At 45.6% G+C, this 248,970-nt stretch overlaps 2 protein-coding genes across 4 annotated transcripts; one reads left to right on the top strand and one right to left on the bottom strand.

Moving 5' to 3' along the window:
- Positions 1–56,153: 56,153 nt before the first annotated feature.
- On the top strand, positions 56,154–157,515 carry Aff1 (ALF transcription elongation factor 1). The gene is made up of 20 exons (XM_052199176.1): positions 56,154–56,400; positions 87,125–87,245; positions 87,656–88,528; positions 112,447–112,491; positions 115,000–115,086; positions 116,380–116,416; positions 119,528–119,579; positions 129,931–129,985; positions 130,110–130,147; positions 132,354–132,507; positions 137,422–138,414; positions 144,274–144,371; positions 145,438–145,678; positions 146,227–146,318; positions 146,430–146,487; positions 149,616–149,749; positions 150,337–150,408; positions 151,012–151,149; positions 152,580–152,788; positions 153,557–157,515. The coding sequence occupies exons 1-20, from the start codon at positions 56,354–56,356 to the stop codon at positions 153,658–153,660; spliced, it is 3,648 nt and encodes a 1,215-aa protein (XP_052055136.1). The 5' UTR covers positions 56,154–56,353; the 3' UTR covers positions 153,661–157,515.
- Positions 157,516–163,655: 6,140 nt separating this feature from the next.
- On the bottom strand, positions 163,656–216,036 carry Klhl8 (kelch like family member 8). 3 transcript variants are annotated; one of them, XR_007980211.1, is made up of 11 exons: positions 215,897–216,036; positions 190,938–191,306; positions 179,261–179,809; positions 177,765–177,951; positions 173,919–174,062; positions 171,747–171,858; positions 168,627–168,795; positions 168,270–168,429; positions 165,544–165,745; positions 164,500–164,724; positions 163,656–164,142 (listed from the first exon to the last, which is right to left on the bottom strand). XR_007980211.1 is itself a non-coding variant. In XM_052198899.1 (10 exons), the coding sequence occupies exons 2-10, from the start codon at positions 191,163–191,165 to the stop codon at positions 164,601–164,603; spliced, it is 1,875 nt and encodes a 624-aa protein (XP_052054859.1). In that variant the 5' UTR covers positions 191,166–191,306; positions 215,897–216,036; the 3' UTR covers positions 164,301–164,600. The 3 variants fall into 3 exon arrangements, 2 of the variants coding, with proteins under 2 accessions (XP_052054859.1, XP_052054860.1); XM_052198899.1 differs by lacking the exon at positions 163,656–164,142 and having other exon boundaries at positions 164,301–164,724; XM_052198900.1 differs by lacking the exons at positions 163,656–164,142; positions 215,897–216,036 and adding an exon at positions 215,835–215,894 and having other exon boundaries at positions 164,301–164,724.
- Between the last annotated feature and the right edge of the window lie 32,934 nt (positions 216,037–248,970).

Genomic DNA, 248,970 nt, shown 5'->3' with positions numbered 1-248,970 from the left:
AGTACCGCCCCGCCAGGCCTCTGCTCCAAGTCCCGGCGGGTCTCTCTCTCCTACCCAGCACTCAACTCCTTCCAAGTAACCGGCAAAACATGCCTCTCAAACTTCAGTAGTTGACTAAATATATTTATGGTTATGAAACTCCCAATTACATAAAGCCAATTTACAAGGATAAGATCTTACCCCAATATTTCTAACCTCTCATCACACCAGAAACACATCCGACGCCATCTGGATCTGCGGGTCTTCCCTCTGCTCCCTCTGCTCCCAGGCCCCCTCTCTCTCCGCCCCGCCTTCTCTTAGCTCCTCCTCCTCCTCTCTCCTCCAATCACTGGCCTCTCACTGCCTCAATGTGAATGCATAGGAAATATCTTGCATCACTGTTTACCTGCAAGTGTGCTTGTGTACCGTGTGCATGTGGTGCTCACAGAAACCAGAAGATAGTGTCAGAGCCCCCGAAACTGGAGTAAAGCTGAAAGCCCCCCACCCCCCGACCCCTTCCCCCTCCACCTTTGGGATCTGGGAACTGAACTTGGGTCCTGTAAGAACAGCTAGTGCTCTTTTATTGAGCCATCTCTTGGGCCCCAATGAGATAGAGTCTTACTGTGTAGCTGGAACTAACATGGAATTCAAAATCCTCCTGCCTCAACTTCTGAATTGCTGTGATTACTGTCCTACACTGCCACACTGACAGTTAAAATAGAGCTTTTGAAAAGAAACTTGTTTTTTATTGTTTTAAATTTTTTTAAAAAATTATTTGCATTGGTGTTCTACCTCCACGTATGTCTGTGTGAGGATGTCAGATCCTCTGGAACTGGAATTATAGACAGTTATGAACTGTCATGTGGGTGCTGGGATTTGAACCTGGGTCCTTAGGAAGAACAGCCAATGTGCTCTTAACTGCTGAGCCATCTCTCCAGCTTGTCTTTATTATTTTTGAAAGATAAGTGGAAAGACTCCTTGCTCTGCTCTTTCATCAGAATTGCATAATCTCTCGTGGAGAGTTAGTTGAATGTTAAAATGCAAGTCCTGAAATAGTCCTCTGTTTTCACTTTTTAAAAGCCATAGCTGGCGCTGGTGGCGCAGGCCTGTAATCCCAGCACTCTGGGAGGCAGAGGCAGGTGGATTTCTGAGTTCGAGGCCAGCCTGGTTTACAGAGTAAGCTCCAGGACAGCCAGGGCTCTACAGAGAAACCCTGTCTCGAAAAAAACCAAATCCAAAAAACAAAAAACAACAACAACAACAACAACAAAAAGTAAAAAAAAAAAAAAAAAAAGCCATAGCCGGGGCTGGAGAGCCAGCTCAGTGGTTCCTGGGTTTGGTTCCATAGCCTCAGAGTTCTATCTTCACGGATGACACCCCACCAGGCCTCCACGGGAACCGCCAACACATAATTTTGTTCTTTTTGTTTTTGCTGTTACTCTTTGAGACTGGGTTCCTTTGTGTAACAGGCCTGCCTGTCCTAGAACTCTATTTGTAGACCAGGCTAGCCACAAGAATTTGCAAATTTGCCTCCCTCTTCCTCCAGTGTGTGCTTCTCCAGATAAATTAACATTTAAAAAGCAAAGTTAAATGCCTGGTGTGGTGGTGATGGTGGCACACATCTTTGATCTCAGCACTTGGGAGGCAGAATTGGGCAGTTCTCTAAGTTCAGGGCCAGCCTAGTCTACAGAGTCAGTTGCAGGTCAGCCAGGGCTACACAAAAAATAAATAAAATAGAAGACAGAATTAATTTATATTTGCATGGGACAGTATGCCCCAGAGACACCACTCCTTTTTTAAAAACATTTATTTATTTATTTTATGTATATGAGTACACTGTAGCTGTGCTGATGGTTGTGAACCATCATTTGGTTGCTGGGATTTGAACTCAGGACCTTCAGAAGAGCAATCAGTGCTCTTAAATGCTGAGCCATCTCTCCAGCCCCAGAGATATCACTCTTAAGGCTGCAGAAGTGTGTTAGCTGCTGCTTTGGTCATTTCGGTTTTTGAAACAGGATCTCCTCCTCCTCCTCCTCCTCCTTCTCCTCCTCCACCTCCTCTCTTCCTCCTCCTCTCCTCCTTCTCCTCCTTCTCCTCCTTCTCCTCCTCCTCCTTCTTCAATGGGATCTGCCATGTGGTTGCTGGGGATTGAACTCTGGACCTCTAAAAAAGAACAGCCAGTGCTCTTACCCACTGAGCCATCTCTCCAGCCCCAAGAACAGGGTCTTACTGTGTACTCCTGGTTGGACTGCTATGGATATTTTATTAATGATTAACTGTGTGCACACATTCGTGGTATATATGCATGTATGGATGTGAGTGTGAACACCTGTGTGTGTCCATGTGCAGACCTGAGGAGGATATCAAGTGAGGAGGATATCAAGTATCCTCCTATTCTGCTACTCCCTGCCTCATTCCCTGGAGGACAGGGTCTCCCGCTGAGCCTGGAGCTACAGCTAGGCTGGCATAGGCTGGCATCTGACAAGCTCCAGCAACCCTTTTGTCTGTATCCCTCCCAGTGCTGGGATTACATCACAGGTGGGTCCATATTTGGCTTTTCACGTGAGTTCCGAGGGATTTGAAAGCAGGTCTTCATGCTTGTTCATCTGCCTGCCAACCTTACCCACTAAGTCCTCTCCAACTCCACCCCAACCCCCATTTTTTTAAGAGAGGGTTTCGTGTAGCTGGCCACAAACTCTGTATATAGTCGAAGATGGCATTGAATTTCTGATTACCCCAAGTACAACCCTAGGACACCATGACTGGCAATTGAATCATGGACCTGGTATAGGCTAGACAAGAACTCTACCATCTAACTGAGCTGTGCCTGCATCCCTCCACAGCCCCTGCAGCCCCCTCTGCAGCCCTCTCCAGAACTCCCCCCACAGCCTACCCTGCAGCCCCCTCAACCCCCACAGCTCCCTCAGCTCCTTGAAGCCCTCTGCAGTCCCCCGCAGCCCCCTCTGCAGCCCCCCACAACCTCCTGCAGCCCTCACCCCTTCGACCCCTGAACTCCTGTTTACAGTGTATCATTGCAGAACTGACTACGGCCAAGGTTGTTAATAGGAGCTCCTCTTGCGGCTTCAGGACAGCTCTCCTTTAGTAGTATTCTCCAGGGAAGAAAGTCAGCTGATGCTCTGAAATTAACTGGCCCATTTTAAATATGACTAAGTGTTTTTTGATAGTGACTTTTTCCTACTGGAAGAGCTTTGTGACAAGTGGAGCCCGGAAGGAGCTAACATTATGAAATATCTTGTTCATTCCTGATATTTCTTGAGTGGGGAGCATCTTCTGTGTGCCAGACAGTGATCTAAGCATGACACTGTGGTAAAACCCTGATCCTCTAGGAACAATCAGGTGCGTTCCCAGAGAGCACGTCTGTGTTTACTTCCCATGACCTACCACGCACACCTAATTGTAGCTCTCAACTGAGTTCATTTTCCCCTTTAAAATCAGCAAATTGGGCTGAAGTTGACCAACTTGCCTCTGACTCAAAGTCTGGCGCACTTTCTAGTATGGTATGCTCTGTTGGCTATGTTGATAGTGGTTTCCTGTTTTTCAAGAATTACAGCTTGACTTAAAATATAAATAGTATTTCTCCTTGGCTAAGTACTCATCACTACTACGGTGTAAGCATTTTCTTCTAGCATCCCAGATATATTTATGCCTCCACAATATATGCTATGAGTATGGAGAACATTTATGTCAACCTATTTAACAGACAAGTTGTATTGGGCTGGAGAGATGACTCAGAGGTAAAGAGCACTGACTGCTCTTCCAGAGGTCCTGAGTTCAAATCCCAGCACCCACGTGGTGGCTCACAGCCATCCGTAATGAGATCTGATGTCCTCTTCTGGTATGTCTGAAGACCGCTACAGTACACTTACATATAATAAATAAATTAATTAAAAAAATACAGACAAGTTGTATTTATCTCTACTGAGGATCTTAACTTAGCTGCGTCTGTAGTATAGATTTGTAACTCCAGATGTTCAGAAAACGGAGACAGGAGGATCACAAGTTCAAGGGTAAGAGCTGGAGAGATGCCTCAGGGGTCATGAGCACTGGCTGCTCTCCTGAACGACCCAGGTTCAATTACTAGCACCCTCATGGTCTCTTATAATGCAGTCTCAAGGGATCCATAACCTTCTGGCCTCTGAGGACATTGCAGGCACATGTGCACAGACACCTGCATGCAAAGCAAATGCTCACACACATAAAATAAAATCGAATTGAATCTCAAAAAAAAAGAGACAAGTTTAAGGGTAGCCTGACCAAGTTACTTATGGAGACTTTTTCTTATTATACTGGTAGGCATTGTGGTACAGATCTTTAATCTCAGGACTTGGGATCCAAAGGCAGATGGATCCCTGTGAGTTCAAAGCCAGCCTGGTCTACATAGTGAGATCCTATCTTACAAAAGACACACAAATAATAAACAAAAAGGGCTGGGTATATAGTTTTGTAACAGATTAGGCCACTTCCCTAGGGTTGTGGAGTAGAGGCAGGCTTCCTGCCTACCTACTTATCAAGTAAGAGACCCAGTCTCAAAAACAAGATGGATGGCTCCAAAGGAACCACTACCGAGGGTATTCCTCTGGCCTCTGCATGTATGCACCTTACAAACTGCCTTCTTTAGTTTAGAGAACACCCTTACTGAGTTTACGAAAGCTATTTACGGGTTTCAAGAATACATGCCTTGTAAAGTCCTCTTCCCTGTACCATTGCCGACAGCCTTGGAGAAAAATTGGGTGTATGTGTTGATGATGTTGATGCAGTGATGCATACATCAGAGCCACAGATGTCCCCATTAATGCCACCATCGCTGTTTTTGGTGTGTCTGTGAATGCTGGCTCAGAATTTGCATTTGTAACCAGGAGCTGTTGCTGCTTCTATTTCTGGAACCAGGTTCAGCACCACTGCTTATAGCAGAGGCTTAACACCATGGTTCTGCCCTGGATGTGCAGGCTTATGGGTCTTTAATGGACCTCCTGCCACCTCTCAGACTCTGGGCAAAGCAATTAGCTTCTGGTCAAGGAATGCGAAGATGTTATATTATCCTACTTACAAGCTAACAAATTAACTCGCCTGGAGACCTCTCTGGGTGACAGCAGAGTGATTTAGTCATTCATAATGGTAGTAGTAGCTACAGTGCCAGTATTTTCTTTTCTTACTCTTGTTTCCTAAGTGCCAATTTGCAAAAGGGTTTGCCTGCAGTCTTGGGGAGCTGTGATCCAGGAGGGAATCCAGAGCTCAGGGAACCCCCCTCTTTTATAATTGGCTGTACAGCTGCTCTGTAGTCCAGGGGAGATACTGTCTTGATTACACTGTATAATAAACTGTAAAATAAGCATTCCATTTTGCTGTGGAAGTAGACGCTAGCTGCATTTCCCAAGGCTGTTCCATATATACATTCTTGAGTGTAATCGTAGACCCTTGGCACCTCAGCTTGTAAAATAAGGGAGGGGACATAATAGCACTTTCCTTACTAGTTGAGTAGGCTAAACCACTAAATGTGTGGATATTTGGAACAGAAAATTATAAATGTTACTATTAATAAGTGTGCGGTATTTTTACTCTTGAAAGAAAATGATGTGGTGACTACCACATATTATTTATTTGTTCTGTGCACATGTGGATGTGTGTGGGTACATGCCTCCCACTATATATATGTGGAGGTCAGAGGACAACTTGTTGGGTTTTATAAAAAGCCAGAGAAGCCAGAGATAGTTTGGATGTGCAGTCAGGTGTGGGGGAAGGGGGCACCTCTTCGGGCCCATGCTGAGGCATCCCTTCCCCCTGAGGGTCCAGCCACAGGACAGGCCAGTATAGAATAGTTTATTCAGGGCATGGGGAGGGGAGTTGGGAGGGTAGTAGAGACAGAAAAAGGCAGAGGGGGGGCAGGAGGGAGGGAGGAAAAGGGAGAGTAGAGAAGTAGAGGCCGGCCATGAGCAGGTGGAGAGAGGGGGAGGGGAACGGGGAGTGAGGCTAAGGGCCGGAGGCGAGAGAGAGGAGGGGCAAGCCCTTTTATAGTTCCTCCGGCACTCCTGGCTGTTGCCAGGCTACTGTGGGGCGGAGCCTAGATTAAATGCCAACACAACTTGTGGGCGTAGGTTCACTCCTTCCAAAATGTGGGTCTCCGGGATCAAACTCAGGTTGCCAGGCCTAGTAACCATTGTGTTTTTACCCACTGAGCTATCCCTCTTTCCCTTTTTAACAGTAAATAAATAAGCACAGGGGTTCGAGTCTTTGGCCAGAGCGCTTACTGTTCTTTTGGAGGAGCCATTTCTGCCCTCGGGACCCACACCGTCGTTCATAACCATCTGTAACTCCAGTTGTGGCCTCTGAGGGCATTGCATGCACACTGGCCCACATAAACACACACAGCAAAACACTCGTACATCACGAATGGGAATTTGAATGCCCTCCGTAAGTTCACGTGCTTGGTCACTTGGTCCCATTTGGTACTTCTGTTGGGAAGTACGTCATTAGGTGCTGGCATTTCAAGTCCCTTCCTGCCTCAAGGTTGGACATGTGAGCTCCCAGCTGTCCCTGCTGCCACACCTGTGGCTGAAACTTCGCTTCTTCGGTGAACTCTTATTTCTCTGGAGTTTATAAGCCCAAATAAACCCTTTTTTCCTATAAGTTACCTTGATTATGGTGTTTTATCTCAGTAAAAGAAAAGTAACTAATACACACATTAAAATAGATAAAACATTTAAAAATGTAGATTGTATATATTCACCTCTGTCTCCGAGATAGGGTCTTGCTGTGTAGACGGCCTTAAACTCAGGATCTGGAGTGCCAGATTTTAACTGTGCATCACCATACCCAGCTGAGATTCTTCTTCCAAATTGGATTCAGTTTCAGCTGCTGCTTGCACCTGTGAGTAATCCCTTCTAGCACCAGGCCGGAAGTGGGTGGGGCGCCTCCTGCCGCCTGAGACTTAATTAAGGAGAGTACAAAAGTAATTCCCCACGAATAGAAGAATTCATTATCTGGGGATTTTATAACTTCAAATAATCCAGCCAGGAACAATCTGTCACAGGTGTCCTAGGTACTTGGGTTTTAGTTCATTCCAGTTTAGCCAAATTGACCGGGAGATTACACTGGGAATTGTGAGTTGTTTCTTTGACTTGTTCCCTGGGGGTGTCTGAGGTGTGAAATTTCTCCCCCATTCCCCCACAGAGTTTCTCTGTGTGGCCCTGGTTGTCCTGGAACTCACTCTGTAGACCAGGCTGGCCTCAAAGTCAGAAATCCACCTGCCTCTGCCTCCCAAGTGCTAGGATTAAAGGAGTGTGCCACCACTGCCCAGCAGTGAAATTTCTTTTCCCCATTGGTGATACATGCCTTTAATCCCAGAATTCGGGATGCAAAGGCAGGTGGGTCTTTATGAGTTTGAGGCCAGCCTGGTGGTGATGGCTATTCCCTGTTGACATCTTGACTCTATTTGGAATAAACTACAATATAGATTTGGAGCACACTGTGATCTAGATCTTGAGGCTGGAAGACACACGCCTTTAATCCAGATCTTGAGACACACCTTTAATCTGGGGCATACTTTCTGCTGGAGGCCCATATAAGGACAACGGGAAAGGAAGGCTTCATTCTTTGCCTGCTTGCCCTTACTGCCAGCACATCTGTCGGAACCATTTCTTCAGGATTCCAATTTACACAGAAGACCAGCTGAAATATCCAGCCTGGGGATTCTTGGACTTCCTACTCACAGCTGCCCATTGTTGGGTTAATTGGACTGCAGCCTGTAAGTCATTCCTATAAATCCCATGTATATATTGATTTATTCCATAGTTCTGTAACTCTCGAGAACCCTGACTAACACACTAGTCTTCAGAGTGAGTTCCAAGACAGTCAGGGCTATACAGAGAAACCCTGTCTCAAGAAAACAAACCAACAAAATAATCAACTAACCTAGGTGAGGAATGGGGATGTCTTGAGTCTACATTTTTTTTCCTGAGATGGTCTCACTACAGCTTTGGCTGTCCTGGACTCACTATGGAGACCAAGCTGGCTTTGAACTCACAGAGATCTGTCTGCCTCTGCCTACCTCCCGGGTGCTGGGATTAAAGGCAAGGGCAGTCTTTAATTTTGTATTGAGCCACATTCACAGCTATTCTAAGTTAGGGGTTGTACCTGTGTGTGATTGACTGTGCTACACTGGCAAATTTCCTTCACACCTCAGAGGCTTGACCAAATAGAAGCTAGCATACTTCAGACTGAGGAGGCCTGGAAGGAAACTTGATACACATTGAGAAACTCTAGCTACTGGGAAGTCTAATTTCTTTCTTTGGTTTTTCAGTGGTTCTTTGAGGATTAGGTACAATGTGTTCTGAACATAGTCACCTCGCCTTCCACTCCTCCCAGAATTACCCACCTTCCCTGTGAATCAAATCCATGTATTCTCGGATGTGTGGCCTACCACAAGGACAGTCTCACTAGGGACAACACTCAAGAAAATCAACTCTCTTTCTCCCCTGGAAACTTTCAGTAACCAATAGCTCTTCAGCTAGGAGGGACTCTGTGCCTACCCTCTCTCTCCATGCTGAGATTTTGTCCGACCTGAGCTTGCACAGGCCTTGGCCAAGCACAGTGGGTTCCTATGTGCAACTGCTCTGCCGTGCCCAGAAGTTTCCTTATAGCTATCCACGGCCTCTGGAGTTGCATCTGACTGAGGAGAGTTAAGAAATAAAAATACACGTTAATATAAATTAGTATACTAAAAATGAGTTAAAATAAGGTCTGTCCTGTTTGTTTGGGGTTCTTTGGGGGGTTTTTGTTTGTTTTTTGTTTGTTTGTTTTGCCTAATACCCATTGTTGTGTATTATTAAAAGAAAAGAAGGGGATATGTTTGAGGGAGGTGTGGTGTGGGGGAAGGGGGTGTCTCTGTGGGCCCATGCTGAGGCATCTCTTCCCCCTCTGAGGTACTAGTAGTCATGTGGCTGGTATAGTATAGAATAGAGTTTACCCTATTCAGGGCATGGAGAGGGGAGCTGAGGGAGTAGTAGACAGAAAGGGGGGGAGGGAGAAAGAGGGGGAGGGGCCATCCATGAGCAAGTGGAGAGAGAGGGGGGACAGGAATGGGGAGAGAGAGGGAGCAAGAGCAAGAGGGCAGGAGAGAGGAGGGGCAGCAGCCCCCTTTTTGTTTTTTAAAAGGTTTATATATTTATTATATGTGAATACACTGTAGCTGTCTTCAGACACACCAGAAGAGGGCCGGGATGTGAACTCAGGACCTCTGGAAGGGCAGTCAGTGCTCTTAACTGCTGAGCCATCTCTCCAGCCCGTTCGTTTGTTTGTTAGTTTTATGTTTTTTTGAGAAAGGGTTTCTCTGTATAGTCCTGTCTGTCCTGGAACTCACTCTGTAGACCAAGCTGGCCTCAAACTCAGAAATCTGCCTGCCTCTGCCTCCCAAGTGCTGGGATTAAAGGCGTGCGCCACCACCGCCCGGCTTATCTCTTTTTTTTCTTTTTTTATTAGTATTTTTTTAAATTTATATTTCAAATGTTATCCCCTTTCCTCATTTCCCCTCTGAAAACCCCCTAACCCATCCCTCCCCCTGCTCTTAATCAACCCACCCACTCCTGCTTTCCTGACCTGGCATTCCCCTATACTGGGGCATCGAACCTTCACAGGACTAAGGGCCTGTCTTCCCTTTGATGTCCAACAAGGCCATCCTCTGCTACATATGCAGCTGGAGCCATGGGTCACTCCACGTGTACTTTTTGGTTGGTGGTTAGAGCTCTGGGGGAACTGGTTGGTTCATATTGCTGTTCCTCCTGTGGGGCTGCAAATCCCTTCAGCTCCTTGGGTCCTTTCTCTAGCTCCTCCATTGGGGACCCTGTGCTCAGTCCAATGGCTGACTGAGAGTGTTCCCCTCTGTATTTGTGAGGCACTGGCAGAGCCTCTCAGGAGACAGCCATATCAGGCTCCTGTCAGCAAGTACTTGTTGGCAGACACAATAGTGTCTGGGTTTGGTGACTGTATATGGGATGGATCCCCAGGAGGACTGTCTCTGGATGGCCTTTCCTTCAGTCTCTGCTCCATACTTTGTCTCTGTATCTCCTTCTGTGGTTATTTTGTTCCCCCTTCTAAGAAGGACCAGAGTATCCATACTTTGTTCTTCCTTCTTCTTGAGCTTCATTTGATCTCTGAATTGTATCTTGAGTATTCTGAGCTTATGGGCTAATATCCACTTATCAGTGAGTGCATATCATGTGTGTTCTTTTGTGATTGGGTGACCTCACTCAGGATGATATTTTCCAGTTCCATCCATTTGCCTAAGAATTTCATGAATTCATTGTTTTTAATAGCATAGTAGCATTCCATTGTGTAAATGTACCACATTTTCTGTATCCATTCCTCTGTTGAGGTACATCTGGGTTCTTTCCAGCTTCTGGCTATTATAAATAAGGCTGCTATGAACATAGTGGAGCATGTGTCCTTATTACAAGTTGGAGCATCTTCCGGGTATACGACCAGGAGTGGTATAGCTGGGTCCTCAGGTAGTACTATGTCCAATTTTCTGAGGAACCGCCAAACTGATTTCCAGAGTAGTTATTTTACCAGCTTGCCATCCCACCAGCAGTGGAGGAGTGTGTTTCCTTTCTCCACATCCTGCTGTCACCTGAGGGTTTTTTTTTGTTGTTTGTTTTTGGTTTTTTTTTGTTGTTTTTTGTTTTTTGTTTTTTGTTTTTCGTTTTTCCAGACAGGATTTCTCTGTGTAGCCCTGGCTGTCCTGGAACTCACTCTGTAGACCAGGCTGGCCTCAAACTCAGAAATCCACCTGCCTCTGCCTCCCAAGTGCTGGGATTAAAGGCGTGCTCCAACACTGCCCGCCTCTGAGTTTTTGATCTTAGCCATGCTAACAGGGATTGTTTTCTAGGTGTGGATTTTTGATGGTCCAGACCTGGGGAAGAAATTTCCTTTCCTGACAAAAGGAGAACGTTTTTGGGTGACCAATCCACCCCCCCCCCCTTCTCCCACACTCTTCCTCTTTGCCTTGACTGTGAGTTAGATGTCTGGCTTAGCATCAGGGTTTTTGTATGTTAAGATAACAAGATCCATGAGAGCAGAGCAGAGTTGGGGTCTGACCTCATCACTGAGGAGCTGAAAGGCTCCTGGCTTTGCTGTAGAGGAAGCAGAAGCTCCAGCCAAGCAGTTGTTACTTGATATCCAGCCCATTGTTAATTCTTACAATTATCCCAGAATAGAGTTGGGGCTTTGGAGAGTTGTTGAAAGCATATTACAACTAGCTTTAGGGTGCGGGGGATGGGGCGCTTCCTAAGAGCCTGTCCTTCAGCTAAGCACTACAGTGGCAGAGGGGACATGGGTGTGTGGTTGTATATGGTGTGAGTGCCTCTAGGTGGGAGTTGTCTGGAAACATAAATTGTTCTCCAGAATTGGTTTCTTGACTTGTGGGTCCATGTGGCACGGGAGAATAGAGAAGTCATAGCCACCAAGTCTGTTTGGGGTGGAGTGTGTCTTAGTTATATGAACAGCTACCACAACCAAGGACCAAGGACAACTTTTAATTAGGGCTGGTTTATAGGTTCAGAAGTTCAGTCCAGTATTATCAAGGCAGGAGCATGGCAGCATCCAGATAGTCATTGTGCAGGAGGAACTGAGAGTTCTACATCCTCATCTAAAGGAGGCTGCTAGAAGACTGGGTTCCAGGCAGCTAGGAAGAGGATTTTTTTTTTTTTTAAATGTATATGAGTACAATTATAGCTACTTCAGATCCCATTACAGATGGTTGTGAGCCACTATGTGGTTGCTGGGAATTGAACTCAGGACCTCTGGAAAAGCAGTCAGTGCCCTTAACCACTGAACCACCTCTCCAAGCCCCAGGAAGAAGATTTTTGTTTGTTTGTTTGTTTGTTTTTTGGATTTGGTTTTTGTTTTTCAAGACAGGGTTTCTCTGTATAGCCCTGGCTGTCCTGGAACTCACTCTGTAGACCACGCTGGCCTCAAACTCAGAAATCCGCCTGTCTCTGCCTCCCAGAGTGCTGGGATTACAGGTGTGTGCCAACACTGCCCAGCTAGGAAGAGGATCTTAAAGCCCATGCCCAGAGTGATACCACCTACTCCAACAAGGCCACACCTCCTAATAGTGTCACTCTCTGGGCCAAGCATATTCAAACCACCACAGAGTGGAATTCTGGAAAATGGTGGTAGGAAGCTGTTGGGGAGGATGTGTCACCTCAACACATTGCTTACTATCAATGTGTTACTACCAAGGATGACTACTCCAGCAAAGTGTGGGAAGGAAAAGAAGGAGAGATGAGCAGAAACTGATTGGTTTAAGCACCCTCTAGCTCTTGGAGACCCTGTCATAGTTGCCTTTGGAAACTAGGTCATGATTATGTAATTTGAGACCTGAATAATTCACTCTGTTTATTTAAAAGTGGCACCTTCTGGATCTTGGCTTGGAGATCTTGAGGCTTAGTGGCTATGAATCCCAAAGGATTAAGGCTGGGAGATCTTTGAATTCAAGGTCATCTGGGATTAAGCAACTCCCAGATCCAGGCGTGGTGGCACACACCTTTAATCTGGGCCACACCTTCTGCTAGAGACCTATATAAGGACATTGGAAGAAGAGAGATTCACTCTTCTTCGCCTGCTTCCCTTGTGGGACTAAACAACTGCTAGATCCTTGGACTTCCATTCATAGCTGCTGTTGACCATTGTTGGGAGTTGGACTAAAGTCTGTAAGTTACCAACAAATTCCTCTACTATATAGAGACTGCCTGTAAGTTCTGTGTCTCTAGAGAACCCTAATAACAGAAGTTGGTACCAGCAGAGTGAGGTGTTCCTGTGACAACCTAAACATGTTTTGGGAAGAATTGTGGATGGACTTTAGAACTGAGCTAGAAGAGCCATTAGGATGTTCTGAGCTCTGTAGAATGCTCTGAAGGAGCTTGGAAGATAATGTTTAGAACAGTGCAAAAGATGGAGGCCTGGCTTGTGAAATTTCAGAGGGAAAATTAAAGACTCTTATCAGAGTGGTTGATGTTTTGATTGTGAAGATTCTGTAGTTTTGGTTAGCCAGGACTGAAGAATGAGCTGTGATTAACAAGATACCAGAACTACTAAAGTAAAACCTTTGTATTACTGGGACTATTGTGATGGTTAGCTGGAGCTAAGAAATTAGCGGTGATTAAGAAGAGACCAGCGTTGTTGAGGTGAAATATGCTGGGAAGTGGTTTTTTGTTTGTTTGTTTGTTTGTGTGTGTGTTTTTTGTTTTGTTTTTGTTTTTGTTTTTTTTGAGACAGGGTTTCTCTGTGTAGCCCTGGCTGTCCTGGAACTCACTTTGTAGACCAGGTTGGGGAAGTGTTTTTTGAGAGCACAGAGGCAGTATTCCAGAGATAGCCATGGTTGTACCTTGTGCTGTGGCTGGACTTGGTAATGTATAAGAGTCACCCAGGTGGTACTGGTTTTGAAGGCATGAAGGGGTCATGAAGAGCAGCTGAGGCTCGGCACTGTGAGAGGCTATGGAAAGACATTGATAAAGGTGCAGTTTCAGTTGCAATTGATGGCCCAGGACTGAAGGAGTCATGCAAAAGATTTGAGACTTGGCACCAGGAAGAGAGCCTATGAGATCTGTGGTCCTGTCTGTGAGGACTATGTTTTTTTTGTTTTTTGTTTATTTTTTGGTGTTTTGGGTTTTGTTTTGTTTTTTTGTTTGTTTGTTTTTTTTCAAGACAAGATTTCTCTGTATAGCTGTGGCTGTGCTGGAACTCACTCTGTAGACCAGGCTGGCCTCAAACTCAGAAATCCGCCTGCCTCTGCCTCCCAAGTGCTGGGATTAGAGGCGTTCTCCACCAGTGCCCAGTGCAATTTGGTTTTCTATCATCCAGCTGAACTCTTCCAAAGTCTTCTTCCATTTTCATGGCCAATCTCCTCTTCCTCCTCCTCTCCACTCCTTTCCCTGGCTGGTGGTACAAGTCCCGCCCTATTCTCTCTTCTACCTAGCTATTGGATGATCAGCATTTATTGACAAGGCAGAGCATAAATGGTAAGAATTGTTTACACAAATTTGAGACAGGAGATTCTTGGCCTAAGTATTAAAAAGCTGTGTCCAGACTGAAACAAGATATGAGGTCAGAGAAATCAGCATTTTCACACAGTGAACTCAGGAAAATATTATGCCTACAGGATTTAACATGAAAAGAGACTATTCCTGCCCACACCCCCTGTCCAACCACTTGGCGTATGCTATTCCAAACTGTGTATGTGTAGGATGGGTTATATGTAAAAATACATACAAAACCTTTAAAACAGACTGTCTTAATCAGGGTTTCTATTCCTGCACATACATCATGACCAAGAAGCAAAGTCAGGAAGCAGGAGCTGATGCAGAGGCCATAGAAGAATGTTCCTTACTGGATGGCTTCCCCTGGCTCACTCAGCCTGTTCTGTTTGTTTGTTTGGTTTAGTTTTTTGGATTTGGTTTTTTCGAGACAGGGTTTCTCGGTGTAGCCCTGGCTGTCCTGGAACTCATTCTGTAGACCAGGCTGGCCTCCAACTCAGAAATCCACCTGCCTCTGCCTCCCAGAGTGCTGGGATCACAAGTGTGCGCCACCACTGCCCAGTTCAGCCTTCTCTCTCTCTCTCTCTCTCTCTCTCTAATAACATTTATTTTATTTAAATGAGTGCACTGTAGCCGTCTTCAGACATACACACCAGAAGAGAGCAACGGTTCCCATTACAGATGGTTGTGAGCCACCATGTGGTTGCTGGGAATTGAACTCAGGACCTCTGGAAGAGCAGGCAGTGCTCTTAAGCGATGAGCCATCTCTCCAGCCCTCAGCCTGCTCTCTTATAGAACCCAAGAGCACCAGCCCAGAGATGGTACCACCTACAAGGGCCCTCCCCACTTGATCACTAATTGAGAAAATGCCCCACAGCTGGATCTCATGGAGGCACTTCCCCAACTGAAGCTCCTTTCTCTGTGATAACTGCAGCCTGTGTCAAGTTGACACACAAAACCAGCCAGTACACAGTCAAACACTAACAAACAAACAAAAAGCCAAATTGGCTCATCAAATGACTGGCAGGCATATTACTTCTCAGGATGATGTGCCACAATTGACTTTGCTCATTCTGTCACATGTGGCAAGTTATTACCACTTTTATTATCATACCTACCTTTCTGTAGACATGTAGTTCTCACAGACAGGACCACAGATCTAGACAGTCCCTCAGTGAGATTCCCTACCCATGTGATTCTAGATTGTGTTATTAATTGCATCTTTGAGCCCTATGGGTAGACATCCTTGCTTTGCAAACGGTTTAGACTTTTTTATCAGCAGAATCATGAGTGAGAGTTCCATTGTAGAGTCTTCAGATGCTTCTACAGAAATATTATCAAGAATAATGTCAGCCAGGCAGTGGTGGCGCACGCCTTTAATCCCAGCACTGGGGAGGCAGAGGCAGGCGGATTTCTGAGTTGGAGGCCAGCCTGGTCTGCAGAGTGAGTTCCAGGACAGCCAGGGCTACACAGAGAGACCCTGTCTCGAAAAAACCAAATCCAAAATAATAATAATAATAATGTCAACACAATTCCAATATTGCACACAGATAATCTTAAGTAGGATTATCTACAAAAGTAGGCAGCAGGAAGGGGCAGGGGGCAGAAAGTAAACTATTAGCAGTATGGGAAGAGAGAAAAAGAGAAAGGGGAGGTGAAGTCAGAGAAGGATGAAAACAGATATGGAGTTGGAGATTCCAGAACTTGCCTAAGGCCACTGTAACTGGCTGGAGGACAAAAAGAAGCTTGACCCTGAGAACCTTAGAGCTGCTGTGGTAGGAATGAGAGGTAATGCACCATCTGCTGCATTGTAGTCTTTGGGAGAGGAGATAACAGTAACACATAATGTCTACCTGCATGGAAACATTGTAGTTAGTGGCTTAAAGTATGTGAAGGGGACTTCAAAGGCCTTATCAGCACCGCCAACATTGCCGAGGGAAAATTCTGCCCAGTGGGTCAGCCTGAGGAGAAATTGTAACAGTTCAAAGTAATTATAGGAAGCAGTTGAAAATAATTACAGATTTCATGTAGTGTTGCCATTTGTATCAAATAGTGATAAATTATTAAGGTAATTTGGCAACCAACCTTGTCTTTACTAATGTTTGAAGAAAAAACAGAAACAGACAAGAGTGAAACAAGTGAGTGTCAGTGTAGCCAATTTACAAATCGAGAGGAGGGGAAGGAAACAGCTGCTGATATTTACTCAAAGTTATTCCTAGACAGATAGTACCAAGGCCGCCTGCACAGATTGCAGAACAAATGCCTTTTCCTAAAATCCAGTCCTATTTTCAGAGAATGAACCAAGAATTTTATTTTAAGCCAGTGTATGACACATGCCTGTAATTGCAACTTGTAGGAGGTAGAGGCAAGAAGATCAGACAACCTCTGTTGTACAGTGAGTTTGAGACCCTGTTTAAAATTGTAGAAGAAAAGGAGGGAAGAGAAGGAATTGGAGATTGCCGATCGGACTTATTTGTTTATTTTTTGAGACAGGGACTTGCTATATAGCTTAGCCAAGCCTTCAAGTCTTATGGAATCATAAGCATGTGTCTCTTTGCCTAGCCAAGCTACATTTTTTTTTAAAAATGAATTTATGTTTGATAATTGCAGACATTGTGACCCCCTTCCCAGGCATCAGCAGGCATGGCCCAGGGGTTGGGCATATGTCCCCCTACTTTTTGTCCTCAAAGCATTACAGTCTTACATGAGAATCAGCTGTTCTCTTGTACACTCAGATGTCTTCCCTTCTCCTCTCCTCTTTGTCCTGTCGAGGATGCTAACAATCCATGACCTTGGTTTGGTATATTCAAATCTAGTCTCTCATTTGCAAGATGCGATATCAGCACGTACTTTAAAGGTTATCATACTGCTTACATTCAAAGGACTTAACATAATGCTTGGCACAAAGTTGACACTCAGAAATTGCTAGTTCCCTCCTTCCCATAATAAACCTATGCATGCATGTTTTTTTTTTTTTCCTTTCTTCTAAAATGCTTTGAGTAGCAGCCTCAAAATTCACAGTAATGTTTGGATTCTGAAATATGCTACTTTGTTCATTCAACTTGGAAGTTAGTGATGAACAATTTTCTTTCTTTCTAAAATGTTTTACTCTTTACGTTATACCATACATTTTGAGTGCCCCCAACTCCTTCTAGATCCATCCCCACCTCCCTACTCCCCAAACTTCATGTTCTTTTTTTGTTGATATTTCATGAACTTCAGTTTGTGCTACCCTGTCCTACTATGCGTGGGACCTATCCACTGCAGTCTGGCCCACGCACCCTGGAAAACCTACTCTCCCTTTTTGAAAACTGCCGGAGCATCTCAGTTAGGAGCGGGGCTCATTTTCTACCCCATGCCATGATGTGAACTGGCTTGATCTCACCTAGGTCTTGTGCTGGCATCTCGGCTGCTGGGCTGATGAGCAGCCCCTTCAAATCTGTTCAGTTGTCCCTGACCTCTGGCTCTCTCTTATAACCTTTGTGTTCCCTCTTCTGAGTTGTCCCTGCGCCTTGGGAAGGGGGTGTGATATAGACGGCCCTTTTGTGTGCGAGCACTCCACTAATACTTTTCCTCTGCACTTGACCCATGTGAATTCCTCGGTTAACTGCCATCTATTGCAGAAAGAAACTTCTCTGATGAGGTCTGAGGGTTGCTCTGTCTATGAGAAGAGAGATACAACTTTAGACACTATGTCCAGAATATTGTGTAACAAAGATACTATATAATTTGGATACTATGTAACAGAATAATAGTAGCTGGTTTGCTGAAAGAGGTGCACATCTTTAATCCCAGCACTTGAGAGACAAAAGCAGGCTGATCTCTGGAAGTTCTAGACCAGCCTGATCAACATAGTGAATTCCAGGCTATCTATAGTGAGACCTAGTTTCAAACAAACATAGTAGCAGATCTGCCCGTGCAACCTGTGAGTCCCCAAGCATGGATCTTGGGCCAGATTTACAGTACCAGGTGTGTGTTCCCTCCTGTAGTGTGACCTGAAATCCACCCAGAGACCAGTAGGTCACAGCATCTTTGTCTACTGTTCTGTCTGTGAGCATACTTTTCCATTACCGGTCAGTGTTGCAGTTCACAAGGTTTGTAAGTGAATTTGGCCATTGATGATTTTTCTCTCTCCCAGCACATCACCTTCCAGCACTAGGAAAACTAGCCAGTGGGAGAAAGCTTCCTGGCCAATCAGTACCTGTAACAAACATATCTTTAGCAATAGGGTCTTATTTACCAGGAAGTACTGGCGAGCAAACGAGCAATGGCAGAAGCTGTATTATTTTGGGGGAAGTAGTCTCATGGATACCCCTGGCCAACAGCTTAGGGGGGCGGTATCCCTCACCAGGCACTGGGTCAACTTACATTCCATTTAAATATACGGAAGTTTATAGAAGAGCAGATTTCTGTGTCTTTCTCAAACATCCTTAGTATTAGTTACCCCTCCCCTGACACCCTCTGCTCTACCCTTCAGTCTCTCTCCCAACTTAACCCCCCTGCCCTGTTCCCCTTCCCGCCTCCCGAGTTCTACTCTCCCTTCCTCTTCCTTTCAACCAATGGTCTCTGTCTAATCTCCTGTGCTCTGAGGCCTCCCCCTTACTGGATACACAAATGTAAGATTTGATTCTCAGGGCTATGGGCCTGTGTCCTGGAGGCTTTCCACAGAGAACTCTGGCCTGGCCAGGTGCAAGGGTTCAGGCAAAAAGAGGAGAGAGATTGCGAGCAGGAGGCTCTGCCTCCTCTGCCGCCGCTGGCTCCACCAGAGTCACCTCCCATCTTAGTTGCTCCACTGCGCCCTGCACTGAGTTGGCCAGGCTGAGCCGATGAGAGGCTGTGTAGCCAGTGAGGAGCGCAGAGGAGCTTCCGGTCTGGAGAGCAGACCTCTCCTCAGCCATAGCGTTACAGCTCTTACGACAGAAGCTTTCAGACGATTTCTGTGAGGTTTTTTTTTTTTTTTTTAGTTATCGCACACTTTATTCTTTCCGGATAGGATTCTTATATACAGTTTTGGGGTGGGTCAGGTCTGACGGCAGGCACTACTTCTCATTGGCTTCGTCTGAGAGCTTGGAGCTTGGAGATGCCTTATCTGCATGTGGCAGGGCTTGGTGCTCCTATGTGACTGATAGCCACAGACCTCTCTGCTGGTGTTGTGGGAGGCTGTAGCCACTGTGACAGGAGCCAGGGGCCCAAGGGGTGTGGCCAAACATCTGCAGGTGATGGTCACCTCCTGGGTCTCTGGGGTTTAAACCCTGTGCTCCCTTGACCCTGCTGCTTATCACAGTTTACCATCCACACAGAGTCACACAGACGTTTGTCCTTCCTGGGTCGCCATTATTTTACTCAGTATAATGTTCTCCAGCCCAGCTGTTTACCTGCAGATTTCATTCTCCGTTTTACGACTGAGCAGAATTTCACTATAAATATCTGTCACATTTTCATTATCCATTCGTCCGTGTATGAGCATCTAAGCTTTCCACATATCCTAGCTGTTGTGGATAGAGCTGGCTAACACCAGAGACCGTGTGTGTGTGTGTGTGTGTGTGTGTGTGTGTGTGTGTGTGTGTTAAGATTTATTTATTTTATGTATGAGCACACTGTCATTGTCTTCAGACATGCCAGAAGAGGTTATCCGAACCCATTACAGATGATTGTGAGCCACCATTGATTGGTTGCTGGGAATTGAACTCAGGAAGAGCAGTCAGTGCTCTTAACCACTGAGCCACCTCTCCACCTCTCCAGCCCCGCCTGGAAGTATGTAGTGGGGTCACATGGTGGATCTTCTGCTGAGGAGCTGCCACATTGATCTCCATAGTGGCTGCACCAATCTCAACTCCCAACAGTGCATGAGGCTTCCTTGAATCCCACCAGCATCTGTTGCCTTTCATTTCCTTTTTTTGCGGGGTGGGGGGGGTGGGGGGGGAGGGAGGATTTGTTTTTTTCGAGACAGGGCTTCTCTGTATAGATAGCTCTGGCTGTCCTGGAACTCACTCTGTAGACCAGGCCTGCCTCTGCCTCCGCCTCCCCGAGTGCTGGGATTACAGGCGTGCGCCACCACGCCCAGCTGGCTGCCTTTCATTTCCTTAATCTTAGCCACTCTGACTGGGTTAACGTGACAGCTCAAGAAAGTTTTAGCTTTCATTTCCCCGATGGCTCAGCATGATGAGCTCTAAATTTCATCTCCTCGGTGGTGGCAAGCTGGGGTAGGGTACCCGTGTGTTCCCTCGTGAGCTCATGTTGACCGCTGCTGTTTTTCTTCCAGATGAGAACCTTCCACTGACCAGCAGCAATGGCTTTTAAGGACAGCAGCAGCAGCCAGTAAGTGTGGAGTCCACGATTCAAAAGAATTTAACATTTAAAATGACATTTAACTTTACAATCTGATCGTCTAAGAAGTTCCAGCTGGTGTCTTAAGGCAGTTTGGACCACACAGAAAGTCCATCCAGGGCTCCATAGCCAAGACCCTGTTTCTAAAAGGCAAGCAAGTGACCTGGAGGTTGTGGTGCACACCTCAGAGTCCCAGGACTCGGTGGCAGAGGAAGGCGGATCTCCGGGTGTCCGTGGGGTGTGGCAGCACATGTCTGTAATTCATGGGCTGTGGGGGGAGGGTATCAGAAGTTCAATGTCAGACAGGAACATATACAGAGGGAGGGAAAAGGAGGACTATTAGCTAGATCATCACATTCTATGTTCAGGTTACTGGCCTGAGTATACCTTACTGGTTTTAGGAAACGCGTGCATTGGGGCTGTGCCTAATGGATGTCTCTGAGTGTGCCTCCATGGAGGGGATTCTCTAATACCTACCTTTTATTCTCCCTCATCTCTCCTACTCGGCATCTGTAGTGTAGAAGTTGCCTTTATTGTACAAAGCAACGGGTGTTCACTGTGTAAAGTGTACTGCCTTTGTGATGTGTTCTCTGTACTAACTTTTGATGCAGTCTTGGAGATTACCTCCAGGGATATCCAGAAAGGATTTTCAACAATATGTTTAAGGTACTTTATTTAAAGTACCTATTCAAAAACACATTAAAATTAAAAAAAGAATGTGACTCACACCACTCAGTATTTATTGAGAAAGAAGAAAGGGAGCCTGGGAACTCAGGACCAAGTCTGTTCTTCCTGCTTCCTCCTCTTTGAGGGTCACTTACGGACTTCAGTGTTATGATCTGGAGGTCCTGTTGTGAATCTTGGTACATTCTCCCCCCCCTACTACAGGGACATAAGATCTTCTAAGACCAGAATATAAAACTGCCCTAATTTGTCTTTAAGTTTGTTCATAATTTTGGCTACACATAAGTTTTATATTTGCACAAATGTCTTGTCCTTTATAGATTGGTTTTGACTGTACTTCCAAAGGCCATTCCTACTCCATGCCTGTATTCTTAGCTGACATTTAACTGGCTTCAGTTTTTTGTTTTTTGCTTTTTTTTAAAAATGAGAGTTTGTAAGCTGGTGGCATTTGTGGTGGATCTGGTCTACATATGGGTTCACAGCATTCCAAGAGGATTATCTGCCAGATATTTCATATAGCAATCTAGATGGTCAGGTTTTGAGAATTTTAAGTTTTAGGAACCCTAGAATGTTATGCTGTATAGCCATACACACATAGCATGGAATACATGTGATTCAGCACGCATTCTCTTTCTAAAAGATTTATTTGTTTGTGTATGTTTTCTCCCTCCCTCCTTCCCTCCCTCCCTCCCTCTCTCTCTCTCTTCCTCTCTCTCTCCTCTCTCCCTCCCTCTCTCTCTCTCTCTCTCTCCCTCTCCCTCCCTCTCTCTCTCTCTCAAGTACAGGTGCTCTTAGAGGCCAGAAATGTTAGATTCCCCTAGAGCTGTAGTTTCTAGCTGTTGTAAATTGTTGTGAACTGTTGTGAACTGTGTGTGCTGGGAACTCTGGTCTAGTGCAAGGGAGGTGTGTACACTTAACCACTTATCGATCTCTCCAACTACACCTTGTCTTTTATAAAGAGTTTAATGTAGCCCAGGGTAGCCCATAGCCAGGCTGGCCCTCCTGATGTTCCTGTCTCCACTTTGTGCAGCCTGAGATTATGTAGACTTGACCTTCTGTGTGGGTTTGAACACTCAGCTCTTTTAGGTCAGTCATCAGTTCTCCAGTCTGATCCCCTGGTGGCTTTCATTACTCCTTTGCCAGAATGTCAAGACAATGATCCCCTTAGCCTGCCAATCTATTTTGTCATGTGGCTCTAGGCAAAGCCTTGATGCCTTTCAGTTCTGTATAATTGATGCCCACTTACAACTATCTGGTCAACCTGGGTCCCCTAACATTCAATATTTTTTACCTTTTCCTGTTTTGATCCATCTGTAAATATAGCCTAACTACATGTTGCTATTGTTGTTTTTAGGACAGGGTTTTTGTAGCTCTGTCTGCTCCTGATTTGTAAACCAGGGTAGCCTCAAACTCAGATCCGTCTGCTTCTACCTTCCAAGTGCTGGGACTAGAGGCTTGTGACACCATGCCCAGCTAAGTCCATGTTATAAATTTTCATATCAACAGAAAAATTATGTGAGTGTGGTGGCATATACCTTCAGCCTCAGCACTGGGAAAGCAGAGGGAGAGGGGCTGATCTCTGTGATTTCCAGATCAACCTGTTCTACAGAGTGGGTTACAGGTCTACCATTACTACACAGTGAGACCTGTCTCAAAAAACATAAACAAAACAAAAAGAAAATTCAGGTTCATGTTTGTAACTCCACTCAGGAGACAAAGTAGAAGAGCCAGAGTTTGGGGTCAACCTGGTCTACATGACACTGCAGTGTTTCAAATAAAATGAAATAAAAGATGATTCAGAAATGTTATGTGTTGCTCTTGCAGAGGACCCAAATTTGGTTTCCAGCATTTACTTTGGGTAACTTAAAAACTGCCTGTAAGCCCTGCTGTCTGAAATCTGATGCCCACTTCTGGCTTTGAAGGGCACCAGTGCTCAAATACCCCCACATATGCAAGCATAGATACATAATTTCAAATAGCTAGGCACAGATAGGGGCACACATCTTTCATTCTAGCAGCTGGGAGACAGAGGTAAACAGATCTCTGTGTTTGAAGCAGGCCTAGTGGTCTATCTAGAGCGTTTAAGGTCAGCCAGGTTTCTATAGCGAGACCTGCCTTTTAAAAAGTAAATAAATAGATAGGTAGATAGTAAATTGCCTGGGCCGTAGTGGCACGCCTTTAATCCCAGCAAGGTACTGGCACGCCTTTAATCCCAGCAAGGTACTGGCACGCCTTTAATCCCAGCAATTGGGAGGCAAAGGCAGGCAGATTTTTGAGTTCGACGCCAGCCTGGACTACAGAGTGAGTTCTAGGACAGCCGGGGCTACACAGAGAAACCCTATCTCAAAAAACCAAATATATAAGTAAAAAAACAAAACAAAACAAAAAATATAAATATAAACAAATAAATAAACAAATAAATAGTAAATCTATCCTTTTCTTGTTTTAGAAGCAGAGTCTCTCTAAGGAGGTTAAAAGCCACCATGCCTGCTTAATTACTTTTTTCTTAAAGAAGATTAAAGCTGCCAAGTAGTGGCTTTAATCCCAGAGCTTGGCAGAGGCAGGTGGATTTCTGAGTTCCAGGCCATTCTGGTTTACAGAGTGAGTTCCAGGACAACCAGGGCCACCAAGAAACCTTGACTCAGAAAAACAAAAACAAAGAGAGAGAGAGAGAGAGAGAGAGAGAGAGAGAGAGAGAGAGAGAGAGAGAGAGAGAAGATTAAAGATGGGTGGGTAGGTAGTGGTGGTATACACTTTTATACCTGGCGCTTTGGAGGCTGAGACAGGGGCATCTCTGTGAGTTTGAAGCCAGCCTGGTCTACAGAGCTACCTCTAGAACAGCTCTAGAGATGTTGTTTTTTTCTTTTTTGAGACAGGGATATATTTTAAACATACATGTTTTTCTTATTACGTTTATTCATGTGTGTGTGTGTGTGTGTCTGTGTGTGTACGTGGGCATGTGCATGCTACAGAATATGTGCAGAGAACAGAGGACAGTTTGCAGGAGTGGATCCGCCCTTCCACTGTGTGGGTTTCAGTGATGGGACTCAGATTGCTGGGATTGGTGGCTTACCATTACCCACTGAGCCTTCCCATCAGGCCCCCTGGGTACCCTGTAGAGCACTGGTTCTCAACCTTCCTAATGAGGCCACCCTTACACAGTTCCTCATGTTGTAGTGACCCCCCCATCTTAATATTTTTGCTGCTACTTTATAACCCTAATCTTATTATTATTAAGAATAGTAATGCAGATATCTGTGCTTTCTGATGGCCTTAAACATCCCTATTGAGAACAGCTACCTTAGATGGAGACTCTCACTGATAAGGACAAGTGGATGTGTGGATAGCTAGCTCAAATTCAATTGTGCATTCAATTTAATTCATGCATTTTTAAAAAAAGATTTATTTATGCATATGAGCTTACTGTAGCTGTCTTCAGACACACCAGCAGGGGGCGGCAGATTCCATTGGAGATGGTTGTGAGCCACCATGTAGTTGCTGGGAATTGAACTCAGGACCTCTGGAAGAGTAACCAGTGCTGTTAATCTTTGAGCCATTTGTGCAGTTTTGACTGGAGTTTCTGATTGCTTTTTCCCCCTTATTGAAGCAGAACTTTTTTTTGCTTCATTTTATTCATGAGTCTCATTTCTTTCTTACCCTTATTTATCTTATTTATCAATCGCTACAACTTCTCATTTTCTTCTGTGAATCTTAAAGGTTAAGTTAAGATTCTGTGTGCTAAATTATCTTCTGGGATCAGGCCCTGGTGGACGCTGAAACCAGAGTGAAGTTGAGAGGCATCCAGGAAATATTTGCTTTATATCTGAGGGAGATACATTTTATTTCAGAGTATCCTACAAGATTGTTGGGGTATGATTTAATCTGCCAAGAAGGATGATGTTTGTGTTTTAGGAGTTGTGCTGATAAGTGTTTCAGTATTTGGGGAACCCAGAGGACTTGTATTGTGTTATCTCTGATCTGGTCCGTGGTGTCCTGCAGAAAACCGCAACACTGTAACTCTCCTAATTGAGAAGAGTGCCTGGTACTGAGGAAGCTGCGGGGTGTGACGATGATTAACACCTGTTACTCAGATTTTCCCCGGACTGGTAAACCCGAGACTGAAGTGCTACAAGCTTACTAAAGAAATTAATGGCCCTTGACCATGCCTGCCACCCCGCCAAACAAGCCCTCCCCCCACCCCACCCTGAGATAGCGTTTGGCCTGAGCATTGTAATGAATCCACACCTGGAAATATGGAATGGAAGTGTAGACAAATCCAGGGGTTGACAAGTGAAGTAGTTTCTGGCCTAACCTTCACCATGTTTCTGCTGTTTGAGAAACCCATTGCTAATTGGCAGGTTTTCATTGTCCCTGCAACTTTACTTTAAATGAGTTACTCCTGTCTGATGAGCTTGAGAAGGTTTAGTTTGGGATTTATCCCAGACAAGAGGGGTTTTTTTTTTTTTTTTTAGTTGTTTACTGAAGTATTAGTTAATGTGGAGGTGGGAAGTAGGGATTAAACTGAAGAAATAGAGGTTGTGAGTCATTTCCCAGTAAGGTCATGTGACCTGTCAGCAGAGTCGTGACTGGAACTGTGGGCAGGATCTATAACCAGCTGGTGTGGTGGCCTTTCCTCTGACACAGTTATGAAGGCAGATGGATTGATTGACTGTTAGAGCCTCTGTAAACTGGGCTCAGGGGATCATGTGCTGTGCCTGCAGCATCTTAAACCCTGACTGACTAATCTCCCACTCAGGCAACCTTTGGTTTCATTCAGGGGAGGGCTTTGGTTAGCAGTCAGACCCTAGACAGAAGGGTGAGCCTCTTCCAAGCCTGTCACTGCCACGGCCGACTCTCTGCCTACAAACATAACAAGGTGCACAGCAGAGGGATGTGTTCACAGGTTTGGCGGTAGTAGTGCACACCATTAATCCCAGCACTGGGAGGCAGAGGCCAGCCTGGTCTACTGAGTGAGTTCAGGACAGCCAGGGCTGCACACAGAAGCCCCCTGTTTTAAAAAACAAACAAACAAACCAACAACAACAAAAAATTGTTCCATAGTATTTTACACATCTGTAACAAACATAAGATATTATTTTTACCTGTTTTAAGTATACACATTAATACTTCTGGCCCAAATGTATATATATATATTTTTTTTTTTTAGTTGGCATCTATGTTTATTTGAATTGCACTGACTTCTGCTTTGAACAAGCAAGACCTTTTTATTAGGCCCCAAATGTATATTTTTAACATTTTCTTAGTTTTGTGCATATGGGTATTTTGCCTGCATATATTTATATTTATTATGTGCATGCCTGGTGCTCATGGAGGCCAGAAGAGGACACTGAACTCCATGATGGGCTGAGAGCTAAACCAGGGTCCCCAAAAGAGTGGCCTTAACAAATGCCGAGCTATTTCCCCTACTCCATGACAGCCCACTTTAAGGAATTCTCATCACTAATAATCAAAGATACTTTTTTTGTAGTTAATCCTGGTATCTCCATTCCCACTTATTAATTCTATAAAGCATTCGTCAGCCTGATTCTTTTATCTGTTCTGGGCAGTTCATACAAATGTACATGTGTGTTATAGCATGCATTTATTTCATTCATTTTTTACAGCCTAATAATAAGCCACTGTGTCTTTTTCTTACTGTACATACAGACTGTATGTTTTTTCCACTGTTAATTGTGTGCAAGTGTTTTTCTTTGGGTGGAGGGTGGGTGTTTAGGAGACTTGTGTACCTGTGAGGCATCTGTGTCCAGAGTCATCTACAGATTATTCTAAGAGCACAAGTCTTAGAGCCTAAGGTGGTTTCACATTTATTTGCATGAGGCTTGCTTACCCATTCCACCCCACCCCCACCCCCAGCTTCTGTCAGAACTGTCGGAATGCTGACGACGGAAGCTGATGATGTAATCTTGTCCCTGCTTTCTGTGTAATGCCCTACGTCCAGGCCATCCTCTCAGCTTAGGTGTGAATGAGTACACTGCATGTGTTTTGGTTCTGTTGGGTGCTAAGGCAGGAAGAATCCTTTTTTGTCTGTGACACTTCTTACTCTGTGAGATTGGCTGGCAGCTTCCTTCAGAATTATGGGACCAGAGTTAGAATCCTAATTCCACTTGGCCCTGATTTTCTGTCTTTACATTCCTGAAAACAGCAAAAGCTCAATGAGTGTGTGACTGAGGCCACAGGGCGAACTAGAGCCACTCGATGCCTGGGCTCTGAAGCGTGGTGAGCTTGCAGGAAGTAGCACAAGGTGCTGTAGGCTTTCATTTCCACTTTGAGCAACCTGCCCTAGTGCCTTTACCAATGAAGCCGGATCCCAGCCAGCAGTGCAGAAAGATACTGCTTTTGTTATCATTTAAACAAACAAACAAACAAACAAAAAAGGGGGGGGGCTGGAGTGATGGCTCAGCGGGTAAGAGCACTGACTGCTCTTCCAAAGGTCATGAGTTCAAATCCCAGCAACCACATAGTGGCTCACAACCATCCATAATGAGATCTGACTTCCTCTTCTGGCATGTGAAGACAGCTACAGTGTGCTTACATATAATAAATAAATAAATAAATAAATATTAAAAAAAAAAAAAAGCCAGGTGGTGGTGGTGCACCACCGCTGTAATCCCAGCACTCTGGGAGGCAGAGGCAGGCGGATTTCTGAGTTCGAGGCCAGCCTGGTCTACAGAGTGAGTTCCAGGATAACCAGAGCTGTACAGAGAAACCCAAATCCAAAAAACCAAAAAATACAAAAACAACAAAACAAACAAACAGAAGTCTCAGGAGAGGGGAGAGAGGCTGAGGAGATAGCTCAGCCCAAAATAAATAATTCTATGAAAGACAGACAGACAGACAGACAGACTTATAGGGGGCTGGTAAAGTAGCTAGGCGAACAAGGTGCCTGCCACCAGGCCTGACAGTGGCAGCCTGTGATCCAGCCTCAGGATCAAGGAGATGGGAGGAGAGAGCAAACTCCCCAGGACTGGTGCTCTTGACCTCCACACAGTTGTGCAGACTACAAACAAGCAACAAATGCAATAACAACAAATGTTTTTAAAGATTTGATGGTCTTGGGTTCTATTCCATACACACACAATTAAATAAACACTGGGCTTTGTGTGGTGGCGGCGGCTCTGTTGTTGTCTAGCACATGCAGAAACCGGCTGATCTCTGAATTCCAGGCCAATCTGGTGGTCTAAATAGAGAAGTTCCTGATCAGCCAAAGCCACATAGTGAGACTGTCTCAAAAATAAGTAAAGAATAAAGAAATTGGTATAAGATAGACAGCATGTGTTTATTAAGTCAGGGTGTTTCATAAATTATCTTAATAAGCAAACATACCTCATTAAAGCAACTAAAAAGAGGAAGAAATTGAAGATACATGATTTCTCTTTTGTGTGTTTTTAAAGATAAGGTTTCAGTTTCTAATGCTGGCCAGCCTGGAACTGGCAATGTAGATCAAGCTGTCCTGGGACTCAGAGATTCCCCTGACTCCCGTATACTGGGATTAAAGATGTCTACAACCTTGCCTGGCCCTCAGAAGCATTTGAAATGCTTTAAAATTGCTTGCATATTGATTTAAGCAAGTGAAGCACAGAGGCTCACACACTGCACTAGGTCTGGAGCCCCTCTCTGGAACTCGGATCCTGGTTATTGTGGGGTGAGGGCGCTGTCAGCTTGGGAACTTTTATGTCAGGTATGTTACTCATTGAGTATCTGTTTGCTTCTTGTGGAGGCCTTGATTGCACATCTGTACAGAGGTGATTATCAGGTGGGGGCTGCCAGCTCTGCCCCCCCTGGGTTTGCCTGCCATCCTCTGGAACAGGCTAGTCTTACTTGGAGAGTTTGGAGGGATGTTACAAAGCGACCTGAAAATACACAAGGCAGGCAGCCCCCAGTCTCAGCTTTCTGCTCGCATTACATGTCCATGCCCCAAGACTAAGATGTTTTGTGACTTTTTTTCACGCCTGTTTCCTGAAGAATGAAAGTGTAAGACCCCCAAAAACCGAGGGTGCCCTAGCAACCCACGCCTCAGAAGGTGACACCCAAATCACTCCCGAGAAATGGTCTCGATGCAATAACATGAGGATTTCTTTAGCCATACACCGCGCAGGAGTAGAGGACTGTGGACCCCTAGTGCCAAATTGTGACAGCTTTTATAAGTTTACAACAAAGCCCGTGAATCACAAACCAATCATTTCTAAGCATGGAGAGCCCGTGGATCGATTTGTACCACTCTATAGTTTTTAGGCCAATCGCGCTCAGTGGACCAATTAGTTTCTTATTTTCTTGGAGTCTATAGCTGCGTGAACTCCTGCATAGGGGTAATGGCCTAAGCAGTTTACAGAAGCAAGATAAGCTTAGCTCATTTCCAGTTACCTTGTGGGGCCTGGATTCAAGGCCTTTTTGCCTAGCTCTGAACAAAGGGCGGGCTCTGGAATGTGAAGTGTTTGGGGCTCCTTAGAAGGCTGGAGTTAGGCTGTATTTTCTACTCTTTCAAAAGTTAAAAGTAGGGTGAGAGTCAAGATGAAAATAGTTGCTTCAAACTGTCAGTTGTCCTTGCAGCTTTCTCTCTCTCTCTCTCTCTCTCTCTCTCTCTCTCTCTCTCTCTCTCTCTCTCTCTTTCGGTTTATTTATTTATTTTATGTATATGAGTACACTGTAGCTAGACAGATGGCTGTAAGCCATCATGTGGTTGCTGAGAATTGAAATCAAGACCTCTGCTCACTCTGGCCCCAAGATTTATTTATTATTATATATGTAAGTATATTGTAGCTGACTTTGGAAGCACCAGAAGAGGGGGTCAGATCTCCTTACAGATGGTTGTGAGCCACCATGTGGTTGCTGGGATTTGAACTCAGGGCCTTCGGAAGAGCAGTCAGTGCCATCTCAGCAGCCCTTTTCTCCTTGTTTTGATGGCCCTGGTGTTTGACCCCAGGGTCCTGGGCACCCTACTCAGAGCTTCAGGACTGAACTCCACCCTCAGTTGGGTATACTTTCAAAGTTTGTTCACTAGACAGAACAGTGGGTAAAGGTGGGTGCTGCTGGCTGGCCTGGGTTTATTCACTGGAACTCAGAAAAGTGGAAGAGAACTTGTTCCTATAAGCCGTCCTCTGGCTTCTATGTATGTGCAGTGGTGTGCGCAAGCATGCACACACGATAAATAAAGTGCACATTTTAAGGAATATATTTAATTATTAATTTTATAATATAACATATATTATAATATATATTTAATTATAAATTAATTAAAAAATTTATTAATTTTTGAGATACGGTCTTGCTATAAGTCCAGACTGGTATCAGGCTCACGATCATGCCTCCAGCTCCTGAACACTGGGGACTGCATGTGGGTACCAGGCTGACTGCCTAAAAACCTGCAATTAGGTGTTTGGGTTTTGTTTTTTTTGGGGGGGGGGGAACGGGGTCTCACCATGTAGCCCCAGTTAGCCTGGAATTCAGTATGTAGGTCAGGTTGTTCTTGAATTCACAAAGTTAAGCTATTCTCTACCTCTGTTGGAATTAAAGGTCTGTACTACCATACCCTGCTTTTTTAAAAAAAAAAAAAGGTACACTTTAATTTAAAACATTTACTTTAAAATAAAAAACTCTTCTGGGATGGTGTAGAATGCCTTTAGTCCCAGCATTTGTGAGTCAGAGGGCAGAGGATCTTTGAGCTTAAGACTGGCTAGCTGGACATAATTCTATGGCTGCTTGGACAGCAGAGAGAACCTGTCTCAAAAATAAAGGGACAAATAAACAATGAAAGTCCTCCTTCTGTGCTTTCCTCTTTCTGTTGTACCCCTTCTGACTTCTTAGCCACTTTAGAATTTAAAATTCTGTAAAAATAAAGTTCGGTGGGTAAGGTTGGTGACGTTCTTTACACCATACTTTCCAGAAAACCTCCGCCTTGCCTTAACGAGGAACTCTGTGGGATCTGTAAGGTTAGACCCCAGGGGCTTCCTAGGAAAGTATAAAAGCCAGAGAAAGTTGTTCCTGGTGGGTAGCTTGTAGCAAGAAATGTCCTCTCTGGGTGGGGTTGGGAAAAGGGCTGTTCTAGGCAGACCAAACTGGATCTCGCAGGGGTGTGTGGGGACTTCTCCCTGAGAGAGTTCTTAAAGCCACTTCTACCACTTCTTCGATAAATAACTGGAGGCAGAGGCAATGAATTTTTTTCTGACAGTTGGCTCTTACTGGGGCTGGGCTTCGTTTGCAAGTGAAAGGATTGCCTTCCGAGTGGTTGAAATCACAATGGGCCCCTACCCTTTTCACTTCAAAGTGTAAAAGAATCCCCTCGGGCTGATAAATGGGGGCTGCTCTGTTCCACTCTTACTTGTAAACAAAGCTACAGGATGACCTCTAGGATTTTTTTGTTTTGTCTTTTAATTAAAAGAAAACAGGGTTTCCTGGTGGCGAGCGAGTGCTGGCTGCACTGGGAAGTTAGCTGTTCTTCCTGGAAGAAGGACCTTTGTTACAGCAAAGTTACCTACAGATGCACACTGGTTCTCAACTCCTGAAAAGATGCTCCCTGCTCGAGGTGGCCCTGCAGGGATCCTTTTTGTCCTTACAGTAAGACTAAACCTAGTGGTATTTCTGAGTCCCACTGTCCTAGGAAGATTGAGAGCTTAGATCACTCCCTCCCTCTCCATCTAACACCCAACACCAGAAAATACACTCACATGCAGGGCCCAGAGTTGAGTTTTAAAGAAAACTGTCATAGAAAAAGTAATCCAAAGGCAGTTGTAAAGTGTTTACTCAAACGATTGAAGACAGGGTTTCTTTTTCTTTTTCTTTTTCTTTCTTTTGTTTTCTTTTCTTTCTTTCTTTCTTTCTTTCTTTTTTCTTTTATTTTTTTTTTGGTTTTTGGTATTTGGTTTTTGGAGACAGGGTTTCTCTGTGTAGCCCTTGCTGTCCTGGAACTCACTCTGTAGACCAGGCTGGCCTTGAACTCAGAAATCCTCCTGCCTCTGCCTCCCAAGTGGTGGGATTAAAGGCGAAGACAGGGTTTCTTTGACATTACAGGACATTGCATGTGGTCAAAACCTTTAGCTTGTCGCTGGAAATATCATTAGTATTTGGAACCATTTACTGTGCTCCAAGGTCACACTTTATGCAACTAAGACGTGACTGCTGTCCACACTGAGGGTGTACTTGGCCCCTGAAGGCTAAGGCTCACCCTCTGTAAACTGCAGCATTCCTCACTTGTCTAGCCTTGTCCTAGCCATGCAGGACTCAAAGCTGGAGGTCACAGCATATCCAGCCTTGGTCACCTGAGATTTTTAATGCTTTCTTGACTTTGCAAATACTTGGTAATAGACCTCTGTCTGTGTTCCCTACTAGCTGGAAGATTGGGGAAGGGAACTGGGGTCACAGCTGGCAAAGAGCCCAGAGTTCTTGCAGGGCTGGCGGGGCAGTCCAGCTGAGGTGTGCTCTACTATATTCAAGCCCTCCTCATCCACCAGAGAGGAAGGGAGGGTCACACCAGCTAGTTAGATATGCATGTCATTAGCTATGCATACCCGGTGGTGTTTAGAGAATACTTGCGACTGGATAGACCAACTTTTCTTTTTAACAAGCTTTGGCTAAAATTCAGGGCATCCTAGGAAGTGCTGTATCACTGACCACTGTCTTGAGACACTGATATTTAACTTGAGAGCTAAAAATATTTAATGGGCACAGCCAGGCTCTCTGCTATATTTCTCAAACATCCCTCATGTCTTCCCTCCCACCCCATGTTTCTTTCTTACTGCCTGTTTTGTTTTTAAATTAAAGATTTATTTATTATTATATGTAAGTACACTGTAACTGTCTTCAGACACACCAGAAGAGGGCGTCAGATCTCATTACTTATCCTTGTGAGCTACCATGTGGTTGCTTGGATTTGAACTCAGGACCTCTGGAAGAGCAGTCAGTGCTCTTATCCACTGAGCCATCTTTCCAGCCCCCTTCCTGTCTTTTATGTAGGGTTTCATTCTAGCTCTGATGGATCTTTGGGAGATATATTTTCATTTCAATCTTACAACTCCTAATAGTTTACATTTTGCAGACAATAAATGAATAAATTAGTTGATTTGTCTGTGGCAGACAAACTACCTTTCTAATTTTTATTGATAGATTTTGAAACAGGATTTCACTCTAGGTCCGGGTGGCCTAGAACTCACCAGCAATCCTCCGGCCTCAGTCTTCCAAGTGCTAGGATTACAGGCATAAGCCACAATGCCTGGTTTAAGTCCTACTGTTATTGGGCCCCTAACGCCTCAACTCAAACCCAACTACACATTAGATGCTTAAGAACTAGGCATGAGACAGGGCCTTGGAGACATCTTTCTGGATCTTTCTGGAGCCAGCTGACACTGTTAACAGTGATAGCAGGTTGTTCCTAAGGGGTCAACTAGCAGGGCTATCTCAGTTAGAGGTACCTTTGTTATTAAAGGCACAAAGCTGATTACATTGCTGGGGTAGGGATGGGGGTGGGGTGGGGGTGGGGTGGTCTCAGGTTGCTAACCAGCCATATGGCAGGGGAAAGATGTGTTAGTATAAAATACGAGGGAGGCGTCCTGCCTAGACTCTCGCAGTTTTGCTGTACACACACACACACACACACACAGTTTCATACTCGTGAGGTGGTGCTTCCTAGAGTGATTGCAGTCTGTGCAGCCCCACACAGGTGCCAGGTGGTGGCCTTGCAGCTCAGTCAATCTCCCAACGGTCACACTTTGCAGCTGCTCCTCTTTCAGTCTGTCAACATCCGGCAGAGACTTACTTTCCTCTGGTGATGCCTGAGATAGAAAATCTCCTTACCAACGGAGTACTGACTTCTAAGTGGGAACTAGTGTTTTCAGAGTAAAAAATACATTTAAAAAATTTCTTCACTGGGCTGTGGTAGTGCTAGCTAGTCTGGTCTACAGTGAGTTCCAGTACAGCCAGGGCTACACAGAGAAACCCTGAAATGTGTAAAGCTGGCAGAATTATCCCTCTAAACTGTTCCTTTATTTGTACAGTAAAAATTGTGTGTGTGTTTAAATCTCAGCCAACTGTGTCTACATGGTAAGTTCTAGGACAGCCAAAGCTACCTTAGTGAGACCTTGTCTTCTTGTCTTTCTTTTTTTCCCCCCCATTCCCCCCCCACCCCCCCCTGCTCCCCAGACAGGGTTTCTCTGTGTAGCCCTGACTGTCCTGGAACTCACTCTGTAGATCAGGCTGGCCGCAAACTCAGAAATCCCAAGTGCTGGGATTACATGTGTGCACTACCACTGCCCGGCTGAGACCTTGTCTTAAAACAAACCCAGCAGATGCTAGTTGTATTGGTAGTGCATAATTGGTGATGATGATGATGATGATGATTGTTATTTTGAGACAGAATTTCTTTAGCTGCTCTGGAATTCGCTAAAGACCTAGGAACTCACGGAAAGCCGCCTACATCTGCCTCCCCAATGCTGGAATTAAAGTTCTGCCCCACTGTGCACAGCCTTAAATTAGTTTTTTAAAAGCCTGTTAGTGGTGGCACATGCCTTTGATCCCAGCACCTGAAAGACAGGTGGATTCTAAATGATATTTTTTTTTCCTCGAAGTGATAACCAGAGTTAAGCTATATATTCAACAGGCCTGTGCAGAGGCTCCAGTGTCAAAGATGCCCAGTTAGAACAGGCAAGACATTTGGGACCACTGGGACTTGGAGAGGGGCGGGTCTGTGCCCCTTTGGAGCACATGACCAAGCTGGCATCCCGGTAGCTAGGACGAGATGGTGCCATTAGGTATCTGACCTGCCATGTTTCAGATTTTCTTTTTTTTCCAAGATGATGATGATGATGATGATTATATGTAAGGGCACTGTAGCTGTCTTCAAGCACTCCAGAAGAGCATATCAGATTTCATTAAGGATGATTGTGAGCCACCATGTGGTTGCTGGGATTTGAACTCAGGACCTTTGGAAGAGCAGTCAGTGCTCTTAAGTGCTGAACCATCTCTCCAGCCCTCAAGATTTATTTATGTATATGGGGGTACACTGTCACTGTCCTCAAATACACCAGAAGAGGACATCAGACCCCATTACAGATGGTTGTGAGACACCATGTGGGATTTGAACTCAGGACCTCTAGAAGAGCACTTAGTGTTCTTAAACCGCTGAGCCATCTCTCTAGTACCATGTTTCAGATTTTCAAAAGGGTTACTTCATTTTGAGTTATGTGTGTGTATAAATGTCCCTCTTCCCTGGGGAGGAATGAGGCTGGCCTGGAGGTGGGTTACTTCTAATAGGTATTTATTTGCCCTTTCTTGCAAAAGCAATCCAAAAGTTTGTTGTGTTACTAATTGGTTTGCTGGCTGTTTTGTGTCAAACCTGTTACTGTGAGATAATTATTTCTTTTGGACCCAACTGTTGAGAACTGTATTTTAAGGCCTGAGTATGAGATGTGCAGAATTGTGTGAACAGTGACCTACTTGTCTTTTAAAACTGAGTTGTTTTAAAGTTGAAGCAAGCCTCCTGGCCAGGCCTGCCTGTAAGTCACCTGTAAGTCACTCTGTAGCAGGAGTGGCAGCAGTTCTCAATCTTTGGGTCATGACCCCACTAGGGGTTGAATGACCCCTCCACAGGGTCACATATCAGGTATCCTGCATATCATGTATATTCGTTACTATTCATAACAGTAGCAAAGTTACACTTATGAAGTAGCAACCAAAATAATGTTATGGTTGGGGGTCACTGCCACATAAGGGACTGTGGGAAAGGGTCTCAGCTTAGGAAGCTGAGAAGCACTCTATGCTGCTATCTATGTTTAATCTGTCAGTGTCGTGGCATGTTCAGTGTCTTGTCAAATCCACATGTCTGCATAGTTGCTGCAAGAGAAAGGGAAGGGACAATGGATGTGGGGCGGGGTTGTTTTGTTTTGTTTTTTTTTTCCCAGGTCAAAGAATTTTGAGCCTATAATTTTGAGAACAACTACAGACCAAATGTCAAGACCATATCTCTGTTTGGAAGAGATATGTTCCAGGATGGCCTCTAGGAAATTCATAGTGATGGGCAATTTTGGGGTCTTTTTAAAAAAACAGTTTATTTGAGGGCTGGAGAGATGGCTCTGTGGTTAAGAGCACTGTCTGTTCTTCCAGAGGTCCTGAGTCCCAGCAACCACATGGTGGCTCATAACCATCTACAATGGGATCTAATGCATTTTTCTGGCATGCATGGTATATGCAGATAGAGAATGCATACATAAACAAATAATTTTTTTAATTATTCATTTTAAAATAATTTAAAATTTATTAAAATTTCTTTTAAATAATTAAAAATTACTTATTTAAAAAAAGATTTATTTCATGTATGTGAGTATACACTATCACTGTCTTCAGACACACTAGAAGAGGGCATCGAATTCCACTACAGATAATTGTGAGCCACCATGTGGTTGCTGGGAATTGAACTCAGGATGTCTGGAAGAGCAGTCAGTCCTTTTAACTTCTGAGCCATCTCTCCAGCCCTCCCTTTTGTTGTTGTTGTTGTTGTTGCTGCTGCTGCTAATTTGTTTGTTTTTGCTTGTCTACTCACTTATAGCCAGGGTCTCTTGTAGCCTGGGCTGGTCCCTAACTTTGCCAAAGATAACCTTTAATTCCGATTTCTTTTGCTTCCTTCTTCCAAGTGCTCAGATTACAGGTATCTTCCACTCGACTCCTCCCTCTTTTTTATTTTGAGATATAAACTGGCATTCCTTCACAGTACATTGTAGAATTTTTGTGATCATGCTTGCTGAGATATGACGTTTTTGTTACACTTCGTTCCTATGATGGGCAAAGATCTCCAGAGCAGAACTTTGGTGACCTTACAGAGGGCTTTAGACCGAGGGGGATGGGAATGAACTACTCTTGTTAAAACAAGCTGGCCAGTGGGTGGTAGGTAAGCTATCTGAGAGATTTATGAGCAACGTCCTGTTCTGGAACCACTTCTGGGGACAGAAGAGGGAGAGCAACCGCTACATAAACCGGGAAGGCAGCTCTGGATGCCGGCCACTGGAGAGTCTGAGCATGACCGCTGCACACCACATGGCTGAGGACAACTAGGGGTCCAGCTCTTGAGTCCACATGCGTGTTGGTGCTGGTTAGGTGGGTCCCTTTCCCTAAGGAGAAGACAAAGGCACAAATGCTACAGTGGCCAGAGGGTCCTGGAGTCTTATAATTGTTTCCTGAATTGTGAGGAAAAAGAGAGGTGAGCCACTTGGGGGGAAGGAGGAGATGGTGTGTGCTGTGCTGGGTCTGATCCATCCCTCCAAGGTCCCTGCTTTCTTCCTTCCATAGTTTGACTTAGCAGCAGGGTAGGTGTGAAACCTAACATCTTGATGGTTGGGTGAAGCCTTGACTTGAGGTTCCTTCCTTCAGTGAAGACAGATCAGTCCTTCAGCAGAAGAGTGGGTTCTGGGAACATGGCTCAGCAGTTGAGAATGCTTGCTGCTCTTTCAGAGTCAAGAGTTCAGTTCCCAGATCCTGCACCAGCCTGGAACACCAACTCCGAAAGGATCTGCCTGCTCAGGCCCCCATAGGCTCTGCTCTCATTCAGACAAACTGGCTCACATACATGGGTTTTTTGTTGTTGTTGTTGTTTTGTTTTGTTTTTTATCCTGAACCTTTAGAAAGGGATAAGGTTGGAATGTAGCTGGGTTGGCAGGATGCCGGTCTAGCACGCACCGCATGGAGCCCTGAGTTTCATTCCTAACATTGTATAAGCTGGGTGTGGTGGTGCCCCTGGGGCGGCAGCAGGAGCCAAGGGCCATCTGCAGCTAGTTCTGGACTGGCCTAGGATTCCTGGGGTTCTAACAGGTAAATATATAAGACGACACCCTGTGTATGAAAGTCTACAAATTAAAAAGGAAAGGATTCTAACTTTTGGCAGAAACAAGGTAATTTTTGTCCACCAGGTGTCCCGATGCATGCCTTTAACCCCAGCACTCAGGAGGCAGAGGCAGGGGAACCTGTGGAGTTTCAGGATAGCCAGGGCTATGCAGGGAAATTCTATCTTGAAAAACAAACAAAACAAAAATATTATTTCATTCTAGATAAGCCTTCACTTCGTGGGTTTGGGGATAGAGTCATTCAAGTTGTTTAATATAATTACCCCTCCCCCATTTATATACTCAAAGAGTTAATAATTGTATGTTTTTAGGTTGTGGACAGTGATTTGTTTTATAGATAAATCTATGATGCTACTCAACTAAAATATTTTTACACGGTTCCATTTCCAGTGCCAAGTGCACATCTACACATACACGTGTGCACATATATTCACACATGTTATTTAATAAATGTCAAAGGCGAGGTGTTTATTCTTCTACTCCCTTTAGAAAATCAGAATGTTATTCAGTTACTGTATTGCCGCTGATAAAACCCCAAAGGAGAAGCTCATTTCAGCTCTTTTTATCTCAGAGGTTTTACTGCATGGTGGCCTGGCCCCTGTGACAGTTCAGTGTCATGGTTGCTTCAGTACATGTAGGAGGCCTGCTCACCCACCTTGGCTGGAAATCCAGCAGAGGGGTGAAGGAGAGGCAGACTGAGACTTGAGCCCCAATATCCCTTTTAAGGGCACACCCAGGGACCCTCCCAACTCTACATCCGTTTCCTAAAAGTGTTACCACCCCTCAGTAGCTCTGCAGGTGAGGTAGAGTGTCTGTCACGTGGGCCAGAGAGCTGCAGAAGTGCCAGTGAAACTAGAGATAACCTTGAGGAAGAGGCCATGGGTCCCCAGGCCCAGGCTAGGTAGGATGCAGAGAAGGTCTGTAGGCCCTTTGTTAATAGGGCCTAGAGGCCACTAGGTGTCTGAGCATGCCTTACCCTGCAGTAGGCAGTGGGGAAACCCCCTTGAAGAGCATTAGAGTCATACTTCCCTCTTACATTACAGAGAAAACAGAAGTAGAAGATGGAAACCAACCATTCCAGGGTTGGGGCTGGCTCTGTGTTCCCGGAGGTCATTGTGTTTTGTAAAAGGGTGGGAGGGATCACCTTAGCAGTCTGGCCAAGGGTTCTAAGGACTCACCACCATGTAACAGGCCTATTAGAAAAGGAAGCTTGCCGGGCAGTGGGGGTGTACCCACTTTGATCCCAGCACTTGGGAAGCAGAGGCAGGCCCATTTCTGAGTTCGAGGCCAGCCTGGTCTACAGAGTGAGTTCCAGGACATCCAGGGTGACACAGAGAAACCCTGTCTTGAATCCCCCCTCCCCCCCAAAAAAGAAGCTTATTGGGGAAAGGGGAGGGGACCTAGAAAACGGGCAGAGGCAGAGAAATGGGGGGGGGGTACAGAGAAGGACAGAAAGAGAGAGGAAGAGGCCATCTGGGAACATGTGGGAACAGAAAGAGGATGGACTGACTGACAGACATAGTTAAGAACAGTCTTCTCTTATGCCTAGCTCCTGGCTAGCACCTGGCAGGCAGAGAGGCAAACTGTTACTAGGTAGCTAATGGGCAGTCTAGAGGAATTGCCAGTGTCCCTCCATCTTTTTTTAATTAAAAATAAAGTAGGGGCTATAAAGTAGGGGCTGGAGAGATGACTCAGTGTTAAGAGCACTGACTCATCTTCCAGAGGTCCTGAGTTCAATCCCCAGCAACCCCGGGTGGCTCCTAACCATCTGTAATGGGATCTGGTGCCCTCTTCAGGCACACGGGTGTACATGCAGGCAGGGCACTCATACACATAAAATGAATTTTTAAAAACATGAACTACAAAGGGGTGATTGGTGGGGCAGAAGTGGAGTGTGTTCTTTAACTATTTCCTGCTGACTTCTAGACAATGATTGTCTTTGGAAAACCTAAGAAAATTGTCGGTGAAGTCCTGGAAGAGAGCTGGGGTTTCATTGCTGTCCAGGGTCTGTGGGACCATTTGCAGCTAGGGAAATACAGGCCCAGTAGAGGGACTGAGCAAACCTCAGCACCTCTGGGTTGCTTCTCTGGAGCTGTCCTGGATGTAGATTTTGACTTATTAGAGACAGAAAATAAAGTTAAACGGGCTCAGGAGAAAAATATATACCCAAGCTTTTTCTTAGGTATATATTTGTAACCCTTAGGCCCATGGTTTCCTCTGGAAGAGGCAACAGATGGGGAATTTAGGGTATTGATTGACAGGGGTACTTATCTGGATGAAGTAATTTTGACCCATGAAAGGTAGATCCGAGTGGGTTTTCTGAGGCTTACCAGAATCTTTTGAAGTTTACAAAAGAGGTGAATTTGTTAATTTCATGGATAGTCTTTAGATAGGGTAAGCTCAGGGATGATTTAAAAAAAAAACAAAAAAACAAAAACAAAAAAAACCAAAAACCCCAAACCTTTCCTGGAGCAGAGGGGAAGAGGAGTTTCCCTCCTCTATCCAGAACACCCAGTGCTCATAAACTTAGCATAATGAGAAACAGTTTTAAGTCTATCTTTAAGAGACCATCAAAGGAAACTTAAAATCTTGACCTTGTGACTCTGATAGTTGATTGCAAACTGTGTCGGAAGCACTGAGTAGGTCCTGGTGGACTGTGGTTGGGGATTTGGAGAAAGGCTTTGTAGTCACCTGGACTGAGTTCCTGCCTAAGGGAGAGAAGCAGCTGGGTGATCCGGAAGAGGAGTCTGGAACACATTCTTCTATTGCATGAGTAATCTGTTACATCTGAATGTCTCCCAGATCAAGTAGTGGCCTCAGCTGCAGGAGGCTGGAGACATAGTTGCAACTACTCTTGACTAAGCGGCAAACAGAAAGGTAACCACTGGCCCATACTGTGCCCAAGGCGTTAGAAGTAAAATGAATTCGCAAGCATAGATTTCTAAGAATTAGTCTGGGAGAAAGTACAACTACATCTTCCTTCCTTTTGTAACTAACTGCAACATTAATAGAATGTTTTATTTTATTAAGATGTACTTACTATTTGGGGCTGAAGCCCTGAGTTCAATGCTGGCACTGCCTATAGACTGGGTGTGTGTGCCTTATGGTTCCAGCACTCTGGAGTTAGAGGCTGGAGGATCAAAAGCTCAAGATCTACTTGAATATGTAGTAAATCTGAGGCTAGTCTGGACAATTATAAATAAAGTGTACTTCTTTGTTTGCTTTGAGACTTCAGTACGTAGCTCTGGTAGGCTTCGAACCTACCTACCTTTGCCTCCCTAATACCTGGATTAACAGCGTGCACCCCGCCCAGCAATACCGTTTCTTTTTAAAGTGGTCACTGGACAGGGTAACTAGGCTTTAACTTGCTAACAGCTGGCCTTGAGTGTGCTGAGTAGCCCAGGCTGGTATTCCTGGCATTTCTCACCGTGGCTTGGTCTGCAAATTTAAATTTAGATGATATCTCCAGGTCCTTGCCTAACTAGGGCTAGGCTAGTCTCTCGAGAACAGGAAGTTAAAGAAGTGAAGGAATGCTGGAGAAAAACACAAGAGAAGACAGCCCTGGCTCTGGGAGGCATGGGAGGGGCAGTAACTAAGGGTCTTGACCTTGGTCACCGGTCTGGGAGGAGTGCCATGGGAAGCTTTGAAGATGGGAGGGTGGCGAGTCCTCCGGAGTTAACTTGGCAGGCTCTTGGTGTAGTGGATTAGCCCTGGTGAAGCTGGAGGTGGGAGACCGGTTAGGTCGGGTCCAGTGCCCATCACACCTGGCTGCCCCGGCTCTGCTGGGAGGGGTTTGGAAAGTGTGGCTTCCAGATGGCGGACTATAGGAATAACCTGCAGAACTGCTAGTTAGTTTGTGTCCAGTTTCACCTTGGCTTCCTCCTTCAATCTCTATCCCCCACCGCCACCTTAGATTCCTGTACTCTTTACTGCAGTGAGACAATGTATGCAGATAGCACTGTTGTACATAGCCTTATTTCTGGGTGCAGACTGACTTGAAATGAGAAGGGGACATCTGAGGAGCACACTGGCTTGGAGGTTTTCTTTGGGACCCTTCGTTTTAGAGTTGAGACTTTCAGCTTTGAAGCTGTATGGGCCTATCTCCATTGAACACCTGCTGTGTTAGGAGGAGCCAAAGAGATAAAACCTGATTGCCAAGGTCTGAATAATCTGCAGCCTAGAGGAGAGGCCGAGGCTGTGAAGTTGGAGGCCAGCCTATGCTATGGGCCAGGCTGGAGGGTACTCTAGCTATACAATGTCTTTCACAAAACAAGCGACCAAACGCGCTTTCTCTATCTCTATAGATAGCCCAGTCTGTCTATTCTTCAAACTCCTGACATCCCATGGACACAGGGGAAGGGGAGGGAAGCCTCTCTCCCAGAGTCTGCTTGAATTCTCTTGGTAAACTTGGGTTCTGCCACACTTAACAATTAACTGTGTCTCATTGCATAGAGACAATTAATTTTTTTTAAAAAAAAGATACTTCAGCTAAGAATGTTAAATAGCAATCAAATATGTATAAGTTGCAGTTGAGTTTAACCTTACTCCCCACCCCTATCTGAAAAATCTTAAACAAGATTGTGGACATTGTTTACAGCCAAAACTTTGTCTTAACTCCCATGAAACCCAGTACTGTAAGTATTCTTTCCATCCTTGTGACTCAAGGTTTTATCTTATCAGCCTGTTTTCCTATCTAGGAAAACAATCCTAGGACATCTAATGCCAAAGAAGAAAAGGGAGAAAAGCCCTTAGAAGTGCTGAAAACTAGGCTGGGCTTGGTGGTGTGTGTCCTTAGTTCCAGGACTAGAAAGCCAGAGGCAGACAAATGGAACTCTTTGAGTATTTGAGTATAGGATTCTTTTTCAAGGTAGGGTTTTTCTGTGTAGCCCAGGCTGTCTTTGAATTTAGATCCACCTGCTTCTGCCTCTCGAGTTCTGGGATTAAATGCTTTCATCCCAGGCCTGACTGTTGGTCTTTATATTGAGACCAACATATAAAGGGGCTTTATATAGAGAGCCCCTTACTGAGCTGGTCCTCATTTTGTTGTTGTTGTTGTTTTGTTTTTATTTTTTGAGACAGGGTTTCTCTGTGAAGCCCTGGCTGTCCTAGAACTCACTCTGTAGACCAGGCTGGCCTCGAACTCAGAAATCCGCCTGCCTCTGCCTACCAGGTGCTGGGATCAAAGGCGTGCGCCACGACCGCCCAGCTGGTCCTCATATTGAGTTTCTGATGTACCCAGAACCACATGATGAGACATTATACAGTACAACTTTTTTTTTCAATAAATAACTTTGAGCCGGGCAGTAGTGACACACACACACCTTTAATCTTAGCACTCAGAGTCAAAGACTGGCAATTCTCTAGTTCAAGGCTAGCCTGGCCTACAGAGCAAGTTTCAGGATAGCCAGGGCTACACATACAGAAACCTTGTCAGGGTTAGGATTAGGGTAAGAAACTAAAATGAAACAAAAACAACATTGCTTCCTTCTGTCTTATCTTGAAATGCTTTTTTCTTTTTAAATTTAAAATTTTATTTTATGTGTTATGAGTGTTTTGCCTTTATATATGTATGTATGTATGTATGTATGTATGTATGTATTGTCCCGTGCCTACAAAAGGCCAGAAGAGGGCTTCGGATCCTCTAGAACTGGAGTTCTGGTGGTTTTAAGTTACCGTGTGGTGTTGGGAATTGGAGTGATTCCTGGAGGAGCAATCGACCTTTAGATTGTCTCTCTTGCTTCAGCCCCCTTTAAGAAGAACCAGCCTTATGAGGAAACCTATGATCTAGGGTTAGGTGCTAAAAATAAAATGGATATAAAACAGACCCATGGCGTCCTGCTTCCCTGGGAGAGCCAGACAGCAACACTTGACCTAACAAAGGGTTGAGGCTCTCTTCAGCCCAGGTGAGCTTGTCCCTAGCTCTGCTGGACAAAACCAATCAGGGTGAGCAAGGTGAAGGATAGAAAAGTCAGGTTCCGATGAAGAGGTGACAAGAGGAAAACATTATAGGTAATTATCACTGGGTGGGTAAAGGAGCCCTGGAGGAGACTCCTGAAGGGTGGGGCTCAGTGCTGTGAGATAAGGAGGGAGGGCAGTGGCAGAAAATAAATAGGTAAATAAATAATAAAAAAAAGTGGTTTCTCTAGCTGTCCTGGAAAGGGTTTGGTGACACACAGAAGCATGGCTTTACAGATGTGTTCCCAGAGTCTGAGTTCAGTGTGTTAGTGCAGAACCCAGAACCAACTAAATCCATGGCTGACTGGTGTCATAGCCTGTGGCGCGCTCTTGCCTAATCAGTGGACGAGGTTAGGGTTGTTTTTCTTTGCCTGTGTCCCCAGGCTTCACGATTCTTATCTGTAACCCTGAGACTGTGATAGCACCTCGGTCGTCAGATCTGTGCTCTGACGTTGTTGGAACATTGTCTAGCACACAGCGACTTCCCAAGAAATGCAGCGATTGAGGGTGCATTGCACTGACATGAACCTGGGCCTCCTCCATGGCCTGCCATGGTAGAGTTGAAGCAGCCTTTGGGCTTCTCAGTTTTAGAGGGATGGAGAGCGCACTGAGTCAGGGAACAGAGGGCAGGAGCTGAGTGTCTTGTGTGTTCTCTGGCCTCGCCTTTTCCTTTGCCTCCTGAATAATTACCCGTTCCCTCACCCAGTTCCCACAGCCGTTCCAATTCCGTGGCGTTTTCCCACTGTATTTTACAGCATGTGCTTCTTGTTCAAGACCGAGCCCCTTGGGGTGTTACGGACTGACTGTGTTAGTCATCTTTACACCCCACTGCCAAAAGAATGCTGAGCGCTGGCACATTCTGGGCACTTGATAAATGTTTGTTGAATTTATTTGAAAGGTTTGCCAGGGAGTTGCCCTAACTTATAATTCAGGAGAAAGGTCCTTCTGAGGGAGAAGTCTGGGCCTGTTGCTATGGGAGGTGTTTTCACCCTTTCATGCAACAAGTATTTATTGGGTGCCTACTGCGCATGGCGTTGTGGGGGATACTGGAGATGAGTCACGCGCGCACTCTGCCCTGGGTTGTGTTGGCTCTGATAGTCTCATTATCAGTGTGCCCGAGGCAGTAAGTGGTTGCTGATAGGGATGATGGGAAGAGTACTGAAGTGGTTTCCTTGTATTGGAGTTTTGTTTGGGCGTGTAATTACTTTGATCAAAGAATCTTGGAGTTTTTGTTGTTGTTGTTTTCCACCACCGTCACTCATTTCTCAGGTTTCCTTTTTGTATCGCGGCAGAGCCTGTCTGCTCAGTTGCACAGGGCTGACTGACAGAGCACAGTTAAGCTTGTCTGTTGGATTTTAATCCTGAGTGGTTACAGCTCCATCTGCATGTGGTGTAGAGATAGGCCCTTTGTCTTAGCCAAAATATTTTCTAGTATAATTTTTCTGGGATATACTTCATAGCCAGTGTTGGCATTATGTTTGGTCAGAGGTGCCTAGTTACATGGCCTTTATTACAGCTGTTTTGAATCTTTTGGTGGATTTGGCTCTGGGTTTGTTTGTTTTCTTCTCTCTCTAATTCCCTGGCACCTTCAAATGCTCCTACCCACCCCATTTAGCTGGAAAAGGCCAGCTCATTCTGTTTGACTGTAATGCTTTGCCCAGATGAGTTCTAAAAACCAGGAAACTTTCCCTCCTGTAGCCAAGGGTTGTTCTCCTGTCAGGTTTGCCTCAGGCCCTCTCAACTCTATTCAGGGACTGTTGAACTCTGGAATCCGATGCAGCTCTGCCCCCTTCCAGTGTTAGCACGTGGTCAAGTCCTGGGACACCAAAGCCCTCAGTAAATATGCATGGATTAGACGGGTTGATAAGCATGAAGTGTGTGGCCAGCAGGAGTGTCTCCAAGCTACCCAAGTTTCTAAGGAGGATAGTTAATAGTTGTCTGTGAAAATTTTATTTGATAATTTCTCTTTTTTTTCTATTTTTTTAAAAGATTTATTATTTATATGAGTACACTGTCTTCAGATCTGTCTTCAGTTGGATGTCATTAGGGATTGTTGTGAGCCACCATGTGGTTGCTGGGAGTTGAACTCAGGACCTTCAGAAGAGCAGTCAGTGCCCTTAACCTCTGAGCCATCTCTCCAGCCCCTATTTGATATTTTCTGAGATATTCTACCTGTCTGAGTTATTGTTTGATTTTATTTTTGGTTTTTCCAGACAGGGTTTCTCTTTATCATAGCCCTAGCTATCCTAGACTTTGTAGACCAGGCTGACCTCAAACTCAAAGATTTCATCTGCCTCAGCTTCCCAAATGCTGGAATTAAAGGTGTGTACCACGGAGGGCCCACCTACCTGTCATAGTTGTTGAGTGTCAATTTAATATGGAAAAGTCCGTTAGTAAGACCTGGTATAGAAATCTCGCTTATCCACTAGACAGGCACACTCCTGTAGTTTGACATCATTTATTGTGGTGGAGACCGAAGGGGAAGGTGCTGTGTGGGTGATGGAAACACAGAATATTACCTGGTTCAGCTACAGTGAAATTCCTTCTGGTCTCGGTTATGTTTCTTGGCATCTTCAGAGAGATAAATGAACTGCTCTGTGCTGATATGTTGACTGATTGGGTCAGTCCCTTGTGACAAATGGTTGATTAAATGCCTCACTCCTCAAACAAATCTCTGGTAATAAGAGACAATGGAAGCCTGAGACCTATTAACCCCATTTTAAGAGGATCCTGAAGACAACAGCTACATTGGAAAACTAACTGGACAGTTTGTGCTGTGAATGGAAATTTGTTAAGAAATAGTTTTTTTTTTAAGAGACTTACTTAATTTTTTTATGTATATGAGCATACTGTTGTTGCTGTCTTCAGACACACCAGAAAACGGCATTTAGCCTAGGTTAAAGGTATATTCTACCATGCCTGGATCTGGGACTTGCTTTGCCCTAGGCTGACCTTGAACTCAGAGATCTCCTTGTTTTAGTCTCCTGGGATTAAAGTTGTGTATTACCTTGCCTGGGCCTAAACTTTTCATGGCCACCATGCCTCAAGATCTGGATGACAAGTGAGCCCTCCAATTCTGGATTGTAGTTCATTCCAGATATAGCAAATTGACAACCAGGAATAGCCATCTCAGGTCCTCTGCTAGAGCAACAACACCCTTACCCAAGCCACCTGGTTGTGAAAATCTTTAACTGGTTATTACTTAACTTTCTATTCCTTATATCCATTCTATTTTAAAGATATTTGGAATTTAGCTAGAGGGTGGAACTCCATATAATCTTCCCAGTTCTTGGAAGGTAGAAGCAATTTTTGAGTCTTCCTTGGTACCCAGAGAGTTGGAGGCCAGCCTGGGCTACATGAGACTACTCTTTCTTCTCCCCTTCAGAAAATGGAGTTGCTCTCTCTTTGAGGTAGTATTTGCTAACCTGGAAGGTCCTCCTCCCTCTTCCCCATCTCTATCCCAAGATTTACAACAACAAAATTTCTATAGTGTTGCATAAGGATTTAAAAATAATAGGGCTTAAATGTTGATTTTTATTTAATCTTACTGTATTTGTGATTTAGATAAAGAGTAGAGACAGACAAAGAAAGCTCTTCTGACTTTGGAAGAGAACCTTGGCTTTGGACAGATGTCAAATTCATATCCTGAATTAGGGTTTGGATTGCTTGTTTTCAAGCATTTACTATAAGTAAACCCAGCACATTTAAGACTGGCTGGGCATCACAGAACATGCCAGGAGTGGATGGAATCCCATTTCTGTGTGAGAGGCCAGATCGTAGCGTAGTTCAGAAGCAATGAAGTGCTGAGACTTGTATGCATGCCCCTTCCTCCGAGGCAAAACATCCTCAGGAACATGTTCTAGTAGTTTGGAGTTAGGAAAAAAAGTAAAGAGATGACTGTCTTAGGAATAATTACTTTTATTAGTGTTTCTCTGTCTCTGAACTACCTCTGTCTCTCTCTCTCTCTCTCTCTCTCTCTCTCTCTCTCTCTCTGAGACAGGGTATCCTGCTATAGCCCAAACTGATCTTCAACTCTCCATCCCCTGCCTCTGCCTCCTGAGTGCCTGGTAGTCACTTACCTTTCAGTGTTTACAGAATGCCCTGTGTTTTACAACATGACACTTCCCAGATTGCAATGGACCCACACACTACTTGAGAATTGTGTGCAAATGCATGCTCTCATCTGGTAGACTCAAGAGGGAGCCTCTGACTCCCTGAAAAACCAGCAGCCAGTGTTATGGGGATGCCGAGGGAGTGGTGGCTTCTTTTCAGTGGCCTAGTCCCAGAATGGAGATCCTAAAGCTCAGAGATAGGACACTTTGAAAGTCCTGAGGACATTTAAAAAATACTGACTCATAGCTCCCACCCTCAGACAGTTACTGACCTGGGTGTGGTGGCAGAGTGGAAGGCTGGCATGTGATTCTCATCTGCAGCCAGCTGTGAAGCACAGCACGGCTCGGCCAGGAAACACGCGCCATCAGTCAGAGTGTAGATTATGAAAGCTAGGGACCATGGTGTAGTAGCTAAGAGCATACACTTCCTCTTGCATGGGACCCAGTCTTGCTCCTACCACCTACACAGGCCAGTTTACAACCACAGCTTCAGCTTCAGGGTATCCAGGACCGTTCTTTGGCCTTCAAGGGCACTGAGCTTATATACACGAACTTGAGTGTACACACACACACACACACACACACACACACACGATTCATATTTAAAAAAAAAATCGCAGGGCAGTGGTGGTACATGCCTTTTTAATTCCAGCACTTGGGAGGCAGAGGCACGTAGATTTCTGAGGCCAGCCTGGTCTACAGAGTGAGTTATAGGACAGCTAAGGCTACACAGAGAATTATTTATTTTATGTATAGGAGCACACTGTAGCTGTCATCAGACACACCAGAAGAGGGCATCAGAGCCCATTACAGATGGTTGTGAGCCACCATGGGGGTGCCAGGAATTGAACTCAGGACCTCTGGAATTGCAGCCAGTGCTCTTAACTGCTGAGTCATCTCTTCAGCCCTGGACATTTGAAGGCATTTTTTGCTAAGCATTCACTTATATTGAAACAGTTGGAGTATGTTTTCCTGCCTCTCACTAAACTCCGTGACGCTGCCAGTCACACTTGCCGGCTGGTATGTACCTGCAGTGACAACGCACATGGTCATACCAGCTCCCAAAGGCGCGGAGCACCATTCTTCACAGCTCTGCATGGCAGACTGTGGTGGTGGTGTCTGTGGCTCCTGTCACACGGTCAGAAGAATCCTCCAGTCCTCACTAGCTCCCGTATAAGTCAGGTCCTTTGATCTAAGCTGGGTCGAAGTCAGACTGTGTCATTCTGGGGGCCTCTAACTGTCTGAAGTCCTGGCTGAGTTCTGCCTGTTATCCCCCTCTGGAGTATCATTTGTCTTTCAACCCCAGGGAGCAGACTTTCCCCTTTTGGGGAAGCTTATGTTTGTGTGGGCTAGGAGCGTGGGGGTAGGTATAGGACTGTGTGAAGAACGAGTCTGTGGGCTGACTTCTAAGAAGAGCTAGGTGTGATGGAGTTTGTATGATGGTAGAGGAGTCAACATCTGTAGAAGAAGGGAATGCTCCCAAATAAATACTTTATGTCTAAATCCGACAAGTAGAATCGTGGAAAGGGTGAGGGAGGATCCAGGGCTAGGCCTGTGGCTCAGTGTTGCAGCCATCACCTGCTGTGCCAGGATGTGGGATTCAGTCCTAAGCACCCTATGAACTAATGCATTGACAAACAAACTCTATACATCAACTCCGGCTTAGTTTCTATTGCAGTGATCTGTTGATAATAGAGTACTCTGATTAAAAATGGTGACAAAGGGCTCCTCCGGCTCCAGATTCAGGGGTCCAGTCCATGGTGGTGTGGAGATCAGGGCAGCAGGAACATGAAGTAGCTGGTCACATCACATCCACCATCAGGAAACAGTGCTCTTTCTTGAATACAGTAGTTGGGGAATGGTGCCACCCACAGTGGGCCATCTTCTCACCCCAGTACAGTCATGGTCACCTCAATAGCCACTCCCACAGCCCCATCCCCCAGATGATTCCAGATTCTGTCAAATTGAAACTTAAATACTAACCCCCAAAGACCTCCCCACCCCCACCCTGTGCTTTCCTTGTCCTAAGGGGTGTGTGTGGGGGACTGGTGGGAGTGATGGATATTTAATTTGAGGGATCAACGTCTCTCAGCATTAAGGGACAAAGGAGAAGGATGGTGTAGTGCTGGCTATCCACACCAACTGTGGCCCTGTCCTGGCAATGGCGGGAGTCTGCCTGTCTCTGCTGCCTCAGGCCCTTCACTATCTGCATTCCATCTGTCTTTCATCCCCGGTGTTCTGCCTATTTGCTCTTGTGGTTGTCTTGTTTCTGCTATGCAAAAACACAGGGAACCCAATCTTCTTTAATGCTGACTGTGACAGTTAAGGAAAAAAAAAATGACCTGGTAATGTCTAGCTTTGGTATTCAAGTTCATCATGATGTGCTAATGAACACCCCTTGAGCTCTGCCTCCTACAGAGAGGAAGTGATGAAAACCTTCCCTAGTCTCCTTTTGGTTGTGATCTCTGGTGGGTTTCCTCTGTGGGGAAACTGCTCTTTGCAAACCAAGGACGCAGTTACAGTGGAGTGATCTGTGCATGTCTTTTGGTTACATCCAGGTGTAGTCACACTAGATGTTGTTTGGGTAAACTCCCAAATGTCTTGTGCCCTGGGACCTGTTTAGAGGAGTTACCAAGGATGGCTTTGTAGAGAGCTTTAGGCTTACATAGTTAGACTCCAGGTGAGGAATATACTGATTCTGGATCTTTGGTGTGTGAGGGGCAAGGATGGTAAAGCTAGGGGAATTGCCCGCGAAAAGTAGAGCCTTGTCATGAGAGTCCACAGAGAGGATGACTATGTCTCCTTTCCTGTTCTCCTGAATGCCTCTGAGGCAAGGAGGGTGGGCTGGCGAAGGCTGTGCTACCTGAGTGTGTTTAATGAGGAGCCCTCCCCATGGGTACGTGTTGAGCTCCAGGCTGGGGACCCACCCACCCTCTGGAGAGAACAGTCCCTTGGAAGTGGCCCTGTTCTTAATCCTGGCAATCGCCGTTTAAAATCGATTTGGGATGGATTAGAGGATTGCTTTTCTTTATCCACAGGAGATGGCAAGCGGAAATGAGAGTGAGCAAGTAGTGTTTGTGACAAAGAAAGCACTTGGGGTTGGCAGGAGAGGGCTTTTGGAAACTAGAGACCTGGAAATAGGGTTCCTTAAATCCACTTTGCCTTCACACATACTGAGATTCACAGAGCAACCAAGGAGAGGGGAGGTGTGTGGAGCAATGGCTGTCTCTCGCCTGCGGCTCAGCCCTTCAGGAGGGCCCAACCCTTCCTAAACACATACACCTGCCTCTCCTCCCTTTCCTATGTCTGGTTTGGTTTTATTTTCTAGAGTTTCTTTTGGCAAAGTGACTTTTGACATCTTCTTCAACTAAAACACACTGAGATGAAGTGACAGTTCTTGTGTGACTTTCAGGCTAGTCTGGTTCCTAACACTCAGATGAATATTGTAATATATATATGTATCTCCCAATGAATAAGGCAACCTGCTTAAAGAATAATATATATAACGCTATTCTGGGTGTGGTGGTATAGGCCAGAGTCCCAGTTCCAGAGGCAAGAAGATTGATGTAAGCTCTGGGCCCTTCTGGGCTACAGAGCAAGTGTCTAGAATGTTTTAAATATGCTTCTAGAAGTCTATCTGTGTGTTTATCAAATAAACATTGGAGTGTCTCCCTGGTAGTTCTTATTTCCCTGTCATCCTCTCTCTGCCTCTTCCCTGCTCTCATCTTTCCACTCATCTCCCTACTCTGTTCTTCTCCTGATTTTCTCTCTTCTATCTTCCTGGGACAGGGTCTCATAGCCTAGGTCCTTCCAACTGCAATGTTGTCCAATGTTGCCTTAAACTTCTGAACCTCCTGTTTCAGCGAATGATGACTTATCTGTTGTCATTTTGGACAAACTCCATTGAGTTGATGATTACATTTGCCTGACACACACAAGCTGTGGGCTTGAACACGACTACTGTGTGTTGTTAGCATTACATGCATGTGTGAGTTCCTTTTAAACTCATTAATTTAAAGAGCTAATGAAAAGGTCTCGCTGGCATTCAGGAGGTACAATGATTACCCACTCACCTTGTAAAATCTGCCCTCTGTGCTAACTTGAACACCCTGGGCCCTGTGGGAATAACGTAGAGATGGAAAGTTGCTCTTCTGTTGTGTGGGTGATTTGTGCTGTGCTGTCCCATGGTAGCTTTCTATCATTAAGAGAACATCTGCTGGATAATAAGACAACTCTACATTTAATGAATCCATTATTAATTAGCATAGAGTCTTGTATGTAGTTTTTGGCTGGCTTAGAACTTGCCACATAGACCAGGCTGGCCTCAATGTGATCCACTTGTTCCTGCCTCTGCCTGTGTGCTGGAACTAAAGATGTGTCTCATTTGTGCAGCTGGGCTTCAGCAGTGCTGATCTTAGGTGCTTCCGAGATGCATAGCAGAAACGGACTCTCATCAAGGTGTGGTGGGCTCCTTCCTCAGGGAAGAGAAGGATTCTGTGCACTCAAAGCCTCTCAAGTGTGTGTTGCTTACTTTTATTGCTGAACTAACCTTGGGTCCTGTCCATGGAGATTTGAGAGCATGTGGCAGCAAGTGTTGAGTCTGTCCTCTCGGTACTCACCCGGCATCCCCTGGGCGGGGTCTCCTGGACTTCCTTTTAGTATGATTAGATCTGCTACTAGATCCTCCCATTTTAGAATATTCTGATTGACATTTCAAACTACTCAGTATCCAGGGACTCTTTATAAGGTCTAATTCAGATCCTATCTGTCTCCACGGGTGGATACCTGCTGTATTTTTCTCATCTTATATTTAAATTGTTTCAGCAGTGATCTGTTGAGAGATGAGCACAGTCACTTGTTATTTATTTTGTGGTGTGAGGATCACACCACAGCACCTTGGTGTAGTTAAGAAAGCTCTGCTAAGCCATACCCTGACCTGAAAATTAAAAAAAAAGTTTTAGGTTGCCAGACTCTCACCTATGGCTGGTCTGGAACACGGAGATCTGAGTGCCAGGTTTAAAGTCTATGCTACTGTGTTCAGTCTATATTTGCCACCCACATTTTGTTAAATTTTTAGTATTTTTTATTTTAGAATAAATCTGTACAGGATTGAAGTGGGACTTGCATGTAGAAGGAAGGTGTAAGATGGTTTTCTTCAGATAGACCTTTCTTCTAAGTTTAACACTGACATTTATAGCCTATTCCCTAAAGGAGATTTTGAATGAATGACATCTCAAGCCCCTTAGAAAGGTTTAGTGTTTTCATAGAATTATGCACTTTTTCTGATTTATTTAGAAAAGGAGTTGGTTTGTATGCCTCTGTGTTTGTTGGTTGTTTGAAGCAGGGTTTCTTTGTGTAGCCTTGACCAGTAATGGAACTGGATCTGCCTGCCTCTTGACTCCTGAGTACTGGGATTAAAGGCCTATACCACCACTGTCTGGCCTTGTTTATTTATTTCCTGACCTCTCTCTACATAGTCCAAGTAAGTCTTGAGATTTTGATCCTCCTGCCTCAGTCTCCCAGGCAGCTGAGATTATTGGTATGAGTCTCTTCTTCCAGAAGTTATTTTTAAGGCATTATTCTCAAATTCTCAAGGGGGATCTCTTACCTTACTCAAGGAGGGTTTCTGGATTTTATTTATTTATTTTCGGGTGTATGGGAGTTTTGTGTTCATGGGTATCTGTGTGCCACATGTGTACCTGCTTGCTGAAGGCAGAGGAAGAGGCTTTTGATCCCTTGGGACTGAAATTAAAGACAGTTAAGAGCTCTAACATGGATGCTAGAAATGGACTCTGGGTTTTCTGGAAGAGCAGATGAGCCCTCTCTCCAGCCCCTCATCCCAGCCCCTCAGGGATGATTTCATAGCACCACATACTGTCATTTGGAACCTATTGCTCCTTACTGTCAAGCAGGTCTTGAGTCCTTCGCTGTCACCGTGGTCTGAGACAGTATGGGAAACTGTCTCACCTGTAGCAAGCTTCCCCAAATGCTTGGAAGGTGTCTCAGTCAGGGTTTCTATTCCTGCACAAACACCATGACCAAGAAGCAAGTTGGGGAGGAAAGGGTTTATTCAGCTTACACTTCCACATTGCTGTTCATCACCAAAGGAAGTCAGGACTGGAACTCAAGCAGGTCAGGAAGCAGGAGTTGATGCAGAGGCCATGGAGGGATGTTGCTTACTGGCTTGCTTCCCCTGGCTTGCTCAGCTTGCTTTCTTATAGAACCCAAGAGCACCAGTCCAGAGATGATACCACCCACAAGGCCCCCCCATCACTAATTGAGAAAATGCCCCACAGCTGGATCTCATGGAGGCACTTCCCCAATTGAAACTCCTTTTTCTGTGATAACTCCAGCCTGTGTCAAGTTGACACACAAACCCAGCCAGTACAGAAGGTAAAAATCTTATCTTTGCAATAAACACTGAAAGTTGTTTTCCTAGAAGAGAGACTTGCCAGATGCCCCAGTCAGAAGAGTGTGAATTGTTATCACTAGGAGACAAGGTCCCTGAAAAAACAGCTAGTTCTGGCCGGTTTCAGTCACTTTCGCAGGCACTCATCTTCAGGACTGATGCTGTGCTGTGAGCTCTGAACAGTGCTTTCTTGTGCACTTTCCATTTTGTCACAAAGAGGAGGAGGGAGGGAGGGAGAGACAGAGAAAAGTAAGAAAATCCCGCACTTTAGAATCAAAATTCAAAGGACTAGTTACTTCATCAAGGGATGCCTAAAACACGAGTTCTCCAAACTACTAATGTACGTGAAGTAAGCAGTGGCTGGCAATTAGTTTCATTTGTCCCCACAGCCTTCATTTCTGCGAAGGCGTCAGCCGTTCTCCACCATCAGAGTTAAAGCCAGTGGAGTGAAAGACGAGCATTGTCTTGTGTTCTTATGTAAGTGATTGTGACCTCTGAGGGGGACTCCCGGGAGTCTGGGGACCTTACATTGCAATTAGTGCGGAACCTTGAGGTCTTTAGAAACTAGGCTATCAGTTACATGAACAATATAATGCGGTGAGTCCCGAGTCGAACCCGGAGCGCACCAAGGAAGTGTCCTTTCAACCGCAGGCTGGTCCTCTGGGATGCCCAAGTTAAATCTTCTTCTCCCTGCCTTTCTGTCCTTGGTAGTTTTCAGCCGCTTCCCAGGCAAAGCTTGGTGTCTTTCCTATGTCTGAGTTGACGCAATTTTCGATTGTGCTTTCGAGCGTTTACGTTGATTTGCATCATGGTTTTTGTTTGGGGGAGGGAAGCAATTCTTTTTATTAGGGGACTTCCCTCAATGGCTGTCTTCTGTGTTGCCCCAAGAGGGAAGTCGTTGTATAAACACTTGTTTCTGGGTACTTCCAAAACTGAAAGCAAAGTTGAAGCAGGGTTGCTTGCGGATTCCTGATGTTTCTGATGGCGAGCTCCGCAGCGGAGGCCAGTAGCAGCGAGGGCGGTGATCCGGTGCTCCCACTCCCGGCATATCCCCGCGGCATCATGACCCCGAGTTCCCAGTCAGAGCGCCGGGGTCTTCGCAGCGCGCGTTTGTACACGGCCCAGCTGGAGGCAGCGGCGGCGAAGCGCGCTGCCCTTAAAAGGAGGCGGGCCGTACCACCTCGGCGCCTGCGGGGGGGTCCCGGCGAGCTCGGGCACCTCGAGGGGAGCCGCGCGCCGCGCGCATCGCCTCCGAGGTGCGGGCGAAGTGGGAGTGGAGACCCCGCGGCGGGCGGCCCCGACGCACCCCTTGGTCTCTGGTGACCCGACAGTGCCCCGGGGCGACGGGCAGCGCCGCTCCCTGGACTCCAGGGAGGTGCGGCTCGCCCGGCGGCCCCCGGTGCCCGGATGTCCGTCAAGCTCGGCGCGAGCCCAGGCTCCGTGGGGGCGGAGGCGGCGCTGAGGTCGCAGAGCTGAGGACGCCGCGGCCGGGAGCGCAGAGTCTGCTGGGCAGTATCGCCGACGGCTGCGGCCGATGCTGAGCGAGGCGCGGGCGGGGAGAGCCTGCGGGGCGAGCGAGCTGATGGACTTGGGACGCCAGGCTGTGTGAGCCGAGCCATGGCAGCCCACTCCAGGTGAGGCTTGCGCAGGGGGCGTCCGGGACCGGAGAGTGGCCGCGGGGCCCGGGGTAAGGGCGGTGCGGGTGGGAGTGCCGGGGCGCGGGGGGGGCGGGGACCGCAGGAAAGCAGCCGCTGGATCCCTGCTATCTCATCCCGGAGGGTCGGGCAGAAAATAGAGTCTGCACCGGGTGCAAAGGGACCGCCCGGAAAGTTAAGGTTAAAGATCCCGCTTCTGCCCCGAAGAACTGTTATTTTCGGGAAGTGAAGTTGGTTTCTCTTGTCTGCCGGAGCCTGGATTTTCATTGAGGTGCCCTGTGCACTCTCCCCCGGCTCTCCTCCTTGCCCATTTGGGGTCGTCCAAAGAAATTTGGAAGCGCACTTAATGGAAACTAGGGTTCGCCCAGGAGAGAGTGAGGGAGAGTTTGCCTGGTGAGTAATGTAGATTTTTTCCCCCGGCTAGAATGTACGATTCCACATAAAACGGCACAGTCAGACTGAATCTGCTGAGTAGGCAAAGGCCGGAATGTGCCGGGTTGGTGAAGGGGAGCCTGGCTAATGACCCGCAGTTGCTGTCAGGGGAGAGCCCTGTACTGCAAGGACCGAGTCTCGCCTTCTCCCGGGTTTGCAGGTTTTGAAAGAAGCCTTAAAACTTGACCGGGCATCAAGTAAAAATCTTGGGTGATTGCCCAAGATTCAGGCTGTTGGATGTCCTTGCTCTTCGGTCTCTCTCTACAGCTGTTGGTAGCCAGGGAAAACGGGCCCTCGTACCTTTTGAAAACTTTTGTTGCCAGAAGGCAGTGAGGATGCTCAGGCTTACAATTATGAAAAGGCTCTTTAGTTTTAATGTTTGATTTAGGATAGTGATTTAGTGACATATCTGGACGCTGAGCTGAACTAATTTTAGGTCTGAAGATCATGGAGAGCAGTAGATTTGTAAACGCTAGAGACTGAGTAGATAGAACTTGAATTTTTCTAAGAGATAAAACTTTCTAGGAAGGGACTTCTAAACAGTGCGTCTTAACTTTTAAAAACAAGTTTAATCCTCTCAACTTCGCTTAATTGTGTCTCCATTTTATTGGGTGTTGGAAGGAAGGGGTTCCTAACGGAACAAAGGAGTATGGGAACAGAAGTTGCATCTTTAAAAACTTTTGCTAAATGCTAACTAAAAAGTAACCTTTAGCTTTTAGCACAAACAGAACCTGTAGATTTTCATAATATCATGACAGTGACATTGCAGATGTCTTCAATCTCTCACATTTCCCATTTGCTTGAAATTAAGTAACTGTTTGTCTTCCTTGCCTGGTAATTAATATATGGTATAATAGCTGGACATGGTCACCCATGCCTTTAATCCCAGAACTCGCCTTTAATCCCAGGCAGAGGTAGGTGGGTCTCTGTGAGTTCTGAGGAAAGCATGGTCTATAAAGAGAGTTTCAGGACAGCAAGAGCTGTTACACAGAGAAACTCTGTTTCAACACTCCTCAAACTATTACGTCATTGCTTTGCCAATGGTGTATTTTAGTAAATACTCTTCTAGATCATTTGTTTCCTTTGAATTATGTAATTTACTTGAGTATTAAAAATATTACCCTGAGAGAATCCTTATGTATGACACTGCCTCAGGATCCCATGGCTTACAACCTGAGATTAAGGTGCCCTTTAAGGGCTGGAGAGATGGCTCAGCCGTTAAGAGCACTGATTGCTCTTTCAGAGGTACTGAGTTCAATTCCCAGCAAGTACATGGTGGCTCACAACCATCTGTTAATGGGATCTGATGCCCTCTTCTGGTGTGTCTGAAGACAGCAATGGCAACTGTGTACCCACATACATGAAATAAATAAATCTTCTTTTCTTTTCTTTTTTAAAAAATACCTCTATAAAATAGGTAAAACTGCCAGAGCATGGGGATTTGAACCTTGGTTCTATTGTTCCAATTCCTGAGCCCTTAAACTTACTAAGGTCAAACATAAAATGAGATAAGAGATAAATTGGGTCCTGTGTATATTAGACATAGCAGTAAGCTGCTGTAATTGGATTACCTCTTTGGTCATCCAAATAGACAAGCAAGTGCTTTATTATTTCCACTTGGTAGTTAAGGAAACTGAGGCCTAGCCAGGTCACACAGGTTTTTGCCCAAGGTCACACAGGTGCGACATGCCAGACCCCAGATGGACTGCAGCCGCTACAGTGTAGCACTTCCTGCTTACGATTGCCTCTGCCTTACCAGCTGCAAAACCTCCGAGTAAGAGCCGGAAAGTGATCTCTGCTAAGTTTGTTCTGCTGCAGCTTGCTTAATCTAAGTCATCAGTGCGGCTGCTCGACACATCAGCAGAGGCTCTGGTGTTCTTTACCTGGCCTTGCCACAGCTTTGGCACTAGGAACAAAACCATGGGGCCATCATGGTTGTCTCCTTGTTTTCCTAGCCTGAGTGTTGAGAATATACACCACATTGCAAACATCCCTCCAGTCTTACCTTGAGTACAGTCCAAGCTTGAGAAGACATTGTGTTGTGTGGTAGAGTAGATATTCTTTGAAATTCAAATTGAATGTATGAAAAAATTAAAGATATTTTTGGATTTCAGGAAACCCCCCAGGTCAAGTTTCTTGAAAAGTGCTAAGAGAAATTGAAGCATTCTTTGTGATAACTAAAACCACTGGTGCGTGTCTTGTAGAGGATTGAAGATTTATTTGCTCTTATGACAGTTAATTTGAAATGTCAGGCTCATGGACTTAGATTCACAGCTCACTGTTTAACTATAGTGGTTAATGGCACTTCCCTTAAGGCTGGAGTTCTGTTCCCAGCACCTACAGCTCACAACCATTTGTAACTCCAGTTCCAGGAGATCCTGGGACCCTTCTGACCTCCATGGACATCAGAGGGGAAATTAGGATACATACATACAGGCAAAAATGTACACACACACACACACACACACACACACGCACGCAAAGGAAGAAGAAAAAAGAAAAACCACCACCAAACCTACCCCAAGTAGTTTCATTATGCAAACAGAGTGAGCTTCGATGGGGTCCTGCCTCTGTGGAAGTGAATCAAGAACAGGTCCTGATATAAAGCTGATGTTAATGAGCTCTGCTGCTTTCGCTTCTCTGTGTGGCCCAAGGCAGGATGCTTTTGCTTCTGGCATTCTCATATTAGTTGTGAATGAGGGTGCTAAGTGCTTATGGGCTAAGTAGCTTCTTTAAAATTAAAATTATATAGCCCTCCCCCTCCCAAATCCTGAAAGTAGTAGTTTTGCTTTGGTGGTGCTACTGCTCCTCCTCTTCCCCCTCTTCCTCCCCATCTCCCTTAATTCTTCCTTTGATCCTGGGACCCAATATGTAGGACAGGCAGGCCTCAAACTCAGTTCCTGCCTCTTTAGGATCGACTGCATGTGCTACCTTGCTTGGCAAGCATAGATTTCTTTGTAATGGAAGACATTTATTAACTACCACCTGAAAAAACATGGTGTATTTAGGATCAGAGTTGGGACTTAGTTACTGCAGACTGTGTGCTATGCTAGTCTCGCACGGGCTTCTCTGGAACCTGTAATCATAACACACCCTGAACACACTTCCTTGAGAGAACTGGTAGAAGCTTGATTTCCTCCACATGAAACAGTTACAGATCATACTAAGAGTTTCCGGAGTCTCATCTGTGTGGAGGCTGTTCCTTCTCCAACTATTAAATAGTAAATTGTGGTGTGTGGACATTGTCCTGTGTAGAGTGCTTGCAGTATGATGTAGAACAGCATAGATTGTTAGAATAGACAGGAGATCCGTGTCTGACTTCCAGTGCTATTAAAACCATCCGTGGAGTCTAGGATTGAATCTATATCTATCGTCTGTCTCAATCAGGTCTAAAATGTGCCTTGTGTTGGGCTTGAGGATAGACCCGGTAATCCCAGCGAATGGGAAGTAGAGGCAGAAGATAGCTGCAGGTTCAAGACCAGCAAGGGAAAGTACAGAGGAAGGGTGTCTGGGTGGCCCGAGGAGTGGAACTTTCTTTGCATCTGGTGGTTGAGCTAACAGATCCAGAGAAGCGTCCGTACACTGCGAAAGGAGAGTAGGTCTGGCCAGCTCTCTCTCTCAGTTTTCCTTTGGAATTTGACACAAGTTGGTGTTAATGAAGCCCGGAGTCAAAGAAGTAAAGTCAGGTTTTAGCAGTTCTTCTATTCCGACGATTGAAACTGTTCCTGTTGAATAAAGTATGGTGCTTAAACTGGTACAAAACCTGTTTGGCCCCACCCTGTGCCTCCACCGCCCACTGGGGAGCTACTGATTACCTGGCAGAAAACCCAGAATGCAAAGCAGCTTCTGCGATTAAACAGAAGAGTTATTGGGAAAGTGTAGTTTAAGGAAGAGATTTGGAGAGAGGAAGCATATGTGACCTATTCGACCCCTTCACTGGTCCCCCAGACTCCCCCATGGTGGGTGTCTTTACATAGGGGCCTGAGACAAAGGAGGCACAGACAAGTCTTCAGGAATGACTTTTGTAGTTCATCCTGGGAGCCCAGTGAGTTCTGTGACTCACCGTCTAGTTCTTTCCAAGATGAAGACTGGAAGGAGCCATGAGTCACTTTTTTTCTGAAAGTCAGCTGGCTTACGGGGATGTTGTTTGGCAAGATTAGTGGAAATGCTCTCCTAAGAGATCTAGGTGGTTCCTAGCATGCCCTGGCGTGAGTTGTTCCATAGCCAAGCAGGCCTGTGATCTTGAGAATGAGATTTAAGGAATGATGCTGAGCAGTTTTTTAAAGTCTCAAGTATATACAGGGAGGAAACCTGGTCTCCATCATGGCTCTGAGAGCATTTCCTTCTACCTGGATACCGTCATCTCTGTCTTGTCTTTTCTATCTATCTATCTATCTATCTATCTATCTATCTATCTATCTATCTATCTATCAAGACTTATTTTATTTATATGAGTACACACTGTAATTGTCTTCAGGCATACCAGAAGGGGGCATCAGATCCCATTACAAATGGTTGTGAGCCACCATGTGGTTGCTGGGAATTGAACTTAGGACCTCTGAATAACATTCAGTGCTCTTAACCGCTGAACCATCTCCCCGCCCTGTCATTTCTGTCTTACTCCAATGGATTCATCACTGAAAGTCCGTAGAAAGGGACTAAATGGCTCCTTAGCTCTGAAGTCTCGTACAACCCAACTGCCTTTGCATGTAAATCTAGACTTTTTCTGGTTCTCAGACTTCTCCAGTTCATTTGTTTACCAGGACTCGCAAATAAGTGCACTTCACCTCAGAATGTGAAATGTCACTGAAATCCAGTTTGTATCCCGAGGGAAAGGTCTTTCAGACATTTCTTGGCTCAGCCAAGCAACTGTCTGGAGCTGGGGTGTTGCCGCTTTTTTGCTGCCCTCTGTGGAGCTTAAAGCTTAACAGCTCACCTGCTTTCCAGCTGCCTGAAGTGATTGTTAAGCCTTGCCAGAGATTGCCATTCAGCTTATGACAGACACTACAAAACATTGGTTTGCTCAAAACGGAGTAGTTAGACCGCTTGGTAGCCCTTGCCTGGCTGGCAGTGCACACCTTGGATCACAGGGCTCTGGAGGCAGAGGCAGGCAGATCTCTCAGTTCCAGGCCAGCCTGGCTGGTCTTCTGCCAGACAGCGAGGGGTACTCCGTGAGACGAAAAATAAGTAATGTGTGAAGTTTAGTTTTAGACTCAGTAGAAAAGTAATTTATAACTTTGTGCTTGATATTCTTGGGCTCCAAATAGAAAGCTTAACTTTAATCCCGTGCTGGCTTCTGTGTCCACAGACACGAGTGTCTAGGCTCCTTTCCCCGTGCAAAACTCTCCTCTCTCCAGTCTCTGCTGTGAGTTAAACCTTAACCCAGTGGCATTAGCTGGTGGACACCAGATTCTGAAAGCCTTGGTTTGCTCTAAAGGCCTCTTTTCTTATGTTGGTTTATTAGCTGTGTTTTTAATTTAACTGGCTTAAATGCCTACAGGAGTCTCAGGGCAGGAATTTGATGTTAGATTTAAAGTATTAAGAGGAAAATCCCAATAGTGACAATATCTTGTCCAAAGGAACAGAAGTAAACAAAGGGCCCAATACTTTTATTGACCGTTAACTTGTGTTTATTTTGGAATTAGGCTTTATCTTTTAAAAGGACACTCATTTTGACCACAACTGAAAACTATTAAGAACTGTCTTTCCTCTCCTGTGGCTCTAGGGTGGTTCAGGAGTGCTGTTGGCTGTGTGGTCCTTCACTAGGGGTCTGGGGGTCTTGTCTTTCAGTGTAGTTTGCTTCTGGCAAGGAGTAACTTAGGGGTAAGTGGGCCCTCCTGGTTGAACACCAGAATCACCAAGGTGCTTGTCAATTTGGTTTCCCTTCCCCCAGAGTTGCTGATTGGTCAGGTCCTGGGCGGAGCTGGGGTGGAACCCTGCTGTCCCTGATGCCTGGGGCCCATATATCAGCTTTGTGAACTGGTTAGTGGGACAGGAAGAAGCCATGCAAATACAATGTGGTTACATTTTTATTGAAGACGTTACTGTGTATACACTTTCTCTCCTGCCCAGAACGGAGAGCAGCAGAGAGGGTAGACCGACCCCCGTGGTTCACGATCTCAGCGAACTTGCTCACAGAGATGCTAGAGCCGGTTGTGCTGCGGGTCACGATCTGCGGGAGAGGGAGGGGTGCAGGCAAGGTCGCATGCGGAACTTGGCGGCAGCGAGCTGCTTCCCTAGGACCTTGATGCTTAGTCCCTGCTTTTCATTGGCTCCCTTCCTATGCCACTAAGCCACGCTCTCGCACCCCCTCCCCCTACAGCTCCTCAGGTGCTGTTGTTCTTGGTCTGTCTGAAGAGTTGCGCAGCTGGGGATTGCTGGCGACTAGGAACCAGCTCTGAGCCTGAAGTGAAAGCTGTTTGTGTTTGTTGAACAAAAAAGCGCCGACTCGGTGTTCTGGTATCGAACAGAGGAAATTCAGTAAGGAACTTGACCTGGGATCGTTACCGGGAAGTTAGTGTTAAACCGGTGGCACCGATCACTTCCCGTAGCCGGCGTTCAGGAAGCTCCGGAGGAGGGGCTCTGGAGTTTCCCGTTCTTGGAGCTCTCCTTCAGGGAACCGTCCTGGCAGAAGCAGAACTGGATGAAATATGGAGCACAACCCAAGGGGCGCTGTGCGGTGTAATTAAATTTTGATTTGGTGCACATGTTTTGTTTTTTTTTTTTTTTTTTTTTTTTGGCCTCGTCAGTCCACAGTCAGCAGGTGACATTCATCTCGGGTGGTGTGTCTGGACCTCTGGGTAAAGTTGCACTTTACTCCCCTCCCCCATTTTCTCACTTAAAATGCAGGTGTATGTGATTCACTCTGGAGGTCAGTGTATGGACAGCCACTGGGAAATTAACCAGCCAGTTCCTATAGAACTAGGAAAACTGACAGTTTGGAAAATGTTTAGGTTTCATCCTTTAACTAACTCAGACATTTTTAATTAACAGGCTCTTTTTAATTGGTAGTTTTGAGTTACCAAAACATTGATAAAGAGGATCCCATAATATTCTAATTTTGTTTCCATTTTTATTTCCTGGAAGGAAAACTTCATATCACTGGGAGAATATGCTTAATCTTAAAAAGTTTTTAAGTAGTTTTTTTTTTAAGGATATGTTAATTTAAAGTTCCAACTTCATCTTGTTTTCAAGTGACTCTGAGGAGCTGTTTGCCTGTTTCTTTCATAGCCTGTGTCTTTCACTGACCTTTCAGACACAGACCATGTCTTCATTGTTAACGCTATTAAAAAAAAACTATGTGCCCTGCAGAGGCAGAGGCAAGTGGATCTCTGTAAGTTCAAGGCCAGCCCGGTTTATGAGCAAGATGTTATACAGAGAAATCCTGTCTTGAAAAATCTAAAACAAGCCAAAACTGTAAATAAAACAAAATTATGTAAGTTGCCAGTGTCTGTGGGGTTTTATTCCCTGCTTCCATGGCAAGGACTTTGATTCTAGCAGTGCCCTCGCTCCTCTCAGGTCGACAGACTCATTTATCTTTTGAGTTTAATTTGTAGTCTTTTTAAAAAAAATGCCTGGACCGTTTATATCATGTCTTCTGAGATCCCCATGTCCCTTCTGCCGCTGTTGAAATGGTACTGTCCCATAATCTCATGGCCTCCAGCCAGCTGGGCAAGAGCTCTTCTGTTCTGGGTTTCCTGGTGAGGACTCTGGTGACCAGGCAGCTGTGCTCCTAGCCAACTTTAGCTTTAGTAACAAGAGACCACCCCTCAGCTCTTCCCTGCTATAGCCTGGTAAAAAAAGCAAATGACCTTACTGAGAGAGAGAGAGAAGCCACTCTCCACAAAGTTCACTCATTTAAATTGCACAATATTCATTTTTTTGTTTTGTTTTGTTTGTTTGTTTTTTGTTTTTGTTTTTTTTTTGGACGCCTCTCTCTTTTTTTTTTTAATCTTGTGTGAGTTTTTGTCTGCTTGTATATCTTTGTACCACATGTGTGTGGTGCCTACAGATGTCAGGAAGAAGGCATCAGACCCCCTGGGACTGGGTTACAGATGGTTGTGAGCTATCATGGGGATGCTGGGAATGGTTGGTACTCCTGTCCTCTTGAAGAGCAGCCAGTGCTGTTAACTGCTGAGCCATCTCTCAGTCCCTTGTTGCTTTTGATTTTTAAATGCCTGAGTGTTGACTTGACTATAGATAGGTTTCTGAAGATTTTATTACTTCTGAAGGGCAGGTTTTAAAGTTATATCTATGCACACATAGCAAGCAGTGTACATGTAACCACCTCCACTGGTGAGTTCTTTGGCTATTGCCTTTTCCAGTTGGGCAAGCCAGCCACAGCTTTTGGGCCCTGGACGTTGTCCCACTGGTGGCTGCAGATCTTATCCTATCTGCCCTTTTAACTGACCCTGAGGACTTCCACCAGGTTAAGCCTTTGTCTACTCAGTTAGCCGTCTGAGGGCAGGGGTGGTACATGTCTTCTGTGGGCTAGCCTGGCCTTCTCATTGGCTATGGAGTAAGGGACCCCATCTTGTGACACAGGGCAGGAAGCAAGGTGCCTCCAGCTTGATCAAGTCCCCATCACCTGTCATGACCACAAGTCAGTCTTTCTTGTTCTCTAGCAAGGTCGTGACTGTATTGACTGACCCCGCTTGAAGGACAGACAGTCCCCTGGTGAGGATGACCACTTTGCCAACAGTTTCCTTATCAGCTCGGGCCAGCAGCCTTTGCCGCTCATGCGGCCTTCGCTGGCTTGTACTAATGGGCAGACTTAAGCAGCTGGGTCTGTTTGACCGCGAGGGCCTGGGAGAACTTGGATAATGGAAGGAGGAGGTACTTGGAGCCACTTACCGAGGGTAGATAGCGCTTTGCCACTGCAGCTAGGGGCCTTGGGGGTGTTTGACAGGCCTCTGAGGTTCCTTTTTGGTTGGAAGTTTTGTACAATACTGAAGTTCTCAAACTGAACGTAGACCAGACCAGTTTGTTTTGGCTTCCTGTTTCTTCACAGCAGGGGCTGGGGCCGCCCTCTTCCCTCTGCCTGGTTTTATATCTTGTTCCATTGAAGGAGAGAGTGGGTTTCCGAAGATTTTTAAAATCACGCTTCCCACCCCATTCCCCAAGATCTCCATGTCAGTTACAGTTAATCTTAGTTCCATGTCACTGCAACAATAACTGCGCTTTCTGTCTGTGCAAAATTGCCTTTTCTGGGCATTTTACATACATGGGTTCATGAATGGAATGTTGTGGTTTCTTAGGTCCAGTTTTTTTTCACTCAGATAGTTTTCGAGGTTCTGTTATGGTCCAGTCTGTGTAGCTCTGTCTACTTACCACCAAACAGCAGTTTCTGTGTGGGTAAACAGGCTGTTTGCCATCTTCTGCTCAGTTAGGAATAATGGTATAAAATTTCCTTGCAAGTTAGTTTGTTTTGTTTTGTTTTGTTTGTTTGTTTGTTTGTTTGTGAGGGCATGTTTTACTTTTTCTTAGCTTTGTGTTTCAGGGTGGCTTTTATGACCTCTGTGATAGTATAGCTTATTTTTAGATTGTGTGTGTGTGTGTGTCTGTGTATACACCATAGTGTGTAGGCAGCAATGGTAGGTTGGCTCAGCAAACTGGCTCTTCACTTCTTCCTCTGTGGCTTTTAGAGACGGGGCGCACAGTGCCAGCACCGCTATGCGTCTATCCTGTAAATCATCGTAACAAGCTTATGGTTACTTTATTTTTTTTTAATTATTTGTGAAAATATCAAGTTGGTATTCCAATTATTTGTCCACTCTAGTCTACATCTAGGACATCTAATTTTAGCAACTTTTGGGAAGTTATTTGCCATCTTTATAGTTGTGTCAGTGGTGAAAGGAACAGCTCTGAGATGTCACCAAGTCTTGTCTGAGTGTTAGGGAATGCAGCCTGGCACTGGTGGCAAACACCTTTTGTCCTGCCACTCTGGAGGTGAGACAGGCAGCCCTCAAGGCTACGAAGAAAAACAAGAAACAAACAAAAATTTGTAATATTCCTAATTCATATGATTTAATGCCAGAGCTACCACCTGGCATAGAAAATTCTTTTCTTTTACTTTTTTCTTTTTTGAGACAGGGTCATTCTATGGTCCTGGCTCTCCTGGAACTTGCTATTGTTGTAGACCAAGATCCACCAACTTCTGCCTCCCAACAGCTGGCATTAAAGACATTAGCCGGCTTTGTAATTTTTGAATGATTTAATTTTATCTCTGAGAGTTGGCCTTCACAAAGGTATTCACACCATGTGGATGCAATGGCCCCTGGGGCTGGAGTTACAGTTGTGAGTTGCCACGTGTGGGGAACAGAACCCATGTCCTCTGCAGGGACTTAACCACAGAGCCATCTCTCCAGACCCTCTTCCTTGTATTTCTTAGGTTGTTTTTTTGGTTTTTTGTTTGTTTGTTTGTTTGAGTGCTACGGTTTCCTGCATACTGAATATACATTGGAGCACTGAACAGTGAGTGACCCACAAGTTTAACAACACCTGGTGCAGGAACATTGTTTTCTTCTTTTATTGCTTTTATGTTTACTATATTATTTTAATTAGACAGGGCAAATAATGGCTTTATTTAACTTAATCGATGTATGCATACAAACACACTAAAAGATTTTGAAAAGTTTGGAGGTGACATTTTTATCATTTTGGAGCCATCAAATAAGGGATGTGATAAGATCTAGAAGACTTGGCTCAGTGACCCTAGGAAGTGATCAAGGTTAGATAGTCAGAGGTCAGTTAGTCTGGCCTGTAAGGAGAAAGCTTAAAGCTACCCTCCCGCCCATCTGGAGGATTGTCAAGGTAGCCTCCCTCTGCAAACAGGTCTCCGGTGAGGTTACAGGTTATAATTTCATGTTACCTAATCAAAGCACACAAAGGAGCTTTGAGGGAGGCTGGCCAGGAGGCACAGAGTGTTTCAGAAAGAGGCAGGTACATGTTGCAAGTAGCTATTTCTCCTTCTGTGGCTTCCTGATGGGATGTAATCCTTAGAAACTGTAGCAAGAACGGTGAGCTCCATGCCTCTGGCTTCTCTGCTCCCTGTGGGTCTGCCCTGCAGTCACATTCTGGTGAATGTTTAGTTGGGGACCTTTTGTTGTGCATCCCATGATTCTTTTTTTTTTTAAAATTAGTGCTTGCTGAGCATATAAAAATAATGTGTTTTCATTATCTTTAAACAGTATAATTAGATACATTGTATAACATGCCTTACCCATTGGTCCGTCTCCGTCTGAGAGATGACTTAAACCCGCTCAGACCACTAAAGGGTTTTTTACTCTCCTTGCTATCTTGCATTCTCGAATATCTATGAGGTGGCTTTTAAGAAACATTTATTATTATTTTACATGTTTTGTCTGCAGCATGTGTGTGCAGTGCTTACAGGGCCACAAGAAAGCATTAAGTCCCTGGAACTGGCTATACTGACACTTGTGAACACTATATGGGAGCTGGGAATCAAACTCAGGTCCTGGAGGAACAGTTAGTTCTTTTTTTTTTTTTAAGATTTATTTATTTATTTATTTATTTATTTAATGCAAGTACACTGTAGCTGTCTTCAGACACACCAGAAGAGGGCGTCAGATCCCATTAAAGATGGTTGTGAGCCACCATGTGGTTGCTGGGACTTGAACTCAGGGTGTCTGGGAGAGCAGTCAGTCCTTTTAACCTCTGAGCCATCTCTCCAGCCCCAGTTAGTTCTTTTAATTGCTGAGTCATCAATCTAATCCTTTGATGAATGGTTCTGATGCATTTGAAGATGGAATCTCAATTTGTAGCGGAGGCTGGTGTTAAACTTGCCATCCTCCTGTCTGTCAACCTCCTGTGTAACAAGGCTAAAGACAGACGTTATTATCCTGGCTTGTTTCTTCTGAGTGACCTGGTGGTTAGTGGTGTATCTTTTGGGATGATTTGAGGAATGTTTTTCTTGTGTGCTTTATCTTGGTTTACAGGCTGAGGGACAGTTCCACAAACTTCCATTCTGCTCCCCTCTCCAAAGTACCTATTCTTCGTGGCCTAACAGTAACTATCGAATTCTGTACGGTGATTGTCTGTGCAACAGAATGAGCGTCTGTCTTTAGTGTTAGTCTTTGCTGAGAAGTATTTGAGAATTAAAAAAGTCATTTTGATTCATTCATTTTATGTATTCTGGGAGATTTGGCTACACGCACATCTAGTGTGTGTACCTGATACCCAGGATGGTAAGGACAGAGCACCAGATCTCTAGCTTGTGAGTCACCATGTGGGTCCTAGGATTGAAGTCCAGTCTCCTGCAAGAGCAATGTGCACAATTAACAACTGAGCCCCAAGTTTGAGAATTCTTGCGAGCTTTGCCGTGCATCTTCCCCGATGACCTTGAGTGCTCTGTCAGGAAACTTGTGGTCTTTTAATAGGATGCTTTCCTCGCAAATTTGGAAAACCTCATCCTGTTTTCCAGAACATTACAGCTTCAGTCAGGGTTACCATGTCCCTTGCAGCCTTCATGAGAAGAAAAGGTGATTGATTCCCAACAGTTCCTGAGTCACTAGGCAGGCACCATCTGTCTGTAGTGGAGTGGGAAGGTCCTGTTTGCCTCAGTTTTACCAGGGAGTAGTACAATGTGCCTTGTCTGTTGTCATTGGCAAATGAAGCTCTAAATGTCATTGGTGATTTAAATATGAATTTTGGCAGAAGAGCGCTTTAAGATGTGGCTGTGAATAGCATCTCCCTTTACTCCAGCCTTCCTGCTCTCTCTCTCTCTCTCTTTTTTCCCCTGTCAGGGTCTCCCCACAGAATCACTTGCTGTTTTCAACTAGGCTGGCTACCAGCAAGCTCACAGGAACAGCCTATCTCCTACTCCCTTTTGGGGCTGGGGTTATAGGAACTCACAGCTGGGCCTGGCATTTTTCATGGGTATTGTGGATTTGAACTCAGATCCCCGTGTTCTTCCTCACCGAGCTACCTCTCCAGCCTGAAAAAGAAGACCTTAGGGGTAATTTGTAATGGTGAATTTTGACACTTTGAAAGGCAGGACTTGTGTGAAGTGATTTTTTAAAAATAGAGTCTCTGGATGGCAGGTAGGACGTGAGCTAGATAAACAGAACTGTGACTCCACCTCTTTCTAAAGGCAAGCTCCCTGGGTGGGTAGTCATGTGTGTGAGTGTGTGTATGCGTGAGTGTATGTATGTGTGAATGAGTGCGTGCGTGCGTGCGTGCGTGCGTGCGTGTGCGTGTGTGCGTGTGTGTGTGTGTGTGTGTGTGTGTGTTGGCTGGAACTTGCAGGAAAAACTCTTTGAAATAGGAAGGCAATGCAATTCTGATGGTTTCTTTAGAGGTTTCTTTAGAGGTGCTAATGTAGACAGTGAAGAAATAGAGCATAAGCCAAAGAGGTTTAATTTTTTTTTCTTTTTTTTTTTTTTTTTGGTTTTTTTTGAGACAGGGTTTCTCTGTGTAGCCCTGGCTGTCCTGGAATTCACTCTGTAGACCAGGCTGGCCTCAAACTCAGAAATCCACCTGCCTCTGCCTCCCAAGTGCTGGGATTACAGGCGTGCGCCACCACACCGGGCTGTGAGGTTTAATTTTTTGAAGTCTCACAAACACCTGATTTCCAATTAGAGAAATTCATGGTTTTTCAAACACAGATGGGGGAGGGGCAACAAGGGAAGTGAGATCAGGCTCTATTCTAGGGCATTTGTTTCCCAGGGGAGCTACATGCAGCCGCAAAGCCAAGCATGGTGACCCCTGTAGTCAAGAGGTTAAGGCTAGCCTGGGGTATACAGCAGCATCCCCCAAACCAAGCTGAAGCAAACATCTAAAGGTTTTAGGTAAGGGCCGCAGTCTGCATCCTCTTCATAGACACAGACCATACACAGCCACACTTGGCCAATGCTCATTTTGCCAGCTGTGGGCCCCTGTTTTTCCTTCCCTGTGTAGAGTTACTGTAAATCTGGTGGATAGACTTGAGCTTCCAAATGGCTCCGTTCTGTTAAATCCTGAGATGAACTGCAAGCTGGTTTTGGAGAGCAGAGTCACATGTCAGCCTCAGAAAGGTTATCCTGGTGGTTTATGTGAAACACTCAGAGAAATTGAATGAATTCCACAAGAGAAAGTCCTGTTGCATACAGATTATGACATGCTTTTACAGTGGTCTAATGTCTTGGTCATAGTAGTATACAATGACTATATTTCATTTTTTATACCTGTTTGACTCATGTATGTCATACGTTTTCCTAAATATCTTGGCATATTTATCATTAACTGAAGTTCAGGCATATAGTTTTCTTTTTCTTCCTAAAATATGCAAAGAGGGACAAACCTCAAAATGTGCTGGAGTGTGCTCCCTGAGCAAAAGACTGTTTTCAGCATCTTTTTTGGTATATAGATGGGAGGGTGACAGAGACATGAGTAACTCTGTATATACCTGCTCTGCTTCTGTCCTTCCGTGCTATTTGTTTTTAAAAGCATAAAGTGGTTAAGGCGTGGCTTTGTCTGCCTTTAATCCCTCGGGGATTAAACTCAGGCAGAGGCTGGCAGATCTTTGAGTTGGAACATTGCCAAAAGAACATAGTCCCTGTCTCAGATATCAATGACAACAAAATAAATATAAACAAGGTGGGTGACTTTATGTTCTTCATAATGGGCCTCATCCATCACCCACCACCCACCCATCCCCATCCATTTGATAATTGATTGAGGATCCTGTGGGTGGATTCTTGAGGTCCTAGAATTCTTGGTACATTTTCTTAACCTGGGTTCTCTCTTATTGCGAATTCTTATGCATTTTTATTCGGTCACTGGTATTTTTCAATCTAGAGAAACATTCATCATGTAGTGGGATTTACAACAATAGGTTTAGTTTTGTGTGTATGAGTGTTTTGGCTGCGTGTATGTCTGGACACCATGTGCCTGACTGGAGGGAACCAGAAGGATGTCAAGTCCCATGTGCCTGTGGTGCTTGGAATCCTCTGGAAGAACAGCCAGTATGCTCTTAGCCACTGAGCCATTTCTCTCCCCAACCCTAAGTTACTGGTGTTTTTGGCTGTTTTAGAATTTAGTGAACATAATTCTAACACTTATTTCCTATGACTCCTGTCACCACTAAAACTCTTGTGCTAGAGATATAGAAAACATGAGAAGTACCACTCCAAACCCCATCATCATTATCATTATCATTATCATTATTTGGGCTAACCCTTCTCCAGTGAAGATCCTGAAAATAGAGACCCTATCTAATACTCAAAACAAAAAATGCACATGACCTCTTACTTCAAGAATGGATTCATTACTGGGCCTCTTAGCACTTGTGCAGCAGGATTGTGAGTTGGAGGCCAGTCAGGGCTGTGGGGTCCAGCCACAGAAATTGTAAAGCTTTTTTTCTCAAGTTATAAAATAAAGGGGGGGTTGGAGTGCGGCTCAGTGGGGGAGCTGTTGCCTGGCATTGGGTTCAGAGTTTGGTAGAGAGAAACAAGGCAAAACAAATAATTTTTGCAATAAAAGGTAGGATGACTGAGCTGTGGATGTGTTATTGCCAGGGTTGTGTTACTGAAGCTGTGGCAGGTAAGCAGGCAGGCAGCAAGCAGGCAGGGCCCCAGAGAATGAGAGGAGGATCAGTGGATGCCATCATCTTGCTTAGGATGGGCCTTTGATTTCTGAGCTCAGGGCTTTTTTCTCAGAGCCTTCCTTCCCTTTGGGCCACGATGAGGTAACTGTGGGAGTGACTGACGAGATGTCCTTCCAGGATATCTGGGAGTGGATCTCTAGATAACCAGGGGCCCCAAACTGGAGCTGGGCAAGTTGTAATTTGTCAGGCAGGTTATCTGTTGCCTCTTCTCCATCTCTTCTGGGTAGAATATTCCATAGCCGCTCAGCCAGTTCTCAGCAGCTTTACCATGAGGGAGCAGTTTGATTTCTGAAGGGAAAGGGATTTCTGAAGGGAAGCAGGGGTCTCCCCAAGGGCCAATGAGGGTGGTTACCAAGGTTGACAGCGAGGGAGGGAAGGAGGTTTAAAGAAGAAGAAGAAAGAGATGGCGTGAGCATTAGAAACTGCCCTACAGCAGCTGTTCAGAGATGAGGTTTGATTCTGTGACTTAGGTCATCACCCCTGGACACAGGTCCTTTAAGGTTTTTCAAATCTAATGGTACCGTCTCCACCAGACATTTTTGGAACATGATTTCTGACTTAAAAAAAAAAAAAAAAAAAAAAAAAAACCAAAACAGCAGGCAGTTTTCTTGATTCTTCATATGTTCCAAAACCCGCCGTTGTCTGCAGGAGCCGTGAGTCAGAGGATTTGGGGATTCCCTGGGCCTTGCCGCTTTCAGTCACAGATCTGTTTTCTTAAGCTCTCCCACCGTCTCCTCCTGCCCTGTCCAATTACTTCACCTTAACACAGAGGATTTTAGTAAATTCATCATCCTACTTAAGGCTCAGCCAGAGCCAGTAACTAGGGTGGTCTTGTAGTTCATGTGTCATCTTGCTTCCTCTGTTGAGAGGTGTCAGGTAAGCACAGGAGATGCAGGGAGGAGAAGCCGTGTCCTGCCCTCACCTGGTAGAGGTACCAGGGCCTGAGGCCAGCTGGCCTGGCTCATCTTTGGGACTAATGAGGTGCCAGAGGAAGACATTTAGGTGAGATAGCAATAAGCCGGGAGATTTACAGCCCTTTCCTTCACGTCAGGAAAGTGGATAATGAGAAGTTAATACAAGACAGAATATTCCAGAGGAAATTATTTCCAAAGCAGTCTTAAAGTGAACTTAAACAAACAAACAAACAAACAAAAACACTTGAGCTAGAGAGTTGTTCAGCATTTTTCTAGCACCAACTGTTTTTCCATAGGGGCCTTCTTGATTCTGGCCACACAAAGGCTAACAATGATCAGTAAATCTAGTATCAGGGGAGCTGATACCCTCTCCTGGCCTGTGCAGGCATTGCACACTCATGGTGCACATACATACGTTAGTCCAAACACCCATACACACACAAAAAAAATAAGTAGATCTTTAAAATCATTTGAAGGAGGGCATAGTAGCACAGCAAGCTTCTGTATAACACTGTCTGCTCTTGAGGCCCAGGTCTGAGTCATTCACATAGCCCAGAGGTACCTGTTTAGCATGGGAGAAAAAGGGCTTTAGAGCAGTCATTGGTGACCTGTCTTCATCTCAGGTCCCAGTTAAGTTTCTTTTTTAATTCTGACTTCCACCTGTCCACACCGGACCTGCTCCTTCCAGGACAGTGCTCTGTTTGTGCAGTCACTTGAGGTCATTGCTTGTGGCTGGGGAAGATTGTAGGCCGTTGTGCTGGGTTGCTGCTCTAGGATATAATTAGAGCGTCCTCGCAAACTGGGCGTTTGTAAGAAACTGTCATCCCCACAAATTATCAGGGCTTCTTTCAATCCGTGAGAAATGCGAGTTGGGGGCTGGGATGAGTGATCACTCCGCCCAGGGCTTGCTGCAGGGGTCACGGGGTCCCTTGCCTGCCTGGAAACTTCTGCTCATCTTTCAAGACGCAGTTCAGATGTCTGCAGGCTGCACTAAGTCCCTGAGGCTCCTCAGGAGTACTTCTCTGTTTCTTCCTCTTCCTCCGGCAACATTGTAACGAATCTCTTGTAACTAACCGTATCTAACCGCTTCTCCTACAAGCACTAGATCTCTTTCCTTCCTTGTGAGGCTATGCAGGGTGTAGGATCTTATTCTTGTGTCTGACACATAAAAAAGTCAATATTTCCTGGAAACAAGTGGATTTTCTGTTGGGAATCCTGAGGCTTAAGTGTTAAAAGTACAGGAAACTATAGACAAACTTACTTATGTGCTTGAATAAGTTTAAGTGATATGAGTAATATTCAAGGTGCCTTTGTATTCAAAGACAAGTATTTTATAATCAGGCCTGAAATAATTTTTATCATAACACATGAATCAGTTTTGAATCTTTGCTTTTTGTTAATTTATGACGGATATATGAGCTTCTGCTTTTCTGAGGGAAGTGAGATGTGACTGTTAACACACTATCTGGGGTGTAGGCTTTTAAGAATCCTTAGTGCACCTCTTCTAGCTGTGAGCTTTCAGATTTTAGTTTCTTGGAGACAAAGGTAGGGTGCTTTGTGGAGATTAATAAACACCCGTTCTGTGTTTGCAAGTGAACGACCCACTACTTGTACCTGGGAAAGGTTGATATATTCTGCATGTAAATGTTGATGTTTGGGCTAAAGTCCAGCCCAAGGAATCCCAGCAAGCTGTGTAAAGCTCACAACACCACATAGCAGAGGTTAAATGAAGGGAGACTGCTCCAGGAAACAGTAACTCACTGTTTAGCTTTAAGGAGATGCCAATTACGGGGGGGGGGGGGGGGGGGAGGAATGGGGAGGAATCCAGAGTTAGGATGAAAATGAGAATATTTAGAAACATGTAATTGTTGCTCTGGCCATCCGAAGCACCAGCTCACGTTTCCAGCTTTCTCCAGGAAGAATGTCTTCTTCCTACTTGGACTGAGAAGGAATAGAGACCGCCTCTGGTATTTATAACAATAAACTTTCTGTGAGAAAAAGTGTGGCGTGTGTAATTAGATTTCCAAAGGGAGAGGTGAATACAGTTAGGATGCAGAAGAGAAGAAATGCTGAGGGTTCCTATAAAATGTCTTTATGGACAATTAGTTCTTGAAAGTTTGTTCTTTGTTATTATACAAAGCAAATACATATTTGCTTGCTTTGTATAATATGCAAATAAGATTGAGAGCCTGTGCTTTGTTTCCTAGTTTGCCTAGAGTCTGATTTAAAGCAAAGCAAAACAAAACCAACTCCAACAAAGTAAAACTTAGTTTCTCTTTCTAGTGTGGTTGTACCTACCCACAGCAGTCTGTTTAACTCTGAAAATACAATTGACCTGGTCTCTGCTCCTAGAGCTTGTGTCGTTCAGGGGATGGAGGACCCCAGTTTCCTGGCCCTGACTGCATTTTGTGACTAGAATAGGAGCCTTATCACTTTTGCTGCTCCTGCTGTTTAGTCAGAGATTGAAAGTTGTTTTGGTGGGTCTCTGCGGTGCTGATAACTATACAGTGTTTCTTCACATTTATCCTTGAGACTGTAGAGAAACAAATTGCCCCTCAACAGTTTCCGTGTCACCCTATTGTTCCCCCACTGTTATCAATACACAGACCCTGTTTTTCCTTTCATTTTTCAAGAGCCAGTCTTTCCTGTTGCTTCCTGCTACTGGGTAGCAAAGGCTCAGTGTTGAGCCTTTGTCCTGGCCGAGGCTGTGCTAGTAAGCTGGCTTCACTTCAGACTGTCTCCTTATTGGATTGAGTGTGATGGGTTTTCCGGAATGTGTGCTGGAAGCTCATTTTTTGGGAGGGACTCTTCCTTTGGATTGGCATCTCCTGTGTGTTGGGAGCTGCTGACCAGGAGGGCGCAGTTATCTCGAGTTAACTATCAAGTGAGAAATAACTTTCAAGTGAGAAATAACGTTTAAAAAATATTTAGGCCTGGCATGGTATCACACCTTTCATCCCAGCATTCCAGAGGCAGAGACAATCAGAGCTCAGTGAGTTTAAGGCCAGCCTGGTGTACATAGGGAGCTCTAGGTCAGGAAGGACTGTATAAAGTGACCCTGTCTCAAAAACACAATATACCCCCTTAATGTTTAGCATGTTTAATTTTTTTAATGGGCCATGGAGGTAGTTTTAACACAACAATAACAGGAACTTCTGAATAATTTCTTGTGAGGAAAAAAATGTTTATCCCATTTTGGGGATACCAAAATACTGGTCACCCAATCACTATCTAGTCAGTCATTCAGGTGATAAATGAATTTGGGAACACATTTGGGTTTTTTTCTTGTTTCCTGTTTGGTACTTGAATATCTGTTGATGTATTAAGCATTTCAAGAATGGTGTTTATCACTGCCTGTTTTATGAAAAAGATGTTATGAAAATGCATCTTTTCAAAATAATTTTGTTCATGGGCGCACACTCATTTTCAACCGAGCGGAGCAGGCCTGTGGCGGTTCATTCATCCCGGTGTCTGGGTAGCCCAGGGAGTTAGCGCTAGATTGAGAATTACAGGCTCGCTGAGGAGATAAGGTAGCACCGGGCAAGTTAATTTTAGATAGTAATTGAAAGAGATGAAGCACTTCGAAGAGCTAGAGAGCCTCTGTGAGGTGAGCCACGTGTAGATCTAGGCCGAGAGATACCAGTGAGAAGAGAGACAGCTCCAGGCCTGGGCGTCCAGACAGGGCAGGGCTGGATTTGTTTCTGGACTGAAAAGAAGGCGGTGTGGCTCTAGGAGGGAGGTGGCCATCGAGGTGAATGTGCCAGAATGTCTGTCATGGATTGAAGTTCAAACCCTGGGCTCTAGACTTGCTGCTTGTAGCTTCCAGACCCTGCAGCACAGGCACGGTCCGACAGCTCTGAACTGTGGAGGGGGACCTGTTAGCTCGCTTCTCATGTTTAATGCCTTCTGTGTCCTTCCTCTGTTGACTGTTTTTTTTGGGGGGGGGTTGGATTTTGGAGTTTTAGCCCTGTCTTAGGGTTTTTATATGTGCACAAACATGACCAAGAAGCAAGTTGGGGAGGAAAGGGTTTATTCAGCTTATACTTCCACATTGCTGTTCATCACCAAAGGAAGTCAGGACTGGAACTCAAACTGGAACTCAAGCAGGTCAGGAAGCAGGAGCTGATGCAGAGGCCATGGAGGGATGTTCCTTACTGGCTTTCTTTTTTAGTTTTTTTTTTTTTTTTTTTTTTTTTTTTTTGATTTGGTTTTTTTTCAAGACAGGGTTTCTCTGTGTAGCCCTGGCTGTCCTGGAACTCACTCTGTAGACCAGGCTGGCCTCAAACTCAGAAATCCGCCTGCCTCTGCCTCCCAAAGTGCTGGGATTACAAGCGTGTGCCACCACCGCCTGGCTTCTCAGCTTGCTTTCTTATAGAACCCAAGACTACCAGCCCAGGGATGGCACCACCCACAGTGGGCCCTCCCTCCTTGATCATCAACTGAGAAAATGCCCCACAGCTGGATCTCATAGAGGCATTTCCCCAACTGAAGCTCCTTTCTCCATGATAACTCCAGCCTGTGTCAAGTTGACACACAAAACCAGCCAGTGTAAGCCCTAAATATAACATTGGAATTATTTGTCTGTCTTTCCTTCCATCCGTCCATCCATCCATCCATCCATCCATCCATCCATCCATCCATCCATCCATCATGTATATTTTGAGGTATACACATGCTACAGCACCTTATAAAGGTCTGAGGACATTCACAGGGATCTTTCTTCCCACCCACATGTGAATTTCCCGGGATCAAACTTGAGTGCTCAAGTCCGACATGCCCTCTTTCCAACCCTTGCATAACACATAAACATCCTGAGTCTGTTGATTTAAAAATCAGTATATATTTGTTATTAAATCTTTTTCCCTTGCCCCTCTGTCTAGTACAGTTTTATGATGAATTAGCGGTTGTGGTAAGCGGATAACTTCCTCTCAGCCTTCACTGAGCACATGGAGTTAGTTACTCAGCGGCTCGCCTGGAGCGTCTGGGAAGGGGTGATGTCAGCATCCTTGAGGCTTTGAGTCATTTCATGGGCAGAACAATCAGCTGGCAAGATCCATTTTAGGATCAGACAGTGAATCACAGTTTGTCATCTTACAGAGGGGCAGAATTCTGCAGGATTCTCAGTGGCTGACTGGTGTTTGAGTCTAATCACTTCAGTCAGATAGGGTGGGTTAAGTAGGTAAGTGCGTGCGGTGCTAGGAATGGCCCCCTCAGGAGGGGTCTATGTCCTCAAAGAGCTTCTAGGATAAGAAGACTACCCTAGGCACGTCTAGAGTCTATCTAGATTAGATAGCTGTCAACACAATGGCAAGTGCAGCCTGATAAAGATAATGAAGAGCTCCGACCTGGGCTCTCCTGCCTCCCAGCCCTTGGAGTTCTGCTTGGAGAGGTGACGTGACACAGGGTTCTCAGATCCTCACTAGAGGTCATGCTTGCTGCCACCACCCTCCCTCTGCAGCTGTAAATTCTGTGGGAGGCTCGGGCCTCAGGGGGGTGAATAAGATCAGATTTAGGAGTTTAAAAGATCTGGGAGTCAGCTCTGCGGAGGCGGAGAGCCCAGGAGAGCAGCTGGTTGGCTCTCCACCCCAGTGCTGAGGTACATACAGTACCTCACTTGCATATCGGATTCAGCATTCCAGCATTATTAACTTGCTTCTCCGGAGATGAAAAGCGGTGAACTAAATGCAGTGAGTGTTTAAAAATAATAGGACCCAAAGGTCGTGTGCCTACATTCTTTCTTAGTTGTGACCACAGGCAGGACTCTTTCAGTTCATGGCTGTAATGAGGCCAAATTCAGTCAGTCTCCTTATCTTCTGGGCCAGTGTTACTGTGCCCTTCTTGCGCAGTTGAGTAGTAAGGAGAACAATAGAATCGGTCACGTGAGGCCAAGGGTTCTGGTTGTTCCTGGGAAGCCAACAACACTGTCAGCCCCAAATGAACAATGTCATTTTGATGGGGGATGGGCAGGGAGGAGGGCAGGAGCACTCAGATGAGTGGCAGATTTCCTTCCTTCCTTCCTTCCTTCCTTCCTTCCTTCCTTCCTTCCTTCCTTCCTCCCTTCCTTCCTTCCTTCCTTCCTTCCTGTTGTTATTGAGATAGGATTTCACTGTGAGGCCCTTGCTGTCCTGGAACTCTTGTAGACAAGGCTGGCCTCTGGAACTCAAGAGACCCACCTGCCTCTGCTGGGATCAAAGGCATATGCCACGACAGATCTGCTCAAGATGGGCGGCCTTTATCTCCAAGGGAGCGGGTGTTCCTGGTATGTCTCTAAAGTTTACAGCAGGCAGAGTACTATTATGGGGAAAGCCGTCACAAAGACAGAATTTTCTGTAACTTTTTAGTTCTATTAATCTGTTTCGCATTTCACATAACAATAAAAGCATTTTATTAACATCTGCCTACAGATTGCCAAAACTTTGAGGTGAGAAGTTACTACCTTTCACTGGTATGACTTCTATAATTCTATAATCCGCGCACGTGCGATTTATTTCTTTTCCTCTATGTGTATGAGTGTCTTGCCTGCGTGTATGCCAGGTGCCCACAGAGATCAGAAGACACTGAGTCTGGTAGATCTGAAGTTAAGATGGTTGGGAGCGGCCTTGGGGGTGCTGGGAACTAAACCTTCTCTTCCTCGGCAGCGTTAGGCATTCTCAATTGCTGAGCCATCCCTTTAGCCCTAGTGTTTTTAAATTTTTTTTAAAAATGTGTTTAGGTGTTTTGCCTGCATGTATCCCCATGCACTATGTGCATGCTCCGTGTCAGGGGAGGCAAAGGTATCAGATAACTCGGAACTAGAGTTACAGCCGGTTAAGCCGGTGCTTTTAACTGCTTGGCCGCTGCGCTAGCCCGGTCGGTCTCCTCCCTCCCCCCAACTTTTATTGATATGTTTGGAAGGCAGAGACCTATGTGCTGTGTTGTATTGCTGCCTAGCTTGTCTTCTCAGCCTTTGCCTTTTGTTTCTGCTGGGCAGCAGATCACCGTAAGCCAGCTTAGTAAAAAGGCAGGTAATTATGCTTCTCTCCCTGTAGATTAACCTGATGATTTAGCCTCTCTAAACATATCCACACGTATTGCAAGGAGAAGCCAGTGTGCCATAAACGCCAGCCCTGGCACTCGGACTTTGGTCATGTTCTGTTTTTACTGCAGGCTGTGGGCTTTTGCTTCATACACAGGGATCTAGGATTAACAATATGGGGCTGATCTACTGTTTGGAGCTTTGCAAAATAATATCACACTATTTCTTCATACTCCATTTTGTTTTGCTGTGTGTGTGTGTGTGTGTGTGTGTGTGTGTGTGTGTGTTTGTGTGTGTGTGTGTGTGTGTGTGTGTTTGTGTGTGTGTGTGTGTGTGTTGCAACAAAGCTTTTTTTTTTTAAATTTATTTTTGGAGCCTGGGTCTCTCTAGGTAGCCCTGGTTCCTCTGGAACTCAACTCTGTAGACCAGGCTAGCCTGGCCTCCCAGAGATCAGCCTGCCTTTGCTTCCCAAGTGATGGTATTGAAGCTGTGCACCACTACACCAGTCACAAAGCATGCTGTGAGTATACACAGAATGCTCCGGGAACCACATTAGCGGGTAACCATGTCACCCTAGTCTCCTGGGTCACCTTACAGAGTGTAAAGTGTGATGGATCCTTTGCAAAAGTATCTGGCAGGTTCTTCTGCAAGGTGAGTTAACATGTTGTCTCATTAGAGTTGGCATGGCTTTTACTCAACTCCATCAGTTTAAAACTTGTAACATGCATCTAAGGTATGCAAACTGCCTCCTCCGAATGGTGAGAGAGACTTTATGATGTGTAACGAGAGTTTCCATTTCTTTCCCTGAGTGTAGTTACCCTCAGGAGAGCGTGTGGGCAGGAGGTTTCCTGGGCAGTGCTTGCAAGCCTGATTTACATTTTGTGAAGGGGGTGCCGTGCTGGTAAGGGGTTGGGATGCCCTAACAACACAAGATGATCCCTGGGTTCAGTTCAGCCTCAGGAAAACAGCTGATAGAATCACTCTTCTCTTCTGGTGGGGCACTGGATTGTTTTTCTAACATCAATTTTGGGTTGTAAGAGTGTGTGTTTGGGGACCAAGTCCCTCCTGATTCAGCCTGTTGTTTGTGGTGTGTTTTAGTTTAAGGGAGAGAGAGGTTAAAGAGTGGAAACCTTGGAAGATTTAGCTGAGTGATTTTTATTATGAGAAAGCCTCCTCTCGCACATTCTTCTTATACACATACAATTAGGGGGGAAGTAGCTTCTGTATTTGAAAACAATATTTATTTTGCGTACAGAACATGGGTCTGCCTTCTGTTAGCAACACTGGGACAGTTTAAAGGCAGACTAACAGACCTTTAAAATGTGTGAACAATTTTTTCCTAAAGCCAATGTGTAAAACTGAAAGTTCCCAAGCTTTTGGAAGGGAAACAAAGGCCAGAAGACAAGTGTAAGTCAGGCAGAACCGGTCCCAGTGTTCTAAAGTCACGTGACAGAAGCCACCGGTCCCGTTCCTTCTCTTCCAGCCACTTGCTACACAAATACGCGTCCCTATTCATAAGGCAAGGTGGCTGGAAGTCAGGAGTCTTACAAATTGTTTCTGTTTGTACGGTCATCGCAGAGAGCTTCAAATTAGTGAGCCAGAGGCCAGTTGGTTGATTTCTTCTCTGGCGACAAGGAGAGATGTGTGAAAGGAGATACACACAACCCACCTCCCAACCCCCTCCTGGGGTTTAACTCACCAAAGGAGACTTAAAACTTTGAGCAGTAATTCTAGAGGGAGCTGGTGACATCTTTGAGGGAAAGGCATACGTGGAGTGAGCAGTCAGGGGTGATAAATGGGTAGTCAGCTGTTCACAGGCAGCCCCGCGGGCCCTGGGTTGCCATGGGAGCGTGAATGGTATTCAGCACTCCGATTGACTAACCTAGTTTAGTGGCAAGACTTGTGAGCTCTGAGCTCTGGCCCGGGAGAAGGCTCTTCAGCTGGACGTTACCACAGCATGCCGCCCCACGTCTCCAGCCCAGCTTCGGCCTTTGTGTGGTGTAAGGCCTTCCTCACCCCCACCCCTTTGCTGTTTCCCTCATTAGTGGTAAGGAAAGAGACGAGAGGACCCCCACCCCCATGCCTACAGAGTTGGGTTTTCTCAGTACTTTAACTCCTCTGTGACACATTCCATCCCCCAAGGAGAAGCCTGTGAGTAAATGCGCCCTGACAGGCCCAGCATGGGGTTGACTTAATCACTGTACTCTGAGGGTGTGAGGAATTGGAGCTGAAGTCTTCCAGGATTTTCACCACCTCTCTGGAAGCGAGCACACCCTGTGTGTTTTAGGTTTACAGAGGTCTGTTCAGTTTTTTTAGTTTTCATTTTATATGCAACCGAGTTAGTGTGGGGAGTTCTGTCAGTGAGAACATGTGTGCTGTCGTCCAGCTCAGCTGGCCTGTGTTCATTCTGCAGTGTGGTGTTCTGCCTGAGAGTGCTCGTGTTCTCTCTCTCTCTCTCTCTCTCTCTCTCTCTCTCTCTCTCTCTCTCTCTCTCTCTCACACACACACACACACACACACACACACACACATACACACACACACGCACACGGTACTGGGCAGCCTGAGGCCTGGAGCTTACTCCATTTCTTCTTTTAGCTTAGTTTGCTAGTTAGGTTCGTGGAGTTTGGTGTATATTTTGGTGTAAGTTGAGCAGAAACAGATTTTCCCCGCTTACACTTGTCTTTTGCTCTTTGTTCCCGTTCCTACCACCCCGATAGCTTGGAAACCTTTTACACATTGGTTTTATGAAAAATGTCAACACATTAAATTGTATCTCCCCAAATGTTGTTTAAACATAGGGTGGCTCCATGTTTTGAAGACAAAATAAATGTTGTTTCCAGAGAGAGAGAGAGAGAGAGCTCCTCACTGAAGCTTGGTGCATTTTACCCTTCTTTTTGGGAATGGAGATTTTTTTTCCCCCATAATACTTTTATTGAGTGCAGTCACTGCCCTGGGTAACTCAGCCTGGAACCTTCCATCCTCCCAGATCCAACCCCTGCCGTTGTGACCCCCCCCAAAGGAAGTAAAAAGAGCACCATGACACCAGATTGTGGTTACTGAGTGGCACCCCTGCCTGTGGATGTTGTCAGCACCCCCTGGAACCTGGATTTCTGTGGTAATCAGGCTTGCAGGTGGGGCTGTGCATAACACTTCAACCCATGTGCTTTTTAAATTTTTTTAAATTTTATATTTATGAAATAATTACTCCAATGACTGTGAGGCTTCATGTCTTCTCTGCTGATGAGGACTGAGGGGTTGCCGTGGAAACCCTGGAATGTGGATGCCTTGGCTCCCCAGCCAGAAGGAATCTTAGCACCTCCTTTCTGCATAGTATGGGTGCTTAGGTGCAAGGTTATTTATACAGCCTGTCCATGAAGTAAATTCACACGAGTCTTTTAGTATATGAGGTTATTGTGGGATCAGTGACCTCAAGTTTGTAAAAATTTAACAAGGATCTAAAGGAGGATTGCTTGCAGGTCAGGGTTTGGAAGTGGAAGAGCGCCTGTGCCCTTTAGGCCCCCTCTCAGGCAGCTTCCTGTAAGGGCTTTGTGGAGTCAGTGGAACCAGTCATGCGTTCTGTGGTTCTGAGATTGTTCTGCCGGCAGGGATAATACCTGGATTGCCATGTACCTCCTCGAAGGAATTAAGAGTGATTAGCAGCCAGCACACTACCCTGGGTAACTCAGCCCAGCGACTGGGAGCATAAGCTTTGACGCCAGGCTTGGATTTCCAGGACTTTGTCAGTCAGTCTGTCTTTGAGCCTTATTTTTTTCCGACTTAGAAAATGGTGTTTTAAAGAAACAATTCTACTTTGCCAGGTCTGATTGAAAACAGAATAGAGAAAGCCAGTGAAGTAAGTGTCCAGGATACTGCTGACTGAGGAACAGCATGGCGGGCGGGGCAGCTGGTCCTCTGTATAGTGTCCTCACCAAGGAGCTTGCAGGCTCTTCCTCCAGAGGGCCTTCCTGTGGAGATCCTGGGCTCTGTAACCTGTCCTTCTACACACAGGAGGCTGTGTGAATTCAGAGTGTGTTCACCCCCAGCAAGGCCTTTTGGATATCAGTATGGTGTTACCTTGAGTGTGCAAGAGTGTGAAAATCTGTTGCTTCTCTTGGGGGAGGTAGTTGCCTTTAATTAAAGCCATAGTTAACTTGTAATTATTCAGCGGTAATTACAGAGGGAGAATCAATAAGACCTTTGCTGGCTTCCGGGGTGGGGGTGGGGTGGGGATCCCCTCATTAAGAAGTTTGTCCAGGCTGGTGACATGGCTCAGCAGGTGAGATGATTGTCAAGCAAGCCTTGCAACCCACGTTCTGGATTCCCAGAACCCAGATCACACGTGATGCAGCATCATCGTGTGCACGCTCGTAGACAGACACGTACCAGTGACAGTGACAAGAAAGGGTGATGGCTGCGGCTAACGTGCCAAGAAAGCTCAAGTTTATTAATGACCGGAGCTCTCATGTGGTGGAAAAGCTCTACAGGCTGTCCTCTGCTCCACGTGCACGCAGTGGCTGTGTGAGTGCCTGTCTTTCCCCACCTTGCCCAGCGCTGGTCAGCAAAGGCCCCACCCCTCCTGCAGATGACGCCACTGCTTTGCTTTGAAATTCACCTTGCTCCTGATGTCAAAAGGACTAAAACAATTTCTGGGTGGGAAAAAGTGTGGCCTAGGGCCTTTTCACTCGAGCTCCTGCAGACGTCTAGTGAGTGAGCGAACCAGGAGCCTGCCTGGTGTAGTTGGCAAACACCTGTACGAACACAAAGTCAAAAGGCAAGCCCGGATTGCGTTCCCAGGCAACCCTGGGCCCCTGGGAACTGGTTGCTTGCCTTTCTGCTGTGGTGAAAGAGACCACAGACAGTGGAGGAGTCTCCAGTCTAGACTGGGACTCCCCAGACAGCAACAGCACAGGTGGCTCTTCAGCGACAGTAAGTAACAATTTGCCTAAAGACGGTTCCTGGATTACATATGTTTGCCACTACAAGTTTGGTATGGATTTCTCCTTATTTTTTAATATATTTCAGGACCAAGTTTCTCTGTATAGCCCTAGCTGTCCTGGAACTCTAGATCTCCCTACCTCTGCCTCCTAAGTGCTGGGATTAACAGCTTGCCCCGGCACACCTGGGCTTCTAATTAATTAACCAGAGTCCTTAATTTAATTCTTATCTGTGGGAGGCTCTCTAGTTTTAGAGTGTTGCCTTCTTGTGCTCTCGCGGTTACTTCTAGAGTAGTTCTCTTTAGTTCAGGCTGAGAAGCCTTAGGAGAATGCAGATACCTGACTGCCTCTGAGCTGGGCTTAGGGATGTTGTTATCGTATACAGGATTACTTTGCTTAATGATACTTGAGTGTTCGATTGATGTGGAAATTAAACAAAGGATTAAATAGCCTGTCAGTTGTAAAGCTGCCATTCCCAGCTCTGACTGGGAGCTTTGCCATGGGAAGGTCTCTTTTTCTGAGGTAGACAGAGGCTGTTCACAGTGGGGCAGAGCTCTGGATTTGGGGATGGGAAGGTATGGAGACAGTTCTCATTGTGTAGCCCTGGCTAGCTCTCTCATTGTGTAGCCCTGGCTAGCCCGTGCCTGCAGTCTTTTGCCTTCCACACTCTTGGCATCAGCAAGGTCTGTTTTGGGGTGGGGTTGTTTTTGTTGTTTTGTTTTTGTTTTTTTCTGCCTTTCTTTGTCTTGTGTGGCTGCCCTGGAAGTCCGTGTCAGAGCACCAGGCCAGAGTGAGTGCAAGGCCAAAGGCTCTCCATAGCGAGTTCCAGGGCCGGTCTGTCGCCAGGACTACCTAGACCTGTCTTGACACCTCCCCACCCCAAACTGCAGAGTTCTGCCCTACTGTGAAGAGGAAAAGAAGCAGGAGGGAGTAACAGAGGGCCCTGGAGAGGCCACTGGACATGAGCTAGAATTGGGAAGGTAGCTGGGAGACATTCGATTTTCTTGGCTGTTCTATTTGTTCAAAAGCTCTGGGAGAGAAGTCTTAGCAGATTCCCAGAAGCAGGTCTACAGAGTCCTCCTCCTCCTCCTCTTCCTCCTCTTCCTTCTTCTCTTCCTTCTCCTCCTTTTTCTCCTCTTCCTCTTCCTCCTTCTCTCCTCCTCCTCCTCATTATTATTATTAATTTTAATTCTTTATTCCCATATTCACTGTAGATCACAGAGGACAGTCTTGTGGGAGCAGGCTGCATTACTAGTGGTGCAGGCCTGGCTGTAGCTTGAGAATGTGGCTGCAATCAGCTCTTTTCCAGTCTCTGACTTGCCTGTCAATGAGCACATTTTAACTAGTTTGACACCACAGCCAATGATGATGTAGGATACATTTTCTTTTTTAATGTAGTTTAAATTGGACTGTGTGGTACTCTTAGAACTGACATCTAGACTTGGATGTTGATCCTTTATACTTGAAATAAGTAGAAACCAACTTTCCAGGTTTTATATGCTGAGGTACCCATGGGGAATGAAGTAAGTGGTGTTCTGGGGGCTTGACCTTTTGACTTTTCAAGAATTGTCTTGAACTTGTGGCTGTCTTTCTGTTTATGCCTCAGTTGTTGGGTTGCTGGTGTGAGGCCCTGGTCCAGCTTGATTTGCAGTCCCTGGCTACTTTCCTGCTCCTTTTTTATCTTGGAGGGAGGGAGAGGGCGTGCACATGCATGCATGAGCATGTGTGTGTGAGCGCACACCCACAGGTGCCCACTAAGGCCAAAAAAGGTGTTAGATTTGGAGCTAGACTGCAGGTGTGAGCTGCGAGCTGCCTGATATATGTCCTGGGCAGGGAACTCAGCTCGAATGCAGGAGCAGCCTGCGCACAGCCTGAGACGCAGCCTGTGCCCCTCGCTGCTGGGACGCAGCCTGTGCCCCTCGCTGCTGAGACGCAGCCTGTGCAATGCCAGTGCACCTTCTGTAATTACATCCCTGCCTGTGCTTCCTGGCCCTGTTCTTACCTCCTCCCACCCGTGTGTGTGTGTGTGTGTGTGTGTGTGTGTGTGTGTGTGTGTGTGTACGCGCACGCGCACGCGCCTGTGTGCGTGCGTGTGTGTGTGTGTGTGTGTGTGTGCGTGTGTGCGGGTGCATGTGCGTGTGTGTGTGTGCGCGCGTGCGTGCGCGTAACCAAACATGAATACTAATGACCTTTTTTTCTCTTTTCTTTGGAAAAGCTTGTACAATGAAGATAGAAACCTGCTTCGAATCAGAGAGAAGGAAAGACGCAACCAAGAAGCTCACCAAGAGAAAGAGGCATTTCCTGAGAAGGCTCCGCTGTTTGCAGAACCTTACAAGGTACTCACTGCATGTGCAAGAGAGACGTCTGGCCTGTTCCAGTATCAAACCTGATGCTAAAAGTCATTCCATGTAACCGAGTTCAATCAGGGGTCACAAGTGAGAAAAATAATGTATCCCAGAGGTTGTTTTTGAAAACAAAATCTGAAAACTCTTTGAACACTGTTAGTCAGAATTAACAAAGTGTGTGGCTTTCTTTTGTAATGTTAGTCTTCTGCAATGTGTGTCTGTGGCAGGGGAAGTGGGTTAACACTGCGTTCCATACTAAGTTGAGAGGGTTTTTCCTCATTGTTATTACATAATAATTTATTAACTGTTTAAATTATGTGAATGTAATTATATCATACTTTATTATCGCTCTGCTTAGATTTGTTTCCGAAGCATTCGAGTCCGCTGTCTCTGTTTTTCAGACTGCAAAAGGCGATGAGCTGTCAAGCCGGATACAGACCATGTTAGGTGACTATGAAGACATGAAGGAGTTCCTGAACAGCAAGTCCCACGCCCACTGCCTGGATGGCTCTGAGGACCGGCCGGGGAAGCCCAGATACCCCTTAAGTCATGACAGGGGGAGTGGCGCTGCCTCCAGCTCCTTCCGCACACATGTCTACCACCAGCCTGCCCACACTTCTGCTCCTGGATCGCTTTCTGTTGGTAGCATTAGCCACAGTCCAAAGATGGCACAGCCGAGGATGGAGCCGGTGCCAAGTCTTCATGCCAAAATCTATGGTGCGCCCGACGGCCCGCATCTGACTCAAGACCGCCTCAGTCAGGGACATTGCTCCAGAAAGTGTGACCGAAGAGCTGACGGGGACTCGGCTCCCGAGAGGAAGCTCTCACCCTTGATCTCCTCGTTGCCATCCCCTGTCCCTCCTCTGTCACCTGTACATTCCAGGCCGCAGGGAACCAGCAAGCCTCACAGCAGTGGGGGCAGCAGTAAAAACTGCTGTGCGGCCAAGTCTTCCAAGGACCTGGCGGTGAAGGCCCAAGATAAAGAGACTCCTCATGACAGTTTGGTGGCAGTCACCAGCCTTGTTGCAGCCCCTCCTCAGCCACCTTGCCAGACATTTCCACCCCCTCCTCTCCCCTCAAAAAGTGTTGCAATGCAGCAGAAGCCGACGGCATACGTCCGTCCCATGGACGGTCAGGATCAGGCCCCTAGTGAGTCCCCTGAGCTGAAGCCGCCCCTGGAGGACTATGGCCAGCAAAGCTTTGAGAAACCAGACCTTAAAGTGCCTGCCAAAGCCAAGCTCACCAGACTAAGGATGCCCTCGCAGTCGGTAGAGGTAAGTGGGATTTCTCGAGGCGTTCTTTCCTCTTGTATTTGGGGGTTGTGTGTGTATGCCTGCCACCACCAGCATGCCTAGCCAGAAGAGGGGCAGCGGATCCTCTAAAACCAGGCTTACCCGTTGTTGTAACTGTGTTCATGCTGAGAACCAAGACCAACTCCTGGAAAGGCAGCCAGTCCTCTTTAATTGCTGTGCCCACTCTCCAAGTCTAATCTTTGTCTCTCTGGGTAGCCTTGGCTGCCCTGGAACTCACTCTGTAGACAAGGCTAGCCTCGAACTCACAGAGATCCACCTGCCTTTGCCTCCCAAGGGCCGGGATTAAAGGCATGCACGACCGCCAGCCGGCTTCCCCAATCTCAATTTTTAGAGAAATCACTACCAATTTCAAATTTCAGTGATAGTACGTGAACCCCACATACAAGGTTGCCATTGTCACAGGAATAGAAGTTTTTTTTTTTCTTGATCTAAAAAAGTATAACATACAAATAAAACTAAACAGAGTAAGCAGGAATTTGCACATACACATACCCACAGTGATTAAAAAGATAGGCAACACACACATGTACACGTATGTATTCTTGAATACACACACATACCACTTCACACACAGGAAAGTTCACTAGTTCATTGGAAGTGATGTTTGTTGGGGGATGGGCTGTCCTCTCACCATATTGTCCAGTGTCGACAGTAATTCTCCTGAGTGCCCCCACCTCGGACTTCTAGTTAGCCAGGATGAAGTGACTCTAATGCTTACCTGTCTCTGTAGAAGGCATTTCTTTTGCTTAGTCATTCTGATTTGCCTATATATTGATCAGAGGTTGCCAGGTTACAGTTTTATGTAATGTCTGAAAATAACAATTTACTTTATAGGTGTCTGTAGTTGTAGATGGGATATACACATACCTGTGTGCATATCTGTGTGGGGAGTAGGGTTGGGGTGGTGTGTGTGTGTGTGTGTGTGTCTCGGGGGCTGCAGGTGCGTGTATGAGCATGTGGAAGCCTCAGGTTGACTTCCCACGCCTTTCTCAATCCTGTCCATGGCATAGCCTATCTCTGAGCCCGGTCCTCAGCATTTCCACCAAGCTGCTTCTGTCATCCCCTGCCTCTGCCTCTGCCTCTGCCAACTGGAATGTGTTTGGATACTAGGGAGCAGCTCCCCCTCCCCCCAGCATGCACTGGCTTCTAGGGATCCAGAGTCTGCTCCTTTGAGCACTAATGTTGCTAACACTTGAAATGGGGGGAGTTTGAAGCCAGGCACCATGGGCTCCCTCTCCAGTCCCCAGCAGAGGCAGGTCCATCTCTGAGTTTGAGATCAGTCTGGTCTACAGAGTCTCAGGCCAGCCAGGGCTACACAGAGAGCTCCTGTTGACTTTTCTTTTGTAAAAGAAGGGATTGTGGGCCCTTAGCTGGAAGATCCAAGTGGCTCCTCAGGACAAGGAAGTGGAGAAGCCTGCTCCTTTAGGCACCGTCCACTTTGGTTTAGAATAAACATGTTGGCTTCTTTACTCAGTTCTCAAACAATGAGTGCATTTGAGAACTTTCAGAAAATAGCATTTGCTTGTGGTCTGAGGGACAGCCAATCAGAGGACAGAGCTGACCCACCGCGGCAGAGCCTGCTTGCTGGACCTGTGATTTCAGCCTGTGGAGATCTCTGCACACTTTGTTGTAACAAAGCAGGGCTCTGATCTCAGACTCATTTTTAACAATATTTCAGACTCTTCCTTTCACTAATGTTCCGTTCATCGGGTTCACTGGCTGGAGTCGGTTCTCCTCCTCCACCAGGTGGAATGGAAGTCAGGTTGGTCTGTCGGGCTTGGTGGCAGGCGGCTCTTCTACCCACTAGTCCAACTCATTGGCCCTTCACCTTTTTCTGAAGAGTGCGTTCAAATCCCAAATCTAGTCTAGCCCTACTGACTACATAGATGCAACATCTATGCACTTGCTCAAATCTGGTCATGAAAATTTCTTGGGTCTTCATAGATACGTAGTGACCACAGAGCACTGTTAAAATCATTGTTCAAGGTCTCACAGAGATTCGGAGAGATTATCCAACAAAAGGGTGTTTTATTAGTAAATATCGTTCTCTTGTAAATTCCTCAGGGATCGGGTAATGACTTTCAGCAGTCCAGTCTGTTCCTGCCTGCTCCTTTCCCGGCCTCTGTATCCCAATCTCCCGGAGCCGGTGCTGGTCTCTAAGACTTAGCCTCTTACCCTGTCTCACTTTTAATTTTCTTCTCCTAATATCTGTGGTTTGGAAATTACTTTCACTAATATTCAAAGTGCTTTAATATTTAACTTTTGAAAGAAAGAGCAGAGGTCCTGGTGATGGTTTGCACCTTTGATCCCAGCAGGGAGGCCTGCAGATAGATCTGTGAGCCTGGGCTACCTAGTAAGACAAGGCCTTCTCCTCTAGAAGCAACATAATGAAGGTGCTGTGCTCAGTGATGAGAACTCTGGGTGAGGCTACACACAGGTCTGGATTCCCACAGCGAGGAGCCCCGGAGACCAGTCCCGAAGGATCCTTTAGTGTCTATCGGCTTCTCAGAGCGACAGGGTGGAGGTGTCAGGCTTTGGTGTGACATCTGTGAGGTGAAATGAATCAGCATCAGGAGCCCCCACCACGGAGCACACATGCCAAAGGATGATGTTATCCTATTTAGGACAGTATTTTTCAAAACAAAAATTTTAAGAAGAATGTCCAGATTAACTACTAGAAAAGTTATTCTCTTCACAAGTTCACAGGCATGAAAAAAACGTTGGGAATAGCGTAAGGAATTGAAAGTGTAGCAGGATTCTAGAAACCATCAAACAGTATTTCTAAAGTGGTGCCACAAGGGTTGGCCTTAGCTAGATAGAGTACTTTAAATGCAGAGTCTACTCCCAACCTCCCAACACACCAGTACACATCAGTATATACCAGTACACACTAGAGCACGCTACAACACACAAGTATGCACTAGTAAACACTAGCACACACTAGGACACACTAGTACATACTAGAACACATGTATACTCTACACACTAGAACACTAACACACACTAGAACACTCTAACACACACTAGAACACGAGTACACACTAGAATACACTAGTACACACTAGAACACACGTATACACTAGAATATACTAGTCCACACCAGAACACACCAGTACACATTGTAAACATGTATTGAAGTATCATAATTTCTCACAAATACATGCAATTGCTACATGTTAGTCAAACATTTTTTAAGTATTTAAGGGTTTACTGACTTGTGAATATTGATATGTGCTGCAGGTTCTTTTGAATTTTCACAGACTATCCTATGCATATGCATAATTAGGGAAATCCCAGGTTTGAGGCTGAACGCTAGGAACCTGGCCATGCCAGGATGCTCTTTGATTCACACGTTCAGTCTAAACCTTCAAATGCTTGACCACTGTGAGTTCTTAGAATTCTGTTAATTATAAATTAGCATTCAAAAGTAAACTAAGGTAATTTATGTGAGGGAGAGAGCTAGTATGACCTCTAATTACTTAAATACTGAGGGCCCCTAGATTAAAACATTAAACTTGAAATCCTTCAGCTGAAGGGATTAAGAAGATTAGACCGAGTTTGACAAATTGCCATGGGGTTAAAGGGGGAAATGCAGGCCGAAAGTAGGCCATGCTCACTCAGATAGATGAAGTCCAGGAGAAAAAAAGCCTTGTTTGTTTGTAGCCTGAACCTTATGGGGGAGGGGAAGATCGTACTTTGTCAGTCTAATGATTTCGACAGCTAAAAATATCAAAATCAGTGTAAAAATAGCTGGTTATGGAGTTCTTGGGGAGTCTGAGCAATCGGCAGATTTAAATGAGATTTTCTTTCTTTCTTTCTTTTTTTCTTTTCTAATTTTTTTTTTTCCGTTAAACTATGTACCTCTTGGCAACCAGGAGACAGAAATGCAAGTTCAAAAGCTAAGTTTGCAGTGAGGTGCACTCCCCTTTCCTAAGAATTTTGCTTAAAATATGTTCTAAGTATTGATTGTTTTGCCCAAAGAGTCCAAACCAAAACCATTAATTTAGCCATCATATCTTACTTTCTGTTCCTGCTGACTAAATGTCACACACAGTGACACAGAAACAACACAGGAAAGAGTTAAAAAGGTTTGGGATAGCAGCCAGGCAGGGGAGACTCCCATGCTAGGGCGAGTCAGTGCTCTAGGGACCAGAGTGGGAGGTGGCATGGTGTGTGTGTGTGTGTGTGTGTGTGTGTGTGTATGTGTGTGAAGTGTGAGCACAGCTAGGAGGAACAGGAATTTCTTATCCTGGTACCAAATGTACTTCTGGCAGTTTTGAGAAGGAACAGAAAGTGAAAAAAACAATTCCAGCTAGCACCACCCCAGCAGACCTTCCCGCTAGGCTCATCATCTTGGGCTACTGCGGGCAGGCAGCTCTGTTCTTTGCACCACCTCATTTCCAGCAATTTTTGAGCTTTTCAAATATATATATATATATATTACTTAATGTTCTGTCAAAGCTTAAGATGTGTTTCAGAACCTTGCCCAGGTCCAAAAACTGCAGGTAGAAGACTGGGTTTTCATCAAAGCAGGGCATTTCTGGGGAATGGAAGATCTCATTCTCTAGCTTGTAAACACTGGCCTTTAAAACAAAGCCCCAGAAAACACACCATCAAACAAAGCAGCTCGTGGCCCAGGACTGTCTTAACAACTTCTGCTCAAAATGTCTGTGGGTCATTTGTCACTATTTTTAAGTTTCTATATTTAGACGTGCAGGTCCAGGACTTTGCCAGCCTCTTTGGAGGTGGAGGGCACAAGTCTTTACCCCATCACCTATAATCTAAAGAGAGGTACTCAGACTAACTCCTGATTCTGAATTCTGATTCATGTGGGTCACCCTGAGCCCCCCATCTGCCTGATCCCCAGCACTGATGTCCCCTTCACTGGCACAGACACACAATGACGATGCCAGGCAGTTGGCACAGCAGCTGCCTCTGGCATAAGGACTCTGGCAGGGATCAGAGGAAACTGTCACGTTACAGTGACACTGACCAAAGAAGACAAGTTAGTCAGCTGTTACCAGCAGAGCTTCTGTGCCAGGAGTCCCGGTTCTCAGGCACCAAGTCTCACCTCTAAAGCCTGTGCCCAGGAGACGTGCCCTGGCTGCCTGGCACACAGGCCTGTGTCTCAAGTACACGGTCAATGGCAGAGATACAGGAGACATCTCTCCATCCACTTTCCTCCCCCCTCTCCCAAGGAACTCACAAGTTGAAGGGGAAGACCCAAGTCCCTAAAGTTACCGCATAACCACACCCCTGAGATAAATAAAATGTAAAACTATAAGAAAAAAAGTAAGGCAGTGGTGGCACACGCCTTTAATCCCAGCACTTGGGAGGCAGAGGCAGGGTTTGTGAGTTCCGGGACATCCAGGGCTACACAGAGAAACCCTGTCTCAAAAAAGCAACACACACACACACACACACACACACACACACACACACACACACACACACACAAGAAGAAGGTAGAATTTGGATATTAGAAAGAGGAATTTGTAATCCTGGGGCACGGGGCAGAAAGGCCAATCATGACACCTATGTTTTTGAAGTAGATTTTAGAAAGCTCAGCCAGATGAGTTTAAAGATACCATGCATCCCAGTTAGGGTATTTCCAAGAGATATGACCCTTCCCAAATTTTACTTTTTATTTTAAAAAACTTCAGTGCTTGCTTGAACCTAGGGGACTTATACACACAAGACCACAGGGCCTGTGTGTGTGTGTGTGTGTGTGTGTGGGGTGGGGGTGGTGTTTGATCTTTCTTTTTTTGTTTTGAGATAGGATTTGTCCCTGCAGCCCCAACAGACCTGGAGCTCACTCAGTAGACCAGGCTGGGCTCAAATCAGATCTTCCTGCCTCTGCCTCCTGAGTCCTGGGGTTAAAGGTGTGTGCTATCACCACCTGGCACTCAGTTTTTATGTTTATGTGTATGGTGGTTTTGCTTGCATGTGTGCCTATGCATAAGTGTGCTTGATGCCCCTGAAGGCCAGGAGAGGGTGTAGGATCTCCTGCAGCTGGAGTTACAGACATTTGTAAACCTCTTCTGGAAGAGCAGCTGGTCCAACTCTCCAGTCCTCCCGTTTGATTTCTAAATGATTTTCAATCATTTAAAACCAGAGAAAGAGACCATTTGCTTCAGCATTGCCATAGAAGCTAGTTTTCAGTAAATATATGTTACATATGTGTAGTCCCTTTAACACCTGCATAGGGCATGGGGATCTCCAGTTAGAGACCAGACCTGGCCAAACTCGGTCAGACCAGACCAGACCAATTAACCAACCAACCAACCAACCAACTGGGAAAAGAAATCCGCCTGCTGAAGTTTCAGGGTCCCCGTGTTCCCCTTCCCTCCACTTCCCTCATATCCCTGGGCATGGCAAACTCTCCTGAATAGCAGCCACATGGCTCGGCAGTCTTTGGAGTAACTATCTCACCTTAAGACAAGCAATCAGAAATATTTACATTCGCCCTTCTCTGATCTCCAAAGCACCTGCCCCTCTGCCATCTCTCCCCACTGTCACAGCCACCTGCGACATGAATCTGCACGAATCACATTTTACATGTGGCAGTCTGAGTCCCTAAGGAGTTTAAGAAGACCAGCCCCGCGTCGCCAAGTACACTGTCAGAAAGCTGGTCGGTGGAGCGGTGACGATTTGTGCGGCTTCTGTTTACAGCACCCCGATTTTCTCTGCAGCCCAGGCAGCCTGTTGGCACCGGATGTAATGCAATTAGGGCTGTTGACGCTTCTAAGGAAGCTGTGATTAAAACTCAGTTCAGGTTCTGAGTGAGCGCTGTATGCTCAGGGCTAAGCTGCTCCACACAGATGAGATTTCTGTTCTCACCTAGTTACCTGCACCTGCACGGTCGTTTGCTTTCTCCCCGTGGTCTCACAGAAGGTGCGGATGTCCCTCTCCAGCCGCCCTCCTCGACACCCCTGCCCCTCACCCAAGCCTATTCTCCATCTTGCTGCTCTACCCCTCCACTTGCACCATGCTCAGGCTACTGGACCACCACCGGTCCGCACTTAGGTCTTTGAGCTTCTGAGCTGGTCACCCTGGTGAGCCCTTTTACTCCTGTCCGCCATCACTTCTGCTGAGTGGTTGGAAGCAGACAGACACTCTGTGCCAGGGTCTTTTAGCCTCTCGGGCCTCTGCCGTGTGGGTTGTGCCCCTGGATGCCCCAGGAAAACACGCCAAGTCATGGCACACTTGATGTCTCGGAACATGGGACAGACCGTGTACCCTCCTCCTCTGCCTCTTTACATGGGCTCCATCTCTGTTGGAAATACTTTTTCCTGTTTCTTCCCACGGCTGTGCCTTCACCTGGTGATGTTTATCAAGGAGGTGTCAGCTGCTAGAAGTAGAAAATGACCCGAACGACATTTTCTAGCCTTAAACATTTAAAATTCTCGTGACTCTTCCTCTCATCCACTGTCCTGTTGTTTTGGTTTTTTTAAAGATTCATTATTTATTTTTTTGAATTCGCGACATCTTGCTTTCTTCCTGGGTACCAGGATCACTAGTTTGTTTATTTGGCAGCTTAGTCCCATGAATATTACCTGATGAGTCTCCATGGAAAACCTCCCATCTCTCTCTTTCTCACTGCCCTATCTGCACCTATTATCATTATTGTTGTTGTTATTATTTATTATTATTATTATTAATTAAGTACAGTATAGCTGTCTTCAGACACACCAGAAGAGGGTGTCAAATCCCATTACAGATGGTTGTGAGCCATCATGTGGTTGCTAGGATTTGAACTCAGGACCTCTGGAAGAGCAGTCAGTGCTCTTAACCACGGAGATCTTTCTGGTCAACCTTGAACCCAGTGTGTACTTCTGTGTGAGCGTATCTTTTACTCCTTCCCCATGGTTTCCTTTGTGTGGTCTTATTATTTTGCCCAATCTGGCCTGAAACTCACTGGCTCAGGTCTCTCTAGGGGCCCAGGAAAACCTGCCTCAGGTGCCCACCTCTGGCCCTGTCTTTACCGTTTGCCTTCTTCGTTATCGATAGAGGCGATTTGACAGTACCAGGCCTGGCTGCCGTTTGCTCTTGGAGCTTTTCCTGTTACCCATGGTGATGTTCCTGTGGTGCTGCCCCGCATCTCGCCTGTGGCAGCCTCTCAGAGCTGGCTTCTCCCCTGAGCTCCTGTCCTAGCAGCTCCTCTCCCCACATTGTGTCTCTGTCTCTTCCTCCACAAGACAAGCACTTAGGGGTCAGAAGTCAGTGTGTCTATTACAAGTGTGCACTCGCTGAGAACCAGAGTTGCTGCCACACTGTGCTCGCATGAAGATTCCCTAACCTATTATACTTCTGACCTGGAGTCTGAATGACAATCCCCCTAACATGTGCGACTCTCCGATGGGAGGAGCGTGCGATGTGAGATGATACTCTTTATTTAGGACAGTTGTCTAGGGATCTGTCACTAAACTCATTTTAAAAATAAATTTGAAAAATAGATTTAGTAATTTTAAAATGTTGTATGTTTGGGTTCTGCCTGCATTTTTCCCCCTTATGTGTACAGTGCTCACATAAGTTCAGAAGAAGACATTCGATCCCTGGAATTAGAGTTTTCAGGCGGTTGTGAGCCTCCTCCCTGTGGATGCTGGGAATTGAACCTGGGTCCTTGGCATGAGCAGCCAGTGCTAGCAGCTGCTGAGCCATGGTTTTTTAAAAAAGAATCACATTTTCCAACATTGGTCTTTAAGTCTTTTAAGGGCTTTCTACATGTGAGGTTTTTTGTGTGTTTTATGATGATGATGATGATTATGTGCATGTATGTAGACATAGGGTTTCTCTACATAGTAGTGACTGTCCTGGAACTTAGTGTGTAGGCTAAACTGGCCTAAGACTCACACAGATCAACTGCTTCTGTCTCCCAAGTGCTGGGATTAAAAGCCTGTGCCAGCATGCCCAGTTTTTTTGTTTTTTGTTTTGTTTTGTTTTTTAATGGCACGTCAGGAAGTTGTTAATGTAGACAAGGGTTCAGTCTTAAGTGTTTTGCATGGAATAGAATAGATCCCTTTTCCTGGGAATAAGCCAACCACACCTGGTGGAACGTTTGCTCATCTCCTCCAGCCACAAAGGTGTCATTAGTTGGTATCCTAGTAACGCGGGGATTGTTGACCCTGGACATGCTTTCCCGCTGCCTCTGCTTAATTTTCTAGTAAGACGAATGATCTCACCTTAAAGGTGGTGCAGGAGCCACGTCCTTTATCTGCCTCCGTTATGTTCGCCCAGGTTTCTGGTGACTCAGTTGCTAAGGGGACACACTGGTGTGTTGTTCTGAACCTCATTGAGACAGGTACATTGCATGTCACCTGTAGCTCCCAAACTCATCCCACACAGGTCAGGCAGTGACTGACGGCACTGTGACTTGGTGATCTGTCAGACGGTCTGTGCCAGCCTACCGAAGCCACACAGACCGCGGCAGAGACTAAAGTAATAATCTGGCAACCTTGGCCAAGGGCCTTTCAGAAATACTTTGGGCAAAATAAGGACGAGACTGTATAAAATCTGTGTCTATGGTTAGTTAATAAGAGATTCTTCAACGTGAATATACCTATCTTCTAGTCTCTCTCCATGTCGCCCCTCTGTAAGAGAAGGAGGGATTTGAGGCAATGTTTGGAAACACTGCCCCATTAAGGAGCACTCTATGGAGTAGTGTACAGAGTTGCGAACACCTAAAAAATAGTATTCTCCACATTGAAATCTTGATTTTACAGGTTTCACCAAACACTGGAAACATTGAATTCCCCACAAAGCAGTAATTGGCTTTTTAAAAAAAAATGATTGATTGATTGATTGATTGATTGATTTTATATGTATGTGAGTGCACTGTAGCTGTCCTCAGACACACCAGAAGAGGACGTCAGATCCCATCACAGATGGTTGTGAGCCACCATGTGGTTGCTGGGAATTGAACTCAGGACTCTGGAAGAGCAGTCGGTGCTCTTAACTGCTGAGTCATCTCTCCCACACTAGCAATCGACTCTCTTCTTCTTGTACTGTCTTGGAAAACACCAAATGGCTCCACTCAGGGGGAGCAACAGGGTGTGCAGTGATCTTTAGTGACTGTGGCTGTGGATGAAGGGCTTGTAGAAGTAAAGCCGGAGACAAGGAGTCGGATTCCTGACCCACCTGCTCGAGACATAAAGGCCCTATCTCCCTGCCATGAAGTAATTGGAGATTATTAACTTTCTCTAAGGCTTGAGGTTCTAAGAATCACGCCATTGCAGGAGCAGACTCAGGCTTGCCAGAAGACATGTTCGAGGCTCTTGTGTTGAGGCCTTGAGATCATGTCGGTCTTAGACTTGAATGCTCCAAGGAGGTGGCCACTGTCACCCAACAGGCTGTGCTCTTGGCCAAGCTTCCCATCTTCCCTCTGCCTGTAGACACACTGCTGGGGTAACAAGATAGGCAGGCCCCACACCGCTCCATGCAAGGTGACGCCGCTGTGGTTCTGTGTTGTGCTGAGTGAGCTGAGCGTCTGTCTTGTGATAACTGTCAAGTTCATGTCTGGCTGTGCCTGCAGGTTTATCCTGAAGCTCCAAGGAGATTGGAGCAGAGGCAGCCTCAACATATTCAGCAGTGAAGACAATCCAAGGCCTTAAAGATTTCCTCCATGATACCACAGTGAGGGCGGTGTGTGTGTGTGTGTAGGCTTTCAATCACTACAGGAGGACAGTGGATACAGGAGGATAGCTATACAGCTGTAGATGATTTGTAAAATAGGGAACTTAGCCTATGTCTTATTTCCCTTTCTTATAATATTAGTTCTTTATCAATTGACATTGATCATGGTTTTTGTCCTAAAGAGTAGGAATTATGTCAGAAACCCAGAATAGAGACAATTTCAGTAACACTGCCATAGTTGAGCACGAACATCCTAGTGTCCTTGTCCTGTAGACTGTATGAGCACATTCTGATGGCTTAAAGCTGTAATCTCAGTAGTGGAGGCTAGGGTGGGCAGGTGGCAGTGAGTCTGTGACCGGTATGTGCTACAGAGTGAAAACTGGTCCCAACAGCAGGCAGGCGGGAGGGGCCCTTGCTGCCTGCAGCCTCCTCCCCACCCCAACCCTGGGGCTCCTTGCCCGCAGACTTCCCCGTTTCCTTGTCTGATGTATGGCTTGAGGGATGTTTTAAGTCTTTCTCAGCCCTAATTTAGGGCTTATCAGCACTCCGCCCGCTGGACAGCACCCACCCTGCTTCCTTCCTCCCTATCCCCTAGAGCACAGGATCCCACCCTCCAGAGTTATAGCATTTCTTCCTCCACCCAAGTTAATTCAGAGTTCATTAGTAGCACGTCGAGGACACAGATGTCGTGATGGTGCCCTCAGAGATACAGAGATGGCAGCTGCATAAATTACAGGTGGTTGTGTGGGGAGGTGGGAAGTGCAAAGGTGTGTGTCGGGGTAAGACAGGTAGTGCCACAGGGCCGTGTGTGTGTGTGTGTGTGTGTGTGTGTGTGTGTGTGTGTGACTCCAATCCCCTCATTTGAGAGGCAGACACGGGTAGACTTCTGTGAGGTCGTTGGAGATCCACATATCTAGTTCCAGGCGGACTAAGGCTGCATAGTGAGACAAGACTCTGCTCCCCCCACCCCCCACCCCCACACACAGAGGCCTGTTTTGCATTAAGGATGTGTTATGCAGGAGCATGTTCAAGCTGTTTCACAGTGAGCTTAACTAATCCTTGGTCCCTGGTGGAGCTGGTGCTGGAGGCTGGCATGGTGATTAGCATTTCGCTCATCCGCCCTAGTGTATGTAGGCAGAACTTAATCTGTAAAGTTGACCTTGACATCTGAGATGTCCAAGAGGATTCTTCCAAGCTGAAGAATCTGCTCCTGTTTTTTTCCTACACAATGCAGTGAGGAGCACAGTGACAGCAGCTCTGTCAGCATCCAGCAGGTATCCTAATGAGAAGGAGATCCTAGCATGCTGAGTTCATGTATGCGTTTTAAGTGACATTGAGTGTAGTCGAGGACCTTGTGCTTGGGTGAAGGGAATATGGCCCCAGCCTCTTTCCGTGTGTGTCCAGTAGACTTGAGAGCACACTGCCACCCTACCCTTCAGAGCCAGAACTTGGTTTCAACAGAATTGTTTTGCAAACACTTGCTCATAATGTATCAAATTTGGCTGGCTGAAGGAAATCATAGCCTGAGTTGTACCCGGAACAAAACTGTTCATATGCCAAGAGCTTGAACAAACGCACAGAGAGCATCGTTCAATTCCCTAGCAGGCTTTAAAAGTTATATGAAGAACTAGGACATTCCTTCCATCCACATGTTACTTTTAGATGCATCTGTCTTATGTGTGTGTTTGCAGCACTTTGAGGTAATGACATGTGTAATGACAACCTCAGCAAATGCTAAGGTGACTGATAAAGTATCAAATACTTAGATGACAAGATTATCTTGAAATCTATAATATTAGATTTTTTTTTTTTTGCTAATTGTGTTCTTGAAGTTTGAGTATAGTGTGAATATGAACATTACCATTCAGTGAGCTAGAGGTGTATAGCTCAGTAGTAAAGCACTCGCTAACCATTAAGAAGGCCTTAGCGGTGACCTCTAGTTCAGAAGGAAGAAGAGAAAGAGGAGGGAAGGAGATCGCTACGTTTACTCTAGGACCTGGCTTTTTATCTCACTGATAACTCCTGCATGCACATAATGCCACGGGATAGAATTTGTTCTAAAGGAAATTGTTAGCCAGATGAAGTTTTTATTTCAGACACATTCTCAGGTGTAATTGTGCAGACACACTAGTTATTAGGTGGAGTTTAATAGGAGCTCCCACTGGTGGCTTAAATAGTTTGCTTCTGTGCCATCAGCTGCCATAAAACCTACTGATCTCTCTCCGGTCCTTGTAAGCAGAACAAAGAGTAAGCCATTTTGGACTCTTGTTTTTTTGGGGAGCAAGGGAGGAGGGGCGGGTGCCCATTGGTGAGGCTGTATGCTTTTAAACTTTGCACATGGTGCTTTGCATGAGTCAAAATTGCCAAAGGGACAGATGTTGCCAACTTCAAATGTACAGGGGGAAGGCAAACATTGCTAAGCAACGCCGTACTTGAGAGCGTTTTTAGGAGCAGAGCCAGGGGAGTTGTGCCTGGGAGCAGCGCTCCTGCTCCTTGTGGCTCTGTACCAGGGAAGACATGCAAAGTTCTTCCCTGTCTGTGCAGCCATTGCAGCTCCCACTCCAACACAGAGACCTAGTGGCACTGAGCAGGGCTGGCAGGGCAGGTGTTGAGACAGGAAAGCTTTTTTTTTTTTTGCCATGTAGGAAGGCATTAAGACATCTCAGGGAGGTAAGTGCCCCACTGCCCCGCAGTAAGTATCCAGCCAGAGGGTCAGGTGGGGAAGGCCAGAAAGTAGCAGGAGAGTCTGGAGTGAGGGAGACGATGGCCAGGGCTGAACAGAAACGGGTGCTTTGACTGTTTTTTTCCTTCTTTCTGAATCAATCAGTGCAACTAACTGGTTTAGTCTGCTGTGTGCATGACTATAACAAGGTAAATAAGCCTTCCAGCTACAGGCATGCTGAGCCTCCTTGGTCTTTCCCTCTGTGTACATCTGATAGACAGCTTTCTGGTGGTTTTTTTTTTTTTTTGGCCTGCCACAGGAGACTTGGCTACCTCTTGAGATTTGTGTGGCTGTTTGTTTGGACTCTGGAGCCTGCCTGCTTTCCTTATAAAATAGTAATAGTGAAGAGAGAGAACGTGTACATAGTTTCAAATTTGTAGCAAATGCAGACTTATGTTTTTTGTAGGTTTTGAAACATTGTCTCACTATGTAGCTCCTCAGATAGGCCTTGAGCACTCTCCTGCCTCTGCCTCCTTAGTGTTGGGATTACAGGATTATATACCCCATGCCTGACTATAGTGTATATAGATAATATATTTTATGGTAATTAAAAGCATTAATGTTTGATAATTCCCATAGCTAATGATTTTTTTCTTATAGCCTTCAAACACTGGTCCTGAGTTAATGAATGATATGACAAAAGCTGAAAAGATAGACATTGAAGCTATAGATCATTTAAAAGCCAAAATATAAATCATCCCTTTAAAGATCTCAGTGCTTTGGTTTTCAATAGGTATGTTGAATTTGAATCTTGTTTAGAAGGTGTGTGTGCACCCCACATATGAGTGCGGGTGCCCACAGAAACCAGCAGTATTAGTTCCTCCTGGAGCAACAGGCGTTTGTGAGCCTCTTTATATGGGTGCTGGACTAGAACTCAGGTCCTCTGCAATAGCATGATGTACTTTTTGTTTATTTGTTTGCTTGTTTTGTTTTATTTTTCAAGAAAGGGTTTCTCTGCATGGAGTCTTGGCTGTCCCAGAACTCAACTCTGTAGACCTGGCTGACCTCAAGCTCAGAGACCCACCTGTCTCTGACTGCCTGCTATGTGCTAGGATTAGAGGCGTGTGCCACCACCTGTTCTATTTCGTTCTATCTTTCTATCTACAAGTCTGTGGAGAAACTATCTTCATCCCCGAACCTACTGTTGGATGCTCAGGTGACTTGCGAAGTCTGAAGTTACCCGCCCACACTGTTCTGGTTTCTCATGTGAGAGCATTCTAGTTGGCTGCAATGGTGCTTGTTGCAATAAATCAAATAGAGAGGTTCAGGTTGAAAGGACCTGAGCAAGGCTCTTAACTCTTACACGTCCCAGTTCATCCTGCAGCTGCTGGTGTAATTACCGCGTCAGGAAGGAAGTGGGCACACCCAGCACTGTTTCCCCACGGGCTGTGTGCCAGGTGTCTGGAATTATCAGGAAGGCCGCTGCTGGGTCAGGTATAACTGAGGGGCAGTTCATCTTCGAAAGGTTGTTATTTTTGTTTCACTGTGGCTTTGGTTTCTTGTTTCCTAGAGTCTCTCTTCTCTGGATTCTGCATTGAGCAGAGGCTCACATTCACTACATCTACTTTAGCTTGGTTTTAAACAGGCCATACAGGAGCAATAATATATTTTAAATTTACGTTTAAATAAATGATTTATAACCACCTATGATTTTTTTATAACCTTTGTTGTTGTGGTGGGGATTGAACCCAGAGACTTGTACCTGTTAGGCAGGTGTAATGATAATAAATAAGTTATACTTCCCAAGGTGATTTTCCTATCCCGTGGAAATTTTGTTTCCTGTTTAGTATGTGGAAATCAAGGCTGTCTCTTCCTGCCACCTCCTGTATTGGTTACAGTGCCCATGTCCCCATGGGAGTTTGAAGCTGTTTGTTTCCTTGCAGGAGTTGTGCCTCTGGCTTAGCGCTGCAGGACTTGCCTTGCCTTTCCTTTCCTTTCCTTTCTGTTCCCCTTTGGACTCTAGTTTTTGTTTTTGAAGATGCCAGGAGACAGACAAGCCACACCTCTCCTGGAGGAGACACCTGGATTACCTTGGAGTAAACCCCGGATAAAACCTTCCGTCCTTCCTGACAAGGCACGGATTAAATGGCTTATCTCATTCCTATAACTTCAGTGTCTCTAGCCTCATCCTGGGTGGAAAGCCCCACCCACTCCCTCTTGGATGCCTCTACAGCCTGGCTTATCCTTAGGTATTTTTTTTTTTTAAAGTCTAAGTAGCCATGAACATGGAATTAGACATGGCTTCCAAACACCGTGTGCCATTATAAAATGGGATAGACACGGACACTTAGTAGGCTTAAGTCTCTGTAAACATCCTGAGGTTGACAGAGTAATGTAGTACTGTTGTTTCAGATCAGAACTGTATGTTAATATGATCTGTGAGAGACAGGAGCAGCAGAGAATCAAAATGTGCATGTGTATGTGCACACGTCTACGGGTAGGATCTAGGCAGTGCAGAGCACACAGGGACATCATACACCTGTGTGGTTTCGTACCCTCCTTCCAGTGATACACTCTGCTGGAAGAGGTACTCATATTTACACACATATTTGAGTGATGCTCACACACAAAGCAACCTCTTACACACACACACACACACACACACACACACACACATTTTGAAGGCAGTTTAGTAAGTAGCATTGGGTTTTGGAAGAAGAAATAGATCAGATATATTAGGCCATATGAAAGAACTTTCCTTCCTTCCTTTCTTCCTTCTTTCTTTCTTTCTCTATTGTCACTGCAATGAGATGTCTAGACTTTTTCTTTGTGGTATTTTGGGTTTTTCCTACTCTTTTGTGCCTACTTAGCCATTCTCACTAAATCATTCATGGTTTATTCCCACAAGGGCTTCACAAGGCCTCATGTGATCTTTCATCAAAAGCCCAAGGTTTCAGAGGCAAGCCCCACTGCAGATTTCAGCTCCCCACACGATGTGGCTAATGGAGATAGTTCACAGTCAGGAAGCTGGAACCTGAGGTTAGACATGTTCTCAGAGAGTGGGGTGGCGATGTCGCTCTTGTCTTGTTGATTGTTCATCTAGGTACTTCACTTCTGAGTGAACTTTAACACAACTTCTTTTTAAAGATTTATTACACACACACACACACATACACACAGTAGCTGTACAGATAGTTGTGAGCCACCATGTAGTTGCTGGGAATTGAACTCAGGACCTCTGCTTGCTCCGGCCCCAAGATTTATTTATTATTATATCTAAGTACATTGTAGCTGTCTTCAGACACACCAGAAGAAGGCATCAGATTTCATTACAGATGGTTGTGGGCTACCATGTGGTTGCTGGGAATTGAACTCAGGACCTTCGTAAGAGCAGTCAGTGCTCTTAACTGCTGAGCACCCCTCCAGCCCCTTAACACAACTTAACTGTTATATAAGAAGTTAATTGGCTAGCTGGTATACATGTGTCAACACTAACACTAGTAAGTCCTTTCATTTAGCTTCAATGCACCTTGCAAATGCTACCAAGAACCTAGGACTCCAAATCTCCAGAGTAAGGAATGAGAAGGCAGAGTTCAGCAACAGCATCATTTTGGGTACTTCTTCATATCATTAGCATATTTGTGTCCTGTGAATGTTTTATAACTCTACACGGAGAGAACAACTTCATTAATTTGTTCTTATTTATGAATCCAGACTGCAAGAATCAGAGCCCCAAGTTTCAGAATTACCAATGTTGCTGTCACTTCACAGAGGTCTAGATGGAATTTCTACAATGGAATAATTTATTTAATTCAGATTGTGATTTTTTCAATATTTTTATATAGTTCAGAAAAAATGAACTGTCTTAATGACACTAATTAAAACAAGTGGCTTCAGTTGTGTGAGCCAATGACTGTCAGGGAAAGCATATGACACTATCTGATCACTCTCATTGGTCTTTGAAAGCTACCTCCTGTAAGAGCTTAAGTTTTAGGTTTTTTTTAACCCTCCCCATCTTTAGTACACATTTGCTTTAGTTGGTGAAAGTCAGAAGGGCATCGTAGTTGGTGGCTGGAAAGGGCAGTTTGCCTAAAAGTGTATTTTAAACAGGTAGCAATGAAGGCTTCCTTTCCCACATGAAGTGGAGTGCCAGTGCCCACAGACTGGGCATTCTCTCTCTGTGGGTACCTTGTAGGCTTTTTGGAGCGCCTGTCTCTCCGAGATGTCTACACCCTTCCTTTACCCCACCCAAGCTGCTTGGAGGAGACAGCGGGGAAACACTAGTTCTGAGCCGATTCTGAAGGAGGAAAAACTTCCAGAGCAGAGCCGCAGTGTTTGTCTCCTGTCTTTCAGATTCTCCCGCAGGGGAGTTGCTTAGTCTTAGGTTTCCTTGGGAGGTAAGTGAGGAACAGTGAGTGGACCGCAGGCTCCTCTTTATGTTGTCTTACTGTAAAGTCAGATGTGCATCTCTATCTTTTATGCTTCTTCCTCCTGCAAACTGTGTGGAAAATCAGATTTCTTCAAACACCATCTCATTAAATGTGTGCTAACTTCTGTGCCTGGCATGCTCTCGGAAACTAAGAGGAAGTGTTTAGGGGAGTCAGGGATTGTGTGGCCCTCGTAACTTCTTACAAGTGATCCAGTCTGTGGATGTAGTTCAGTCTTGAACTCAGAAATCCGCCTGCCTCTGCCTCCCAAGTGCTGGGATTAAAGGTGTGCGCCACCACCGCCCGGCTGTCCCCTAAGTACTTATACACACTTTGATAGGCATGCACCCAGCAACATGCACACACGTGTGCATAAATAAATGTAAGGTAAACAAAAAACCCCCCAAAACCTGTCTACTTTTTGGAACATTTTTAGGGAGATGAAACATGTTTAACAATCTTAGTAAAAATGTCTTTTTATTTTTTGTTTGCTTCTGTTTTCGAGATAGGGTTTCTTAGTGTAACCCTGGCTATTCTGCAACTCACTCCATAGACCAGGCTGGCCTGAAACTGCTTCTGCCTCCTGAGTGCTGGGATTAAAGGCATGCACCACCTCTGTTTGCTAGAGAGGGGGTCATGAACCATTCAGTGTGGACAAATTTGGCCATTCTTTGAGAGCAGTGAGTGTTTTAACTGCTTATCCGTCGTTTGAGCCCTATTAATAATCTTCAAGGGGAGATTTTAGCAGTTGACTGCAACTTACATAGCATCCTTTCAATTAAAGAAAGCTCTATAGAGTACGCTGGTAATTATTTTTTATTAATTGTCTCAAACACGTATGTACGTGTGTGTGTGTGTGTGTGTGTGTACATGTGTTGTGGTTACTGTTTTAATTTGGCCCATAAAAACTCCCATACATCTATCCAGGAGCCTTAAAAAAGCTCTTAAAGTTTGGGGTATGGAATGGAAGTTGACATAAAGACCATCGCCCGGGGCTATGGGGATTAATGCCTGTACCTTTATATGTCTTCGACTAAGCAGGCACACCCAGGCGGTATGAGACTGTTCTTAGAGCCAGGTTAGCTATGTAGGTGATTTACTGCTTATTCACCGAATACAATTATCATTGTGTGAAGCCTTGTTCAGTCAGGCCCTTTGGTCTCCATCTCTAATCTTTCTCAGGGCGATGATTATGGTATCCCCATATAATTGCATGCATGTGTATGCATGGCACAGACCTGCACATGCAGTGTCTTGTTTCCTCCTTATCACAGTCATTCCAGACTTTGTGTATTTCACATGTGTACATTCAATACTTATAATTTGTTCACCTGTTTGGTGTGCTCCAGTGAGCGTGTGTGTGTGTGTGTGTGTGTGTGTGTGTGTGTGTGTGTGTGTACACGTACAAATGCCTCCCAAGTGCTGGGATTAAAGGTGTGTACAACCACTGCCCAGCCAGTCCAGGTATTTATTTCTAATTCGACAGCCTACGGCTTTCAAAACCCTCATATTTAAATTTTATTTTAATTTTTTTAAGTATATTTGTGCATCATGTGCATGCTTGCTGTGTCTCTCTGTGGAGAGGCCAGAAGAGGGCTGGGAGTCGGCTGCCCTGGAACTGGACTTGGAGTTCTGGGGCTCCTACCCAGGTTCTCAACAAAATCAGCGTGTGCTTTTAATCATTGAGTCACTGTCTCCAGCCCCAGAAATGAGAATTCTAAGTTTGAAGGAGAAAGACCAGCAGATGTTACAGGCAGCGTGTGGGCAGGTGGGCATGGGCTGCCCTCTGCTGTCCTTGAACTTGTAACCTGACGGTGTATAGGCAAGTCTGAGGGCCCTACAGGGACACAGCACAGACCGCTCTGCAGGAGCCATCCTGGCAGGAGCAGGCTATGTCTCTGGGCAAAAGGGGAGTGGTATGCTCTCGCCACCCCCTGAGCAGGAGGAGGGAAGGGGAAGAGAGTTTCAGGCAGGAGGACAGCAGACACTCTGCTCACTGAGCCAGGGGTGTAGGGAAGCAGCAGACAGCATCTGGGAGGCAGCACATTTGCAGAAAAATTTCTGTGAGAATCGTTAGAATTTCTTTCAAAACAGTCACATTATTAAATAAAACTTCGATAATTCACGTTGGCACTACACATTTCCTTTGCCAGTTTTTACATTCCCATGGCTGAGCACTTGGCTTCTCACTGCTCCTGTGAGGTGGTCAGATGTGGTAATATCCTCCTTTATCACCATGAGGAAATAGTGCCAAGGCTGAATTGTATCCAAGATCTCAGAGCAGGTCCCTAGCGAAGCCACCCTAGAGAAGCCGGGGTCTGCCTCCCTCTTCAGTACCGAACCTCTGTGGCCCCCGTTTCCTGGTAAGCCTTCCTGGAAAAGCTCTGTTCTGTTGAAACCTGATGCCAAGCGGAGCTGGGTGGGAGTGGAGAGGTGTCTCCTACTCAGTTCTTTGGTAGTAAACCAAAGTCCAGAAGACCTTTGCAACGTTTGCAGATGTCAGTACTGAGCGTCATTCTCAGGCCACGGTCGGCCTTCTGCTGCTTCTGCTCTGGTGATTGTGGGTGACGAGCAGTAACGAATGGTTTTGGTCGTGCGTAGAACAGAAACCCGCTCCTCCCCAAATGTTGGCGTGCCTGTCTCCAGGACAGACAGTCTTTGAGAAGCCAGTTTGACAGGATCTGGAAGCTTGGCCCAGCCGTTTCAGAGCTTTTGTTCCACCTTGTGTGACACATGGTTTGAGTCTGCCTGTTGTAAAAACTGCCTACCGCAGCGGTGGGGACGATAACGAAACTGGATCCTGTACTCCACTCCTGAGACATTTTAATTGATCTAAAGGCTTTCAGAATAGGGATGTCCACCTCAGGGTCGATGGGTGCAGAATGAAACGGCTTTCTCCGTGCCAAGCTAGTGATCAATTTCCTAGTCAATGGTATCAATTTGAGGAACTAGTATTATGTTAAGAGTCTAATGCAGTGCCAACTGTGACCTGAGTTCAATAAGTGGCTACTGTGTTCTCTGCTTAGCTGAGTAGGGCTATTGTTCTGGTGTTACGGCCATGCCTCAGTGGGGAAGACACCCTGCTGGAATGCTGGTCTCTGTACAGACTCTCGTGTGACGTGACGCGACGCCTGAGGTACAGCAGTGGTGGCCTGCCCACTCCAGGGACACAGACACCAAGCGCGAGGCAGCACTGAGTTCTGGGAGTTAGTGAGCCTGTATACCCTTAGGAGACCCAGAATCCTCTTGACCGATTCTTGATTTTGCTGTTGTGTCTTATTATCTAGTGTTCCAGAAGGAATCTTTTTATAAATCTACCTTTGAGTCTCAGCTTCTTAGCCAGGACTGATGGGGCAAAAGTTAGAGGGAGAGCCTGGCTCTGCTCTGCAGGAGTGACAGTACCTAACCTGAGCCCCACAGGGGGCATGTGGCTTTCAGAGCAGGGTTAGCACAGGGTTAGCACCAGAATCTCCTTCCTTCTTGGAAGTTTCCTTTCAGAGGCAGAGGAGGCGGTGAGCTGCACTTCTTTATTCCTGTCCTCCTCTGACTTGCTTTTAGGTTGCAGAGGGAGAGAAAGGATTTGAACTCTCAGATGAAGCACTGATAGACTTGAGCTACACTGACTCTCGTAGCTCCTTTTCTGTTTTACATTTATTACTTAGGGGAGTGTGTGATGTATGCGTGTGTGCAGGTGCATATGTATGGTGTATCTGTGTTGTGTGAGCATATGTATGTGTGGTGTATGTGTGTGTACACGAGGCATAGCACACATGTAGAGGCCGGAGGAACAGTGGGATTTGGTTCTCTCCTCCTACACGTGGCTTGTAGGGATCGTAGGCATCGGCATCAGCCTCGCTACTTCCACCCGCCGAGCTGTCTCACCAGTCCTTTCTTTTAAATCCAGGTTCAGAGGTAGCTGGGTGCTCTAGGTGAGGTGGGGAGAGGGCGTGAACGCTAACAAACACTGCAGCAGTTCATGGGGCTTGGATGGGGATGTGGCGGGAGAAAGCACCAGGAAGCATGCTCTCCCTGGGAGGCAGAATAAGGGGATGTGAGGAGTGCTTTCAGCACTCTGCGAGCTGCAGTCACCTCTGAGGAGGACACACCTCGGGCCGTCGCTTCCTGCCTCATTCTGATTTTGGAAAGCATTGGCTAGCTCCTTGGTTGGTCCTCACTAGAGCTTGCTTCGTCATTTCCGTTGATGGCCAGTTGCTTCCGGGGCATTGCCAGGCAGGAGGTGGGACTGTAGGTGACACTACCGATGGTGACAATGGCAGTCAGGCAAAGCCAGTGTATATTCATATTGTATGTCCAGGTGAAAACAGCCTTTTTTTTTTCTTTTTCTTTTCTCCCTTTGTTTCTGACATTTATGCTGAAATGTGGCACTACCATTTGGTCCAGGTTTTTTGACATCTTTTCATGGATTTTGGAACTAAAAGCCAGTTTGCGATGCAGAATGCCTGAGGAGGCATGGATAGATGGCTGCAATGGAGTAGAAATCTCTTTACTGAAGAGATAGGGTATAGCTCTGAATTTCCTGGCTGCACCTCATAAATAACAAGCTCCAAAGATGTCCCCAAGTTAGCAGGGCATTCAGTGAACACACACCGGGGCGGTGTTGGCATTTGGACGTGGCCGTTAGACCCGTTCACAGCCTGCCGCAGATGCCTGTTTTCTTTGGATTCTTCTTAAGTTGGAAAAAAAGGCAACGTGGTAGCTAACAAACCCTCTGTTATGAATTAGCAACCAGTATTATAGGATAGGACACTCTTCAATTGCAGCTGAGCCCAGGGAAAAGGCTGCTTTGGTACCTCACTGCTGTCTGTGGGGTGGGGCTCTCTCTAGCAGGGGCATCACATTCTGTGGTACTTGGTGTGTGTGTGTGTGTGTGTGTGTGTGTGTGTGTGTGTACAGGGGCTCAGGAGTGACACAGAACAGAAGGGGCTGTTCACTGGAAGTGACAGATTTGTGGGCTGCGTTCCAGGTTCTAATATAAGAAAAGGGTTAGATTTAACCTTTTTGTTTTGCGTTGAGCTTAAAGGTACATATAGACTGTAGACTGGAGTTTCACCAGAGACGCCTATCATGGCAAGGCTTGGAGCAGCTGCCACATCTGATGCTTTCGATTTAGTTAGAGCTGAGGTGGAGGCAAAAGTAGTCGGCCTTGGCTCCGTGTCGTTTTATCTCCTCACTTCCTGTGTTGTCCTTTATGCACATAAAGGCCGTAGAGATGGCTCAGTCTTTAAGAATTCACACTGCTCTTCCAGAAGACCTAAGTTTGATTCGTAACACCCTACCATGCAACTTACAGTCTAGTGTGTAACTCCAGCAACAGGGGTTGTCACATCCTTCGCTGGCTTCTGGGAGTACCTACACATATGTCTGTCTGTCTGTCTGTCTGTCTCTCTCTCTCTCTCTCTCTCTCTCTCTCTCTCTCACACACACACACACACACACACAGAGAGAGAGAGACAGACAGACAGAGAGACAGAGAGACAGACAGAGACAGACAGACATCTTCAAACATTGAGTTGTAGAGAACTGTAGTGAAGAGCTGTTGCTGGCTGGGCCTGGCCCATGTGCTCCTCTAGTGCTCAGATACTGTCCATGTCTATGCTGTTTTAGTCTGGGTTATCTGTGACTGTTGCTGTACGGTAGCCAGCTTTGGTACCTGATCACTCTTCTCCTTTTCCTTCCATCTGATGCTCTTCCCTCTCCCATCATCCTCTCCTTCCCCCTTCTTCCTTGTTGAGAAGGGCCAGTTGAGTGTTTTACTACTGAGCTACGTCCCCAACCCTCACTGTTCTCCACTGTTCTTCACCGCTCCCTTCAACCTAATGGTCACATTCATACGGGTTTGGGCAAGTAGGGGCCTCCAGCTTCCTCTCTTCTTCCCCAACATGACGTGGGTGGTTCCTTCTTCCACGGTGCAGTTACCAGCACTGCAGAAGTAAAGGGTAGGTCCTGCAGCTGACCCGCCTGTGCTGGTCCACACTGCTACCTACCACTCGCTCACACCAGTCCCACACCAGTCCCGGCTCGCTCACACCAGTCCCACTCGCTCACACCAGTCCCACTCGCTCACACCAGTCCTGCTTCCTCACACCAGTCCCGCTGACGAGGTTTTAAATGGAGCTCTCTCTCTGTTTCCTTTGCAGCAGACATACTCCAATGAAGTCCACTGTGTTGAGGAGATTCTGAAGGTGAGTTGGTAATTACTGTGTCGTCGGAAGCTGAAGTTTACAAACTGCAAGAATTTGGATCAGTGTTTTATAAATTTCTCAAGTTCTGCTTCCCCATAAAGACTGAGGACTGTGCTTATTTCCCAGAGAGGAGACGCCTTATATGGGTGTAGCATGGACAATGACAGGCATTACATAGCCCCGTGTCCGTGTTCTTGCTTTTCATACAGTGAAACCTGGTGCCTGTGGCCTCCTAATGAGATCTTGAAACTTGAAATGAGTGGAGGCGGGTGTGGTGGCGTATGCTTTAATCCAGCACTCACTGCAGAAGCAGGCAGATGATCTGTGTGGATCAGGCAAGCTGTGGATAGTCAGTGAGATCCTCTGCACACACACACACACACACACACACACACACACACACACACACACGAAATGAATGGCCATATCTAAACTTCCACATTGGGTTGTTTTTGTTTGCATGCTTATTTGAGTTGTGTCAACACCTTGTTGCTGCAAATGTATCATTATATACATTACCTCCTGTAAATGCATCCTCACACATATGTTGCCCACCCACTGCTATAAATGTATCATTATGTACATTACCTCTTGTAAATGTGCCCACACATATATTACCTGTTCACTATGAGCTTGCTTTTCTCAAGTCAGAGAAGTGCACAAATTGTCATACGGCCCTTTTTTTTTTTTCTTTGATTCCCAGGAATTCGGAGCTTAATTTATTGCTTGTATTCAGTAATTGTAATAACCTGGGGGCGGTGTATCCTGTGTGTTTCTTATTCTCTCTGTCACTCATGATTTGCTTCGGTTGGTCTTAATGATATTCTTGTATCTTTTATTGTAAATTTTGGTTCTTTTGAAGTTCTAGATCTATGGCTTTTAATCTACTGTTCACTGCTTTCTTTCTAAAAATTTACCCCATATTTTACTTTAATTCCACCTTCATGGCTGATGTTCGCGGCCAGTAGATAAGAATGTTGGTTATATATGCAGAAGACTGCAGCTGTGGCCTAGGAGGCTGGGACAAAGAGGTCACACGGCCATCTTTGTCCCTAAGATGGCAGGGAGTAAGGATCAACTGTTTTCTTTGTAGTGGCCCCAATTTCCCTAATGCCTAAGACATTTAGGGAAGCATGGAAGTTCTTTCAGACTACCACAGAATAGCCTAAGTCTGCACGAGATGCTCTACCTCCCAGCACTAGCTTTCTCAGGACTTAGCCTTAGGCCTTGGGCGACGTTAGGAGTAACTGGTAGTTAGAAGTCACACATATCAGTCGGAATAAGTTATCGGGAAACACTCGGATGATGTTTCTCCCTCTTTAATGACTGCCACACATAGAGTGTGCCGACTGAGCAGCAGAGAAAAGAGTTCACTGTGTGTGATGGAGACGCCCTGGACTCTACGTTTCAGTTAACCGTGGTGCAGCTGCTGAGGTTGGGGTGCACACCCAGGAGGCTGAAGCAGGAATGTTCCCTACACCCTGCCTTTAAAATCCATCCCTGTCTCCTACAAGTTGCGCTGTTTCTACTTGCTGGTTTTTTGTTTTTTTTGTTTCTTTGTTTTGTTTTTTGTTTTTTTTTTTTTTTTTTTTTTGCGCCTTCAGGTATTCAAGCACTTACTTAAATTATCCCCACAACATAAGTGGTCAGAGCTTACATTTTAGTGAGAACTGAGGCTAGGTGTAATCCTGTGACGTCTTTGCCTTCGCTTCCTGCAGGGCTTTGGCTAGTCATTTAGGTCTTCCCCTTTTTTTTTTTTTTCAAATTTTGTAAAAAAAAAAAATATTTCTTTTGTGAAATGCTTATCTAATATTTTAGCTCTCTCCGGAAGTGTTTGTGTGCACATGTGCATGCACATACGTGCGTGTTCATGATTATCCACAATACCGATTTCCCCTGAAGTGTTTAAGCAAAGCAACAGAAATGCCATGATTGTGCTGAAAAGCATATTAATTTGTAGGCTTTAGAAACCTTGCCTTCAGCTGTGAAAATAGGGAGCGACAGTTAAAGTAAAAGGCCGCCTGCTTCTGAGCCTGCTGGCGGTGCCACCAGGGAAGGGTCAAATCTATTAGAACCCTCCCGAGTGGGGCCAGCGGCCTCAATGACTTGTTTGTTTAAGTCAAACAGGAAAGTTCTTCCTTTGAACTTCAATAATTCCCGGAAGTGCAGTGGAGCAGAATGTGCCTACGACCAACCAATGGCCTTCCCAGCGCCGCCTGCTGCTCCAGTGCCCAGGGCTGCCCCAGCCTGCTGGCACCTGCTGGAGTGCTGGTGCACTGCGGTGTTCACCCATGCTGGGCCAGCTCAGTTTCTGCCCCACTGTTCTCAAGCTGCTCTTTGGTCAGTTTTGTAAGCTCAGCTTCTAGTGTAGCCTGGTGCAAGCCTTGCTCCCAAAGTAAATGAAATGCCCTCTGAGATTTTTGCGGCTCGCCAGCCCGCTTTAAGTTGAAAACTAGCTCTGTGCTCCACTTATGTTTTGCCTTCTCTTCCTTTTCCAAATCTCTCTAGGAAATGACCCACTCCTGGCCGCCGCCTCTGACAGCCATACACACACCCAGTACAGCCGAGCCGTCCAGATTTCCTTTCCCTACAAAGGTAATTCCATAAATCACGACAGGCACACTAGCTGTGGGGAGTGTAGGGTGCACTACAGTGAGAAGAATACAGGGCGTGGCTCCGGTCTTGCTCTCTGGAATCTTTGAAGACTGGGCTAAAGATCGCAGTTTAGCTTTTATGGTACTTCCTAAGGCTTTTAGATAATTCATTCTCCTTGTAGTGAATGTGAATGTCTTAGAATTGTATAGGGCTTTATGTCTTCCAGCATTCAAAACTTCTTCATGCAGTTTCTCGTTTGAGGGCTTATCCTCTAGAGATACAGGGAGAAGGAAACAGAGGTAGGCTGACCGCCAGTCTGGGTTCCAGACACATGCCTCCATATGAATGTGCACATACATACCTTGTTTATCTCATACTTCCTAAAGTGTTTTGCAGTGGCGTGAACAACTAAGCTAGTGTTGGTTTCCATAACTACCAAACAGGCTACTGACATGTTTTCAGTGACCCATTGAAACAGTCATCCTTTTCTTTTTGGCTTGTACTTTAAAAGTATTTTTTTTTTCTGTTTTATTTTACGGGCCTGGGTGTTTCACCTGCATGTATGACCTCATGTGTGCCGCACATGTGTACAGCACGTGCGTGCCGTGCCCACAGAGGCCAGTCAAGGCACTGGAATCATGTTGGTGCTGCTAACCAAACTCTGCTCTGTGGACGAGCCACGACCCCTCGTAACCTGAACCATCTCTCCATTCCCAGCGTATACTTTAAATAACCTTCAGCATGTATCCTGAGCACAGGGGTCTGTCTGGCCCGATACGCATACACTCCTATTTCTAGGAGCCCTTTCTGTGGTACTGTTTTCAGGAGCTCTGCCCACAAACCCCATGTTTATCATGGTTAGTCCATCCTGTTTATAACAATACTTCTATACAAAGAAGATCCGTTAATAACGGTTTTCAAGTAAAGCGTTAAGCCTTGCAAATACAACCGCTTAACACCAAAGGCAAAGTAAATTCTTGGAGAGCCTGGAAGTAAGGAAAGTGATTGCAGGCAGAGATCAGATTGGTCAGTGGCCATTTTATCTGTTCGGAGTAACTGATGATTGACTGGAGGGCTGGGCGGTTTGCGCAGTGGCCTGTAGGAGGGAGGCAGGTGGTTTGCGTCGTGTGGTGACCTGTGAATGTAGCAGGCGGTGAGTAGATTGATTGAGTCTCTGTTCACCATCACTACATATTTGTCTAAATTTGAGTTTTACGAAACTGGTGTTTGCTGCAATGCCTGCACGGTATTGCTGTAAGCCACACAGCTCTAATGGTAAACTTTTCTTCTTAGGATCCTCTGCACGTCAGTTCTGCAGCCCAAAGCCAAAGTAAGTGAACAGTTTGTATTGCCTTTCAGAACAAAGCTTCAGGTTTTGTTGTTGTTGTTTGCTTTTGTTTTTAATAATTGTTAATGGATTTGGTAATGATACACTCATAACAATTGCCCAGGGGAACAAAAAAAACTCAGCGCTGCTCTGTAGGTATAATATGAAGTGAGCTGTTTTCATTAAATTCTAAACAAATACAAGTTAATATTACATGGCACATTTTCTGATTTTTTTTTTTTTTTTTTTTTTTGCTGTTGCTGTTTTAAAGATTTTTTTTATGTATATGAGTACACTGCTGTTGTCTTCAGACACACCAGCAGAGGGCATCAGATCCTATTACAGATGGAGCCACCATTGTGGTGGCTGAGAACTGAACTCAGGACCTATGGACGATCAGTCAGTGTTCCTAAGCACTGAGTCTCTCCATCCCTTGTGTCTTGTTTTTCAAGACAAGGTTTCTCTGTGTAGCCCTGGCTGTCCTAGAAACTCACTTTGTAGACTGGGCTAGCCTCTCACTCAGATTCACCTGCCTCTCCTGGGTCAGATTTGTGTGCTACCACACCTGGCTGACACATGGTTAGATTGACTACAACTCTGTAGGTATTGTATCTGTGGAACTGTGTTTAAGGACACAGTACTTTAGCACACCAGTATGTAGTACATGAAACTTGACCCACTCTGCTGTCTGATGCTGGTGGACGGGCTGAATGTTCACTGTCTGGCTGACGGGATGCCGTCTTGTAAGGAAGTCAGAACGGAATGGCTTCCCCACCCTGTTCCCCAATTAGATTGCCCCTGAATGTTGTGAGTTGTCAAACCAGCTCCCTGAGGTTAATGGCCGTGTGAGGAGATGACTCCTGGGCAGGCAGTCTGAGGATGCATGGACCAGTCCATGGTAGTCGTGAAAGTGGAGTGCTAGCCCAGCTGTGGACAGGGGGTCTCTACTCCTCTTCGTCTCTGGCTTGCCTTCCCTTCTGTCTGTCCGCAGCTTGTGCTTTCTGTGGGCCGTGGCTGCATGGCTAATAGTTTTCTAACGTTAGACAGACAGAACCTTAATCAATCCCACTGTTGGGTTCACTAGGGTGGAACCTCCCCACCCACTTGGCCTGTGCAGCCTCGGGGATGCACAGACTCCGCTAGCTTTCCTGGGCAGGACTCCACAGGGTTCCAAACGCAGGTCATTTGGAGGAATGCTGCTTTTCTCTCGGTGTTTTGAGAGAGAATTCTGTCCTAATGAGAATGTGGCCTCTGTGGAAGAGAGACATATGGATGAGCACAGCCTTCATTGAAGAGTGTAGCAGTCTGCAGGCTAATTTCACGTCAGCTTGACACAGGCGAGCCACCTGAGAAGAGGGGGCCTCGATTGAGAAAGTATCCCTGCCAAACTGGACCTCGGGCAAAACTGTGGTGCATTTTTGTGATTGCTAATTAATGCGGAGGGCCCAGCTCACTGCCGGCATGCCTGCAGCCTGTGGGCTGGTGGTCCTGGTGCAACCCGTAGGAAGCAGGTGGAGCCAGCCAGTAAGGTGCGCTCTTCCATGGTCTCTGCTCCAGCTCCTGCCGTGAAATAAACCCTTTTCACTCTAGGTTGCTTTTGATCTTCAGTCACAGCAATAGGAACCCTAACCAAGACAGCATGCATTTGCCAAAGTATGATAGCAAGTCAGTTCTTACTGTTCATTTTCTGTTTTTTGTTGTTTTGTTTGGGTTTTGTTTTTGCTTTTGTTTTTTTGTTTTTTGTTTTTGAGACAGTGTTTCTCTGTGTAGCTCTGGCTGGCCTGCAACTTGTTTTGTACACCAGGCTAGCCTGGACCTCAGAGATCTACCTGCTTCTGTCTCTTGATTGCTTGGATTAAAGCTGTGTGCCACCACTGCCCAGTGAATGCTTACTTTTTAAAACAACAACAACAACAACAACAACAAAAACCCAAAATAACAAAAACAAAAAAAGCCACTGGGCCTATCGGTCCCACACAACATGGCCAGGATGACCAGGAGTCCTTGTGAATGCCTGGGCTTTGTAGCTCTAGATGTCTAGGTCAACAATGTGAAAGTGTGAGCGCTGCTGCCACCATGAGGAAATAGTGGGTAACTGCAGACACAGAAGGTTTAAGAGTAGCTCGCCCAACATTGGTCCCCTGACCACTGTGCCTGTGTCTGGACACATCAGCCACTTCCCAGCTGGCACATTGCCTTAGATTCAGTAGCCTTTAGGGACATCATGGGTGTCCTTGGGGATGAATCTCTCTGCGGCACCCCTGTGCTGTGTCCCTGAACTTTCTGTCCTGTATCCAGTACTGTGAGCCTGGCTCTCACCCCTGTTTCTGCTGACCGCTGCACACTGCACACCCAGCCTCACCTGGCACAGACCTGGGGCTCGACCCCCACATGGGTTGGTTCTCCTTCTTCCTGAAGGTCTTCCTGCACTCACTCTGGTAGAATCCCACAGATTCTCTCTGATTCAGCCATTGCCAGCTTTCTGTAATTTGCCTTTGGTCATTACTAATAGACTACTCTGGAATCTCAGGACAGTGCATTTACATAATTGCCCTGTGTACTTACCTCAGACTGCCCTAGGTTGTGGATGCTTGTGGACCTGTTTTGTATCTGTCTAGGCAACTGCAAGCACGCTTGCAGACTGGGCCGGATGTCTGTAGACATATTGGTCCCTACCAGGGTGTCTATAAATAGCTGCTGAGGGAATGAATTAGGCCATGGGAGATTGACTCCAGGAGGAACAGGCATGGGAGAGAGGCTGTGCAGTTACGGATGGACCTGAGAGTCAAGCCAGGTGGGATGTGAGAACAGAATTGTCATGGACCACCTGTGGGGCCCAGTCAGCCGTCATCAAGAACAGAAACTGCCCCCCTCAGTATTGAGCAGGTTGGGTGCTACTCTCAAGCTCTGTGTTCAAAGTAACCCTGGCTAGAAGTCCGTTGCTGCGGCTGTTTCTGAACAAGCATTCTCTTTCACGAGACCATAAACGCTGTCCCGAGAGTGCAGATTGGTAACCAGGAAAAGCAGACAAGCGGGAACTTAGAGCCAGTGGTTGGTTGTATAAACCTGTTGTTGTATAAACATGCTGTTCTGACTGTATCTTCCTCCCCACAGAACAATATGACGCGCCATCAAAAACCCACCCCAATCCCCGGCAAGGAACTTCGTAAGTAAAAAAAAGGAAAACCAACCTTCATTTATTAAAATTTGATAATATAGTCTTGAAATTTTCCGTGTAAGCCCATTACATAGATTGCTCCTCCCTCTCCTGCTCTCAGTTAGCGAGTTCATTAAAGGGCTTCACTGTAGAGGGCGGAACCCTCCTGGTTCTGGCCGATTCAGGGTTCATGCACTGTAGGAGAGCGCTGAGGGGTTATCTGGAAAGAAAGGTTTTGAGCTATTATTTATGCATCGACCATGGAACTCCAAAGGCTTTTAAAATTTCAAACTTAAGTAGTTTCAGCTTTGGAAATTAAATTTGGTAGAAGTATGGAATGAGGTTTTCTGCTGTTTTCCAGCCTATTTAATGTCAGCATCCTCTTCTGTTAGCCGCCGTTCTTATCCAGGTCAGGCACGTCTAAATGTGTTCAGGTTTTTGGAGCGCTCCATCTTCACGTGATAGGTGTTTCACTCAGCATTTTGACCCAATTTGTTTCTTTAAAGTACCCAATGACTATTTCCTTACTGCCTTGCCCCTGGAAGTAATTGCTAGGGACTGAGGGAGGCGAGCTCCTCAGGGTTGTCCATCCGTCCGTCCGTCCGTCCGTCCGTCCGTCCGTCCGTCCGTGTCTATGCTGTCGCCAGCACCCTGACTGTTAGAAGGGCATTGCAGGCGCTCTCTCTCACTTTAGAATCCTGCTTCTTTCTTCTGTGTTTCTGCGGTGCCCCAGGAGGCCAGAAGAGGGCGTTAGATCCCCTGTAGCTGGCATTACAGGGGTTTGTGAACTGCCACGTTGGTGCTGGGACTTCAACTCTGGTCCTCTGGAAAAGTAGCCAGTGATTGTATATGCCCAGCCATCCCTCTAGCCACTTACTTTCTAATTTTTAAGCCCAGTATTTGTTCCTAGGAGGAAGGACATTGCCAGAAAGTGTCAGATGACTCAGAGAGGTTGTTACATGCCACCAAGGGGTGATTTTCATTTCAACACAGAAAGATGAACAGTAGCCTGAGAGTTTTGATAGATGAAGTTTTGTCTTCTGAAGGATTGTGGGGTTTTTGTTTGTTTTTGCTTGATCGGAATGTATTTTAATGTGCTCTTGGTAGATGAGGAGGTTTTGCTTGTTAGTTAGTGTCCTCTACTTGAAAAAGACAAAACTCACCAAACTTATGTCACTTGGGTTTCCCCATTTCTGTTTTGTGTTTTCATTTTGGGGGTTTTGCGTACTCCTGAGTTCTGGCAGCTCTGAGTCACTGCCTTATTAGACTATCGAAGAGCTGGGGCCCAGGACCAATTCTGTGGGAGCCTGTGAGACTGGCCCCGGCCACCAGACTCTGTCTGCACTTGTCTGTGATGGTTGGAGGCCATGGGAAAAGGTCCGGGCCGTTGCTTCGGGGCATCCAGGAGGGAGAACTGAAGAAGCCCAGGTGGCTCAGCTGAGCGGTGGCACCCAGGGCAGGAATCTGCTGTGTCTGCTTGCGAGTGAAGGATGAAGGGCTAGCCGGTGCTGCACCCCAAAGAGGCCTGAGAGGGAGCGGGCAGAAGTCACTTCTCTCTCTCTCTGTCCATCATATGCAGCCCTGGTGTCCTAGCAACACCATAGCAACCATGCAAATCAGAGAAGCCCGAAAGTCCACTGTAAATGTACTTAAACCCCGTGGTGATGGGATTTTGTAAATAAAAACTACTCATGAGAGACTCAGGGCAAGGTAAAAACAGGACAGACGCAGTCAGGTGGCGGTAAAAAGAAAATGCACAGGAAGTGCTGCCAAGTATGGGCGGATGGATAGTAATGCTTGACTCCGTAGTGCTGTGGGAATGGGTTTGTGGTATTGAGAAGTGCTAAGGTGTTCCTTTTATGAGCTTGCCTTCGGTGAGAGCGAGCGGATACGGTATTCCAGCCTAGTTATGCTATAATGCTCTCACCAGCGGTGTGGTAGGTTCCTTAGTGCTAGCAGCTAATTTGATCCTTGACAACCTTGAGTCTTTATAATTCCTGGAACACCAGAATTGTTAATTACAGGGCTATTTATGCTTTGGTTTTGAAAGGAAGAGCAACCTATGTCTTGCTACTTCTAGAAGTCGCTAATCCATTTCAAAGGAAGAGTGAGGTCCCGTTCCCTCCCCCTGGGTCTGTAGTAACTCGTTTCTGTCTAGTCTTGGGCGCAGGAGCAAACACAGTGGCAGCCAGATGGATACATAAAGCCGTGAATATTTGAATAGGCTCCTTGTAGGTATGCGTCTGCACGTCTTACCCTCTCGTTATTTTCCAGTGAACCCCATGAGTAAAGCCCTGCTGGTAACTGATTAGCTATGGTATCAGTCCTGTTTGCCTCCAAGTTCAGGGGAGGATGTGTTTATTTAGTGGCACTTGGCTGTTGGTCCACTTCCTTCCCAAGATGTAGATCTGCAGTTTCGGGACAGCACACAGAATGCTTCCTCTTCTGAGGTTATTTTGTCCCGTGCAGTTCTTTGCTGGGAGTGCAGGGCACTTGGCAGCCCCTTGGAGGGCTGCAGGCCTCGGGCCTTAGAAGCACCCCACTCTTCCTGCAGCCGGAATCCTCATCTCAGGGATGAGCGTCACGGAAAGGTGCTCACCGCCATGGATTTATTCATTGCCTCTGAAATCAACCCCTGCTTTGAATAAAGGAATAAGAGATAGTACTTCAGGGTGACCTAGGGTGGGGTGACACAGGGGGGCTGAGTTACTGGTGGCCAGGGGAAGGCTGTTTTTTTTGGGGGGGGCGGTAAATAACATGAGTATTCAAGCTGTCTCTTGTGCTAGCTTTTAAGAACCTTGGTACAGATGGGAGAGCCAGGAGTTGGTTACTGTGCTGCCGTTTGAATCAGCCGCAGCGCAGCAGTGTGGCCATGCCAGCGGGAAGGCTCCAACGGGCCTCCTGGTACTTCCTTGTTTTCTCTTTTGTTTCTCTGTGATGCAGGGGATTGAGCTGTGGGCCTTACTCATACTCCCGGAAACTTACACCCCCAAGTCCCTAAATGTCCCTTAGAATGAGCTCTGTTAGCACAGTTTCTCTGTCATATTTTGCTTGGATATTCACTGGCAGTTTAAACCGAGAGTGTTGGCAGCAGATAGGTATCATCAAAAAGAGATTGTAGAAACTTCGTCGGGTGGAAATCTTATGCGCTGGTTGTTGAGATGCCGCTCCAGGACTTCGGGGACGCACACCTGTGCTGTCCTGTATCCTGTGACAGATTTTTGTGGTGGCCAACACTGCTGAGTGCACTACACCTTGCTTCTTGGAAAGGGACACCTTGTTTTCAAGTGACTGAGAACCTGGGGTTTTGGGGTATACACAGTGACCTCGTTAACTTGCATACAGAAGGGAGTGTTTTATGTATTTCTGGAGGAAAACTAGAGCTTTAGCGTGAGGGGCAGTAAGGATCTGAGCTGCTGTCCCTCCCCCTGCTCCCTCCTCCTCTACCATTGTCCCTCCCTCTCCATCCCTCCTCTCCTTCCCTCTTCCCCTCCCCTTTTCTCCTCTTCCAGCCTTTAGTGGCTTAGGATCTGATTTGTTTGTTTATGATACGATCTCTCCTTTTCTTCATACTTTGTAGCCTTCCATGGTCTCCCACAGGCAAGTGTGGCCCATATTTCTGCCCTATTTCCAAAAGGAACCAGAAGTCAGAATTAGTGGTGCTGTAAACCCAGTGCTTGGAAGGCTGAGGGAGGAGAATCACCACAGGAGTGGAGACAGTTAGGTCTGCATTATGTCTCCAAGGGGTAAATGCGCCAGTGCCAAGCCATGCTCAGCAGGCAGAGGCAGGCAGGTCTCAGTGAGTTCAAGGCCAGCCCTCTCTGCATAGGAGAACCTGCCTAAGACCCAGACAGGCACACAAAGGGACAGACGTCTGAGTGTGTCGCAAACTTAGGGAATTCCACTGTGTCTTGGAGTTCAGCTTCCTCCCTTCCTCACGTCCCCAAGTTATTTGGGAGACCGAGTAGCATACAGTGTCTTCATTCTGTGTTTGAACACATAGGGTGTGAACACATGAATGTGCCACACATCAATCTACCACCATCAGGATGTAGTGATTACAGGTGACTGCGGTCAGCTTGATTCCATTTGCTCCTTAAGTAAAATGGTACTAAAAATTAAGCCAGAGATGAGCTTATTTTAAATGGTGTCGTGGCTATTTCTGGTTGTCAACTTGACTATATCGGGAATGAACTACAGTCTAGAATTGGAAGGCTCACCTATGATCCTAATTTGGAGGCTCAGAGATATAAGTTTCTGACCTGGATCTTGGCATGGAGATCTTGAAGCATAGTGGCTAAGACAAGGAGATTTCCGAGTTCAAGATCATTTGGGATTAAAGGCATGGGTGCACATGCCTTTAATCTGGGCCACGCCCTCTGCTGGAGACCTACAGCCTTTAATCTGGGCTATACATTGGCTGGAGATATATAAGGACATTGGAAGAAGGAAGATTTACTCACTCTTCCTTGCCTGCTTGCCTTGTGGGACTGAGAAACTGGTAGATCCTTGGACTTCCATCCACAGCTGCTGATGACCATTGTTGGGGAGTTGGACTATAGACTGTAAGTCATCGACAAATTCCCTAACTATATAAAGACTATCCATCCATATGTTCTGTGACTCTAGAGAACCCAAACTAATACAGAAGTTGGTACCAGGAGTGGTTCTAGAGGAGCAGAAGTATAAGGATGAATGTTTCAAAATTTTGGAGTTGGTTGGTTGATCCAATAGCACCTTCAACTCCTGAAACTTCTCCAGATTCTCTCCGTCCTGGGAGCTCGGATAATATTGAAGACCTGTGGATGAAACTATATCTCAAGCTTAAAGAAGCTAATGCCTTTGATTATCTTGATGAATTAGGTGATTCAGTAGTATACAATACTTTCTCCAAGTTGGGGAAAAAAATTGATTTTGCTGGCTGGTTGCTCTTAGCATCTGGGGGTGGGGAACAATGAAGGAAAGGTAGGAGTTGTGTGATAAAATTAAAGAACTCCAGACTCAAGTAAACAATTTAAAAGCTGCTAAGTGTGCCCTTGAAGAGAATCTACTCTCTAGCAGCCATAGAGCTCAAGTAGCAGAAAATCAAACTGAAGCCCTCATTATAAGGTTGGCTGAATTACAGTGAAAATTTAAGTCTCAACCTCAGAGGGTGTCAACAGTTAAAGTAAGGGCATTAATTGGCAAAGAATGGGATCCTATAACTTGGGATGGGGATGTGTGGGAAGACCCTGTTGAAACTGAGAATTGTGAGTCTTCAGATTTTCAAGAATTTGTTCCACCTGAAGAAGTAGTACCCTCAGCCCCACCCCTTGAAATAATGCCTTCTCCACTTGAGGAAATTAATCCCTCAGAGCCTGATAAATCAGCAGTGACTTTTGCTGACAATACTGATGTTTCTCAGGGCCCACCAATAGTTTCTTCTAGACCAATAACCAGACTCAAGGCAAAGCAGGCCCCTAAGGGGAGATAGAAAGTGTAGTCCATGAGGAAATACACTCTACTACTAAGGAGCTTAGTGAGTGACCCTAGAGAACCCAAACTAACACAAATGGGGGATCTTACTTGTTGAGAACTTTGGCAGAGAAAAAGCTAGTACTAGCTAATGGCAGGAAAGCAAGACTTGTGTCTGTGTTGGGGTGACTCACGGGAACAAGCCTGCCAGGGCCTGCCAGTCCAGAGGAAAGCAGAGCAGAACACAGTCACGCGGAGGCGCCAGGGCTGGCGTCTGTAACGTCTGTGTGCAGGCTGACCTCCCCTGTGCTGGAAACGTGGTCACACTATGTGCAGTCCAGAGTTACTTTTCTGGAACATTGGCTTCCTTTGAACAGCGCAGGTGTAGGGCATATGTTACTGAGTGCTATGTGGTAACTGCCCAGTGAAAGTGTGTAAGGGGGAACTTCTTCTCACAGGGGGAACTAGAATATTCACCCCAACAGGATAGGTACTGTTTTATGCTACGTTGAGTCAGGTCTTTCTCATTTCTCATAGAACTTAGATTTAATTCTGTCAGGTCCTCTAATTATTGTGTCCGTAGGTTGGCACAGCAAGGGGATCTCACAGGAGATGGGTTGGTGTCTGCACCCCGGCTCTGTAGAAGCGGCCATTTCCCCTCCCTCCCTCCTTTGCTCCCTCCCTCCCTCACCCAGGGCTGCTGTTCTTCAGCCTGCTTAGTTTTTCATTCTCTTCCTCCCACCCCCTTTCCCTCTTCCATTTTCTGCTCCCCATATTTCCAAACTCTGGATTTGGCCATCTCTTTCCCGGGCATTGAACCCAGGGATAGCCCCATGACCGCTAATCAAGAGCCACCTCCCTGAGCTCCAGCCGCAGCACAGCCCTGAGGGGTGCCTGCCTGTTCTAGGTTGAGGAGCATGAAGCCGGGAGTGAAGGCCTTTGATTTTGCCTTAGAGGAATTCACAGGGATACGGAGGGCCCGCACACCCCTGGGGCCGCTGTTTTCTTGACCAAGGTTTTATGGATGGGAGCAGGACCGGATCTGAGAGATTTCAGCTCCCGCTTGGAGGGTGCTAAATTCCCATCCTCCGTGCTCACGCACCAGGCCCCTCACAGGCGGTGCCAGAGAAGGAATTTCTTTTGGAACAACAGGGGGCTGCTAACAGCTGACCGTGTTCTTAAAACCTCTCTCTTGTACCCAAATTCCATTCTCTTCAACTGTGGAGGTTCTGCCTTTCGAAAAATCATGGCACTCATGAGTTTTCCCCTTTGAGCAAGATCTGATTATGATTTTTAGGTCAATTAAACTATAGATATTATACAGGTTTGTTATTACAAACGTGAAACTGCTTCTAGCCGCCTGCCTCCCAGTAGCACACTGTTGTAGGCTGTTACCCACTCATTGTTTCTTTGATTGGTTGTTTTGAGAATTGTATGTAGTCCAGACTGTCATGGAATTTGTAGCAGAGGTTAACCTCCCTCTGTGTACATGGATGGTGATGGCTAGAAGACAGCCAGCAGGACTTGGTTCCCTTTCTCCGCCCTGTGGGACCTGGGAGTCCAACTCCAGGCATCCTGCTTTTACCCTCTGAACCATTTCACTGGCCCACAACACTTTAGAGAGGATTTCTCTCTGTAGACCAGGCTGGCTTTGAGCTCAGATCCTCCTGCCTCAGCCTCCTGAGTTCTGGAATTATAGGTGTACACCACCACACTAGGCCTGGCTCACTTTTATTTCTGTTTTGTTTTGTTTTGTGTGTGTGTGTGTGTGTGTGTGTGTGTGTGTGTGTGTGAGAGAGAGAGAGAGAGAGAGAGAACTCACTCTGTAGACCAGGCTGGCCTTGAACTCAGAATCCGCCCGCCTCTGTCTCCCAAGTGCTGGGATTAAAGGCGTGTACCATCACCGCCCTGCCAACTTTTATTTCTTGATCAATTAAATTGTACTCACAGATTTAGACCATGGGGAACACAGAGTATATGAGTGGCCCTAATGTCTTTCCTAAGTGATGGGTCTCATTCGATCTTTCCGGCTGAAGTTCTTACCTTTTAACTTTTAACCAACTTCTGTATTAGTTTGGGTTCTCTAGAGTCATAGAACGTATGGATAGTCTTTATATAGTTAGAGAATTTGTCGATGACTTACAGTCTATAGTCCAACTCCCCAACAATGACCAGCAGCAGCAAAGGATCTAGGGGTCCAAGGATCTAGCAGTTTCTCAGTCCCACGAGGCAAGCAGGCAAGGAAGAGTGAGAGAGCATCTTCCTTCTTCCAATGTCCTTACATATCTCCAGCAGAGGGTGTAGCCCAGATTAAAGGTTGTAGGTCTCCAACAGAGGGTATGGCCCAGATTATTGGCCCATGGGTCTCCAGCAGAGGGTGTGGCCGGATTAAAGGTGTGTGCATCCATGCCTGGGCCATTCAGACCCAGGTCAGAAACTTGTATCTCTGAGGTCCTCAGGCCGCCTTCAGCAGCCCTCCTGCACTGAGCACTGTCCCCACTCTGGAACCGGGACCAGCAAACAAGTTTTATTGTCTTCTCATCTTGCTACAACTTCCAGAGGGAGAGACTGTAGAACTTTCATGGTACCTGCTATTTCCAGATGAGGTCAGAACTTCTGCGAGCCTGGACTTGACTTAGGAGAGCATATCCATAGAGGTTAGGTGTTATTCAGTAGCAAGGTAGAGGAAACATAAAGGATTTTTAATTCTCTGAGGCAACTGGGAGTGTGGTGGGATTATAGGCTCATTTGTGGGGCAGAAAATTAAGAAATGAGTTTTGTGCAAAAGAAACCCAGTGACTAGGAGACTAGTATGTCTTTATCTGGTATTTTCGTGGTGGTTAATACTGAATACACTTTACCCACTTTCCAAGCTTCCCCCAACCTGTATTGCGTTATACCTTGTCATTTTCTTTTTCTCCAAAGATAATACCTTTTCTCTCTCCCCGTGTCTCCTAGCCAACCCAACCCAGCAGCAAACCTGTTGAGTGACTTTTTTTTTTTTTTTTGCATACCATTCTGATGGGCCAACTGCCAGGTCCCATGACAGGGCTGTGTTTTCTAGCCTAGGTAAAATAGGAATTTGGTCTCTACTTGGTAAACATTGAGCAAGATCTTCAACTTATAAGTAGCTAAAATTTTCTTGTTCGTTCTCTCTCTCTCTCTCTCTCTCTCTCTCTCTCTCTCTCTCTCTCTCTCTCTCTCTCTCTCGCCCCCCCTTTCTCCCTTCTTTGTTTTGTTGCATTTGGTTTTGGTTTTTTGAGACAGGGTTTCTCTGTCTAGCCCTGACCGTCCTCAGAGATCCCCCTGCCTCTGTGTCGTTCTGAATGCTGGGGTCAAAGGCACGAGGCACCATGTCCAGCTTCAGTTTTCATTTTTTAGAAAACATACACAGGGAGATTATTAGCACATGTGCTGGTGGAACAGCTCCTCGGCGGAATTACCACATCACAGGGTCACTGGTGAAAAGCCCGTTTCCATAATTTATCTCGTCAGCAGTGATCTTGTTTTAAGCCAGGGTTTCCTGAAGGAACCATGGCTTCCTCCTTCATGGAGTTACAGTAAGAATTGCTGCTCAGAATTCCTGAGGAGGTAATTTGAGATCTATGGAATAAATTTTAATTTTCTTTCCTAGAACATAAGTAATATACATATTTTTTTCATTTTACTTGCAACTTTTTTCCCTTTTGCTGATAGTTATCCTTGTAAAGTTGGAGAGAGATGTGCAAGACAGTGGTTGATGCCCTTGATATTCAGTGGAACTTTGGAAAATGTTTGAGAATGGAAGGGTGGGTGCTGAGATTTGAGAAAATGTGCAGTTTAGAAACATTTTGATGTTAGAATTTGTCAGAAGCTAGAGTGCCTAGCAATGTGTAGTCATAGACATTTTAGGAAATGAACTGACCTTCCTTCCTTCCTTCCTTCCTTCCTTCCTTCCTTCCTTCCTTCCTTTCTTTCTTTCTCTCTCTCTCTCACTCTCTCTCTCTCTCTCTCTCTCTCTCTTTCTTTCTTTCTTTTTGCTTTTTGGTTTTTTTTTTTGTTTTTTGGATTTGGTGTTTTTCGAGACAGGGTTTCTCTGTGTAGCCCTGGTTGTCCTGGAACTCACTCTGTAGACCAGGCTGGCCTCAAACTCAGAAATCCGCCTGCCTCTGCCTCCCAGAGTGCTGGGATTACAGGCGTGTGCCACCACCGCCTGGCTTGACTTTTCTTTTAACCCTAACAAAATTAGTAGTGGTAAGATTGAAATATACTCCCAACAGGGCCATTTGCATTATTAATTAAACTAATGGGAACATTGAGCATTGATTTGTATCCAAGTGACCAAAAGAAAATGATTTTTTTGGGGGGGTGTGGGGTCCATGAAAAAGTGTTTAATATTAATAACATCCTTTGAACGAAAGCGAAGGGGACTTTTGTCTGTTCTCTTGAAGGTTTTTGAGCTTGCTTAGGGCTATTTAAACACCTCACATCCATTCGGCATCAGTACATGGGTTAGATAATCACCTATTTTACTTCTTTCAGAAACAGTGGAAGAGAGCCGTTCAAGGCCATTTGCTGTCTGTGTCTTCTCTTTGTCTGCTCAGTTTGTGTGCGTGTGGATGCACTCCCTGGATAGGAGTTGAGTCATAGTCATAGGGCAGATTAGAAATGCCTGCCAGAAGCTGTCTGTAGGGTTCCAAACAGGTGGAATTTGGGACTTTGGCATCGTAAGGAGGTTGGCTGATCTGATTTCAATGTTAAATGGAAAAGCTTGAGTTTCTAGAAAATTGAATTAAGCAAGCAAACAAAGTGAACCTCCAGCTTACCCCTGCCTATACCCCTCAGTATCTTTAGGCACGTATTCTATGTCAATGCCAAAAAAGTTATCAGTTCTCTCAAATTCCCCACTGTCTGTTGCTTCTCCCAGCATGCTCGAGGATGACCTGCGGCTCAGCGACAGTGAAGACAGCGACGTGGAGCAAGTGAGTGTTGAGTTCTGATAAGCCCGAGAATGCCCTAGTGCTTCAGACAGACATATTCCAGCTGCTGTCCTAACCTGTGTTTCTGTTCTTTCCTGAACTTCTCACCCGTTCTGCGAATGTCCAGGCTGCAGAGAAGCCTCCGTCCCCACCTCCACCTCCAAGGTACCGTCTGCACATTTCTGCACATTCCTTCCAAACCACGAGAATAAAGTCTTATTCAGAGCTTTGTAGCTGGGAGGTCACCAACCCTGTAGAAGTGGGAGAACGTTGTTTTGGAAGTTAAATTCCTTTGAACTGTGGGGCTGGACAAGTGAGTTGGTAAAGTGCTTGCCTTCTAAGTGCAAGGACTCAGCCCTCAGCAAGGGAGTCAGGTGGATTGCATGGTGTTCCAGCTTGTCTGACCTAGTCCGTGAGAGACCCCGCCTCAAAACCAGAGGTTGGTTGAAGAAAGCACCAAATATCAACTTCTGACCTCCACATGCATTCCTGTGTACACGTGTGCATGTTCACACTCATGCTTACACACACATGGACAGACACACTCAGCTGTACCAGATGTGATGAGGCTTACCTGTGATCCTTGAACCGGGGAGACTGAGGCAAGAAGGCAGAGAGTTAGAGGCCAGACGGGCTATGGAGCTTAAATAAGCTTTGAGCACAGTTGGCCATTGGCTTTGTGTTTGCGTGGCCAGTGTCTGAAGAGTCAGACGAAGGCGCACATGCATTTGTGAAACTAATAGAAAAGGTAGTCTTCAAAATCAGTAACAGTGAATTCTTCCAGAACTTGTTCCCAGTGTTCCTGCTGTTTTTTTTGGGGGGGGAGGCATTGGTTGGGGGGGACCACTGCTTTCACCTACAAATAGAAAAGCAATGTACTGTGTTTGGGAAGTAGAAACTAATTGTTTTTATTATTATTATTATTATTTATATGAGGAGACTGTAGCTGTTTCCAGACACACCTGAAGAGGGCATCAGATACCTTTACAGATGGTTGTGAGCCACCATGTGGTTACTGGGAACTGAACTCAGGACCTTTGGAAGAGCAGACAATGCTTTTAATCACTGAATCATCTCTCCAGCCCCAGAAACTAATTTTTAAAACTATTTTTATGGTATTTTCCCCCTGGTACTAGCTATACTGATTTAAGGTAGAAAATACCTGTCCCTAATAGCCAAAGAGCCAAGCTATTTTGCTGCCTTGCAAGGTGGTCAGCTACTTAGAGAGAAAGTCACCAGGAAGAATGTGAGTTCAGGAGCGATGACGTGGTTCAATTAAAGCAAACATTAATTATACAGCCCACGGACTCCCATACCCAGCCTGTCTATTTATATCCAATCTTGTTAAAATTTCGAGTGGCTCATGTTGACTAGTAAAATATGACAAACTAGTCACAGATGAAAGCCAAGGGAGAGGCAAGTGTGACAGCAAGGTGAGGAATCAGTTGGGAGGGAGGGAGAGTTGTCTTCACAGCTGACTCAGTGCTGGCTGAGTTCTGTGCAGAGGGGGAGGTCCTGCGATAGTGTTTGTTCTACAGTCATGCCAGCCAGTGATTTTTTTTTAATCACATTATTATTCACCATTTAATAAGGGTTTATTTTGTGACTGTTGTAGGTAGTTTTGGAAACATTGAAAGTTAAAGATTTCAGCTTACACCATTCAAGGCAGCTTTTAAGATGACATATGGTGAAACTGTATGTCTAGCCTCGGTCCATATGTCTTCTCCTTGGACTAGAGTTAATGGTCTACCTGTAAAACTAGGTAGTCATAAAGAATGACCCGTTCTATAATTCCACCAGAAACTGTGACTGGGTGCTTTGAGGTCACCGGCCAGTGAACACCGTCTGTTGTCAGGAGCTTTTGGTTGCTGTGTAGTCAGATCCTATGTAGCGGATACGGGGGAGGGTTGCACACTTGCTTTTCTTTATGCTTTTTCTTTTGAGTTATCTATAGTAAGCTTTATGAGCCACATAGTAAATATTTTCGCTTTTGTGGGATACTTAAGCCTCTGCTGTAACTGCTTACCTCTATTACCCCAGCATAAAAGCAACCACGATGTAAGACAGTTGCAGGCAGTGCTAATAAAACTTTATTTAGGAAACGAGCAGGCTGTCTAGGCCCTGCCCTTGATATCAGGCACCTGGCATAGGTATTGTTTGTAGCTCCATGCATCTTTCAGGAGGGAACTACCAGAAGCTCCTCTCCTGCCATTACCCAGTGACCATGATTCTAACACTGTGGCCTCTGTCCACCGGATGACAAGCCAGCCTCGATGCCTTTACTGTCTAGGAGCAGATGGATAGGCAGAAGTGATGGGGAAGAAATCCTGAGTGCGTGATCCTCTAATGGTACCCTCCCGTTGCTTTGCAGCGCTCCGCAGACGCTTCCCGAGCCTGTGGCCTCAGCACATTCCAGTAGTACAGAGTCAGAGAGCAGCGAGTCAGACAGCTCCTCAGACTCCGAGAGTGAGAGCAGTTCCAGCGACAGCGAGGAGAACGAGCCCCCGGAAACCCAGGCTCCCGAGGTATCAAGTCCCCTCCAGAACGCAGTGCAAGCTCCCTGCGCCTGACACTGAGCCGTCTGACCGACCGGCGTCGGTCAAGGATGCTTTCCCGCTGCACACTTCCACTGCTCAGCAAGTGCTGGGCAGTGGAGACAGGCTGTCCTGACAGGGTCCTCTCCTGAGAGGGTTTGCACTCTGCTTTCTTTTGAAAAGGGAAACTTGTTTTTAGTTAAGAGGGTTACTGGATCAGTGTTGGTGAAAGCTCTTTGAAGATTTAGGAATCTGTAGTTGAAATGAAGGTAACGGGAGCGAGAAACAATGTCAGTTCAGTCTTTGAAGCAGTAAACGCCATGTTGCTCATTGGTGGCAAGGGGCCTTGCTTGGAGGACTCTGGTTCTGCTTGTCCTGCCCGGGTAGAGTAGGGACAGCTGAGTCTGTCCTCACCTGCAGTTTGGAAATACTGTAAAGATGAGCAAACAGTGAGACCGGAAACCCGGGGACTACATTTCCCTAGAGAATTCACACCACGTGCTCCTATTCCAGAAATTGTCTGGAAAGGTAACAGGGTTGCCACTTAGCCCTACCAAACTCTGAGCTCCTGGAAAGGGAGGGTGTTGGTTTGTTGTTGTTGTTGTTGTTGTTTAAACTGGATGAGGCTAGCCAGCCCTTGCAGAAAACATTGCCTTCGTATTTAAGATTTGAATGCCAGGAAATGGGGCTTTTTAATAAGACAGCATTACATTTTCTGTGTCCATCTCTGAGAGATGGCTGTGGGGATAAGGGCCTCAGAGACTGAGGAAATGCTTCTCGGTGTGCTCTTAGGTGTGACTGAGCCTGACTCAGAGTCAGTGCTAGGCAGTTCCTTTGATTTTGCTCTTTTGAGGTTTGTACAGTTCACAGGTGTGGGCAGCATTAACTGCATTTGAGGAGCCTCATTAGAGTTTGAAAGCAGCTCTGTGGCTCGCTCTGCTGGCTGGTGGCACTGACCATATGGGAGTGGTCCTTCTGGATCTGAGGAGGGAGGGTGATGGACGTGCCACATTGGTCGGTTTCATGACAGTCACTGAACGTCACACCGTTTTGTGTGGGGTGTTTTCGTCTTGTTTTTGTTGTTTTTGGTCCTGGGACATGAATGCAGGGCATGCTTAGCATGTGCTCTGCCACCAAACTGTGTTCTTAACTCTGTGTTTCATCTTTAGTAAGAAACATGCTTGTGAGATTACTCATAGAAAATGTTCCATAAACCAGTGGAGTCCCGTCCCAGTGGGATTAACTTTAGCGCATTTGGCTGCGTAATTGAAATGTATCCATTGGTGGCCTGTCGCTTCTTAGGGCCTTGCCTCAGTCCCTGTTGCCACCGAGACGACAAAGAAGAAAAATAGAAAACAATTTAATCTTATCTTTATTACAAATAAATGTATGTCTTATTGATCAAAGAGTAACTGGCATGAGGCTCACCCTGTTAGCACATGCCTATAAGCCTAACCCGGGGACTCTGTGGACCAGAGGGCAGCCTGGGCTCGGTAGTATATCCTAACCCCCAAAACCCAACCAAGCAAAAGTTCACCAGGGTAGATTGGAACTTCTTAGATGCAGAATAACTATCCCGACCTCTCGTTGCTTTTTAAGATCACTGTGGTGAAGAAACTGTGTCTCTGTGAGGTCAGGGCCTCTGCCGAGTGAGGCTCGCTCCTGGAAATATCTTGTCTTAGTTTACTTTCATTTTCCCTTAGGTATTTAACTAGTTTTTGTCCCCTTTAGAATAAATATCTCCTAAGTCTCCCCTTTTAGCTGAGGGTTACATGAGTTATATAATCAACTGCATACTGGCTTTAACTTTCTTACCCACCTCTATTTTCAATTAGTAATTAATTAGTTCATTGCTTTTGAGTCAAGGTCTCTCTATGTGGCTGTAGACAGTCAGGAACTTACTCTGTGGAATAGGCTCAAAGGGATCTGTCTCTCTCTCTGCCTCGAGTGCTGGGATTAAAAGCTTGCATCGTCAGGCCTTATTTATTAGCATGGTGTGTGTGTGTGTGTGTGCGCGCGCACACATCCACTTTTCCATGGGCCCCAGGCACCCAGCTCAGGTCCTCAGGGTTGTGCAATGATATACATGTGTGTAAGTACATGTATATTATGTATACCTTAATATTTTTTTAATGTCTTGAGCCATAATTCATTGTAAACACACACACACACACACGCATTTGTTACTTGAGAGGTTAGGAGGACTAAGGGAGTACTCAGACACATTCAGAGCACTCCCCACCTTGCCTCCACCTCCAGTCCTCAGGATCTAGGCTACAGCTTTGAGAGGACAGAGGATACCTGAGGAAAAGGAGGAGAAAGGGGGAAAGCCAAGCTTTGATCCTAATCTCGCACTTCTGTTTGAACATTCCAATCTGATTTCATTAAATCTCTCTCTCTTTTTTTTAAAAAAAGATTTTATTTATTTTATTTACATGGGTAGCTGTCTTCAGACACACTAGAAGAGGGCATCGGATCCCATTACAGATGGCTGTGACCCACCATATGGTTGCTGGGAATTGAACTCAGGACCTCTGGAAGAGCAGTCAGTGCGTTTAACCGCTGAGCCATCTCTCCAGCCCTTAACCAAATCTCTTATTCAAACATTTTAACCCGAATGACTCCTAGCCTTAAGCAACTATGTCATTTGGGTACAGAGGACGAGCTGTGTCTCTGTTTTCTCCTTGTTGGGCATACAACTTTACCATGAAAGTGGGACGCAGGGCTCCCCTCCTGGACATTCAGGAGTACAGTGGAGGTAACTGTGTGCTATTTCTGTAACCAGGACATTCCTTTAGGGACTCCACACTAAATGTATCTCAGTGTTACTCTGGTTTAGGGATAGAGTTTCAGGAGTGCCTTTTCCTTTGGGTTCACACATTGAATACCTTCTAAGCAGCTTGCCAGTGATAGGCTGTAGCTGTATCTAGGTGTTGACCTATCTCAGCCTTTCCCAAAGAATGGTGGGAAGGGTTTGGTTTCAGGGTGCTCTACCTACAATTTTATCAGATTGCTTAACTACTGTGCTAGCAAAGCCTTGAATCTATAAATAGGTGATTGCGTGGCAAGGAAGCACCATACTGCGCTATGAATTCCACACTCACAACCACCTCACCGTCTTAGAATATTGAATGTGTGTGTGTGTGTGTGTGTTTTCATGTGATAAGACGCTCTGCACATTATAGTACTTATCTTCTCCCTCTCTTGCTGAAATTCAAACGGGCACTTGGAGGAGTTGGTCTATACAGGAGGCTGGACAACAGATAAGTCGCCAGAGGAGGAAGCCAGCCCCCTTTCAGTCTAAAAGAACCCTTCTTCTGACCATTCTTTGGGGTGTTACTCTATTATGAACACAGGAAGCCTAGATCACTTCACTCTCTAGCTCTGACTGGCCAAAATGCATCCACACTATATGTTTTATATCAGGATCGCATAGATTTGCAGAGTTGGATTATTTGGTGTATTTTACTTTGGAAAATTGTCAGCCATCTTCCCTTTGAAAACCTCGGCCAGAGGCTGAGCATACAGTTCAGTGACCGAGCGCTGGCCCACAAGGCACCAGGTTCTTAGTCTGTTCCCCAGCAAGTTAAAACACACTAAAGAAAATTCTGCTAGGTCCAACCTACTGGACCAGTCTTACCCGTGATCTATCTAATCGATTTAAATCTCATGTCTAGTATCTTCTGGTTAGCTCCCTGGTGCTCCATGTCTATGACTTAACTATTCTTGCCAGTGATAGGCTGTAGCTGTAGCCACAGGTGTTGTCCTATCCCAGACTTCTCCGAGGAACGGTGTGAAGGGTGTGGATCTTGGGGCGAGGGAGGAACTGCAAGTCTGTGATGTCTGGGATCTTCTGAGAAGTGTAATCATCACTCACCCAGTCAAAGTTGGTCTCTTTCCATGTGATACATACCTCATTAGAATAACTCAACGCTTAGGAGCGTATTCTGGTCTTGCAGAAGACCCGACTTGGGTTTTCAGCAGCCGTGCCAGGCTGCTCACGAGGATGAGTAGCACCTGCTCTAGCATCTCACTAGGTATCTGCACTCAGATCCACACCCACACCCAATATAATTAATATACATTATATAAATGTATAAAATCCAGAATAAAAAAATTTAAATGACTAATACAGATTACAAACTAAAATATTAAAAAAAATAAAAAGCAAAGAATGGCCGAATATCTCATGGTATAGCATGCTTCAACAGTTAGCAACATCAGTTTGAGTCCCAGGGTGTTTTAGGAACACCCGTTGATCTGCCCTATCAATTATCAGGGTAATAATGGATACTGTCTCTGTGCTGTGGCTCCTCTCCGGTGCTTAGAGACAAGTGCAGCCTCAGACCTCACTGCCTTTGGTAAGATTCAAGAATAGAGGGAGCAGTCCCTGCTAGAGTGACTTCACTCTGTCTCACTGTGTAAGGTTTGAAAATCAGATCTGTCTGTCCTATATTGATAATCCTGTCACATATAAATTAGTGTTTTTAAGAAAGTGTAAAGAAATCAAATGTTGCAAGAGGGGCCTTATCAGTTAAATAATTGTTTTTCTTCCTCGTCTCCTTATTATAAGACAAAGTGTGTGCGTTCTGTTCCGATTGTATCATAATCAACCATCAGGACAAAAGACATACCACAGTGGCCTCTTAGCAGTTGCCAGTTACAAAGTTCTCAATTGCAAAATTGTTCAAGGTTATTTTAAGAAGCAATGCTGAATCTGATTTGTAATTTGTAGGGGATGAATAGAAGTAAATTTTCAGGCTCTGAATGTCCACTTGTCCTGGGGATGGTCCCATATAGACTACTAACATGGCTTCTTGTCCTGGGCACAGCCCTGTATAGTTAAGGCTGCTAACACAGTTCATCAACCCAGGTTGGTTAACACTTTTCTGTCTCTGCTTCTAGCCTGAACCTCCGACAACAAACAAATGGCAGTTGGACAACTGGTTGACCAAAGTCAATCAACCGTCAGTGCCCCTGGAGGGCCGGGGGAGCACAGAGTCTCCACGATGGCGCCAGGAAAGCAAGGGTGGCGGTGAGGGCAGCAGTGACCAGCAGCATCCCAATTCCAAAGACCCTCCCCCGAAAAGTTCCAGCAAAGCTCTCCGGGGTCCCTCTGAGGGGCCCCAGCCTGGGAAGAGGAACTGTCCGAAATCCCCCGCTCAACAGGAACCCCCAGCACGGCAGACCGTCGGCAGCAAACAGCCCAGGAAACCCGCCAAGGGCTCCAGCCAGGCAGAGCCTCAGGCCGGCTCGCAGGTGGAGAGTGAAGCAGGACCCCTTCCCTATGCCTCAAAGGAGCAGACTTCCAAAGACAAACCCAAGGTGAAGACGAAAGGCAGGCCACGTGCCGTGGGTGGTCGGGAGCCAAAGCCCGAGGTCCCTGTGCCTGTGCCTCAGGCAGCCGCGCCCAAGCCGCAGCCACCTGCGCCCACCCCCAGCGAGAAAAGGAAGCATAAGAGTTCCATAGCCACCTCCAAGGCCCTCTCAGGCCCTCAGCCTCCGAAGGACAGTGCTGGGGACAAGAACCCAGAGCACCCTGTCCTTGTCGCCTTGACTCAGAGCCAGGGTCCACCCCACAGCGGCAGGGGCAGCAGCGGTGTCAGGACTAGTGGCTGCCGGCAGGCTGTGATTGCCCAGGAGGACGGCCGGAAAGACAAGCTCCTGTTGCCTCTGAGAGACACCAAGTTGATCTCACCGCTCAGGGACTCCCCACCACCGACAAGCTTGGTGGTGAAGATCACCCTAGACCTTCTCACCAGGATCCCCCAGCCCCTGGGGAAGGGGAGCCGCCCTAGGAAAGCAGAAGACAAGCAGCGGCCAGCAGGGAAGAAGCAGGACCCGGAGACAGAGACGAGGAGCTGTGACAGCTCCGGCAGAGCCACCAAGAAAAGAAAGGTGAGTGCAGAGACGTGGTGGCCACTGAGCTCTGACAGGCTGGCAGTGCACGGCCATGGCCTTTGAGCTGTGGAAGAGGCTGGAGACTGCCGCCTGAGCTGCCTCTCCAGGGTTCCTCTTGGCCCATATCCGCCTCCCCATCCTGTAGGCTGTCCCTTGGTTAGGGTCTCTTGAGTCACTGAAGACGCCCTCTTTCTGCACACCCTACAGCCTGCTTTTGGTGCATTTGTTCGTAGGCAGATACCACGGTTTCCTCTCTGGCTAGATTTTATCCTGAAACTTGAGGTCTTCCATGAAATAGCATGATAGATAGTATTCCGAGTCCTTTGAAGAACTGCGCTCACAATGGCGTGCTTTGTCGTGTAAGGCCCTTGGGGAGAGAGAGGTAGTGAGAAAAGGGAGCTGCTAGGGCAGGCGTACCATGCTGAGTACTGTCACTTACAGTGTGTTTTCAAGGGAAACCTGCATGATTGGCTTCCTATTGCTTAGGCCTGCTGCCAGGTCGGACAGTGTCTTCTTTAGTCTACATTGTTGAGCTCTGGATTCCCCCCCCCCCTCTTGTGATGAGGAAAGACTCCCCTAGGGCCCTCTGGACACAACGCACAAGGGCCAACTCTGCCTTGCTGACCAGGGGTAGGACTTAGCACTCTTGAGTATAGGAAAGGTCCTTACCCCACAGTGGAGTGAGAGTTGAGAGTGATGGGGAAGATCAGGGGGCTTGCTGTCGTGTTAAAGCCCAGATAGTTTATCCACCTGGTTAAAGATACAGCGCAGCTCTAGCGAGCCAAGAACGGAGGTTTTCCACCTGATTGCTTGAACCTTGAGAACATCTGTGACCATATCTACTGTGGGCAAAGCGCGTGGGACAGATCAGGTGCTTACTGAGCTGCAAGAAGGAGGAAGACTCTATCCGGGAGGTTAGGGGTGAGACAGAGTCTGTCTGTGGAGCTGTCCTGGAACATGCTTCCCTCCAGTAGACCAGGCTGACCTCAAACTAACAGAGATCGCCTGCCTCCCAGTTAAAAGCCTGTACCAACATGCCAGACAGACTTCAAAAGCTTTCAGAATGAGATGGAATGGTGTGTGCCCGTCCATCTGTCTGTCTGTTTTTCTCTCTGTGACAAAATGTTATCAGGATTTGTGGTGGACCTGTTTAGGGGTAGGTGTCCCTGCAGCTACTGCCTGAGCAGGACACGCACTCCAGGGGACTCCTGTCCTGAGCAGGACACCCACTCCAGGGGACTCCTGTCACCCCATCTGAGCTGCTTTATGAATCTCTGGGCTAATCACTGGCTTTTCTGCTTTCTGCTGGAGTGGAGGGAAATACTGTCTGTGGTATGCTTCCTTGTTGGTTGGAGAACTGCTCAGTTGTCAGGGAGCCACCACGGGTGGAGTGTGTGGGGGGCGTCTAGGGCAGCTCCTCCGCAATCTGAGATCAATGCCCGCTCTCCGGGAACCGAGCCTCCAGGTATGGCTCAAGAGAAGCTCATTTCGCTTCAGCAGAGGGAAGGATTTTGTTCAGAGCTTGGGGACATTATGATTTCCTATGCTTAGCACAGGTCAGGCATTCATTCTCTGATTGGGGCGTGTCAGTGGTTAGCTGCTTGCCTGGGAAGCTCTCAGAGAGGTATTGGATACAGAGCTAGCTGTAGTGTATTTCCCTCTCGGCAGAGTCACGTGCCCTCTGGTGTGATAGTTCCCAGACTCCGAGGTGGGAGCCGTGCTGTCCTCCGTGCTGTGCTGTGCGGTGCATCAGCGCCATGACGGCCATTCAGGCCTCCCTGGCTCCTCCAGTGGGTCGCCTGGTTTGCAAACCTGGGAACCTGGCTCTAGGGCAGAGGTTACACCGACTTGTTTTTTAAACGTGGAAATATTTCTCCCAAACGCCTTCCTCTTCAGCATGAAAAGAAAACGCTTAAGATGTATTTAGAGGCATTTAAGAATGTTCCAAACCCTTCACATGAGTGCGGTTTATTTAAAGCCCTCTGAGCTTCTCCCTCTCCTGCCGTGAAGTTTAGCAAAAGTTCTCAAAGGGTTCACAAGTGTTCGGAGGCAGCCTTAAATACTCGCGAGAATATCAGAGAGATTACATGGTAGGATAGGATGTAGCTCAGTGTTTTAACACCTCCTTAGCATTGTTACGGCTCTGGATTCGATCCTCAGCTGTGCAAAACCAAAAACCACCAATGAGAGAAAGTGCAGACAACTGTGATGAAGAGGAAATGGGGTTAGGAACAGTCGATGAGGCACAGTGGAGAAACTGAGGTAAATACATGACCTGAGAGTCCTCTGTGTGTAGCAGTTAAAGTACCAGCACCCACTCCCTTTTCCTAAGATTGTGACTCTGATTTGAAAGGAAAGTGAAGTTGGAAGAATCCCATGAACACAGTTGGAGACTTGGGCTCCACGTGAGGCTCTGTGGGCTCTCCTCTTTTGTAAATGATTCTTTTCATCCATTGAAGATTGCCCTTCAAATACGTGACTGTCTTGTGTTGTGATACAGCACAATTGTGTTGGTATCACCCTTGTAGCCCAGGCTGGCCTGGAAGCCAGGATCCTTCTGTTTCAGCTTCCCAGTGTTGGGATTACAGTCATATGCTCAGATAAGTAGACAGTCTTTCTTACTGGTCACGTCAGCAAATAAAGGGATGAAGGCGTTCACTGAAGCCTTCCTGTTTAACAAGATTGGTGTATTAACCAAGAAACCATCATGTTTGGTGGGAATCAGTGTGCTTATATACTCCTTCATTCATGTAGACGGAGAAGGGAAGTTATTGTGTATAACAGGAAAAGGTGCACTTGTATAATTATTATTATTATTAAATTATTTTATTTATTTATATTCCAAAAGTTGTTCCCCTTCCCTGTCCCCCCTCCCTGAGTTCTTCACACCTTCCCCATCTCCAAAGGTTGAGAATTGCCCTGATCCTTCCCATTCTCTCCCGCTTCACACACAGGCAAACTCCCCAGCTTCCTGTGTGTGTGGGCAGAGCCGTAGCGTCCCTCCGAGACACTGCCCTTTGCTGAGATCCAAAAAGGCTCAGGAATCTTATGGCTGCTCAGTAGATTGTGTGTGTGTGTGTGTGTGTGTGTGTGTGTGTGTCTACACATGCGCTCTTCCAGAGAGGTTTGTCCTCTGTCTCACGTCTCTATAGACTTGTGTCTCTTGGGAAGACTCTTGAGAGGCTTTGTGAGACAGAGCTCAAGATCGGTCCACTGGCCCTGGCGAGTCCCCTCACTAGGGCGGTTACAAGACTCTTCCTGGCTCCATGCCGCCATTGCCCAATGTGGCCACCTCGGTGCCATGCACACCCGTTCTCTAGGGTCTCAGGTTCCTCACACCCTCTGGTCTCCACCACCATAGCCAAGCTCCCGGTATCTTTCCACCAGTCAGAACCTGTGGCCCCAAGTGACTGTGCATTTTAGAGGATGCTACCTTCATTTTCCTTTGAACTACAGGCACCCTCATGAAGAGCCAGTGCAAGGCAGGCACCAGGCCACCGCCCACCCTCAGGGAGGCCCACACGCCCCGTCTCTTCCTTTTATGGCCTTGCCCTTTTGCTCCATTCTGTGGGTGGGGCAGCACTTGGCCAGTCACCCAAAGGCTGCCTGACCCAACAGGCTGAGAAAAGCCAGCAGTGCCCTGGGACTTGCTGGCAGCTGTTGGTCTTTCCTGGGTGGTGGGGGATGGAGGACAGGGATGCAGGCATCCCTGTCCTCCCCTAGGACCTTGTCTTCCTAGAAAAAGAAGCTTGGGATCCCAGACCTTTGACCACATTCCTTGGTGTGAGGTGACTGGCAGAGAGATTTACTTTTTCCCCTCTTAAAGAATATTGCGGTCATGAGACTTTCCTGTGGCTTCCTGACGCGGAAAAAGCTAAAGCCCCCATGTCTCCTGTAAACGTGGCAGGCCTTCCTCATGGGGTCCAAGCTCAGTTACTGACTACTGTGGGCCCCCACTTTGGCCCTCACTTCAGTCTAGCCTCTCAGGGTTCCTGTGCATCCCCACTGAAGAATGACTGCCACAGCCCTTGGCAGCTGTTCTCAGTTTCCGGACCACTTGAAGAGTTCACTGCTGCTCTGGGGAAACCTGGGCCTTTCCAGACAGGCAGCATCCCAATGCACAGTGCACCGGAGCCTTTTGCTTGTTTAGTTGTGTGGTATCCTCCTTTCTATCAGGCATCACATACCGTGCTCCTGAGCTCTCTGAACTACCTATAGAAAGCTAATGACTGCAGCAAGGGTAAACGTTGTTAGCATGTCCAGATGCTGCTTCCTGCTCTCTGAACTACCTATAGAAAGCTAATGACTGCAGCAAGGGTAAACGTTGTTAGCATGTCCAGATGCTTGCTTCCTGCTCTCTGAACTACCTATAGAAAGCTAATGACTGCAGCAAGGGTAAACGTTGTTAGCATGTCCAGATGCTTGCTTCCTGCATGCTGGCTCCCCTGTGCTTGACTGGCAGAGGCTCCAGCAGCAGTCAGCTGGCAAAGGACGTCTTGCTCTGAAACTTGTCATGTGTGGTTTATTGTGATACCGAGTATATTCCAAACAACAGGAAGAGGCAGACAGAGATGGACTCTCGTGTTCCTTCTGGACTTGGGTGTCTGCACAGTTTAGCTTTGGCCTTCCCTGTTTTCTGTGACCTGCCTGGAAAATAGCTCCCCTTCAGATATATGCTTCAGCATTTCGTGTTGTAAGTTAATCTCATCATACTTGAGCAAATTCTTATGTTCTCCAGACGTGGGCTTCCCACTTTCCGAAAACGCTTGTGCGGGCTTGTCTGCGTAGCCTTCAGCCTAAAGCTTTGGGCTTTCAGGTGGCAGGATGTTTTGGCACAAGGAGGTGCTAAGCAGATAAGGGATTTACTGTTCCTGAGGCAGAAATTCTGTTTTAGCCTCTCATTAACCAAGAGATATGTGCACACTACCGTTGTTTTGAGCAGGGAAGCCAGGCATGTTGTAGTGACACCACAGTCCTGTGCACACCAGTACCTCTGACACCCAGATTTCCCTGTTAGGGACTGCCGCTGCCCTGTGCTCACCATGGGATGGAACTTGGGGCATTTTAGTTGTGGCTTTAGGCCTTTTTTTTAACCTCATATGATAGATTTTGTTATTAAATTCAACACTGTGCGTTTTCCGGTCTTCCATAACAGCAGTTACTGTTCCATCTAATTGATCTGTAGAATATGTAGCCAGACTCAGACAAATCCTACATGTTTTGTCTTATGAAAAACCCAGAGTTTAAAATGCAAGACATGCTGGGTATGGTGGTGCACACCTTTAATCTCAGCACTTGGGAGGCAGAGGCAGGTGGATGCCTGTGAGTTTGAGACTAGCTTGGTCTACACAGCAAGTTCCAGGACAGCTGGAACTACACAGTCAGACCTTGTGTATGTGTGTGTGTGTGTAATATTGTGTGTATGTAATATATATGTGTATAAGATAAAGTAGGAGAGGCATTATATGCAGACACATAGATGACAAAGTAGGAGAAGGGGAATATTGGTATCATGTATATCTATGCATATATGAATGACACAGGACTGTATACATATAGAAGTGACATAGAGTAGAGGGATCCTATGGAGGAAGAGAGGAAGAGCCAGCAAGCGTCAAGGGTGGCCAAGAGAAGGTAATGATGAAAGTACATTATGTGCAGGCTGACAGCACCATTAGAAGCTCCTCACAGCGTCACATCGCTCTCTCCACCGGGTCTCACTCAGTCCACACGCCCGAGAGCACACCATCTGCAGAGATGACTCCAGTGGTCACTTAGGTCCCTTTGCTGTGTCTGCATGTCCCCCTCCCTGTGTCTGTGTGACAGTTCTAACACATCTATGTCTATCAATGACAGGGTGACCCAGAAAAAGACCACAGTAACAAGAGAATCAAACTGGATAAGTCGCACACTGCATCATCTTCATCTTCCCACACAGAATCTTCCAAAACAAAGTGAGTATCGCGGCGGCGGTGGAGGGGGCAGCCTGCGGGTGGGGGGGGGGGGAGGCACATCAGCCTGCGGGTGGGGGGGGGGGAGAGCATGTGCTTGTTCCCAGCCACTGACATGCTCATTCCTTTGGCGCCAAACTGAGATTTATCAAAAACATTTTCGCTGAGCATTTCCTAAACCCCTAGAGTTGCTGTTTATGTTTACATACATATAAAATCTGGGTTGGGGATAACTCAGGGCCTTGCACATGCTAAAGGTACTCTGCATCCAGCTGCCTCTTGCCTGGGATTCTTTTTTTTTTTCCATAAAAGATAATAATAACCCGTTGTACTGGTCAGGGGTGGAGCACTTTAGCGTGTGGAGGTCCTAGCTTTAATTCCCAGTTGTATAGGCAGACAGACAGACAGAGAAGAAAAACGCTATCAGCCATTTTCTTCTCCTCCTCATCCCTCCTCCTCTTCCTCTTCCATTATATATTTTATTTTTAGCAGGATGGGAAAGAGGGGCAAAGTTGACTCAAAGCCCTGGGGTTGCCACTGGGGTTTGCTTGGACTGGGATAGCTCAGGCTCAGTGCTCCGCCTTAGAGTCAAGGAAGAGCTCTCCAGTCTGGGTGTGTCTGCCAGGGACGGAGACATGCCCAGGGAGATCAGGAGTGTCGATGGTGTGGCTACAAACAGTAACTGTCATTTACGCTCTCTGGCCTATTCACAAAATTACCTCACAAGAGACTCAGCTCTTTTGTGGGAAGAGACAGGCGGAGGGCCTGCTGTCACTGATGGGATCCTGTCACATATGGAGGTGACAGCTGAGCTCGCCTCTTGGTTGGGGTGAGGAACAGGCAGGTGAGACCCAGTGATAGAAATGGTTAAAGTCGTCCAGCTCGGTGCAGACTCCACAGTTTGGCACTGCCCGACAGCTGGCTTTAATAAAGCACAAGAAAGTCCCTAAGCCCACAACCGGCTTAGGGCTTCGTGGCACTGCAGTCGTTTGTGCCGGTGACCACCTTGTCCTTCATGAACAAACGTAGACGTGACGTGTCTTCTGCTTTGACTGTTGTTCCACACCAGGACATCCAGGCCTCCCTCAGAGAACTCAAGAAAGGAAATGCTTCCTCCTCCGTCGGCGTCCTCCTCCTCGTCTTCCTCATCCTCCCAGAAGCCAAGCAAACCTGCACACAAAAGGCCAAGGCCGGACGCAGACGTCTGTAGCCAGGACCCCCCCAGCAGTGCCGGCGGCATGAAGAGCAGCTCCTCAGATGCTCCTGCTCCCAAGCACAGAAAAGTACAGGCCAGGGGCTCCGAGCACAAAGTAAGCAAGGCCACGCGTGGGGGCTCCGTGCTGTCACACGTACCGGGCTCCACCGTCCTAGTGAGCAACCCTGACATGTTTTTAAAGAGCAAGCGATATGATAATTACTATTACAGAAAATATGGGGTGGCGTGCAGCGGTGGTGTTTGTTTTTCTGAAGTGATCAGAGATGGAGGGATCACTGTCAGATGTTTAGATGTTGCTTAAGGGATGCCTTAGTTCAGTACTTTGGCTCTTTAATCTCAAATACTTCAACTATCCATCTTAACAGGGCATAAATCAGCTGCCCTGACGGCCAGTTAAGTTGGCGTGCGGGGTGGGGGGTGGGGGTGGAGAGCCAGAGAGATCACTTTGCTTGTGCGTTATCCGTTCTTCCTCACATACATGCCTGGAGGCCGGGCCAGTTACAGCTGTAGCTAGGGAAGTGGTGGCTAAGCCAGCCGAGGTTTTACTGCTCCCCCCTCATACTCTTGGCTTTGGAAGGCTGGTGCCGGGCTAGGGCCGTGGCCGCTCCAGCTAACAAGGCAATGTGCTGATGTGTTTTAAAGGGATCTTCTGGGGATGCTGCGAATCCTTTTCCAGTGCCTTCGTTGCCAAACGGTAACTCTAAACCAGGAAAGCCACAGGTGAAGTCTGACAGGTAAGCCCAGTGCCCACCCCCCCCCCATTTCCCCTTTCTTTTTCACCCTCTTCTCCTGCTGCATTTTTGCTTGTGTGACCCACGCCTGCCTTTTCATCCTTTTTTTTGCAGACAAGCTGACTTTCACATGAAGGAGGCTAAAAAGCTGAAGTGCAAAGCAGAGACAATGGTCAGTCTTTGTTTTTTGCCCTTGGTTAAACAGTTTAGGTAAAAAACAGTGCTCTCTGTTCTGCCCGACTGCACATGTATGGGGGTGGGGCAGTGGGTGGAGTACTGTCTGTGGGTGCTCTGGGATTCAGCAGCAGGTAGGACTGTAAACCAGGGGACCTGGGGTGGGGGGGCGACAGGAAGAGGGTACCTGCTGTTAGCCACTCATTAGCAGGATACTCAGGGTCTTCTGACTGAGGTCTGAGGTGTTCTGAGGGAATTGGCGTTCTTTGGCTCCATTAGTTCGGTCTGACCATGTACAGATTTACAGACTTTCTAAGGAAGTTCATCTATGGGATGTTGGTTTAATGAATGTGCTCTTCTCAACCCACCGAATCAGTTCTTGAGATGTACAAAATGAGCTATTGTTAAATCGGTCGGTGTCCACCCTGAACGCTGTACAAGGCGAAGCGGCCTGTGTTTGCACTCCAGAGTGATCTTATACACAAATCTGAAGGGATAGTCACCTTAGATAGAGTGCAAGGGAGCAGACACTGTAAACATGTCCGATGTCCGGAGACAGTGGCTATCTTCATATGCTAGCCACCGGGCTTCTTGTGCAAGGGCATGCCTTGCTGTTAAGCATAGACATGGTAGGGTCACATTTCCCCTTAGTCTTATTTATTTACTTTTATTTAATTTTTATTGCATTTATTTGGGTTTGGGGGCCGAGTCATACTCAGAAGACAACTCTCTCCTTCTGCCATGTGGATCCCAAGGGTCAGACCATGGCATCAGACGTGGTAGAAGCACTTTACCTGCTGGGCCGTCCCATTCACCTTCATCCTAATTCAAACTTTGAAGACCCTGGAGGCTCTCGGGACAGGTTGTCCCCGGAGACACACAAAGACCCGTTGCTTCTTTGTTACGTGACTCAGTTGCCCCCGCTTCCTCCCCATGGCCATGGGAACTTTGGCCTGTGCCTTTCTATCCCAGGTTACATTTTATCTGAGATAAAGTGGTCCCTGGTCGCCTCCCGTGCTTGGCGCTGTGAGGGGCGCTGTGAGGGGCGCTGTGAGGGGCGCTGTGAGGAGTGGAGGCACTGAGCCTGCTCTATGCCCGAGCTGTGAGCACGCTCAGTCTGCACTAAGCAGGGTTGTGTACTCAGCCGCCTCTCACAATTCCCAAGATGCTGTGTGCGCAGTGTGACTGGTTCAGGTTGGGTTGGGAAGAGGGGTGCCTGCTCTGCACTGTAGGCAGAGAGCAAAACCTTACCTCACTTAGACACTGTTAGCAGTTTGGTTCCTTCATTATTCATTCGCAGTTGATACTCAGAGACCTTCGGTTTGCATCTCCTTCCTCTCTGGTGTGCCAGGACCACTTTTATACCAGTTGCTTCCATGTAACCACTGTTCTTGGGATCTGCTAGTACTGGTAGTGACCTGTTTATGGTCTCCCTCCTCTGCTTCTCATACAAGAGCTTCTGTAGCCCAGGCTGGCCTCAGACATGTGGCCACGCCCCTGTCAGCCTCTGCGTTCTGGAGCCATTGAATGCCCCATGGCCAGCTACTCCCTTTAATTTATTCTGTAATACCTCAGAGCTGTCCGTTTGGCGTTCAGGGCAGTGAGGCGCACAGCGGAACGCGGGGGCATGTTATATCTTTACATTGTTCTCTCCTTAAGGAAGGAATTCTGTTCCCTACTAGAACAGCGATAGAACTGCACCCCTCTAGCTGTCTCAGGAGACCTGTGGACATTATAAAGGCCACCCCTTGTTAGCCTTGCAGCCTTCCTAAGGAGGCGGGGTATAGGCAGGGCATGGATGAAGTTTATATGACACTTATATGACCTTTCTGTACCAAGGGCAATACTTATTTTGGAAATTGCCCGAGAGTAGTGGTTTTTAGTGAGTCTGAGGATTCGAGCGCTGGGCTTCGTCACAGGAGTAGATAGCAGCACTGCTGCCCTGGAGAGCCCAGGCTCAGCTCCAGCACTGCACCGCAGCTCCAGGTCTAGAGGATCTGGCGCCCTCTTGTGGCCTCTGCTGGCCAAGCACACATGTGCTGCAAATACACATGCAGGCAAACACCACTCACGCGAAAATAAAACAAATGAGACAACTGGAGCTCCAGCAACGAAGCAAACTAGTCAGCGCCCACACAGCTGACTGAGGCACGCGGATTTCACTCTTACTCTGCCGCAGATTTTCTGAGCTTACACTTTCTAGGGAAAAGCACTAAGTTTCTTCTAAAACCTGAAAAGCTTTAGGGCCTCTGAGACGCAGGTGTGCTTGCTTGTGTACGTGTGCAGATGTGCATGTTACACCCCACTTTGCCCCTCTACTGGTATGGCGCATACGTAGCAGCAGAAGCAGGGAGCTGTTTCCGTGCCCCAGAACAGCAGCAGCACACAGAAGCCCAGAGCAGCTGCGGACGGATCGCTGCCTTCCTGTTTTCCATACTCAGGCTTACTGTTTTCACCCCTTTCGAACACAGCAAACTGAAGCACTAGCCAAACCTACAAGCTGGCCCGTGTTAGCCAGCTGCTCTCAGTGTGGGGTACACAGGCCACATGCAGAGAAATGGGCTGTCCGACACATTTCCACTTAATCGAGTTGACTATATGCCACTCAGCAAGAAGATCAAGTGACCAAATATGTGCTCAGGATTAGGCAGACCACCGGTGTCCGATTTCCACGTCTCCTTGAAGGGGTTTTGAGAGTCTGTCCCTGTTGGCCAGGACATGTCTTTGTACCAGGTGCCACCAGAGATTAACAGTCTGTGGGGCTCCAAAACATTAAGTGATCAGTTACATATTTTATATAACCTCATCCTCCACAAGGAAACTCTGTCCCGTTAGCATGCTGGCTCAGGGGTGACTGGGCTGCAGCTGATGGCAGCGCTGTGCCTGCTTCTGCTTGGCGGAGTGCTCAGCGCCAGCCCAATATGGAATTGTTTTCTTTTTCCCTAGTGGACTTTTTCTAGAAGGCACTCTTGTAAGTCAGCGCTGACTGCTATAGCTGTCAGCTCTCTGCTCTTCCTCACCTGTCTCTCAGGAGTAAATGAAGGCAGTGGAGACGGAACAGGGATGAGTGGGGGTGGGGCTGGTCACAGCCTGCAGCCTCCTGAGGCCCGTGCTCTTCTCTCGCAGGTGGACAAGGTTGGAAAAGCCTTCAAGTATCTGGAAGCCGTCCTGGCTTTTATTGAGTGTGGAATGGCCACGGAATCAGAAAGCTCAGCAAAGTCGGCGTACACCGTGTACTCAGAAACCGTAGACCTCATTAAGTGAGTGCTGGGGTGTCCCCCCACCGTGCCAAACCCGAAGGCTAAAGAGGGAGCCATTGCCCTCTCATGCCTGAGGCCCGAGGTGGTTGGTCCACAGGATTTTCATATCCTGAATTAAAGTGTGTTGCATATAAGGGCGCACAGGACAACTGGATGCCTCTGTGTGTCTTGCCAAATGTCCTGAAGAGAACGCCAAATCTTCTCTCTCTCTCTCTGTCTGTCTGTCTCTGTCTCTCTCTCTCTCTCTCTCTCTGTCTCTCTCTCTGTCTCTCTGTGTCTCTCTCTCTCTCTGGGGGGGTTAGGGGGAGGGTGCTTTTCCCACTTTAGGTTTCACATCGATGCCTTCTTTCTCCACTGTGTGCCCCAGGCATTTCCTTAGATGCTTAGAGAAGACTGGCCACTCTTGAGAGCAGGCCTCAGCGCCAGGTCTTCTGAGCTTCTCGTGCTTGCTCTTAACCCCTTCCCTGCTGGGTTGCACACCCCCTCATGCCCTCCAGAAGACAGAAGCAGCTGCTAGCACAGCCAGCATTATGCGGGCCCCTGTAACCTCTGAGTTTAATGTCATGCGCTGATTTATCTCCCTGCAGGTTTGTGATGTCGCTAAAATCCTTCTCAGATAGCACGATGCCAGCACAAGAGAAGATATTTGCTGTTTTATGGTATGGACATTTCTGTTTGTTGTATAAATAGTACTAAAGCTTGTATAAAAAGCACTAAAGTTTTGTTTCCTTTGACCAAAAAAATATTTTTAAACTTCTTTCTCTCCCTTCCTCCTTTTGAGCCAGGTTCTCTCTACATAATAACTCTGGCTGTCCTGGAACTCATTATGTAGACCAGGCTGGAACTTATTATGTACACCAAGCTGGCCTTATAAAGAAACATAAAGATACTCCTGCTTCTGCCTCTCAAGCACACGGTGCTGTTATTAAAGGCACACCTGGCTCTAAATTAATTTCCTTAAAGTGAAAATTATGGCAGTAGGGAACTTAATCCCATTCATGGTCACTAGGAACTGGGACCTGCTGTCTTCTGATGCCCTGGGAGATGCTTGGGGCTGAGGGTTGAAGTGACATTCCTGCACTTGTTTTTCTGTCTTTGGGTGGTGTATGGAGAGTTTATAGGGAGATGCCTGAGGGGACTTGCTCAGCCTGAGAGGAGAATCCAGTGCTCTCCCAAGGGCAGACTGGCAGTGTGTCTGTCCACGAGGAGCTCTGTCCGTGAGGCCGTGCACAGTTCATGTGAACATCTGGTTTCATTCGCAGCTTACGTTGCCAGTCCCTTTTGAACATGGCGATGTTTCGATGTAAGAAAGACACAGCGATGAAGTATTCTCGTGCTCTCAGCGAACACTTCAAGAGTACTTCCAAAGTGGCCCAGGCACCTTCTCCATGCACGGCAAGGCAAGTGTTCAGTTTTGTTAAACGATACAGTCAAGTCACTCATGCCTTGCTTCTGTGACAGTTTATGTGTGACTTTGGGTTTTCCAAAAATCTGTGTCCTTCACCTTTATGTGCATTGGCCCCTTAAACTTTAAAACGTTAGCGACATTGTCCCTCTGATAAACAGGTAAACTAAAGTTAGGTTGATAACACAAGGTACCATGGGTCCCCCCTGACCTGCGAAGTAAGTGCAGCCCAAGATTCCAGTGGGCTGCATAAAATGACTGCTTCTGGAACAGTGCCCCTGCTGAGCCGGGCTGGTTTGAGACGAAGGTAAATATTACAGTGCATTTGTGATCCTGCGCAAGTGCTATTTGTTTTCTCTTGAGACAGAACTTCACTCTAGCCCAGGCTGGCCTTGAACTTGTGCTCTTCTTTTCTAGCCCCCGAAGCACTGCACCCATTTGCTGTTTTTGCCTCTTACGGTTTGCATTCCTCAGGGAGTCCTGCTTCTTCTGGGCCGTGCTTTTAGAGATCATTAACTATGATATGGACCCATTTCTAGCAACCAAAAAAGAGACTCCCTGTGGCTTCTTAAAAAAGAACATCCTGGGGATGTACATCTCGTCCAGGCGAATATGTCATCGGCCCTCTGATTTAGCTAGGGTGGTTTCTTCATGCTAACCCTCGCAGCTGTCAGGGTGCTGCAGTGATGGCCGCTCCAGGCAGCTCGCCCTCTAGCCCTTGGCTGTGGCAGCCCTGATTGTGAGACAGTGTATATCCGTCTTCTGTCGTGCTTATATGACTGAACCTTTCTCCTTTGACCCAAATGAAACATGTGAGTGTGTGGGACCAGGCTATCAGCCAAGGGTCAGCATGAGAGGCCTGGGGCTCCTGGTCCCCAGCCACTGCCCAGCCCGCTGCTGGTCTGTCGAGTCTCTTGTTTACTGATCCAGTAGGAGCTTTTAGGAGTCAGGCATGCTCTCTACCTTTGTGGTGCTTTAGCCTGGGGAAAGAAAGATGAATTCGTAGAAGGTGAGGTTTGAGTGGCGGCTCTGTGGTATATACCACGGGTCTGAGAGTCAGGTCTGAGCACTTTATTGCTGACAGAGTAGAGGAAAGCGTAAACCACAAGGGGATACAGCTCAGTGGCGCCTACCGACCCAACCTGTGTGAAGCCTCAGTGCCCGGCCCTGCAGGGCTGTTGCTGCTGCCTTAATAGGAACTGGAGAGGGAGGGTGTTGGTTCCGGAAGATGAAGGCTTAGTGAGGCCTCAGATGTGCCAGGAACACAGATCAGTCTTCCAGATGCGTCTTTGATCTTGTACGAGCGACTTAGCAATGATTATTGTTTTGGGAAGCACACCCTGAAATTTGGACTGCAGTTCTAGAGGCCGTGGTCTGTGATCTGCTACTTTACATGATTAACCAGGTCTTTTTCCATCCTTGCAGAAGCACAGGCGTTCCGTCCCCCCTCTCCCCAATGCCTTCTCCTGCCAGCTCCGGAGGGTCCCAGTCAAGTGCTGGCAGCAATATGGGAAGCGTTGGGGTGCCGGCCACCATCCAGAACATGACCTCCTCCTATGTCACCATCACATCCCATGTCCTCAAGGCCTTTAGCCTTTGGGAACAGGCCGAGGCCCTCACAAGGAAGAACAAAGGTGAGGGTCTCTGAGGGATTGCTCAGTGTTGTGAAGGTGGGAGGTACTTGGTTCACTCGTACTCTGTCTCATGAAGCAAGAGCTGTGGGGAGTTGCTCACAACCTGGTTGCAGTTCTTCCTTGGGGCTTGTGATGGGAGCCAGACTTCTGAGGCCCAGCCCTACAGGCCAAATTAGGATTGGCTTCAGCCTCTGCAAACTGAACTGAGATGCTGCTGGCCGGACGGGGTTGGAGCGGAGATGTGCTCTGTCCCTTGGCTCTTGGGACAAAGCAGCTCCTATCTGAGGCATACAGCTTAGCAAACTGAGTAGGACTGAGACATATTAGGAGGAGAAGTGGGAACTCCAGGATCTGAGTCAGGGGCAGTGACTGCCAGTGCCCACTAACTAAAGCATACACGCATTAAGTCTTCTTCCCGGTTGGAGGGAGGCAGTCTGCTGGCTGGAGCTCTGAATTCCCCCACAGCCTCGTTGCTTTCTTGGAGAACTAGTATGTCTTCTCCCTCTGCTGTCCTGGTGCATGGTATATCAGCTGGACACTCGAAACATAGCAACTTAATAGACGTGAGTTACAGATTTAACTCAGGAGGTTCCTGACTATATTATAATCTAGTGGGGGACGGTGAAGAATTAGCCAGAGCTTACAGAAGAGTGTGCCGAACGAGGCACAGAATGCTGTTGAGGAGGCTGTCTCTGGACTACTTGCGTTACCGTTCTCATTTGGTCCCAGACATGTACTTACTCAAGTTTGACTTCGGTTCTATTGCAGAATTCTTTGCTCAGCTCAGCACAAAGGCGTGCGTGTTGGCCCTCAACAGCAGCCTGGCGGACCTGGTGCACTACACAAGACAGGGCCTGCAGCGGCTAAAATAAGCACCCAAAGTCCCCGACGCAGGCCGGGCCTCTCGTGCCTAGGAGTGTCTCTGCACAATTGGAAGCTGTGACTCGGTGTAGGCAACTGTCGGCTGGGGATGTCAGTACTCAACACGAGAAGCAGCAGCTCCGAGAGGTGGCCGGGATGCTTGTCCACTGAACTTCTGACAGCTGCGTGGCCGTCGCTCGGACACGGCTCAGCTGAGGGGTGCTGGACGATGATCTCGCCGCTCCTGGTGGGAGGACATGTGCAATGGAGCCCAACTGGCGTGTGACTGGTCTAGAAACATTTCTGGTTTTTGTTTGTTTGAATGCTAGGATAAAAATTGCAGATGAGAGGGAGAGAAGCAGGTTCGGGTCGGAGAGCAAACTTGTTATCTCAGAAGCCATCCTAGCTCGCCTCCAGAAGGAATTTTTTTTTTAATAATAATAATTGCTGGTGAAGGGCTTTATGATTTTGTCCTCTTTTCAAGTTTTAAAGGAAATGCTGTTTAATACATTCTGATGGCCATCTGTGGAACACTTGTGAAGGACTCCACTGCACCTCACTTCCTGCAGGGAAGGGGCTCTGCTGACAGAGTGCTATCATTACAATTTTGAAGGTGACATGCCCCCCCAGTCCCCAGTGCCTAGAGTGCTGCACATTGTCCAGCTCTGGTCTCTCTGGCTGAACCGAGAAGCATCCCAGGTCATCCGTATAGGGGAGTTGCAGCATTCAGATCCGGGTTCTATCTCACAGTCTTCCCCACATCCCCAGGGGCCCCACGCTTTCTCCCGACACAATCCAGCGAAGGGACTGGCTAAGCAACATTGACTTTGGGCAAACACAGGAGCCATGTTGACCTTGGGCCGGAGGCAGATGCACCTCACCATCTGTCTGCTGGAGTCCTGGGGTCCCAACAGTGCTGTGGCTACTCTGTATATCAGTGAGCAAAAGTGAAGTCTTCCTAGAGAGGCTGTATTTTTCTGCTACAAGTATTTTATATTTATAGCCAAACTCAGATTTCCAAAGCCCTTGACTATCCAGGGGACATCAGCTTCTTCAGAGGATGTGGCGATTGGGAGGGAGGGTAAATTCAACTTTAAAATCACCCCACTACCATACACCTTCAGAGCAGAGATCTGAGCAGAGAACTGATGAGGCTGAATAAGATCTGTGACCTTCCTGTGTCACCTCTTCAGCAGAGTCGGGCTTGTGGGCTCATTAGGATCTTTTCCCTCTGCCTCACCTCTCTGTCCCTTGCTGCCTGTCGGTTGTAAAATGGCTATGTTCCCTGTGACAGGTTCTGGCCTACCGACATTTTGCCAGAGCTTGTGTAGGTCACTGTACCCCTTGCCTGGACACGTTTAGGCAGGACAGGAAGAACGGGCTGCCTCGTTCTCTGTATGGATGTGTTTGCACCCAGCTCTAGCTGCTACAGTTTCGTTTGTACTTTGAAAGCCAATGCAGTTGTACAGGATCTGTTTGTGCCAGTTTGGTCTGTAACTATTGCACTGCTGGTTTCCCCACAACACTGTACCCAGAGAGCGAGTGTGCGCCAGTCTGCCTTCTTCGGAGAGAAAGCCCAGGGCTGCTCAGCACAGCACAGCAAGGCTCAAACTATACACGTCTGCTTTTCCACTGCGCTTACAATTCCCAGAGGGAATTATTTATCCCTTTGAACATGTGTTCTTCCGACCATGCAAGAGCACCCACTTTATGAGGAGGCAGCAAGCATGTGATGAGTCTTGCCTTTGCCACTACACAGGGTGTATGGCCCATCTGACTGCGACGCAGAGTAGAGGAATACACTTTTCCTCCCCGGGTGTTGAATGTTCTCTCTTTTGGGAATAATTAAAATTAGATATATGTAAAAGTCCCATTAGATAATAAAAAGCACGTCACTAAAGCAGGCTGCCCTTGACTGAGGTGCCACATGGCATAGGGAGGGGTCCGAGGGTCCCAAAAGGCCCGGCTTGTCAATGGTCCCTTAAGATTGCATGGGAAGTGCCTAGTCTTTGTTTAAAAACAAAGTGACATTTTTGTGGATGTTTTGACAAATGTCTATCCATTCCTTGGACCACCCCCCTCCCCCATCTGTAGGAAGTTTCGAACAGGCTCTTCCCCATCTTGATTGAAAATGTGCCTTCACTGTGTAGATGTTAGGGACAGGACGTCAGTCCTCTGTTCCTGTTTGGTAACTTATGGGAGGACTTGTGCTCCTGAGCTGTGGTCTCTGATGCAGAGGAGCAGCCATTCGGCTAGACATATGTGTGCCTTTGCTGACCAAACATAACTTCTGAAGTAATGCTGTTTCTTTTGCCATGACATTGAGTGGTTTCACGGGTTTCACATGTTTACTTTCTTGCTTTGTGAAGTTGGAGGTGAGTTGGGCATATATATATATATATATATATATATATATATATATGTATGTATGAGATCTTTCCATGCCTCCCACAGATTCATTTCCCCCAACACTACGAGATGTCTTTGAAAATTTACCACTTCATCTGTTACGCTGTTCACCACCGGTTAGAATTATTTAATCTTTCTGACACGCAGAACTGTAGATTTTTCTCACTGAAGAATGAGCTCTTGCTTTGCAGCTGTGGAGATGCCCCCTCCCCCTTGCCTCTCTCCCCTGGTTTTGGCTCATTTGGAACTACTGGGTGAGAGGTCTTTTCCTGTGGAAGGGAAGTGTGAGGACAGGCAGGCACGACACTGGGATTTTGGTATTTCTGCCAGCTGAGTCTCCATGTGCAGTCCAGTTTCCCACTGACTGAGAACAGCTGCCTTGTGGCCGGGCTGGTACTGACAAGCACCGCCTACCTGTAAAATGTCCTGGTCCCTTGGGGATGAATCACACTAGATTCTGTTCCGCTCGCTGCGTGCCGGACACCAGCAGTTACTGTGACGGGGCAGAGAAGTGCCTCTTTCCCTCCCTAAGAGGGAGCTAGAGGGCAGGAAGGACTCCTAGAGCTCCCTGCAAGCCTGCATATATGCTACAGCTGTCCCCGCAGGACACTGGGGTGCGGCCTGCTTGGGCTGGGCAGTAGCCGACCTGAGGAGGATGAACTCACTTTGCTAGGTGTTTTAGCAGTGCTCAGTACAGGCAGTATTAAGTTCGCCTTTTGTTCAGGCCGTGACAGGTATTGCTAAGAACACTGCACAGCCTCGTGGAGCCCCACACACACTGTTCACGGTGCAGTGTGTACACAAGTGTCCGCGTGTGTCCCGGATTTTAATTTTTTTTCCTGAATGTGATCATGTTTTGGATGATACCTGAGCAGGGTTGCCTTTTTTTATTTATTACCATTATATATTATATTATATATTATATATTTTCTTTCTTATAATGTTAGAAGAAAGTCAAATCTTGGTATTAAAATTGCTTTAAAAGGGTATATGTTGTTGAGGTGATAATGAAAGTCACCGGTCTGCCTTTAATGAGTTTTCCTTTGATTACTGTGGAATAATGTGCCAGCCATGATCAGTACGGTGGTTGTGTGTGCAGGCTGGGGAAGCAGCCTGCTCCCAGTGAGGTTAGGCAATGCGAATACGGGGAACACCACAGATTTAAAAATCAGCTTCAGCCATGAAGGGACTGCAAACTTGGGACTTTTGTGAATAGGATTTATCTGCCTTGTAGAAGACTCTGAGAGGAGGCAGACATGATCTGTGGGAGAGTTTTTTTTAAGAAAATCTGCAAAAGATCTTTCCAAAGATAATGTGCCACAGATCTTTTGCTTTTCTCTGTGACAAGGACTGAGTGCCGTCTTAGAAAATGCAAGACTTGTTCATCTTCAGTCTTTCCTTTCCACAAGATCAAACTGTAGAAAAAAAAGATATTTAATAAAAATTTAGAGAAATCATTGGAGTTGAGCCTGGGGCTTTTATTTTGTTCAAATAAGATGATTCTTGCTGAGCCAGGGGTCCGTCTGGAGCTCAAGATGACCTGCCCAGTGTGAAATCGCACGGAAGCTCAACGTTAGAACAAATCTTTAGGACTGACTTCAGAACCGATGGCCAACAGAACCCGCCCCGGGGGAAGAGGTGGCAGGCTTGCCTCAGTAACCTCAGACACGAGTCCAGAAGCGAGCTCTAGGCTGTCCAGGGCAATGCTAGGGCCGGGGTGGGGGTCCTTCTCAGTATCTATGCCCATATCTGAAGGCACACAGTTTACAGGTGCCTGCGCTAATCAGCACTTGGAGCTCTGTGACATAAGCTTCAGGTACTTCCTGAGTTCACATCTCGCTTTGCCATTGGGTGTGATACCCTTCAAAGCACAAGGTAGGTTCTTCCTTCCAACAGTTAAATTCCTCCTTTTCCTGAGACCACCCACACACCTGCAGAACTCTCCCCAGGCCAGCCTGTGCCAGCTCACCCTCCCCACTCACATTTGCTGGGTTTACCTGAACACACCCTGGTGCTCCCTGCGCTCCTCAGTCCAGGACACTAGCTCCCACGCCTCCTCTGAGACGGTGGCGGGTCTGAGGCAGCAGAGTGGTCGCCACCTGGCCCTCTCCACAGGTGTGAAGCCTTCCTCCAAGGCCTTGGGGCAGAAGGTGGATGAAATCAGGAGCAGCCATGAGTATGTACCTCCCAAGGTTAGAGAGGGTCAGGGCTGGTGGGATGGCTCAGTGGTGACTGCACTTGTCACTAGACCTGACAACCCGAGTTCAGATCTTTGGGTTTCACATGGTCCAAGGAGAAAATATGTAAGTTGTCCTGTGCCTCACCCCCACCCAAATAAACTTTTCTTTTTAATTAAAAATGTCACCAACCTAGTTTCTGAGGTAATCATGTGGTGAAAAGAAAAAAATATTTTAAACCTGGGCTCAGGTTCTTAGTATGCTAACAGAAAGAAAGCCATGAAATAAATATAAATTTTAACAAGCCAGTTTTGAAGATAGGCTTCTCCTTAGGGCTAGGTTTTCTGGATGTAATGTGTACAATTGGACACTAGATGGCAGCCATTTCCTTAGTGTTAACCACAGTGACCCTTCACACCGGGTCAAATGAATTTAATCAAAGATAATGATGCTACCAGAGGCGGCAAAGGGATTTGCAGAACTAGGAAACTTTGTGTTTCTGTGGCAATTGAGTGATGTAGCCACTTTGCACAACAGTGTATTAGTGTCTTAAAAAGTTAAGATTGAGTTACATAACCCCCAGGAATTCTTCAGAAGCACAGGCAAGAAAAGCAGGGCCGTTCCCTGGGCCAATGGGAGGCAGCAGACAGGAAGGCTCCTGTTGCTTGAGGACAGCAGTGTCTCCCATGGAATGGGAAAGTAACCGCTGTGCCACCACACCAAGGACTGCATATCCCATGTTCACAAAATAAAAATCAGACAGAAAGCAATTTTAGCAGGGAAGAAAAGTGAATGTCTGGGTTTATCCACTAATGAGGGAGTATGTGTGTGTATGTAAGAGTGTGAGTGTGTGTGTGTGATGACAGAGTATTCAGCAGAACCATCCAGGAGCAGGCGTGACAGCTCAGCGGGGTGAAGAGATCACCCGTCTAGCCTGTACCCAGATGGCGGAGAAAGAACTGGTGCCTGCAAGCTGCCTTCTGCCCTTCACACTCCTGCTACACACGGAGTGCACACCACGCCCTGGGAAAGGGAGAAGAGCGGGGAATAACATGGAAGTGGAGGAGCGCCCGGGGCCCACAGCTGGAGTGCTCAGAGGAGAGCCTAAATCTGTGTCATAAACTGTACTAGCAGGACACACTCAAGGAAAGCCGTGTCTACACGCACTGAAACACTGCACTGCAGGAGACAGGAAGAGCAGAGCCCACAGAAGCATTAGATAGCCCTCAGTGGGAACAAGGCGTCGACAGACAGTGAAAGTCACTCCTGGGTCCCCAGAAGAAGCGTGACCCAGAATGGGACCTGGCAGGGCGGTAAGTAAGGGCATTTAAACAACCCTGAAGCGAGATTCCACAGCAGCACGTCACCAAAGCAACTTCAGGAAAAACAGAAAATGGTCTGCGTAGAAACATTTCATGTGCAAAAAAGGTCACGATCCAAGAAACTGTTTGAGGAAGAAAGGGCACAAGGGCAGTGTAGACAGGCATGAAAAACATCCAGATCAACTGGAGATGCTGAGGCAGGAGGATTGCAGTAGGTTCAAGGCTACCCTGAGCAACAGAGTGAACTCAAGGCCAGCCCGTGCCCTTCCCCCAGCCTTGAGTAGGCTAAACAGACCCACAGTAGTTTTACAACCTAGCCTGGGTCTGGCCTCACTGCATCTAAAATTTCTACAGGAGTGAACTGCCCGCTGAGTTTGCTTTGCAACACGACCCAGCTGAAACAAAAGATGGGTCTGTGAGTTCTCCCTGTATAAATGCAGTGATGAAAATTAAACTTTGAGGCTTGCTCAGACACTTTGTCTTGGCTTCATCCCTCTCTCACACCCGTTCCTTTTTCATTTCCAGCCTCCTTCAGGTAGACCCAGTTCGTCCATGGCTGCCGGCTGCACCAGCCTAAGCTATATAGCAGTGCCTTCTCACAAACCCAAAAAACGAAAAGGGCTTCTGGAATACCAGTGATAACATTGGTGAGATTTCTGAATTTGTTTAACACCAAATGCTGCCAAAGCAATGCAGATGCAAAACCCTTCAAGGGCTCTTAGAGCCACGGCAACCACCGTGTGAACCACCATGTTCAAGAGACTGACTCAGCAGACCAGGGAACCAGAGTTCCAGGGCTCAAAAAGGGAGCCAACATGCGAAAACCAGTTGGAACCGGCACAGTTCTGCCTCCTTCAACTGCTGGAGGAGATCTGAAACAGCTCTTGGGCACCACTGATAGTTAAACAACCAGCCTAAGACTGCTAGAGCTGGTCATGGTAAGTCACCTGTCTCTCAACACCAGGGAGCCTGAGGCAGGAGCACAGTTAGGTTGGCCCTCAACAACAGACATCTTGCCTCAAAGAACAAGGGCTGAAGATGGGGCTCAATGGGAGAGTAAGCAAGGCCCTAGATCTGACCACAGAATTGCAACCAAACAAACCCAATTCATGAAATTCCAGGTAACAGAACCGAGAAGGGAGGCAGATATTTCAACATACACTGCTTAAAACAGACAACCGCCAAAACTTTGGTGTGCACACATAACACACACACACACACACACACACACGAGCAATAAGATCTGCAAGAAAATATATTACTAGTTTGCTATGACAAACTAATGTTACTCTAAACATTAGCCTGTCCATGAATTCATAATTCTCATTCATTCTCATTTTCTCTCTCCTTCCCTCCCTCCCTTCCCCTCCCTCTCTGACCAAGGAAACCCTTGTAATTAACATTGCAGATATGTCAAAGTTAACAGCATTCCATGCAAAGCTGTGTCAGTAAATACGTTTCTTTGTCTTGCCTCCTGTCTCCTGTCACTATGAAGAAATACCCTGACAAGCACGGTGTGCACACACAGACATAAATAAAGGAGCCAGCATTTAGTGGGTAAGCAAAGGCTGGGGTGACCTGTGTTGTTGGGGAGCCTCTCACGCCTCTCCGGCCAGTACCTCTGAGGGAGATATCTTGTTCCTTGCATGGTGATTTTCATTTAGGAACACAATTGCCCATCCATGCAGGGTCATTCCAAACTTGTCCAGTTATAGTTTAAAGTTAGCTGAGTAGTGGGTCTGCAAAGGCCTTTTTCTTACATCCTTGGTTTTGGTTAGCACACCCACTCCTCTGTCCCGGCTCCTGTCCAATCCTCCTTCAATCTACTGACCTCTAGCAATCCTCTTCCTCTTCCCTCTCACATGTAGTCCACCATTTCCCATCTATAGCATGTAACTGGCCTCTAGATTCCTACTCCCTGCCACTGGGTCAGTTTCCCCCTCACTTCAAGTTCTTCTGTCTCTGTGTGCCCCTCCCTGTTAGGCAGATTTGCCGTAGCCCACCCCTCAGAGCCTGGTATGAGAACACAGAAACACCCCTCACCGATATACCACCAACTGGATCCTAAAAAATCAGTCATAGAGAAACAAAAGCAAAAGCCTTGGTTCTCTCTTACAATTGCCATGGCTGTACAACTGCAACGATCTCTTACCGCAGGCATTGTAACAGCTCTTCAAGTTCGTTAGTTCACCTGGGAATTAGGGAAATGAATTATACTACTTAGAAGGAGTGAAACATTTACTCCACCACTTAAAAACTAACAACTAGTTATATAAAACAGTGTTCGTCAAAGACAAAGCTAATTCGTTGTTGGTATAGTCAAGTGTGTTTGTAATGACTAAATGGGGGGCACTCACAAAGGGGCGTGATCCGAGCTCTGCCTGGGGGGGGGGGCAGGTGCTTCACTTGAGCCCTGGTTCTCACGGCCTGGCACTATGGTTCTCACTCAGAACACTGTGTGTGCCGTTAGCGCCTGGGGCCGTGAGATGAGGCCTGTACAGTGTCATCGCCATCGGCCATCTGGCTCATCCCACAAAGCGAGTCTTTCTAGCCTCAGAGACGGCAGGCTCGCCCGGTGTGCTTCCTTCTGCTGCTGGTGGCGATGCTTCCGACTGTCACTGTTCCCTCCATTTCATATTCATATTCTTTGATGAGTACCTCGTACAAGAGTACCACAGGTACAAGGGTACAGACTTGGTATGTTAGATAACCGCTGTCTAGTAAAGATTAGGATGGAATACACCCAAACTAATAATCAAATGAGATATCAATATCCTTGGCCCGTAACCACAAATGTCCCACTGGCGAGAAGCTGACAGCAGCCACGCTTCCAGTCATTTCCCACGGTCGCTAGATGGAGCGAGCTGAGGGTTATGGTTACATGCTTTGAGGGGTGGCTGAGATACAGCCAGCTAGACTAGAGCGCAGTGGCAAGCCTGTGTGTGCTCTTTAACATCCCTAGGGAGCTGGCTCTGGAGGAGAAGTTGCCATGCACTCTGGCCTCAGAGCCAAGTGTTTATTTCAGTATCTTCCAACATGTTGTCCCTGATGGGCTGCTCCTGTGCTCCTCGGCCCTGTGAGAAAGGGGGAGCAGCAGACCACGAGCGAAGACACTGGTGGCGGCGACAAGTGAGGAAGCCATTCTGCCTGGTCCTGAGCATGGAGGGAAGTCATTCGGGGTCCCTTCCTACTGCAAGAGACTCAGCTACTGCTTACCCCGTGATGTAAGGATGCCTGGGGTGGGACAACAAATGACAAGTCCTACACAGGAGAAGACACCTGCCTAGGACCCTCCTCTCAGGCCAGCTGACCAGCCAACCGTCTGGGCTCCAGGTGGGCGTCCAGGGCCCCACACGGCCGTCTGCTGGGTGGTATAGGAGTCTGGTCTGATGGTCTAGCCTTTCTGCTACTCTCTATTCTTTGTTTTTTTCTTTTCTATTTATTCTTTTATTCCAACTTGCTGACTACTTAAGCTTACTCATTTGAAAGAGAGACACCACAGTGATCTTGGATCATTATCCATACAAAACACCCAACAACAGGAAAAAATAGCCCAGTTTGTGAAGTGTAAAATTTACTTCATGAAACATGAGGATGCCAACAACGGGTTTGCTTTTGTTTACTATGCCAGGTAGGCAGTGGGCCAGTGTTGAGCTCCCCAGCACCCGTGCGAGGCCAGGCAAGTGAAGCAGGCTGCCTGTGACTCCAGGACTCTGGAAGTAGAGACGGGATCTCGGGGGCAAGCTATTGGGACTAGATGTATATAGAGGAGCTCTGGGTCAGCTGACAGTCTGCCTCAGTGAGTGAGATGGACAGTGGTCTAGGGAAACCTTGATGTTAATCCTGTGACTCCACAGAATGTGAACATGTGTGCACATGGACTCACACATGTACACAACACACACAGACACATAAGAAGACAATGAAGAGCTCTTATGTCACAGCAGGATTACCAATACGCTAGGCTTCAGATTATTTATAGAAATATTCAACAAAGTATCAATAAATACATTGGAGGATATTAAACAATGAAAAAACTAGTTTCCATTTTTTTCTGTTTTAACCAACAACATATTTTATTGATTAATGACAAATTTGAACTAAATATCAAACTATACTGCAGAAAGGAATTTTGTAAAAATGCATTCATGTCCTGATAATAAATAAATTCAGCTTTGTACAACTAGAAAACCCAGACAGTGACAAATGACAGAAACTGGATCCTCACTCCAAATCCAACAACTACTCCAAAGAGCAAGGTTAAAGGACCCCCCCATTCCCCTCCCTAGGTGACAAGGGCCTCACATATCCTCCTGTCTTTCCACTGGGCAGTCCCCTAACGCCAATCTCATTCACTGGGCACTGCACTAACGCTAATCCTCGGTCATCACTGAGAAATTCTCATGAATGGGAAAGAATGGCGGCCGGTACACTTGATGAGGAGGCCAGCATGGCTGCCTCCTGTAGTTCTCAAACTCCTGAATGGAAGCGAAGGCCTCCTACAGACACTAATAGGGTTTCAAGAATGTCTCAGAAACACACAGTTTCCGTACTTCATAAACACCCAAGAAATGAAAGTCACCATCTAGAGACAAAAAACAAGACATAAATTCATCAGCACCATGTAGAATGACCCTCAAGGGAGCAGGCCTCAAGTTCTCATGTTGATGAGCGGACTTATCTCTCCTCTGGGGGAAAAGCCTACTACTGCCCGAAGTTAGTTTCTTCAGGAAAAAGAATAGATAAAACTCAATAAATTACATTTTATTCATCAAAATAAACAGCTATTTTAAGGTTTGGCACTACATGAAACATCTCTCAGAGCAAGAGTGGGTTCACAGATAGGCTGCTTCTGGCCTGCTCCACTGCTGCTGAAGCAGGAGACAGCTCACTTAACTTTATGACTAACAACTCTCACCCATCAGTCCACGGATGTACTTACAACAGCTGACATTCAAAGACAGAGGCTGCAGTCACAGTCAAATGGGCCATGTTGTCTTCCTGTCCATCAGATGGGATTGCGTCCTTGTTGCTGGGGCTTAATCACATACAGTCAACCACATTAGTGGACCCATGACCTACGTCTCGGATCTGACTAGTTAAACAGTCACACACGGCCACACCAGCACCAGCTCGGCAGTGAGACACGGGTCCCACCAGCTCCCACCTGGAAAGACAGGACAAGACTGTCACCATGGAGCACAGGGATCCCAACAGCAGTCAACACTCAGGATTATGGGGCTGGTTTTAAAAGACAGCAAGTTCCTAGAGGGAGAAAAGATATCCCAAAATCTTATATTAATGACATAATATTCTTCTATTATCTTGTTTTGCTTTTCACAGGTTCAGTTATCATACAGTAAGCCAGTCTGAAAATATTAAATGAGAATTTCCAGAAGTATCTCAAGTTTTAGATGCCATGCTGTTCTGCGTTGCCTAGGCTAGCTTCTGACTGGAGTCTCACTTAGAGGTGGACCAACTGTCATGGGATTGGGTCCTTTTGCTCACATGACCTTTGTTTAACTTAACGATCTGAGAGAGCGAGAGCGAGAGCGGCTGGCAGCCATGTTATCTCTGCATGCTATTTGAATGTTCCAGTTTATTAGTTAATTGCTAGCCTTTATTGTGCCTCCTACTTCATGCACTGAACTTTATCTTTTTTTTAATCAATTAATTTTTACAACCTGACTGCAGTTCCCCTCCCAGTCCTTCCCACACCCCCTCACCATACATGCCTCCTTCCTTTCTGTTCAGAAAAGGGCAGGTTTCCCAGGGATATCAACAGACAAGGCACAGTGAGCTGCAGTAGGGCTCTATACCTCCGGTCCTGTCAAGGCTGAGGAGGCAGCCCTGGAGGAGGAGAGAGTCCCAGTGGCAGGCAGCACGGCACTGAACATTTTATTCTAAGCACGTATAAACAGGCTGGTCTCAGGTATCGCCGAGAGTGGGCGGAGCATTCCACTGTCGAGAAGCAGTCTGTACTTACTTGTTCAGCACCGGATCAAATGCCTCCACCGTGTTCAGGTATGCGTTGCCATTGTGACCGCCAACTGCAAAGATTTTGCCCATCACTGTCGCGATCCCTACGCCACCCCTGGGAGTGGTGAGTGCCGCCACGTAATCCCACTTGTTGCTTCGAGGGTCATATCGTTCAACCGAGCTCAAAGGGGAATTATCGTCAAAACCACCTAGAAAAGCAATATTTAGAAATGGCATTGCATTTCATAAAACCTGACAACTAAACCTCAACTCAACAGCTTATAAAACTCAAGCGTTTATCAGGCATGTTTAATCCCAGCACTTGGGAGGCAGAGCAGAGCAGAGCGAGGACCTGTGGATCTCCGTGAGTTTGAAGCTAGCCTGCCTGTGAGTTTCAGGATAATCAGGGCAACAAGAAAACCCTGTCTCAAACAAAACAAGATAAACAAAACAAAATCAAACCCTCAAGCTTTTAAAGTTATTTTAGAATGATTTAGAGGAAAAAAATTACCTTAACACTTTTCTACCACCAACAACTACAATTTTCTATAATCTAACTCCATGTAATCAGTATTACAATTTAACAGTAGGCTTAAAAAATCTTTTTCCTCAGTTTTTAAGACAGGATTTCAAGGTGTATCCCTGCCTTAGCTTCCACAGTGCTGGGATTATGGGTGCATGCCACCATGTCTGGGTTTAAAGAGCTGAAGTGAAAAGAAGGTGGATTTATAGGTAGAAAGCAGCTGTGTCATACTGTCCCGAGATTCCAAGAAGCAAGACTGCTTCGCTTCCCTCTGTGTGCAGTCTCAGCAGCCGGGAGCCTGAGAACCAAACTCCACCAAACTGTGAGGCTCACCCAGACAGAGGTGCAAGCTTGCCAGGGCTCTTACGGTCTTGGCTGTGAGCCTAGCTTAATGGCTGAGTCATCTCTCCTGCCCCAGGGCTCCTCTGAAACCATTATTACCAGCACAATTCCTGAGATAGTGGGCTGTGGCCGAGTCTTCATCCATTTTGGCCACAGCCATGTCTCCTCCTGTCATGAGGTCTACAGAAATGACCTGGCACATCCCTGAGTGATGCCTGGTCTGTCACCGTGACCTCCACCACCTTTCCCAGGTCCTTCCCAAGTGAACGGCAGTCTCTTTGGCAACTCCACCCATTTTGCTGAGATGTTTCCTGAGATGCTGCTACTGTGATCCTTTCTTTAAAAATAGGGTCAATTTAAAAAAAATAATCAAATAAAACTCTTCTAATGGGGTTTTATTAAATTCACTAATTTTATGTACATAACCAGATGGATTTTCGCCAAGTGCTTATCCCAGTCTCATCAGAACGAAATCCCCTCCCTCATGATATGAGTCTGTCACTGCTCGTGCTAGCGTGGAAGATCAGGTTTGGCAGTAGCATTGTCTATAGCCTTTGTTTTTTATTGGCTCTGTTTTATCTCCCCAGGTAATAAGAAAGGCTTCGGTGCTGGGGACACAGCTTAACAGCACAGTGCCTGCCCGCCACACAGAAGCCTTAGTTTAGGTTCAATGAGAAACAAATCAAGACAGAGCGAGGAGCGGAGCCGAGGGCAGGTGGCTGTTAGGGGAGCCACCCTGTCATCCGGTGTCACTCACACCAGCTGTCCTCAGTTAAGGAGGATTTGAATGTCCAGGGACCTGTCTCTACAACTGACTCCTGCACCATGGGTGAGGCTGGGGGGAGCTGTGCTATTTCTGTTCTTTTCAGACAAGAGCACAGGAAGAGTCAGATTACTTCTACTTCCAATATTTAAACAATAATATCAACAACACTCTCCTACCAAGAACTGTGAGTAATAAAACCCAACAGCTCACTCCAGTGTGTCCTACGGTGTGTAACACGTGCAATGACCTCTGCCGGCAGCTCCTTCTCTGTGAGGAAAGGTTACTAATTACAACAGAGCGGCTCCTGTGTTGGACATGCACCGTCTCTGACTCCTGAGAGCTGGGTGTGCCCGGCGCAGGCTCACATCGCGTAAGGCCCCACTAGAGGCTGCGGCACACTACCAGGCTGCACGGTGCGGCACACTCAGGAGCTGCCACGGCTCACAGCCAGGCTGCCTCCCTCCTGGTATGACACAAGTCCAGATTACCCTTTCGTACGTTAAGACTCTGAGAGAGCGCAGCTCTAAAAGTCCTCTAACTCAGCACCTCCATTGGTCAAAAAGCAAGAAAGGCTAACATATATACGTCACATGGAGAAGTCACTGGTTTTCTTGAAGTAAACAATATAATTAGCTTTGAAATAAAATGGAAGAAAAAAACAAGCCACTAGACCTTTTAACATTTATTTTAGCAAATCATATTTATGTTTCTACATTTACAAATATTTATCTCATTTAAATGCAAGTGGATTATATTTATGTTAAATATAATCTAAGTTTTGCGATTTGGATTTGTTTTGAGACAGGGTCACACTATGCAGCCCTGGCTTGCCTGGACCTACTATGAAGAGCAGGGTGACCTCAGACTCACCCCTCTGCCTCCTGAGTGCTGGGACTAAAGGCATGTGCCACCACACCTTTCAGAAGTTTTAAATATGATGATTTAAATCAAGCATTGATGCCAAATTTAAGAATTCCAAAGCACAACTCAGGATTGATCCTACCAAAGGTTAAGCATGATAATGGTTTGTTACTGTGTTACTTTCTGGCGTGTGTCATCAAGGGCCCTGACATATTAAGTTAGAGAGATAGCACGGACTCACCAACAACATATAGACAACCGTGGAGCTCGCTGACGCCGTTGCCCGCTCTCCGCTGACCCATTTCCTTCACTTCTACCCACTTATCCAGATGCGGGTGATACCTCTCCACACTGGACAAGGAGGCTACGCCGTCATTGCCACCTACTGCGTAAACATGGTTCTATATGAAGAAGACAAAACACACAACAGCTTTCAGACAGGTTTCTCCATGGTCCCAAAGGTGGACAGAATGCAGGGAAACCCAGCACTTCACGAGCACCCTGGTTACAGTCAATGCCGTGGCTGCTGCTGTGACCAGACTGTGGTGACCTCGGGAGTGCCTGGTGCCTCTCCATGGGAAGGGGCTGTGTAACTTACTATTAAAGCCACGGAGCCGACGCCTCCACGGGGCGTGTTCATTGGTGCCACTGTGCTCCACTGGTCAGACTCGATGTCATATCTTTCCACGTCACTGAAGCACGTATTGTCGTCTAACCCTCCAATTGCATATATCGGGCCCCCTAAGGAGGCCAAGGCGATTCCTCGCCTACAAAAACAATCAAACGTGCTTTAGCATCTGAGTCTGTTTCAGGATAAAGAAGAAATTTTTTATCAGTGCAAGGCACTTCTGAGGATAATTGTATTGGAGTTTTACGTGTGTTACTGTTTCTGAGCCGGCGTACGGGCCGATCCCTTGACTATATGGCACGGCTACACAGGCTACTAGAAACCTGGGTCAAGCTCTTTTTTCCCCTTATTTTTTTTCTGAGGGTTGAGCCCAGGGCCTTGCATCTACCAGGGATGAGTTCTACTCACCAGCTTTATGCTAACCCTAAATTCAGAACAAATAATATTGCAGAACCCCCCCCCCCAAAAAAAACAGTATAAAGAAACCAAAGTGTCCAATTAGTAAGTAGGCAGTTATATAACTGAGAAATTAATGGTCTGATAAGAAAACAGTTTGCTGTGGATTTAAGACGCCAACTTCAGTTCTGAATGCATGAGTTCACTCTGTTGCAGGGTTTCATTAAAACACCACACAAAAGAACACTCGTTTCTATCACAAGCTCTGTGAACACTGCCATATTTCTAGTGGGCATTTATTTTTAATTTTTTGAAAGGAAGACTTAGTCCCTACTGAAGTTACTTCATTGTTAAACAGACAATAGAAAAGGGCAGATTATGTCCACCTAAAGCTGAGCTATTCTAAAGCTGCCTTGGAGATCTCTGAGGACTGTCTTCACTTACAGCTGGCTCTAGGACCCACCTCCCATTTCCCAGGTAACACTGGGAAAGGAAGCTTCGGTCTCACCACTCCTTAAGCCTTCAGATGACGGGGCATGCCTGGACGGTTCTGGTTCAGCGGACACACGATATTCATCTTTCTCACCGCACCTTCCTGCTGTCTCCTGCTAGTCGTTTCTTAGCACAGTCTAGCCAACGTTTCTGTTTACATCCTTCAACTAATGTGCATCCCTGCACCACTGCATAGACAGCTTGCACTAACTGCAAAGCACACACCTGAGAACAGTCTAGGAGCTGAGCGAGCCAGCGTTGACACGCGGTGTGAGCAGCGCAGCTGCTGCATGGCACATGAAGAGCGGCATGACTGCGGTCTCCCGTAAGCTCCCCTTGCTCCTTTGACTGTAACGACTGTCCTGGAAGCTCTATTCCGTTCCTTTGAGATCTGTGTCTCATACTGACACACGCCAACTAATTTCCTCTACACAGAACATCCGCAAACCCAACCTCCCACCCCATAGTCCTGGCATAACTGATGTTCCTTTACACAAGTTCCAATAATCAAAATATAGTTCAACTTATTATAGAGAAAAATTTATTAACTCTAATCTTTTTTTTTGTTTTGTTTTGTTTTTTGGATTTTGGTTTTTTCGAGACAGGGTTTCTCTTTATAGCCCTGGCTGTCCTGGAACTCACTCTGTAGACCAGGCTGGCTTCAAACCCAGAAATCCCCCTGCCTCTGCCTCCCAGAGTGCTGGGATTACAGGAGTGCACCACCACCACCCAGCAACTCTAATCTTAAAGTCAGTAAAGAAGACATAAATTGAGAGCTATTTTCTTAACAAGATAATAATAAGCCTTAGACATAATTAGTATAATAGTTGAGAGAAGTACTACATGCATTTCCATTAAGGTCAGGCATGTTGTCATACTCGTTTCAACTTATCTTCATACAGTATCAAATTATCAGCCAAAAAAGGAGGTACGTAAAACCAATTAAAACCCAAGGATGTGTGAGGAGGGGCTGGAGGGATGGCTCAGTGGTCAAAGGCACTTGCTGCTATTACAGAGGATCAGGATTTAATTCCTGGTAACTCATTAATAAACACCCACAAGTCTAGCTCCGTGGGATGCCCTCTGATGCCTCAGTGGGTGTTTGTATGCATGCACACAAAACCAATCAACCAACCAATCTGTAAAGAAAAATGTATGGAGAGACTGTGAAAGTTGACAGTACTGTCTCTATTGATACTTTCTGTATTTCTGACACGATTGCAACTGTGAGATGTAACACACAAGGAGCCTGGGTGAAGGGCACAGGGCGAGGCGTCCTTGGTATGGTGGCAGCCCAATCCAGGTAATTCTTTGCTGAAGAGGGCTGCTCTATAGCAGTGGAGGATTTTTATAGCACCCGCGCCCTCTTCCCACGAGACACGAGCAGGAACTCCAGCAGAGGAGGCAATACGACCTTCACTGAGGAACCCTGATACCTGTAACACTACAGATTTTATGGTAGCAAGTGTGAGGCCTGCCAGGGTGACATGAGATCCTGTCTCAACACAACACAACACAACAAAGCAGAATACCAAGGACTGGTGAGGTGGCTGGGTCAGGAGGTAAAGACACTGCCGCTGAGCATGACGGCCTAAGTCTGACAGGGATGGAAGAGAGAGACTGACTTCTGCAAGCTGTCTCTGACCTCCACACGAAACCCTCTTCTCACCACATACATAAATGAACACAAAAAGGAATTTAAGTAAAGTTTTACAAATCGAATAAAGAGTGCTACCAGATTTGCAACTTTTCTGAAAGAAAAAAATCTAAAATTGTTTCAAACAAACAAGTTTCAAAAGGAGCAGCAAGGCTTTTTACAGAAGAACAAGGTTGCCAAGATGGGGCCCAAAAGGTGAGCCACTGAGACCACTTTAAAAACGTGCATATGAATGCACATTTAACCGGTGCACATGAGTGGGCGGGTGAAGGATCCACAGGGGGTGTGGGACCCGCTGGAACTGGGTTACAGGGGTTGTAAGCTGCCCAGTGTGGGAGTGGGAACAGAGCCTGGACCCTCTGGAGAGGCAGTGCACATCCTGACCATGGAGCCATTGTCAAGCATCCATTGGTCTGGGTGCTTTCACAACTCGGGCTTGAGGAGAGAAGCTTCTAAAAGCCAGAACCCTGTCAACATAGGATTTTTCAGTTTCTGCCGTCTTTACTTGACGCTGTCCATTCGAGAGGCTTTGCTGGCTGACCCACCTCTTGGTGTTCATCGACGCCTTCATCATCCACTTATTAGTGAGAGGGTCAAACATCTCCATGCTGCCCAGGTGCTCGTTTCCATCATGGCCGCCCACCGCATACACTTTCCCTGCAAACAGAGCGGTCTCCTATGTGACTCCTAAGACCGACACTCATGGTACCCACATGTAAACAGTGTGTAGCCAGAGTGAAAATGAATCCACTTTTAGCATTGCCTTTTGTTCAATGCTGAATTCATGTCACCATAAGGGAGTGAAAACCAGCGGGAACTTTCACCAAACCTGCCTGTGCATAAAGTTATTTAAGAGCTCTCAAATGCTAACTTCTTGGGCTTCATTACTTTTTATTAAGTAGTAAATGACATCATTAATTTTGCCTTCAAAACAAGCCATTAAAATGGAAAAAATGGCTAACAGCCTTTATAGGTTACTATTAATTAAATAATAATTAAATTGACTAATTATCAATAACTATTTATTATAAATATTTTATTAATTTATACTATTTATAATAATATATTAATATTATATATTTATATGACAAATAAGTATAATTATATTAATAAATAATTGTAATTAAATAATAATTAAAATTAATTAATATTAACATATTATAAAGTATGAATCTGTTAATACAAAAATGATCAACCTTTTTCTGATTAAAACCGAAATGCAGAATGTGAGGAAGACTGTTCTCTCATCGAGCTATATCCTCAGCATTTTCCTACACTGTACAGTTATGGAAATGAGATTTTAAATCATTACTGAAAATTAATTTCAGAACCATAGAAAAAACCTGCTAGGAAGATTTTAAGAGTCACCCTTTTCTTGTTTATTAAGAGGACAGATGTTTTTGGAAATACAGAGAAGGGGAGACAGCTCGGCAGTTCAGAGTGCTTGGTCCTCTCACAGAGGACCCACCAGCATCCACGCAGAGGCTCGCAACTGTCTGGAACTCCAGTCCCGGAGGACCTGCTGCCCTCTGCTGGCACCAGGCACACACCTGGGGCACATGTGTATATGCAGGCACACACCTGGGGCACATGTGTACACTCAGGCACACACCTGGGGCACATGTGTACACTCAGGCACACACCTGGGGCACATGTGTACACGCAGGCACACACCTGGGGCACATGTGTACACGCAGGCACACACCTGGGGCACATGTGTACACGCAGGCACACACCTGGGGCACGTGTGTACACGCAGGCACACACCTGGGGCACATGTGTACACGCAGGCACACACCTGGGGCACATGTGTACACGCAGGCACATACCTGGGGCACATGTGTACATGCAGGCACACACCTGGGGCACATATGTACATGCAGGCACACAGTCATACACATTAAAAAACCTCTTAAGATATATAAAAAATAATTTAGGAGCCGGGGTGTAGCTCAGGTGGCAGAGATCCTGCCTCTCATAGGAAGCTCCAGTCAACTCTCAGTAATGTACAAACTGGATATGGTGGTACATGCCTGGAGTCCTGACAGGAGGCAGAAGCAGGAGGATCAGGAGTTCACGGTCAGTCTCGAGTTCACAGGGGCTAGAGACCGTCTCTCAAAAAAATATTAATAAAAACCAAAAATGACTTAGAACTAAAACATTTGCTATAACTGATCCCAGGATGTTTCATACACAAATGAAATCTGCCTGTGAGGCACACTTCTCGCCCATGGTGATTTGATTTGTTTTGTTTTGTTTCGAGACAGGGTTTCTCTGCATAGCCCTGGCTGTCCTGGAACTCACTCTGTAGACCAGGCTGGCCTTGAACTCAGAAAATCCGCCTGCCTCTGCCTCTGCCTCCCAAGAGCTAGGATTAAAGGCCTAGCTTTAATTAAAGGCCTAGCTTTAATTAAAGGCCTTTGCGCCACCACCGCCCAGTTTCCCTTGGTGATTTGAAACAGGGTCTTGCATGTAGCTCAGGGTGACCAGGAACTAAAATCCTCTTGCTTTGGTCTTCAAATGCAGGGATTGTAAGTACGTGCCACCATGCTCAGTCACAAGAATTTCACTTTTCTTGGCCATTCTTTTTTTTTTTTTAATTTATATACCAACAGGCTATGTTATCTAGCCACTGTTACAGAAAGAAAATTTCAAAGTTCACGTTATTAAGAAAAACACCAGGTTTGTGATATGACCTTCGGCTGCAGCAGACCCACCTTCCACAGAGATCACACCCACATGTCTCCTGCGGCTGTTCATTTCTGGTCCGAAGAACCAGCTGTTTTTGTTGATAGAATAGCATTCAATACTGCGAAAGGGGTCACCAGATCCGCCTCGACCACCCACACAAAACAGCACACCTGAAGGGAACGCCACAAGACGCAGATCAGTATCACAGCTTTTAAAACTTTACTCCTAATTACTGTGGAAATTGATTATCAGATCCTGAGTAATGGTTGTTTAAAAAGTGGTGAGTTATGAAATCTAATATAATTCCTTTTCTGCCACCTTGAACTTTTCAAAGAATCCCAGTCAACAGTCGCCTATCCTTTTAAATCCCCATCTACTACAAGCGTCCTGGCTTAAATCATAACCGTCAATAAGCCTTTTTTTTTTTTTATTTAGGAGAAATGACAAGCTTATTTGTATACCATAAAGAGGACCTCTGTTGCCGGGCAGTGGTGGCGCACGCCTTTAATCCCAGCACTTGGGAGTCAGAGGCAGGTGGATTTCTGAGCTGGAGGCCAGCCTGGTCTACAGAGCAAGTTCCAGGACAGCCAGGGCTACACAGAGAAACCCTCACTTGAAGGAAAAAAAGGGGGGGGGGGGATCCTCTGTCTCCACCACGGCCGAGCTGTCTACCCCAACCAACCTCCTAATTGCTTCCCTTCCCTACTGAATACAAGGCCAGCATTGGACACACAGTTCACTTGTTTGGAAAACCCCTTACTGTGGCATCTGTAACATCCAGGTCTCTTGCTTCTCACGACCCACCCATCTTCCTCTCTTTAGCCTGGAAGGAAAGCTTTGTCCCTTTGTGTTAAACCACCTGCGCCATGGTTCTGTGATGGCTATTCCGGGTTGTCAACTTGACTACCTCTGGAATGCACTGCACTCCAGAAGTGGAGGGCACACCTGTGATCCAGTTCTTGAGGCTGGAAGACACGGGCTTCTGACCCCATCTTGATCCCCCCCCCTTTTCACCCCACACTTGGTCTCAGCAAAGCACCTACAATACTCTGCAGAATTTGTCTGTCTTTCCCCTGGACAAGACCAAGTTCCTCCACACAGGCTGAATGTTTGCATTTCTAACACCTATTCCAGCGCTCACCACACAGTCAGCATTTATGTGGCCACGGAACGAGTTTATCCCTGTACGCCCCTTCCCGTTGACTCAAAACTTAGAGCCAGAGAAGATAAAAGTTAGTAGTCCTAAAAGATCACATAGTCAAGTTTATAATAAACAAAAGTCAGTCAAAGGTCCTGACAATGGTACAGTCGTAGTCCCAGAATGTAACTGTGTTCTTCGCTGACATTTTCTCTAAGTGAAAGTTACACAGGTCACCTTCAAACATGTTATGAAAGAAAACTAAAATGGAGGCAAAAATATCAGCATGCAAATCTTTTTCTCTGTTGCTTCTGTGTGGTTTGGACAAATCTAGCCTAATTCTTAGTCTTTCCTTCCCCCAAAATGGAGGAAAACCATCAATGTGATAAATGGCTGGCTCTATTTTCCTTTCCTTCCCCCCCCCCCCACCAGCCCCAGACAGGGTTTTTCTGTGTAGTCCTGGCTGTCCTGGAACTCACTCTGTTGAGCAGGCTGGCCTCGAACTCAGAAATCCTCTGCCTCCCAAGTGCTGGGATTATAGGCGTGCGCCACCACCGCCCAGCTAGGCTGGCTCTTTTGTTAAAACCTACTCTGGATTGGAGAGATGGCTCAGCGGTTAAGAGCACATACTGTTCTTCCAAAGGTCCTGAGTTCAATTCCCAGCAATCGCATGGTGGCTCACAACCATCTGTAATGAAATTCCCCTCTTCTGGTGTTGTATTCATACATAAGATAAATCTTTAAAAAAGCAGCAGCAGCAGGGGAAAACCCTACTGTACAAGTTCCTATGACGATGTGAGACTGTATGAATGTCAAGCATGCTCTGGTGACTCTAGGTTGCTGAGATGTTGAACTGGATGTATGGGTTTGGAGTGCACTTGCACAGTACACACAGTGCTAGGCTTCATCCCCAACCCCAAACAAACAGGCAGAGAAAATAGTGAATTTAAATTATTAAACATTTCAAAATCATGAGACAAGACTCACAAAAACAGAATTCTTTTTCTTTTCTTTTTTGGTTTTGGTTTTGGTTTTTTGAGACAGGGTTTCTCTATGTAGCCCTGGCTGTCCTGGAACTCACTCTATAGACCAGGCTGCCCTTGAACTCACTCTATAGACCAGGCTGCCCTTGAACTCAGAAATCTGCCTGCCCCTGCTTCCCAAGTGCTGGGATTAAAGGTGTGCGCCACTACTGCCTGGCAAAAAGTTTTTTAAAAGACAGGGTTGGCTTGGAAGTGTCCATGTAAAGGAGGCCAGCATCAAACCCACAAGATAAAAACCCACCTGCCTCTACCTAAAAACACGTACTGGGATTAATGACAACTGCAAGTACTGCCTGGCTGTAACTAAAACCTGCAATTCTACTTACTAACACAAAAAGAATTAAGTGACCGCCTTTCTCACGGCGAGCTAACTGTTCAGAAGAAGGTCTTCAGACGCAGTGCTCGCACCCAAGCAAGCCTTCTGTGGTTGTCAGGCTGTTCCCCACAGCACACCTTGGAAACAACGAGGAGGGAGACCTCTGTGTAGGATTCCTCTTGCCGAGCAGCTGGGCTTCACTTACCTTCTCTTGTCCCCCAGACACAGAAATAGACACAGTAGAGACCTGAAGCCTAGCGTGTGGGAGGAGAAGACAGAAAGACCATGGGTTCAAGTTCACCCTGGGTTACATGGGGATTTCCAGGATGCCTGGGTTTCACAGGGACTTCAAAATAGGCCTGAGCCGCATGAGAGCCCATCTAAAGAACACATGTGCCAGATGGTGGCGGCGAATGCCTCTAATCCCAGCACTCGGGAGGCAGAAGCAGGTAGATTTCTGAGTTCGAGAACAGCCTGGTCTACAGAGTGAGTTCCAGGACAGCCAGGGCTACACAAAGAAACCCTGTCTCTGAAAAAAACCAAAATCCAAAAACCAGAAACCAAAACCAAAACAAAACAAAAAGAACACATGCACATTCCCATGCATGTGCGTTTTTTGTGTGTGCGTTTGTGTGCACGTGCATGAGGGCACGATTGAACATAAACTATTTTCTTAGAGAAATACAGTCAAAGCAATATTGCCCAATGAGAAGTTACAATCTTCTTAAATGTAAGAGCCTTCAATTCTAATAGTTTAGCACAGCCCGTCATACAATCGTTAGGTATGTTTTGTTTTGTTTTTGATTTGGTAAAACACAATGACAAATACTGAAATATGTAATGTGTATCAAGCTGAATGCTTGGCACTATAAATACAAGCCTTCGAGATCAACGGTCATTTCTGAGGAACACGGCAATACACAGATTGCAAAGTAACATGCCTAACAAATTCTAACACAACACTTGAAGGCACTGATAGCACCCAATTCTGCCAAAAGACTGAGGGAAGAGCTCGAAGGAAAGCTACTGCTTCAGATTTTGTAGGATCTATATTCCTTTTTTAAACACTGGCTTACTGAGGCCAGGCATATGGCACATGACTGTGACTGAGCATTCAGGAGGCAGAGGCAGGGCCATGAAGACAGCCTGGACTACAGTGACATTCTGTCTTACAAAAGCAACCATCAGAAACAACTAAAACATTGGGGGTATTAGTAAAACTCAATGGTTCATTAAGAATCATGACTACACACATAGAACCTGCTGACCGATCATTACCTTAAGATAATCAGGCCCTAACTGTCTGACTATCACGCTTGGGCAGACATAACCAATAGCCCTACCTTTCTGGTAGGTTGATAAAATGAACACTTACCGGCAGTGTGCTTCCTTGGCGTGGTCCGGACTGTATACTCAAAGTCAGGGACTGGCTTACTGCTCAGGTGAAGGTGGTAGTTCCTTGCTTCGTCCAGTAGATCTCTGCATTTCAGATTCTGCTTGACAATCTGTTCTTTCGCCACAACACCCATAAGAAAATCAACTGGCAATAATGGCAGACGGACCTAAGATCACAAACAGTTGTAATACAAAGCTTAGATCGTAAGAGAATAGATAATCCCCAATCCACACATGTATGTGACTGTGGCTAAGACTTTGTGGTGGCCCTTTATCCTTCACATGCAAAGGCACTGGGTTCAATGCCAAGCCTCCTGAGAACATTACCAAACAAAAAACTGTTACATGTGAAATGAACTAGAGGTTGAAAGTAATTGCTACTCTTGCATCAAAAATCCAATTATAATCTCACACTTGAATATGTTTTCTTCCTCTGAGCAAAAATATAAGTAATTTGTTCTTGAAATGTTAAGATTTTAATAACACTATTAAAATTTTTATTAAACTTGGGCATAACTGAGCATAATGACTCATGTCTGTAAGCCCAGAGCCCGAGAGTCTAAGATGTAAGACTTGTAAACTTGGGGCCAGCGTGAGTTATAGAGTTATCAGGCTAGTCTGGGCTAGACCCTGTGTGCAAATAACAACAAATTGGGTTAAGTAGGCAATGTTTTCAGTTTAGTTTTGCTTTAAGACAGATTTTTATGCATCGCAGGCCAGTCTCAAACTTGCTCTGTAGCCAAGAGTGTTCCCAGCTCGGATCCTCCTCTGTCTCCTGAGTGCTGCGACTGTGGGCAGGCATTGCCACGCCTGGCTTATGCCACACTGAGGAGCCAGCCCTGGGCTTTGTGGGCGGGAGACAAGCGTGTAATTCCAGCCACTCAAGCACACCCTACCAACCCAATGCTTTTTGCCAACTAGAAAATTTAACAAAGCATTCATTTAAGAAAAGGTAAGGAAATGGCACTACTGCTCCCAAGGGAGCCGCTTTACTTCCGAGTAAGTAAACAAGAGGAAGATGGAGGAGGGAGAACAGGAGACCAGGAAGAAAGGCCTGTTCCTAGTTCCTTATCCAAGGTGCCCACTCTGACAGTTAACAGCATCAACAACCACAACAGACACATTTCTGAGGTTTCAAAATAAAATTTAAAATGCAAAGTTACGCCATGTGGTTCTTTCCAGAGTAGGTCTACGATCATTAGGAATAACTATCCTATCATTAGGAAAGTGATTTATGAAAACTTGGAAACTTCATTATACAATAAGTTATAAATGACTGGTAGAACTGTTTTCCTAGAGCCATTTTAGGCTAACAGAAACACTATTGTGTGAATATTTTAAATATGTAAGCTTGTAAAGTAATCAGATGTATCACTAGTGCAGAAGCTGCACAGGCTGTGTAGAGTCAGCCCCCGCACCTTTACCCCTGCAGACATCAGCAGCAGTGGCGCGCACAGCATCCTACCTGAGTCCTACCTGTGCAAGTGTCTCGTCCAGCCACTTGGGATGATGCTGCGGGTTGGCAAGAAGCCACTTGATGGCGGCGCTGTAGACCTGCTTCTCGCTGTCGATGTTGAGGTCGCTGGAGGACAGGAGCTTGTGGAGATGCTGCGGGGACACACTCACAAAGTCCTCGCACTCCACCACCTCAGTGAAGTGCTCACAGGCATACTGGTCCGCCATGTCCATCAGGTCTCTCCGGTTGTGGCTCTCCGCAAAGGCCCGCACTGCCAGGCAGTTGGAGGGATGGAAGTGCAGCTGCATGTATTCACAACAGGCCCTGGCCACCAGCTCGACCTGCAGAATACACGCTGCATACAGCAGAGGCTGGACGTTGTCCACTGTCAGAGTCAGCCGCGAGGAGTAGACAAACTTCACCAAGTCTTCCACGGCATCACCGTCAAAGTCTCGGATCTCGATCAGTGCCTGCTTGGCTTCAGACATTTCGGAAAGAAACATGGCTCTGAAGTAGGGGATCACACAAGCCAGCACCAGCTTGTGACAAGAGATCAGCTTTGAGCCAACCTGTCCAAATCAATACACACAGTGAGACAGTTGCACATCAGAGAACAGGTGCCCTACCCACAGGCAATGCTCTAGACAACACGAATGCTGAAACCCTTCAGCTACTTAGCCTTCAATCTAGAGCAGTTTCTCAAAGTCTGATAGTTTTCATCTCCTAAATTAGCCACATAGAACTATTATTTTCTATGTTACTCATATTTGAGGATTGTGTTGTGAAATAGTAAACATTTTTAAAAGGTTTATTTATTTATTATATGTGAGTACACGGTAGCTTCTTCTTCCAGAAGAAGAGTGTCAGATATTATTACAGATGGTTTTGAGCCACCATGTGGTTGATGGGATCTGAACTCAGGACCTCTGGAAGAGCAGTCAGTGCTCTTAACTGCTGAGCCATCTCTCCAGCCCCAATAGTAAACATTTTAAAGCAGCCTAAAAATAACATCTTAGCAATTATCTGAAATTTAGCTATAGACCACCAAGTGGGACTACAGCTTAATGGTAGTGGGTTTGCCTTGCATGTGTAAGGCTGAAAGTCCAATTCCTGACCCCCGCCCCCCCCAAAAAAGACAACACTATTTATTACACAGTAGAACCACACAGTAGTCATGCAATTTCCAGAGAACCACTATTTTAAAACTAATAAAACTTAACAGCCAGAGTGGTAGTTTGAATGCAAATACCCCCATAGCTAATATTTGAATGTTTGCTTCCCAATGTGGATCTGTTTGGGAAAGATTAGGACACGTGACCTTGTCGGAGGAGTGCGGCAGGCACCCCACGCAGGTTCTGAGGTCTCTAAAGCCCATGCTATTATTCCCAGCTAGCTCTCTCTTCATGTGCACTCCCAGCTACTGCTCCAGCAGTACTGCCCGCCTGTGTGTCTGCGGCTGTGTGTCTGCGTGCCTCCGGACCCCGTGCTCTCTCCCGCAATGGTAACGGACTCACCCTCTGATACTGTAAGCCCTGATAAACTCTTGCATAAGTTGCCCTGTCATGGTGTCTCTTCACAGCAATAGGACAGTAACTAAAGCAGACAATTATTTTCATGTAAGTTATAATAAAACACTGTCTTTCTACAACTCTATTTCAATTTCTTGATTAAAAACAAAAAATAACTTAAAATGTGGCCAAATCCTCCCAACCCAAAATGTACTTTTTTAGAGTAACTATCCATTCTAAGGTCTAAAGATCTTTGGACCACTATATATGGCCTGTTACTATACCAACTCTAAGTTACATATTACCACATAGTCTGTAAAGTTTACTTCTGCAATTCCCTTTTTGGTACATAAAAATAATTATTAGTTATCAAAAAAAGTCAGAAATCAGAAATATATAAACTTGGTACTTCAAACTGAACTAAAAAACATATAAACTACAAAATAACTGTATGATTTAGTCATAGAAATAAGACCATGAAGTATATATATATGATATATACTGCATGTGTGTGTCCTTAATACTAGCAAAATTTCTTGTCTACATTTTTGTTATATTAATGAACAAACATGAATAATTCAAGATAGTAAGAAAAAACACATCAATCTTAAATTTTAGTAAAATACTGACACTGCTGAAATTATTTCTTTCTTAAAAAAAAGAAGAAATACTTAAGATTGGCTACTATGGATCAAAACACAACAAAACAAAGGCTCCTGGATCAGTAAAGCCTTTTCTGTCACCATGGCGACATGGGCAGAGGGCTGAGGGCGCAGATCTCACCTTACTTGTGAGCTAACAACTCTAACAAAGGAGCTGAAGTTAGCCTCAACTATTGAAAAGAACAGTTATGTCCCAGCTACTGGTTCTTAGAAGGTAGCTTATCTACTGACCTACAGAACCGGTTTCTCCCAAGACGTTTTCTCAGTCTCACCTGCCCAGTGAACAGGACAGCAGGAAAGTCCTTACTGCCGACAGGACTATCAACGTGCTGATACATGTGCTTCAAAGACATTTACACAAGCTGAAGGAGAACTAAGTTTCCTGAAATATGTAATTACTTTCCAAGTTTCTGAAACCATTGCAAGTCTCCTACAGTCTTGTTACAGTAGCTATGACACATTATCATCTGAAATTAGCCAGTCAGGACATTTCGATTGTTCATTAGTTTACACACAAATATCTTACAGAAAAAGGTGAGTGTTTTTTTCTTAATTTTGGGATGAATTTGGAGGCCCACCATGTTTTTATAGCTTGCTATCTTCTGCCAAGCTACCTGTCAAGAACACAAAGCAATTTCCACATCCAGAATGTGGCTTTTCACCTCAGCAATATTTAAAGCAAGGTTCTGTTCAAAGCAAACATTTTTCCCTCTTATTCCTTTTTTTTTTTTTTTTTTTTTTTTTGGTTTTTTGGATTTGTTTGTTTTTTTGAGACAGGGTTTCTCTGTGTAACCCTGGCTGTCCTGGAACTCACTCTGTAGTCCAGGCTGGCCTCCAACTCAGAAATCCACTTGCCTCTGCCTCCCAGAGTGCTGGGATTACAGGCATGCACCACGCCTGGCTTATTCCTTAACTATGTAACAGTTTTCAACAATGTGGTTATTCTGAAAGTACTTTGTACACAAAATAATAAAAACAATTCTGTATCCAAACTCTTTTTACCTCCTCATAAGCAATTTTCTGAGTTTTCAATTTAAGATCTGATAATTTTGCTCGTTTAATTATACTACTTTTAAAAAAATATTTTTTTAAAGATTTATTTATTGTTATATGTAAGTATGTAAGTACACCATAGCTGTCTTCAGACACCCCAGAAGAGGGCATCAGATCTCATTATGGATGGCTGTGAGCCACCATGTGGTGGCTGGGATTTGAACTCAGGACCTTTGGAAGAGCAGTCAGTGCTCTCAACCGCTAAGCCATCTCTCCAGCCCCTAAAAAATTAAATTACTTAGTCACCCAGAAAGTATTTTATTGTCAAGATCTAAAATAAAAGAGGATAGATGTATCAGTCTCAAACTAATTTTAACATATACTAAATTACCACAGGACAGCAGCCAGCCACTGTTCTACAATAACTAACTTCATTCTGATTCATTTTTAAATTATATAATGGAGACAATTCAGATAGCATTTAAGGGTTGAAATAAACAATATAAATATTCAAATAATCCTTCTGAGTAAGAGGAAACAGACTCAAACAATCAATCCAAGTGAGCTACTATTTGAAAGGACAAACCAAGACTGTCACAGAATTCTGGAGACACCTTAATATCTCAGAATAGTTAAACACTGGGTAAAGGGACCTTCTCCACTGTGTGTAAAGGGACCTCTCTGTTTCTTGAATAAAGGGTCCTTCTCCATCAAGGGTCAAGGGACCTTCTCTGTTATGAGGAAAGGGGACCTTCTCCATTACCATTACCATTCCTTTTGTATTACCTTACAACTGGGATATGGTCTGAAAGTCCCCTCCCCAACCCTATGTGGTGGGGTTTTGAGAAGTGAAGAAATCATGGGGCTCCGAGATCATGAAATAAATCACTTATAAAAGGGTTAGCTCAATTAGCTCATGCCTTTCTATCCTTCTGCCTTCCACCATGTGAGACACAGTCACTATGCCCTCACAGACTCATCCTCCCGGAAGAAGGCAGCAACAAGGTGCCATTTCAGAAGCAGAGGGTAACCCTCACCAGATACCCATCCTGCTGTAACGTTAGCTTGAACTCCTCTGCCTTCAGAACTGTCAGGTCAGGAATCAATAGTTACAATGTAACCAATTCATCTTTCTCCACCTTTAGGGAAGTATTATTATAATGGGGTTTACAACTGTTTCTCTATAGTCGTTCAGAATGATTGGTTTTACCTGATTAGTTGAAAGTTTTGACAACAAATAACACCACTTAAAATTTTGGAAAAATATTAATATAGCCTATGAACATTGGCTTAAAAATCAAGCATTCTTTTTTTTAAGCAAAATAATATAAATACTATACCTTCTGCCAACATTAAGAGTTGGTACAGAGACTTGAAGTTCTTGTTATACAGATCTTTCACCTGTTTGGTTAGAGTCACACCAAGATACTTTATATTGTTTGTGACTATTGTGAAAGGTGTCATTTCCCTAATTTCTTTCTCAGCCTATTTATCCTTTGAGTATAGGAAGACTACTGATTTGTTCTGGTTAATTTTATATCTGGCCACTTTGCTGAAGTTGTTTATCAGCTTTAGGAGTTCTCTGGTAGAGTTTTTTGGGTCGCTTAAGTATACTAACATATCATCTGCAAATAGTGATAGTTTGACTTCTTCCTTTCCAATTTGTATCCCTTTGACCTCCTTTTGTGGTCTAATTGCTCTAGCTAGAACTTCAAGTACTATATTAAAAAAGATATGGAGAGAGGGGGCAGCCTTGTCAAGTCCCTGATTTTAGTGGGATTGCTTCAAGTTTCTCTCCATTTAGTCTGAGGTTGGCTGTATATTGCTTTTACTATGTTTAGGTATGGGCCTTGAATTCCTGATCTTTCCAAGACTTTTAACATGAAAGGGTGCTGAATTTTGTCAAATGCTTTTTCAGCAACTAATGAAATGACCATGTGGTTTATTTGAATTTGTTTATGTAGTGGATTACATTGAGATTTCCATATATTGAACCATCCCTGTTTGCATCCCTGGGACGAAGCCCACTTGATCGTGGTAAATGATTGTTTTGATGTGTTCTTGGATTTGGTTGGCAAGAATTTTATTGAGTATTTTTGCATCGATATTCATAAGGTAAAATGGTCTGAAGTTCTCTTTCTTTGTTGGATCTTTGTGTGGTTTTGATATCAGTGTAATTGTGGCTTCATCTGATATAGTTGTCACCAGGGAGGCTCTGCTAGTGTATGACAAATACAGAGGGGGACACTCTCAGGCAGCCATTGAACTGAGCACAGGTCCCCCAACAGAGGAGCTAGAGAAAGGACCCAAGGAGCTGAAGGGGTTTGCAGCGCCATAGGAGGAACAATGATATGAGTCACCCAGTAGCCCCCAGAGCTCCCAGGGACAAAAACCATCAATCAAAGAATACACAGGGAGTTACCCATGGCTCCAGGAGCATAGGCAGCTGAGGATGACGTTGTTGGACATTAAAGGGAGGAGAGGCACTTGGTCCTGGGAAGGCTCTATGTTGCAGTGTAGGGAAATAACAGGACAGGGAAGCGGGAGTGGGTTGATTGGGGAACAGGGGGAGGGGAGATGGGTTAGGGGATTTTCAGGGGGAAACCAGGAAAGGGGACAACATTTGAAATGTAAATAAAGAATATATCTATTAAAAACTTTAAAAAAAAAAAGAGTTGCTACAGGGGTGGGGCTGGTGAGATGGCTCGGTGGGTAAAGCAAAGTTTGCTGCTCTTACAGAGGACCTGGGTTCAATTCTCAGCACCTACACAGTGGCTCAAACCACCTAACTCCAGATCCAGATGCCCTCTCTTGATCTCTGCAGGCACCAGGCACACACGTGGTATGCATGCATGCATGCATACAGGCAAACCACTCGTGCTTCCAGGGTTCTCACCCTCTGCCTCTATATTACCCCTTTCAGCTAAAACCAGCCTGAGTGCTAGTAAGGGAGTGGGGCATCCCCAAGCTGCGTGACACTGGGCAACAGTGTCCATGAAGTGCCATCTGTACTGCTCTGTAACATAAACCCACAAGTCTATGCTATGAAATGAGCCTGCAGGAGCAAGTCTCCCCAACAAGGCAAGTGCCTGCAGAGCCCCACTTAGAGGAAGTGGAGACCCTGCTTAGCATGGGAGTGCCCAGTCCACTGACTAGCACCTAAAGGGAAGTTTATGAAAATGCTAACCCATATATAATGTTAGAGCTTGCCTTACATGTATTTTAAAACATTTCTACTAGTAAACATAATAGTACACAAACAACTTTTACCTCCTGAAATGACCTGAAGGCAGTTATTTTTACTCTTATGTAAATCCTTCTAACTACCTTTCAGACATCACTAATGGATTATCCTTTGATCACCTTTCAGACATCACTAACAGATCCTTCTCTAAGCCTCTGGCTATCACTGAATTATGCTAATGTGCCCATCACAGCTCAACTTCAAATTCCCTCAAGGCAAATGCAGCTCACTATTTACAGTTCTTTTTCTTTCAACATACTGAGTAAGTCCTGCTCAGTATCTGCTCTAGAGTTTAAATGATCTGGGGCCTCATGTATGAATAGCACAGTGAATTTTATGGTGCTTATATTTCACAAATGCTTGCCCCAGACACAATGATCATGAAAGGAAATGCACTAATCACATGGTGAATTCACATCCAGACATGATCCTCCCAAGGCAGTGTGCATCTGAAATAATAATTTATGATGCTCTGCTTAGCACTTTTTAGACGGCCTTTAGGGTTAACTGTTCCTCTTTGTATTCTTTTTCTTTCTTGCTCCCCCATCCCCCATCCATTTAACCCTTCCTATTCTATTATTCCCCTTTCTCCCTTTTTGTATGAAATTCTCTCAAAACAAAAAGGCCTCCGCTTGCCAGGTGGTGATGCACATGCCCTTAATCCCAGCACTGGGGAGGCACAGATCAGGACAGCCAGGGCTAACAGGGGAACCCTGTCTCAGACAACAAACAAACAAACAAAATAACAAAAACAAAACCCAAAAAAGCAGTCATTAAAATTACAAGTCTCCCAACTAAAAAGAAAGCCCAGGGCCAGATGGGTTTAATACAGATTTCTACCTAGTACCCAAACCACATAAAGACTCAGCAAAGAAAGAATTTCAGACCAATTTGCCAGATGAACATTGATGCAAAAAATTCAATAAAATACTTGCAAACCAAATCCAAGAACACATTAAAAAGATCATCCACCATGACCAAGTAGGCTTCATCCCAGAGATGCAGGGATGGCTCAACATACAGACACTGGTCACCATCATCCCCCTTAAGCAAAGACAAAAACCACACCATCATTCCTAACACACAGAAAAGGCCTTTGACAAGGTCCAACATCCCTTCATGATAAAAGTCCCAGAGAGACTAAGGATATGAGGGATATATCTCAGCATAATAAAGCCCACAGCCAACATCAACCTAAAATCAAACCATTTCCACTAAAATCAGGAACAAGACAAGGCTATCCACTCTCATACATATTCACTATAGTGCAGGACATCTCGCTCAGCTCAAGCAGTAAGATCCAGGAGATGTAAACAGGAAGGAAGGAGCCAAAGCATTGCTGTTGGCCGATGCTGTTGGCTCTTAAACATGAATAACCCTAAAAACTCCAGCTGGCGTCCCAGCAGCTGATGGTCATTTCCAGCAAAGAAGCACAATACAAAATTAAGTCACCAAAATCAGTCGCCTTCCTATAAATGAACGACAGACTAAGAAAGAAGTCACAGAAACAATATCCTTCACAATAGCCTCAAAAAGTATCTGGGGGTAACTCTAACCAATTAAGTGAAAGACGTGCACAGTAAAAATTTTAAGAAAAGAATTGAAGGAGATATCAGAAGGTGAAAAGATTTCCCATGCTCATAGATCAGAAGGACTGATTTAATGAAAATGGCTACCTTACAAAAGCAGCCTACAGAATGAATGCAATCTTTACCAGAATTCCAACACAATTCTTCACAGAATTTTTATTTTAAGTTACATTTTTATTTATTCACTTACTTATTTCTGTTTGAGTGAGGTTCCACCCTCACTTTTATCAAATATAGATTCTTTTCTCATACAATATAACCTTAGTATAGTTCTTCCTCTCCTCCGCCCCATTCCTCCCCACCTCTCCTCTGGATCCACACCATTTCCCTCTCTCAAGAAAGGAACAGGCTTCTAGGAGATAACAACCAAACAGGCCAAAATAAAAAAAGATAAAACAAAAACTATCAAGGTGGGCAAGCCAAGCCAAAAACAAAATCTAAAAAGCCTCAAGAGAAGGCACAAGAATCAGAGACCCTCTCATTTACACATTCTGGAGACTCATGAAGTACTAAACTGAAAGCTATAGAATATATGAGGAGGATCTCATACAGATCATGGGGCTCCGTGAACTCCAAGGGGAGGGATTTGCTGGAGACATCTCATTTAGACTGTCTTCACAAAAACTGTGTACACAGACAGGGATGTAAACAGATCTGTGCCATCACCCTTCACAAACCTCCAAACGGATCAGGAACCTCAACATAAGACCCGACACACAGAATCTGATAGAGGAGAAAGTGGGAACAGTACTGAAGTCACCTGCACAGAAGAATCTCTGAACAGAACATCATTACACAGGCACTAAGACCAACAATGGATAAACAGGACCTCATTGAACTGAAAAGCTTCTACTTGAGCAAAGAGGCAGACTACAGGATGGGAAAGGATCTTTACCAGCTACAAATATGATAAAAGGTTAGTACCTAAAAATTATAGAGAATTTAAAAAATAGACATCAAGAAAACAGATAACCCAGCTTAAAGATGAGGCGCAGAACTAAGCAGAGAGTTCTCAGATGACGAAACACAGTGGCTGGGGAAGCACTAAAGACATGGTCAGCATATTTAGTCATCAAGAAAATGCAAATCAAAACCACTTTGAGGTTTCATCTTATACCAGTCAGAAAAGCCAAGAATAATAAAGACAGCTCATGCTGGTGAGGGTGCAGGGAAAGCAGACATCCGTTGCTGGAGGGAGTGAACGTGTACGGCCCCTGCGGAAATCAGATGGCAGTGCCTCCGGAACCAGAAGTAGATCTACCTTCTCATCCATGTTCCCTGCTGCCTGTCCATAATAGTTAGAAATTAGAAACAGGGCTGGAGAGATGGCTCAGTGGTTAAGAGAACACACTGCTCTTTCAGAGGTCCTGAGTTCAATTCCCAGCAACCACATGGTAGCTCACAACCATCTGTAATGGGATCCAATGCCCTCTTCTGGTGTGTCTGAAGACAGTGACGGTGTACTTATATAAATAAAATAAACCTTAAAAAAAATAATGTGCCTTGTTTTTTAAAAAAAAGAAATTGGAAACAACCTAGATGCTTGTTAGCTGATGACTGGGTAATGACGTGACACACTGACACAATGGAATGGTATTTGTTCTTAAAAAGTCAGATTTAAAGGTGAACATAAGGAGCTAGGGAAACGCCATGTGGAGGCAACCCAAATTCCCATAACAAAGAGTGTCTACGCCTTATATGTGGATACTGGCGTCTATGCCTTATATGTGGATACCGGCGTCTATGCCTTCAGTGCGCATGCTACCATCTGCCTAACCACAGAGGTTAGGTGCCTGACTCCAGAGAGGAGAGGATCTCCCTAGGAAGGGAAACAGAATATACAGCGATGGAGAGACAGGTGATGTGGAAAGAAGGCTCCAGCCAGATGATTGACTGGAGAGAGGGATGATGGGAGTGGTCAGAGGGACCACAAGGAGGGACAACTGACACTAAGGGCCACATATGGAGTCAGACAAAAACTCACTACTGCAGAAGCTTCCTAAAACACAGACATAGATGAAAGAAATCTAAGTGGAGTCACCACATAACTGTAGAGAAAATGCCAATAGACATCTTTCATAACGAAGTCAAACCTCCCAGGTCAGCACTAGGTTACAGCTAGGTGAGTTGTTGGCCCAAGGGGCCTTATGGGAACTCCCACATCTCAGGCTATTGCCAAACCAATTGGCTGTTCTCCAGTAATTCATGGTAAGACACTATTGCTAAAGAGAACACTTATTGATTCAACATGGAGAGGTTGAACTGGTGCCTAGCCAGAGGTATCCCCCATATTGAGTAGTGCTCAGAGTACTGGAAGATACTCTGCATACTGCCAAAGGTGAACACAAATCCAGATACAAACCTTGTGATCTCTCAGTGAGCTGACTGACAGACACACTGGCAAACACTTGGGAGTAAGCAACCAATGTGTGGTTGGATTCAAGGCCCTTCCCATTAGATGGAGCCCATGTGTGGCCCCTGGTCATGTGGCCAAGAACTTGATACTGAATCATGAGCCGGGGGAGAACCAAACATTACTGTTCTGCTAAGGAACATAGCAATGAAATAACTCCTAAGGACATTCTGCTCTGCTCACAGATCAGTGCCTCACTCGGCCATTATCAGAGAGGCTTTCTCCTGCAGATGGGAACTAATACTGAGGAGATTGTGGTCAGTGTGCAGAGAGACACCTTGGACCATCAGTCCTAATGAGATGACATCATCAACACCCTCCCCTCAGGGCTTAGGATACTGTGTGGAAGAGGAGGCAGAGAGACTGTAAGGGCAGAGGTGATGTGTGACTACAGGAAACAGCGGCTTCCAGACACAACAGGAACTCAGACACTGTGGCGGCATGCACCGGGCCTACACGGGTGCAAGTCAGAGGGGCGCCCAGCGCCAAGAAGGGGAGCGGACATGGGCTCCTACCCCTATGCAAGGAGCCCTCTCCAAGTGACAACCACTTACAAAGGAAAATGCACTTTCTCTGTGGAGTGTCATTTGGGTACACGAATCACACTTCAGGGCAGCTCCCACGCTCAGCAGGAGATGGCCAACACAGAACCAGCTCTCTGGTGGTTCATAGACTTATTGTCCATATTTGCTTTGTTTGGGCACTTTTTTTCTTACTGGTCTTTTGCTTGCATATTATCATTTCTGAGTTTTGTGGGGGGGTTGTATCTTTTTTGTGTTTTTTTGTAATGTGTGTGTGTGTCATAGCTTTGTTTGTTTCTGTCCTCCTGGTTGGGTTTTTTTGTATTTTTGCTTGCTTGCTTGTTTGAGAGAGAGAGAGAGAGAGAGAGAGAGAGAGAGAAGTTGGGTGGGTGGGAGTGGGGGAAGAGCTGGGAGAAGTGGGGGAGAGAAAATTGTGATCAGAATACATTGCATGAAAATTTTTTCAATTAGAAAAAAAAGAACCACAGTCAGTTAGTGTAACAATGTGCCTACTTCTTCAATAAAAAAGATGGATCCAGGAACAGTGCAGCACACAGCTGTAATCCCAACACTCAGGAGACATGAGGCAGAACATGACTCCGAGGCTAACTTGGGCCATACCAGAGACACTCGCTCACAAAAAATTGGCATCAAAGTCATCCTAGCATAACAAATACGCATGACACTTGCATTTTTTATGTAAATCCAGAAAATTTCGTTTTTCACAACACACCAAAGGAGCTGGCAAAAGAAAAGCACGGTCTCACCTTTAGTGTGACGTCACAGAGCTCCCCGTTCTCATAGAAGCCCAGGAGAGAGCCGTGGAAGTCCTTCCAGGCTTCGTTGGCTTCGAAGATGAAGGAGTCATCGCCATCACACTCACTGACGGAGGACCTGTTCCTCGCCTGCTGAGGCTGCTGCTGCTGCTGGTGTTGGCGACGCCCCTTTGTCACGTGACTCCTAGCTTGCTTCCCATTGGTAGATTCTGAAGCCATTTGCAACACTCTTCTTTTTATCTAGCTCTCTTCTGAAACATCCCATTTATTCTTTTTTTAGGGGTGAGAAGACAGATGATGGACGTGGCCACTAAACTTCAGACATCTTTCAAAATTCCTTCAATTTCATGATACAGTTTGCTGAAATATTTTTTAAAAAGGCAGCAAAACACAAAGATAAGATAAAAGGTGTTATTGTTGATTATAATCAACACAACATATGCAACTACACTGGTCATCACTAGAGAAGCCCTGTAGCTTTATAGCAAACATCACCTGAGTCACTTCATTTAGCTACACCAGTGAAATTACACCTTTAAAATTCAAAAATAACTGATGGGCATAACTTCAGAAACATGGGATCCACTGGCTTCAAAAATAAGCTAAAAAGTTTAGATCTGGAAACTTTCTTTGTAAACTCGGGGCAAAAATCAAAGATTATTTTACTGAATTAAGTTCTTTTAGATTCTGTTAGACTGAGTCCATCACTTACAAACTGCTTAAGCCTTAGTTATTTCTTCTGGGAAACAGGTATATCACTTAGAAGAATATTTCAAGAATTAAAGATACAGAACCAGAACCAGGAAGAGTTGAACTGCAGTGCACAGACCTTACTGTATCTGCATTTCCACATACAATTTATTACTTACATACAAGTCCACACTTAATTAATAGTTGATGAATATTTGATGAATATTCATGTCATTAACACATTCTAAAGGATTTTAAGTTAAACCATCTGCTACCACTTCCTGGCTGGGATCTTTTTAGAAGGTTCTCCTAACCTCGGTTTCTCTATCCATGAACAGGACTACCCTGAGGGTTGCAGGAAGTGCAGTACTGGACTTCAGAGACATGTACAAAATGGTAAACTATGTTGCGGACGTTTGTGTGAGGGCAGAAACTTGGACTAATATGCAGCTTTGGGGAATTAGACACACCTTAACCAGAGCACCAAGTCTATGGAGGTCTTTACTATTCTTTTTTTTTCTTAGCTTTTGTCAGACGCCAAAGCAGGAGATGTAAGATAATGGACTGTAGTTACTAATGTGTTCTTAAGTTTCTGTGGCACACACAGCGTGATGGTGACCACTACGAGGTCTCGTCTTCCTATGACCCCCTTGCCATGAGACAGTAACCAACCTCCAAGCTACAGACTGTGGGAAGGTAACAGGGTGCTGCGCTCTTGATTACAGAGATTTCAGCCCATGCAGTCAGCCTGTAAACAACCCCTAGGACCTGAGGAGGCCTCTACTTGATGGTGAAAAGTGAAGGCCCTCAGCCACGCAGCTAAGAAGAAATAAGTTCTAGAAGCAAGGATTTTCCATGCTGAGACATGGGAATAAAATTAACTCAGTAGACCAGGCTGGCCTTGAACTCAGAAATCTGCCTGCCTCTGCCTCCCAAGTGCTGGGATTAAAGGCATGCACCACCACTGCCGGCTGACCACTTTTAATACAGCTTCGGACAGACTTACAGTGAGATAAGAAATGTGTTGTTTTAAGTCATTAGGTTTCTGTATTTGTTATGTACACAAGGCACAACTGTAGTTTGGATCTCAGATACCACCCAAAGACCCACATGTTAAACGGTCAGGTTGGCAGACTTGGGTACTATCGGGAGGTGGTGACGCCTTTGAAAAGAGGTGGGGGGGCCTCACAGGGGAGTCAGACTGGTACGGCTCGCCTCTGAAGATGCTGGGCTACTGGAACCCTAGGCGATGTGTCCTCCCCTTGTTTCCTGACCACTGCAAAGTGAACCGTTTCCACTATTTACACTTCCACCATGCTGCGACGTGTCCTCCCCTTGTTTCCTGACCACTGTAAAGTGAACCGTTTCCACTATTTACACTTCCACCATGCTGCGCTTGCCTCCTCAGAGGCTGAAGGCACCAGGACCGAACAAGGATGGACTGAACTCTCTGAAACCGTGAGCCAAAAATCAGTATTTCTTCCTTAAAGCTGGTGTTTTGTTCACACCAAAAGCTACCACAGAAACTTTGTCAATATTCTAACATGTATCAACAACCATAACAATGGTGTGTATGTATGAGTGTATGTGTGAGTGTGCATGTATATGTGTGTGAGTATGTATGTATTTGTGTGAATGTGTGTGTATAGGAGTATGTGTATGTATGTGTGTGGGGTGTGTATGTATGTGTGTGGGGTGTGTATGTATGTGTGTGGGGTGTGTATGTATGTATGTATGTGTATGTGTATGAATGAATGTGTATGAGTGAATGTGTATATGTGTGTGTATGTGTGTGTGTGTGTGCATGTGTGCATGTAGACGGGAGGTCTTACATCAGGCATCTTGATGCTTTCCACTTCATTTGTGAGAGAGAACTCTGAATGAACGTGAGGTTCACAGTGACAGCTTGGCCGTCTCTGTCCTCCGCACCACAGCCCCTGGCCTTTACGTGGGGCGCAGAGGAAGGAAGCTCGTGTCCCCATGCTTGTGCAACAAGCATTTCACCAACCACCAGCTTCCCAGCTCCCTGTGGCCGCTCTCTTTAAGTTCCCACTCCTAAGTCGAAATCCTAGAGCCAGGGCGTGGTGCACACCCACAATCCAAGCACTGGGAGACGGAGGCGAGGTTACTGCTCTGAGTCAGGCTGCACTGTGAGGTCTGATCAGAAGAAACAGAAACGACAGAGAACCAAGAGAAACAGGTAGTGCAGTCAAAACGTTCTTTCTGCAAGAGCCCATGGCGGGTGGCTTTGAGGGCCATTTGTATGCGATCACCGCTACTCAGTCTCCAAGCGAGATAAATGAAGGGCCAGAGATGTGTTCCAACAAAAGTCTAAAATGCATTTGGTGGTCACAGTTTGGTTGAGCCATAGTTTGTATATACTTTGCAAGCAAGATAACCATCTTTAATTTAAGCTAAATCAATCCTGGTCTAAAAATACTGAAAGAAATTTACCAGAAACAAGTAACTCAAAGGTTTTAAATGGAAACTGAACTTCTGAGCAGGACAGGCTCTTATCCAGCTCTGCTCCACCCTGCTCAGGGTGCAAATCGTGTGCGTGTTTAGTGTAGCCAGGGTGCAGATGTATTCCACCTGCAGTACTTACTTAGTAGATATCATGGAATCACAGCACATGTGTTCCGGGCAACCCATGTTCAGTAGTCTAATGCTGTGTTCACAGCCTACAGAACTACTGCTCTGTGTGCTGTGGAACTGTCATCACACGAGCGTGGTACAAGGCATTCTGGAAGAACAGAAGGGACTGCATCTAGGCACTCTGATTATAGCATGTGTATCTAGTTACTCCGTCCCATTAAATGATATTCATTTATTACAAGTAAGTTCCACTGATGGTGGTGGTGGTGGTGGTGTGTATGGTACAGAAGTCTAGCATGTGCTATGGCACGGATTCAGACATCAGAGGACAACTTTGTAAGGTGAGTTCTCTCCTTCCATCTTTCTGTGGATTTGGAAGATCAAACACAGGCTGTCAGGCTTGTTTGTCAAGTGCTTTGCCCTGCCACATCATTTTGTCAGGTGCACTCTTTATAGTAAGTATCTATGTTCACATACACACACAAAAAAAATATCTACTTGGGGCTAAATACAATATATAGCCTCGGGTATCTATTGGTATGCACTCACTGATAAGTGGATATTAGCCTAGAAGCTTTGAATACTCAAGACATAATCCACAAATTAAATGATGTCCAAAAAGAATAGATGTCCCTGGTTCTGGAAAGACTCGGTGTAAGAGTATAGGGGAATTCCAGAACAGGGAAGTGGGAAGGGGTAGATGGAGGAACAGGGGGAGGGAAGAGGGCTTATGGGACTTGCGGGGAGTGGGAACCCAGAAAAGGGGAGATCATTTGAAATGTAAATAAAAAATATACCAATAAAAAAAGAATCTTGAAGAAAAAAATATCTACTTGGGGCTAAATACAATATATAGCCTCGGGTATCTATTGGAAGTCCTAAGATACACTGCCCAAGAGCATCGCTATCTGTAACAGTCTCAAAGGATAGGACAACAGAAAGGGGGTTATGGAAGAAAGGGAAAGCTGAGGTGGGGCCATGGCTTCAAAGAGGGAACAGAGAGATCTAAGCTATTTGAACGGGACCATGCCATGTCCTCACTGTGGCATGTCTGTCTGTCTCTCTGTCTCTGTCTCTCTCTCTCTCTCTCTCTCTCTCTCTCTCTCACACACACACACACACACACACACACACCAGCTAGGGCCAAAGACAGGTGAAATGTGAATTATCACTGTAAACGCCTAGTCCTGAAGCCACATGCAGTGGGAACTGGGTGAAGAGTGCATGGGATTTACAATTTGTGACTAATGTAAAGTCTACAGCTATCTTAAACAGTGCCTTTGAAATCAGACAAGCATTCATAGCTTGGATCAAAACCCACTTCCAAGTATAAGCTTCATATAAGAAAAGCCCATGTAAGTGTCAAGACATAAATACACGAGACAGAAGTGAGGTGTGACCAGACTAACATTTTTTTTTTAATGCACAGAAACAGCGAGGTCATTAAAAGATATAGACTTCAACATGAAGAGGTCTCTATAGGGTTCAGGAGAATGCACTCAGCATCAGCAGGACAGAAGGACTACAAGCTTGAGGACAGCCTTGGCTCCCTGAAAGTTCAAGCCCAGCCTGTGCTACATAGCAAGACCTGATCTTAGTTAAAAACTCAACTTAGGGGCGTGGGCTGGTAGTTGGGCACTGCTTAGGATGTGTGCAATCCCAACACCAGGGGGAAAGAACCCCTAATGTAACCACCAGCCAAATAGACAACAGACAGAAGCTGGTCCCTCACCTTCTATCTGTTCCTGACCAACATTAACTAAAGTGGAGTTAGGACGCAAACATGACCTTGACCCAGGAACAGGGCCTGCTGCAACCCTATGGGACAGGGCCTGCTGCAACCCTTGCACCTGGGACCGGAGGGGAGGAGTGAGGGAGGAAGAGGAGGGAACACTTAAGAGATGGAAGTTCTCTTTGATGCAATAATGGGAGGAATTAAAAGGCCCACCCTACCTGGAAGGGAACAGAACTGTCAGCATTAGTGTGACTGTGCATATGCAACCTCCTGTGCAAGTAACAAACCACACAGAACCAGAGAGAGGCTAAAGATTGAAGGGAAGGAAAGGGAGCCCGGAACACGCCCTTCACTGTGGTGGACATGACATCACAAGTCATGCTCACAGTTCTCCTGGCCTTGAGGAGGAACAATGAGTTTATCCTACTGGCATCAGAAGAGGAATGGCAGAAGTATATGCATTTACACTTAAAAAGAAGTGGCCAGGAGCCTGTAGGATCCGGATCCTCCTCTTCCTCCTCCCATTCCACACCCCACCCCATTTTACCTAGTTTAGCTATAGAGACACTGTGGTGAAGGCACCCAAGTTTAGCTATAGAGACACTGTGGTGGAGACACCACAGTCACCATAGTTAACTGTAGAGACACCGTGGTGGAGTGCCACACCAACCCCAGTAGAATCTGTGTGACAAGTTCCACAGACTGAGGCTTTAGACTTCAAGAGGAGGAGGTCTCCTGGAACCGGCTGTGGAACTCTCAGCCGGAGCAAACATATTGAGCTGTTCTCATGGCATTTTCTCTGTTTTGTTCTCTTTCATTCCTTTTCTTAGGTTCCTGGTAGCCTCGACCGTGATCTTAAACAAGAATAATGGGTATGAAACCACCCCTAGAGATGGGGGTCACTAGCCTGGCCTTATCTCTGGGGAAACCAACGCTTTTTAAATCACTTACAAAATTATTATAATAGATAAAAACTTTCCCAATGATAAAATGTCATATGGCTATACATGTGTCATCATGTAAGACCCGAAAAATGAGGGCACCTCAGTAGTGCCCCATGCTTCTGAAGACGACACCCATATCACTCACAAGAAACGGTCTTGATACAATAGCAGGAGTATTTTTATTCCAGAGGCTCTGGGGTCCACAGTTGTACACCGTGCAGGTGTGGGACAGCTTTTTTTTTTTTTTTTTTTTTTTGGTTTTTTGGATTTGTTTTTTTTCGACACAGGGTTTCTCTGTGTAGCCCTGGCTGTCCTGGAACTCACTCTGTAGACCAGGCTGGCCTCAAACTCAGAAATCTGCCTGCCTCTGCCTCCCAGAGTGCTGGGATTACAGGCGTGCGCCACCACTGCCCGGCGGGACAGCTTTTATAAGTTTACAACAAAGCTCTCGAATCACAAGCCAATCATTGCTTAGCATCGAGAGCCCGCGAAGTGCGAGCCAATCGATTTGTACCACTCCATAGTTTTTAGGCCAATCAGTTTAAATTAATGAAGCCCGGGCTTCATTAATAGTTTCCTATTTTCTTGGAGGTCTATAGCTGCATGAACTCCTGAATGGGGTAATGGCATAAGCAGTTTACAGAAGCAAGATAAGCAGATAATTAGCTCATTTCCAGTTACCTTATGGGGCCAGGATCACACCTACTCAAGGCCTTTTGCCTAGCTCTTAACAAAGGATGGGCTCTGGAATGCGACCTTTCACCTAGTTTCTAACAAAGCGGGTTCAAGGAATATGAAGTGTTTGGGGCTCCTTAGAAGGCTGTAGTTAGAGCTTCTTTGGAGTGAGACAGCATTTTAAACTAATGACTTCTTGGGGTCATTAGAGAGTTAGACTGTATTTTCTATCTTTTCAATGTAGGTAGGTTTTGGTATATGGTAAAGAAAGCCTTAATTAGAATTAAAATAGTTTAAATTTATGCCTTGAAAATGTATTTAAAAAAATCAGGCATTAGATGTTAAATAATAATTAACCACATGGGGCTGGAAAGTTAGCTCAGCAGTTAAGAGCACTGACCATAAAGATTTATTAACCCGTTCTTGGGAATATGCCACTAGCCTTGGACGTCCACCCTAGTGAATACATTCTTTTAGAATTGTTATATTTTGATGATTTATATTATTAATAATGATGTTACCTGTTCTGTTTGTGATTCACTAAACATGTAGTTTTAGAGTTGTAATGCTTGAATGATCTCTGTAGTTTACTGTGACAAATGATTTGTGTTGGTATTAGTGATTGTTTCACTGGATACGATTTCTAAGAGTCATGTTTGGTTTTTAGTGTATAAAATCCCCTGCTTGAGAGCTGCAAAATACACTCAGATTCAAACTGCCTCTGTGTTTGTTTTTGTTTGTCACCACCAAATACTTACCCACTTAGACTTCGAGGACCCTCATCCCAGGGACCCCCATACCCAGCTGGGGTGGTCTGTGGCAGTGGAGACACCCTAGTTTAGCTGTAGAGACAGACACTGTGGTGGAGACACCCTAGTTAACTGCACACCTAACATAAAGGCTGGTAACACTGAAGAGGTGATGGGACAGGAGAGAACATGCCGTGCTTCAATGGCTAAGATTAGGAGATGAGGCTGAGACCTGCACATGGCCTTTGTCCCCAGGAGGCCCGTTTATGTCTCATGACACTTGTAAGGGGCACCTAGCACTAGTAAGTTTACAAGGTCACAAAATATAAGATAAACATGAAAAAAATTAGCTCTATTTCTATGTACTACCAATGCACAACTGGAAAGAGAAGTTTGAGAAATTCACTGCTTCCTTATGGTTTGGGAGAGGGAGATACTTAGGTGTATACACTGCTAGCATTTAGTCTAGGCTCCGCCCCACAGTTGCCTGGCAACAGCCTAGCATGCCTGACTCACTGTAAAAGGGGATGCTGGGCCCCTCCTCTCTTCTCTTGCCTTCTTTCTCAAGCACTGTCCTCTCCCTACTGCTGCTCCTCCCTCCTCCTCCTCTCTCCTCCCCTCTCCCCTCTCTCTGCCTTTCTCTACTATTCTCTCAACTCCCCTCCCCATGCCCTGAATAACCTCTCTTCTATGTGGCTGGTCCCTCGGGCGGAAGGGATGCCTGAGCATGGGCCCGAGGAGGCACCCGTTTCCCACACACCTCACCGCACCTCCACCGAACATATTCCTTCTCTCCTATCTTTTTATAAAACACAACAAACGCCCAGGAAAGCATGCACAGGACCCACACGTGAAACATTGCTGAAGCAAATCAAAGAAGAGCTAAAGAAACAAACGCTGCCACAGTTCCCAGGCTAGACTCCACATAGTAACCATGACTGATTTGGATGTAAATCAATTCCAACAGAAATCACACAAGAAGGTTTTATAATGAAGCCAGAATACATAGAACGCTTTTGAAACAAGGTTTGAGGAATCACAACCTGTGAATATGACACACATCTGTGAACACAATGGCACACACCTGTGGACACAATGACACACACCTATGGACACAGACAATGACACAGACCTGTGAACACAACCAATGACACATAACTGTGAACACAGCCAATGACAGACCTGTGAACACAATGACACACACGACAATGACACACTTGTGAACACAGTGACACACACCTGTGAACACAGACACCTACCTAACAAACACAGCCAAGTGTGTATGTTAAGCTCATGTTAATATGAAAATTAACAATGGATCAAAGAATATGATGAAACTAAACACATTGACTATACATTATATACCACACACATACAAAACTTTACAAAGTCATGATCTATGTTATATATAGTACATAAAATACTATGTTACATAAATGTAGTTACAAATAAAATTATAGATCTTTCAGAAGAAACCCTAGGAGAGCTTCATGGGTAGGTAACCACAAGTTTCAGCTCTCAGACATAAAAGTTCTTAGATATACAAAAGAAAAGTTGCTGAAGTGGACTCCATTAAAACGTAAAGAGAACCTGTGGTCTGGGAATGTGGCTAGGTGGTCAGTGCCTGCATACATACACAGTATCCTGGGGTTCAGGTTTGGGGCATGACATAGCAGTAAGGAAGCCTTGCATTATGAAAGAAAACACACACACTTTAGCATGAAAAAAAGTCTATGAATTATGAATTACCTCATAAATATATATGTCAAATATATAAAGAACTTGCAAATTCAATAAAAATAAGTAAGCCAAAAACCTAAATTAGATATGAACTCAGGACATATCACCAGTGGAGATGGCAAATACCACACAGAAACCTATTCAGCATTACTATTGTTAGAGAAATAAAATTATGAGAAAAATTCCACCACACAGTAATTGGAATGGCTAAAATAAAAATATTAATAATATTAGCATAGTTTAGAACTTACTGGAGAGTCAGAAAGTAATCCCAGGAATAGAGAACTGAGGTGGCCTGAAGCTAAACAGCTTCTGCAAGGCAAGGTCAAAATGGTATGAAGGGGCAGCTAAAGACACAGGAATAATCTGCCAACCATAATCTGATAGAGGATTATTATCTGGAATCTTATAAAGAGCTCTAAATACCAAAACCCTAAGTCAACCAAGCACCGAAGGGCTGTGAACTGAACTGACATAACGAAACCCACTCCTCTGTATGCTAGCAAAAATTACTTTAAAAATTATCAAGTGCAGATAAAGAAATGCCTGAACCTTTTCAATATTACAGGTGGGAATACAAAACAGTTCAGGTTAATGTGTTTTTGAGAATGTTTTTATAAACATATAATATGACCAGTCAAACCAATTTACCCCCGAGAAAGGGAGAAGGTACGTTTGCTAAAAAGTTTGATAGCTGCTCTATCACAACAGTTAAGACCTAGAAACAAACAGAATGGTCTTGGGATGTGTGTAACCCCATGGCGACACACCTGCAGGGTGGGACCGGAGTCCACAAGACAGGGAACCCACCACACCTTACCAGCCCACTTACAAATTCTCAAAAGAGCAGTCAGTGGCCAGTGACAGCCGAGTAGTCTACAGTTAGAGTGGAGAGGGTGTGGCTAAAGGGGTGGCAAGGAGGTTTTGGAGATGGAACTGTCATGTACCCCGACTGTTACAGAGGTGCAGATGGGTACACCAAAAACGTCAGCTTGACTATAGGATAAAAAACTAAAACAGAAGAAAGACAGTAGCATCCCAACATATCCATGACACAACCGAGAGAGAGAGAGAGAGAGAGAGAGAGAGAGAGGGGGGGGGGGGGAGAGAGAGAGAGATTGAGAGAGAGAATGTGTGTGTGTTCACAGGCCACTCTACTGCGGAGTGGATCAGTCACGCAGGTATGAAGGCTGAGCATCACCCTGGAAATATAGCAGTCGTGTACACTACCAGCAGCAGCAGCAGCAGCACAGAGACACCATCCAGCCACTGTCCAAGGTACTTTATACACACTTAACTAGCACTACAACTCTGAGCCATGAGGCTGCTTCTGCCCTACTTACACATGAAACTGAGAGCACTGAGAGCAGAACCTACCACCACGGTGGTGGCAAGATTCAGAGCAGGCAGCAGGGAAGGCCATCTGTGGGAAGCCATTAGAGACCCTCACTTTGGCTAACAGGGCAAAGGCCCTGAGAAAAGCAAACAAGAGCCTCTCCCAAGGGCATAGGTTTAGCCATTGTCTCGAGATAACTGCAGAATAATCCTGCCTGTGTCAACACCGCTGACTCCGGGTATCTTCATCAGATAACCTCATCTCCTGCCGTAAATGCCAGGAATACCTCTGCCCCTCTTTGTCCTTGCCTTGGGGTACGCCCCTCCTGAAAGCCTTAAAACCTGTGTACCCCAGAACATTAAACGAGGCCTCGACAATTGAACCCCTCTCTGCCTGGCCTCGTTCTTTCTCTCCCCCCTTTGACCCTCAGGTAGCACCCCTTCGGAACCCTGGAATAACGGACCCGCCGGACGGGTTACAGCCATCTTCCATTTCCCACCATTCTCCAGCACAGGACACTGCAAGTGAGAGAACTGCAGAGCGACCCGTGGGAACTGAAGCCCCCGCCTCACCTGGGTCAGGCTGACCTGTCCACCCAGCCTGGGGTCATCCCCCTGGAGAATGGGAGGAGTCAGAGCCTTGACCCTGCTCATTAGGCCCATTCTTCCTCATTGTTTTATTCAATTTTGTAGAATAAATGTGCAAGTACTTGAGCCATTTGCTGGGAGGAAATAATGCTGCAGCCAGGCTTACATAACACTTCATTATAAAGCCCTCTCTAACCTCTGATGGTATGTGTGTGCTTCCTTCAGTGAGGCTTTGAACATCTCTGTTTGTCCTTTTGTTTGTGTTGTAGATTGACTTGAATAACACACATTAACATCTTTTTTGTTTTTTGTTTTGTTTTTTTTTGTTTTTCCGAGACAGGGTTTCTCTGTGTAGCCCCAGCTGTCCTGGAATTCACTCTGTACACCAGGCTGAACTTGAACGCGAACTCAGAAATCCACCTGCCTCTTCCTCCCAAGTGCTGGGATTAAAGGCATGTGCCACCACTGCCTGGCTTTGTAGTAAGCCACCTTTGTTCATTCGCCATTACAAGATGGCACTGGCCGGATGCAGCTCCCTGGTGGTAAACAACTTTAATACATGCGCAGTATACTGTATATGTTATCAAACTTATATGTTAATGAAGAATTCACTTAGTTCACCAATTAGGAAGCGGCGCACTATCTATCTTCTGCAGATGAGGCTGAAAGGCTATATAAGGGCGGCTGGGAGAGGGCTGGGGCCCCAGTAAGAAGAACAAAGAAAAAGTCCTGAATAAAGCGTTGCAGAGAAGAACCTGGTCCTGTTGGTTGCGTCTTTCCTTGCTGGACAGGGTTTGGCGCAAGAAGGCTTAACATCTTATAAGACAACAGTTTTGCATTGTTTCAGGGGTGGAGGTGAGGATTCAATCCTCGGTCTTGTGTTTGCATGTGCTTACTATGCCAAAGAGCTATATGCCCAACTCGAAAGGATATTTTAACATCTACGTAGTTACCTGAGTCCTAAGTGATTAACTACCATGGACTTTTGTGGGCTGGGATACCCGACATAAAAACTTGGTTAAGTCTTCAATCATAACTATTAGCTCAGCGATTCTTCTTTTCTCCAGTACATGTGTCACAGGTAATAGAGTGAACATATAGATATATGATAGACAATGTGTGATAGATGTAGATGAGTGAGATAGATAGTAGATACAGATGATAGACACAAAAATATGTAGATATAGACAGGAAGGTAACAGAGATAGAGATCGATGGGTAAATAGGTAGATAATAGCTGGCTCTATCATAATATTGCTCTTAGTACCTCAATATTACAAGAGCAGGGATCACTGCCCTATCTTCATGTGTAAATTTATGCACTGCCATATCAAGTATTAGAATATTCATTACTCTAAAATTATTTTTAAATTTGAAGTTCGATTTAGACTAGGCACAAGAGGTTGAAAATGTCTGAAATCAGTAGAATGCACGCCACACAAGATGAACAAGTTTGATATCCAACACCCACATAAAATATCAGGTCTATAGCAAGTCAACTCAGATTCCCAAGCTCCGGATTCAGAGTGAGGTACTGTCTCAGAAAAATGAAGTGGACCACAACTGAAGGACAACATTCACTTCTGGCTTCCACACACACCGACACACGTGTGTGCCAACATATACATACACACACACAGCTGACTATGGTAGTACCGATGTGTAGTCACCGCAATAAAGGCAAAGACAGTAGATCCCTGGAGCTTACTGTCCATCCGGCCTGACCTGACTGTCAAGCTGCAGGTACCAGTGAGGGAGCCTGTCTCAAAAACATGGGGAAGGCTCTTGAGGAGACACTTCTGGCCTCCAAATGCATATGTGCACAGCAGCGGGGGTGGCCTCCAACGTTACAGTTTTAATGCAGGCCACAGGCACCAGGACCTTTGTAGACCTAAGACACTTAGGACACTCAGGCAGCTAGCACTGTAGCTTCCGGGCCTGTGCAGTCTTTGACAACAGCTGGCACTACCGCTCCTAAGCAAGGTCGCCGGAGCCTCCTCGGTTCTGTAAGCTCCCAGGTCTCCAGGGTCTGAGACTCGCTGGTCTGCAGTTTTCCCTCTCCGGATCAGTCTTCCTCCTTTCTCAGTTTTTGGTCTCTACCATCTCTTGCCTCTCCGTGTCCGTACTCCTCCCCGCTGTCCTGCGGCATCTCATTGCTGTGACCGCCATAACGGCTGTTCCTGGTGCCAGGGCAGCAGCCGCCCTTGCCCTACTCACCCTACTTCGCTTCAGCTCTGTGCTGGTCTTGTGCCTCTGCCTCTCCCATGGCTGTCAAAGCCACTGGCTGCTTCCTGGTTGAGCTGTTTAGCCGTGTGCCACTCTTGATGGGCTGCCTCTGCCGCTGTGGAAGCCGTAGGCCTCTCCTGCACAGCCCCGCCATCTTCTGGCTCCGCCACTGTGTGGCTCAGCTGCAGCCACACACCATCACTTCTGCAACTGTTCCACACGCCCCACCATCTCCCTTTCTGAGCATTACCAGCTCAGTTCACTCTGCAAATGATGGGTATACATAAACAACAACAATAACAACAACAACAACAAAAGAGGGCTTGAGAGATGGCTCAGCATTTGAGAGCACCAATTGTTCCAGAGGTCCTGAGTTCAATTCCCTCCAACCACATGGTGGCTCACAACCATCTGTAATGGGATCTGATGCCCTCTTCTGGTGTGTCTGAAGACAGCAAAAGTGTGCTTACATATAATAAACAAACAAACAAACAAATAAATAAATCTTAACACAAAACAAACAAAAACAACAACAAAAGTACACTGGGGAGACTCTTTTAATTGAACATGATCTCTGAAGACCAGCGAAGGCAAACAGGAAGGTATTTCCACTCAGTTCACTATATAAGTTTAATAACCTGCTTTATGGAACCAGAACCTGCTTTATTGCACCAATCATTTCAGACCTTCAGGCAAATGACCAGTTGTGCTTCTATCAGCTTTGGCTGTCCCTTATGTGCCATCTCCCTCTCAGGTCACCAGTGGAAGGGCTCCCTCTCTGGCCCAGAAACAGTTGCAGGGAAGGCCTGCAGTAAGTTTTTAAACAGAGTTGCTGGAGTTGCCTCTTAGGCAGCCAAGCTGTGCTGCAGCTGCAAGTGGCTTCAATTGTTGTATAAATTCCTCAGAGGTCCCACAGGACAGTCAAGGTGACAGAAAGACTCCAGCTGCTGTCCTTTCTGCTCAGGGAAAAGGAGTCTGGCAGCTACCAGTTAAGGTGACCAACCATCCCATTCCAAACATTTTTGTTTATACAGAAACAGACTTCAGGAGTGGTGCCTACAGAGGAACTTCTTCCTCATATCAATCCTGAGTTCTAGCCATGTTCAATGTTCCACATCTGGCCTGCACTCCAGGGGAAATGCACCTCAGATTTGTCTCAGGAAGGTAAAAGTTAGGAAAATATATTCTTGAATCTGCCTAAAGAACTTAAATGTAAGCTGGGCGGTGGTGGTGCATGCCTGTAATCCCAGCAACTCTGGTAGGCAGAGGCAGGCGGATTTCTGAGTTCAAGGCCAGCCTGGTTTACAGAGTGAGTTCCAGGACAGCCAGGGCTATACAGAGAAACTGTTTCAAAAAAAAAAAAACAAAAAACAAAAAACAAACAAACAAACAAACAAACAAACAACAAAAAAAAAAACCCAAAAAAGAACTTACTATAACTTGGGACTTACAAAGGTTGTATACTAAGGGCTGGGGAGATGGCCCAGTAGGAAAAGGGCCTGAACATGAGACCCCAAGTTTGATACCCAACAGCTGCATAAAATCCTGCATGTGTGATGAGGGAGCCAATGCATGTGGATCCCTGAGGCCTCCCCACAGCCAGCCTAGCTGAGCCCCCCAACTGCAGGCCTCAGCGAGACACTGTCTTCAACAGACAAGGGGAACATCTGAGACCAACATGAAAGGTAGACCTCTGTCCTCCACAAGCACACATACAAGCACATAATGCACATATGCACATGCAGATGCACACACCAGAACCTGCACAATGCGTGGCCTGTGCAGCAGTGTTTGGTAACAATATTATTGAACCCAAGCTCCAGAACTTAAAAACAGAATTGTTTTAACTACATCTAAGATTCCTGCCCCATAAAAAGTGAGAACAGAGGGACTCCCCCTCTCATAGTACAAGTAGCTGATTTAAAAGGAAAAGGCAGCAGGAAATGGGAGAAAGGGCCCTGCGGAAGTCTGTCTCCAAACACCCTGAAACATCACAGTAACAAGACGCAGCTGAAGCCTCCTGCTTTCCCTCTGCCCCTCCACAGGCCAGTGTCCACCAACAAATCTTGAAGGGCTGAACACAAAGTACTCAAAAGAACTAGACGGGTTCTGATGAACTGATGTAGACGTGGTGCCACAAACCGATGTTTTTAGCATGCAAATGAATGTCTAATGAATTACAGAGAACGACAGAGGGCACCGTGCTCAAATGATAACCCACCTGCTCTACCTCCTCCTTTACTTCCACCGTCCGGCGTGTACTGCCAATGTGAAGGGCTACTCCACAGGACACACGCTAACTACAGACCGCTGGCAGCAAGCAGCAATTCTATTTCCTAGCACACATTAGCGAGCAAAGTGTTGAGAAGAGCTCCTGATGAGAGTCGAAGTTGTACGTTTATAATCCCAGAACTCAGAGGCTGAGCCTAAGCCACACAATGAATCGCAGGCCACCCTCAGCTATGAGACACTGTCTTTTATCTTATGTGATTGATTGATTGATTGATTGATCTATCTGCCTGCATGCATTCATGTGCACCATGGGCTTGTCTCCCCAGTGCCAGGTCAGAAGAGGGTGTTGGGATGCCCGGAACTGGAGTTAGGATGGTTGGGAGCCCCCACGTGGGCACTGGGGATTGCACTCAGGTACTCTGCAAGGAATGAAATTCCAAATGGCGCTGTGACTGAAGCACTGCCTAACTTGCAATAGGACGGGGATGCAGCTCCACCCGAGAGCGCGCCCAGCACGCTCAGGCCTTGCGCTTAGTCCCAGCACTGCAGCAGAGTAAGGCAGGACTGGCCCTACACTGTCACTGCTGTTACATCCACTACAGGTAGCAACAGCCCTAATTGTACAGTGTTTGAAAAAACTTCAGTTTGTGCTATTTACAATTCGGTTGGGTGAAGATTTGAGGTGCTACAAAGGCAGAAAAGAAATGTATCAGCTTTTGGCTAATTAAGGAATTAGACCTGTAAGCTGGTAATGCATGTGCACGGTTACCGCTTCAAATGCTTGTGAGGAGGGCGAGACTGTCTTTGTGTAGAACCAAACCTGACTACCCACGTCACACTCTGCACAGAACCCCTGCTGTTTAACACTCCACACACACTGTTCTCAAGCTGTCCACTTTCTGACATGCCCTTACTTTTTTTTTTTTTTTTTTGGATTTGGTTTTTTCGAGACAGGGTTTCTCTGTGTAGCCCTGGCTGTCCTGGAACTCACTCTGTAGACCAGGCTGGCCTCGAACTCAGAAATCCGCCTGCCTCTGCTTCCCAGAGTGCTGGGATTACAGGCGTGCACCACCTCCGCCCGGCTCCCTTACTTGTTTTTAAGACTCAAGCTTTCTCCAACCTGTGATGGAAATATCAGGAGGCCAAGGAGAGCAGCCACACGTTTAAGACAGCTTGAATTACACAGTCAGTTCCATGACAACAGGGGCTACAGTGTGAGATCCCACTTCAAAAACAAAACAAAACAAACCCAGAGAACCAAACATACTTTAAAAATCAAGGCTGGAGCCCTGGTCCAGGAGTTAAGAGCATATACAGTGTCCAGAGGATTTGGGCACCCACCACAGGCAGCTCACAACCTCAACTGCAGCTCCAGGGAGGTCCAACTCCTCTGCACTGACAGACAGACAGACAGTCTCTCTCTCTCTCTCTCTCTCTCTCTCTCTCACACACACACACACACACACACACAGAATAAAAGTAAATCTTAATGAAAACATTCTCATCTTCACTCTCTCCTGCTTGGCTGGTCTGGGCAAACTACTTCTGTGTGTCTCTCACAATCTAATTTATCTCTTCTCTGCATTCATCACAGAGCAGATTATGTTACATACCACGTTTGGGCAAATCTAAATAATTTAAATTATTAGCTAGTAGCTAATTATTTTCTAGTAGCTGTGAAAAATTACCAATAAACAACACAAAAAAGACAAGGGCTATTTATGTTGGCTGATGGCTTCAGAAGCATTTGGATATATTAGATGTTATTATCACTTTGATAACAATGTTTTTACATGTTCTATAAACAGAATCATTACCATAATAAATACTCTATATGATAGTTCTGTTCAGGAGTTAATTTTATTAAGAAAGCATTCAAAGGATGCTTCATGGAAACACTTCCTCGCTTGAACTGGACCCTCTCGTTTATTACAGCCAGGATGGTTAGAAACTCTAGTACACGGAACTGTCAGGCCATGGATTTTATCTAACTATGTATATTTCATGCGTGAACCATGCTTTTCCAGAGAAAACCTACATTGCTTGTTCCTTTTGAGAATAGCGTAAGGCTGTAAGGCTAGCACATACTTGCTATTTGAATATAAAGCCAAGCAAAAAATAAATCTGTCAGACTTTGTTGCCAAGGATCAAAGGATAGGATATTTCCCACTAATCATCTAGGGGGCGGGAGGGAGCCAAAACGGAATGGCTTAAATTCAGTTCTAATGAACTATGTATCATTTAGAGTAAGCAGGCCTAAACTAGTCCCAGTGACTAAAAGCTTCTGGATCCTGAAGTCTTGCTCCCTCAGCACCGTGGGGAGGTGGCAACTTTAGGGGTGGGGGATGAGGAGGAACTCTTAGAGCACTGGCTCTTGCCCTTCCTAACGATGCGTCCCTTTAATACATACAGTTCCTCATGTGGTGATCACCCATCGTCACAAAATTATGTTTGTTGCTACTTCATAACTGTAATTTTGCTGTTATGAATTATAATGTAAATAGGTTTTCCCTGTGAAAGGGTCATTCAACCCCCAAAAGGGGTCAAAACACACGGGTTGAGAACCACTGTCTTAGAGCAGCAGAGGCCTGCTCCCAGAGGGGCTGTGGCAGGCTGGGCTCCCTCTTTGTTGTGCCCTGGACAAGCTCCCACCATGATCTTCTACCTCACCACCGGTCCAAAGCAATGAGCCAACTACACTAATGACCCAGAACCTCCGAAACGGGAGCCCAACTCGGCCTTTTCTTTTTATGACCTACCATCACAATTCTGTTATTTAGAAACCTGAATAACATGTGGCCACCAAGAACACAAGAGTCTGAAAGCTTTTTAATTTTTACAGCATGTACACGCAAACTGAATTTAGTTTGAACACACACACAATAAAACAAACATACTGATGTCACACAGCCGTCTTATGGGTTTATAACCACATGCTAACAGTCAATCCGTCAGTCAGTCATCATAGGTTGTAATGAGGATTCTAAGGATGCAAAACTGAACAGAAAATGCAGACTCTGTGATTGGTAATGGTGTAAGCAACATAAGCTTAAAGATGGAGTCTTTAGAAGTCTCTATGGTAAACCGGTTCCTAGAAGAGCACGTTCATATCCACTTACTAATCAGCTATAAGATATGTGATCTTTTCTTTTCATTTTCATGTCATTTATAAAAACACCATCCTACAGACTAGTCTCTGAGCACAAAGACTTTGAGAAGCTCTAATTCCTGTTGCTCAAGGAGAAAGACTCTGCTTAGGCTTTACCACTAAGACATACGCAAGAGCGTCTGACTCAGTCACCCATCACTCATGTTAAAGGAACACTTAATGCCTGCACCTGATCCTCTGGTCTAGATGGACCCAGAGAAACAAATGACTCAGGAAAAAACTGTTGCAAAAGAACCAGAGTCAAGCATGGTAGCATGGTCTTAACACTCTTGGGCCTAAGAGGCTATGCCGGGAAAATTACCAGTTCAAGGTCAGCATTTGCTATACAGCAAGTTCCAGGTCTGGGCTACATAGAGACACCCTGACTCAAAAGAGAAGTCAGATTCTAATTGTGAAGAAAGTTTCAGACTATCTCAACCAATCTATCTCATATTTTCCTTTTCAAAAATGCTGGTCCCATACCTCAGGAGGCAGAGCCAGGCAGATTTCTCTGAGTCTGAGTGGCCTACAAAAAAAATGGGTTTCAGGCTAGCCAGAGCTAGACAGTGAGAGCCTCAAAACCACTCCTCTCAAAGTATGCAAAAGTAATCTTATTTAAAGACTAAAGTAAACCCCAATGAATGATCAAGACAAGCTATTGCTACTGAGGAGCTGGATCATCCACCCCAGGTCTAAGGACACTCATTGCATTAAAAACTTGCAAACTACACAAGCACACAAGCTCAACTTTAAAACTTAAAAAAAAAATGTGATTTATACAATTGCCGATTTGGATTCACATAATAAACAGATTCCAAAAGCTGTTTACTAAAGAATATGAAGTGGAATTTCCAACCAGGCCACAGGGACTGTGAGCATGGGTCCTACGAGGCATATTCCCAAAGCACTTCAAAGTAATTCTAAAAAAGGAGAGTGACTTAAATGTTGTTGTTCCAGCTGGCTTTGTCAGCGGCTTTGTAACTCTCAGGTCCTGTGCTTGGAGACCACACCCTTGCTGATAGGATAGTGGTGAGGTGGTATTCCCAGGGTGCCTTGAGTTCTGCTTTATAAATGTTGCTCATTTATAAAGTAACAGGTTTGGTCTAGCTTGGGAGCCAGTGATCTTTGGGGTATAATGACCAGACAGGAAACATTTTGGGCTCGTGGGCTACAGGTTCACTGTGGACAGCACAGTCATGAAGGAGCACATGTGCTCTGGCACGCCCACAGTCACAGACGCAGGCAGCAAGCGACCTCTAGTCTAGTCTGTAGGTAACAGTCTGACCCTGGGCTTAAGTCAGTTTGTTTCTGGATATACCTACCACAGCGTTACAGAAAGCTGTTGCCTCCTATCTTTTGGAGAAATATGTTAGCCATGCTGAACACGAGGCATGTAAACTAGTGGCTCACAGCAGGGCCTTGGGAGAGGCACAGTCTGAGAGTCTATTGGCTGTGGAGCCTTGGGCAAGTCGCACAGAGTCACTCAACCTGATGCCTTCCTTTCAGACGGTTGGGAAACTTTAATGAAGTGATACAATATAAAGTATTTAGCTTTGGATTTAGTATACACAAAACAGCTGAGAAATGAATGTTTTTAACTGTGATTAAGTTTGGGGGAAGGAATACAACTCTCCAATTAATAATTTTTTATAGCAGAGAAATAAAACATGCTTTATTGACATTTTGGGTGCAAATACTGAGAACCCTCCACAGACAAGGTCTACTTTTATTACCCTGCTGTCCATCTTTTTCTTACAGACACACACAGACATGCACATGCACAAAGTGCTATCATGACTGAAACACACATATACATATACATTCATTTCAATGACACCTAAAGAGAAACTACTTTTTAACTGTAGTGGACAGAGGCTCAGAGAGTAAGAAAGCCCACCCAGCACCACAGAGGTGAAAGACAGGAGTGCCCAGGGGTCAGTGAGTAAGCCTGCCTGCAAAGCCCAAGTCTTATGACTATCCAAATACGGCCCTGGTTCTAACTCTGTGGCGGTGCCTCTGTGTGTCTTAATGAGCACAGTATCAATAATATTCTCCCCATACGACAAACACTCGCCAACTTCTTAGAGCTCCAAAGCAGGAGAGCACCCACAAAAATCACTGATCTTAAAATAGTAGTATTCCAGCCGGGCAGTGGTGGCGCATGCCTGTAATCCCAGCACTTGGGAGGCAGAGGCAGGTGAATTTCTGAGTTTGAGGCCAGCCTGGTCTACAGAGGGAGTTCCAGGACAGCCAGGGCTATACAGAGAAACCCTGTCTCGGGGGTGCGGGGGAAGGGGGGGAATAGTAATATTCCTATCAGGATTTTTTTTTATATACACAGATAATTTAACTCAAACTCTCACAACTGAAGTAAATAATTCTTTATTAGAATGAAGCGGTGGGGTGACCTCATATACAAGAAGCTCCCCACAAGCACAGCCACTGCCCTCTCGGGTGGCATTTGCTCTCGGATTCTGTTTATGAAAAACCATCCGGAGAGTCACAGTTTTCTGGTCATTGCTCCACCAGTCCCCGAGTGTTACAGGATCATGAACCTTCGGCTTTGTAAAGCACTCAGATTTCCGATAAATCTGCCCATATCAAAAGGAGGAAAGCTCAAGAAAAACGATGCTAGCCTGTGGAGAGCACCGTGCGTAAGTCTGACCAGCATCAGTCCCCTACCCCCACTCTCCATGCACTGCTTCTCACGGTAAAGCCTTGCAAAGCCCAGCGCTCTGTCTACCCCGGGAAGGGGGACATTTAGATGTAGTAGCTTCTAAACTCTACTATAAGGTTAAATTCAAACTTAGAAATATACTAATGCTAGAATTCCCAAGATTAAATTAAACTCTAATAAACTAAAACCATAATTCCAATCTAGTACTAGATCTATGTAAGATCCAGTTACATTCTCTGTAAATCAATCCTACATCGTATGTTCTTTCCAAACTAACAATCCTAAGTGTTAAGGTAGTCATCAATCAGGATTTAATAAAACTTTACTCTTTTCTGATGCAAAATATTATATAATTACAAGTATTCCACATAAATATCTACTGTGAAGAGTAAAAAAAAATTCTTAGCATTTAGTATTCTACAAGAATGTCCAAATTTTAAATCAAGTTATCTTTTAGCATTTAAGATAACATTCCAATGTGCTGGGCTGTGATACAGTACTGGATCATCTACTCTAATGCCCATCTAAGGTGGCAGACAAGGTAGGGACAGTCTCTTACTGATAGTGATGGTTGACCAGGCCTTGCCTCCAGCACTCCATCACCAACACCACCTTCCACTCTGGGGAGAACCCCATCTGCTTCAAACATCCCATTTTATCTTCTCTACCACCTCACTCCCATTTTTAAAAAAATATCTGCAAGTTTTCTAGGAAAGAAAGCTTGTAGACAGTTAAAGCCGGTGGTTCCTGGAATCAATCAATCAATCTCTCTCTCTCTCTCTCTCTCTCTGTGTGTGTGTGTGTGTGTGTGTGTGTGTGTGTGACATAGCTTGACAGCACACGGTTTGTCTACCCAAAGCCCCAAATTCAACACTCAACACTGTCACCAACTACAGTCACTTTATGAGGTTGTAAATACCTGTAATCCCAGAGACTTGGGAAGCTGAGGCAGGAGGATGTGAAGTTTAGGACCATCCCAGGATACACAGCAATATGCTGTCTCAAAACAACAGAAAAGAACCTTTGAGAGGAAGAGGACCTGGGACCCCTTTGAGTGAGTATCTGTTGAATCGGGTCTAGTCTCCAGCAAACACAAGACAGACACAGAATTCTTAGATTCCTGAAAGATTAGAGTTCAGAGTCAGGGGAGAAAAGTTCCCAAGGTGTCGCCCGTCCTTCATAATTCTAACTCTAGTTTGCAGGGACCAATTAAATAAATCATAAGCAAATAATAAGGCAGAGACATAGTCAAGTAATAATACTTGTGTACAACCAGCCCCTCAGCAACAAAATCAAGGCAACAATGTTTCCACAGCACTGGTCACCGGAAGAGTATGCCGTGTAAAATGCCCCCCCCCCACACACACACAATAACAACTAATCCTCACAATTCCGGGAAGACAGAGGCAGCCGGTATTTTTATCCCTCTTCCCCAGCTAAGGAAACAGGTTCAGATAACAACTTGCCATGATTAAACAGCCAATGAGTGGAGAGCAGAAATTTTAACCCAAGAACTAATTGCAGACGTGAGCTCAGTCCACCATTATACCTCCCCAGAGCACAGCAACAGGCTGGCTGACCACACAGGAGATGTTGGCCGTGGAAGCAGTAAACAGTAATTAGTGTATTTTAATTAGTCAACTGAGTTTGATCTCCAGCACTGCAAAAATGTTTTTTAATTAAAAGATTTGAATGTTCAATTTCCTCTTGCTTCATTACTTAATATAAAACTTTTTCCAGAGAAAGATACAATTATACTAAACAGCCTACCACTGAAAAGCATGATTTTTGGTTTTTATGAAACATTTGTTCCTGCTCATGTCTTTATATACAAAAATAAATTATTTGTTGAAAATTCAAATGTAAGAAATGGAAGGCTCAAGCCAGGTGGTGGTGGCACAAGCCAGTGCTGATTGGGTGGTAGAGGCAGGGGGATCTGACTTGAGTTCATGGCCAGCCTGGTCTATAAAGCTAGCTAGTTCTAGGTCAGTCAAGGCTATACAGAAATCACCTGTCTCGAAAACCTGAAAGAAAAGGAGGGAGGAAGGCAAGGAGGGAAAGTTTAAATTCCCATTTTTGGCCTTTTGTTTAGATTTTGCTGCTGTTATTTTGAGACACATCTCACAAGACCCAGGCAGGCCTCAAACTCAGTGTAGCTGAAGAAGACGACTCTGGACTTCTGGCTCTCCTGTCTCCCCCGTACTGGGATCACAAGTACACACCGCCACATCCAGTTTGTGCAGGGCTGGACATGAAACCCAGGTTAGGCAAGCGCTCTGTCAACTGAGTTACTGCCACAACTCCGAGTGCTATTTGACCCCTAATGTAAAGGACAGACATCCGGGAGATGATGAAACATCTGTGTAGGTTCTGATCACACGAGGTACAACAGGGAAGTTGGGTTTCTATAGGAATGGTGAAATTATACACTCTGCTTAAGTTATTCACTGCGATTTCAAATTAGGACTTGGAATTTATTAAAGAATGTATAATGTTACAAATTAATAGCAGTAACAATTACCAAATGCTAAAAAAATAGTTTTAAGTGTAAAAATTCGGACTGCGGAAAGTACTCAGTGGTGGAATGTACTCAGTGGTCGTGTGTTCTCCCGGCATGCACAAGGCCCTGGGGGTGGGGTAGGGTGGGGGAAGGGGTAGAAAATATAAGAATGAATATAAATCCACGTGCATACAGCTGAACACAGCATCTTGTGACTTCTTTTTATACTTGTGTCCCTACTATTTGGTATTTTCAAGGCAACATGACTAAAGTTTTAAGTAGGTCAGTCAGTTTGACTGACAAACCAAAAAATAGGTGCCAGGAGAAAGCAGGCAGAAAAGCAAAGGCGAATGGCAAAGCTACCTGCTCGCAGTTCACTGGCTCTGGTAGCACTCGCAGAGGGTCTCTGCTCAGCTAAACGTACCCCAACCCGCCTCTTAGCAGCCAGGGCTCAGGGAAGGTGGAAAAACAAGACTGAAAACTATTAACTTATGTAAGAGAAAAAAAAAAAAAAACACCATTAAGAAAAAAACAAACCACGTGCACCTGGCAGGTTAATTACTGTGGCAACCCAGGTTCTAAGTAAGACCTATTGCCCAAAGTATCTGCCTACGCTATTACCTTAAGGTAAGAAACAAAAAAATATAAAGGTAGGCAATTAAAGCAGGTTAACAGGAATATTTAAAAGTGCAAGGATCTCCACGAAATGCATGATAATAAATACTGCCTGGAGGAAGAAGAAGGTAACAAGCGTCCCAAACCGTAACATCAGGGCCGTGCAAGCCCGGGAGACGGCTGGGAACCCCAAACTGTGTCCACAAATCGGACACCCTCCCTGGAGAAAGCCACGAGCTCAGCCTGGAGCGGCGCCGCCCGGCCGGGTACGGATTTTGCAGGAGCCCCGCGAGCCCCGCGAGGGGACACCCCTGCAGTCGCCCGCCCCGGACCCCGGAGCACCTGCGCCGCCGCTCGGGGCAAGCGCGGCCCGCGAGGCCCTCCGGGATCCCTTCGGTTCCCCGAGGGATGGCGCCGGCGCCGCCGGGCAGCTCCTCACCGACGGGAGCGCGGGTGGCCGCTCCAGGCTGAGTCCCGCGCGCGGGACGACGCAGCGGTTACCTCTGTCCGCGGCCGCCGCGCAGGCCAAGCCGCCACACCCGCTCCGCGCCGGCGCCGCGCCAGCCCCGCTCGGACACCCCGCGGACGCGCTCACCGGCCCGCCCGCTCGCTCGTGCCCGACTCGGCCGAGCGCTCTTGAGCGCCGTGGGGGCGGGGCGGCGAGGCACGCGCGTGTTGCGCGCGGCCCTCTGGGAAATGTAGTTTTCGGTTACCTCCTTGAAGAGCGCGCCCGCGGGCACGCGCCCTAATCCTGCGGAGCTTCCCTTCTGGCCCTCCCCGTATCCATCACCTGCGCAGGGAATATCCCAGGTTTTATATCTATCAGTTTTACCTCATGCTTATGCAAAATGTATGCAAAACAAGGAAGTAATTGAACTAAGTGCCAAGGGTTAAACACAATTACTAGTAATAACTGGTGAGATAAGAAAAATCCTCAGTAAAGTTGCTGGAAATGTAGGGAAAAAAAAGAAAGGAAATAGTTTAGGATAATTTCCTGAACTCTTTTTTCCAGGCCATCCTGAAGCTTCCAGAATCTTCAAAGTGCACACGAATTTTAGCCATAGACCGGGTGGCTTGGTGCATGCAGGAAGGTAGCCTCAGCTGTTCTTGTGGCTGAGATACAAAGATACAAATTGGATCCAGCCTAGGCAAACCAGAGAGCCTCCAGCTGGGCCTGAAGGGAGACAGGTGTAATCACAGCCTGCTTGCTTGCTGGTTCGCTCACTCTGGCCTGCTTGTGCCAGCTGACCCTAAAGGTCCCATAACCTCAAACATCACCCACGGGTGGGAACCGTTGCTTTAAGGGCACTTCTGCAGGCCTCCTCTAAGATGAGGATCCGAAGTGCCTTGAAACAGAGAGCCCAAATTCATCCTTCTCCCTCAAGTGGTTTTGGCCATGTACTTTCGTACAGTGAGAATAAAGCTCTGCTACTCTGGATCTAGAGAGGAATTTCTGTTGGCATAGCAGGATCAGGCAAAATGCAGTTTTTAAAAGTTAAATATCCATAGCAAATGGCAATAAAATGAGGGAGAGGGCAGCCTGGGCAAGGATCTGTCCTAAACTGGATCCACCCATAACAAGAAGTTCACCTAATTATTTTAAATACATAGATTCTATAAAGCAAGATAAACTAAAAAGAAACGAAGCACGTGGTTTTCTAAAATCTCTAAATCTAGAGATTTTTCTTAGCTTCCCCACCTCCCTACCTTCATTTGAGGATACAGGAGTTGGTTCATAAACAGAGGATATTAGACTCCCCTGCTCTGAGCTCTATGAACTAAAACCCGAAAGGATGCGCTGATACCTCATGGGTCATTATCTGATTGCAGTGGGTGGGAATAAACGGTGATGTTAAATCCCAATCGGCATTTGCATCTTGTATTTTAAGCCTCCCCCTCTAATCCTGGAATAAAAGGCTTTAAACCCCCACCAACATTTCAGATGCTGTCTGCAAACGGATTCGGGAAGCTTAATCAAGAAGGCAATTTCATCTCCATCTGTGAAGGAGATGAAGTTTGCAGGCAGCAGGCGAGTCGGGACAGAGCTGCGGAAAGTCTCAGCGTGAAAATGGACCATCAAGAGAATCCCTCCCTGCAGCGCCTGCTACTTGTGCTCCTGTGTGCCCACGCACGGAGTCCGAGCATCCCTTCCTCCATGCCAGACTTACTGGTTTAAACGTCTCTGAACAATTACTTCCATAACCAGGAGTAAGGAATCCCAGCATTCAGGAGGCAGAGCAAGAGTTCCAGACCAGCCTGAACTGCATAATGATAGCCCTGGCCTAACCTGGGCTACAGCAATGACAGCCTGTCTCAAAAAACCAAAACTGAGAAACGGAAACAAAAAGCAATTGCCCTCTGTGTTCTGCCTTCAAGACACATTGGAGGCTTCCTTTCCTGGCCTTGGCTCTGTGCCTCGTTTTATGCCAATAAATTAATGATAGTTTTCTGTCCGGTACCCAGGTAATCAATCTGACAAAGCTATCTTTAAACCTTTGCTGATCAGACTAGAGAGATGGCTCAGGGGTTCAGAGCACTGGATGGCCTTCCGGAGGACCCAGGTTCTGTCCCCAGCACCCTAGTGGGTGACTTTAGCCAGCCCTGCAAGGAAAGCAAGGCTCTGGCAGACCTCAGCCCTGCCTCCTGCTTCCTCCGCCTTGCTAAAACCAATAGATTGTGTTCCTAAAGCCAGCCCCCAAGGGCTGTTCCCTTATTTGACCACTTCCCCTCCCGAGGAGGATGACAAACATCCTGTCCCCTTCTCCCTAGTGCTCTTGCCCCTCATCCTACCTCCTGTCTTTGTCTCTTATCTCATGCTCTCTGTCCCTCCAGGGTAAGCAAATCTTTGAGTTGGCTGAGAACTTGGCCTTCAGGTGTCCTGGGCCAGTTCCCATCCTTTCAGTGGTGGCTCACAACGAGATGTAACTCCATCTCCCAAGGATCCAACACCCTCTACTGGCCTCTGTATTCACTTGGTGCACAGAGGTATATGCAGATAAAACACTCATATACATAAAATAAAATATACACAAATCTCAAAAGAAAGAAAGAAAGAAAGAAAGAAAGAAAGAAAGAAAGAAAGAAAGAAAGAAAGAAAGGAAGGAAGGAAGAAAGAAAGAAAGAAAGAAAGAAAGAAAGAAAGAAAGAAAGAAAGAAAGAAAGGAAGGAAGAAAGAAAGAAAGAAAGAAAGAAAGAAAGAAAGAAAGAAAGAAAGAAAGAAAGAAAGAAAGAAAGAAGAAAGAAAAAAAGAAGCCTCTGGTCATCTTCACTCATCTCTGAAATGTTTGAAGTTCCTTCATTTCTGACAGGGCTTTATCATTTCTGCTTCTTTTAACACGTTGCCTGTGTGATCCTAACAACCATCCAATATCACTTAGACTTTTTAATCAGAAAGGCTCACCGGCACCTCATAGCCTCCCTCACACAGTGAGACCTCTTTTTACCCTTACAGCAACACTAATCCGCAAGCATTTTAATTAATTTTTACTGATCTGCAAGTTTCTTAGAAAAGAGAAGCACAGTACTTGATATATACCATGTTCTTAATAAATGATGACTGCACACATATTTCTTTGCATAATTAATGGTTTTGCATATATTTCCAGCCAAGGGCCATATAGGAATTATAATAAGTTTCCGTCCCAGCTCTCCAACTTGGCTTCCTACACGACAGCCATTGGTTCTCACCGTGGCTCCAAATACTTGTGTAAGAGAAAATGTGTTCAGGGTCTGAATGAACGGTGCGAGGGCACACCTCTGGATGAGGCGGCACTGTTGGATGACTGGCTCGCCCAGGAGCTACTTGCTCTTATTTCCACTGAGAAGTATCTGAGGCATTGGGGGGTGGGTCTGTGGGTGAAACTAAAACAGGAGGCATCTCTGAGGTGGCCACGGGGACTTTAGCTGTGCTCCTTGGAAATCCCCGGTGTGGGCAAGGCTTTTTAACTTGTTACTAATCTGTCCTGGTGGTGGTTTTTGTCTACTTTGTTATTTTTTTCAACCTTAGAGTTTCAGTTTTGCTACTCTGTCATGCCCTAGTCAAACCAGCTTCCACACCCCGCTGACCCTGCCTAGATGCGTCTGACTCCTCAGTCTGCACATGGAGGGAACTGGAATTCTCTTCTGAGCAATACTATATGAAATGTGAGGGCAAGGGCAACTGCCCCATTCAAAACGACGACAACAAATGTGGACAGCTGGGCCTTGGACATGGGGTGAAACTCAGTGCAGAGCGGTTCCCTAGCCTGTGCAAAGCCTCTCACTATGCACACATACGTGAATACACACAAGGAAAAACTCACTTGCAATAACTACTTTTGAAACATATGTAAAATGCTTCAAAACAAAACTTCATTTTTAAACTTTTTTTAAAGATTTATTTATTTATTTATTTATTTATTTATTTATTTATTTATTGCGTGTACCATAGTCTCCTGGCTTGTATGCCTCTACACCACAAAAGGACGGCAGATCTCAGTATACATGATTGTGAGCCACCTTGTGGTTGCTCGAAATTGAACTCAGGACCTCTGGAAGTGCAGCCAGTGTTCTTAACTACTGAGTCATCTCTCCAGACAATTCACTTTTTTTGCTTTGCTTTTTTTTTTTTTTTTTTTTTTTTTTTTTTTTTTTTTAAGGCAGGGTTTTTCTCTGTGTAACCCTGGCTGTCCTGGAACTCACTTTGTAGACCAGGCTGGTCTCAAACTCCAAGATCCACCTGCTTCTGCCTCCCACATGCTGGGATTAAAAGTAGCACATATTATTCATCCTTATGGGTGGAACCGGAAATGTGTTTTCATAGCAATATATTTCAAGTCCGCATTTTCCAAATTATGAAAAGTATTTCTTTTGTTTTTCTGAGATGGGGGTTTTTCTATGTAGCCCAGGCTAGCTTCAAACTCTCAGCAGCCTTCCTATCTCAGCCTCTCGGGTGCTGGGACTATACAAGCAAATACTTCCATGGCTAGCTTTGAACGCACTCCTTTTTATTAACCTATAGTTCTGCATGACATTAGCTCTCAGACATCAAATTTACATCTTTATGATACACTTTATGTGGGAAAACTTTGTTTACAATAAAAATAAAAGGAAGAGCTCCTTAGCTGCACCCCCTGCCTTCTTCCTCAGGCAGAGAGCTCCAGCATGTTCTAGGAATGATTATGAAACTTTACTTCTTTTCCTTCTTAGAATTACCTATAAAATACAGATGTCTATGAGACATAACGCCAGGTGTTTCATGAGACTTTGTTGAAAAGTTCTTAAAAAAGAATTGAGGAAGCTGATGGGAGGGAGTATCTGTCTTATACTCTTTTTTCTTGGAAGGATTTTAACATATATATACATACATACATATCCATATCCATATATATACATACATACATATCCATATCCATATATATACATACATACGTATCCATACCCATACCCATACCCATACATATATATACATACATACATATATACATACATATCCATATCCATACCCATACCAATACATATATATATATACATACATATATATACATACATATCCATATCCATACCCATTTATATATATATGCATATATATATATACATACATACCCATACCCATATATATATACATACATACATATCCATACCCATACCCATACATATATATACATACATACACACACACATATATATACATACATACATACATATCCATATCCATACCCACACATATATATACATACATACACATACATATCCATACCCATACCCATACATATATATACACATATATATATATATACATACATACATAACCATATCCATACCCATACCCACACATATATATACATACATATCCATACCCATACCCATACCGATACCGATACATATACATATACTATATCAGCTATCTTGGAGCATTATTTGAAGATGGATGGAAGTCGTGCATAGGATGGAGGGAAATGGTAGAAGACTTGTGAGTCTCTGGTGATTGATCCTTAAACCAGTACCTCAGCCCTACATTATTTTTCTTTAGACAATGAAAACCATGGATTTACTGAATTTTGCTTTATACAACCAGACCCGGCCCTGGCTTAAAATCATGCATAGAGGACTGGAGAGATGGCTCAGTGGTTAGGAGCACTGACTGCTCTTCCAGAGGTCCTGACTTCAATTCCCAGCAACCACATGGTGCCTCACAACCATCTGTAATGGGATCTGATGCCCTCTTCTGGGGTGTCTGCAGTGTCAGCAACAGTGTACTCGTATATAATAAATAAATAAATAAATAAGTAAATAAATAAATAAATAAATTTAAAATGGTGCTAAAAAAGATCATGCAAAGAAACACGTGCAATACTTATGTAATGGAGAATCGGTTGGGTATTAGGTTATGATAAATGATGTAAAAGTCTTCTTGCTCGTGTGATATTATCCCAACCTCCTGACCCATGTGGAGCAGAGTGAGTTAGAGTCTGAGAGCTATCATGCCTGGGGCATGTCTACCTAAGAAAAACACAATAACGCATCTGGACTTGAAATCAGAGCTGCATTCCACGGTTTGAGAACACACTGGTGTGCCAGGAGGTTGACAAGCCCTCACTCCATGAGAAAAAAATACACAAGTTCTACATGTTGTACCCTCCCAGACCTCATCTTATGCCGTCTCTTCATTTGGCTTGTATTCAATTGTGTTTTTTATTTTTAAAAAATCTAATTATAAGTATAGTGCAATCCTGATTTGTATGTGATTCTAAGAAATTACTGAACACAAGGAAGTCGTGAGAGCCTCTGAACTTGTTGCTGATTGGTCAGAAGTGGAGGCTCCCTGCACCTGATTGGTCAGAAGTGGGGCAGTGTCTGAGGTTCACCCCACCTGCTGTTGTCTGAAGTTGTGGCAATTCTGGGGACTGTACTGCCCTTAATCAATGATTTCTACTCTAACCTTGGGGCGTTTGTATCAAATTTCACTTGAAGGTTGCATCTGAATAGTAACCTCCGCCAAGACAGTCCCACTAAATGCCTCGAGGCTCTGTAAACCCGGTTTTAAAAAAGTAACTTTGCAAAGGCAAAATGTGTCTGCTTCCAAATCACCATGTGGCCTGCTACATTTTTGTTTCCCTTTGGTTTTTAATAAGCAACTCCGACTGTGCTCTCCCCTTTACTGCTAGTGAAGACAGAAGTTGTCCTGATGAAGAGCCAGGTGGATCAAAGCGGGAGCCGCGGGACTGGGTAACACAGGGTGTGTGAATTTACGTGAGTAGACTTTGATCATCTTGCATTGAAACTCTGCGGTCTCATGTTGCAATGTTTGTAGATAAGGCAATTGTTTCCCTTTAATCAAGTTGGTGATTTGAAGCCACAATCTGAAAGTTATACACCCGAAACATTTGCGCACATGACTAAAAGAGTACTTCACATCCCCTGAGTGATTCCCTTTGGGGACTTAGAAACCAGTATTGAAAATTGAAAAAGGTTATAATTTTCTGCTTCCCTTTCAAGGAAGCAGAGCCAGAAGGAGCCTTTCATTTCATTTTCTCAGAGGCGAAGGCAGACTATTAGGAGAAAACTGCCTGCTGTTCAGCCTCTTTGGAAGGTTCCAGTTGTTCCCTTAGCTGTTAGCTGAGGCTTGAGTTATACAAGCACAAAGGTTAATTGCACGTGTGCCTGGGCGGTTGAGGCACCGCACACAACTCTCTAGCTGAGAATCAATGAGGCCAGGGAGGGTCTGGGCAGGAGATATGTGATCACCCTTGCTGCAAGCCCTGGGCAAGCAGCCATTTATACACCAAGGCACCCAGGACTGTGTGTGTATGTGTATGTGTGTGTCTATGTATGCATAGGCACGTGTGTGAGTATGTGTGTGTGCCTGTACATATTTGAGTACGTGTATATGCATGTACATGTGTGCATGCTTATATGTGCATGTGTATGTGCCTGTGAGAATATGCATGTGTGTGCATATGTGTGTGCCCATGATCATATGTGTGTGCATGTGTGAATATGCATGTGTGTATGTGTGTATGCATATATGTGTGCCTGTGCTTATTATGTGCATGTACATGAGCATGTGTGTGTGCTTGCATGTGCACATGTTTATGTAAACCGAACCCGGGGTCCCGTACTTGGTAGGCAGGCACTCTACCAAGCTATGACCCCCAGTCCATTCCAGGAAGGTGGCTAAAAACTTTCCCTGGCCGGGCCGTGGTGGCACACGCCTGTTATCCCAGCACTCTGGGAGGCAAAGGCAGGCGAATTTCTGAGTTCAAGGCCAGCCTGGTCTACAGAGTGAGTTCCAGGACAGCCAGGGCTACACAGAGAAACCCTGTCTCAAAAAAAACCAAATCCAAAAAAAAAAAAAACTTGCCCTGGAACATTCCCCTCTAATCTGAAATACTAATTTTCTTCTTTCATGTTCCTTTTAAATTTCTTTTAAAGCAGGGTTTCATGTAGCCCAGGCTGGCCTCAAACTCACTATGTAGCTGAGGATGATCTTGAATCCTGATTCTCTTACTTCCATTCCCCAAATTCTGAGATTACAGGTGTGTGCACTGCACCCAGCTTGAAATGTTAGTTTTCTTTAGGGGAAAAAAAAAAACCCTGTCTTGTAAATAAGTGTCCATTTGACACCACCACACCCTCCTTGGCAACCCATTCCTTTCCCTTGGGCTCCACAGCTGTCTCGGATTCTCTTACAGTCTGTGCTCACTTTCCCAGGGTGCTGCTAGGAAGCTCTTTCAACACTCAGGTGAATCTGTGTACTGGCTGGCTTTGTGTGTCAACTTGACACAAGCTGGAGTCATCACAGAGAAAGGAGCTTCAGCTGAGGAAACGCCTCCGTGAGATCCAGCTGTGGGGCATTTTCTCAATTAGTGATCAAGGAGAGGGGCCCTGGTGGGTGGGGCCATCCCTGCCTTTACAGCTACAGTGTACTCACATACATAAAATAAATAAATCTTTAAAAAAAAGCGTTAAAATGGATGTTTTTTTTTAAAAAGAAACCCTGATTAAGACAATCTGCAATGTTAATAAAGATGTGGATGAATTCTAGGGGGAGGTAAAAGAGAAATAGCTGACACACACTCTGCAGGGAGCTCCTGATTAGAGCGTGCACTAAGGATTTGGTCTTTGGTGGCCCTGTGCAAAGAGGAGGTTAGAATAGAAACCCTTCACTCTCCTCTCCGCTTCCCACAATATCCTCACGTGACACATTTGCTCCCAGCTGCCAGAGAAGTAGTAGTAAATCTGATACTTTACTACAAAAATTCCAGCTCTTCTGACATTAAGCAGACTGGAGAAAGGTCTATCTAGATCCGGAGAAGTGGCAGAGCAGCCACTATTGCACTTTTCTCGTGTTGGGCTAATCGCTTAGAACGCCCTCCTTTCCAACCGTCACACGATCCTGCAGGCTGGCGCAGGGGTCAGCCGATGACCCACTTTAAAACAAGGGACAGTGGCTCTCCTCGGCTAGCACTTTTATAGGTCCCACCTCCACTGATACTGCACCACACGCTCTCAGACTTCCCCGTCTGCACAGGGTTTGTTCTGGCCTTGGATACCAAACCCCACCAATGCCCAAGAGTCAGGATAAAATGTTATAAATTTGTATAAAACCCAGGCAGGCACCTATACGCTTTAAATTGTCCCTAAATTGTTACAAACTCTAACACAATGTAAACGGCGTGTAAACAGTAGTCTCCCTGTTGTTTGGCTTCAGGAGTAAAGATAAGAGTCCCGTTCAGAGGGCCCGGGGGTGGTGAAATACAGGAAGCGACAGCTGATTGTATCTGAACATTACTTCACTCTTCTTGTGGATTCAGGGTGTGTCTGGCCCGCAGTGGACTTAAGCTCTGATCTTCAGAACTTCTTGAATTTTTTTTCCTGAAGGTGTGCATGCAGGGGAGAGAGGACGGTTGTACACGGAGGTCAGAAATTGGCATTGGCTGTCTTCCTTCATGGCTTCTGTTTTAATTTTGGAGAATGAGTGGGGAGCATGCTGATTTGGCTAGAATGGTGGACCCGTGGATCCCTCCTGTCTCTGCCTCCCTCGTACTGGGACGACAGGCATACGCTGCTTCACAGAGCTCTCCAATGTGGTTGCGAGAGTTAGAACTCAGGCTCCAACACGTGGACGTCAAGCGCTTTACCAACCAAGCCACCTCCCAAGCCCACTTTTCCGAACTGATACGTGGTTGGATCGGCGGGTAAGGAAGTCATCCTCAGTTATAGACCGCAACCCTTTCTGCCGCTTACATGTGTCTGCGTGTGCACATTAGCGGGGACATTTTTTTTTTTTCTGAGTTGTCCTAGTTTTAATCACACAGGAATATGGGGAGTGGCTGGTCAGTGGCAAGCTACAGGCTGGGGGACAATCACAGCTAAGAATCGCTGTCCTTTAGTGGATGTAAAGCCTTAATTAAAGCCCTATCTTGCTCTTCTAGACGCCACCACCCTGCCTGCAGCCCCAATCTAAAAGGTGGGGCTATTTCCCCTTCTGTCCACCCTCCTCCTAAAAGAGAAGTGGACCGAAACACTTCTAGGGGTAAACAATGTACCCTTGCCTGACGCACATTTGCTTTACAAAACACCTGACCTTTCAGATCCACCGTCATTTTCCAACTGCTCCCCATGCCTTGCTGCTGGGATTGGTTGGTTACAGGGTCTCCCCCCACTGCCCAGTCCCCGTTTTTTTGGCCAGCATCTTCAATGCCTCTATAAATTCATTTATCTAAGAAATCTCTTCTGTGGAATTTTGTTTGAACAAAGTAGTCCATTTAGGTTTAAGATCCAGAGGCCACAATTTAAGAGTTAAATGTATTTTTTGTTACCACACACTAAGGGTTGCGCCAAGCCTGTTTAAATTCAATTGTAACCGTTCTAATTTCCACCCCCACTCCCCTTAGTTCCCACTCACTACCTGTTCTGGATAGACTTCTACAAAATTATAGGGGGAATAATTTTAAACCAGTACTTAGAACAAGCAGGCTTGTTGGGATCTGTATGCTGTCGCAGAAGCATTCCTTGAAACCCAGGGGCGCGGGTGGGTCACTCAAGGTCGATCACTAAACTCCTGTCCAGCAGGTAACACAACTCTACCTAAGGGATTTTCTGTCGGCCAAATTAGCAAAAACCGACAACAAATGCTGGGAAGTTTCTCTGGTCTCCCATGCCAAAGCCACTTTCTACCAGTGGGCGAAGGGAGCGGGTGAGTAAGAGTCACCGCCCATCAGTTACTATTGCAGGAGGTTGACTCCCAGAGTTTGTCAAAGGACCAAACCCACTCCCCAGAGTCTTTCTTTTTTGTTTTTAAATAAATAAATAAATACTTATTTATTTATTTAATGTGTATTAGTATACTGTTGTACTAATATGGTACAACTAATATGGATGATTGTGAGTCATCGTGTGGTTGAATTTGAATTCAGAACCTCTGCTCGCTCTGGTCGGCCCTGCTCGCTCCGGCTTAAAGATTTATTTATTGCTAAGTACGCTGTAGCAGCTGTCTTCAGACACACCAGAAGAGGGCGTCAGATTTCATTACGGATGGTTGTGAGCCACCATGTGGTTGCTGGGATTTGAACTCAGGACCTTCGGAAGTGCTCTTAACCGCTGAACCATCTCCCCAGTCCTCGGTGTTTCTTTCTCTATCCTTTTTTCAGACACCAGTTCCTCTAAAATCTCTTCCCAAAGAAAAGCTCTTAAGTCCTCACCTCGGGTTTGCTTCCTGGACAGCCTAAGGGAGCTGCGGCTGCTCTGAGCCAGCCTTCCGCCACAAAGGGCTCCTTACCGAACCGCGGCTGCTCTGGTACATTAACCCGGGTGGTGGCAGAGAGGTATCGAACACGGTGATGTTGCTCTGGACTGCCATCTGTCAGAATCGAGAATCACAAAAAGATGAACCTCTCAGCGTCTGGGGAGAGGCTTCTAGATTGTGTTAACTGGACAGGGAGACCCACAGTATGGCTGCATTAGTCCATGGCCGGGAGGTGGGGGAGGGGGAGAGGGAGGGGTGGGGGAGGGGAGGGATGGTGGGGGTAGGGGAGGGTGCTGGGGAGTCCCAGACGGAATGAAATAAGAAATGGGCGGGACGCTGGCATCCATTGATCTCTGCTTCCTGAATGTGGACACACGGCCTCATGTTCTTGTCCCTGAGACTCCCCCCAACGCCCCCATCCCATCTCCCCTCCCCCCCCCCATGAAGGAGCACCTCAGAACTCTACACCCAAACAAACCCGTCCCTCCTTAGGTCGCTTTTATCATGCAACTAAATCCTGATGTGCCTTCTGGGTGGCAGTATTTTCTTCCTTTGCGTTCAGGATATCTTTATATGACATCTATTGTACTAGTACCAGTTGTGATCATAAAAAGAGAAAGAGGGCGTGAGGAAGGCGTGGGGGAAGGGAGCGCCTCAGCGGGTCCAGACCGAGGCCTCCCTTCCTCGGAGGGAGGGACCACGCCCACCAGTATAGTACAGAATAGAGTTTATTCAGGGCTTGGGGAGGGGAGTTAAGGGGGCAGAGGGAAGGAGAGAGTAGAGAAGCAGACACCGGCCACGACCACGGGGAGAGAGTGGGGAAGGGAAGGGGCAAGGGAGGAGCCCAAGAGGACAAGAGAGAGAGGCTAAGAGAGAACAAGAGAGCAAGAGAGGGGGAAGGGCCTAGAAGCCAGGCCCACCTGGCTGTTGCCAGGTAACTGTGGGGGTGGAGTCCAGACAGTACCAGCAGTAGAAGCAACACCAGACAGCTTCCCTATCACTCAGCTACACTGCATCTCTCATGTGTGTGTGTGTGTGTGTGGGCGCGCGCGGCGCACGTCTGATGTATGCTATGGTGACCATGTGGAGGTCGGAGGATAACCAGTTGGAGTCAGTTCTCTTCTTCCACAGTGAGATCAGGGTCAACCTCAGGTCTCAGGCTTGCACGCTCGGGCCTTTACCCACTGAGCCAGCCGCAGCCTTGGTTTACTCTTTTACCTTTCTTTGTTTTTTATCCCAGTGTTAGAGATGGAGCCCCAGGACCAGCTTACACCAGACAGCTTCCCTATCACTCAGCTACACTGCATGTCTCATGTACTTTATACAACTGGGGGAAACGTTAAAGTATATCTGGTGGCCGGGCGTGGTGGTGCACGTGTATAATGCCAGCTCTTGGGAGGCAGAGGCAGACTGGATTTCTGTGAGTTCAAGTCCAGCCAGGTCTACAGAGTGAGTTCCAGGACAGCCTGGGCTACACAGAGAAACCCTGTTTTAAAAAAATAACCAAACAAAAAACTTTTGTGGTGTGTGTGCATGTGTGTGTGTGTGTATGTGTCTGTATATGTATGTGTGTATGTGTGTTTATGTGTGTATATATGTGTGTGTGTATGTTTGGGGGAGGATATGTGTGTGTTTAGATGCATGTTGAACCAGAGGTCTCTATTATGTGTCTTCCTGTAACATGCTCCATGTTTTGTTTTGATTTAAGATAGAGTCTCTCCCTGGGTTTGGGACTCTGATTCTGCAAGACTAGTTGCCCAGTGGTCTCTGGGGACCTCATGGCTCCCTCCGGCCAGTGTGAGAATTACACACACACACACACACACCATCACAATCAGCTTCTCCACACGCGTGTTAGGAATCCAAACTCTGGTCCTCATTTTTATATGTAGCAGCCATCTTGCTGACCGAGCCATTTTCCAGCCTCTACACAGATACTTTTAAGAACTTAAACTAATGTTAGCGGTGATTTAACTCACTAGAGAAGTAAACTGCTTATTGTTGCAAAAACTGGCAATAAAAACAAAACCACTTCCTAAAATAGCAGGGACGGCGGTGAACGCCTGTGATCCCAGCATTCGAGAGCCTGCACCAGGAGAACTGAAAGTTCACAAGGCCTGGGACATGGAAAGATGTGTCTCTAGGGAAAAGAAAAATCAACGCAAAACAGAATCATCCTTATGTGTCTCTCGAACCACTTCTCCATAAATCAGCAGGAATGTTATTTGTTTAAATTAGTTTAACTGGAAAAATAGAAAAGAAAAATGAAATATGTGTTTGTGTGGTTACACGTTCCTGTGTATTAGAATTCTCTAAAGAAACAGAACTGATAGGATGAGAGAGAGTGTGTGTCAGAAACACAGAGACACGGAGAGAGACACAGAGACAGAGAGAGGCACAGAGAGACAGAGACTCAGAGACAGAAACAGACACACACAGAGAATCAGAGAGAAAGACAGAGACATAGAGATAAAGAGAAAGACAGAGACACAGAGAGACATAGAGAGAGACAGACAGAAACGGAGAAAGAGACAGACAGAGACACAGAGATACAGACATAGAGAGACAAAGAGTCAGAGACAGAAACAGACACACACAGAGAAACAGACAGAGGCACAGAGAGACAGATTCAGAGAGACAGAGAGACAGAGAGAGGCAGAGACACAGAAACAGAGAGACAGAGATACAGACAGATAGAGATAGAGAGAGTCAGAGACAGAGACAGGGACAGAGGGAGAGCACTTTATTAGAGTCACTGCTAGGCCGTGGTCTGAGTAGTCAGACAATGGCTGCCTCCTGACAGACTGACTAAGGCTCCAGTTCTAAGCAGTTCAGGCTCGAGGCTGAATGTCTCAGCTGTCCCAGTCTGGGCTGAAGGTCCCAGAGAAGTGGGAACGTCCTAGAGAGCTGACCGTTTTCAGTCCACACTGACACTTGAAGAAGTGGCTTCTCTCAGGAGTGCCTGAGCCGCAGAGCAGATGGCCTTGCCGGCGAGAGTGAGGGCCAGCAGGCAAAGGAAGAGCTCTTCTTTACGAAGGCTGCCACCAGAAGGTGTGGCTCAGATTCAGGGTGGGCCTTCCCACCCTGATCCAATTAACAAAATCTCGCAGAGGTGTGCCCAGTTGCCTGGGTTTTAGTTGATTTTGGGTGGCTGACAACCAAGATTACCCATCACGTTGTGTACGTGCTAAGATTTTGGATGGTGTTCATCTGTGATACCTAGATTCAGCTAAAAGTCTGGCCTGCCTCATATGGCTGCCATGTGAAGGTGACAGTTCTTCACACCCCACAGCTAAGCACTTCAGTTGTGAAGTTAGCATACAGTGAAGAGACTCATCACACATTTTCATACATGTGTCCCTGCACTTCACTGTCTCTCTAGCCCCACCCTCTTCTATCTCCTTCCGCCTGTTCTCCCACTTCTTGCTGTTCTCCTCCCTCCATTCAGTGCTGCTCTCCCTCCTCCCTCCATACAATGCTGCTCTCCTCCCTCCCTCTACTCAGTGCTGCTCTCCCTCCTCCCTCCATACAATGCTGCTCTCCTCCCTCCCTCTACTCAGTGCTGCTCTCCCTCCTCCCTCCATAGAGTGCTGCTCTCCTCCCTCCCTCTACTCAGTGCTGCTCTCCCTCCTCCCTACAGTCCTCCTCCCTTACGCTCTTATGCCACAAGAACATGAACTCCATTATTCCACCTCCTAAGATCTCTTCCTCTATTCTTGTGGTCTCCTTTCTACATTCATGACCGATATATATATATGTACACACATATAAATTTAAGTCCAATATCTGCATAAGAAAGAAAACAGAGGATCAACCTTTGTTTGTTTGAGTTAGAGTCTTATTAGTAGACCCGAGTGTCCTGGAATTCGCTATGTAGACCAGGCAGGCCTTGAACTCAGAGAGATCTGCTTCCCTCTGCTTCCCAAGTGCTGGTATTAAAGGCATGTGCCTCTATGTCTGGCTTGTATTCACCTTTCTTAATCTGTCGTAATTTGATTAGCTCGATGTCCACTTCTGCCCATTTCCCTTACACTTTCCATGTAAAAAGTAATGAGAAAAGTTCCAACCCAGTTATAGCTTATTTCTCCATGTTCTGAAGCCAGAGCTCATGGGGTAACCAGTAATATGGCTTTACCATCTAGTTCTGGCAAGCAGTCAACACATGATGGTAATTTGTTAGAAGATATCTTTTTTTTTTTTTTAAGACAGGGTTTCTCTGTGTAGTCCTGGCTGTCTTGGAACTCACTCTGTAGACCAGGCTGGCCTCGAACTCAGAAATCTGCCTGCCTCTGCCTCCCAAGTGCTGGGATTAAAGGTGTGTGCCACCACTGCCCAGCTAGAAGATATCATTTAACAATCTTGCTTTCTTGTTTTTTGTTTGTTTGTTTGTTTGGTTTTGGTTTTTTCAAAACAGGGTTTCTTTGTATAGCCCTGGCTGTCCTGGAACTCACTCTGTAGACCAGGCTGGCCTCGAACTCAGAAATCTGCCTGCCTCTGCCTCCTAGAGTGCTGTAATTACAGGCGTGCACCACCACCGCCCAGCTACAATCTTGCTTTCTAATGGCATATTTTGACTGGATAGCAATAAACCTGATCAATCTTTACTTAGTAGACTGAGCTTTTTATATCTTCTTTAAGAGATTATAGGTGGGTATGGTGACACAGGCCTTCAATGCCAACGCTTGGGAGGCAGAAGCAGGCAGATTTCTGTGAGTTCCAGCCAACTTTGGTCTACATAATGCATGTTCCAGGCTAACCAGGGCTTCATGGGGAGACCCTGTCTCAAAACGGGAGAAAGAAAAGAAGAGAAGAAAGGAACCCCTAACCTATCATGGTGGTACATGCTTGTAATAAATCACCAGGTTGTAAAATTAGAACTTAGTACATTGGGCAATACATTGAGATCCTGGTATCACAGCAGGAGGTGGAAGAGACAACAGAATCTTGTCTGTGGGACATACAAATATTCTCTTTAAAATATTTTACTTTTACATCTTATATTTCGATAGATAAAAGTTTTCTGTGTTGTCTGCCTTCATTTTAGATAACCTACAGGAGAGAGCCAATGTATTTCAATTTCTTTTCTTCCTTTTCTTTTATGGGGCCAGGGGATCTGACCTCAAAGCCTCACACATTCTGAACTCCACAACTAAACCATATCCTCATCCCTTTTTGTTTTAGTTATTATTTTTTAAAGATGTATTTCTGTGTGTGCCTGCGTATGTCTATTGCATGCATGCAGTACCCACAGCGACCAGAAGAGGGCATCAGACCTACGGGATTACAGCTCGGGTCGTCAGGCTTGTTGGAAAGTGCCTTTACTCTCTGAGCCATCTTGTTGACCCCTGTTTTACTTATTATTTTAAACATTATTTCTCATGAAAATTTCTTCTTTTAAGGGGTCTCCAAGATGTCTTCTGCATCATTATTTAGGATCTCATAAGCTACAAAAGCCCGGACAAGCCAACTACTTGCCATACTCAGTTCTCCATTCTCTCCTGTAAGGATCTCTCTATCCTTAGATGTGGAAACATCGTGATGCATTTAAACTGCCAGGAGACAGTATAAAAATATCCCAGGCTACCATGTGAGATGATTTGAGAAAGTCGTAATTACCAATAGATTATCACTCAGTTTTATATATATATATATATATATATATATATATATATATAGCATGAAAAATTACTTGTATGGCTGGAATACAGAAAGAGGGAGGAAGTGGGGGAGAAGAAGGGGAGAAAGAGGGCCAATATTCCAAAATGTGTATTTTAATGATTAAATTACTATTATTTCTATAATAATATGTTATATATAAGATATAAGATATATTAACTCTATTATTAAGCATGGAGAGTTGCTATAAAGTGCCTATCCTCAAGTTGCAGAGTCTACCAGGTCCTAATGTCCTCCTGGAATAGACTTGACCAGCCAGTTAACTGGCCAAACTCATCTTTGGAACTAAGAAGCGTAGAAGGAATTGAGCGCCACAGAATAATTGTTAAACGCTCGGAGCGCCCTCTGCTGGACAGTGTTGATAAAGGCGCAGTAGCGCAGGACGAGCTCATAGGCTCAGAAGGAAAGTTTAGAACAGCGTTAGGCTTTGACTAGGTCTTCTGTCACTTTCCCTTTAGTGAACTCAGGCTCTGCTCCTGCCTCAGCTTCCTCGGCAGCGCGCCCTGTGGCACACACCACTATATTCGCTTTAGGTTTCTTTTCACCGTGGTGAGTTTTCAGTTCTCCCAGCTCAGCACTCTGAACTTCTGGCCGAACCCCAGAGCCTGCAGAAATCACCTTCAAGAACATGCAACTTTCTCATCCAATACAGTTCCTTCTTTTTTATGTTTCCGTCCTCTGTTGTAGTTTGGAGACTTTGGCTCTTAAATGTCTCTCAAAGGCGCATGTGGCAATGACCCCGTGCTTGCTGTGATGGTGGTGAAGGGATGTAACCGTGAGGGGGACTGAGGGCCCTGGCCTTGTTCGTATCCTGTTTCATTTCTGGCCACCATAATGCCTCTCTCCTACAGAGAGACCTTAAACAACAAATCGAGCCAAACGCGGGCTTGGACTTGCCAGGCGCATGCCCACTGTGGAGCTGTGCTCTGCCTCTCCGTCAGGTTTTTGCAGGAATAGGCACTCCGGTGCGGGGTTTTCTCAGCTTACGCTAGCAAGGCTACTCAGGATGTCTCAAGTGCTAGAAAACTGCTCAGTACGCCCATCCCTAAGACATAACCGTAAATGTAAAAGTGAATGCTGGGTGCAGCTCACTGCTAGAGGGCTTTCGTAGCTTGCTTGAATCTTGGTGTAGTAATGTCAAAACAAACAATCCTTAAGTTTTTTTTTTTTTAATATATTGCAAATGTAAAATTGCCTGGAATTCTGGACCCGGTACAGCTCTTGTACTCACAAAGGCGCAGGAACTGTGGTCACCTGCACGGGACCCATCCACACAAGCTAGAGCGTTCCAGCAGGCAGTGCTAACCGGACTCGGTTGGTTACATAGGAAGAGGACAGGGCAGTTGGCCGTGGGTGTGTACAGAGGTGTGGGAGGGGGAAGTGGGAGTGAGGCACTGGAGGTGGGCGTGGTCAAGGTGCGCTGTATAGGCTATGACATTGTCAAAATGTGAAACGGTCTGGAGAACAATGAACCAAATGCAGGCAGTTCAAGGGCTGCGAGCTTTAGCTTGGAGGCTCCTTGGAGAGGGAGAATCGATTGAAGCAGGGCCATGTACCCCTAAGCAGGAGTCTACCACAGTGCCACACCAACCCCAGGAGAATCTGTGTGACAAGTTCCACAGATCGAGGCGAAAACTTCAAAAGAAGGAGGTCTCCTGGAACCGGCTGTGGAACTCTTGCCCAGAACAACATATTGAGCCGTAGTTCTCATGACAATTTATCCGTTTTGTTTTCTTTTATTCCTTTTCTTATTTATGACATGTTCCTCGTAGCCTAGGCCAAGATCTTAAGCGAGAATAATGGGTAAGAAACCATCCCTTGAAATGGGGTCACTAACATGACCTTGTCTCCAGAGAAATCAACACTTAACTTTATAAATCATTTACAAAATGATATAATCATATTATGATAGATACAAACTTTCCCAACAATAAAATTTCATATGGCTGCACGTGTGTTATTGGAGGTGGGCTTTGGTGTATGGTAAAGAAAGCCTCAAATAAAAGAATCAGAACAGTTTAAATTTATGCATTGAAGATTTATATAAAAAAACAAGCATTAGATGTTAAACAATAATTGACCATAAAGATTTATTAAGGGGCTGGAGAGATGGCTCAGTGGTTAAGAGCACTTCCAGAGGTCCTGAGTTCAAATCCCAGCAACCACCTGGTGGCTCCCAACCATCAGTGATGAGAAATGATGCCCTCTTCTGGTGTGTCTGAGGACAGCTACAGTATACTCATATACATTAAATAAATAAATAAATAAATAAATCTTTAAAAAAAGATTTATTAACCAGTTCTTGGAAATATGCCACTATACTTGGATGACTGCTCCACTGAATACATCCTTTCAGAGTTGTTACACTTGGGTGATTTATATTAATAATGATGTTACCTGTTCTGTTTGTGATTCATCGAATATATCTTTTGAGAGTTGTAATGTTTGCTTGATGTTTGAGCTTTGCTGTGCCAAATGATAATGATGGTGTTTATGATTGATATTGACTCATCATGGGCTAATTATTGCCGCTGATAAAATTCAACATAACAAGCCAATACATTATCTGTGAAAATCAATTCATAGTGAATATATCATATCAAAAATTACAACTTAGGAGCGATAAATTAAAGACACTTAATGATTTTCAAAAACTATTGGGAAATGTTAATTGGATTAGACCTTATTTAAAAATTACCACAGGACAATTGCATCATTTATTTGAAATTCTTAAAGGAGCTCCTGATCCCAAATCTAAAAGACACCCTGTGAAAGAAGCCTCAGAACAATTAGAATTGATAGAACAAAAGATGCAAGATACAAAAGTAAAACAGACTGTCTGAAACATGGTCCCTTATTATGCTTAAAATGCCTTACACCCCTACTGCATGTTTATGGAAAGAAGGTGTCCTGGAATTATTCACCTCCCTCATACTCGAGTAAAAATGGTACCTTCTTATCCTTTCAAGTGTAGTCAATTAATTATTAAAGGGAGGTTAAGATCCAGGGAACTGTTTGGCAATAAAGTGCATAAAATTGTTATAAGGAATAATTGGAGTATTTACTTCAAACTGTGGATGGTTGAGGAATAGTATTAGCTTATTATATGGGACAAATTAAATATCATTTAATACCTCAACACCCTATATTAAAGTTTGTAGAAGAAACAGAGATAATCTTTCCATCTAAAATAGCATCAGAACCCATTCTGATGCCCTCTTGGTATTTACAGATGGGTCATCCAACGGAACTTCAGCCATCTATATAAAAGATAAACCTGTGATTATTAAAAAGGCAAGAGAAATTTCTGCACAGCAGGCAGAAATCATTGCAGTTATTACTGCCCTGGAACATATACCTGAAGAGTTTAACCTTTACGCAGATTCAAAATATGTAGATCATTTATTTCCCGCTATAGAGACAGCTCTTATATCTGGATATTCCAAAATTATATCATTCTTGCTTCAGTTGCAAAATATAATTCAATCAAGAAAAAGAAAGTTTTTTATAGGCCATATCAGAGGACATCCTGGCCCGCCAGGTTCACTGGTTTTAGGAAATGCTATGGCAGATTTATTGACAAAAGAACACTTGATTGCTAGTATGGTTCAGCAAGCAGTAGACAGTCATGCTTTACATCATCAGAACGCATTGGCCTTGAGAAGGATGTTCAATTTGACATGAGAACAGGCTAGGCCAATTGTGAAGGACTGTGAACATCGTCCTGATGGATATCATCCATTAAAAAATGGGAGTTAATTCAAGAGGCATTAAGCTTCAAGTTTTGTGGCAAATGACGTAACTCACATCCCAGAATTTGGAAATTTGGCCTACGTACATGTTACTGTAGATACCTACTCTCATGTGGTCATGGCCACTGCGAGAACCAGGGAGGCTGTGAAAGAGGTCATACAACATCTTATTACACGCTCCTCCTCCTCCTCAGGTGTGCCAAAAAGGATTAAAACTGATCATGCTCCAGCTTACACTTCTCAAGCTTTGGCAAAGTTTTGTATTCAATGGGGGCATAGAACATACAACAGGAATTCCATATAACCCCCAGGTCAGGCTGTCATAGAAAGGACCTATCAAAATCTTAAGGTACAACCTCAAAGATTAAAATCTAGTGGCCATTACTATTCGCCTCACAAATGATTAAGCCATGCTTTACTTACCATTTCTCACCTCAATACAGATGATAAAGATTTTCCTCCTATGCGAGAACTTTGGGCTCCTCTGCAGTAGCCTGTTACTCCTTCAGTGATGTGGAAGGACATTTAACAGGCACCTGGAAAGGACCAGACGTGTTAATCACCTCAGGAAGAGGATATGCATGTGTTTTTCCCACAGAATGTAGAAATTCCAATCTGGACCCCAGACAGACTTATTTGACACTTCCACCAAAAAACCTCCTGTGAGAACCCAGAAAAGAAAGAAGCAAAAGAAGGCAAAAGGAGTAATATGGAAACTGAAGAAGCTTGCTCTCTCTCTCCTTCACGTAATATTTCTAATGTCTTTTCAGGATTTAGACTTTTTGCTGCAGCTAACATGGTCCTTCTAAAAAAGCCTGAGGAGTCGAAGAGCACCCCTTTGGCAATTAGAGCCTGCCTCGTCTGTCCTGATGGTACACTGGCTGGACAGTCCTCAGATTTAAAAATCACTAAGGTAGAACGATCGTATCAGGTCGGCTGTTCCAAATGTATTCTAACTATGTTGATCCTATTTTAACTAAAAGTTATTCAGTTACTTTGCTATTACAAAAACCTTCTTATGTTATGCTTCCTGTAGATTTAAAAGATGATGTTTGGTTTGACAATGTAGCTTTACAAATGCCTAAAAGAGTCAATGAGCTAATTAGACCAAAGCGTTTTGTTGCAGCTTTAGTTTTAGGTGTTAATGCTCTGATAGCAATCCTTACCTCATTTACAGTCCCAACAGTCGCCTTAGTCTCAGATATGAAGACTGCACGTTTCATTAATGACTTAAATAAAAATGTCTCTTTAACACTTGCAAGGCAACAAATTATAGATAAAAAAGTAGAAGTAAAACTTGATGCTTTAGAGGATGTTGTTTTAGCACTAGGACAAGAAGTAGACAATATTTAAGTTCAGCTTTCTACTAAGTGCCACGCCAGCTTTCGATACATATGTGTAATGCCATTACCTTATAATGAAAGTAATAATTGGAATTTTACTAAAAATCATTTCTTGGGAATTTGGAAAGACAACGATATCACTCACAATATGGCTCAATTACAAGGCCAAATCTCCACTATGAGCAAAGCACGTGTTGAATCTACTGGCATAGAGGATTTGGCTCAGTCTATTAGCCTTGGTTTACAGTCATTAAACCCTGTTAGTTGGCTACATTGGATCATTGTTGTCACCATGGCTACAGGAATTCTTCTTCTTCTTCTTCTTCTTCTTCTTCTTCTTCTTCTTCTTCTTCTTCTTCTTCTTCATCTTCTGACTAGTCTTTTCCTCCATGTTTACAGCCAAAAGAAATATTTACGAGCTTCAATTAAGAAATAAAAAAGGGAGAGACACCACACCAACCCCAGTAGAATCTGTGTGACGAATTCCACAGGCTGAAGTGAAAACTTCAAAAGGAGGCCTGCTGGAACCGGCTGTGGAACTCTTGCCCAGAACAACATATTGAGCCATAGTTCTCATGACAATTTATCTGTTTTGTTTTCTTTTATTCCTTTTCTTATTTACGACATGTTCCTCATAGCCTAGGCCAAGATCTTAAGCGAAAATAATCGGTAAGAAACCATTCCTTGAGATGGGGGTCACTAACATGACTTTATCTTTGGGGAAACCAATGCTTTACTCTATAAATCATTTACAAAATCATATAATAGTATTATATGATTATATAGTATATAGATATAACTTTCCCAACAATAAAATTTCATATGGCTACATGTATGTTATTGGAGGTAGGCTTGGTATATGGTAAAGAAAGCCTCAAATAAAATAATTAAAATAGTTTAAATTTATGCGTTGAAGATTTATAAAAAAAAAACAGGCATTAGATGTTAAACAATAATTGACCATAAAGATTTATTAAACCTGCCCTTGGAAATCTGCCTCTAGCCTTGGATGACTGCCCCACTGAATACGTCCTTTCAGAGTTGTTACACTTGGAAGATTTATATTAATCATGATGTTACCTGTTCTATTATGTGATCCACTGAACACATCTTTCAGAGTTGTAATGTTTGCTTGATTTTTGTGTTTTACTGTGTCAGATGATAATGATAGTATCTGTGATTGCTTCACTGAACATATTTTCTAAGAGTTGTAATATTTGTTTTTTTAATGTGTAAAAAATCCCCTGCTTGAGAGCTGCAAAATACAGTCAGATTCAAACTGCCTCTGTGTTGGTTTCTGTTTGTCACCGTTGAATCCTTACCCACCTAGACTTCTAGGACCCTCATCCCAAGGACCCCCAAACCTGACTGGGGTGGTCCATGGCACCACAGGGCAGTGTCCCTGCTAAGCAGGAGCTCCACAGCTTGCCTCACAATCACAGACTCATTTATCGTGTTTTCTCCTTTTGCAAGAACATCCCCAACGGATCCACTGTAAAATCAGGGCAGCTCTGCTTCCCAGGTCCCACTGTGCACCCAGGAAGAGTGTTTTAAATCTGTTTTCCTTCAGAGCCAGCGATCTTCGCTGCCCTCACCTTAGACTCTTTAGTGAATTCAGTCATTAGGTTCACAGGGTCCCCATTACAGAATGAAGTATCTTCCCATGTTGGGAATATAGGAGCAAAAAAAAAAAAAAAAAAAAAACACCAAGGAGACGTGTGCCCTGGATCTTATATCCCTAACAATAATGCCCTGTCAGGGTGCTTTTGACAGATGAAGTGTGTTAGGTTTCTAATGCTGTCTGGCAAAACAATTAGAAGGAATTTGGGGGTTCAAGAGAGATGGCTCAGGGGGTAAAGGTGCTTCCATGTGTAACTGCAAGGCTTTATCAACAACACACAACACAAACTAGAGTCCCTCAGAAGGAACCCCAACAGAAGAATTACCTATAGACCATGGAGCATGTTGGTGGGGACATGTTTTCAACGAATGATTGATGGGGGAGGACCCAGCCCACTGTGAACAATGCCACCTCTGGGAGCTGGTATCCTGGGTAACAGAAAGCAGGCTGAGCAAGCCACGGGGAGCAAGGGAATAGGCGTGATTCCTTTATGGTCTCTGATTCAGTGCCTGCCTCCAGGTTCCTGCCTTGGCTTCGCTCAAGGATTGACTGTAACCTGTAATCCAAACAAACCCTTTCCTTCTCAGATTGCTTTCAGTCACGGTGTTTATTGCAACAACTGAAAAGGACACCACCTGAGCCAGATACTCTTGAGTCAGGTGGTAGAAGGAAAGAACTGGCCCCCATAAGTAGTCTTTCGACAGCCACTTGCACACCCCTTCCTAAATAAATAAGCAAATGTTACAAATGTTCACAGGAAAGGCTGGCACCATCATTTTCCCCTTAGTTCCACCAACAGTCTGAAGGAGCCTGCAACAGGAAGTCTCTTTCCTAGCGTCCCACCCTGACAGACACTGAGTTGGGACACAGCACAGAGTCCATGAAAGCCAGAAGCGGGTGGCTTTTGGCTTTTTAGCTCTCTTGCTATTCTGGGGCTGGAAGTATCTGGTTAATAGCAGCAGGGGATTGGGAAAAGAAACTGAGTTACTTGGGCTCTTTACTCTTTGACTCTGGGACCTACCACTGGCCAGGTGAGAGGTTGGGGGGCGGGGTTCGTTAACTCTTTGTGAACCAGAAAGAAAGGGAAAGAAAGAAAAGAAGGAAGGAAGGCACACACAGACACAGGTACACTTTTTTTTTCTTTCAGCTTTTTATACAAAGTTTTCTATGTAAGAAAAAAACCGCCTCATAGATGTTATACAAACAGGAGTTACAGCAGAGTGCAGATCGTGAGTTCAAAGCAGCGTCTCATTATAAACCCTCATTATAAACCAAAAGCAACAGTGTCATATGGTCTTGATTTATCATGGTGCACACCTGTGGCCTCATCCTTGGACCTGACCTAGAATGAGTGTTTTTCTTGATCATTATTTCGTTCCAAGTCTGTTTTCTTTTCCTATTGCAATTAGCCCACAACGCATGGAGGTTTTCAGAGCTCCATTTGCAGGTTTTATTCTACAGGGGGCTTGAGAATACTTGTATTAGTTTAGGAGTTCTATAAAATCATTATCAGGAACTATGAAGCCATCAATTCATCTAAGCATTACTGCGTGAAAGTTCATCTTCCTATCGATTCTGCAGGAAATCTGCCCAATAGAGTGGGTAAATACCCAGGAAGTCATTAAGCTGCGTAATAGAGGCAGGAAAGGCGCGTCGGCAATGGGAAGCAATCCTGGATTGAAGTCTGTGGGTGCTTGTACCCACAGCAGCCATGCAAAATGGTGGGCTATCTCCAGGAAACTCACTCGCTTGCTGGAGCCTTTCCTAGACGGCTCCTGTCATTCAACCACGTCAGTTAACTGCTAAAATACGAAAAGGCCCTTTCCTTTTAAAAATTGCTGATCTTTAAAAAAAAAAATTATACTCCCAGAAGTTCCTCTGGACCCATTCGTTGAAACACTGCTGGTATGCAAATTCTTCTTGGTATGCAAATTATTGGCATGCAAATTCTTCTTGGTATGCAAATTATTGGCATGCAAATTCTTCTTGGTATGCAAATGTTCTTCATGTCTTGATTTCTGTTTTCCCTCTGAACAGCCAACATGTATACTGATAGCAAATCTTCAGGTAAATGTGTAACTCTTTTGTGAGGCCAAGTCCTGTACTGGAAAGACATCCAATAACAGCTCAAATAGAATAGTAAGCAAAGGCTGCATAATAAATACAACGAGCTTTCATAATTACACAAAAAAGAGAAATAGGCTTGGGACAAATTTATATTCAAGGGCAAACATTTAGGTCAAAGGATGAAGCCACAGGTGTGCACTATAATAAGACAGGGCCATGTGAAAACTGTTGCTTTGAAGTTATATTGAGCATATTAGAATGAAACTCTGCTTTGAACTTAGTATCAACATCCTTATGTAACTCCTATTCTATGTAACATTTTACCTCTGAGGTAAAGAACTTTTTGTCTAAGAAGGTATAAAGGACCAGAACAAAAGAAATAAAATTGTTGGTTGAAGCTGTCTGTCCATCTATCCAAATGTGTATGTCCTTTATCTATATGTTTGTGTGTAGGTTATATGTGTATTATGTAAGCATGCATGAATACTTGTGAAGTTGATCATGACAGGCGGTCAGGCTCAGCCAGAGTGTGGGTGTATGAATATATGAAATTATATGTATGGGCTGGAGAGATGGCTCAGCGGTTAAGAGCACTGACTGCTCTTCCAAAGGTCCTGAGTTCAAATTCCAGCAACCACATGGTGGTTCACAACCATCCAAAATGAGACCTGATGCCCTCCTCTGGGGTGTCTGAAGACAGCTACAGTGTACTTACATATTACAATAAATAAATCTTTAAAAAAAAAGAAAAGAAAATATATGTATCTGTGCATATTTACCTGTGTACGACATCCTAATTCTTTTCTTTCCTTCTTCTCTGGTTCACAAAGAGTTAACCAGTTTATGCAGAGAGGTTTCTGGCTGATTCACCAGAGAAAGGAGCACCAGCAATAAGTCTTTTCACTTAATCTCCTGCTGTTTTAGGATGAGGTACTAAACTGTTCCTCCAGTCAGAAGAACTCAGGAGGCAGGTTAGCTACTGAAGCAAAGCAACTTAGATAGGAAAATGTTTTATTATTAACAGCAACCCTAAATATCTCAGAAGACCAAGTCTTACCCAGACGATGCTCTTCCCACTCTGCTGCCTCAATAAGAATCAAGCACAGCCAGGCGATGGTGGCGCTCTGGTGGCGCTCGCCTGTAATCCCAGCACTTGGGAGGCAGAGGCAGGCAGAATTCTAGTTTGAGGCCAGCCTGGTCTACAGAGTGAGTTCCTGGACAGCCAGGGCTACACAGAGAAACCCTGACAAAAAAACAAACAAACAAACAAAAAAACCACCAAGCACAAGGAAGAACAGCCACCAGGGCTGGACCCAACCACCCAGGCTGGACCTGACCACCCGGGCTGGACCCCGGCTCTCCCTCTCCCGCCACACTCATGTGTTGTTGGCGTGGTTGCCTATGGTGGGCTTTTGGAACTGATATGGTTCTAGCGCTCTGACCTAATAAATGAATTGATCCCTGGATGGACTCAAAAGAAAGTGGGGCTCAGTTGCACGGAGTGGGTCTCAGGGCCGTGCCCGGAGAGCTGCGTCATGTTCCCTTCCCCCTCTCTCTGTACCTCCTGACCGCCATGAATCAGCAACATCTGCCACACAGACCTGCTGCCAAAAACGATGTCAGATTTTCAGTCATCTAGCCCTTAGGACAAGCCCAAGATGCAGTTGTGTTCCTATCCTTACCGTTGAGAGAATGAACTCAGAGATACTAAATATTTTATTCAATGTTGCAAAAATAAGAAAGGGACAGACTTGGCACTGAAGTCAAAGGTCTGGCCAGAAAGTCCACTCACTTGTTATAGAATTTGGCTTGTTAACACTGTTGGTGTTTTGTCTAAGCCCCACCCCACACCTACCTCTGGCAATAGCCAGGAATGCCCCGCCCACTATAAGAGGGGCTACTTGCCCCTCTCCTCTCTCTTTTTGCTCTCCGCTCTCCCAGCTCTCCCACATACTCTCACCTCTCTGCCCCTTGGGCTCTCCTCCCCCCCTCCACGTGGTCATGGCCGGCCTCCACTCTACCTCTCTACTCTCTCTCTCTCTCCCCCTCCCTCCCTTTCTCTACCACTAACTCCCATCCCCTACTCTGAATAAACTCTATTCTATTCCATGCCTGTGTGTGTGTGTGTGTGGTCCCTCAGGGGGCAGAGGTGCCCAGGCAAGGGCCTGCCTGGGCATCCCCTTCCCCACGCCGCCTAGTCACACTCCCTTAACCCCCAATCCTCTCCTTTTTAAGCCCTCACAGTCACAAAGGCAACCAAGGCCAGTAGACAGCTATACAGAAAATAACATGTCAGAAAATATTCAGGACAACCTAACTTATTGTACCTAGGACATCCATCTTTTTAATCGGAACAAAACTTTTTTTTTTTTTTTTTTTTTTTTACTAACTATCTCTGTTTAAGAACATCCGTTGCTGGCTCTTACATTTATACAACCTGGAAGCTTCCAAATTTCCTTGGAAAAGTGTGTTTTAGAAAACACACTTTTGGGTCCAATCCTTGGGTCCTATTTTCAGTGTTCAATAGAATCAAAATGTTTCACTTTATTTTGAAGTGGAAAAAACACTGCACGGGGGAAGCGGGCTCTGCCTAGTTCCGTTCACAAGGCCAACAGCAAGCTTGGCTTCAGGTGCAGGCAGCCTGGGCAGGGTCGGCTTTGTCTCTGCCACAAGGGCCCCTTCAGAGCTGGCCCGTCTGCCACACTGACATCGGTCTGGTCTGCTGGAAGCTTGCTTGGGTCACTCTCCGGACTGCTGGGAAGAAGGCTGCTCCGTCATCCCACAGAGGGCTGTTTGGCAGCAGGTGTGTGCTTCCACCGTCCGGATGGATCGGCTCCAGCCTGGAAAAAGTTATAAAGTCCTGTCGGAGCAGCGCGAGGGTGCTCTATGTGCTGGGCGCAACAATGGCCGCCAGTTCCCACTGTTGCCATGCAGTGGGACCACCGTGAAGCTGGCGGGTCTCACCCTTCCTCCCCATTCCCCTTGCCTTGCTAAAAACCGTTAGATGACATCCTAAAGCTTCTCAACAAGGCCCACTCCCTTATTTGATCACTTCCTCCCACTGAGGCTGACTACCAAGGTCCAGTTGTCAAATGTATAGAGGTCCAGTGATCCAAAGCCCCCTTGGGCTACCCTAATTAACATCCCCAATTACATTTAAATACCTCCTTCTAACGTGGGGCTTTCCCTGGTACCTTTATAAACCACCTTTGCCTATGGGCCATGTCTGTCCTTAGTCCCCTCAGGAAATACCTCCCCACCTCTACCTTCCCCTCCTCCCTCTTCCCCCCTCCTCTATCTCCTGTCTGTCTCTCATGGGGCAAATAAGTCTCCTTAGTGCTGAGAACTTGGTCTTGGGGATCCTGAGCTGATACTTTTCCTTTTAATTACTTTTTGTTTGTTAAATTTCAGGTGTACTATACTACTTTACTCTCTATATTTCCCCGGTGTCATTGAAAGGGTTGAAAACAAACAAACAATAAAACAAAATACTGTGTGTAACTGCTCCTGGGAACTAGTAACAGTAGCGAAATCCTTGTGTAGAATGGAGAAGAATCTTTGATGTTAAGCTTTAATGTTCCTTATCATAGGAATGTTATCCTTGCACAATATTTCACTGAATGTGTATAAGACAGATTTTTATCATGTTTCTAGGGAAATAACAAAAGACACTATGCGTCAAGCACGCTGCATGGTTGTTTTGACATGGTAGGGCGTTTATAAACATCATCTCCCTTACTTATAGCGACTTCAAGTTACCTTTTATAATTCTTAGTTTTCCAGAAAAGAAAACTCAGAGTCTGCCCAGGAAGAGGCTGGAGCATTCAAAGTTTGTCTTCAGAGGTCACAGCGTTTAATGTGCTCGTCAAGCCTGAGACGGGCACAGAGGGCAGCAGAAGCTGGGATGGAAACCATGCTTCAGAGCTGGCTGACGCTGGACTGTTTGCCCCGACTGTCCTGGCTGGCCTCTGCTCCTTTGTTGGTATAAGTAGATACGCTTTCTCTTATTTGCTGCATTCTGCTATGCTTTCTGTTAAGACTGATGTGGTTGATGCTGTGTGCGCCTGGCATTATAAATAGAACACAATGCCTGTTTCCAAAGGGGCGCAGTCAGCCGCTGGTCTCTCTGCCAAGGCACTTTTGTTCCCTTGTAGCCACCCAAGGAGAAAATTGGTCACAGTCTCAGCAGATGCTGGCTCAGAGAGTGGGCAGCAGGCTGTAGGCAGCCTGCTCCATTAGTTTTCAGCAAGATCTCTGTGCTTTTTATTATATTAATTAATGTCTTGGCAAAGTGGCTCAAGGCTGAAACAAATGGGGTTTGCTGTTTCCTCAATTTGCAGCTGTGACTGCTCCTTTGTTTTTGCTTAAGTTTTCTACTCATCAAACACTTGAATCTGGCGTTAGCCGTGACCTTCAATAACGCTGGGTGTTTGGGAGAGCTGATGGCTGTGGAGATGAGGGCTCAATATACTTTATTAGTGTCTACTACTGGCCTATGGTGCAATGCCACTCTTGCTTTACAGCATAGGCAAACATCCTGCTCTAGGAATGAGCTCTGAGTATGTGATTCAAGCTTTCTCTCCAGGTGAAGGTTAGCCCTAGTGGGAGGAAGGTGAGTCACATGACTCGTATGTCTGGGAGGAGGAGGGTTTGCTGTGTAGAATAGATGGACACCAAACTCCCAGAGATCCACCGCCCTGTTTTCCAAACGCTAGGATTGCCGGGCGGTGGTGCACATGCCTTTAATCCCAGCACTTGGGAAGTAGAGGCAGGCGGATTTCTGAGTTCGAGGCCAGCCTGGTCTACAAAGTGAGTTCCAGGACAGCGAGGGCTACACAGAGAAACCCTGTCTCGAAAACAAACAAACAAACAAACAAAAAACCCAAGAAAACCCCAACAAAACAAAACAAACAAGCAAACAAACAAACAAACAAACAAAAAAAAGCCAAATGCTAGGATTACAGCTGTGCACTGCTATACTCAGCCAGGAATAGGCAAAGTTTTAATTTTTATTTTATCCCACAGAGTGTCGCTGATAGGACTCGCCTGGAGTCTCAGGGTGAGGTTCATATCTGGATTTTTGAACAATGATGGAACTTCAAGATCATGCAGACTGATGAAGATGGGCTAACTACACTCACTAGCTGGTGGGATTGACACGGAGGCTCATGGGAGGCTGTGGTGGAATGTTAAGGAGATAGGTATCAAGTTGGTGAGGGGTATTTGTGATGGTTAAAATTGATTGCCAACTTGTTTAGATTGAAAAGCACTTAGGGGAGTGTGTGTGTGTGTGTGTGTGTGTGTGTGTGTGTGTGTGTGTGTGTGAATCAGTAAAGTGCTTGCTGCACAAACATCAAAGCTGGGCAAAGCAGCCTGAGTCTGAGACAGCTGGATCCTGACATTCATTAGCCAGGCAGCCCAGCAAAGCAGAGGTGCTCCGTCCGGTCTTAGTAAAAACAGTGTCTCACCAAAGTCAGGTGGGGAGTGGCTAAGGGTGACATCCAACATTGTCCCCTGGCTTCAGTCCACACACACATACAACCACACATGTGCATAATAGTACCTAAAGACACGTGCATAGGAGATCAATAAAGCACACCTGTTGGTGCCCGGTGGGTATTTCTGAAGAGGATTAATTAAGGGAAGAATCATCCACAATGAAACTGTTAAAAGATTTCTGTAAACTATCCCATTCCTCCTCCCTCTCTCCCCATGATGTTTTCTATGCTGTTCAATAAGTACAGACACACACAACCACACAGACATGACAGATACACACAGCTCAAACAACAGACAGATTCAGTCAGGTGACAGACAGAGGTTAGAAGTGGCAGAGAGCTCCAAGTAGAGAATTCAAATCTGGACTTGTTCTTGGTTAAACAACTACAAGGAGAAACACTTTGGTTTCTTTCCTTAATGCAACAGTGATGAGTTATTGAGGACTTGGATTTAAACACTAATGCTTTATAATCCATATGTTAAATACAGTCAAGTGATGTGTGCAGTAAATCTTATCTCCATAGATAACATACAGAAGTAAGGAAAGATTGTCAACACTGAGAGCAAGTATTGACTCAGGAGACATTTTATTCAAACAGGCTATGAGTATCCCCACTTAGTGCTTTTGTCTTGCCTTTCCTGGTACTTTCCCAGTTAACTGTCAGATTTCACCAACACAGTGTAACTCTTCCATATTGTAAAATTACTCCTGGGGGCCATTGTGTGGACAGGGACCCTGTAGTCCAATAGTTTTGTCTAGTTCTGTTTTCTTTTTTATGTTTTTTTTTAATTTTGTGGAGAGCACATAGAAAGGATAGTGTTTCCCTTTTAACTATTTATAAATGTACGGACAGGCCATGGGCAGTAAGTGTGCTTATGTTGCTGTGTACCTGTCTCCAGAACTCAGTCATCATCCTTATATCTATTAAATAGCGACTCCCATGCCACGATTCCCCGGTAGCTGGAAACTACCCCTCCCTTTGTCTCTGGGAACTTGATTTTTTCCAGATATTTCTGATAAATTACACAATACGTGCAGGATTTATCTCTCATGTCTGGTTTCTTTCTTTTAGAGTAAACCTAAGGCTAGTAGGCTGTAGTAGATTCAAGCGTCTTTTATTTTTAAAGCTGGATAATAGCATATGGTATTACTAGACCATCCATTACCCATGGATGGTCCTTTGTGTGGGGCTGGCGTTTCCTAAGAAATAGGTGCAGGGTTTCCACCCTCCATCACACGGTTCACAGGTTCAAGTAAACATCTTAATAACAAGAAAGAGAAGCCTGAACTCTGAAGTGAATGTGGTGCTGATGCTTCATAGGTAAACCAGCAATGCTCTCTGGGTGAGAGGCAAACCTTTGCTATTTTAATTAGCCATTGGGAATTTGACAAATTGGGTTATTACACACACACACACACACACACACACACCCCTTTAACTTACTTGACAAAGCTCTCCTTGGTCACCTTTCGCCTATCTTAATTCACTCACTCATGTATTCATTCATATTCTCTCTTTCTCCCTCCTGCTTCTCTCTGCTTCTAGAAAACTATGCTTTCTTAAAGAATATCAAGAAAGCAATCAATGGAAAACCTTTTTCCTATTCTCCCTCATGAAGAATAAGATTTATTCCTTAGCTTACTCTAAACGACCCACCTTGCACCCTGATTCCATCAAGATAAAATATTTCTCCATGTGAGCCCCAGGTGGTGGCATTCTCACTTAAACTTTGTGGTTTGGTGTCATGGAGACAATGTTCTCCACACCCTAATCAACAGGTCCCCGAGGGCAGGAGGCTTTGCTTGGGCATGGAGTCCACCGAGTCCACGGAGTCCATGTGCTGCAGGTGGTCAGTATTTGTAACCTTTTCTTTCCTTCTGCTTACAA

The sequence above is a fragment of the Apodemus sylvaticus genome, chromosome 11 (genome assembly GCF_947179515.1).
Source record: "Apodemus sylvaticus chromosome 11, mApoSyl1.1, whole genome shotgun sequence".
Taxonomy (NCBI): Eukaryota; Metazoa; Chordata; class Mammalia; order Rodentia; family Muridae; genus Apodemus; species Apodemus sylvaticus.
This window is presented reverse-complemented; position numbering and strand designations above follow the sequence as displayed.

What these genes read in the sequence shown, in the direction of transcription:
- Aff1 (XM_052199176.1), top strand. Translation starts at nt 56,354, where the DNA reads ATGGAAACTAGGGTTCGCCCAGGAGAGAGTGAGGGAGAGTTTGCCTG. An exon ending in ACAGAATCTTCCAAAACAAA is followed by an intron (nt 144,372 to 145,437) that starts GTGAGTATCGCG and finishes GTTCCACACCAG; the next exon opens with GACATCCAGGCCTCCCTCAG. An exon ending in GAAACCGTAGACCTCATTAA is followed by an intron (nt 149,750 to 150,336) that starts GTGAGTGCTGGG and finishes ATCTCCCTGCAG; the next exon opens with GTTTGTGATGTCGCTAAAAT.
- Klhl8 (XM_052198899.1), bottom strand. Translation starts at nt 191,165, where the DNA reads ATGGCTTCAGAATCTACCAATGGGAAGCAAGCTAGGAGTCACGTGACA. An exon ending in TGGACGAGACACTTGCACAG is followed by an intron (nt 177,952 to 179,260) that starts GTAGGACTCAGG and finishes TTGTGATCTTAG; the next exon opens with GTCCGTCTGCCATTATTGCC. An exon ending in GCCAAGGAAGCACACTGCCG is followed by an intron (nt 174,063 to 177,764) that starts GTAAGTGTTCAT and finishes CGTTCCCTTCAG; the next exon opens with GTGTGCTGTTTTGTGTGGGT.